Source organism: Ranitomeya imitator, chromosome 4 (assembly GCF_032444005.1).
Source record: "Ranitomeya imitator isolate aRanImi1 chromosome 4, aRanImi1.pri, whole genome shotgun sequence".
Taxonomy (NCBI): domain Eukaryota; kingdom Metazoa; phylum Chordata; class Amphibia; order Anura; family Dendrobatidae; genus Ranitomeya; species Ranitomeya imitator.
Window position 1 is genome coordinate 235,639,295 of NC_091285.1, and position 288,358 is coordinate 235,927,652.

The window sequence follows — 288,358 nt, forward strand, 5'->3', positions numbered from 1 at the left end:
GTCCTATAGATGAGTGGAGCTCCAACTACTGAGACTCCCATAGATATAAACATTGGGAGGCTTCTAAATGGCGCGACAGATGAAAATCACAATGGTAATGTGAAGAACACGTATGGGGTATTCTGGTCAGGAAACGTTATCACGTATCAGGGTGACTGATTAGTGGGGGTCCTGCTGCCGGGACTCCCAGCGATTGGCACAAGTGGTGGAGCATAACTGCTGCCCCCTTCATTGGGTCTACTGGAGACCAGCGCTAGCTGAGAACAGCGTTTATTTATCTGCATCATTTACACAATGAATGGAGCAACGGTCAAACTTGGTGCGATCTGCTGGAGCCTCAGTGGTCGGACCACCATCAATCTAGAAATTAGCACCCATCTTTTGGGTAGCCAACAGTGTCGTCTACCTGAACACACCTTTATGTGAGTTGTGAGGTTTTTCAGTGTCAGGCGGTCATGTGGCAGCATGTATGTGATTTGCATTCTTCGGCAACATTCCAACTAGAGGTGTCCGCCTCACTATGTGTTCTTGCATTGAGCAAAGCCGTGCACGTCTAGTTGGCATGTGACTAAATCACACACTTGAGGTCACAGCGCTGGCCAGAGCGCAATGTGAATTTTCACAAGTCTGTAGCCCCTTTAGGCTCTGTTCACACTACAGTTGCCTTCCATCATAAACTAAAATGGGGTCTGTCAGGTTCTATCGCTATTCGGTGGGCGTCTAGCGCTGCACGCTTCATTAATCGTGGTGGAGCTTAGTACCACACATACAATATGCGCAGATCATACACTCATCACCACCGTGACGATTAGTATACAAAGACTCCGGTGGATGATTGAGAGAGATAAATATATATAGTATGTAGCACTGTAGAGCCCTTCTTTATGAATCCGCTAGGAAGGAAGGAAGCCTAGGAGGCAGCCGCCATGTTTCCTGGCCACGACCACACTCACGGGAACTGAGGGAACGAGAGACGCTGACAGGGCTGTAGGAATGGCACACTGCGCCTGCGCGGCCAGCTTGTGTTTACGGAAGCGGCTGTTACGTGTCAGTGCGGGGAGCAAAGGATTCTGGGAGTCCGGCTGATGGCCGAGCCGAAGGGCTGACAGCTCCGTGCCCGGCCGGGGACATGTTCTAGGCGCCTGAACGGAAGGGTGGCTGCCTGCTCCGCTCCGGCGACTGCTCCTGGGGCCGCTTCTCCTCTGCTCGGCCAGGTCATAAGCTGGAAGCATGTCCTCCTCCACCAGCAGCCCCGAGGCCATCAAGAAGCTCCTGGAGAACATGCAGAGCGACCTGCGGGGTCTGTCCATGGAGTGCAAGAAGAAGTTCCCTCCTGTCAAAGAGGTAACAACTGATCAAACCGCCATCACCTCTGGTCAGAAGTTTCTGAGCATTCGGAATCTGTGGTGCCAGCGTGAAAGCCGCGTCCTGTAATGTGTGTGATGAGATCTGTGTGTGTGATGAGATCTGTGTGTGTGATGTGATCTGTGTGTGTGTGATGAGATCTGTGTGTGTGATGAGATCTGTGTGTGTGATGAGATCTGTGTGTGTGATGAGATCTGTGTGTGTGATGTGATCTGTGTGTGTGTGATGAGATCTGTGTGTGTGATGAGATCTGTGTGTGTGATGAGATCTGTGTGTGTGATGTGATCTGTGATGTGTGATGAGATCTGTGTGTGTGTGATGTGATCTGTGTGTGTGATGAGATCTGTGTGTGTGTGATGAGATCTGTGTGTGTGATGTGATCTGTGTGTGTGTGATGAGATCTGTGTGTGTGATGAGATCTGTGTGTGTGATGAGATCTGTGTGTGTGATGAGATCTGTGTGTGTGTGATGAGATCTGTGTGTGTGATGAGATCTGTGTGTGTGATGAGATCTGTGTGTGTGATGAGATCTGTGTGTGTGATGTGATCTGTGTGTGTGATGTGATCTGTGATGTGTGATGAGATCTGTGTGTGTGTGATGTGATCTGTGTGTGATGAGATCTGTGTGTGTGATGAGATCTGTGTGTGTGTGATGTGATCTGTGTGTGTGATGAGATCTGTGTGTGTGATGAGATCTGTGTGTGTGATGAGATCTGTGTGTGTGATGAGATCTGTGTGTGTGATGAGATCTGTGTGTGTGATGAGATCTGTGTGTGTGATGAGATCTGTGTGTGTGATGAGATCTGTGTGTGTGATGTGATCTGTGTGTGTGATGAGATCTGTGTGTGTGATCTGTGATGTGTGATGAGATCTGTGTGTGTGATCTGTGTGTGTGATGAGATCTGTGATGTGTGATGAGATCTGTGTGTGTGATGTGATCTGTGTGTGTGATGAGATCTGTGTGTGTGATGAGATCTGTGTGTGTGATGAGATCTGCGTGTGTGATGAGATCTGCGTGTGTGATGAGATCTGCGTGTGTGATGAGATATGTGATGTGATGTGTGATGAGATCTGTGTGTGTGATCTGTGATGTGTGATGAGATCTGTGTGTGTGATCTGTGATGTGTGATGAGATCTGTGATGTGTGATGAGATCTGTGATGTGTGATGAGATCTGTGTGTGTGTGATGTGATCTGTGTGTGATGTGATCTGTGTGTGATGTGATCTGTGTGTGTGATGAGATCTGTGTGTGTGATGTGATCTGTGTGTGTGATGTGATCTGTGTGTGTGATGAGATCTGTGTGTGATGAGATCTGTGTGTGATGTGATCTGTGTGTGTGATGTGATCTGTGTGTGTGATGAGATCTGTGTGTGATTAGATCTGTGTGTGTGATGTGATCTGTGTGTGTGATGTGATCTGTGTGTGTGATGTGATCTGTGTGTGTGATGAGATCTGTGTGTGTGATGTGATCTGTGTGTGTGATGTGATCTGTGTGTGTGATGTGATCTGTGTGTGTGATGTGATCTGTGTGTGTGATGTGATCTGTGTGTGTGATGTGATCTGTGTGTGTGATGTGATCTATGTATTCAGTGCGGTCCATGTGTATGATGTGATACAGTACATGTATGATGTGGTCTGTTTGTGTGATATGATTTACGTATATGATGCCGTGAGTATGTGTGATGTGATCTATGTATGTGATGCGGTCCATAGGTGCGATGTGATGTGGTATGTGTGTGAAGTCATCTACGTATATGATGCGGTCCGTATGCGTGATGGATCTACGTATATGATTTGGTCCGTATGCGTGATGTGATCTACGTATATGATGCGGTCCGTATGCGTGATGGATCTACGTATATGATTTGGTCCGTATGCGTGATGTGATCTACGTATATGATGCGGTCCGTATGCGTGATGTGATCTATGGATGTGATCTACGTATATATGATGCGGTCCGTATGCGTGATGGATCTACGTATATGATGCGGTCCGTATGCGTGATGTGATCTATGGATGTGATCTACGTATATGATGCGGTCCGTATGCGTGATGTGATCTATGGATGTGATCTATGTATACGATGCGGTCTGTATGCGTGATGTGATCTACGTATATGATGCGGTCCGTATGCGTGATGTGATCTATGGATGTGATCTACGTATATATGATGCGGTCCGTATGCGTGATGGATCTACGTATATGATGCGGTCCGTATGCGTGATGTGATCTATGGATGTGATCTACGTATATGATGCAGTCCGTATGCGTGATGTGATCTATGGATGTGATCTATGTATACGATGCGGTCTGTATGCGTGATGTGATCTACGTATATGATGCGGTCCGTATGCGTGATGTGATCTATGGATGTGATCTACGTATATATGATGCGGTCCGTATGCGTGATGGATCTACGTATATGATGCGGTCCGTATGCGTGATGTGATCTATGGATGTGATCTACGTATATATGATGCGGTCCGTATGCGTGATGGATCTACGTATATCATGCGGTCCGTATGCGTGATGTGATCTATGGATGTGATCTACGTATATGATGCGGTCCGTATGCGTGATGTGATCTATGGATGTGATCTACGTATATGATGCGGTCCGTATGCGTGATGTGATCTATGGATGTGATCTATATATACGATGCGGTCTGTATGCGTGATGTGATCTACGTATATGATGCGGTCCGTATGCGTGATGTGATCTATGGATGTGATCTACGTATATATGATGCTGTCCGTATGCGTGATGGATCTACGTATATGATGCGGTCCGTATGCGTGATGTGATCTATGGATGTGATCTACGTATATGATGCGGTCCGTATGCGTGATGTGATCTATGGATGTGATCTATGTATACGATGCGGTCTGTATGCGTGATGTGATCTACGTATATGATGCGGTCCGTATGCGTGATGTGATCTATGGATGTGATCTACATATATATATTGCGGTCCGTATGCGTGATGGATCTACGTATATGATGCGGTCCGTATGCGTGATGTGATCTATGGATGTGATCTACGTATATATGATGCGGTCCGTATGCGTGATGGATCTACGTATATGATGCGGTCCGTATGCGTGATGTGATCTATGGATGTGATCTACGTATATGATGCGGTCCGTATGCGTGATGTGATCTATGGATGTGATCTATGTATACGATGCGGTCTGTATGCGTGATGTGATCTACGTATATGATGTGGTCCGTATGCGTGATGTGATCTATGGATGTGATCTATGTATACGATGCGGTCTGTATGCGTGATGTGATCTACGTATATGATGCGGTCCGTATGCGTGATGTGATCTATGGATGTGATCTACATATATATATTGCGGTCCGTATGCGTGATGGATCTACGTATATGATTTGGTCCGTATGCGTGATGGATCTACGTATATGATGCGGTCCGTATGCGTGATGTGATCTATGGATGTGATCTACGTATATATGATGCGGTCCGTATGCGTGATGGATCTACGTATATGATGCGGTCCGTATGCGTGATGTGATCTATGGATGTGATCTACGTATATGATGCGGTCCGTATGCGTGATGTGATCTATGGATGTGATCTATGTATACGATGCGGTCTGTATGCGTGATGTGATCTACGTATATGATGCGGTCCGTATGCGTGATGTGATCTATGGATGTGATCTACGTATATATGATGCGGTCCGTGTGCGTGATGGATCTACGTATATGATGCGGTCCGTATGCGTGATGTGATCTATGGATGTGATCTACGTATATATGATGCGGTCCGTATGCGTGATGGATCTACGTATATGATGCGGTCCGTATGCGTGATGTGATCTATGGATGTGATCTACGTATATATGATGCGGTCTGTATGCGTGATGTGATCTACGTATATGATGCGGTCCGTATGCGTGATGTGATCTATGGATGTGATCTATGTATACGATGCGGTCTGTATGCGTGATGTGATCTACGTATATGATGCGGTCCGTATGCGTGATGTGATCTATGGATGTGATCTATGTATACGATGCGGTCCGTATGCGTGATGTGATCTATGTATACGATGCGGTCTGTATGCGTGATGTGATCTACGTATATGATGCGGTCCGTATGCGTGATGGATCTACGTATATGATTTGGTCCGTATGCGTGATGTGATCTACGTATATGATGCGGTCCGTATGCGTGATGTGATCTATGGATGTGATCTACGTATATATGATGCGGTCCGTATGCGTGATGGATCTACGTATATGATGCGGTCCGTATGCGTGATGTGATCTATGGATGTGATCTACGTATATGATGCGGTCCGTATGCGTGATGTGATCTATGTATATGATGCGGTCTGTATGCGTGATGTGATCTACGTATATGATGCGGTCCGTATGCCTGATGTGATCTATGGATGTGATCTACGTATATGATGCGGTCCGTATGTGTGATGTGATCTACGTACAGTATATGATGCGGTCCCTATGCGTGATGTGATCTATGGATGTGATCTATGTATATGATGCGGTCCGTTTGCGTGATGTGATCTACGTATATGATGCGGTCCGTATGCGTGATGTGATCTACGTATATGATGCGGTCCGTATGCGTGATGTGATCTATGGATGTGATCTATGTATATGATGCGGTCCGTATGCGTGATGTGATCTATGGATGTGATCTATGTATATGATGCGGTCCGTTTGCGTGATGTGATCTACGTATATGATGCGGTCCATATGCGTGATGTGATCTACGTATATGATGCGGTCCGTATGCGTGATGTGATCTACGTATATTATGCGGTCCGTATGTGTGATGTGATGAGGTTCATATGTGTGATGTGATCTATGTATATAAACTAAAAATTTGTGGGGGCACCACAGAAGACAATACACTGGGATCCTACCTTGACCTATGAAACACATGAGCAGTAGAAAACAAGACACAGAATAGGCCATACAAATGGGGATCACCAAAACGCAGAGATTTGACCAAAAAAACACAGCTTTATTACAATGTAACACAGGACACTAATATTTAAAACATTAAATACACAAAGCCCATAATAAGGCAAGCACCTGTGCTAGACTCATGGGGATGGTAATGAAATATTTTAGGCTTCTATGTGGACAGCATATTCGTGGTGTGCAAAAAATAGCAATATCCCATATACATATGAACCCTGCAAATGTGACAAGTACCGTACATGTAGATATAGGTGCTAGTAGAAAGAGCAGATGTACACTGAATATGTCCAACAAACTCTGTAGACAGATGACCTCGTAGCCTTTAGTACAGTAACCAGGTCGCTAACAACACAGTAGGGCAGTATAGATTTGGGACAACTGTATCGAGTTATAAGATGATGGTGCTAAGTTGCACAAAAGAAAAATAGTCTGTGCACCCAAATTTGTAAACCACATAATGTGCACAGAACGAGACATAAAGTTGTCCCCAACACCTAAATATGCAAATAGACAATAGAACAAGTCACAATATTAACACATGTCCATATCTTAGACCAGACCCTTGGGTGTATAGACTATTTTTCTTTCGTGCAACTTAGCACTATCATCTCATAACTCGATAGACACATACGGACCGCATCACATCACACATAGGAACCACATCACATCACACATGTGGTCCGTATGTGTGATGTGATCTACTTATGATGCGGTCAGTATATGTGATCTATGGATGTGATCTACGTATATGATGCGGTCCGTATGTGTGATGTGATCTATGGATGTGATCTACGTATATGATGCGGTCCGTATGCGTGATGTGATCTATGTATACGATGCGGTCTGTATGCGTGATGTGATCTACGTATATGATGCGGTCCGTATGCGTGATGTGATCTATGGATGTGATCTACGTATATATGATGCTGTCCGTATGCGTGATGGATCTACGTATATGATGCGGTCCGTATGTGTGATGTGATGCGGTCCGTATGTGCGATGTGATGCGGTCCGTATGTGCGATGTGATGCGGTCCGTATGTGCGATGTGATGCGGTCCGTATGTGCGATGTGATGCGGTCCGTATGTGCGATGTGATGCGGTCCGTATGTGCGATGTGATGCGGTCCGTATGTGCGATGTGATGCGGTCCGTATGTGTGATGTGATGCGGTCCGTATGTGTGATGTGATGCGGTCCGTATGTGTGATGTGATGCGGTCCGTATGTGTGATGTGATGCGGTCCGTATGTGTGATGTGATGCGGTCCGTATGTGGGATGTGATGCGGTCCGTATGTGTGATGTGATGCGGTCCGTATGTGTGATGTGATGCGGTCCGTATGTGCGATGTGATGCGGTCCGTATGTGCGATGTGATGCGGTCCGTATGTGCGATGTGATGCGGTCCGTATGTGCGATGTGATGCGGTCCGTATGTGCGATGTGATGCGGTCCGTATGTGCGATGTGATGCGGTCCGTATGTGCGATGTGATGCGGTCCGTATGTGCGATGTGATGCGGTCCGTATGTGCGATGTGATGCGGTCCGTATGTGCGATGTGATGCGGTCCGTATGTGCGATGTGATGCGGTCCGTATGTGTGATGTGATGCGGTCCGTATGTGTGATGTGATGCGGTCCGTATGTGTGATGTGATGCGGTCCGTATGTGTGATGTGATGCGGTCCGTATGTGTGATGTGATGCGGTCCGTATTAGTGATGTGATGCGGTCCGTATGTGTGATGTGATGCGGTCCGTATGTGCGATGTGATGGGGTCCGTATGTGCGATGTGACGCGGTCCGTATGTGTGATGTGATGCGGTCCGTATGTGTGATGTGATGTGGTCCCTGTGTGTGATGTGATCTGTATGTCCGTGCACTGTCTCCTATACAGAGTGCAGCTTTCGTTCTATTACTGAGCTGAAACCAAAAGGGTCCAGCCACATAACCAATGGTACTTCCTCATATATATATATATATATATATATATACCACAAGATGGCAGAAAATCCCTGTCATCTATAAAGAAGCCAACCATACATAAAGATAAAAGTAAAGGGATTTATTATTACAGAAAAAATACAAATAAATGAACACAACATTTAAAAAGAGCTACACGATATCTTCCTGGTCATACCCCATGGGAGAGCGGCGAGGAACACTAGCCAAGAATACACAAAACAAAATTACTATAATGAAAAGCTGCCTATATTGCGTCCATAAATGTAGGTGCACAAAGGCATCCTATTGCTGAAATATCACCATACACAGAGATAGCGGCAGTCCACTACACCCTTCCACCTGTATACATAAGTAAACCCGTTCCAAAGACTTATACTAATATATGGTACAGGATAGAAAGGGTCACAAATAGTTACCGATATAGGTTTCTGAACAGTGCGTCCTCCCACGTCGTAATCCCAGCGCCCCGACGCGCGTTTCGCCCTGGCTTCTTCCGGGGACACCCCCGGAAGAAGCCAGGGCGAAACGCGCGTCGGGGCGCTGGGATTGTGACGCGGGACGCCCCCGGAAGAAGCCAGGGCGAAACGCGCGTCGGGGCGCTGGGATTGTGACGTGGGAGGACGCACTGTTCAGAAACCTATATCGGTAACTATTTGTGACCCTTTCTATCCTGTACCATATATTAGTATAAGTCTTTGGAACGGGTTTACTTATGTATACAGGTGGAAGGGTGTAGTGGACTGCCGCTATCTCTGTGTATGGTGATATTTCAGCAATAGGATGCCTTTGTGCACCTACATTTATGGACGCAATATAGGCAGCTTTTCATTATAGTAATTTTGTTTTGGGTATTCTTGGCTAGTGTTCCTCGCCGCTCTCCCATGGGGTATGACCAGGAAGATATCGTGTAGCTCTTTTTAAATGTTGTGTTCATTTATTTGTATTTTTTCTGTAATAATAAATCCCTTTACTTTTATCTTTATGTACGGTTGGCTTCTTTATAGATGACAGGGATTTTCTGCCATCTTGTGGTATATATATTACTGAGCTGAGTAGAAGTGAATAATGCTCTAATCCTGGGACAAGCGGCCGGATCAGGTGCGGCCCCTATCCCAGCCAGGAGACCCCGGAGTGTCAGACACCTTACAGCACCACATACAGACAGATGCGCTGGTTTTGCTATGGAGGTTATAGCTATATCTATACCAGCAATTTTTTTTCCTCGACTTGGATCTCAACGGAAATCTGCTGTGAAAATCTGTAGCCTAATTTCCAATGAGTGTGACCGTACAATCCTTTTATTTTCCCTCTCTCCTCTCCGTGCAGTGCTGTGCTTCTGTTAGGACACCCGTCACTCTCCCAGACCTGGTGGCTTCTTCCAGCTGCATCTGTAGACATGGAGTTTTCCTTCATGGTCTCCATTCTCCTGACTAGTCTGTATGTCAGCAGTAATGGTGGCTTTTCTGTCAGTGTCCTTTTCTCCATTTCTTTGCATGTTGCTTTACTGCCCCTACCTCTTGCGTTTCAGCGAGGGCTCGAATTTCATGTTTGGATGCTTCTCCAGTTTCAGACATCAGCACAGGTTTTTTTTTTCTTTCTCTGCTACTTTCTTTATGAATCTGACCATGCCATGTGTCATCAAACACCATAATACAGCAGTGAATGGAGGCGCATTGTGGTGGAAGAACAGGGATTTCTGAAACTGCTATACCGTTCAGTTGATCACTGGCTATATCCTGGAAATTGACAGGCGTTATCATCCATTTCTATACCGCGTGTGTGCTGTACCATTATCTGATATATGGCACCTATATGTTGTGGGCACAGCTGCATCGCCTGGAATCAGAGATGTGGGCAGTAGTGAGCATCCATCTAAGAGGTTAGATAGTGGGGAATGCTGTTTCCTTATCATCTGAGGGGTTTCCTTGCCCTCTGGGTGTCTAATGAAAGCGCAGTCACTGTCCTGTGGATGAGGAGAGGCTGGAGGAGCGTTCGCCTCATAAATACACCGTAATCATAAACTGTGTCCGCTGTATTCTCTGATCTCTGCTACAAGCCAAATATATATAATAATCTTTTTGGTTAATGTTGGAGGGGTTGTCCCATCACAAGCCCAACATGTGAACAGTGTGCCCCTCGCTGCCCAGAATACCCCACTAAGATATCGCCTCAGTAGTGTTTGTCCCTGTTATTTTCCACTGTTCCATATTCTAGCACCAAGTGACTGGTAGTTATATGACACAAATTCTTGCCATCCTGCTACTGAGTCACCTTTGACTGCTCCCTACACTGATGTCAGTAACTAGGGGCTGACTACTAAGCTTCTATGGTGACTTCAATGTAAAAATGACAGTCCGTGGACCTGACTAGGGTAAAAAAATGAGGTATTTAGACATCTTGAGACCACTTTCACAATACAGTGTTATGGCCAGTGTTTGGCATTAGTATTTGTATGGAAAGTCTGCACATCTTCTGGTTTTGGCTTCCACATACTGATGCATCATGCTTGCCTTGAACCTCATACGTGATACATGTCGCCCGATCTACAGACAGCATGTATCAGGCATTGGCTGTATATTCTCAGCCACATATGCTAAAATGAGCTGGGGACCGAGCCACATGTGAGACTAGTTAGGCTGGCTTCTCACCGCCTGTTCCCATTGAGTGACAGGTCTGTCCGTACATGACCTGTTAATCCAGGGCAGCAGATGGGCAGAAGCTACCAGGGACCGGCTTGTCTGACTAGTCTCCCATACGCCTCGGTCTTCTCGGCAGCTTATTCTCTGAAACGCACGGCTGAGATCATGCAGTCATTGCATGATACGTGCAGCTGTGGATCAGCTATCACGATGCCTCATACTTCCTTCTGATGTTCGAGGTTCATCTGAGGGAAGTATATGGAAAGCCGCCTAATAGAAACCACTGATTGGCTGCAGTGATCACATGACATAAAAATGTCACAAGAGCCCAGGGAGACCTGGCACTGATATTATATCTGGACTGGCTGCAGTGAGCGGACCCTTGTTAGCACCAAGAGACCTAAAGAGAAGGTAGCCATTTACTCTTGGACACCACACTAGGTGCTGCTTCTACAAAATTGTATATTTCTATAAACATGATGCTGATGTAATCATAGGAAGAATAGCCTTTATTGGGTTTCTGCTCTGACTCTGGGTTGGTAGACAGCTCTGGATCAGATCAGGATTGGCTGTTATATCTCAGCTTTGTCATTAGAGGCCCCATTCACATTAGGTAGCTGTCGGCAACACCATCATTTATCCAGTATCTATCTCTTCCAACTTGTGAGACAGCCGCTGTCAGACTCCTTTGGCAACAGCCTATGTTTCCAACGAACGAAAGTATCTGTTTCTTCCCAGCAGGCCTTATTCTCTTCTCCTAGCATCATCTGTCGGGAGAAGAGACTGGTGGCCTGATACACATTAGATGGTCGGCCTATCCTGACAAAATTGGCTGGTGCCGCACACTTTTATTTAATCTGTATAGGGGGGGGAATTTATCAACAGACTGCGCCTTCTAAGATGACCTTTGCCATCCTTTACACTGCAGTCATCTGCTCATTGCATGAAGTGTTGGTGGCTAACATATTTGTGGCCACCACCGCTGGTAACTCTTTCCAGAGACTACATCACTTTCACACTTAATGGGATTCTGCTTACTCTGGGCAAGGTGGCTTAATTACTGTTATTATAGATTGAGGGGTTGTCTCATTATGTCAGCCTCTTTTTATATGTCTTCCTAGACCATATGGACAGCAATAAGCACGATTTTCCCCAGAAGCGTGACCTGAAGCTACTAGGCCCTATTGCAGAATATGTAACTGTACACCCAACCTTCCCTGTACTGTATGTGATACTGGTCCCAACCTTCCCTGTACTGTATGTGATACTGGTCCCAATCTTCCCTGTACTGTATGTGATACTGGTCCCAACCCTCCCTGTACTGTATGTGATACTGGTCCCAACCTTCCCTGTACTGTATGTGATACTGGTCCCAACCCTCCCTGTACTGTATGTGATACTGGTCCCAACCTTCCCTGAACTGTATGTGATACTGGTCCCAACCCTCCCTGTACTGTATGTGATACTGGTCCCAACCTTCCCTGAACTGTATGTGATACTGGTCCCAACCCTCCCTGTACTGTATGTGATACTGGTCCCAACCTTCCCTGTACTGTATGTGATACTGGACCCAACCCTCCCTGTACTGTATGTGATACTGGTCCCAACCTTCCCTGAACTGTATGTGATACTGGTCCCAACCCTCCCTGTACTGTATGTGATACTGGTCCCAACCTTCCCTGTACTGTATGTGATACTGGTCCCAACCCTCCCTGTACTGTATGTGATACTGGTCCCAACCTTCCCTGAACTGTATGTGATACTGGTCCCAACCCTCCCTGTACTGTATGTGATACTGGTCCCAACCTTCCCTGTACTGTATGTGATACTGGACCCAACCCTCCCTGTACTGTATGTGATACTGGTCCCAACCCTCCCTGTACTGTATGTGATACTGGTCCCAACCTTCCCTGTGCTGTATGTGATACTGGTCCCAACCTTCCCTGTACTGTATGTGATACTGGTCCCAACCTTCCCTGTACTGTATGTGATACTTTTATGCTTTTACTTAAACGCTTTTGTTAGGGGTTAAAAATGATTTTAGCTTACCTGCAAATTTAACTTTATTGTAGTCTGGGGCAATAAACCAGCTGAGAGGAGCGCAGAAAAAGATCGATAAAGAGTTCCAAACATTCCTGCCAGACCGTCATAGCCGGCTGACTAACGGCTATAAAAGAAAAAAAGAGACTAAAACACACGTTAGTCTCCCTCTCCAGGTCCACTGCTACGGCACTGCTTCTCTTCCCAGTGTCTGTTATTGTTGGCAGTGTCACGTCGCCAGCACTGCAGCTGGTAAAAGAGCTCAGCAGCTCAGCCTGTGTGGCCAGAACGCCCCGCTCAGTTTTGTGCTGAGCTCACTGATTGTCTGCCATGCTGTCAATGTGATGTCAGCGCTGCCGACAGTAACAGAGCAGTGGAGATTCAGCGCTGGACCCAGGGACATTTAAGGTACCTTCACACATAACGATATTGTTAACGATATCGTTGCTTTTTGTGATGTAGCAACGATATCGTTAATGAAATCGTTATGTGTGACAGCGACCAACGATCAGCCCCCTGCTGGGAGATCGTTGGTCGCTGAATAAAGGCCCCTTCACATTAAGCGACGCTGCAGCGATCCGGATCGTTGTCGGTATCGCTGCAGCGTCGCTTAATGTGAAGGGGCCTTTAGTTAAAGGGAACCTGTCACCCCCGTTTTTTGAGATTGAGCTATAAATACTGTTAAATAGGGCCTGCGCTGTGTGTTCCTATAGTGTATGTAGTGTACCCCGATTCCCCACCTATGCTGAGAAATAACTTACCAAAGTCGCCGTTTTCGCCTGTCAATCAGGCTGGTCAGGTCGGGAGGGCGTGGTGACATCGCTGGTTCTTCCTCAGCTGTACGTTGGTGGCGTAGTGGTGAATAAGCAGCGCGCGATCTGCGCTGTCATCCCTTTCGTCGGTGGGGGCGGCCATCTTCCTGGGGCCGCGCGTGCGCAGATGGAGTGCTCTGCTGCACGGGGCTTCAGGAAAATGGCCGCGGGATGCCGCGCGTGCGCATTAGAGATCGCGGCGGCCATTTTCCCAAAGCCGAGTTTGCATCTCGGCTTTGGGAAAATGGCCGCCGCGATCTCTAATGCGCACGCGCGGCATCCCGCGGCCATTTTCCTGAAGCCCCGTGCAGCAGAGCACTCGATCTGCGCACGCGCGGCCCCAGGAAGATGGCCGCCCCCACCGACGAAAGGGATGACAGCGCAGATCGCGCGCTGCTTATTCACCACTACGCCACCAACGTAAAGCTGAGGAAGAACCAGCGATGTCACCACGCCCTCCCGACCTGACCAGCCTGATTGACAGGCGAAAACGGCGACTTTGGTAAGTTATTTCTCAGCATAGGTGGGGAATCGGGGTACACTACATACACTATAGGAACACACAGCGCAGGCCCTATTTAACAGTATTTATAGCTCAATCTCAAAAAACGGGGTGACAGGTTCCCTTTAAGTATGTGTGTTTGGTGGGTAAAAAGGGAAGAAGAGTTGGGAGACTATAGAAGAAAAAATTATGCAAGGGGTTAATCCCTTTAAGTGAAAAATCAGTTGCCTTGAATGGTGGAAACCCATTTAATCCCTCCATCCCTCCAAAATGTCTCCACCTTCTCCATTCTGTGACTTTGTGGAAATGTGACTGCAGTCAGATGTCATCCGAGTGCAATCTGATGTTTTCAATGCACCCATAGACTTACCGGTAAGTGATTGGGTGAGTAACATCTGACTTTAAAGTGAAAAATCACACATCAGCACTGAATACTGTCGGTCCAAGTATTATCCAATAAAGAATCGTCGGTCACTCGTCGATGTGTCCACTGGTGTGAGCGAGCCCTGAAGGCTAGTAAAACTTGGATTTGGCTGTATGCTCAGGCACACCGGTTTGTTTTAACTGCTCCCTGTCACTAATATATCACTGGCGGCAGATGTGAGTGGTCAAAGCCACTGCCCGACTTCAACACTGTCACCTTGTGCTATGTGATGGAAGAACCTCTGGAACTTATGGTAACCAGGGTCTGAGGGGCTGAGACTTTATATCACCCCTATGAGCAGCGGTGGAACATTTGGGACACTCCGTGTGGGTACTTGTGGAGGCTGGTACAGGATTTCTGTGATTTTTGGCCTATTGCCTGTATGTTTGAATAGAGAACAAGCATCCCAGTTCTTCTGCTTGTAGAAGACCTGTCATTCCCGAGCATACAAGCCAGTCAGGGAAAGCTAGGAATGGGTCTTACTTGAAATGACTTCTTAATTAAGATCCTTGACAAGACAGTCCAAATTTCTTTTCGGCTTTAAGATTGTTAAATTTTAACATTTAATGGAAAATTTCTTGTTGTATTAAAGGGAATCTGTCAGCAGGATTTCTCCCTGAAAACTGGTCTTTATATTCACTTGTTGCTCGTCCACAGACAAGTCCAGCAATTCCTTTACATGGCCAGTCCGTTCCTCCATTACTGAGAAATCAGTATTTGAGTACGCAAATGAGGCTGTAGATCTGACGCCTCCGTCACTCCAGCTCTATTCTCAGCGCAGAGATGTCTCCTTCTGCTTGACTGACCGCCTCTATGCTGTGTTGTGTGACTTCGGTCAAATGACTGTGTACTTTGCCCTGTATCCTGCAGTAGTTCCAGATAAAGCTATTAACACTGCATAAATAATATCCCCCAGCACATATTCCTTTCTGTATACTATGGTAAGAAAAATGCATATAGTATTGGAATATCTGTGCTATAATACGACACCTTGCTATCTTATGCTCTTGTGAAAAAGGAGTAAAACCCAACTTAAAAGTAAGGCCAAGTCCTATAGCACTGATACGATTGTACTGTTACGATTTGCTATTGATACCTACCTAGTTAGGGCTTCTGTGAGTTAAGGACCTTTTATACGGGATGATGATTGAGCAGTGTATGCTGTGTGATCAGATCCTTTACATCAGAGCCCTGGTTTGTTGGCAGCACATTCTCCCCCAGTATATATACACAGATGCGCTGCCAATGATCCTGAAGCGGTAGGTGAAGGAATGCCCACTCTTGCTATGTTGTAAGCTGTTGACAGCTTGGCCCATAGACAAACTTTATCTTCATAAAGTCTGGTCGTCCACCTAACTAGAGCACTGTACAGGGAATGCATATCAGTGGCTCTTCTTATGTACATAAACTATGCCGCTCCAACAGACCAGCCGCCTAGGACTGGACTGTAGTACAGTGTATACGGCAGTGTGAGCAGTACATGTTTTCACAATTTTTACCAACAATAAACTTTCCTTATCAGGCATGCCTTGATGTTATTTGAGAGGATAATGATTAAATATAATTACCAACTAAGTTTTTTTTTTTAAAGTTTGCCCAGCATGGAGCAATATAGAGCTTTGTGTTTTATTAGGGATTTTTTTTCACTTCCGTAAAAAATAAAAATCTGCTTATCCCCCCCCCCCCCCCCATTTTATTTACCTGCCTCGTTAGAATGCACTCATTTGGAGTACAGATGGTGGCAATGAAAGGGTCAGGGCCGTACGTTTCTCACAAAGACCTCATTTGGACGTCCATTTTTCACATACATGTGCGATCTGTGTTATTCACGTATCGAACAAGAACCCATTACACTTTTTGGGGATGTTTACACGTCCTTCCATTTTTCGGAGCATGTGTCTGCACAGGACACAAGCGTGCTCGGATAACACCTTCACTCCTCACTATTGAATAAATGAGTGGATCGCTTCATGCACCCATGGTCCAGGTGAGTGCTCAGGAGCTGCGCCAGTTTCCCATATTTCCGAGTTACCCAGCGCAGCGTTTGATTCGCCAGCCTGGCTTGGCATCATCTGTGTGGTGAGTGGGTGATGTCTCGCCAGCCTGGCTAATCGTTAGCCGAATTTGAGATTTCAGAGGGTACAGAAATTCACACTGGGAAGCGATTGGTAAAAGAACTGGTGAAAACGAATGCGCAAGCACAGGTTTCTGAGTGCCGCCTTATCTGCCTTTCTGATACGATCCATTAGTTTCTCATTGTTTGTATACTAAAGTACAGCAAATATGTAAATAGCATTTATGGGAAAAACATGCCAACGCGGAATTCAGATGATATGGCTAAGAGTAATAAAACGCATTTTAATATGCACCTGAATCTTTAGCTATCTTTATACTCGGTTGTTTAGAAGCCCCAGACATTTGCATCATAGGGCACCGTTGTCAGGCATGATATTCTGTGTCTGTGGGGTTGTCAGGAAGATTGTGTAGTGGAAAGTCTGCCTCTGATTTTCTGACATTATCTACAGGAAAATCATGCAGATTCCAAAAACTGATCGACCAAAGAAAGCAATTTCCCAGGCAGCACAGCAACGCTCGCATGTCTAGACTAGAGTGGAGCAAATAAGTTCGGAATCGGTCGCCCAATCTGAATTTGCCATATTGGTACCCTATTTGTGCCGGATTTACGCTTGATGATCTGTTCCGAACATATTCGGTTAAATTTTACTCCCATTGACTCCAATGACGTTTGGCCGGGTTTGGCGAATATTGCAAAAACGATATTCACCGCCGATTGTAATCAGAACCGAATTTTGACAAATACATGTACAGTTACTGTAGGTCAAGAAATATTTGGTCAGTGGCACAAGGCTTGGCATTTTCTCTGTTAAACAAAACGCAGTCACATATGCAGTTATATTGATTACGGTATATAATTGATGTAAGCTCAAGGTGTAGAGATTCAGCTTAACAAAGTTTATTTTAAAGTTGATTTTAATCAGTAGATCTAGGAATAATAAGGCTATGTGCACACGTTCAGGATTTCTTGCAGAAATTTCCTGAGCAAAACAGGACATTTTCTGCAAGAAAGCCGCATGCGGTTTTCTCACGTTTTTACTGCATTTTTGGTGCTTTTTTGCGGATTTTTCTGGAGGTTCCCAATGCAACAATATAGTGGGAAATCCGCAAAAAATCAGCAAAATTAATGAACATGCTGTGTTTTTTTTACCGCGATGCGTTTTTTTTTACAGAAAAAAACGCATCATGTGCACAAAAATTGCGGAATGCATTCTAAATGATGGGATGAATAATGTATGCATTTTTTTCGCGTTTTTATAGCGAAAAGACGCGAAAAAAACGCGAAAAATCTGCAACGTGTGCACACAGCCTAAGAAGTTCCACAATTGGATGTGTTAAAGAAAAATGTTCCTGTGCTGAGATAATCTTATACATGTGCCCCTGCTGTGTACGGTGTAATGGCCGTGTCTGACCGCACAGGGACATGGTCTGATCACACCACAGCTCCTGGGGAGGGGGGGAAGGTAAAGAGAATACAGACAGGATAGTATGGGAGCACGACTAATTCTTTGTGAGATAAGCATTTTCCTGTCTGTTTTTAAAAAAAAAATGATTTACCTCAAAGAACTAATTATTTGTGATCACCTGTTCTGATAGGACGTCAAATAAACAGGTCATTCAGCAGGCACATACAGTTAGGGCCAGAAATATTTGGACAGTGACACAAGGTTTGTTATTTTAGCTGTTTACAAAAACATGTTCAGAAATACAATTATATATATATAATATGGGCTGAAAGTGCACACTCCCAGCTGCAATATGATAGTTTCCACATCCAAATTGGAGAAAGGGTTTAGGAATCATAGCTCTGTAATGCATAGCGTCCTCTTTTTCAAGGGACCAAAAGTAATTGGACAATGGACTCTAAGGGCTGCAATTAACTCTGAAGGCGTCTCCCTCGTTAACCTGTAATCAATGAAGTAGTTAAAAGGTCAGGGGTGGATTCCAGGTGTGTGGTTTTGCATTTGGAAGCTGTTGCTGTGAGCAGACAACATGCGGTCAAAGGAACTCTCAATTGAGGTGAAGCAGAACATCCTGAGGCTGAAAAAAAAGAAAAAAATCCATCAGAGAGATAGCAGACATGCTTGGAGTAGCAAAATCAACAGTTGGGTACATTCTTAGAAAAAAGGAATTGACTGGTGAGCTTGGGAACTCAAAAAGGCCTGGGCGTCCACGGATGACAACAGTGGTGGATGATCGCCGCATACTTAATTTGGTGAAGAAGAACCCGTTCACAACATCAACTGAAGTCCAGAACACTCTCAGTGAAGTAGGTGTATCTGTCTCTAAGTCAACAGTAAAGAGAAGACTCCATGACAGTAAATACAAAGGGTTCACATCTAGATGCAAACCATTCATCAATACCAAAAATAGACAGGCCAGAGTTAAATTTGCAGAAAAACACCTCAAGAAGCCAGCTCAGTTCTGGAAAAGTATTCTATGGACAGATGAGACAAAGATCAACCTGTACCAGAATGATGGGAAGAAAAAAGTTTGGAGAAGAAAGGGAACGGCACATGATCCAAGGCACACCACATCCTCTGTAAAACATGGTGGAGGCAACGTGATGGCATGGGCATGCATGGCTTTCAATGGCACTGGGTCACTTGTGTTTATTGATGACATAAGAGCAGACAAGAGTAGCCGGATGAATTCTGAAGTGTACCGGGATATACTTTCATCCCAGATTCAGCCAAATGCTGCAAAGTTGATTGGACGGCGCTTCATAGTACAGATGGACAATGACCCCAAGCATACATCCAAAGCTACCCAGGAGTTCATGAGTGCCAAAAAGTGGAACATTCTGCAATGGCCAAGTCAATCTCCAGATCTAAACCCAATTGAGCATGCATTTCACTTGCTCAAATCCAGACTTAAGACGGAAAGACCCACAAACAAGCAAGACCTGAAGGCTGCGGCTGTAAAGGCCTGGCAAAGCATTAAGAAGGAGGAAACCCAGCGTTTGGTGATGTCCATGGGTTCCAGACTTAAGGCAGTGATTGCCTCCAAAGGATTTGCAACAAAATATTGAAAATAAAAATATTTTGTTTGGGTTATGTTTATTTGTCCATTTACTTTTGACCTCCTAAAATGTGGAGTGTTTGTAAAGAAATGTGTACAATTCCTACATTTTCTATCAGATAGTTTTGTTCAACCCTTCAAATTAAACGTTACAATCGGCACTTGAATTCTGTTGTAGAGGTTTCATTTCAAATCCAATGTGGTGGCATGCAGAGCCCAACTCGCGAAAATTGTGTCACTGTCCAAATATTTCTGGCCCTAACTGTATGTCAGTGCGGGGTCACCAGAACAGATTAGGCTACGTTCACATTAGCGTCATGCGACGCTGCGTCGCCGACGCAACGCACGACGGATCGGAAACGCACGCAAAAACGCACCTTTTTTGACGCAAGCGTCGTAAAACGCAGCGTTTTTTGTGCGTTTTTGTTGCGTTTTTACAAAAAAACGCAGCGTTTTACGACGCATGCGTTGTCAAACAATGATTATATCTTTACACACAATTTAGTGTCTAGACACTAGATAACACCACCAATGAATAGAAGAGGGTGGGTCTAGTGTCTAGACAATAGATAATGCCACCAATGGGTAGATGAGGGTGGGTATTAATGTAATAGTGGTATATATACCCCGGCATAGATTATTTCCAACCATACAGCATCAAGATGGATCGTCCCATGGAGAGTATCTACCTCAATTTTGAGCTGGAATTAGCCCTTGCTATTGCTTATGCTATTGCCTGTCATGAACAGAGGAAAAGAGACAAACTACGGAGAAGGAGTCGTCGGCGTTTTTGGCTACACCCTATAGTGGAAGTCCGAGAGAGTCGTGGAGCCTACCATTGTCTGTTTGGCGAATTAAATGAGAACCAGGAGAAATACTTTGAATACACCAGGATGTCACAAAACAGCTTCCGATATCTGCTGCGTCTGGTGGAAGGAACCATTGCCAGGCAGGACACGCAGCTCCGTAAATCGATTTCCCCCGAGGAACGTCTGCTGGTGACTCTACGGTACGTAATGCAATGTGAAGGATTTATATGTTCTTGCCATTTTTTCAAGTAACTAACGTGTTTTGGTTTTGTGGGGTGGGGGATTGTAATTAAGAATGAAAAATTATTTCATAACAATTTAATTAATTTCATTTATTTATTTTTCTTCTTGTCAGTTTCCTTGCTACTGGAGAGACCTTGAGATCACTGCATTTCCAGTTTTGGATTGGAGTCTCAACACTGTCTGGTATTATTGCCGACACATGCCGCACATTGTGGGACAACCTCCGGGAGGAATTTTTACCTATCCCAACAACAGAATTATGGCAGGCCAATGCCCAAAAATTCGAACAAGTGTGTTCTTTCCCTAACTCTATTGGAGCCGTGGATGGGAAGCACATTAGGATTACCAAGCCTTCAAGAAGTGGATCTCTGTTTTTTAATTATAAAAAATACTTTTCCACCGTGCTGATGGCAATTGCAGGTGCGGACTGCAGGTTTCTCGCTGTGGACATTGGAGCGTTTGGCCGTGCAAATGATTCACGGACATTTAAGGAGTCTGATATGGGCCGAAGATTGTACGATAACAATTTTAATTTCCCCCATCCACGACCTCTTCCCAACACCGAAGGCCCGGCCCTGCCATTTGTTGTTGTTGGGGATGAGGCTTTTCAAATGAGTGGCAACCTACTTAAACCGTACTCCAGTCGGGGGTTGGACCGCACCAAAAGTATATTTAATTATAGACTGTCCAGGGCCAGAAGAACTGTGGAGTGCGCCTTTGGAATCCTTGTCTCCAAATGGCGTATCTTAGGATCCGCTATAAATTTGAAAATTGAGACAGTGGATGAGGTGGTGAAGGCGTGTGTGGTTCTCCACAATTTTATTATTGATAAAGAGAGAGTCAACGTGGAACTCGATGAACCCATACCAAATCCATTGCCTGATTATCAAGATCATCCTCTGCGGACAACTGTGGAGATTGCTCATATGAGGGACCAATTTGCTGCATACTTTGTTTCAGATGTTGGGTGTGTTTCATGGCAAGATCAAATGGTTTAATTCATCTTGTTATTATGATGTCATGTAAACACTGTGGAGTCCATGTCATTTTACCATCCTATGTAAGGTTATTGTTATAATGTCCCCTGATTTTCTAATGTGTTGTGTTTTGAAATAAAGTTCTTGTGCCTTTCCGTTTTCACAAAAAAAATCTCCCATATGTTTTTCCATAGTAATCAAATTGTAAAATCCAATGTTATGTAAAGTAATGTGTGTCCCACAAAATTTATGTGAGCACCAGTACACAAATGGACTGTGACAAAACCAAAAAATATTTCAGCCGTGTGTTCCATAGTTTTGACGTATAACATAATCGGCTCCCACCTTGTCAACCATTTTTAATCCTGCAGACTATTTGCATATGGAACCTGGCTTGACAAGGAGGGAGACGATCATGTTTGCAAAACTCTACAGAGTTAACACTATTGCACTCAGGATGCTGGAATACGTCCAGAGTCAAATAGTGGCGACACTGTAAACATTGCTACCACCTCACCAGACCAATAATCTTAAGGTACATTAATAAAACTATTATCCAACGATACCGACCAGTGATACGACCGTACCGTGACCGTTGTTTAGTCGTCGCGTGGTTGCTGGAGAGCTGTCACACAGACAGCTCTCCAGCGACCAAAAAAGAGCAAGTCCCCGTGTAATCTGGGTAATGTTATGAAGCGCATGGCCGCACTCACGATGTTTTCCCTGTTTACCATTGTAAATGTAATATAAAAAAATAAAAAAAACCTTTCATTCCGGTGTGTGACACGTCCATCGCCGTCAGCTTTCCGTACTGTGCCAGCCCTAAAGCAAAGCACAGCGTTTAAGTCAACGGTGTGCTCTGCTTTACGGGCGGGAAACAGTGTCAGTGACTGCGGAAAGATGACGGCGAGGGACGTGGTTGACACCTTTATTTTTTTTGGGGGGGTATTGTTCACTTATTTGAGTGTTTAACCCCTTACTGACATCGGACGGTATAGTACGTCCAATGTCAGCTCCCCTGCTTTGATGCAGGGCTCCACGGTGAGCCGGCATCAAAGCCGGGACAAGTCAGCTGTTTTGAACAGCTGACATGTGCCCGCAATAGCGGCGGGTGAAATTGCGATTCACCCGCCGCTATTAACTAGTTAAATGCCGCTGTCAAACGCAGACAGCGGCATTTAACTACCGCATCCGGCCGGGCGGCCGGAAATGACGTCATCGCCGACCCCCGTCACATGATCGGGGGTCGGCGATGCGTCAGGATGGTAACCATAGAGGTCCTAGAGACCTCTATGGTTACTGATCACCGGTGGCTGTGAGCACCACCCTGTGGTCGGCGCTCACAGCACACCTCCATTTCTGCTACATAGCAGCGATCAGCAGATCGCTGCTATGTAGCAGAGGCGATCGTGCTGTGCCTGCTTCTAGCCTCCCATGGAGGCTATTGAAGCATGGCAAAAGTAAAAAAAAAAAGTTAAAAACAATGTGAGAAAAATAAAAAAAATATAAAAGTTTAAATCACCCCCCTTTCGCCCCAATCAAAATAAATCAATAAAAAAAAAATCAAATCTACACATATTTGGTATCACCACGTTCAGAATCGCCCGATCTATCAATAAAAAAAAGCCTTAATCTGATCGCTAAACGGCGTAATGAGAAAAAAATCGAAACGCCAGAATTACGTTTTTTTGGTCGCCGCAACATTGCATTAAAATGCAATAACGGGCGAACAAAAGCACGTATCTACACCAAATTGGAATCATTAAAAACATCATCTCGGCACGCAAAAAATAAGCCATCAACCGACCCCAGATCATGAAAAATGGAGACGCTACGAGTATCGGAAAATGGCGCAATTTTTTTTAATTTTTTTTTTAGCAAAGTTTGGAATTTTTTTTCACCACTTAGGTAAAAAATAACCTAGTCATGTTAGGTGTCTATGAACTCGTAATGACCGGGAGACTCATAATGGCAGGTCAGTTTTAGCATTTAGTGAACCTAGCAAAAAAGCCAAGCAAAAAACAAGTGTGGGATTGCACTTTTTTTGCAATTTCACCGCACTTGGAACTTTTTTCCCGTTTTCTGGTACACGACATGGTAAAACCAATGATGTCGTTCAAAAGTACAACTCGTCCCGCAAAAAGTAAGCCCTCACATGGCCAAATTGATGGAAAAATAAAAAAGTTATGGCTCTGGGAAGGAGGGTAGTGAAAAACGAACACGGAAAAACGAAAAATCCCACGGTCATGAAGGGGTTAAAACACTGCGCTAGTAACCCAATATTCCCTTGTTTAAAACAAAGACATTGCTGGATCGGTGTCAAACACGCCGATCCAACAATGACAGCGTGTGATCAGTTACCCCAAGAAATTACTAATCATTCGCTGACACCAAAAATCTCACAGCAGGGGCCTAATCGTTGTACGATTTCAGAAAAGATAACGTTGGTTACACACAAAAACCAACTATATCGTTACTGAAATCGTTGTGTGATGGTACATTTTAAACTTGACATATTGAGCAATGCTGTTTGTGTTTGTAACATCTCATAGTACAATGAACGACAGCCCTATAAAAAATGAAAAAAAAAAAGTATAAAATATTGTCAGACATTGCACATCAGTTGTTACAAAGACAAGATTTGTGTATACGGCGCACGGTGTGATTTGGTGCAAACTTTATTTGAGACAATAAAAAATAATTTAAAAAAAAAACAACAATAATTTTATTAGGGACACAAAAAAAAAAGAAATGGGAAATGTTAGGGGGTATCGATAACAGCAAATAAGGGGGATTGATATCCCCCACTTTTGGGGGGTGTTGAGGAGACCGAGGAGGAGGACGAGGGGGAGGAAGAAGCAGCATAGTCTATGACACTAGACGGGATGCCGACATCAATCCAGCCAGTTGACGGTGGCGATCCTGCCAAAGCAGGAGGTAAGGGAGGAGGAGGGACGACCAGTGTCCTTGGCTGGCTACTCCGGCTTCGGGTAGACCCAGGCTGTGTACTCGGTGTACTCCTTGTAGACCCAGGCTGGGTACTGGGTGTACTCCGTGTAGACCCAGGCTGGGTACTTGGAGTGCTCCGGGTCGACCCAGGCTGTGTAGTGGTGGTTGTTTTGGGAGCAGCCATAGCCAAGGTTGTAGTGCTTGTCGTCGTCGTCGTCTTCTTTTTTTTTTCCTCCTCTCTCCCTCTGGGTGTGGGTCGGCTTCCCGTCTGTGTGCCCTTGAAGGCCTGGCATGATCATAACTTTGGGGCTCTGTTCTGCGGTGGCGGTGGCCCTCGGCACGCGGAGCTCTGTGGTGGTGCTCTGCAGCAGGAGTCGGAGTCATGGCAGCCAGCGATGGTACTGCGGGCACATTTGTCGCTGACTGCATGACCCGAGCCTGCTGCAGAGCAGTGACATATGCGTTGTTGCAGCCCTGCATGACCGAAATCTGGAGTTCCGGCGTAAGATGTTCAACCATGCCCTTGTGAATGGCACTAAAAAAATGTTTGGCCGGCCCCGAGAGCTCCGATTCGATGTTTTCAAGACGCCGGTCGATATTGGACATTTTATCGCACAGCGCCTTGAAACCATTCTGAAATACGGTGCTCAAATGTAAAAATTCGGGCATGACCGCCCTGTCCGAGGCCCGCTGACGCTGTCGGGAAGACCCGAAGGAAGGAGCGCCAGAGGCTTCGGCCAGGGGAACATCTGATGGACCGGCTGCCGGTTCGCCAGATTGTGGTGGTGCAGACCTGCTCTCGCTGTGGGATGGCTGCGACAGTTCAGATGGCGCTTCACAAAGGACCGCTCCAGAGAGTCGGACAGTCTCGCGGGTGCTGCTGTGTGTTCTGTGAAAACATAAGGAAACCATTAGTATACTAAATATAACATTTCACATGCGTCATTAATTAACTTTACCGCCGGTATCCATTGCCGCCGTTAATATTAACGTATTTTTAATATTGACACTGCATATGCACCATCAATATAAAAAAAAAATGCATTTATTTAATTCAAAATAGTCACCCATGGTTGCGGTTTGTAACGCCAGACAATTATGCTTACGTTGGAACTGCCATGACGTCACGGTCATGTGACCGAGACGTCATCACAGGTCCTGCGAGCTGAGCAACCATGGGAACATAACCTGCCTTGCAGTAGAAGGTATGCCGTGTCTATTATATTTAAATTTTTTGTGTATAAAAAAACTGGGATACACCTGGATGGGCACTATACTACTCCACTATGAAATATTGCCTGGGCATGGCCAATCTGCTATCTTTCTGTGTACTGTATACTTCTGATTTCAGGGAAATAACTAGTAAGTCAAGCTCACCATTGTAGTAATCCCAGAAGGGAGCCGCTGTGTCAAGTGTGAGAAGACCAGAAATGAATAAAAAATTCGAGGTCAACGAGGCGTGAAAAGTAAAAACTAAATACTTTTTTCACTTCAATCAGAAGCAGAGGATGAAACATCTGCACAATACAATAAAAACACTATCTACGCGTTTCAGGGCTGATGTTCCCTGTCACCTGAAACGCGTAGATAGTGTCTATTGTATTGTGCTGATGTTTCATCCTCTGCTTATGATTGAAGAGGATAAAAGTATGTATTTTTTACTTTTCACGCCTCGGTGACCTTGCCTTTTTTTCTTCATTTCTATACTTTGTACTTGCCAAAATAAATGGCTGGGCAATAAGCTACGTGGCTGGAATATAGTAGGTGAATATGCATGTTGTAAAAACTAGGTGTGTGCATAGGTACTATACTTACTCTCTGCTTTCAAGGACCGGTCGCAAGAACTGCAATATACGGTTGTATTTGTACACAGAGGTCCTTGAAGCTGCAGCACCACTACGGGTCTGTCCCTCCTTTTTCAGGCCCCTCCTGAAACGGTCCTTCATGGAGCGCCATCTGGTCTTCAATTGTTTAACTGTGTATAAATTAAAAAAATAAAAAAGGTTTTAGAGAATATATTGAAAACGATTACGCAACCGTGTGCAATCCCAATAGAAGACATCACAGACGGTTGTGTAATCCTGGCATGATGGGTCACAGCAGCATTTTAGAAATACTTACGAAAACTAGCTTTGCCCATGGGGGGAGCGCTGTCGAAGCCATCCCACAGCGATTGTGCCACCTCTATCCACAAACGGCGCAATATGCCTTGGTCCGCGTGCCGGGGGTCACGGCTGTCCCACAACGGGCCCCGTGCTTCTATGGATGCCACCATCATATCGATATCCAGTGGGTCATCCAGGGCCCGTTGTGAAACCTAGAATAAATGGAAAATATTAATGTTTGCAAGATAAAAAAATGTTGTCCCTACCTCCTCCACCGCCACCTACCACACACACCACCACCCCCTCCCACCACCCCCCATACCCGCAAAAACAAAAAAATTAACGAAAAAAAAGGAATAGGTTTGAAATAAAAACTTACTCTCCGTCCTGCAACCACAGCTTGGCCCCGTGGTCTCTGCTCCTGCTCCCTCTGTTCCTCCTGGTTCTCCTCCTCACTTGAAGAAGCCTGCAAAATAGTTTACCAAAAAGTGACCCATCTACAAATGACAGCGAATATAGTAAGCAATAGTAGATCATGTACTCACCGGACTCCTCAGCGGTGAGGTGTTGCTGGAATCGCTGGCCATAATGCAATTCTGATTCTGAAAAAAAGAACAAAATAACATTGATCCTATGCTCCTATGCACAATCCAGCAATATAAAAAAAAAAAAAACATTTTCATTTCAACCACAAAGAACATTGCACTCCAACTGAACTAAGGGTACCGTCACACTATACGATTTACCTACGATCACGACCAGCGATATGACCTGGCCGTGATCGTAGGTAAATCGTAGTGTGGGAGCTGTCACACAGACAGCTCTCCAGCGACCAACGATGCCGAGGTCCCTGGGTAACCAGGGTAAACATCGGGTAACTAAGCGCAGGGCCGCGCTTAGTAACCCGATGTTTACCCTGGTTACAAGCGTAAAACTAAAAAAAACAAACAGCACATACTTACATTCTGGTGTCCGTCAGGTCCCTTGCCGTCTGCTTCCCGCACTGTGACTGCCGGCCGTAAAGTGAAAGTGAAAGCACGTCACCGCTGTGCTCTGCTTTCACTTTACGGCCGGCAGGAGAGGAGAGGAAACCTTCATAGGAATATGACGAGAAGATAACCAAACCAGATCCCCAACACGAAGTCGGGGTCCCACACGGCGTCTGCGATTAGCGAAAAGCTGAGCCTTCTCCTGGGACAAGGTCAAATTGTCCACTACCTGAGTCCAGATCTGCTGCAACCTGTCCACCACAGAATCCACACCAGGACAGTCCGAAGACTCAACCTGTCCTGAAGAGAAACGAGGATGGAACCCAGAATTGCAGAAAAATGGAGAGACCAAGGTAGCCGAGCTGGCCCGATTATTAAGGGCGAACTCAGCCAACGGCAAAAATGACACCCAATCATCCTGGTCAGCGGAAACAAAACATCTCAGATATGTTTCCAAGGTCTGATTGGTTCGTTCGGTCTGGCCATTAGTCTGAGGATGGAAGGCCGAGGAGAAAGATAGGTCAATGCCCATCCTACCACAAAAGGCTCGCCAGAACCTCGAGACAAACTGGGAACCTCTGTCAGAAACAATATTCTCAGGAATGCCATGTAAACGAACCACATGCTGGAAGAACAAAGGCACCAAATCAGAGGAGGAAGGCAATTTAACCAAGGGCACCAGATGGACCATTTTAGAAAAGCGATCACAGACCACCCAAATGACCGACATTTTTTGAGAAACGGGAAGGTCAGAAATGAAATCCATCGAAATATGTGTCCAAGGCCTCTTCGGGACCGGCAAGGGCAAAAGCAACCCACTGGCACGTGAACAGCAGGGCTTAGCCCTAGCACAAATTCCACAGGACTGCACAAAAGCACGCACATCCCGTGACAGAGATGGCCACCAGAAGGATCTAGCAACCAACTCCCTGGTACCAAAGATTCCTGGATGACCGGCCAGCACCGAACAATGAAGTTCAGAGATAACTTTACTAGTCCACCTATCAGGGACGAACAGTTTCTCGGCCGGACAACGATCAGGTTTATTAGCCTGAAATGTCTGCAACACTCTCCGCAAATCAGGGGAGATGGCAGACACAATGACTCCTTCCTTGAGGATACTCGCCGGCTCAGATAACCCCGGAGAGTCGGGCACAAAACTCCTAGACAGAGCATCCGCCTTCACATTTTTAGAGCCCGGAAGGTATGAAATCACAAAAACAAAACGAGCAAAAAATAACGACCAACGGGCCTGTCTAGGATTCAAGCGCTTGGCAGACTCAAGATAAGTAAGGTTCTTATGATCAGTCAAAACCACCACGCGATGCTTAGCACCCTCAAGCCAATGACGCCACTCCTCGAATGCCCACTTCATGGCCAGCAACTCTCGGTTGCCCACATCATAATTACGCTCAGCAGCAGAAAATTTCCTGGAAAAGAAAGCACATGGTTTGAACACTGAGCAACCAGAACCTCTCTGTGACAAAACCGCCCCTGCACCAATCTCAGAAGCATCAACCTCGACCTGGAACGGAAGAGAAACATCAGGTTGACACAACACAGGGGCACAGCAAAAACGACGCTTCAACTCCTGAAAAGCTTCCACGGCAGCAGAAGACCAATTAACCAAATCAGCACCCTTCTTGGTCAAATCGGTCAATGGTCTGGCAATGCTAGAAAAATTACAGATGAAGCGACGATAAAAATTAGCAAAGCCCAGGAATTTCTGCAGACTTTTTAGAGATGTCGGCTGAGTCCAATCCTGGATGGCCTGAACCTTAACCGGATCCATCTCGATAGTAGAAGGGGAAAAGATGAACCCCAAAAATGAAACTTTCTGCACACCGAAGAGACACTTTGATCCCTTCACGAACAAGGAATTAGCACGCAGTACCTGGAAAACCATTCTGACTTGCTTCACATGAGACTCCCAATCATCTGAGAAGATCAAAATGTCATCCAAGTAAACAATCAAGAATTTATCCAGATACTCACGGAAAATGTCATGCATAAAAGACTGAAAAACAGATGGAGCATTGGCAAGTCCGAACGGCATCACCAGATACTCAAAATGACCCTCGGGCGTATTAAATGCCGTTTTCCATTCATCTCCCTGCCTGATTCTCACCAGATTATACGCACCACGAAGATCAATCTTAGTAAACCAACTAGCCCCCTTAATCCGAGCAAACAAGTCAGAAATCAATGGCAAGGGATACTGAAACTTAAGTGATCTTATTAAGAAGGCGGTAATCAATACACGGTCTTAGCGAACCATCCTTCTTGGCTACAAAAAAGAACCCTGCTCCCAATGGTGACGACGATGGGCGAATATGTCCCTTCTCCAGGGACTCCTTCACATAACTGCGCATAGCGGTGTGTTCAGGTACGGACAAATTAAATAAACGACCCTTAGGGAATTTACTACCAGGAATCAAATCGATAGCACAATCACAATTCCTATGCGGAGGTAGGGCATCAGACTTGGACTCTTCAAATACATCCTGAAAGTCCGACAAGAACTCTGGGATGTCAGAAGGAATGGATGACGAAATAGACAAAAATGGAACATCACCATGTACTCCCTGACAACCCCAGCTGGTTACCGACATAGAGTTCCAATCCAATACTGGATTATGGGTTTGTAGCCATGGCAACCCCAACACGACCACATCATGCAAATTATGCAGTACCAGAAAGCGAATAACTTCCTGATGTGCAGGAGCCATGCACATGGTCAGCTGGGCCCAGTACTGAGGCTTATTCTTGGCCAAAGGTGTAGCATCAATTCCTCTCAACGGAATAAGACACCGCAAAGGCTCCAAGAAAAATCCACAACGTTTAGCATAATCCAAATCCATCAGATTCAGGGCAGCGCCTGAATCCACAAACGCCATGACAGAATACGATGACAAAGAGCACATTAAGGTAATGGACAAAAGGAATTTGGACTGTACAGTACCAATAACGGCAGAGCTATCGAACCGCCTAGTGCGTTTAGGACAATTAGAAATAGCATGAGTAGAATCACCACAATAGAAACACAGTCTGTTCAGACGTCTGTGTTCTTGCCGTTCTACTTTAGTCATAGTCCTGTCGCACTGCATAGGCTCAGGTTTACTCTCAGACAATACCGCCAGATGGTGCACAGATTTACGCTCGCGCAAGCGACGACCGATCTGAATGGCCAAGGACATAGACTCATTCAAACCAGCAGGCATAGGAAATCCCACCATTACATCCTTAAGAGCTTCAGAGAGACCCTTTCTGAACAAAGCCGCTAGTGCAGATTCATTCCACAGAGTGAGTACTGACCACTTCCTAAATTTCTGACAATATACTTCTACATCATCCTGACCCTGGCATAAAGCCAGCAGATTTTTCTCAGCCTGATCCACTGAATTAGGCTCATCGTAAAGCAATCCCAGCGCCTGGAAAAATGCATCAACATTACTCAATGCAGAATCTCCTGGTGCAAGAGAAAACGCCCAGTCCTGTGGGTCGCCGCGCAAAAAAGAAATAATAATCAAAACCTGTTGAATAGGATTACCAGAAGAATGAGGTTTCAAGGCCAAAAATAGCTTACAATTATTTCTGAAGCTCAGGAACTTAGTTCTGTCACCAAAAAACAAATCAGGAATCGGAATTCTTGGTTCTAGCATCGATTTCTGATCAATAGTATCTTGAATCTTTTGTACATTTACAATGAGATTATCCATTGAGGAGCACAGAGCCTGAATATCCATGTCCACAGCTGTGTCCTGAAGCACTCTAATGTCTAGGGGAAAAAAAAGACTGAAGACAGAGCTAAGAAAAAAAAATGATGTCAGGATTTATTTTTTCCCTCTATTGGGAATCATTGGTAGGCTCCTTGTACTGTTATGGCTGGCAATCAGGCAACACAGCGTGCAGTAATCAGCGCACATACAGAGATCTGGCAATAACCAAAAACAATAGGACGAGCTCTGAGACGTGGAATCTCTGTAGACTGCAGTACCTGATCTATCCTCACACAACTATAAGCAGCAGTGGATTGCGCCTATCACTACCTATGCAACTCGGCACTGCCTGAGGAGCTGACTAGCCTGAAGATAGAAATACAAGCCTGACTTACCTCAGAGAAATACCCCAAAGGAATAGGCAGCCCCCCACATATAATGACTGTTAGCAAGATGAAAAGACAAACGTAGGAATGAAATAGATTCAGCAAAGTGAGGCCCGATATTCTAGACAGAGCGAGGATAGCAAAGAGAACTATGCAGTCTACAAAAAACCCTAAAACGAAAACCACGCAAAGGGGCAAAAAGACCCACCGTGCCGAACTAACAGCACGGCGGTGCACCCCTTTGCTTCTCAGAGCTTCCAGCAAAAGTTAATAGCAAGCTGGACAGAAAAAACAGAAAACAAACTAGAAGCACTTATCTAGCAGAGCAGCAGGCCCAAGGAAAGATGCAGTAGCTCAGATCCAACACTGGAACATTGACAAGGAGCAAGGAAGACAGACTCAGGTGGAGCTAAATAGCAAGGCAGCCAACGAGCTCACCAAAACACCTGAGGGAGGAAGCCCAGAGACTGCAATACCACTTGTGACCACAGAAGTGAACTCAGCCACAGAATTCACAACAATCGGTGTCACACACACCGATCTAGCGATGACAGCGGGAGATCCAGCGATGAAAGAAAGTTCCATACGATCTGCTACGACGTACGATTCTCAGCAGGATCCCTGATCGCTGCTGCGTGTCAGACACAGCGATATCGTAACGATATCGCTGGAACGTCACGAATCGTACCGTCGTAGCGATCGAAATGGTATAGTGTGACGGTACCCTAACGCTGAGCAAACAACACTGCCACATTGATTAAAAGAAACAATGGCAGAGACAACCCAATGCCAGAGTAAACAAAAGCCTAAAGATAAGAAAACTAATCTACAACAGAACCTATGTAGTAATCCCAAAAGAGAGTTGTTTTTTTTTTTAAAAAGTACAGTATGCATGGAGCAACCCAAAAAACACAATAGATTTTTGAAAGGAAAAAATTAACAACACCCAAAAATTAAGGGCAGAAACGGCAATAACACACCATACTTTACAATAAAACCGACAGGGACGGATACAATAAAAGGCCATACAACGCCATACATCGCAACCAGAAACATACAACAATGTCTTTACACAACCACAGTGCTGAACATAATACACAACTTGCAATATAAATTATTACATTTAATAAAAGGGCGCAGAATCATTCAATACTACCATACTTTACAATAAAACCGACAGGGACGGATACAATAAAAGGCCATACAACGCCATACATCGCAACCAGAAACATACAACAATGTCTTTACACAACCACAGTGCTGAACATAATACACAACTTGCAATATAAATTATTACATTTAATAAAAGGGCGCAGAATCATTCTATACTACCATACTTTACAATAAAACCGACAGGACCGGAGACTATTAAACGCCATCATATAACGCAAGAATAAAACATCACAACTGAATACAAAAAACACCACCAAACCAAAAAATGGAAAAGAAAAATCTATCCTGGAAAGAACAATAATCAAGGCCGCAGACAATGAAACGCCATACATCACAACCAGACTAAAAATACAAAAATATCTTTAAACAACCACAGTGCAGAATATAATACACAACTTGCAAAAACAATTTTAAAAAACATGTAGAAAATGCACCGAATCATTCTATACTTACATCTCTGAACAGCGGATGAATAAAAGTAGAAGTCGTCTGGTGTGATGTCTTGCCTCTAGATGCTGCAGCAGAAGTGACAAACAATCCAACATTTTCTTTATATATGGGGGATGTTTTTATCACTGTTTGCACTGTCTAGACACTTTTTTGTTTAATTTTATCTAACGACGCATGCATCGCACAACGCACGCACGACGCACACACGCGACGCAAGTGCGTTGTCAATAGGTTTCAATGGGAAATTGTAACGCAATGACGACGCACGAGCGACGCAAGTGCGACGCGTGCGTTTTTTTGACGCTACAAAAATGCAACATGTAGCGTCTCCGACGCCACCCAGGTGCGGTGAAACGACACATGCGTCGTGCGTTTTACCGAAAACGCACGACAACGCAACGCATGCGTCCCCAATGATAAAGATAGGGGCGCATGACGCATGCGTTGTCGTGCGTCGACGACGCAGCGTCGCATGACGCTAATGTGAACGTAGCCTTACAGTCCTTTCTCCTGCAGTAACCTTCATACACAGAAGAGGTACTGTCCTGCCAGTCTCAGTATCCCTTTTAACCTGATCTCCAGCAGCTTCCATTGCCAAAGAGAAGTATTGAACTCCAGGCACAGTTCACACTGAACAGGCGGCAGCTTGCACATGGTTCTCTGCAGCACCAACAAACATACTGCTCAGCTTTCCTAGCCGTCCGTGCAGTCTCCATTCTGAATGAGACCCTGGCATGTCTCTCTCCCAGCTATAGCTCACATTTTGTCTGGTCACTCACCAGTTTCAGCACACTCCACTCTGCTTCATCTAGCACATTGACACACACCTAGTGAAAACAGGCCAGGTCCTGCTTCTTGTAAGGCTACTTTCACACTTCCGTCGGTACGGGGCCGTCGCAAACCGTCGGCCCGACGTACTGACGGACATTGTGCAAATAGTGCACAACGTGGGCAGCGGATGCAGTTTCACAACGCATCCGCTGCCCATTGTGATGAGCGGGGAGGAGGGGGTGGAGTTCCGGTCGCGCATGCGCGGTCGAAAATGGCGGACACAACGCACAAAAAAAGTTATATTGAAAGTTTTTTTGTGACGGTACGCCAATTACCGACGCATCCAGTGCACGACGTATGGAACGTGTGTCTATGTGCAAAAAACGCATCCTGTGGGCAACTTTGCAGGATGCGTTTTTTACACAGAACGACGAATTGCGATGTCTTGTAAAAGATGAAAGTAGCCTAAAAAGCAAAGCACATGCATCTAATTGCGACCTGCAGTGCTAGGATTTTACCCAGTCCTACCTGGCTTTGCCAATAAATAAATAATATAAATATATATATGTCTATATACACAGTTGTGTGAAAAAGTGTTTGCCCCCTTCCTGATTTCCTATTCTTTTGCATGTTTGCCACACTTAAAGGGAACCTGTCAGCAGGATTGTGCACAGTAAACTACAGACAGTGTCAGGTCGGCGCTGTTAGACTGATTAAAATGATACCTGTGATGAAATCCATCTTAAGGGTATGTGCACACGCAGCGGATCCGCAGCGGTTTCCCGTGCGTTTACAGTATAATGTAAACCTATGGGAAACGAAATCCGCAGTGCACATGCTGCGGAAAAAAACGCGCGGAAACGCAGCGGTTTACATTCCGCAGCATGTCAATTCTTTGTGCGGATTCCACTGCGGGTTTACACCTGCTCCAATAGAAAACTGCAGGTGTAAAGCCGCAGCGGAATCCGCAATAGAAACCGCGATAAATCCGCAGGAAAAACCGCAGTGGTCTTGCACTGCGGATTTATCAAATCCACTGCGGAAAAATCCGCAGCCCTCACAGAAACGTGTGCACATACCCTAATGGTTATTCTTTAATCTTTATTTTCAGTTTTGTGTTAATGATATGCTCATATCCTAAGGCGGGGTTGGTGTATGTGGTGCTCTGATTATACAGTTAGGGCCAGAAATATTTGGACAGTGACACAAGTTTTGTTATTTTAGCTGTTTACAAAAACATGTTCAGAAATACAATTATATATATAATATGGGCTGAAAGTGCACACTCCCAGCTGCAATATGATAGTTTCCACATCCAAATCGGAGAAAGGGTTTAGGAATCATAGCTCTGTAATGCATAGCGTCCTCTTTTTCAAGGGACCAAAAGTAATTGGACAATGGACTCTAAGGGCTGCAATTAACTCTGAAGGCGTCTCCCTCGTTAACCTGTAATCAATGAAGTAGTTAAAAGGTCAGGGGTGGATTCCAGGTGTGTGGTTTTGCATTTGGAAGCTGTTGCTGTGAGCAGACAACATGCGGTCAAAGGAACTCTCAATTGAGGTGAAGCAGAACATCCTGAGGCTGAAAAAAAAGAAAAAAATCCATCAGAGAGATAGCAGACATGCTTGGAGTAGCAAAATCAACAGTTGGGTACATTCTGAGAAAAAAGGAATTGACTGGTGAGCTTGGGAACTCAAAAAGGCCTGGGCGTCCACGGATGACAACAGTGGTGGATGATCGCCGCATACTTAATTTGGTGAAGAAGGACCTGTTCACAACATCAACTGAAGTCCAGAACACTCTCAGTGAAGTAGGTGTATCTGTCTCTAAGTCAACAGTAAAGAGAAGACTCCATGACAGTAAATACAAAGGGTTCACATCTAGATGCAAACCATTCATCAATACCAAAAATAGACAGGCCAGAGTTAAATTTGCAGAAAAACACCTCAAGAAGCCAGCTCAGTTCTGGAAAAGTATTCTATGGACAGATGAGACAAAGATCAACCTGTACCAGAATGATGGGAAGAAAAAAGTTTGGAGAAGAAAGGGAACGGCACATGATCCAAGGCACACCACATTCTCTGTAAAACATGGTGGAGGCAACGTGATGGCATGGGCATGCATGGCTTTCAATGGCACTGGGTCACTTGTGTTTATTGATGACATAAGAGCAGACAAGAGTAGCCGGATGAATTCTGAAGTGTACCGGGATATACTTTCAGCCCAGATTCAGCCAAATGCTGCAAAGTTGATTGGACGGCGCTTCATAGTACAGATGGACAATGACCCCAAGCATACAGCCAAAGCTACCCAGGAGTTCATGAGTGCCAAAAAGTGGAAAATTCTGCAATGGCCAAGTCAATCTCCAGATCTAAACCCAATTGAGCATGCATTTAACTTGCTCAAATCCAGACTTAAGACGGAAAGACCCACAAACAAGCAAGACCTGAAGGCTGCGGCTGTAAAGGCCTGGCAAAGCATTAAGAAGGAGGAAACCCAGCGTTTGGTGATGTCCATGGGTTCCAGACTTAAGGCAGTGATTGCCTCCAAAGGATTTGCAACAAAATATTGAAAATAAAAATATTTTGTTTGGGTTATGTTTATTTGTCCATTTACTTTTGACCTCCTAAAATGTGGAGTGTTTGTAAAGAAATGTGTACAATTCCTACATTTTCTATCAGATATTTTTGTTCAACCCTTCAAATTAAACGTTACAATCTGCACTTGAATTCTGTTGTAGAGGTTTCATTTCAAATCCAATGTGGTGGCATGCAGAGCCCAACTCGCGAAAATTGTGTCACTGTCCAAATATTTCTGGCCCTAACTGTATATTCATAATGTAGCCTGCTGACACAGGTCACTGATCCCTCACTGCCCTGCCCCGTAGTTTACATAATGAATATCTGTATATACTTTTAAACAAAAAAAAACAAAAACAAACCTTTCTGCAGGCAGGTGTTGGCCGTGACACCTGCTCTGCCACAAAATCGCATGTTTTGTGTGCCAATAATACATTTTTTTCAGGTTATTGAGCTAGAGGGAAAAAAATCAATTTGCCCAGTAGCTGCTATCGGTGTATATAGGTGATCGGATAGATGCTACTGCGCATGCGGCGGCAGTTCTATCTTACTGGAGAAGAAGAAGAAAAAATCCTCCTCCAAGATGGCGCCGCCTGCGCAGTAGCGTCTTGGAGATAGCCAAAAGCGATTTGGCTGCAGAGCAGGTGCTCTTATTGTATTTACGGTAATTTAATTTTGAACCCCCCTGCAGTGTTACATAGTGCATCACTAATTCATCTCAAGTTCACAATGTGCCTGTGTAAGATGACAGCCAGTAATTGCGCTTATCTTGTGCTTTCTGTATTCCAGGCTGCAGAATCCGGGATAGTGAAGGTAAAAAACATCGCGGCCCGGAACAGTGACGTACTGCCAGGTAATTGGGGTGATGTTTGCCTCCGGTGAGAGGGACGCTCCACCTTTGACAAACAATCTCTGTATTGTGAGCAAATGTATAGGCTTGCAGTCCCTGTAATATATCTATATACCTTTTCATTGTTTTTCAATGATCTTTTATTTGGACAGGCAATGGAGATGCTGTTGATGGATCGTATGGTGATCCTAACAAATATGGCTTGTATATCTAGTTAGTACTTTGTGCAATGAACAATAGATGTGTGAGAATGAATGTTATCATTCACTGACAACAATAGCTCTTGGAAATTGATATGTTAGAACGTTGCATACATTGAATAATCTTTATTCACAAAAAAAAACTGAAAACCATCGTAACCCTCTCCTTCCCTGCATGTAAATGTATTTTTCGTCCTAGTCCTTAAAGGGAACCTGTCACCCCGAAAATCGCGGGTGAGGTAATCCCACCGGCATCAGGGGCTTATCTGCAGCATTCTGTAATGCTGTAGATAAGCCCCCGATGTTACCTGAAAAAGGAGAAAAAGACGTTAGATTATACTCATATATATTATACTTATATACTTAGATATATACGGTCCCGCTGCTGGTCAGGTCGGATGGGCGTCTCCGGTCCGCTCCGGCGCCTCCTATCTTCTTTCCATGACGTCCTCTTCTGATCTTCAGCCACGGCTCCGGCGCAGGCGTACTTTGCTCTGCCCTCTTGAGGGCAGACCAAAGTACTGCAGTGCGCAGGCGCCGGGTCTCTGACCTTTCCGGCGCCTGCGCACTGCAGTACTATCCTCTGCCCTCAAGAGGGCAGAGCAAAGTACGCCTGCGCCGGAGCCGTGGCTGAGGATCAGAAGAGGACGTCATGGAAAGAAGATAGGAGGCGCCGGAGCGGACCGGAGACGCCCATCCGACCTGACCAGCAGCGGGACCGCCCCTAGGTGAGTATAATCTAACGTCTTTTTCTCCTTTTTCAGGTAACATCGGGGGCTTATCTACAGCATTACAGAATGCTGCAGATAAGCCCCTGATGCCGGTGGGATTACCTCACCCACGATTTTCGGGGTGACAGGTTCCCTTTAAAGAAATTGACCATTACTTGTATAACTCCTTGTCATGCCCCACACTTGGTCCCAATAAAATAAACAAGCCTATGCTCACCTCCTGTGCCAGCGCAGTTCCCGTGGTGTCAGCACTTGCGGTTCCGGGGCTCTCGTTCGGTTGCATGACATGCGGTGCCCGGCGCCCAGTCACCGCTGGCGTCACTGTCTACGCCTTCGTACACTCTGAACATGAAGCTGCGGCCCTGACCTCATCTTCATGTTCTATTTGTCCTAAGTCAGGGACAATGATGCCATCGCTGATTGGGTGCCGGGCACCACATGTCATGCAACCGCACGAGAGCCCTGGGACCACAAGTGCTGACACCGCAGGAACAGTGCTGGCACGGGAGGTGAGTATAGGCTTTTTTTAGTTTATCGGGTTCAAGCGTGGGGTATGAGAAGGGGTTGTACTGGACAACCCCTTTAATGGCTAGATCTGTACATTTACAACAGTAAGACTGTGTCTGAGTATATGTGTGTGTGTCTGTGTGTGTGTGTGTGTGTGTGTGTGTGTGTGTGTGTATACTGTCTGTAATGTCTGTATATGCTATTAGAGCTTATAGTTATTCCAAGATCTATTAATTAATATGTGCTTTGTTAGTGGGAAAACTTCTTTAATACTTCCCACAAAAGCCTTTGTTGGCGATGATGCCTCCTGTATGGAGAAACTAGTCGCATGCATTGCTCAGGTGTGATTTTGGCCCATTCTTCCACACAAACACTCTTAAAATCCTGAAGGTTTCGTCATTCCTTCTATGAACTCTGAGCTTTAGTTCCTTCTCTAAATTTTCTAATGAATTCACGCCAAGTGATTGGCTGGGCCATTCTAACAGCTTTATTTTCTTTCTCTGAAACCAGTTGAGAGATTCCTTGGCTATGTGTTTGGGATCATTGTATTGCTGAAATGTCCACCTTTATTTCATCTTCATCATCCTAATACATGGCAGGGAGTTTTATCAAGAAAAATTTTATTGATTCATCCTTCCTTCAATCATGTACAGTTTGCCAGTGCCTTATGCTGAAAAACAGCCCCACACCATGATGTTCCCACCTCCAAACTTCACTGTTGGTATGGTGTTTCTGGGTGATACGCAGTGCATTTTGGCTTTCAAACATGATGTGCATTATGGCATCCACAAAGTTCAATTTTGGTGTCATCTGACCAGACTATATTCCGCTAGTGTTTTACAGGCTTGTCTAAATGTTTTTCAGCAAACCTGCCTGAACTTGCATTTGTTCAGCAATGGAGTCTTGCATGGTGAACGTGTGTACTGGCCATGGACGTTGAGTGCATTTCTTATAGTTCTCTCTGAAACAATTGTACCTGCATATTCCATGTCTTTCTCTAGCTCTCCACGGGTGGTCCATACCTCTTGAACAACTTTTCTGATAATTCTTTTCACTTCTTTGTCTGAATTCTTGCTGGGCGCACCTGGTCGTGGCCATTTTATGGTGAAATTATGTTTTTTCCAGTTTCCACCTTTGTATTATAGCCCCAGCAGTGCTCACTGGAACCTTCAGTAGTTTAGAAATTCTTCTGTAGCCAATGTTATCAGTATGTTTTGCAACAATAAAGGTACCTTCACACTAAACGATATCGCTAGCGATCTCTGACGTTGCAGCGTCCTGGCTAGCGATATCGTTCAGTTTGACACGCAGCAGTGATCAGAATCCTGCTGTGATGTCGTTGGTCGGGGCTAGAGGGCCAGCACTTTCTTTGGTCGCTGGCTCTCCCGCTGACATTGCTGAATCGGCGTGTGTGACACCGATTCAGCGATGTCTTCGCTGGTAACCAGGGTAATCATCGGGTTACTAAGCGCAGGGCCGTGCTTAGTAACCCGATGTTTACCCTGGATACCATCCTAAAAGTAAAAAAAAAACAAACGCTACATACTTGCCTACCGCTGTCTGTCCCCAGCGCTGTGCTTCTCTGTACTGGCTGTGAGCACAGCGGCCGGAAAGCAGAGCGGTGACGTCACCGCTCTGCTTTCCGGCCGCTGTGCTCACAGTGAGTGCAGAAAAGGAGAGCGCCGGGGACAGACAGCCGAAGGTAAGTATGTAGCGTTTGTTTTTTTTTTACTTTTAGGATGGTATCCAGGGTAAACATTGGGTTACTAAGCACGGCCCTGCGCTTAGTAACCCGATGTTTACCCTGGTTACCAGCGAAGACAAACGCTACATACTTACCTTCGGCTGTCTGTCCCCGGCGCTCTGCTTTCCTGCACTCACTGTGAGCACAGCGGCCGGAAAGCAGAGCGGTGACGTCACCGCTCTGCTTTCCGGCCGCTGTGCTCACAGCCAGTACAGAGAAGCACAGCGCCGGGGACAGACAGCGGTAGGTAAGTATGTAGTAGTTGTTTTTTTTTTACTTTTAGGATGGTATCCAGGGTGAACATCGGGTTACTAAGCGCGGCCCTGCGATTAGTAACCCGATGTTTACCCTGGTTACCGGCATCGTTGGTCGCTGGAGAGCTGTCTGTGTGACAGCTCTCCAGCGACCAAACAGCGACGCTGCAGCGATCCGGATCGTTGTCTGGATCGCTGCAGCGTCGTTTAGTGTGAAGGTACCTTAGGGTTGCTCAGGTCTTAATACAGCTCACTGGTTTTACTCATCATGAGATGTTTCTTGTGTTGCTCCTTGGTAATGAGACACCTTTTCATAGACTATCACTGGAACAAGCTGATATTATTTGTCACTAAGTGGCCGGATTGTTTTTTAATTACTGATAGATTTTAGCTGGTGTCATGACTTTCCGTTGCTTTTTCACCTCTTTCTTCACATGCTCAATATTTTTCCCTGAGTCATTTCTCATTATTACACATAACTTACCGTATATACTCGAGTATAAGCCGAGATTTTCAGCCCAAATTTTTGGGCTGAAAGTGCCCCTTTAGGCTTATACTCGATACTCGAGTCACGGTCGGCGGGTGAGGGGGAGAGGGCGCTGAGGCATACTCACCTAGTCCCGGCGGTCCTGACGCTCCCCCTGCCTGTCACACTGTCTTCGGGTGCCGCAGCTCTTCCCCTGTTCAGCGGTCACGTGGGACCGCTCATCAGAGAAATGAATATGGACTCCACTCCCATAGGGGTGGAGCCACATATTCATTCCTCTAATGAGCGGTAACGGTGACCGCTGATAGAGGAAGAGGCTGCCGCACCCGGAGACCAGCTGTCCGGGGGAAGGAGCCAGGGATGCCTGGAGCAGGTAAGTATGTCATATTCACCTGTCCACGTTCCACACGCCGGGCGCCGCTCTGTCTTCGCGTCCTCTTGCACTGACTGTGCAGGTCAGAGGGCGCGATGACGCATATAGTGTGTGCGCCGCCCTCTGCCTGAACAGTCAGTGCGGAGAGACGCCGAGACGGGACGCCGAGGAGCTGCAAGCAAGAGAGGTGAGTATGGCATTTTTTTTATTATTATTGCAGCAGCAGCAATGGCACAGCTTTCTATGGTACATCTATGGGGCAATAATGAACGGTGCAGAGCACTATATGGCACAGCTATGGGGCAATAATGAACGGTGCAGAGCACTATATGGCATAGCTATGGGGCCATAATGAACGGTGCAGAGCACTATATGGCACAGCTATGGGGCAATAACGAACAGTGCAGAGCACTATATGGCACAGCTATGGGGCAATAATGAACGGTGCAGAGCACTATATGGCACAGCTATAGGGCAATAATGAACAGTGCAGAGCACTATATGGCACATCTTTCTATGGTACAGCTATGGGGCAATAATGAACGGTGCAGAGCACTATATGGCACAGCTATGGGGCAATAATGAACGGTGCAGAGCGCTATATGGCACAGCTTTCTATGGTACAGCTATGGGGCAATAATGAACGGTGCAGAGCACTATATGGCACAGCTATGGGGCCATAATGAACGGTATGGAGCATCTATTTTTATTTTTGAAATTCACCGGTAGCTGCTGCATTTTCCACCCTAGGCTTATACTCGAGTCAATAAGTTTTCCCAGTTTTTTGTGGCAAAATTAGGGGGGTCGGCTTATACTCGGGTCGGCTTATACTCGAGTATATACGGGTATGTTATGGACACCTATGGTTTGATTTCTTTGCCTGTGAGGATTGCATGGGTTGTTACCGTTATCTGGTGAGAATTTAATGTCAATGGCACCTTTAGAAATGTATTTACCGTACTTAGAAAATTGACGACTTGTTTAACACTTATTTCACCTGCTGCATATATATTCCGTAACAATGGGGAAGATTTATTAGGCTAAATGGCTAGACTTCTGAGGAACTAAAGTGGCTCTGTCCTAGATTTCACATTACAAACTGAATACATTAGTATATGGATCTCTTAGACCTGAGGAGACTGGTATATTTGGTGTGAAAATCCATGTCCTAGTGGCTATATAATCATGATGCTCAAGGGTCACATTGCGTTAGTGCAACCCGTTTAGCGCTAGCGGGTTGCGCTAACGCAATGTTTTTAATGTGGCCGCGTCCCGGGGTCGCGGTAACGTCCCCGCTCTCGTAGATCCCCGATCTGCGAGAGCGGGGAACGGACCGGGGGCGCGCCTCGGACGCGAACATGGCACGCGCTAGTGCTGCGCGTTCACATTGCCGTGAATGGGCGCGCTAACGGACGCGTTGCACGGCGTTAATTTCGCCGTGCAACGCTGTCCGTTAGCGCGTTCCCATTAACGCAATGGGAACCATTTTTATGAGGTCAGCTGAAATGGTGAGAGCTCATTAGTCCTAGTGTATTCAGTCTCCTCGTACCCAGGCAGACAGCTGCAGCTTGTACTGAGCATTGTGAGACCTCAGCAGTAGGAGGGACTCTGAGGAGCTGTCATTCAGGCTAGGTGGGCAAAGAATTAGTAATGCTTTCAGACAGAATTATAAAAGCCATTCTGACATTGATTCTCAATGTGAATATATCATCCTTGTTATATCTAAGCGATATATGTAGTAATCTGTGCAGTTTGTATTGAGAAATCTGATGACCAATAAGCTGTAAATTTCACCAAAAACTGTCTTTCATGCCTTGGATAGTGTTTATTTGTCTTGGGCCATGGGGCAAAAAATCTTGATCTTATTTCTGCTGCTAGGGACTCATTGTGAACCAAGCCTAACTTAAAGGCGGTAAAAAAACAGAACATATTATAAATATTGAATGGGATGAGAAAAATCGTTTTGTTAGTACTATTATCACTTGTCCATTGGCTACAAAAATGTCAATATTATTTTTTTTTTCATTATTCCTGAAGCATTGAAAGAGAACAGTTCAGAAGTAGTCCAACCTTTCCTTATGGGCTGTGGAACAAAGGAACCGAAAATCACCCAGCTTTGTCTTGCTGCCATCCAGAGGCTCATGTCACATGAAGTGGTGTCAGAGGTATGGGGATTAGACTACCTGAGTCATTTCCTTCACCTTATGGCTATGTGCCCACGTTGCCGAATCTAAGCAGAATTTTCCTCATCAAACCCGGACTCCCTTGCTAGGAAATCCGCTCGTGTTTTTCACTTTTTTTTTCTTTCTTTTTTTTTATCACGTATTTGTCGCGTTTTTCATGCGTTATTTTTTCCATGCATCCCAATACAATTCTATAGCGGTGAAATTGCCACAATTCTGCAAAATTAATGAACATGCTGCGTTTTTTTTCCGCGATGCGTTTCCGCTGTGGAAAAAAACGCAGCATGGGCACAACAATTGGAGAATGCCATTAAATAATGGGATGCGTTTTGTAAGCGTTTTATTAAGCGTTTCCGCAGCGGAGAAACGCAGCACAAAGCTTAAAAAACGCAACGTGGGCACATAGCCTAAGTCTACGTCTTTCATACAGTATAGGAACTGGTCAGCATGTTGGTTTTTCTATTTATTGGTGTGTCTTATACTTTTCAGTTTTACTTTTTGTGAAAAGGCTGATATACAATACATTGGTGTTAACACTATATATGTAATGCCAATATCATCAGCATCATTAAAGTGCTCCAGGAAGCACTACACAGAGGCACTGAATAGGGAATTAATGGGTTAAAGGGAACCTGTCACCAGGTTTGACCGATATGAGATATGGCCACCACCTTCTAGGGCTGATATACAGCATTCTACAGAGTGGGCCATTTATATGGATACACCTAAATGAAATGGGAATGGTTGGTGACCCAGATTGGCTCACTGAATTTGCAGAATGGACAAAATAAAAATTGGAACTGGGCCCTCTGTTTACACAGAACATTATGTTCAGTGATAAGGCAAACTTTTTTGGGTGGGCCATTTATATGGATACACCTAAATAACATGGGAATAGTGACAGTTTTCTTGCGTAGGGTGTCTTGCATTGAAATCTGCTGCAATGACCCGGGTACTGCGTTCACCAGACATCAACAGAATTTCTATCTGCTCCTCATGTGATAACCTCTGCGACATGTCAAAGGCTGTAAACAAAGAGAAACTTGTAAATAACCCATGAAAGAATAAAGTTATGTTAAAACCAAGCTCACCATTGTTTTTCTTGTGAAATTCTCAATAAGTTTGAGGTGTCACCTGACCCTCTTCTCATTGGAAAAAATAAAGTTGGATCCAAAATGGCCAACTTCAAAATGGCCGCCATTGTCACCACCCATCTTGAAAAGTTTCCCCCTCCCATATACTAATGTACCACAAACAGGAAGTTGATATCACCAACCATTCCCATTTTATTTAGGTGTATCCATATAAATGGCCCACCCTGAATAATGCTGTATACAAAGCCCCCAACCTGTGGAGTGGTGCCGTCCCAGTGGTGTCAATGTTCTTGGTCCGGCGCCTCCCAACCTTTTTGCTGTCCTCTATTTTTATACTTTGTGGGGACGCGTCATCCGCACAAAGTAAGGAGAACTGCGATCATAAGAAGATGGGAGTTGCCAGACCAAGAACATCGACAGCCCTCAGACCAAACCACCCTGCAGGTGAGTATAATAAGTTCTTTTTCTTCTCTTACAGGTCGGGTTGGGGGCTTATATCCAGCATTATAGAATGCTGGATATCAGCCCTGAAAGATGATGCTGTATCTTATATCGGCCAAAACTGGTGACAGATCCGCTTTAGGTCAGCTCTTGTTAGTGTTACTATGCAGCATTCACATTGTACACTCAATGCTCCAGCGACAACTAACACTGCTGCATACACAGTATATACACACAACTCTACTGCACACAAACCGTATACTTACGGAAACGTGACTGTTCATTTGACTGTTCTGTCCCGCACGGTCCTTCAGCTCCTGTCTCAGTGGTGTCCTGCTTCCTCTCCTGCCCTGTCCTGATCACACCCCTTAATATTCCGGACAGCATTTTAATACATAGCTCTTTTAAAGTTATGTTCTTTTATCTTCAAAGGCTGCTGCTGGTAATATAATCAATATGCTATGGCAGCTGATGGAAAATGGACTGGAAGAATTAAAGCTTCTACAGACCGTTTTGGTGCTTTTAACAACTAACACGGTGGTTCACGATGACGCATTATCAAAGGTAACCATGCTGAGCAAATTGATTTATTCTATTATGTACATTTGTTTTATGTATTTTTTTTCAGTATTGTATTTATTAATAATAAATTCTATGAGAGAATAATGGATAATATACATAGCGATTATAACAATGCAATAAACAAAGACCTACCACAACCCCCTCTCACTATTTCGCTACCGCTTCATCAGGGATCATCTGTGGCTTATTCATTAATAAAGTGAGTATTCATTATATACAAATGATTGCGCGCCCTTCAGGCGCGTGCTGTCATTACGAACCATGCAATGGGGTGTAACCACGCAGCAGGCTGACCTCGCAGTTGGGTGTATCCACGCACCAGACTGGCGTATGTGCAGACTAATAGCAAACATAAATACCTGGTGTACCTCTCCTGCCACTCCTGCCTTGTGTATGAAAAAGCTCTGTAGGTAATACTGTTCGGGTAGAGCTATCCCATAGCCCTATTCCTAAAGGAAATGAATGGGTAGTGCTATCAAATAGCGCTATTCCTCAGTGTTCCTGAGCGTAAGCTATTTCACCTGGTTGAGCGCACTTGGGATCTGCCCCCAAGGCCCTACCCATGCCCAATGTTTGGTCCGTAGACTGCGGCTAGGTGTTAGTCCCGCTTTTGTGTACACCATTTTTTGGCTTTTACAATTGTTAACCCCTTCCCGACCTTTGACGCCACGTAGGCGTTATGAAAGTCGGTGCCAATCCGACCCATGACGCCTATGTGGCGTCATGGAAAGATCGCGTCCCTGCAGATCGGGTGAAAGGGTTAACTCCAATTTCACCCGATCTGCAGGGACAGGGGGAGTGGTACTTTAGCCCAGGGGGGGTGGCTTCACCCCCCCATGGCTACGATCGCTCTGATTGGCTGTTGAAAGTGAAACTGCCAATCAGAGCGATTTGTAATATTTCACCTAAAAAACTGGTGAAATATTACAATCCAGCCATGGCCGATGCTGCAATATCATCTGCCATGGCTGGAAACACTGGTGTACCACCGCCACCGATCGCCCCCCCAGCCCTCCGATCTATGTTCCGCTCCCCTCCGTCCTGTGCTCCGCTCCCCCCGTCCTCCTGACCGCTCCCCCCGTGCTCCGATGCCACCCCCCGTGCTCCGACGCCCCCCTGTGCCCTGATCTCCCCCCCCCCCCCCCCCCTTATACTTACCGGGCCTCCCGGTGTCCGTCCGTCTTCTCCCTGGGCGCCGCCATCTTCCAAAATGGCAGGCGCATGCGCAGTGCGCCAGCCGAATCTGCCGGCTGGCAGATTCGTTCCATGTACATTTTGATCACTGTGATAGGTTTTATCACAGTGATCAAAATAAAAAAAAAACTAAATGACCCCCCCCCCCCTTTATCACCCCCATAGGTAGGGACAATAATAAAATAAATATTTTTTTTCCACTACAGTTAGAACTAGGGTTAGGGTTAGGGATGTGCACACGTATTCTGGTCCTCTGCGGATTTTTCCGCAGCGGTTTTTATAAATCCGCAGTGCAAAACCGCTGCGGATTTATCGCGGATTTACCGCGGTTTTTCTGCGGATTCCACTGCGGTTTTCTATTGGAGCAGTTGTAAATCCACTGTGGAATCCGCAGAAAGAAGTGAAATGTGTGGAATGTAAACCGCTGTGTTTCCACACAGTTTTTTCCGCAGCATGTGCGCAGCGTTTTTTGTAAACTCATGGGAAACTGCTGCGGACCCGCAGCGGCGGAAACGCTGTGGATCCGCAGCGTTTTCCGCATCGTGTGCACATACCCTTAGAATTAGGCTTTGTGCACACGGTGCGGATTTGGCTGCGGATCCGCAGCGGATTGGCCGCTGCGGATTCGTAGCAGTTTTCCATCAGCTTTACAGTTCCATGTAAACCTATGGAAAACCAAATCCGCTGTGCCCATGGTGCGGAAAATATCGCGCGGGAACGCTGTGTTGTATTTTCCGCAGCATGTCAATTCTTTGTGCGGATTCCGCAGCGTTTTACACCTGTTCCTCAATAGGAATCCGCAGGTGAAAACTGCACAAAAAACACTGGAAATCCACGGTAAATCCGCAGGTAAAACGCAGTGCCTTTTACCCGCTGATTTTTCAAAAATGGTGCAGAAAAATCTCACACGAATCCGCAACGTGGGCACATAGCCTTAGGGTTAGGGTTGGAATGAGAGTTAGGGTTGGAATTAGGGCTAGGGTTGGAAATAGGGTTAAGATTAGGCTTGTGGTTAGGGTTATGGTTAGGGGTGTGTTGGGGTTAGGGTTTGGATTAGGGTTAGGATTATGGTTAGGGTTGGGATTAGGGTTAAGGGTGTGTTGGGGTTAGGGCTGTGGTTAGGGGTGTGTTGGGGTCAGGGTTGTGATTAGGGTTATGGCTACAGTTGAGATTAGGGTTAGGGGTGTGTTGGGGTTAGTGTTGGAGGTAGAATTGAGGGGTTTCCACTGTTTAGGCACATCAGGGGTCTCCAAACGCAACATGGCGCCACCATTGATTCCAGCCAATCTTGCGTTCAAAAAGTCAAATGGTGCTCCCTCCCTTCCGAGCCCCGACGTGCGCCAAAACAGTGGTTTACCCCCACATACGGGGTACCAGCATACTCGGGACAAACTGGGCAACAACTATTGGGGTCCGATTTCTCCTGCTACCCTTGTGAAAATAAAAAATTGCTTGCTAAAACATCATTTTTGAGGAAAGAAAAATTATTTTTTTATTTTCACGGCTCTGCGTTATAAACTTCTGTGAAGCACTTGGGGGTTCAAAGTGCTCACCACATATCTAGATAAGTTCCTTTGGGGGTCTAGTTTCCAAAATAGGGTTACTTGTGGGGGGGTTTACTGTTTAGGCACATCAGGGGCTCTGCAAATGCAACGTGATGCCCACAGACCATTCCATCAAAGTCTGCATTCCAAAATGTCACTACTTCCCTTCTGAGCCCCGACGTGTGCCCAAACAGTGGTTCCCCCCCACATATGGGGTATCCGCGTACTCAGGACAAACTGGACAGCAACTTTTGGGGTCCAATTTCTCCTGTTACTCTTGTGAAAATAAAAAATTGCGGGCTAAAAAATAATTTTTGAGGAAAGAAAAATGATTTTTTATTTTCACGGCTCTGCGTTACAAACTTCTGTGAAGCACTTGGGTGTTTAAAGTGGTCACCGCACATCTAGGTTAGTTCCATGGGAGGTCTAGTTTCCAAAATGGGGTCACATGTGGGGGAGCTCAAATGTTTAGGCACACATGGGCTCTCCAAACGCGACATGGTGTCCGCTAACGATTGGAGCTAATTTTTCATTCAAAAAGTCAAATGGCGCTCCTTCCCTTCCGAGCCCTGCCGTGTGCCCAAACAGTGGTTTACCCCCACATGTGAGGTATCAGTGTACTCAGGAGAAATTGTCCAATAAATTTTAGGATCCATCTTTTCTTGTTGCCCATGTGGAAATGAACAAATTGAGGCTAAAAGAAATTTTTTGTGAAAAAAAAGTACTTTCATTTTTACGGATCAATTTGTGAAGCACCTGGGCATTCAAAGTGCTCACTATGCATCTAGATAAGTTCCTTGGGGGGTCTAGTTTCCAAAATGGGGTCTCTTGTGGGGGAGCTCGGATGCGTCGTGCTTTTGCGGACCGTCGGGAGCAAAAAACGCTACATGTAACGTTTTTTGCTCCTGACGGACCGCTTTTTCCGACCGTGCATGCGTGGCCGGAACTCCGCCCCCACCTCCCCGCACCTTACAATGGGGCAGCGGATGCGCCGGAGAAATGCATCCGCTGCCTCCATTGTGCAATGCGTTAAACGCTAGCGTCAGAATCTCTCCCCGACGCATTGCGACGGGGAGATTCCGACGCTAGTGTGAAAGTAGCCTAACATGAAGCCCAATATGTCACGAAAAAACAATCTCAGAACCGCTAGGATTCGTTGAAGCGTTCCTGAGTTATTACCTCATAAAGGGACACTGGTCAGAATTGCAAAAAACGGCCAGATCATTAAGGTCAAAACAGGCTGGGTCATGAAGGGGTTAAAAAGCTTAATAAAAGACTTCCTTAAGGGTACCGTCACACAGTGCCATTTTGATCGCTACGACGGTACGATTCGTGACGTTCCAGCGATATCCATACGATATCGCTGTGTCTGACACGCAGCAGCGATCAGGGATCCTGCTGAGAATCGTACGTCGTAGCAGATCGTTTGGAACTTTCTTTCGTCGCTGGATCTCCCGCTGTCATCGCTAGATCGGTGTGTGTGACACCGATCTAGCGATGCGTTCGCTTGTAACCAGGGTAAACATCAGGTTACTAAGCGCAGGGCCGCGCTTAGTAACCCGATATTTACCCTGGTTACCAGTGTAAATGTAAAAAAAAAAAAAAAACAGTACATATTTACATTTCGGTGTCCGTCAGGTCCCTTGCCGTCTGCTTCCCGCACTCACTGACTGCCGGCCGTAAAGTGAAAGCAGAGCACAGCGGTGACGTGCTTTCACTTTACGGCCGTCAGTCAGTGAGTGCGGGAAGCAGACGGCAAGGGACAGACACCGGAATGTAAGTATGTGCTGTTTGTTTTTTTTTACGCTGGTAACCAGGGTAAACATCGGGTTACTAAGCGCGGTTCTGCGCTTAGTAACCCGATGTTTACCCTGGTTACCGGCATCGTTGGTCGCTGGAGAGCTGTCTCTGTGACAGCTCTCCAGCAACCACACTACGACTTACCAACGATCACGGCCAGGTCGTATCGCTGGTCGTGATCGTTGGTAAATCGTATAGTGTGACGGTACCCTAAGTACATACAATTGACAGTAAACCATTTGTCAACGTTAGGAATAAGTTTACCTTGCTTCTGTGTCTCAAATATTTTGACCCTTATTTGTTGGCTTTTCCTTCCCCTGAAGAAAACCACATATAACTGCTCATGTGAAAATACTGGGAGAGGCAAATAAATTCCTACAATATCCAAGGACTGTCCCTGAGATTTATTGATGGTCATTGCAAAAGCTAACATGAGAGGAAACTGACGCCGTGGTATCTGGACTGGCAAGTTTTTATCTTTGGAAATCAGGTCAATTCTTGGAATAAGAACTATCTGACCCTTTGCTTTTCCATTTAAAGCAACGGCATGAATAACATTTGCTTTTAAACTTTTCACATAAGGCCTTGTGCCATTACAAAGGCCACACTTTCTGTTAAGATTACGCAGGAGCATAATTACAGCTCCTGATTTCAGCGTTAGTTCATCAGGAGGCATCCCAGTGGGATTCAAAGAGTTAAGAAACTCTACAGGGTAATCTGTGAGAATCACACCCTCCTCTTTCAGCGATATGTTGAGTGTTCACCTTGAACTTGACAAAGAATTTTGTCGTTCAGGGCGTGAACTTCATCATTCGATGGCTTAAGAATTGCTTTATTGGCAATTGCTTCTACCGTTGCATCGGTAATCCAAATTGAGTCACCAAAAATAGCTGTAATTAAATCACCCTCTTCAATAAAAGAATTCGAGATTTCAATTGTGTCTTCTGGTACACCATATTCATTTGACAACTCTCCATTGCCAAGTTTCAGTAACCATCAGTTGTTCTCAACTTCATCCTGAACCGTTCTCACATTCTGTTGTCACTGGAACCGTGAAAACTGATTCCAGGATTTTGAGTATTTAATGGTGGACTGTACAATTTGGGCTCTTTTTCCACCTTCCACTATTGGTAGGATTTGAGGAAAAAGTCACCACCCTTTATGAAAACTTTTCCACCAAATTATCTTTTTTTTCCACATATGTCTTGGAACAAATTATCCACAGCGTTCATATTAAAACAGGGAGTCATTGTTATTGTGTCACAAATAACGACAGATGACTCCCTTAGCTCCCTTGCTTGAAGTGAGGTTGGCTTAATTTTTGACACTGTGGTGTCATTTGTTGTAATTCCAAGGCCAAACTTGGAATGGTAGGTGCTACCGTATTGTAGTAATGTAGCCGCCAATCCAGAGGAGGCTACTGAGCAAATAGACTTCTTTTCTGCTTGTAGTGTCTTGTGCAAGCAGTTGGTACAAAAATGTCTTCCCGCTGCCTCCTGGGCCGTCCAGAAAAAACAGTGCGAGCTAGTGTCGTCTGGCTGTGATGCAGCATTGACTGCATGTATAATTGCATCGAAAGCTGATTTCTGAGCGTCATTAACCCCTTTACCCCCAAGGGTGGTTTGCACGTCAATGACCAGGCCAATTTTTACAATTCTGACCACTGTCCCTTTATGAGGTTATAACTCCGAAACGCTTCAACGGATCCTGGTGATTCTGACATTGTTTTCTCGTGACATATTGTACTTCATGATAGTGGTAAAATTTCTTTGATAGTACCTGCGTTTATTTGTGAAAAAAACGGAAATTTGGCGAAAATTTTGAAAATTTCGCAATTTTCAAACTTTGAATTTTTATGCAATTAAATCACAGAGATATGTCACACAAAATACTTAATAAGTAACATTTCCCACATGTCTCCTTTACATCAGCATAATTTTGGAACCAATTTTTTTTTTTGTTAGGGAGTTATAAGGGTTAAATGTTGACCAACAATTTCTCATTTTTACAACACCATTTTTTTTTAGGGACCACGTCTCATTTGAAGTCATTTTGAGGGGTCTATATGATAAAAAATGCCCAAGTGTGACACCATTCTAAAAACTGCACCCCTCAAGGTGCTCAAAACCACATTCAAGAAGTTTATTAACCCTTCAGGTGTTTAATAGGAATTTTTGGAATGTTTAAATAAAAATGAACATTTAACTTTTTTACACAAAAAATTTACTTCAGCTCCAATTTGTTTTATTTTACCAAGGGTAACAGGAGAAAATGGACCCCAAAAGTTGTTGTCCAATTTGTCCTGAGTACGCTGATACCCCATATGTGAGGGTAAACCCCTGTTTGGGCACACGGGAGAGCTCGGAAGGGAAGGAGCACTGTTTTACTTTTTCAACGCAGAATTGGCTGGAATTGAGATCGGACGTCATGTCGTGTTTGGAGAGCCCCTGATGTGCCGAAACAGTGGAAACCCCCCAATTATAACTGAAACCCTAATCCAAACGCACCCCTAACCCTAATCCCAACAGTAACCCTAACCACACCTCTAACCCTGACACACCCCTAACCCTAATCCCAACCGTAAATGTAATCTAAACCCTAACCCTAACTTTAGCCCCAACCCTAACTGTAGCCCCAACCCTAACTGTAGCCCTAACCCTAATCCTAACCCTAGCCCTAATCCTAGCCCTAATCCTAGCCCTAACCCTAGCCCTAACCCTAGCCCTAACCCTAACCCTAGCCCTAGCCCTAACCCTAGCCCTAACCCTAGCCCTAATGGGAAAATGGAAATAAATACATTTTTTTTTATTTTTCCTTAACTAAGGGGGTGATGAAGGGGGGTTTGATTTACTTTTATAGCGAGTTTTTTAGCGGATTTTTATGATTGGCAGCCGTCACACACTGAAAGACGCTTTTTATTGCAAAAAATATTTTTTGCAATACCACATTTTGAGAGCTATAATTTTTCCATATTTTGGTCCACAGAGTCATGTGAGGTCTTGTTTTTTGCGGGACGAGTTGACGTTTTTACTGAAAACATTTTCGGGCACGTGACATTTTTTGATCGCTTTTTATTCCGATTTTTGTGAGGAAGAATGACCAAAAACCAGCTATTCGTGAATTTCTATTGGGGGAGGCGTTTATACCGTTCCGCGTTTGGTAAAATTGATAAATCAGTTTTATTCTTCGGGTCAGTACGATTACAGCGATACCTCATTTATATCATTTTTTTATGGTTTGGTGCTTTTATACGATAAAAACTATTTTACAGAAAAAATAATTATTTTTGCATCGCTTTATTCTCAGGACTATAACTTTTTTATTTTTTTGCTGATGATGCTGTATGGCGGCTCGTTTTTTGCGGGACAATATGACGCTTTCAGCGGTACCATGGTTATTTATATCTGTCCTTTTGATCGCGTGTTATTCCACTTTTTGTTCGGCGGTATGATAATAAAGCGTTGTTTTTTGCCTCGTTTTTTTTTTTTTTTTCTTACGGTGTTTACTGAAGGGGTTAACTAGTGGGACAGTTTTATAGGTCGGGTCGTTACGGACGCGGCGATACTAAATATGTGTACTTTTATTGGGTTTTTTTTTTATTTAGATGAAGAAATGTATTTATGGGAATAATATTTTTTTTTTTTCTTCATTATTTTGGAATATTTTTTTTATTTTTTTTTACACATTTGGAAATTTTTTTTTTTACTTTTTTACTTTGTCCCAGGGGGAGACATCACAGATCAGTGATCTGACAGTTTGCACAGCACTCTGTCAGATCACTGATCTGACATGCAGCGCTGCAGCCTTCACAGTGCCTGCTCTGAGCAGGCTCTGTGAAGCCACCTCCCTCCCTGCAGGACCCGGATCCGCGGCCATCTTGGATCCGGGGCTGGAGGAAGCAGGGAGGGAGGTGAGACCCTCGCAGCAACGCGATCACATCGCGTTGCTCCGGGGGTCTCGGGGAAGCCCGCAGGGAGCCCCCTCCCTGCGCGATGCTTCCCTGCACCGCCGGCACATCGCGATCATGTTTGATCGCGGTGTGCCAGGGGTTAATGTGCCGGGGGCGGTCCGTGACCGCTCCTGGCACATAGTGCCGGATGTCAGCTGCGATAAGCAGCTGACACCCGGCCGCGATCGGCCGCGCTCCCCCCGTGAGCGCGGCCGATCGGCTATGACGTACTATCCCGTCCAGGGTCAGATAAGCCCAGGGCACCTCGACGGGATAGTACGTCTAAGGTCACAGAGGGGTTAAGCATAGCTTTCAATTGCTCAGCCTCCTGCTTTATTACAGCATAATTCAGTTGGTCCAGTATTTCATCTGGAACATTTACTGGAGATGGCAATCCGTAGTCAGCACAGGACTTTATATTGCTTAAGAGCACTTCATTAATAATCTTTAATTTTTTTTATTATCTTTTATTTTTATATAGCGCTACCATATTCCGCAGCGCTTTACAGTTTGCACACATTATCATCACTGTCCCCGCTGGGGCTCACAATCTAAATTCCCTATCAGTATGTCTTTGGAATGTGAGAGGAAACCGGAGTACCCGGAGGAAACCCACGCAAACACGGAGAGAACATACAAACTCTTTGCAGATGTTGTCCTTGCTGAGGTTAGAACCCCCAGGACTCCAGCGCTGCAAGGTTGCAGTGCTAGCCACTGTGCCACCGTGCTGCCCCATTAATATCACAAAGAGCCAGTTGCTCAACAATTTCTGGAGTATACCGCCTGGTGTAATCCTCCATAAATTCGGTTTTATATTTTAGCCATAATGCCAATGGTTTAGCTGGTTCCCCATATACACAATAGCAAATAATTCACGAAGTTGGTAGGGCATTTGGAAAGCGATTGCATCCGTTATACCGTCTTCCCATTGGGAATCGTCTTCCAAAAGATGAAGATCAATGCACACATTTTTATATGTATCATGTATGACTCCATTGACAGTCCTTAAGTCCGCATAAGACTTTGCTCCTCTTATGTGAAGTAAAAGGAGTCTTAGGTAATACAGCTCACCATCTGTTAAAGAGACTGTATACATTCGGGCAATTGTTTTCCTAAATTGAGCCCGTCGTTTTTTTCCATCCTTCTGGTACAGCTTTTCTATCCCAGACATAGTGTTCAGGGATTTCACTGTACAAATACTGACAGGCGGAAGCTTCAACTCTGTTTAGCTCAAAATAAGCCTGCAGAGTAGAGGCTTTTGAGTCCGAAATAACCATATCCACATTATCATCTTCGAAAAACACTTGCTGCATGTTTTCAAGGTAACAGCAAGCCTTTTAATGGTATGTGAAGCATCATGCATTTTATTTTTTTCTGATTCTCCACATGCCCTCAGGGGCGCTTATATACCCAGAATCTAGGTACATGGCTGGTTCATTCCAGTTTAATGTATCAAACTCGATAATGGCACAGTCATGTCCTTTCTATACATATTTGAAAAGATATTTAACACTTTTTATTGAAGCACATAGCTCAACATTGATTGGCTTCCAACAAAAGTGGACGGTAAAATTACTGGTGTCCCAGCTTTTAGCCCTTGGTGTAACACGGCATTATGGATACGATCTACAACGCCGGCATAACTGTCGACGCGTAATGCCTTTTGATTTTGTTTTATATATTTAATCCTGTCGGATTCAATTTTGACGTAGCTGTCAACGATAAATTGTTGCGGCAACTTCCCAATATTTAAAAGGGATTGAACTTGTCACAATTGGCAAGCCTGTATGCATAGTACTGCAACAGGGTGATTTTTTTTTTCTTGTCGATATTGATCCACTGTTATGGTTGGTAGATGAATGTCACCAATTCCTTCATGTTACACACTTAGGGCAATTGGAGTTGTCAAATTTATTGTCCATCCACTGCCCCCATATGGGAATAGAGGTGGATATGTCATTGCATCACACTTTCTGTTCTGGTTTGAACAGTTTGGTTTTCACTTTTGAGGTGAACTCTGATGTCCCTATTAAATGGGGGTTCACCCATTGCATTTTGATAAATTATAGCTACTTCATTGCACCTTGGTGCATTGTAACGCCTCATTATAGTCATGTATAATTGGCATTGTTATTTCGAGTGGATCACGATTTTCTAATTCAGCAATCCTCTCTTTCTCTATTTCAAATTCCCTCATCATTGTGAAGGCTTTTGCGAGTGGGTTAATTGCTTTCATTTTCTCTCCAAGAGATGATAGCAGTCCTGGGAGGCACTTTTTATTTGCTTGACTTCTTGTACTTAATGCTTCTTCACTGTCCAAGATATAAATCTGGGCAAAATTGGGAGTACTACCCACAACGGGATTCTGTGGTAAATTTGTCTACAAATTCGAAAACAGTATGGACCATGCCGATGAGGTGGCGTTACTTGTGCTCCCATTGATGCCAAAGCAAACGAGCTATTGTATTGTCTTAACCCCTTAATGACCGCCGATACGTCTTTTAACTGACCTGAGATATAAGAGAATAGCATCCCCATACAGGTGACAATCCAGCAGTTGTCAGCTGTACACTATAGCTGACAACTTGCTTCATCAGCCATGAGCAGTGTTTGCACTGTCCACATCTGTTTAACCCCTTAGATGCTGTTGTCAATAGTGACTACTCCATATAAATGGTTAACAGAGTGTGGGGGCTTCCTCTTTATCCCAAATGGTGCCCTCAGGTCATGATTGTGTGGTCCTGATGTTTGCGATGGCAATTCATGACCAAATAGCGGCTTTAGAGTCTGGCGGCTATACGGTAGTAACCTGATCAGAAGTTAAAGACATTTAGGTGGTAAAAATACACTTTTTCATTTCTATCATGCCACTTTGCTTTAATTCCTGAAAATCACCTGAAGGGTTAACAAACGACCTGACAGCAGTTTTCAATATGTCAGGGGGTGCTGTTTTTTAAATGGTATAACTTTTGGGGGTTTCCCAATATATGGGACCCCTAAAGGCACTTCAAATATGGATAGGTCCCTAAAAAATAAAATTTTGTAAATTTCCTTGAAAAAAATGAAAAATTGCTGCTACATTTTTAAACCTCTTAAAATGCTAACAAAGTAAAAGAACATTTTGCAAATGGTGTTGATATAAAGCATACATAATGCAAATGTTATGTATTAGTGTTTTTCTGCAGTATGAATATCTGGATTAAAGGGATAATCATTCAAAGTTAGAAAATTGCTAATTTTTTAACAATTTTCACATATTTCTAATATTTTTTATAATTAAACACAAAATATATCGCCCTAAATTTACCATTATAATAAAGTATAATGTGTCACGAAAAAACAATGTCAAAATCACTGGGATATGTTGAAGCGTTCCAGAATTATTATCACATAAAGTGATACTGGTCAGATTTTAAAAATTTGGCTCCGTCACTAAGGGGTTAAATTAGCCATAGAGTTATTGGAGTGCTGATGCTATCCTTTCATCAACTTGACTGATTGATCATCCATACGAATGGGACGTAATTGGATGCGCCCTCTCTTGCAGCAGGAAGGGAATGTTTTGTCCTGCGCCATTTCGTCTCTGAAATTTTTAGATTGCCAGAACTGATATTGAAATGTCAGATCGCCAACATAGTGCTCTTCAATACGTGTCTCATCAATTTGATTGAGAAGTCCTCTGGCGGCAAATGTAACTTGCCGTCGTCGAGTGGCTCTTGCATTTTGGACATGTATTCTATCTTGTTCTTTTTTGTGAAATATGTGTATCACTTTGTGCATTGCATGTTGCTCATTGTTGTGCAGCATTAGATGCTCTAGTCTACGTGATTCAGTTACTTCATTCGTTTCTCTTGTTCTGGCCGCCCTCTGTCGGGCTGCATCAGCAGTTCATCGACAATTTCATTCGTCTTCTGTTTCATTAAGATGCAGGTTACGCATCCGTATGCGATTCACTTCTCTACATGCGGCAGCGCGCTCAATTTTATCCATCTTTGCAATGTTGCCTCACACTGTTGCCTCAGTGTTGCAAAAAGGCTTATGCCTTAACTCGCCACCAGAGAGAGCTCCTCTCCTTAGGTATCCATGGTTACGCCCAGGCAGTTAGCTGCTAGTGGTAGTAACTATGGATACCTAAGTTCCTGTTCAGCTGTGGATGACTCATTGCGCACAGACACACGGACACGTCCAAATTAGGTTTATTGATTTGTACACTTCTATGAATTTTTTGAGGTTTCTGTGTTTTTATTAATGCCAGTAAACTAGGGAAATTTAGTTGCAGAAGAGATTTAATATGAGCCCTGTTCACTTTTAGGAGTAGGAGAGATTCTGATAGTAAAGCGCGGCGCCAACATTACGTATGGTAAATCTGAAAGCAATGCGGCAGTGACCGGAATAGAAAAACTAAGTATTTTAGAAAGTAATTGATTTTTATATTTCTTTATCACTTCATTGGGGGATACAGGTAACCATGGGTGTATGCTGCTGTCCCTAGGAGCCTGACACTAGGCAAAAAAAATTGTAAAATAGCTCTTCTTCAGCCGTATACACCCACCGACTGGCACAAAGCACAGTAGGAGGCGGACCTGGGTTTGATCCCAGAACCGCATTTTCTTTTTCAAGTCACCTGTTGTGTTTTTATTAATCTTTTTCCCTTTGTTTTTCAGGTTATTATTCCTTAGGGTAACAGTGTGTATTTTCTCACCATGTTTTCCCTACCTGTGCGACTGAGAGAGCAGTGTGGTGTCACCCACATCACCCACTCTCGGACCCACAAGGCAGGACCTAATCCTGTCACCTTCACGGGTGCTTCAGGGTGATTCCCAGTGGCCGGTCCTAGCCTTTTTCCCACCCCACCCCTCTTCTCGGAGAGGGCTGGAAGGAAGATGGTGGTCACCAGGCATCCTCATCGGCGCAGAGTGATCGGGAGTCACCTTGCAGGTATGTTCCCCTTCCTACGTAGCTGCACGCGGAAGGTCTGGGAAGGATTACTGTTCCTCCATCTGCCACCGCACGGGACAGGGTGGCGTTAGTGTTTAGGGTGATCCCGCACAGCTGGTCTCAGTCTTTGTGGGCTACACCCCCTCCTTTTTTCTGGCCGCGCCTCTTCCCGGGTTCCTCTGGCCATTCACCACCGCGCTTTTAAATCGCGCACACTTTTGGCCCAATATGAGGTCTCGCCTCTTTCCTCCTCTGTTCTGCTCAGACCTGGCCACGCCCCCACATCGCAGCGCTCGTCTTCTCGGCGTACTTTTACTCCTATCACGGAGCTTCCTCTTCCTGGCTTCACACGCCCCCGACATATCAGTCAATTCCGAGGGGTACTTTCAGTTTTCACTGGCAGATCCGCCACGCCCTCTGCAGTACATCGTAACACAGCACAGCTAATGCTCAATCAGGGCTTGTATTTAAGTACCTGTCTGATACACTGCCATACCTTGCACTCTCTGCATCTGACCTGCAGACACCTGCACACAAGGGGACACAGCCATCCACACAGTCATCTGCTGGTCATCACTGACATCCGGAAGGCTCTGCCCTCTCTCTTTTCTGCTCTCCTATGTAGCTCTTTACAGCAGTAATACCAAGGCTCGACTTATGCCCAACTCTAGAGAGGCTTCTTTTCCTCTCTAAGCCTACTATTATTCATTACACCTGTGCACTCTGCAAAAGCAGAGGAGCCCCCTACCACCCTGGGATGGGAGCACACCCCTTCCTCTGGAGTGGGCTGTTGCTATGTCCCAATTGTTCTCTGACCTAACAAAGGTATTGCAGTCTCTGGTCCAGGTCCCAGAGCGACTACCACACTTGTCCACCGCCACCAGTGCTCCAAATGCCTCTCACGGTGGTCCGCACGCACCTGACCACGACCTTCAACGGGACAGATCGGGTACAAAGTCAAGGAATCGGGCTCTTTCCAGTTCCTCCTCCAGTTTCCCAGGCCTCTCAGCATCCTCAAGGATGCTTTTCTTATCCCATGCCCCCTCCTCGGAAGCAGCTTTTGGGTCGGATGTGGATTCTCAGTCAGAGTCTCAAAATTGCAGGATATGGTCAATAGTTTTATCTTAGCGATTAGTCAAACTCTTAATTTGAAGGAGGACGAGGTCTCTGCCCAGGATCACTCCTTTTCCTTCAAATGAGTGAAACGTCCTTCCCGGACCTTTTCCAATCACAGGGAATTTGAAGCAATCATGTCTAAACACTAGGAACACCCTGAAAAGCACTTCCCAGGAAGGAAGCAGCTAGACATTCTTTATCCCTTTAGCCCAGACCTTGTTAGTAGATAATTAAGTAAATAAGGCCGCACACTGCAGCGCTAAAACATGCAAACTTGAAAACACGAAATTTGAACTGCATTACTGCACTAGAAATATGAAAAATGAGAGCTTTTAGCGCATAAAAATGGCCAATTTACCTGGTAGCCCCTTTACGGCATCTCTCTTATACCAGGTCCTACGCTTGCCTTACCTCGCTGAGAATAAACGTCTCCATCTGAATGGGTACATGTGAAACCTCTTCTTAGACTAAAATTCTCTCTCTCTGTGGAGGGGTATTGGACCTGCTGTAATTAGATAGATTAGTAGATAGACAGAGTCCCCTAATGTTGTTCCTGACGGTTTCTCGTCTGTCCTCCAAGACAGTCTTGTCTCTGCCGGACGGAGCATCTCTTTAGGACTCTATGGATAGTCAGATTGAATCCTTGGCTTAGTCAGCTTTTGAAGTAGCCGGCTCCTCCCTCTGTCCCATTTTTGCCACACCTGGGTGGCAAAGTCCATGTCTGTCTGGGCAAGAATGCTTTGTCAGGGTATCCTAGCGGCAGCCTCTCCGGATGAGCTGGCCGACATGGCAGACCAGATTGCCCATACTGGCAAATATCTCCTGACAGTTTTCTTGGATGCGGCCAGTTGTCCCGCCCAGACTACCAGCAACATTGTTGCCATATGTCACATTCTCTGGTTGAAAGCCATGGAATGCAGATCCACAGTTTTAAAAGTCCCTCACTAACGTCTCCTTCCAGCTTGGGCCCAAACATTCTAGAGCAATGGATCAAATAATTTCAGATGCTACCGGTGGGAAGAACATTTCTTTTCCCCAGTCTAAACCTAAACATCCTTTCAATAGAAAAAGATTGCTCCAATTTCGTTCCTTTCAGCTCTTCTCCCCTTCAGATACTTCCTCTCAGCAGGACCACTCTTCCACCCAAAGGGATAGAAAGAAGCCATCCTTCAAACCAACTCCTCACTGGCGTCCAAAGGGTCGCTCCTCCAAACCCTTAGGGTCCGGTTCAAACAGGTTCTCTTTGGCGTGATCCCACCCGGGAATCTCACCAGGTGGGAGGCCGGCTTTTTCTCTTCCAGGATGCCTGGTTGTTGGTGGTCGATGATGCCTGGGTCAAAGAGATTGTGATTAGTGATGAGCGAATATACTCATTACTCAAGATTTCCCGAGCACGCTCGGGTGACCTCCGAGTATTTTTTTTTTTTTTTTTTTTTAATCAGATAAATTTTTATTAAGGAAAATCAATGATAACAAATGACATCAAGCTGTTATTCACAGATAATCATATATTTTATGAACATAACTCCCCCTTCCTTTTCCCTCCCTATCCCCCCCCCCCCTTCGAGACCCCTTTAATGCTTTCCCAAATTCCCATCCGATATTCCTTCCCCAATTCAAATACAATTGTATAGTATGATTATCATCTATAACATTATGCATCCTCCCCACAATTCTAATCCCATTCTATCCATGGCTGCCAAATCTTTTGAAATACATCTAGTTTATTTCTCTTAGTATAGATACTTTTTTCCAATAAAATTATATGGTCCGCCTGTGTAAGAAAGTCTCGTCTAGTCGGAGGCTCCTCCCTGATCCAGAACCGAGCTATCAATTTCCTTGCTATGAATAACAGTCTAGCAATCGCCAGTTTAACCATAGATACCACTGCTATTTATTCCACATAGCCTAATATACAGACCAAAGGGTCTCTGGGAATGACACACCTATATACCAATTCAATCCGATTCAATACAACTGTCCAGAAGGCAGACAATCTAGGGCAATGCCACAGCATGTGTAACATGTCTGCCTGTTCCTGCGAACAACGTGGACACTCGGAATGAGACCTCAAACCCATCTTGAACAGTCTATCGGGAGTTCTGTAAGCTCTATGAATCACATATAATTGAGACACCCTCCCAGGTTCGCTCATAGAGATCTTAGTCACATATTCTAAAATAGATTCCCATCTATCATCATTTATCTCTCCCAATTCAGCTTCCCATTTCACTCTACCTCCGAGTATTTTTTAGTGCTCGGAGATTGTTTTCCTCACCTCAGCTGAATGATTTACATCTCTTAGCCAGCTTGATTACATGTGGGGGTTGCCTAGCAACCAGGCAACCCCCACATGTACTTATGCTGGCTAACAGATGTAAATCATTCAGCTGCGGCGATGAAAACTAAATCTCCGAACACTAAAAAATACTCGGCGGACACCCGAGCGTGCTCGGGAAATCTCGATTAACGAGTATATTCACTCATCACTAATTGTGACTTCAGGCTACAAAATCGACTTTTATTCCCCCCCAGGAAGATGTTTCTTTCAGTCTCGTCCGCCGTTTCTTTCAGTCTCGTCCGCCAAGAATCCTGGCTCATGCTGGATGCTCTCCGCCTCCATTCTACGTGGGAAATCCTTCCTTCCTCTCCGATGGCAGGTCATCACTACCAACGCTAGTCTCCTCAGATGGGGAGCGGTTTTTCTTCATCACATAGCACAGGGTCACTGGAACTCCCAAGAAGCCGCTCTCCCATTCAGTCTACTTGAGATCAGGGCAATTTTCTTTGCCCTTCGCCGCTGGCAGACCCGCCTCGCAGGCTATCCGGTCAGCATCCAGTTGGACAATGCCACTGCCATGGCTTATATAAACCATCAGGGCGGGATACGCAGCAAACAGGTCATGGGAAAGGTAGCAAGGATTCTAATTTGGGCAGCGTGTCATATTCCTACCATATCAGCCGTGCATATACTGGGGATGGACAATTGGGCAGCCAATTTTCTGATTTGTCAGGGCCTCTCATCGGGCTAGTGGTCTCTCAACCCCTTCAAGCAGATATTCCAATCGTCGACCTCATCGTGTCTCGGATGAACCACAAGGTGCCTACGTTCGTAGCCAGGTCCCAAGATCCACTAGCCATCGGTTGCGATGCCCTAGTAATCCCGCGGTCCCAATTCCAGCTGCCTTATCTTTTTACGCCTCTCACCATTATTCCGATTGTCGTGAAATAGATAAAGGCAGAAGGGATTCCCGTAATCCTGGTAGGTCCAGACTAACCCAGAAGGACCTGGTACGCAGAGCTAGTGAACATGCTCATGGACGCCCCTTGGAGGCTTCCAGACCGTCCAGATCTTCTCTCACAAGGCCCCCTCTTCCTCAAGAGTTCACAGTCTTTGAGTAAAACGGCATGGCCGTTGAGGCCGCAGTCCTGAAGAAGGCCAGTTTTTCCCATCAGGTCATTCAGGACATGATTAGGGGGAGAAAACCAGCATCCTCACGTATCTATCACAGATACTGGAAGGCCTTCTTTCGGTTGAGTGAGAACAACAATTTGGTCCCTATGTCCTTTTCCTTTCCTTCTTTCCTGGGTTTTTTCCAAGCAGGTCTTGACTCTGGTCTATCACTCAGTACCCTTAAGGGTCAAGTTTCTGCACTGTCTATTCTTTTCCAACGAAATCTGGCTTCTCGTCCCCAGGTAAAGACTTTCCTTCAAAGAGTCACCCACCTGGCACCTCCTTATCGTCCTCCGATAGATCCATGGGATCTTAACCTTGTATTTGGCGTTCTCTAGCGCCCTCCTTTTGAAACCATTTAGGATGTTACATTTTCTCTCCTGTCATGGAAGTTTGCCTTTTTAGTTGCCATTACGTCCATCAGGAGAGTCTCTGAGTTAGCGGCATTATCCTGCCGTTCTCCATTCCTAATTCTACATCAGGTCAAGGTGGTTCTCAGACCCGTTCCTTCCTTCTTGCCTAAGGTGGTCTCTTCATTTCATATTAATGAGGAAATTGTCTTTCCTTCTCTCTGTCCCTCTCCGGTCCATTCCCTGGAGAAGTCTGTCCACAAGCTGGATCTGGTTGAGCTATCTGAGTCTACCTTTCAAGGACTGCTTCCTTTAGTCACTATGATGCTCTGTTCTTGATTTCTGAAGGTCGTCGTTGGAGGCATATCGCATTCAGGGCATACAGCCTCCTCCAGGGGTAAAGGCTCACTCCACCTGGGCGGTGGGGGCTTCCTGTGCAGTTCGTCACCCAGGCCTCTTCTTTACAGATTTGTAAGGCTTTGCGAGGTTTTACAGGGTTTAACCCCTTTCTGACATTAGACGTACTGTCCCGTCGAGGTGGGGTGGGCTCCTATGACCACCGACGGGATAGTACGTCATATGCGATCGGCAGCGCTCACGGGGGGAGCGCCGCCGATCGCGGCCGGGTGTCAGCTGCCTATCACAGCTGACATCCGGCACTATGTGCCAGGAGCGGTCACGGACCGCCCCCGGCACATTAACCCCTGGCACACTGCGATCAAAGATGATCGCGATGTGCCGGCGGTATAGGGAAGCTTCCCGCAGGGAGGGGGCTCCCTGCGGGCTTCCCTGAGCCCCCCGCAGCAACGCGATGTGATCGCGTTGCTGCAAGGGTCTTACCTCCCTCCCTGCTTGCTCCAGGCCCGGATCCAAGATGGCCACGGATCTGGGTCCTGCAGGGAGGGAGGTGGCTTCACAGAGCCTGCTCAGAGCAGGCACTGTGAAGCCTGCAGTGCTGCATGTCAGATCGGTGATCTGACAGAGTGCTGTGCACACTGTCAGATCACCAATCTGTGATGTCCCCACCTGGGACAAAATAAAAAAATTATAAAAAAAAATTCCAAATGTGTAAAAAAAAAAAAAAAAAAAAATATTCATAAATAATGAAAATATATATATATATATATATTATTCCCATAAATACATTTCTTCATCTAAATAATAAAAAAATAAATAAAAGTACACATATTTAGTATCGCCGCGTCCGTAACGATCCAACCTATAAAACTGGCCCACTAGTTAACCCCTTCAGTAAACACCGTAAGAAAAAAAAACGAGGCAAAAAAACAACGCTTTATTATCCTACTGGCGAACAAAAAGTGGAATAACACGCGATCAAAAAGACAGATAGAAATAACCATGGAACCGCTGAAAACGTCATCTTGTCCCGCAAAAAACGAGCTGCCATACAGCATCATCAGCAAAAAAATAAAAAAGTTATAGTCCTGAGAATAAAGCGATGCCAAAATAATTATTTTTTCTATAAAAGTTTTTATCGTATAAAAGCGCCAAAACATAAAAAAAGATATAAATGAGGTGTCGCTGTAATCGTACTGACCCGAAGAATAAAACTGCTTTATCAATTTTACCAAACGCGGAACGGTATAAACGCCTCCCCCAAAAGAAATTAATGAATAGCTGGTTTTTGGTCATTCTTCCTCACAAAAATCGGAATAAAAAGCGATCAAAAAATGTCACGTGCCCGAAAATGTTACCAATAAAAACGTCAACTCGTCCCGCAAAAAACAAGACCTCACATGACTCTGTGGACCAAAATATGGAAAAATTATAGCTCTCAAAATGTGGTAACGCAAAAAATATTTTTTGCAATAAAAAGCGTCTTTCAGTGTGTGACGGCTGCCAATCATAAAAATCCGCTAAAAAACTCGCTATAAAAGTAAATCAAACCCCCCTTCATCACCCCCTTAGTTAGGGAAATATTAAAAAAATGTATTTATTTCCATTTTCCCATTAGGGCTAGGGTTAGGGCTAGGGTTGGAGTTAGGGTTAGGGCTACAGTTAGGGTTCAGATTACATTTACATTTGGGAATAGGGTTGGGATTAGGGTTAGGGGTGTGTCAGGGTTAGAGGTGTGGTTAGGGTTACTGTTGGAATTAGGGTTAGGGGTGTGTTTGGATTAGGGTTTCAGTTATAATTGGGGGGTTTCCACTGTTTAGGCACATCAGGGCTCTCCAAACACGACATGGCGTCCGATCTCAATTCCAGTCAATTCTGCGTTGAAAAAGTAAAACCGTGCTCCTTCCCTTCCGAGCTCTCCCGTGTGCCCAAACAGGGGTTTACTCCAACATATGGGGTATCAGCGTACTCAGGACAAATAGGACAACAACTTTTGGGGTCCAATTTCTCCTGTTACCTTTGGGAAAATACAAAACTTGTGGCTAAAAAATCATTTTTGTGGGAAAAAAAAGATTTTTTTATTTTCACGGCTCTGCGTTATAAACTGTAGTGAAACACTTGGGGGTTCAAAGTTCTCACAACACATCTAGATGAGTTCCCTGGGGGGTCTAGTTTCCAATATGGGGTCACTTGTGGGGGGTTTCTACTGTTTAGGTACATTAGGGGCTCTGCAAACGCAATGTGACGCCTGCAGACTATTCCATCTAAGTCTGAATTCCAAATGGCACTCCTTCCCTTCCGAGCCCTCCCATGCGCCCAAACAGTGGTTCCCCCCCACATATGGGGTATCAGCGCACTCAGGACAAATTGGACAACAAATTTTGGGGTCCAATTTCTCCTGTTACCCTCGGGAAAATACAAAACTGGGGGCTAAAAAATAATTTTTGTGGGAAAAAATTTTTGTTTTATTTTTACGGCTCTGCATTATAAACTTCTGTGAAGCCCTTGGTGGGTCAAAGCGCTCACCACACATCTAGATAAGTTCCTTAGGGGGTCTACTTTCCAAAACGGTGTCACTTGTGGGGGGTTTCTACTGTTTAGGTACATTAGGGGCTCTGCAAACGCAATGTGACACCTGCAGACCATTCCATCTAAGTCTGCATTCCAAATGGCGCTCCTTCCCTTCTGAGCCCTCCCATGCGCCCAAACAGTGGTTCCCCCCACATATTGTGTATAATCGCACTCAGGACAAATTGGACAACAAATTTTGGGGTCCAATTTCTCCTGTTACCCTCGGGAAAATACAAAACTGGGGGCTAAAAAAATAATTTTTGTGGGAAAAAATTTTTGTTTTATTTTTACGGCTCTGCATTATAAACTTCTGTGAAGCCCTTGGTGGGTCAAAGCGCTCAAAACACATCTAGATAAGTTCCTTAGGGGGTCTACTTTCCAAAATGGTGTCACTTGTGGGGGGTTTCAATGTTTAGGCACATCAGTGGCTCTCTAAACGCAACATGGCGTCCCATCTCAATTCCTGTCAATTTTGCATTGAAAAGTCAAACGGCGCTCCTTCCCTTCCGAGCTCTCCCATGCGCCCAAACAGTGGTTTACCTCCACATATGGGGTATCAGCGTACTCAGGACAAATTGTACAACAACTTTTGGGGTCCAATTTCTTCTCTTACCCTTGGGAAAATAAAAAATTGGGGGCGAAAAGATAATTTTTGTGAAAAAATATGATTTTTTATTTTTACGGTTCTGCATTATAAACTTCTGTGAAGCACTTCGTGGGTCAAAGTGCTCACCACACCTCTAGATAAGTTCCTTAGGGGGTCTACTTTCCAAAATGGTGTCACTTGTAGGGGGTTTCAATGTTTAGGCACATCAGGGGCTCTCCAAACGCAACATGGTGTCCCATCTCGATTCCAGTCAATTTTGCATTGAAAAGTCAAACGGCGCTCCTTCGCTTCCGAGCTCTGTCATGCGCCCAAACAGTGGTTAACCCCCACATATGGGGTATCGGTGTACTCAGGACAAATTGTACAACAACTTTTGGGGTCCATTTTCTCCTGTTACCCTTGGTAAAACAAAACAAATTGGAGCTGAAATAAATTTTGTGTGAAAAAAAGTTAAATGCTAATTTTTATTTAAACATTCTAAAAATTCCTGTGAAGCACCAGAAGGGTTAATAAACTTTTTGAATATGGTTTTGAGCACCTTGAGGGGTGCAGTTTTTAGAATGGTGTCACACTTGGGTATTTTCTATCATATAGACCCCTCAAAATTACTTCAAATGAGATGTGGTCCCTAAAAAAAATGGTGTTGTAAAAATGAGAAATTGCTGGTCAACTTTTAACCCTTATAACTCCCTAACAAAAAAAAATTTTGGTTCCAAAATTGTGCTGATGTAAAGTAGACATGTGGGAAATGTTACTTATTAAGTATTTTGTGTGACATATCTCTGTGATTTAACCCCTTTCTGCCATTAGACGTACTATTGCGTCCATGTGGGGTGGGCTTTACTTCCCAAGGACGCAATAGTACGTCATATGCGATCGGCAGCGCTCACGGGGGGAGCGCCGCCGATCGCGGCCGGGTGTCAGCTGTTTATCGCAGCTGACATCCGGCACTATGTGCCAGGAGCGGTCACAGACCGCCCCCGGCACATTAACCCCCGGCACACCGCGATCAAAGATGATCGCGATGTGCCGGCGGTACAGAGAAGCACCGCGCAGGGAGGGGGCTCCCTGCGGGCTTCCCTGAGCCCCCCGCAGCAACGCGATGTGATCGCGTTGCTGCGAGGGTCTCACCTCCCTCCCTGCTCCCTCCAGCCCCGGATCCAAGATGGCCGCGGATCCGGGTCCTGCAGGGAGGGAGGTGGCTTCACAGAGCCTGCTCAGAGCAGGCACTGTGAAGGCTGCAGCGCTGCATGTCAGATCAGTGATCTGACAGAGTGCTGTGCAAACTGTCAGATCACTGATCTGTGATGTCCCCCCCCTGGGACAAAGTAAAAAAGTAAAAAAAAAAAATTTCAAATGTGTAAAAAAAATAAAAAAAAATATTCCAAAATAATGAAAAAAAAAAAAAAATATTATTCCCATAAATACATTTCTTTATCTAAATAAAAAAAAAAACAATAAAAGTACACATATTTAGTATCGCCGCGTCCGTAACGGCCCGACCTATAAAACTGGCCCACTAGTTAACCCCTTCAGTAAACACCGTAAGGAAAAAAAAAAAAAAAACGAGGCAAAAAACAACGCTTTATTATCATACCACCGAACAAAAAGTGGAATAACACGCGATCAAAAAGACAGATATAACTAACCATGGTACCGCTGAAAACGTCATCTTGTCCCGCAAAAAACGAGCCGCCATACAGCATCATCAGCAAAAAAATAAAAAAGTTATAGTCCTGAGAATAAAGTGATGCAAAAATAATTATTTTTTCTATAAAATAGTTTTTATCGTATAAAAGCGCCAAAACATAAAAAAATGATATAAATGAGGTATCGCTGTAATCGTACTGACCCGAAGAATAAAACTGCTTCATCAATTTTACCAAACGCGGAACGGTATAAACGCCTCCCCCAAAAGAAATTCATGAATAGCTGGTTTTTGGTCATTCTGCCTCACAAAAATCGGAATAAAAAGCGATCAAAAAATGTCACGTGCCCGAAAATGTTACCAATAAAAACATCAACTCGTCCCGCAAAAAACAAGACCTCACATGACTCTGTGGACCAAAATATAGAAAAATTATAGCTCTCAAAATGTGGTAACGCAAAAAATATTTTTTGCAATAAAAAGCGTCTTTCAGTGTGTGACGGCTGCCAATCATAAAAATCCGCTAAAAAACCCGCTATAAAAGTAAATCAAACCCCCCTTCATCACCCCCTTAGTTAGGGAAAAATTTAAAAAATGTATTTATTTCCATTTTCCCATTAGGGCTAGGGTTAGAGTTAGGGCTAGGGTTAGGGTTAGGGCTAGGGCTAGGGTTAGGGCTAGGGTTAGGGCTAGGGTTAGGTTTAGGGCTAGGGTTAGGGTTAGGGCTAGGGTTAGGGTTAGGGCTAGGGTTAGGGCTAGGGTTAGGGCTAGGGTTAGGGCTAGGGCTAGGGTTAGGGTTAGGGCTAGGGTTAGGATTAGGGTTAGGGCTAGGGCTACAGTTTGGGTTGGGGCTAAAGTTACAGTTAGGGTTTAGATTACATTTACGGTTGGGAATAGGGTTGGGATTAGGGTTAGGGGTGTGTCAGGGTTAGAGGTGTGGTTAGGGTTACTGTTGGGATTAGGGTTAGGGATGTGTTTGGATTAGGGTTTCAGTTATAATTGGGGGGTTTCCACTGTTTAGGCACATCAGGGGCTCTCCAAACGCGACATGGCGTCCGATCTCAATTCCAGCCAATTCTGCGTTGAAAAAGTAAAACAGTGCTTCTTCCCTTCCGAGCTCTCCCGTGTGCCCAAACAGGGGTTTACCCCAACATATGGGGTATCAGCGTACTCAGGACAAATAGGACAACAACTTTTGGGGTCCAATTTCTCCTGTTACCCTTGGGAAAATACAAAACTCGGGGCTAAAACATATTTTTTGTGGGAAAAAAAAAGATTTTTTATTTTCACGGCTCTGCGTTATAAACTGTAGTGAAACACTTGGGGGTTCAAAGTTCTCACAACACATCTAGATTAGTTCCCTGGGGGGTCTAGTTTCCAATATGGGGTCACTTGTGGGGGGTTTCTACTGTTTAGGTACATTAGGGGTTCTGCAAACGCAATGTGACGTCTGCAGACCATTCCATCTAAGTCTGCATTCCAAATGGCGCTCCTTCCCTTCCGAGCTCTGCCATGCGCTCAAACGGTGGTTTCCCCCAACATACGGGGTATCAGCGTACTCAGGACAAATTGGACAACAACTTTTGGGGTCGAATTTCTCCTCTTACCCTCGGGAAAATACAAAACTGGGGGCTAAAAAATAATTTTGGGGGGAAAGATTTTTTTTTTTAATTTTCACGGCTCTGCGTTACAAACTGTAGTGAAACACTTGGGGGTTCAAAGCTATCACAACACATCTAGATGAGTTCCTTAGGGGGTCTAGTTTCCAAAATGGTGTCACTTGTGGGAGGTTTCTACTGTTTAGGTACATTAGGGGCTCTGCAAATGCAATGTGACACCTGCAGACCATTCCATCTAAGTCCTCATTCCAAATGGAGCTCCTTCCCTTCCGAGCCCTCCCATGCGCCCAAACAGTGGTTCCCCCCCACATATGGGGTATCAGCGCACTCAGGACAAATTGGACAACAAATTGTGGGGTCGAATTTCTCCTGTTACCCTCGGGAAAATACAAAACTGGGGGCTAAAAAATAATTTTTGTGGGATAAAATTTTTGTTTTATTTTTACGGCTCTCCATTATAAACTTCTGTGAAGCCCTTGGTGGGTCAAAGCGCTCAGCACACATCTAGATAAGTTCCTAAGGGGGTCTACTTTCCAAAATGGTGTCACTTGTGGGGGGTTTCTACTGTTTAGGTACATTAGGGGCTCTGCAAACGCAATGTGACACCTGCAGACCATTCCATCTAAGTCTGCATTCAAATGGCACTCCTTCCCTTCTGAGCCCTCCCATGTGCCCAAACAGTGGTTCCCCCCACATATGGTGTATCATCGCACTCAGGACAAATTGGGCAACAAATTTTGGGGTCCAATTTCTCCTGTTACCCTCAGGAAAATACAAAACTGGGGGCTAAAAAAATAATTTTTGTGGGAAAAAAATTTTGTTTTATTTTTACGGCTCTGCATTATAAACTTCTGTGAAGCACTTGGTGGGTCAAAGTGCTCACCACACCTCTAGATAAGTTCCTTAGGGGGTCTACTTTCCAAAATGGTGTCATTTGTGGGGGGTTTCAATGTTTAGGCACATCAGTGGCTCTTCAAACGCAACATGGCGTCCCATCTCAATTCCTGTCAATTTTGCTTTGAAAAGTCAAACGGCACTCCTTCCCTTCCGAGCTCTCCCATCCGCCCAAACAGTGGTTTACCCCCACATATGGGCTATCAGCGTACTCAGGACAAATTGTACAACAACCTTTGGGGTTGAATTTCTTCTCTTACCCTTGGGAAAATAAAAAATTGGGGGCGAAAAGATAATTTTTGTGAAAAAATATGATTTTTTATTTTTACGGTTCTACATTATAAACTTCTGTGAAGCACTTGTTGGGTCAAAGTGCTCACCACACCTCTAGATAAGTTCCTTAGGGGGTCTACTTTCCAAAATGGTGTCACTTGTGGGGGGTTTCAATGTTTAGCCACATCAGGGGCTCTCCAAACGAAACATGGCGTCCCATCTCAATTCCAGTCAATTTTGCATTGAAAGTCAAATGGCACTCCTTCGCTTCCGAGCTCTGCCATGCGCCCAAACAGTGGTTTACCCCCACATGTGGGGTATTGGCATACTCAAGACAAATTGTACAACAATGTTTGGGGTCCATTTTCTCCTGTTACCCTTGGTAAAATAAAACAAATTGGAGCTGAATTAAATTTTTTGTGAAAAAAAGTTAAATGTTCATTTTTATTTAAACATTCAAAAAATTCCTGTGAAGCACCAGAAGGGTTAATAAACTTCTTGAATATGGTTTTGAGCACCTTGAGGGGTGTAGTTTTTAGAATGGTGTCACACTTGGGTATTTTCTATCATATAGACCCCTCAAAATGACTTCAAATGAGATGTGGTCCCTAAAATAAAATGGTGTTGTAGAAATGAGAAATTGCTGGTCAACTTTTAACCCTTATAACTCCCTAACAAAAAAAAATTTTGTTTCCAAAATTGTGCTGATGTAAAGTAGACATGTGTGAAATGTTATTTATTAAGTATTTTGTGTGACATATCTCTGTGATTTAATTGCATAAAAATTCAAAGTTGGAAAATTGCGAAATTTTCATAATTTTCGCCAAATTTCCGTTTTTTTCACAAATAAACGCAGGTACGATCAAATAATTTTTACCATTGTCATGAAGTACAATATGTCACGAGAAAACAATGTCAGAATCACCGGGATCCGTTGAAGCGTTCCAGAGTTATAACCTCATAAAGGGACAGTGGTCAGAATTGTAAAAATTGGCCCGGTCATTAACGTGCAAACCACCCTTGGGGGTAAAGGGGTTAATTGCATAAAAATTCAAATTTGGAAAATTGCGAAATTTTCATAATTTTCGCCAAATTTCTTTTTTTTTTTCACAAATAAACGCAGGTACTATCAAAGAATTTTTACCACTATCATGAAGTACAATATATCAGGAGAAAACAATGTCAGAATCACTGGAATCCGTTGAAGTGTTCCAGAGTTATAACCTCATAAAGGGACAGTGGTCAGAATTGTAAAAATTGGCCCGGTCATTAACGTGCAAACCACCCTTGGGGGTAAAGGGGTTAAACCCATTCCTTGTCTGATGCAGGCCTGGGAAGGAAGGTGCTGCAGGCGGCGGTTGCCCACCGCCCAATCTGACTCTGCTTTCTTTGCATTTTTTCTGTTTCCCAGCCTTGGGACTGCTTTGGGACGTCCCATGTTACCTGTGTCCCCAAATGAAGCGATAAAGAAAGAGGGATTTTTGGTACTCACCGTAAAATCTCTTTCTTGGAGCCTTCATTGCGGGGGGCACACAGCTCCCTCCCTAACTGTTTGTACCTCTTTGGACCTACGTGCCTTTGTTTGTTGGGTTGGTACATATGTTGAGTTTTGGTTGCTTTTCCTACTACATTAACACAAACTGATGTGCTTTGTGCCAGTCGGTGGGCGTATACTGCTGAGGAGAAGCTATTTTCCTTTTTTTTCTTTTTTCGCCTAATGTCGGCCTCCCAGCGACCGCAGTATACACCCATGGTTACCTGTGTCCCCCAACAAAGGCTCCAAGAAAGAGCTTTTACAGGGAGTACCAAAAATCCCTCTTTTGGGTACTTTCAATCATATTTTAAAATCTTATTTTACTGTCTAGTAGTTAAGGACCAGTCATTCCCCTTCTTTCTTGCAATTAATGTGATTTCTTCACTGCTATACTTTGCAGGCGATCGTTCTCTGCTTCAGACTGCACTTCACTAAAGACAACATAACGAATAACACGGCTGCAGCAACGGTGCGGCAGGTAGTCACCGTGGTGTTTGAGAGGATGGTAGCTGAAGATGAAAGGCACAAAGGTAAACTGGACTACACGTATTCATTGGGTACATGCTCCATGGCTTACTATGCTCTACATTGATAGTACATACAGATGTATTTTTCATTTTAGTGGTGACCTGATCTTTAGTTTTCAGTCAGTTTTTGGGTCCTGGTATCTCACAGAAGAGAATTTACTTTGTCAGCTCATTAATGCGGTATGTGAAGGGGGCTGGCTGACTGGCTCATTATACCAGCTAAGCCAACCCCATTGTCATTCACAGCTGCTGCATAGACAAAGAAAGGGCCTGGCTTGGCTATTAAATGAGCCAGGTAGCCATCCCCCTTCCCACGCAGCACTGATGATATGCTGACACACAAAACTTTCCTGTGTCCAGAACAAACCAAAAGTTTTGCTACTGGAACATCTTAGAGCTAATACTGTATGAGAAAGTTCCTTATATTAATGTTTAAAATGCATCTAAAGGTAAAGTTTTTGATTTGGACAAATGCTTTAATGATTCATAACCATATTGGCCAGTATTTTTTTTTTTGGTGGGGGCAGGATTGGTGCTTGCCCAAATGGATTTCTCTTCCTCCCTGTCTGGAAATTGTGGCACCTAAAGAGAATGTGTCACCAAGTTTTTGCCATCTGATCAAAATGTGGAGACAGAGACCTGAATTCCAGCGATGTGGCACTTACTGGGCTGCTTGCTGTAGTTTTTTTTTTTTTTTAAGTTCCTGTTTTCTTAGTTGGAGGATAAAGGACTAGTAAACCAGCTACCAGATAGTCCTACATATTCATGAGCTCTGAATAACCTTGACCTCTAGAACTGATTGGCAGTTTTCTGGCTATGAAAGCATACACAGTAACCTGTCAATTGGTGTGCGGGGTTATACAGCGCTTAGTATTCAGAGAGCTGGTAGCTCAGCAGCAGATTAATCAGTGATTTTATCAAACTGCAGCAAGCAGCCCAGTATGTGACACATCACTGGAATTAGGGTCTCTGTCCTTTCATCATGTTGCATAAACCTGGAGACAGAGTCTCTTTACCATACTGTACAGTCATGGCCAAAAGTTTTGAGAATGACACCAAAATTATATTTTCACATGATCTGCTGCCCTCTGGTTTTTATTAGTGTTTGTCTGATGTTTATGTCACATACAGAAATATAATTGCAATCATATTATGAGTACCAATAAGTTATATTGACAGTTAGAATGAGTTAACGCAGCAAGTCAATATTTGCAGTGTTGACCCTTCTTCTTCAAGACCTCTGCAATTCTCCCTGGCATGCTCTCAATCAACTTCTGGACCAAATCCTGACTGATAGTAGTCCATTCTTGCATAATCAATGCTTGCATTTTGCCAGAATTTGTTGGTTTTTGTTGGTCCACCCGTCTCTTGATGATTGACCACAAGTTCTCAATGGGATTAAGATCTGGGGAGTTTCCAGGCCATGGACCCAAAATCTCTATGTTTTGTTCCATGAGCCATTTAGTTATCACCTTTGCTTTATGGCAAGGTGCTCCATCATGCTGGAAAAGGCATTGTTGGGCGCCAAACTGCTCTTGGACGGTTGGGAGAAGTTGCTCTTGGAGGACATTCTGGTACCATTCTTTATTCATGGCTGTGTGTTTTGGCAAGACTGTGAGTGAGCCGATTCCCTTGGCTGAGAAGCAACCCCACACATGAATGGTTTCAGGATGCTTTACAGTTGGCATGAGACAAGACTGGTGGTATCGCTCACTTCTTCTTCTCCGAATAAGCTGTTTTCCAGATGTCCCAAACAATCGAAAAGGGGATTCATCAGAGAAAATGACTTTGCCCCAGTCCTCAGCAGTCCACTCCCTGTAGCTTTTGCAGAATATCAGTCGGTCCCTTATGTTTTTTCTGGAGAGAGGTGGCTTCTTTGCTTCCCTCCTTGAAACCAGGCCTTGCTCAAAGAGTCTCCGCCTCACAGTGCGTGCAGAAGCACTCACACCAGCCTGCTGCCATTCCTGAGCAAGCTCAGCACTGCTGGTAGTCCGATCCCGCAGCTGAAAGAGTTTTAACCCCTTCCCGACCCATGACGCCACGTAGGCGTCATGAAAGTCGGTGCCAATCCGACCCATGACGCCTATGTGGCGTCATGGAAAGATCGCGTCCCTGCAGGCCGGGTGAAAGGGTTAACTCCCATTTCACCCGATCTGCAGGGACAGGGGGAGTGGTAGTTTAGCCCAGGGGGGGTGGCTTCACCCCCTCGTGGCTACGATCGCTCTGATTGGCTGTTGAAAGTGAAACTGCCAATCAGAGCGATTTGTAATATTTCACCCATTATAACGGGTGAAATATTACAGTCCAGCCATGGCCGATGCTGCAATATCATCGGCCATGGCTGGAAATACTAGTGTGCCCCCACCCCACCCCACCGATCGCCCCCCAGCCCCCCGATCTGGCCGGTACACTGCTCCGGCTCCCCTCCGTCCAGTGCTCCGCTCCCCCCCGTGCTCTTGTCTGCTCCCCCCGTGCTCCAATCACCCCCCCGTGCTCCAATCACCCCCCCTGCACTCCGATCCAACCCCCCCGTGCTCCGTTCCACCCCCCCGTGCTCCGTTCCAGCCCCCCCGTGCTCCGTTCCAGCCCCCCCGTGCTCCGTTCCACACCTGCCGCGCTCCGATTCCCCGCCCCCGTGCTCCGATCCCCCCCCCCGTGGTCCCCCCCACCCCATCATACTTACCGATCCTGCCGGGGTCCCGTCCGTCTTCTCCTGGGCGCCGCCATCTTCCAAAATGGCGGGCGCATGCGCAGTGCGCCCGCCGAATCTGCCGGCCGGCAGATTCGTTCCAAAGTGCATTTTGATCACTGAGATAGATTATATCTCAGTGATCAAAATAAAAAAAATAATAAATGACCCCCCCCCCCCCTTTGTCACCCCCATAGGTAGGGACAATAAAAAAATAAAGAAATTTTTTTTTTTCCACTAATGTTAGGGGTAGGGGTAGGGTTAGGGGTAGGGGTAGGGTTAGGGTTAGGGCTAGGGCTAGGGTTAGGGTTTCGGTATGTGCACACGTATTCTGGTCCTCTGCGTATTTTTCCGCTGCGGATTTGATAAATCCGCAGTGCTAAACCGCTGCGGATTTATGGCGGATTTACCGCGTTTTTTCTGCACATTTCACTGCGGTTTTACAATTGCGATTTTCTATTGGAGCAGTTGTAAAACCGCTGCGGAATCCGCACAAAGAAGTGACATGCTGCGGAATGTAAACCGCTGCGTTTCCGTGCAGTTTTTCCGCAGCATGTGTGCAGCGATTTTTGTTTCCCGTAGGTTTACATTGAACTGTAAGCTCATGGGAAACTGCTGCTTTTCCGCAGCATGTGCACATACCTTTAGAATTAGGCCATGTGCACACGGTGCGGATTTGGCTGCGGATCCGCAGCGGATTGGCCGCTGCGGATTCGCAGCAGTGTTCCATCAGGTGTACAGTACCATGTAAACATATGAAAAACCAAATCCGCTGTGCCCATGGTGCGGAAAATACCGCGCGGAAACGCTGCGTTGTATTTTCCGCAGCATGTCAATTCTTTGTGCGGATTCCGCAGCGTTTTACACCTGTTCCTCAATAGGAATCCGCAGGTGAAATCCGCACAAAAAACACTGGAAATCCGCGGAAAATCCGCAGGTAAAACGCAGTGCCTTTTACCCGCGGATTTTTCAAAAATGGTGCGGAAATATCTCACACGAATCCGCAACGTGGGCACATAGCCTTAGGGTTAGGGTTGGAATTAGGGTTGTGGTTAGGGTTGTGATTAGGGTTATGGCTACAGTTGGGATTAGGGTTAGGGGTGTGGGGGGGTTAGTGTTGGAGGTAGAATTGAGGGGTTACCACTGTTTAGGCACATCAGGGGTCTCCAAACGCAACATGGCGTTAAACTAGAAGAAGAGGGGACGGGAAGAAAAACATTAGACTTGAACAAAGAAGATCCAGGAAAACATACTCAGAAGGGAGGTAAGAACATTTCTAAAACAATCCACAGCGAGGAGATTGGAACAAAACAAAATCCTCTAAACTGTATGCTTGCAAACGCCAGAAGCCTGACAAACAAGATGGAAGAACTAGAAGCAGAAATATCTACAGGTAACTTTGACATAGTGGGAATAACCGAGACATGGTTAGATGAAAGCTATGACTGGGCAGTTAACTTACAGGGTTACAGTCTGTTTAGAAAGGATCGTAAAAATCGGAGAGGAGGAGGGGTTTGTCTCTATGTAAAGTCTTGTCTAAAGTCCACTTTAAGGGAGGATATTAGCGAAGGAAATGAGGATGTCGAGTCCATATGGGTCGAAATTCATGGAGGGAAAAATGGTAACAAAATTCTCATTGGGGTCTGTTACAAACCCCCAAATATAACAGAAACCATGGAAAGTCTACTTCTAAAGCAGATAGATGAAGCTGCAACCCATAATGAGGTCCTGGTTATGGGGGACTTTAACTACCCGGATATTAACTGGGAAACAGAAACCTGTGAAACCCATAAAGGCAACAGGTTTCTGCTAATAACCAAGAAAAATTATCTTTCACAATTGGTGCAGAATCCAACCAGAGGAGCAGCACTTTTAGACCTAATACTATCTAATAGACCTGACAGAATAACAAATCTGCAGGTGGTCGGGCATCTAGGAAATAGCGACCACAATATTGTACAGTTTCACCTGTCTTTCACTAGGGGGACTTGTCAGGGAGTCACAAAAACACTGAACTTTAGGAAGGCAAAGTTTGACCAGCTTAGAGATGCCCTTAATCTGGTAGACTGGGACAATATCCTCAGAACTAATAATACAGATAATAAATGGGAAATGTTTAAGAACATCCTAAATAGGCAGTGTAAGCGGTTTATACCTTGTGGGAATAAAAGGACTAGAAATAGGAAAAACCCAATGTGGCTAAACAAAGAAGTAAGACAGGCAATTAACAGTAAAAAGAAAGCATTTGCACTACTAAAGCAGGATGGCACCATTGAAGCTCTAAAAAACTATAGGGAGAAAAATACTTTATCTAAAAAACTAATTAAAGCTGCCAAAAAGGAAACAGAGAAGCACATTGCTAAGGAGAGTAAAACTAATCCCAAACTGTTCTTCAACTATATCAATAGTAAAAGAATAAAAACTGAAAATGTAGGCCCCTTAAAAAATAGTGAGGAAAGAATGGTTGTAGATGACGAGGAAAAAGCTAACATATTAAACACCTTCTTCTCCACGGTATTCACGGTGGAAAATGAAATGCTAGGTGAAATCCCAAGAAACAATGAAAACCCTATATTAAGGGTCACCAATCTAACCCAAGAAGAGGTGCGAAACCGGCTAAATAAGATTAAAATAGATAAATCTCCGGGTCCCGATGGCATACACCCACGAGTACTAAGAGAACTAAGTAATGTAATAGATAAACCATTATTTCTTATTTTTAGGGACTCTATAGCGACAGGGTCTGTTCCGCAGGATTGGCGCATAGCAAATGTGGTGCCAATATTCAAAAAGGGCTCTAAAAGTGAACCTGGAAATTATAGGCCAGTAAGTCTAACCTCTATTGTTGGTAAAATATTTGAAGGGTTTCTGAGGGATGTTATTCTGGATTATCTCAATGAGAATAACTGTTTAACTCCATATCAGCATGGGTTTATGAGAAATCGCTCCTGTGAAACCAATCTAATCAGTTTTTATGAAGAGGTAAGCTATAGGCTGGACCACGGTGAGTCATTGGACGTGGTATATCTCGATTTTTCCAAAGCGTTTGATACCGTGCCGCACAAGAGGTTGGTACACAAAATGAGAATGCTTGGTCTGGGGGAAATTGTGTGTAAATGGGTTAGTAACTGGCTTAGTGATAGAAAGCAGAGGGTGGTTATAAATGGTATAGTCTCTAACTGGGTCGCTGTGACCAGTGGGGTACCGCAGGGGTCAGTATTGGGACCTGTTCTCTTCAACATATTCATTAATGATCTGGTAGAAGGTTTACACAGTAAAATATCGATATTTGCAGATGATACAAAACTATGTAAAGCAGTTAATACAAGAGAAGATAGTATTCTGCTACAGATGGATCTGGATAAGTTGGAAACTTGGGCTGAAAGGTGGCAGATGAGGTTTAACAATGATAAATGTAAGGTTATACACATGGGAAGAAGGAATCAATGTCACCATTACACACTGAATGGGAAACCACTGGGTAAATCTGACAGGGAGAAGGACTTGGGGATCCTAGTTAATGATAAACTTACCTGGAGCAGCCAGTGCCAGGCAGCAGCTGCCAAGGCAAACAGGATCATGGGGTGCATTAAAAGAGGTCTGGATACACATGATGAGAGCATTATACTGCCTCTGTACAAATCCCTAGTTAGACCGCACATGGAGTACTGTGTCCAGTTTTGGGCACCGGTGCTCAGGAAGGATATAATGGAACTAGAGAGAGTACAAAGGAGGGCAACAAAATTAATAAAGGGGATGGGAGAACTACAATACCCAGATAGATTAGCGAAATTAGGATTATTTAGTCTAGAAAAAAGACGACTGAGGGGCGATCTAATAACCATGTATAAGTATATAAGGGGACAATACAAATATCTCGCTGAGGATCTGTTTATACCAAGGAAGGTGACGGGCACAAGGGGGCATTCTTTGCGTCTGGAGGAGAGAAGGTTTTTCCACCAACATAGAAGAGGATTCTTTACTGTTAGGGCAGTGAGAATCTGGAATTGCTTGCCTGAGGAGGTGGTGATGGCGAACTCAGTCGAGGGGTTCAAGAGAGGCCTGGATGCCTTCCTGGAGCAGAACAATATTGTATCATACAATTAGGTTATGTAGAAGGACGTAGATCTGGGGATTTATTATGATGGAATATAGGCTGAACTGGATGGACAAATGTCTTTTTTCGGCCTTACTAACTATGTTACTATGTTACTATGGTGCCACCATTGATTCCAGCCAATCTCGTATTCAAAAAGTCAAATGGTGCTCCCTCACTTCCGAGCCCTGACGTGTGCCCAAACAGTGGTTTACCCCCACATATGGGGTACCAGCATACTCAGGATAAACTGCGCAACAATTACTGGGGTCCAATTTCTCCTGTTACCCTTGTGAATCTAAAAAAATGCTTGCTAAAACAAAATTTTTGAGGAAAGAAAAATGATTTTTTATTTTCACGGCTCTGCGTTGTAAACGTCTGTGAAGCACTTGGGGGTTCAAAGTGCTCACCACATATCTAGATAAGTTCCTTGGGGGGTCTAGTTTCTAAAATGGGGTCACTTGTGGGGGGTTTCTACTGTTTAGGCACATCAGGGGCTCTGCAAACGCAACGTGACGCCCGCAGAGCATTCCATCAAAGTCTGCATTTCAAAACGTCACTACTTCAATTCCGAGCCCCGGCATGTGCCCAAACAGTAGTTTACCCCCACATATGGGGTATCACCGTACTCAGGAGAAACTGGACAACAAATATTGGGGTCAAATTTCTCCTGTTACCCTTGGGAAAATTAAAAAATTCTGGGCTAAATAATTATTTTTGAGGAAAGAAAACGTATTTATTATTTTCACGGCTCTGCATTATAAACTTCTATGAAGCACTTGGGGGTTCAAAGTGCTCACCACACATCTAGATAAGTTCCTTTCGGGGTCTAGTTTCCAAAATGGGGTCACTTGTGGGGGGTTTCTACTGTTAAGCCACATCAGGGGCTCTGCAAACGCAACGTGACGCCCACAGAGCATTCCATCAAAGTCTGCATTTCAAAACGTCACTACTTCACTTCCGAGCCCCGGCATGTGCCCAAACACTGATTTACCCCCACATATGGGGTATCAGCGTACTCAGGAGAAACTGGACAACAACTTTTGGGGTCAAATTTCTCCTGTTACCCTTGGGAAAATAAAAAGTTGCAGGCTAAAAGATCATTTTTGAGAAAATAATTTTTTATTTTTATTTTCATGGCTCTGCGTTATAAACTTCTGTGAATCACCTGGGGGTTTAAAGTGCTCAATATGCATTTAGATAAGTTCCTTGGGGGGTCTAGTTTCCAAAATGGGGTCACTTGTGGGGGAGCTCCAATGTTTAGGCACACAGGGGCTCTCCAAACGCGACATGGTGTCCGCTAACAATTGGAGCTAATTTTCCATTCAAAAAGTCAAATGGCGCGCCTTCCCTTCCGAGCCCTGCCGAGTGCACAAACAGTGGTTTACCCCCACATATGAGGTATCGGCGTACTCGGGAGAAATTGCCCAACAAATTTTATGATCCATTTTATCCTACTGTTCTATCTAGACAGAACAGAAGCATCTCTACTGGTCACAGAAGGTGCAAAAAGTGTCAGAGAACCTCCAAAAGCAGATGAGTGGAAGCATGTGACCAAAAGAAGCAAGAAGACCATGGAGAAATCACCAATCACACAACTGAAGAACCGATATCAAATCTTTGTAGAGGATGAAGATGGCACACCTAAGAATGAAGCAATACCAGCAAGCAAAAAAGAAAAGGGCACACAGCAACAAGTGACAGCAAAAAGTACAGCCAAGAAGCAACGAAGAGTGGTGGTGGTGGGAGACTCACTACTGAGAGGCACCGAAGCAGCCATCTGCAGACCGGACATAACTGCAAGAGAAGTATGCTGCCTTCCAGGTGCGATGATCAAGGATGTGACCGATAGGATACCAAAGCTCTTCAGCTCCAAGGACGTCCACCCATTTCTTCTGATACATGTTGGCACCAATGACACGGCAAGGAAGGACCTACCGACAATCTGCAAGGACTTTGAAGAGTTGGGGAAGAAAGTAAAGGAACTGGATGCACAGGTAGTTTTTTCTTCTATCCTTCCAGTAGACGGGCATGGCACCAGGAGATGGAACAGGATCCTTGATGCAAACAACTGGCTAAGACGATGGTGCAGACAACAAGGATTTGGATTCCTGGACCACGGTGTGAATTACTGGTATGATGGACTCCTCGCCAGAGACGGACTACACCTCAACAAACCTGGGAAACACACATTCGCCAGAAGACTCGCTACACTCATCAGGAGGGCGTTAAACTAGAAGAAGAGGGGACGGGAAGAAAAACATTAGACTCGAACAAAGACGACCCAGGAAAACATACTCAGAAGGGAGGTAAGAACATTTCTAAAACAATCCACAGTGAGGAGATTGGAACAAAACAAAATCCTCTAAACTGCATGCTCGCAAACGCCAGAAGCCTGACAAACAAGATGGAAGAACTAGAAGCAGAAATATCTACAGGTAACTTTGACATAGTGGGAATAACCGAGACATGGTTAGATGAAAGCTATGACTGGGCAGTTAACTTACAGGGTTACAGTCTGTTTAGAAAGGATCGTAAAAATCGGAGAGGAGGAGGGGTTTGTCTCTATGTAAAGTCTTGTCTAAAGTCCACTTTAAGGGAGGATATTAGCGAAGGGAATGAGGATGTCGAGTCCATATGGGCTGAAATTCATGGAGGGAAAAATGGTAACAAAATTCTCATTGGGGTCTGTTACAAACCCCCAAATATAACAGAAAGCATGGAAAGTCTACTTCTAAAGCAGATAGATGAAGCTGCAACCCATAATGAGGTCCTGGTTATGGGGGACTTTAACTACCCGGATATTAACTGGGAAACAGAAACCTGTGAAACCCATAAAGGCAACAGGTTTCTGCTAATAACCAAGAAAAATTATCTTTCACAATTGGTGCAGAATCCAACCAGAGGAGCAGCACTTTTAGACCTAATACTATCTAATAGACCTGACAGAATAACAAATCTGCAGGTGGTTGGGCATTTAGGAAATAGCGACCACAATATTGTGCAGTTTCACCTGTCTTTCACTAGGGGGACTTGTCAGGGAGTCACAAAAACATTGAACTTTAGGAAGGCAAAGTTTGACCAGCTTAGAGATGCCCTTAATCTGGTAGACTGGGACAATATCCTCAGAAATGAGAATACAGATAATAAATGGGAAATGTTTAAGAACATCCTAAATAGGCAGTGTAAGCGGTTTATACCTTGTGGGAATAAAAGGACTAGAAATAGGAAAAACCCAATGTGGCTAAACAAAGAAGTAAGACAGGCAATTAACAGTAAAAAGAAAGCATTTGCACTACTAAAGCAGGATGGCACCATTGAAGCTCTAAAAAACTATAGGGAGAAAAATACTTTATCTAAAAAACTAATTAAAGCTGCCAAAAAGGAAACAGAGAAGCACATTGCTAAGGAGAGTAAAACTAATCCCAAACTGTTCTTCAACTATATCAATAGTAAAAGAATAAAAACTGAAAATGTAGGCCCCTTAAAAAATAGTGAGGAAAGAATGGTTGTAGATGACGAGGAAAAAGCTAACATATTAAACACCTTCTTCTCCACGGTATTCACGGTGGAAAATGAAATGCTAGGTGAAATCCCAAGAAACAATGAAAACCCTATATTAAGGGTCACCAATCTAACCCAAGAAGAGGTGCGAAACCGGCTAAATAAGATTAAAATAGATAAATCTCCGGGTCCGGATGGCATACACCCACGAGTACTAAGAGAACTAAGTAATGTAATAGATAAACCATTATTTCTTATTTTTAGTGACTCTATAGCGACAGGGTCTGTTCCGCAGGACTGGCACATAGCAAATGTGGTGCCAATATTCAAAAAGGGCTCTAAAAGTGAACCTGGAAATTATAGGCCAGTAAGTCTAACCTCTATTGTTGGTAAAATATTTGAAGGGTTTCTGAGGGATGTTATTCTGGATTATCTCAATGAGAATAACTGTTTAACTCCATATCCGCATGGGTTTATGAGAAATCGCTCCTGTCAAACCAATCTAATCAGTTTTTATGAAGAGGTAAGCTATAGACTGGACCACGGTGAGTCATTGGACGTGGTATATCTCGATTTTTCCAAAGCGTTTGATACCGTGCCGCACAAGAGGTTGGTACACAAAATGAGAATGCTTGGTCTGGGGGAAAATGTGTGTAAATGGGTTAGTAACTGGCTTAGTGATAGAAAGCAGAGGGTGGTTATAAATGGTATAGTCTCTAACTGGGTCGCTGTGACCAGTGGGGTACCGCAGGGGTCAGTATTGGGACCTGTTCTCTTCAACATATTCATTAATGATCTGGTAGAAGATTTACACAGTAAAATATCGATATTTGCAGATGATACAAAACTATGTAAAGCAGTTAATACAAGAGAAGATAGTATTCTGCTACAGATGGATCTGGATAAGTTGGAAACTTGGGCTGAAAGGTGGCAGATGAGGTTTAACAATGATAAATGTAAGGTTATACACATGGGAAGAGGGAATCAATATCACCATTACACACTGAACGGGAAACCACTGGGTAAATCTGACAGGGAGAAGGACTTGGGGATCCTAGTTAATGATAAACTTACCTGGAGCAGCCAGTGCCAGGCAGCAGCTGCCAAGGCAAACAGGATCATGGGGTGCATTAAAAGAGGTCTGGATACACATGATGAGAGCATTATACTGCCTCTGTACAAATCCCTAGTTAGACCGCACATGGAGTACTGTGTCCAGTTTTGGGCACCGGTGCTCAGGAAGGATATAATGGAACTAGAGAGAGTACAAAGGAGGGCAACAAAATTAATAAAGGGGATGGGAGAACTACAATACCCAGATAGATTAGCGAAATTAGGATTATTTAGTCTAGAAAAAAGACGACTGAGGGGCGATCTAATAACCATGTATAAGTATATAAGGGGACAATACAAATATCTCGCTGAGGATCTGTTTATACCAAGGAAGGTGACGGGCACAAGGGGGCATTCTTTGCGTCTGGAGGAGAGAAGGTTTTTCCACCAACATAGAAGAGGATTCTTTACTGTTAGGGCAGTGAGAATCTGGAATTGCTTGCCTGAGGAGGTGGTGATGGCGAACTCAGTCGAGGGGTTCAAGAGAGGCCTGGATGTCTTCCTGGAGCAGAACAATATTGTATCATACAATTATTAGGTTCTGTAGAAGGACGTAGATCTGGGTATTTATTATGATGGAATATAGGCTGAACTGGATGGACAAATGTCTTTTTTCGGCCTTACTAACTATGTTACTATGTTACTATGTTACTGCCCATGTGAAAATGAAAAAATTGAGGCGAAAATAATTTTTTTGTGAAAAAAAAGTACTTTTTCATTTTTACAGATCAATTTGTGAAGCACCTGAGGGTTTAAAGTGCTCACTAGGCATCTAAATAAGTTCCTTGGGGGGTCTAGTTTCCAAAATGGGGTCACTTGTGGGGGAGCGCCAATGTTTAGGCACACAGGAGCTATCCAAACGCGACATGGTGTCCGCTAACGATGGAAATAATTTTTCATTCAAAAAGTCAAATGGCGCTCCTTCCCTTCCGAGCCTTACCATGTGCCCAAACAGTGGTTTACCCCCACATGTGAGGTATTGGTGTACTCAGGAGAAATTGCCCAACACATTTTAGGATCCATTTTATCCTGTTGCCCATGTGAAAATGAAAAAATTGAGGCTAAAAGAATTTTTTTGTGAAAAAAAAGTACTTTTTCATTTTTACGGATCAATTTGTGAAGCACCTGGGGGTTCAAAGTGCTCACTATGCATCTAGATAAGTTCCTTGGGGCGTCTTGTTTCCAAAATGGGGTCACTTGTGGGGGAGCTCCAATTTTTAGGCACACGGGGGCTCTCCAAACGTGACATGGTGTCCGCTAAAGAGTGGAGCCAATTTTTGATTCAAAAAGTCAAATGGCGCTCCTTCCATTCCAAGCCCTGCCGTGTGCCCAAACAGTGGTTTACCCCCACATATGAGGTATCAGCGTACTCAGGACAAATTGGACAACAACTTTCGTGGTTCAGTTTCTCCTTTTACCATTGGGAAAATAAAAAAATTGTTGCTAAAAGATAATTTTTGTGACTAAAAAGTTAAATGTTCATTTTTTCCTTCCATGTTGCTTCTGCTGCTGTGAAGCACCTGAAGGGTTAATAAACTTCTTGAATGTGGTTTTGAGTACCTTGAGGGGTGCAGTTTTTAGAATGGTGTCACTTTTGGGTATTTTCAGCCATATAGACCCCTCAAACTGACTTCAAATGTGAGGTGGTCCCTAAAAAAAATGGTTTTGTAAATTTCGTTGTAAAAATGACAAATCGCTTGTCAAATTTTAACCCTTATAACTTCCTAAAAAAAAAAAATTTTGTTTCCAAAATTGTGCTGATGTAAAGTAAACATGTGGGAAATGTTATTTATTAACTATTTTGTGTCACATATCTCTCTGGTTTAACAGAATAAAAATTCAAAATGTGAAAATTGCGAAATTTTCAAAATTTTTGCCAAATTTCCGTTTTTATCACAAATAAACGCAGAATTTATTGACCTAAATTTACCACTAACATGAAGCCCAATATGTCACGAAAAAACAATCTCAGAACCGCTAGGATCCGTTGAAGAGTTATTACCTCATAAAGGGACACTGGTCAGAATTGCAAAAAATGGCAAGGTCTTTAAGGTCAAAATAGGCTGGGTCATGAAGGGGTTAAGATACGGTCCTGGCGCTTGCTGGTCTTTCTTGGGCGCCCTGGAGCCTTTTTGACAACAATGGAAGCTCTCTCCTTGGAAGTTCTTGATGATGCGATAGATTGTTGACTGAGGTGCAATCTTTGTAGCTGCGATACTCTTCCCTGTTAGGCCATTTTTGTGCAGTGCAATGATGGCTGCACGTGTTTCTTTAGAGATAACCATGGTTAACTGAAGAGAAACAATGATACCAAGCACCAGCCTCCTTTTAAAGTGTCCAGTGATGTCATTCTAAAGGTACTGTCACACTAGACGATATCGCTAGCGATCCGTGACGTTGCAGCGTCCTCGCTAGCGATATCGTCCAGTGTGACAGGCAGCAGCGATCAGGCCCCTGCTGGGAGATCGCTGGTCGGGGAAGAAAGTCCAGAACTTTATTTCGTCGCTGGACTCCCCGTAGACATCGCTGGATCGGTGTGTGTGACACCGATTCAGCGATGTCTTCGCTGGTAACCAGGGTAAACATCGGGTAACTAAGCGCAGGGCCGCGCTTAGTAACCCGATGTTTACCCTGGTTACCATCCTAAAAGTAAAAAAACAAACACTACATACTTACCTACAGCCGTCTGTCCTCCAGCGCTGTGCTCTGCACTCCTCCTGCTCTGGCTGTGAGCGTCGATCAGCCGGAATGCAGAGCGGTGACGTCACCGCTCTGCTTTCTGGCTGCCCGTCGCTCACAGCCAGACCAGAGAAGCAGAGCGCCGAGGACAGACGGCTGTAGGTAAGTATGTAGCGTTTGTTTTTTTACTTTTTAGGATGGTAACCAGGGTAAACATCGGGTTACTAAGCGCGGCCCTGCGCTTAGTTACCCGATGTTTACCCTGGTTACCTGGGACCTCGGGATCGTTGGTCGCTGGAGAGCTGTCTGTGTGACAGCTCTCCAGCGACCAAACAGCGACGCTGCAGCGATCCGGATCGTTGTCGGTATCGCTGCAGCGTCGCTATGTGTGACGGTACCTTTACTTTATCATGACTGATTGATCGCCAGCCCTGTCCTCATCAACACCCACACCTGTGTTAATGGATCAATCACTAAAACGATGTTAGCTGCTCCTCTTAAGGCAGGACTGCAATGATGTTGAAATGTGTTTTGGGGGTTAAAGTTCATTTTCTGGGCAAATATTGACTTTGTAAGTACAGTAGTTGCTGTTAAGCTGATCACTCTGACATTCAGGAGTATATGCAAATTGCCATTAGAAAAAATGAAGCAGTAGACTTTGGAAAAATTAATATTTGTCTCATTCTCAAAATTTTTGTCCATGACTGTAGTCAAATTGTAAATCAGTGCAATGAAAGTTTTCTCAAAGGGATTATACCTCAAGTACATGTCACATTTCTTTGCTAGATCGTACACAACAATTTTTTTGCTTAGAATTATTTTTTAAAGAGCCCATCTTTAGATATTAATGTTACATATTTGTTATGGCACTTTTGGATCTCTTTTGATGCCCTGTCAGAACATCTACCTAATGTATCCAGTATTCATCAACACATTTTGCCACTCGATCAGTCCCTTTTGGATTGGATCGTCTTGTACACAGAAAGCATGTTAATTTTTGCTATAGGCCAGCCTTTTTTGACTTTCAGGATTGCTACTTCCAATAGGTGGCGCTAGAGTTCAAGTCCTCAACTTCTCTGAAGAGGCTATTTGCTTGGCAGTTTTTAGACCCGGGCTATTTTTTATTAATATATATATATATATATATATATATATATATATATATATATATATATATATATATATATATATATATATATATATTCTGATTGCAAAGTCGGCATGTTTTGTCTGATTAATCAGAGGTCCCCTTCAATATTTAGAAACCTAATGAAAATCAAATTGTAGGAAGGAGAAGTGAAAAGCCCTTGCTGTGTACGTGAGTCAATACATGAATGCTTCCCCACTGAGGGGCAAGCCAAGGTTAGTTATCTAGTAATTAATCTACAAATATATGGCAGTTTCTTTGAGGGTTGTAAGGCTGTTCATTCTTATGTGCCATGTGATGTATTAGTTGGTTTGCTGTAATACTATCCAGATGCTACTTTGCCTATTAATATTTTTTTAAATATGGGGTCATTCCAGGAGAACACCAATGCTTAATAGATATCTTGGAACATTAAAATCTATCATTATGATATGCAGATGTTGTGGAGCCGCCCGTGCCTGTCACAGGAAACAGTAATCGGAGGTCTGTCAGCACCTTGAAGCCATGTGCTAAAGATGCCTATATGCTCTTTCAGGTAATGCTTCTAGACATGTAAATGTAAGGCGAGGGGGTGATGAGGGTGTGATGAGGGTGTGATGAGGGTGTGATGTGGGGGTGATGAGGGGGTGATGAGGGTGTGATGAGGGTGTGATGAGGGTGTGATGTGGGGGTGATGAGGGTGTGATGAGGGTGTGATGAGGGTGTGATGAGGGTGTGATGAGGGTGTGATGTGGGGGTGATGAGGGGATGATGAGGGGGTGATGAGGGGGTGATGAGGGTGTGATGAGGGTGTGATGAGGGTGTGATGTGGGGGTGATGAGGGTGTGATGAGGGTGTGATGAGGGTGTGATGTGGGGGTGATGAGAGTGCAATCAGGGGGTGATTAGGGGGTGAGGAGAGTGTAATCAGGGGGTGATGAGGGTGTGATCAGGGTCTAATGTAGTCATCTAGTCATGTAGATGTAAGGCTATGGTGTGATGAGGAGGTGATCATGGAGTGATGAGGGGGTGATGAGTGTAATCGGGGGTGAGGAGAGTAATCGGGGTGATGAGGGGGTGATCAGGGTCTCATGTAGTCATCTAGTCATGTAGATGTAAGGCTATGGTGTGATGAGGGGGTGATCATGGTGTGATGAGGGGGTGATGAGTGTAATCGGGGGGTGAGGAGAGTGTAATCGGGGTGATGAGGGGGTGATCAGGGTCTCATGTAGTCATCTAGTCATGTAGATGTAAGGCTATGGTGTGATGAGGGGGTGATCATGGTGTGATGAGGGGGTGATGAGTGTAATCGGGGGGTGAGGAGAGTGTAATCGGGGTGATGAGGGTGTGATCAGGGTCTAATGTAGTCATCTAGTCATGTAGATGTAAGGCTATGGTGTGATGAGGAGGTGATCATGGTGTGATGAGGGGGTGATGAGTGTAATCGGGGGGTGAGGAGAGTGTAATCGGGGTCATGAGGGGGTGATCAGGGTCTCATGTAGTCATCTAGTCATGTAGATGTAAGGCTATGGTGTGATGAGGGGGCGATCATGGTGTGATGAGGGGGTGATGAGTGTAATCGGGGGGTGAGGAGAGTGTAATCGGGGTGATGAGGGTGTGATCAGGGTCTAATGTAGTCATCTAGTCATGTAGATGTAAGGCTATGGTGTGATGAGGAGGTGATCATGGAGTGATGAGGGGGTGATGAGTGTAATCGGGGGTGAGGAGAGTAATCGGGGTGATGAGGGGGTGATCAGGGTCTCATGTAGTCATCTAGTCATGTAGATGTAAGGCTATGGTGTGATGAGGGGGTGATCATGGTGTGATGAGGGGGTGATGAGTGTAATCGGGGGGTGAGGAGAGTGTAATCGGGGTGATGAGGGGGTGATCAGGGTCTCATGTAGTCATCTAGTCATGTAGATGTAAGGCTATGGTGTGATGAGGGGGTGATCATGGTGTGATGAGGGGGTGATGAGTGTAATCGGGGGGTGAGGAGAGTGTAATCGGGGTGATGAGGGGGTGATCAGGGTCTCATGTAGTCATCTAGTCATGTAGATGTAAGGCTATGGTGTGATGAGGGGGTGATCAGGGTCTCATGTAGTCATCTAGTCATGTAGATGTAAGGCTATGGTGTGATGAGGGGGTGATCAGGGTCTCATGTAGTCATCTAGTCATGTAGATGTAAGGCTATGGTGTGATGAGGGGGTGATCAGGGTCTCATGTAGTCATCTAGTCATGTAAATATAAGTTATGTTGTGATGAGGGCCTCCCAGATGAGGAGAAGATGGAATACTAATTTCTCCATTCTATCAGTCTGTGAAAATTGGTGTCATCCAAGTGCAGTCTGGTGTTTTCTACACACTCATTGACTTGCATGGCTGAGTGCGATCCAAATATTGAATAAAACTCCGCATACTGTGATTTTTGTCCCTTGGTCCAGCTCTATCCGAGGAAAAAATCGGACATGTGCACAGTCCCTTAGACTAACACTGGTCCGAGTGCGGTCCAATATTTTGACCGATCATACGGTCGTCTCTACGAGCCCTAAAGATGATGGATGCAGCTTTCAATGGTGTTTACTAGGGTTGTGCATTATTATTACTTAATAATCTGATGAATGCCTTCCCCCGACTTCCTTAGGACTTGTGTCAGCTGGTTAATGCCGATGCTCCCTATTGGCTGGTAGGAATGACAGAAATGACAAGGACGTTTGGCTTGGAACTTCTGGAATCGGTCCTTAATGACTTTCCACAAGTTTTCTTGCAGGTAATTACAGCTATGGCTTCATGTCTGGAGCTGAGAGGTAGGTGATAAGTTTCTAGAGAAAAGTCTCATATCATGTTTGCTTTAGTTAATTCCACTTCTTTTTTATTTTACAGCATCAAGAATTTAGTTTCCTATTGAAAGAGCGTGTGTGTCCTCTTGTGATCAAGCTGTTTTCGCCAAATATTAAATTCCGCCAAGGCTCCAGTAGTAACTCCTCTCCTGCTCCTGTGGAGAAACCCTATTTTCCCATATGTATGAGACTTCTCCGAGTTGTATCTGTACTTATTAAGCAATTTTATGGCCTTTTGGTAAGACAATACATTTATTTCACATTTTCTGGGGGGTTTAGTGCATGTCTTAGAATTAGTTTTTCTTCTTGAAAGGATATATCACTTTTTCAATATATAAGTTGCAGCATAGAGGAAGAATTTTCTGGTAGATTAAGAAATAGTGAGCCAGTATAGTCTGTGCCATTGTGAGGAGTGCTAAGCTCCTTATCAATATCAATCCTATAACGAATCTTGTCACATGGCTTAGGATAAAAGCCAAACCAGAATCTCAATTTGCAGACACAGTGCTTTGGGGTGTTGCCCCTCATCAGTGCAGAGTATGAGATCTGATTTGGCTAGGGTGGGAGGCTTAAGACTGGGATCTAAGGGGTAAGGTTTCTCCTTATGGAAAGTGATGTGCCAGCCCTGGCTTATACAACTCTGGGAAAGTAAATATGCAAATGACCTCTTCAGAGAGGAAGAGGACTTGAACTCTAGTGCCACCTATTGGAAGTAAACTTGCATTAAACGTTACAGATAGTTGTATACTAATGACAGCTGTGAAAACTGACAGTATGCACACAAATCGCATAAACATCTATGACAACAGTTATTCTATCATTGTAGGACTATCTGTCACCAGATTTTGCTATTCAATTTGGCAGCAGCATAATGTAGAGACAGAGACCCTGATTCCAGTTGTCATTTAAGTGGCCTTTACACTAAAGGATAATCGTGATCGAGCATTGTAAAACAAATTGTTCTTTCACGATTATCTTGCCGTGTAAACAGGCTGACCATAACCCGATGAGCGATCGACACAGTTGTTGAATGGATGTAATGATCTTTTACACGGCATAAACGATCATTGTTCTTGGCGGTGCATTGTCCTGCATAAACAGGACTCACACAGCCGAGGACTATGGTAGCCTATATGAACGGCGCCATCTACAATAGATCGCTCAGGGTGCATCGTTTACTGTGGTCTGCCTCTGTAATCAGGCATACAAATGACCTCCGATCAGTAGTTTACGGATTTATGGTCATATTGTGTAAATGGACCCTTACTGGGCTGCTGATATAGCATTGATTGTATCACTAGAGGACTAGTAAATCTCCTGTCATGTAGTCCTCTATAATCATGAGCTCTGTATAACCCCGCCCCATCAATGATTGGCAGCTTCCTGCCTATGCACAGTGTAAACAGAATGTTGTCAATCAGTGGTGTATGTGGTTTATACAGAGCTCAGCGTTCAGAGAATTGAAAGATCTACAGCAGATAAATCAGGGATTTAAAGAAAAATATAAGATGAAGCCCAGTAAGTGACACATCACTGGAATCAGGGTCTCTGCCCTGTGCGTTGTGCTCTCAATGAGGTAGCAAAAACTTGCTGCCAGATTCCCCTTTAAGCAGATTTGATGTGACTGTGACCTTCTTTGTGAGGAGTTCTGTTGTCATCATACATTTAGGGACCCCTCTATCTGCACTGTGCTATTTGCGTTAACGCTTTCATGACCTGTTCATCCAATGTGAAGTCTCTTTATTCCACGTATGTGAACTGACACAATCCATGCTTCATGTGAGTTGAGGGCACTGCAGTGTCCAGAAAGCAGTGAATAAGCCCAGTTTCTTTTGTAGGTGACTGAGTGTGAGATCTTTCTATCACTATTAGTGAAATTTCTGGATGCCGATAAGCCTCAGTGGCTCCGAGCTGTGGCTGTGGAGTCTATACACAGGCTGTGCGTTCAGCCCCAGCTGCTCAGGTACTTTGGGTTGCACTTCTTAGGTTTCGCTTTAATAAACAGTTCATATAAAGCTTTTACTATAGTTTCTCTATCGCTTCATTGGGGGATGCAGGACACCATGGGGATATGCTGCTCCACTAGGAGGCTGACACTAGGCAGATCAGGTTTTGCTCAGTGTCCGTAGGAGGCAGACACCGGTTTGCTCCCAGACCTGATGTTACCTTAGGGCCTTGTTGTGTGTTATAGCTCACACTAGAGACTGAGAAAGCAATGTGGTCTGATCCACATTGTACCCTCTCGTGTCTACACAGCAGGACCCTAACCCTCTAACACATCAAGAGTGTCTGGTGTGGCCAGGAGGTTAGGTGGGGGGGTGGCCAGGCGGTTAGGAGGCGGGGTGGCCAGGCGGTTAGGTGGCGGGGTGGCCAGGCGGTTAGGAGGCGGGGTGGCCAGGCGGTTAGGTGGCGGGGTGGCCAGGCGGTTAGGTGGCGGGGTGGCCAGGCGATTAGGAGGTGGGGTGGCCAGGCGGTTAGGAGGCGGGGTGGCCAGGGGGTTAGGAGGTGGGGTGGCCAGGAGGTTAGGTGGCGGGGTGGCCAGGCGGTTAGGAGGCGGGGTGGCCAGGCGGTTAGGTGGCGGGGTGGCCAGGCGGTTAGGAGGCGGGGTGGCCAGGCGGTTAGGTGGCGGGGTGGCCAGGCGGTTAGGTGGCGGGGTGGCCAGGCGATTAGGAGGTGGGGTGGCCAGGCGGTTAGGAGGCGGGGTGGCCAGGGGGTTAGGAGGTGGGGTGGCCAGGCGATTAGGAGGCGGGGTGGCCAGGCGGTTAGGAGGCGGGGTGGCCAGGCGGTTAGGAGGCGGGGTGGCCAGGCGGTTAGGTGGCAGGGTGGCCAGGCGGCTGGTTCTTGCCACCTATCTTCGGCCCTCTCATCCTTCATAGTGAAACGGTGTCTGCAGGGAAGACTGACCTGATTTCAGCGACTCTCCTACCTGGGGCTCCTGATGACCGTCTTCCAGTCTGCAAAAGATGAGTTTTTCACCTCTATTTTTTTCTTCCGTTTCCTTTTATGGTTTTATCTCCCTTCCTTGGGACTGTTTTGGGACATTGTATGGTTTCTCCAATGAAGTGATAGAGAAAAGCAGATTTTGGATAATCCCTGTACAATCTTTCTCTGAGCCAAGGTTTTAGGCCAGGGTTGTGTTTTTTCTCGGTTCCATCTCCGACTGCTTTCTCACTAACTGATCAGCTAGGATCCAGTCGGTGGGTGTACCCCGCCGAGGAGGAGCTAAACGTTTCCTGCCTAGTGTCAGCCTCCTAGCGGCAGAAGTATAACTCCATGGTTACCTGTGTCCCCAATGAAGGCTCCGAGAGAGATTTTATGGTGATTACCCAAAATCTCCTTTTTTTATTATTGGAAACGGAGGTCATGGCTCTTACATATGTCTAGATTTCTTATTCGATGAATGATGAGCATCTCCATGATTGCTATTTATTTCTGTGTGGGCTTTTAGCTGATTATTACAGCATTATCGTTCCATATGTGTTTTTTCCTTTTTAACTAACCGTAACTTGTTTAACTACTCAGGTCTTTCTGCCAGTCCTATGACATGAAACAACACTCCACAAAAGTTTTCCGAGACATTGTCAATGCGTTGGGATCCTTTATTCAGTCCCTGTTCCTTATACCGAGTACTGGAAATGCCTCCACAGCACCCATCCCCATTGGTAATTTCTTTTCCTCTCGCTTTCTCTGTCTATCAGTCTCACCTTCTCTTTCACTCTGTCACTCTTGGTATTTGTCACCTCCGCTTTGCATTTTGACATTCTGGATACAGTCCCCATTGGGGCTCACAATCTATATTCCCTATCAGTATGTCTTTGGAATGTGGGAGGAAACCCACGGAAACATGGGAAGAACCTACAAACTCCTCGTAGATGTTGTCCTTGGTGGGATCTGAACCCAGGACCCCAGTGCTCCAAGGCTGCAGTGCTAACCACTGAGCCACCATTCTGCCCATATCAAACTTTGATGACTGTTCTTGGGGTGCGTGAAAGCTTTTGCTTTATTTACAGCTGGCTCGAGCTCCAGTGCCCCTGCCGTAAACCCAGCTACCCCAGGGATGGCCGCAGCAGCTGGTAATACAACTGTTCTCCCTGCTTTTGAATATCGAGGCACTTGGATTCCAATCTTAACCATCTCTGTTCAAGGCAGCGCTAAAGCAACCTAGTAAGTACACAAGAAATTCATTGTTATTGAATAGGTTGTCCAAGAGTAAAATCATTTTTTTTTAAGGCATTGATTGATTAAAAATAATAAACTGATGCAAACTCACCTCCCAGCACCTCTGTGAATCCAGCGTATGCCACTTCCAAGGTGTTCAATGTGCGAGAGCGAGGTCACATGTCTGCATTAGTGATGAGCGAATATACTCGTTACTCGAGATTTCCCCAGCATGCTCGGGGGTCCTCTGAGTATTTTTTAGTGTTCAGAGATTTAGTTTTCATCCCGGCAGCTGGATGATTTACAGCTATTAGCCAGCATAAGTACATGTGGGGGTTCCCTAGCAACCAGGCAACCCCCACATGTACTTATGCTGGCTAACAGATGGAAATCATTCAGCTGAGGTGAGGAAAACTAAAACTCCGAGCACTAAAAAATACTCAGAGGACCCCCGAGCATGCTGGGGAAATCTCAAGTAACAAGTATATTCGCTCATCACTAGTCTGCATTTATGTGATTTTCATGCTTTTGGTTATGTGAGCACCTACTAGCACGAGTAATAAAATGGAATCATGATGGTGTGCGCATCGCACTCTGTCACTATTCGGCAGTCATATAGATTTCTTTTCAGTTCAAATTATCCCGTTAAGTCATCTATTACTTGCTGTTGAGAAACCTATCGTTTTTATGCCTCTTAAAGAAGCACTGTCATCAAATTTTTTATCCACTTAATATATTGTAGTCATCATATTTTATAGCTTTGTCTACTTACAATTGTTTATTTTTCCTTTCTATCCAGATAATACTTATCGTTTCCATTAGATCTATGACATCACTTGATTAATAACTGACTAGCTGAATCCTTTTAGGCTCTATGTAGAAACAGGAAGTCAGTTTTCCCTGCATGACTCATGAGTCTCTGCAAATTGCCCTGGCAGGAGGAGAAGGGAGCAGTTGGGTCAGGAGGTGAAGGGGGGATGATAAATCCAGGGAATAGAAACTTCCTGTTACTACATAGAGCAGAGAAAAGAGAAGAATTAACTGGGTAGAAAGGCAAAATGAGCAATTGTAAGAATCGGATTTTTAGGATTATAAGATGCAGCGGACCATAAAATGCAACTAGGTTTTAGAGGAAGAAAATAGGAAAAAAAATATTTAATAGCATGTCCACTGACACGGTGATGGTGGAAATCTGCTGCTGAAGGGTAACAGATTGTGCGACACTGTTGTATGGGGACAGCAATGTCGCACAACCTGACTCTGCAGCTGTTGCCAAACTACAGCTCCTATCATCCCTACCTGGCCATGCATGATGGGAGTTGTAGTTTTGCAACAGCTGCAGAGTCCCATTGCAGTGGAATTTGCCTACGTTACAGAGAACCTGTCATCACGGTTTAATCTATTAAAGTAAAGATATGGCCATACTGGCCCTGATATACTGATTTAATGCATGCCTGTAGTGAAACAATCCGTAGCCTGGTTCTTGTTTCATTCACTTTAGAAGTTTTGGTGAAATAGCCTCTTCGTTTGTTGGGGCGGAACTGTGGACAGGGTCTTTGGCTCTGCCGTGGGCAGCGCTAGCTCACATCCATGTCCGGCAGTCTCTAGCAACATGGTGCGGGGTGCTGCGCATGCTCAGATTAGGATGAGCCAAGATTTATATCTGCGCATACACTGCCATCAGCGTTATTTTGATGGAGACCCCTGGAGGAGGAGCTGTGCTTCTTCCTCCTGTGACTCCACTGCCACCGCAGGGGTAAAAGAGTGTCCGAAACCACGATTCACAGAGCCATATAATATGATGAGTGCAATATATCAAGAGGATAAAAACTTTGATGGGAGCTGAGATTCCCCATAATGATTCCAATAATCGCACGTCATTCATTTACGGAGACTGAGGGTTTCAAGTAAGCGAAATAATAATCTCAGCAGTGACTTTCTATCCCCATACAGAAACGTGAGACTTTTTGTGTTTTTGTAGTGGTGACTGGAGAGGAGCATTGTATATTACCATGTGCAGCGCTTGTTCTTCTGCTCATACTCTTGCTTTTCTAGAACCATTCTCTTAGTCACTTGAGTTGCATTACTCCCTTTCTGTTGCAGTCTTGAAATGCTGGACAAAGTGGAACCTCCGACTATCCCAGAGGGCTATGCCATGTCTGTGGCATTTCACTGCCTGCTAGATCTGGTGCGAGGCATCACTACCATGATTGAAGGGGAGATTGGTCAGGCTGAAACCGACTCCCAGATATCTGCAGAAGAACCTCCATCACCCACCATTGAGCAGAAAGATGGCAGCGCTGCGTCTGATCCACCTGAGGAAGAACCAGGTTTTACTCATTTTCATATTGATAAAAATGTCACTTTGTGTAGAAGACTCGTAAACCATGCTTTATGGTTGGTTGGTTGGTTTTCAAATGTTTGCGTCTTCTGCAATAAACTTGGCTACATGTTTGATTCCTCCATATACTAAGGTGCTGGTCCTATAAAAGTGAATGGGCCAACATTATTCAGAATAAACTTTTCTTTAAAGGGGTTGTCCGGTCCAGATCAATAAGTCTGCAGTCACTCTATGTGACTGCAGACTAGTGAATCCCCTAAGCGCACGCCCTTTGGGGATTTGCCGGTTTCTGACCTGCGATCCATGGGTATGTCTGAGTTATACATACTCTCCGCCAGTGGGCAAAGCCCTGCTTCCATACACTTGTATGGAGCTAGGCCACACCCTCTAGTTGACCCCGCCCACTGGACTACATCACTAGACCGGGTGCAGCCTCCCTCAATACAAGTGTATGGAGCAAGGCCACGCCCACTAGCCGGGCTTTAGCCGGGAGTATGTATAATGCATACAGACCCTCCGGTCCTGAGTCCTCGCAGCACATAGCGTGGGCACTGAGGGCATTTGGAAGTCTGCAGTCACACTGAGTGACTGCTTACTTATCGATTTTGACCGGACAACCCCTTTAATAATCTTTCTTCTTTTAAAGTTGGTAGGACGGTTTGGGAGGAGATGATCAATGCCTGTTGGTGTGGACTGCTCGCCGCCCTCTCCTTGCTTTTGGATGCGAGGTAAGAAGAAAAGCTGTCTGTGCTTGTTGTCACACTGCTGAATGGTTCTGACATGACATTTCAGATGTTTTCAGTCCATTGGTTTTCACTTGATTTCTTGTGCATCTTTTATGTGTTTTGCATTTTTCTGTATGATCTGTGTTGGAATCTAAATTAGCACACCTTACTGCCATGTAATGTACAGTGCTACTTGGTTTGATGGCGCTATATAGATACTAATCACTGTAGTGGCAGATAACTGTAATAATAATAATTATATATATATATTGATATCAATAAAATAGGAGATGGGGTAGGGAAGGATTCAGTAGTATTGAATTGCTAAACCAGCTTGAGGAAACCATACAATGGGAAGTAAAGGGGAAGGAAACCAGTATTGTTCATAATCCTTATAATGCGGTCAGTAAACATAGTTGTTCTTTGAAGAGAATTGAAACATTTTACAAACAGCTGCAGATTAAGGAGAGACATTTTAGTACATGTTCCAGTATTCTCATCTCTTAAGATAAGTTGCAAAGTAATTGTTGGCATTTGCTTGGGCTTTTTCATAGGAATTGTGGAGTGACATTTTATCCACAGTTTCTTGGCTCAACTGTTCCTATAACACTATGTAACACAATTTTTGTTCCTGGCTCCCAAGTGTAATATTTCAACTGCTTAGTTTAAAGACTATGGAAAAGCGACGACATTCAGCACATACTTTGATTTTTTGACCACCGGCCGGAAAAGTGTCATATTTATTGTGACATTAAAAAAGAAATTATTATATTTTCGTTCATGCGGTGTGATAAGAAACAACACTTGCATGGTAAATAGACAAAGACAGTCAAAAGTCACTCAAAAAGGTTCAGAAATGAGTCGTTTTTCTAGATTTGCGAGTTAATGTAGTCCCCCATCATGTTTTTGTTATACTGTCCTTGGTAATGACGTTCAAAGTCCATTATACCTTGATGAAAGCACTCGCCTTGCTCCTCTGCGTAAGCTTCTATGTACTCCTTGAACTTGTCAAGATGAGCGTCAATGATATGGACTTTAAAAGACATTCTTTATCCAATTATGGCATAAATCTTTATGAGAGTCTGAACCACCTGCACATAGTTTTCAGCCTTGTGATTACCCAGGAAGCCATGAACCAGTGCAACGAAACAGTTCCAAGCCGCTTTCTCCGTCCTGCTCTGCAGCTTGGCGAACTCGTCACATTCTATGATCTTCTTGATCTGCAGTCCGAGGAAGATACCAGCCTTGTCCTTTGCCTTGGACAGCTTTGGAAAGAGATCTTGGAGGTACTTGAAAGCTGCCGACTCCTTGTCAAGAGCCGTGACAATTGCTTGATGAGGCCTAACTTGATGTGCAGTGGTGGCATCAGCACCTTCATAGGTTCTATCAGCGGCTCCCACTTGACGTTGCTCTTCCCCACAGAGATCTCGGTCCGCTGTGGCCAGTCCTTTCTGTGATAGTGCGCCTTAGTGTCACGCCTGTCCCAGAGGCAAAGGAAGCAAGGATATTTTGTGAAACCACCTTGAAGGCCTCGCACATCATACAACATACTTTCACGGAACGCTTTCTCGCTCTTGTCTTTATAAATTGTCCACACACATAGCAAAATGCATCTGCTGGGCTCTTAATGCCATCTAAAACAATAGCTCGTTAACTATGAAACATTATTCTCTTACTCAGCATACATAAATCGTAATGTTGGTTCGAGACTCCTGTGCTTTTATACTTGTATGACTACTATTGAACAGTCCAAGAACATTCTAGAAAGTTCTAAGGATGTGTTTCCACAGTCAGTAAACACTGCGGGTTTGACGCTGCGTACATCCACGGCGTCAAACCCGCAGCGTCCAGATGTTACAGCATAGTGGAGGGGATTTCATGAAATCCCATCTCCGCTATGCGTTCAGAGACGCAGGCAGCAGACCTGCATATACGGACATGCGGCACGTCTTTATAGACTGCAGCATGTCTATTTACAATGCGGAGATGCTCCGTCCTCACAGCGTAAATTTCCCATTGACTATCATTAGATGCAGTAAAATCGCATCTAATGGTTAGTCACATGTGTAATAACTGCGAAAACGCAGCTTACTGCGCATGTCTACTAAGTTAAATAAGGTCGTACCTTGTCACACCGCCGGAAGTCCGCGTCTACTGCAGTTCTCGCAATAACTTAGCTTACCGTGAGAACTGCCATGCACGTGACCAGGGGTTATCTCTGGTCACCCTAGGCTGGTTCTCACGGTCTGCTGACCGCGAGAGCTAGAGTGTAGGTGATCACCGGGGAGTTACCGTATTTTCCAGACTATAATAGGGAAAAAATATTTGAAGCAAAAAAGGTGGTAAAACTTAAAATACTATTATATGTGTTGTTATTATATATAATAGTATGTTATTATGTTAGAAGCTACGGGACCAGTGTGGTGTCTGTAAAGTACTGTATGAAGACGCTGGAGGGTGAGTATAAGAATGGGGGCACAGGGCTTATATTTAAAGCACCACTCCAGCACTGAAAAATAACACTGGAGTGCTGCTTTAAGAACCCATGGGAGAACTTTAACTCCCAGCATGTCTTGCAGATCCTATGGCATGCTGGGAGTTATAGTTCGCCACAGGAGTGGCAGAGTGCTTTATTGTGTGTTGTAGTGACTAACCTTTTAATTGTGGCAGCCAGCCACACTGTGGTGAGGTAAAATGCTGGAGCATCCCATCCCATCACACCACAGAGCGCTCCCTCTTGTTGCCTCTCCACAGCACAGGAGTAAGCTTGCAGATTGTAGTGTGGTGTCTGCAGGACATGTGATGACATCAGAAGAGGGAGGGCTCTGTGCTGCCATGTGATGCTCCAGCCCGCCCTCTTCATGACATCACACAGGTCCTTGTGCTGGAGCACTCAGCATCCATCCAGCACAGCCCTGGCAGGCAGGTATGCAGCGATCTTGTGTCCCCTCTGGCCCCTGCTGCCTCCTCCACCAGACACACAGATCTCCCCAGCTGCTGCAGGAATCCAGTGCTGGGGAAACCATGTGTGTCTCTGTGAAGGAGTATTCATTTGCTGCTCCTGACTCACAGCTCAGCTGACAGGTGGGTGGGGAAAGCAGCTAATGAATATTCACTGCACTTTAATGATCGGGACCATGTGGTTTCCCCAGCTGATTCCTAAGGGCAGGGATATTTTTCTGCTTCCTGCCTCCCAGTGCAATCCCACTTGCTGCTGCCCCCTCCCCACATTACATCCCTACCATAAGAAGCACCCACACTTTCCTCCCAAATTTAGAGGAAAAAAAGTGCATCTTATGGTCAGAAAAATACGGTATCTCCGGTGGTCAGCTACAAGCTGTGCTATGTTTGGTTGTCAGTCATCCAGATGTAGCAGAGCTGGACTCGTCCTGGGACACTCGTTATTAAGGACTACATTGGAACAGGGAGTATTTGTGTTTGTTTATTATTTCTCTTTATTTTCAGGAAATCGATAGCGTTGCATGGATTACTAGTATAATAAAATGGGAAAAATGTGTAGTGTTTAATTTCATTAAAATACTTTATTCCGCATGTGTGTGTGTTTATTTAACCCTTTACAAACTAGAGGATTAGTAATGGATAGGTATCTTATTGACACCTCTCCATTACTAAGCTGGCTTAATGTCACCTTAACCCCTTATTACCCCATATGCCACCACTATAGGGCAGTAGGAAGAGAGGCTAAGCGCTGGAACTGGAGCATCTTAGAAATGCACCATTTCTGGGGCGGCTGCAGGCTGGTGTTTGTAGCCGGGGGGCAGCCAATATCCTTGGCCCCTTCCTAGGCTATGAATATCAGCCCGCAGCTGTCTGCATAGCCTTTTCTGGCTATTAATTATAGGGGGACCCTACGTCACTTTTTTTTTTTTGGGGGGGGGGGGGGGGGTCACCCTATTTTAATAGCCAGTAAAGGCTAATTATACACCTGCGGGCTGAGATTCATAGCCTAGGAAGATCCATGGGTATTACCCGCTTCCCAGGCTATAAACATTGGCCCTCAGTCGCTGGCTTTCCCTGTCTGGTGCACGGGAGCCCACGCCATTTTTAAAAAAAAAATTAAACAGTTATTGCATTTAAGGCCGGGATCACACTTGCAAGAAACTCGCACAAGTCTTGCACCTCAGAACCCGGCACTGCCACCGGCACTCGGACAGGAGCGTTCAGCTGCATAGAAATACATGCAGCCGCACACTCCGGTCCTGAGTGCCGGCGGCAGTTTCAGGTATTGAGTTGCGAGAGACTCCCTCTAGTTTCTCTGAGGCCTGTCCCACACGTCCAGATAATTCCGGTACCGGAAAAATCGGTACCGGAATTATCCGTGTCCGTGTGCTCACGTGGCACATCAGTGTGGCACACGTAGAGCAGCCGTGTGCCGACTGGGTACCACACGCACCGTGCAGGAGACAGCGCTAGAGTTAAGCGCTGTCCCCTGCTTTGGGTGCTGAATCCAGAATTCATTCCTTCTTCCCAGCAGCGTTCGCTGGAGCGAAGGGGGAGATTACCCGGGAACTTTATTTTAACAACAAAAATTTTTTTAAAAAAATGATTTTTCATTCCTTCTCTCCAGCGAACGCTGCTGGAGAGAAGAAATGAATAGGGCTTCAGCACCACAAGCTGGGGGGACAGCGCTTACAGTAGCGCTGTCTCCTGCACGGCACACGGACTGCACACTGACAGCATCCGTGTGCGGTACGTGTTTTACACGGACCCATTGACTTTAATGGGTCCATGTGATCCGTGCGTTCCTACAAACACTGACATGTCTCCGTGTTTTCCAAACGGACACACGGTCCGTGAAAACACGCTGACATGTGCAGAGACACATTGATTTTAATGTGTCTACGTGAGTCAGTGTCTCCGGTATGTGAGGAAACTGTCACCTCACGTACCGGAGCCACTGACGTGTGAAACCGGCCTCATGTGTGATCCCGGCCTATCTCTTTATGTACCATTTTATTATTTTTTATTAGAAGACTACTCCGTATTGAATACGAATTGAGAATTTTTCCGAAAACAGACAAATTTCAAAATTTCATTGTCCTGATCACAAAAGCAAAGTTTTTGTGGAACAACTACTATGTTCTATTTGTTTTAGGCATAACGGGTTAGGAAAACACACTTTGTACCCAGGAAAAAAAAAATTGTTTGTTACATAGTGTAACGTGTCTGGGCCACTGATCCTCAGTGGTGTCTGAAAGGGAACCTGTTGAGGGGTCCCTGTTCTTGAACTCCTCTTCAGAGAGGAATATATAAGGTGGCTATGTCAGCTGCATATGCTTCCTATGGAAGCTCCGTAACAGCCCACTGGAAGACTACAGCTGACTCGTGGTTATAAGTCCACTGTTTTCATGATCGTACCCCACTCCACAGTAACTGATGGACGGCATGCATTACACGGCAGCCTGTCAATCACCATCCTGAAGAGTGGTGGGAGGCGGTGCGCCTGATGGCTAACTGGTTAAGTGTATTGTTTTGGTCACTGCGATCACAGACCTATAGGTGTCATATCGGGTACCATAATTACTGTAGCTGTCCAATCTGGTCTAAAGGGTTAGCCAAGGTGAGAGAGGCAGGTGATGTCTCATCGTACATATTGCCAAATACTATTGACCTCCAATAATTATGTACTACTAATTCCTTGTCATAAGTACTGTATATTCCAAACTAGATGGAGTAAATAACCACTGAAGTTCACGTAAAAATACTTAGTGTTATTACAAATGCTTATTAAAAACATAATAGCACAATCATATATAGTCTCAAATTAATTCCATAACTTGCACCTGCAAAAGCACTTTTCCACCTTAACCCTATGTAGGCTTCTGAATAGTGTCACTGAATAAATAAATCAAGACATATAATTAATGTACTTTCACATATAGCAACTCTATCCACCTTTACTGTCTTAAAGGGGATTTCCCACAATAACCTACATTTTAATCAATTCATCTTGGAATGATATTAATTTCCACAATTGGATGTGTTCTTCCCAGAGCCATAATTTTTTTATTTTTCCATCCATGTGGCCATGTGAGGGCTTGTTATTTTGCGGGACGAGTTGTACTTTTGAACAACTCCATTAGTTTTACAATATCGTGAACTCGAAAACGGGAAAAATTTTCCAAGTGTGGTGAAATTGCAAAAAAAGTGTAATTCCATAACTGTTTTTTTTTTTTTTTTTTTTTTTTACTATGTTCACCAAATGCTAAAACTGACCTGCCATTATGATTCTCCAGGTCATTACGAGTTCATAGACACCAAACATGTCTAGGGTCTTTTTTTTATCTAAAGTGGTGAAAAAAAATCCAAAGTTTGTTAAAAAGAAAAAAAAATGTGTCATTTTCCGATACTCGTAACGTGTCCATTGTTCAGGATCTGGGGCTGGGTGAGGGCTTATTTTTTGCATGCAGAACTGACGTTTTTAATGATACCATTTGGTGCAGATACGATCTTTTGATCGCCCGTTATTGCATTTTAATGCAATGTTGCAGCGACCAAAAAAAGCATAATTCTGGGGTTGTGACTTTTTTTGCTACACTGTTTACCGATCGGATTAATTCTTTTTATAGCTTGATAGATCAGGCAATTCTGAACTTGGTGATACCAAATATGCGCATGTTTGATTTTTTTTATTGTTTCATTTTGAATGGGGAGAAATGGGGGTCATTAGAAGTTTTATTTTCTTTATCGCCTCTCATTGGGGGACAAAGGAACCATGGGGTGTATGCTGCTGCCACTAGGAGGCTGACACCATGCAAATAAAAAAGTTTGCTCCTCCTCTGCAGTGTACACCCCACCGACTGGCATTATACTCTTCAGTTTAGCTTAGTGTCAGTAGGAGGTGGACACGGGTCTTTCATTAGACCCTTATCTACCTCAATGTGCGTCGTTTTTTCTTTCAGGTTTCCGGAGGGATACAGGGTGAACAGTCACACCTGTAATCCCAAAATACGGACTATGAGTACGGCGTGTACTGCCACCCCGTATCCTCATAGATCCTTCTCCAGGACCAAGAGCCTTAGCACACAAGCATGCTTAGAAGTCCGGTCCTGGCTCCGTCACCCACCCACTCGCCCACCAGAGCCTGTCGGTTGCGGAGATGAGGACGTCCATCAGCTCCCCGGACGTCTCATCCCCTTTAAGGTTAGTACCGGCGTGGGATGTTTGAGGTAAGTATATCCCATACCATCCCAGATATTTCAGGGGGTCTTACTAGGGGCTCCCATATACCTGGTCGTCGCTTGCACGGATCCTGCAGCACGACCCGGGTTTACCTTCGGCCACAGACCTTCAGGTTCTGCTATCCACGGCGCACTGCTCTGCGCCGCGGTTTTTCATGGGGCACACAGGCGCGGCAGGCTGGTGCACCGCTTCTTCCTGCGGCTCACTGCTCTGGCGCCTCAGGGGGTTTTCACTGCGGCACTCTTAAAGCGGCACTGTCTGGTAGGCTGCTGCGCCGCCTGTATCTTTTGCGGCGCACCTTTCCGGCGCCGCGGCCTCTCCTCGGCCGCCGACTCCTAATTTAGGCCCCGGATTCGGTCGGGGCCTACTTCCGGCCCTAGCCTGGTAGGCTGCTGCGCCGCCTGTATCTCTTGCGGCGCACTATTCCGGTACACCTTTCCGGCGCCGCGGCCTCCCCTCGGCCGCCGGCTCCTAATTTAGGCCCCGGCTTCGGTCGGGGGCCTACTTACGGTTTGCGCGATCCCCCACTTCCGGCTTCTGCGGGCGGGCTTTTTTTCCCGCCCGGCCTTCTGTGCCCTGCCCACCGGCGCCTCAGTGTCTGGCTCCGCCCCCTTCTTCCAGGGACACTCTTCTGGTGTGCGCACCGCTTTGCAGCTGCAGCAGCACCAGCTCTCGCAGCGCGCCCGCACCTTCGCATCTTCTGTGGGCACAGCACGACCTGCGCAGAATACTGCTCCTCAGGGCACTCCATCTACAAGTGGGACATCTTCCAGGACCGGGTCCATGAGCAGCTGCACTGCAGACTGACACCCCCCTCTGCCCCACTGTCCCCTAACCCTCTGGCATTTTCTTCAGGGACCTCTCAATATGTCTACCTCTAAAGGGGGCCGCTCTCGTCCCCCTACTTCTTCTTCTTCTGCCTTAGTCAAGTACTTTGCATGTTCGTCCTGTAACAGCAAACTTCCCTCAGGTCAGTCCTCTCCGCTGTGTCAGTCCTGCAGCAACCCGATTATTCCCACCGCCCAGGATCCCCCGGCTGCTCCGCCCGAGAGTGATACCCCCATCCCAGGCTGGGCCTCCTCTCTTTCACAATCGGTGGCCGATTTAACACGGGTGTCTCAAACCGTGGTGTCCGCGCTGGATCGGTTACCCCTGCAGACACCTGCAGTGGCCAGCGGGTCGCAGGAACCGCCGCCCGAGCCCTCCTTGATAAGCCACAAAAGGTTCAGACAAGAACGTCGGTCTGAGTCCTCTTCACGCTCCATCTCGCCACACGGCCCTCCCCTGCGGTCCCGATTCTCCTCCCCTGAGTCAGGCGAGGCATTATCTGATGCGCCCTCGGAGGATATTTTGGAGCTGGATCCTAACCAAATCGCCACCATGAGGGAGACGGTCCAGAATCTCATTGGGGCAATAAACCAAACCTGTGGCATCAAGGATCCCTCTACGGAACCTGCAGATCAGGCGGTTTCGTTTAGACGGGCCAAACCACCTTCTAAATTTTTCGCTCCTCATCCTGAATTCGAGGAAATCTTGTCCAGAGAGAGAGAGAATCCGACCAGACGTTTTCAGAGGGGAAAACGCCTGGGGGTGTTATATCCTTTTTCTCCAGAGCTTACCGCCAATTGGACGGTCTCTCCCTCGGTGGATCCCCCTTTTTCCAGGCTGTCCACCAACACGGTGCTTCCACTGTCCGGCGGAGCATCTTTGAAGGATTCTAACGATAGAGTTATAGAATCCTTCGCAAAATCGGCTTTTGAAGCGGCTTCAGCGGCTCTATGTCCAGCCTTTGCTTCCACTTGGGCCTCAAAATCCATCTCAAAATGGGCCAAGGATCTACGGCGAGGTATTCTGGACGGGGCGCCTCCCGCGCAATTAGCGGAACTTGCCAACCAGATTTCCCACGCTGGCGATTACTTGGTCTCCACCTCCCTGGATGTCGCTTCTTGTGCGGCTCAGGCTTCCAGCAATGCCGTTGCCATCCGCCGGACCGTCTGGCTCAAGGCCTGGCAGGCGGACTTGTCTTCCAAAAAGTCCCTCACTAGTCTGCCCTTCCAGGGCTCTCGTCTTTTTGGTTCCCAGCTGGACCAAATCATTAAGGACGCCACCGGGGGTACAAGTTCTCTTCTCCCCCAGGCTAAGCCTCGTCGCCCTCCTCCTAGACGGCAGTTTCGCTCTTTTCGGCCTTTTCGTCGCTTCGCTGCGTCAAACTCCTTTTCCCAGCAGCAACAGAGGCCACAGGCACGTCAAGAGAAGAAGGCGGTGTCCTTTAGGCCCACTCCGTCCTGGCGTCCTCGCTACTCCCAGGGTAGATCCTCCAGGCCCAGGACTGGAAGATCCACCTCCGCATGACTCTCGGCAGGACTCCAGCCCAACTCCCAGATTGGGCGGCCGTCTTCTCCTTTTCAGGGACGTCTGGATTTCCGCAGTAGAGGACGCTTGGGTCAGGGAAGTTGTATCCTCGGGATACAAGATAGAGTTCGCTTCCCGACCCCGGGATCGTTTCTTCCAATCCCGTCCTCCAAGAGATCCCGCTCTAGTTCCGGGCTTCTTCGCAGCCATCGCTTCTCTGCTCAAATCCGGGGTAATCGTTCCCGTCCCAGAAAAGGAACGGTTCACGGGTTTCTACTCGAACCTTTTTGTGGTACCCAAAAAAGACGGCAAGGTTCGACCCATTCTGGACCTCAAATTGCTGAACAGGAGAGTTCGCCTGAGATACCTCAGGATGGAATCCCTTCGTTCAGTAATTGCTTCCATGGAGGCTCAGGAATTTCTATGCTCAATAGATATCCAGGACGCCTACCTCCATGTCCCGATATTTCCCGGACATCACCGTTTCCTGTGCTTTGCAGTGCAACGAGATCATTTTCAGTTCGTCGCCCTGCCGTTCGGTCTCGCAACCGCACCAAGGGTGTTCACGAAGATCATGGCAGCGCTGATGGCCATCTTGAGAGTCAGAGGCTTGGTCCTATTTCCATACCTCGACGACATCCTCATCAAGGCTCCGTCCTTTGCTCAGGCTCACGAAAGCCTGTCCATTGTTCTCGACACCTTAGCCCGTTTCGGGTGGCTGGTCAACCGGAAGAAGTCCTGCCTTATTCCTTCTCAGCGCATCATCCTTCTGGGCATGCTTTTCGACACTCGTCAGACCAGAGTCCTCCTTCCCAAAGACAAGAGATCCACTCTTTGTCGGGACATACGCTTGCTCCAGGGTCCTCGGCCTCCCTCCCTCCCTCCGTTCGGCCATGAAGGTTCTGGGGAGGATGGTAGCTACATTGGAAGCGATTCCCTTCGCCCAATTTCATTCGCGACCCCTTCAGCAAGCCATTCTGTCTCAGTGGGACAGGTCTGTCTTCTCCCTGGATCGGCCGATCAGACTCTCTTCTCGGGTCAAGCGGTCCCTCAACTGGTGGCTGACGTCACCTCTCATCTCCCAGGGCAGGTCCTTCCTTCCAGTTCACTGGCAGGTGGTGACAATGGATGCCAGCCTTATCGGCTGGGGTGCGGTTTTTCGCCACCTGACGGTTCAGGGCCGTTGGTCGTCGCAGGAGGCATCTCTGCCAATCAATGTCCTCGAAATTCGGGCCATCTTTCTGTCCCTCCGCCACTGGGAAAGGATCCTCAGGGGCCTGCCAGTCCGGATCCAGACGGACAACGCCACGGCTGTGGCATATGTCAACCATCAGGGGGGGACCCGGAGCTCCTTGGCCCTTGCCGAGGTATCCAAGATCCTCCTTTGGGCAGAGGCAACGGTTCCGGTGATATCCGCGGTGCATATCCCCGGCGTGGACAACTGGGCCGCCGACTTCCTCAGCCGCGAGGGCCTCGCGGCAGGGGAATGGTCCTTGCATCCGGAGGTCTTCCATCAGATTTGTCTTCGATGGGGGACTCCGGACATGGATCTCACGGCGTCTCGAATCAACAGGAAGGTTCCGCAGTTCGTCTCCAGGTCCCGCGATCCTCTCGCAGTGGGCGTCGATGCTCTGGCCATTCTTTGGTCACAGTTCGAGCTGCCCTACCTGTTCCCACCCCTTCCATTACTTCCCGAACTGTTGAAGAAGATCAAAGCGGAAGGATTGCCGGTCATCCTGATCACCCCGGATTGGCCCAGGAGAGCTTGGTTCGCGGAGCTCGTCAACCTTCTCGCGGACGCTCCCTGGCGCCTTCCAGACAGGCCCGATCTGCTGTCCCAGGGTCTGATCTGCCACCCGAATTCTCGGTCGCTCAGTTTAACGGCGTGCCTGTTGAGACCGCGGTTCTAAGAGCGTCCGGCCTTTCGGACCGGGTGATTCACACCATGATTCAGGCTCGGAAGCCTTCGTCTTCCAGGATCTACTACCGTACCTGGAAGGCTTACTTCCGTTGGTGCGAATCCAACCGCGTTCCGCCTGTGGTTTTTTCCCTGCCTTATCTTTTGGCCTTCCTTCAGGCAGGACTGGATTCGGGCCTGGCTCTTAGCTCCCTAAAGGGCCAGGTTTCTGCGCTTGCCATCCTCTTTCAGAAGAACTTGGCCTCTCGGCCACAGGTTAAGACCTTCTTTCAAGGAGTAGCCCACGCTGTCCCGCCGTACAGGGCCCCTGTGGACGCATGGGACTTAAACCTGGTACTGGACGTTCTGAGGGTTTCCCCCTTTGAACCTCTTAGGGAGGTTCCTCTATCAGTTTTATCTTGGAAGGTGACCTTTCTTGTGGCCATCACGTCTATTCGCCGCGTTTCCGAGTTGGTGGCCCTGTCTTGCCGTCCTCCGTTCTTGGTCATTCACCATGACAAGGTGGTCTTCCGGCCTCCACCTTCTTTTCTTCCTAAGGTGGTTTCCACCTTCCACCTCAACGAGGACATCGTTCTACCTTCCTTTTGTCCAGCTCCGACTCATCCTTTGGAGCGATCGTTGAACAAGCTGGACCTCGTCAGGGCAGTGAGGATCTATCTGGACAGAACGTCCACTTTCCGGAAAACTGATTCTTTTTTCGTCATTCCTGATGGCACGCGCAGAGGCCAACCGGCTTCTAAAGCGACTATTGCTCGCTGGATCAGAATGGCAATTTTGGAGGCTTACCGGGTCAAGAACAGAGTGCCCCCTCCTGGGATTAAGGCTCACTCTACCCGGGCAGTCGGCGCCTCCTGGGCGGTGCACCACAGGGCTTCCGCCCTACAGCTTTGCAAAGCGGCAACTTGGTCTTCCATCCACACGTTCGCCAAATTTTACAAGGTCCATACCTACGCTTCGGCGGACGCCGGCCTAGGCAGAAGGATCCTGCAGGCGGCAGTGGTGAGTCCTCTGACCTGATGGAAGTCTGTTTTTCCCGCCCTAGGGACTGCTTTGGGACGTCCCATGGTTCCTGTGTCCCCCAATGAGAGGCGATAAAGAAAACAGGATTTTTGGTTGCTTACCGTAAAATCTGTTTCTTGAAGCCTCTATTGGGGGACACAGCTCCCTCCCAATGTTTCTGTTATCTGTTCTATGACTGTTCTCACGTTTACAGTTCTCAAGTTTGTGGTTATGGTTTTTCAACCTTGTTCTTTTCTCCTACTGCTTTCTCACTAACTGAAGAGTATAATACCAGTCGGTGGGATGTACACTGCAGAGGAGGAGCTAACTTTTTTATTTGCATAGTGTCAGCCTCCTAGTGGCAGCAGCATACACCCCATGGTTCCTGTGTCCCCCAATGGAGGCTTCAAGAAACAGATTTTACGGTAGGCAACCAAAAATCCTGTTTTTTTTAATTTTCTTTAAATATTTTTATAAACTTTTTTTTTTTCTCTTTTTTTTTTATTTTTTGCATGTTTCAATAGTTTCCATAGGAGAATAGAAGCTGTCATAACCCAATTGGCTCTGCTACATACAGGCGATGATCAGATTGGCCTGTATGTAGCAGAAATTCTCGCTAGCTAGCATAGCAATCTGGCAGTGACAATCATAGAGGTCTGCTGGAGACCTCTGGTTGTCATGCCGACCCGTCGCTGACCCACGTCAGCAGTCCGCATTATGAATATCTAATCAGAGCATCACATGAAGACCCTGCCACCAGACCCACCCCAGAGCACGAGCTTATCATTAACTGCAAACTGAAAATAAAGATTAAACAACAACCACAAGACGGATTTCATCACCAGGTATTATTTTATTCAGTATAATGGCGCCAACCTGGCGCTGTCTGTAGGTTACTGTGCACAATCCTGCTGACAGGCTCCCTTTAAATGCTTTCATCATCCAGTTTTCTTACCCCAAGAGCTTGGGCAGACGACCATATTATCGTTCCAAGTGTGATTCGACTAAACACCAGCTCACACCTGGACTAATGTTAGCCTATGGGTCCGTGCACATGTCCGATGTTTTTTTTTCTTTTTTGTACAAGGAAAAAAAATCTCTGCATGCCTGAATTTGCTCAAATATTCAGATCACACTCAGCAGTCTAAGTCAGTGAGTTCATGGGAAACATCGGACTGCACTTGGATGACATCTGAGTGCATTCTGATTTCCGCTGCCTAACAGAATGGAGGCCATCTTCTCTTCATCTCAGAGAATCGGAGCACACTATGATTACATTCTGATCATAATTGGGTCATATGAGACAATCATCTACAGCTGTCTGCACCTGCTATAAGTAACAATGTGCAAGTATTGCGCTGTCATGCTCAGTTTTAAAACCCTTTCAAACTGCGTGTAGAAGAGTTTGTTACTGTTCTAGGTTTAAAAGCTGGTAATGCAGTGTCATTTGTTGTTGTCATTTTACTTCCAGCACTGATGAAACGGCAACAGAAAATATCTTGAAAGCTGAAATGACTATGGCAGCTCTGTGTGGCAGACTGGGGCTTGTCACTCCAAGAGACGCCTTCATTACTGCCATTTGTAAAGGCTCCTTACCGCCACACTATGCCCTCACTGTGCTGAACAGTTCCTCTGTGGCTCTGAGCACCAAAAGTAAGCACTGTTACCTATGGCCGGGGGAAGACCCCCAGTCTGCCTGGCTTCCAGTATTAATATATTATCTCTCTCCAGCTTATTCAATCCAGGGGCAAAATGTGCAGATGATCAGCCCGTCAAGTGACTCTCACCAGCAAGTAGTGGCGGTTGGACAGCCTCTTGCTCTGCAGCCACAAGGAACAGTAATGGTACTGTAAATTAATCAATTTTTGTTTGAATTGTGATTTATTTTGATAAAATATTTGATTTTAGGTTCACACTCATGTCAGCGCCTACATTAGGGGCCTGCGCTGCATGTTCGGCCTGTCTTACAGAAAAAAAAAGTGCAACATGGTGTGCCATTTTTTTCCCCTGGAAAACGACAGCCACCTGAACAGAACTTAGCAATAGTTAACCCCTTTACCCCCAAGGGTGGTTTGCACGTTAATGACCGGGCCAATTTTTACAATTCTGACCACTGTCCCTTTATGAGGTTATAACTCTGGAACGCTTCAACGGATCCCAGTGAATCTGACATTGTTTTCTCGTGACATATTGTACTTCATGACAATGGTAAAAATTCTTTGATAGTACCTGCGTTTATTTGTGAAAAAAACGGAAATTTGGTGAAAATTATGAAAATTTCGCAATTTTCCAACTTTGAATTTTTATGCAATTAAATCACAGAGATATGTCACACAAAATACTTAATAAGTAACATTTCGCACATGTCTACTTTACATCAGCACAATTTTGGAACCAAAATTTTTTTTTGTTAGGGAGTTATAAGGGTGAAAAGTTGACCAGCAATTTCTCATTTCTCAACACCATTTTATTTTAGGGACCACATCTCATTTGAAGTCATTTTGAGGGGTCTATATGATAGAAAATACCCAAGTGTGACACCATTCTAAAAACTACACCCCTCAAGGTGCTCAAAACCACATCCAAGAAGTTTATTAACCTTTCTGGTGCTTCACAGGAATTTTTTCAATGTTTAGATAAAAATGAACATTTAACTTTTTTTCACAAAAAATTTAATTCCGCTCCAATTTGTTTTATTTTACCAAGGGTAACAGGAGAAAATGGACCCCAAACATTGTTGTACAATTTGTCCTGAGTACGCCAATACCCCACATGTGGGGGTAAACCACTGTTTGGGCGCATGGCACAGCTCGGAAGCGAAGGAGCGCCATTTGACTTTTCAATGCAAAATTGACTGGAATTGAGATGGGACGCCATGTGTCGTTTGGAGAGCCCCTGATGTGCCTAAACATTGAAACCCCCACAAGTGACACCATTTTGGAAAGTAGACCCCCTAAGGAACTTATCTAGAGGTGTGGTGAGCTCTTTGACCCACCAAGTGCTTCACAGAAGTTTATAATGTAGAACCGTAAAAATAAAAAATCATATTTTTTCACAAAAATTATCTTTTCGCCCCCAATTTTTTTTTTCCAAAGGTAAGAGAAGAAATTGGACCCCAAAAGTTGTTGTACAATTTGTCCTGAGTACGCTGATACCCCATATGTGGGGGTAAACCACTGTTTGGGCGGATGGGAGAGCTCGGAAAGGAAGGAGCGCCGTTTGACTTTTCAATGCAAAATTGACAGGAATTGAGATGAGACGCCATGTTCCGTTTGCAGAGCCCCTAATGTACCTAAATAGTAGAAACCCCTCACAAGTGACACCATTTTGGAAAGTAGACCCCCTAAGGAACTTATCTAGATGTGTGGTGAGCGCTTTGACCCACCAAGGGCTTCACAGAAGTTTATAATGGAGAGCTGTAAAAATAAAACAAAGATTTTTTCCCACAAAAATTATTTTTTAGCCCCCAGTTTTGTATTTTCCCGAGGGTAACAGGAGAAATTGGACCCCAAAATTTGTTGTCCATTTTGTCCTGAGTGCGCTGATACCCCATATGTGGGGGGAAACCACTGTTTGGGCGCATGGGAGGGCTCGGAAGGGAAGGAGTGCCATTTGAATGCAGACTTAGATGGAATGGTCTGCAGGTGTCACATTGCGTTTGCAGAGACCCTAATGTACCTAAACAGTAGAAACCCCCCACAAGTGACACCATTTTGGAAAGTAGACCCCCTAAGGAACTTATCTAGATGTGTGGTGAGCGCTTTGACCCACCAAGGGCTTCACAGAAGTTTATAATGGAGAGCCGTAAAAATAAAACAAAAATTTTTTCCCACAAAAATTATTTTTTAGCCCCCAGTTTTGTATTTTCCCGAGGGTAACAGGAGAAATTGGACCCCAAAATTTGTTGTCTAATTTGTCCTGAGTGCGCTGATACCCCATATGTGGGGGGGGGGAACCACTGTTTGGGCGCATGGGAGGGCTCGGAAGGGAAGGAGCTCCATTTGGAATGCAGACTTAGATGGAATGGTCTGAAGGTGTCACATTGCATTTGCAGAGCCCCTAATGTACCTAAACAGTAGAAACCCCCCACAAGTGACCCCATATTGGAAACTAGACCCCCCAGGGAACTTATCTAGATGTGTTGTGAGAACTTTGAACCCCCAAGTGTTTCACTACAGTTTATAATGCAGAGCCGTAGAAATAAAAAATCTTTTTTTTTCCCACAAAAATTATTTTTTAGCCCCCAGTTTTGTATTTTCCCAAGGGTAACAGGAGAAATTGGACCCCAACAGTTGTTGTCCTATTTGTCCTGAGTACGCTGATACCCCATATGTTGGGGTAAACCCCTGTTTGGGCACACGGGCGAGCTCGGAAGGGAAGAAGCACTGTTTTACTTTTTCAACGCAGAATTGGCTGGAATTGAGATCGGACGCCATGTCGCTTTTGAAGAGCCCCTGATGTGCCTAAACAGTGGAAACCCCCCAATTATAACTGAAACCCTAATCCAAACACTCCTCTAACCCTAATTCCAACGGTAACCCTAACCACACCCCTAACCCTGACACACCCCTAATCCCAACCCTATTCCCAACTGTAAATGTAATCTAAACCCTAACTGTAACTTTAGCCCCAACCCTAGCCCTAACCCTAGCCCTAACCCTAGCCCTAGCCCTAATGGGAAAATGGAAATAAATACATTTTTTTAATTTTTCCCTAACTAAGGGGGTGATGAAGGGGGGTTTGATTTACTTTTATAGTGGATTTTTTAGCGGATTTTTATGATTGGCAGCCGTCACACACTGAAAGATGCTTTTTATTGCAAAAAATATTTTTTGCGTTACCACATTTTGAGAGCTATAATTTTTCCATATTTTGGTCCACAGAGTCATCTGAGGTCTTGTTTTTTGCGGGACAAGTTGACGTTTTTATTGGTAACATTTTCGGGCACGTGACATTTTTTGATCGCTTTTTATTCCGATTTTTGTGAGGCAGAATGACCAAAAACCAGTTATTCATGAATTTCTTTTGGGGGAGGCGTTTATACCGTTCCGCGTTTGGTAAAATTGATAAAGCAGTTTTATTCTTCGGGTCAGTACGATTACAGCGACACCTCATTTATGTCATTTTTTTTATGTTTTGGCGCTTTTATACGATAAAAACTTTTATAGAAAAAATAATTATTTTGGCATCGCTTTATTCTCAGGACTATAACTTTTTTATTTTTTTGCTGATGATGCTGTATGGCGGCTCGTTTTTTGCGGGACAAGATGACGCTTTCAGCGGTACCATGGTTATTTATATCTGTCCTTTTGATCGCGTGTTATTCCACTTTTTGTTCGGCGGTATGATAATAAAGCGTCGTTTTTTGCCTCGTTTTTTTTTTTTTTCTTACGGTGTTTACTGAAGGGGTTAACTAGTGGGCCAGTTTTATAGGTCGGGCCGTTACGGACGCGGCGATACTAAATATATGTACTTTTATTGTTTTTTTTATTTATTTAGATAAAGAAATGTATTTATGGGAATAATATTTTTTTTTTTTTTCATTTTTTAGGAATATATATATATATTTTTTTTTTTACACATTTGGAAAAAATTTTTTTAACTTTTTTCTTTGTCCCAGGGGGGGACATCACAGATCGGTGATCTGACAGTTTGCACAGCACTCTGTCAGATCACCGATCTGACTTGCAGCACTGCAGGCTTCACAGTGCCTGCTCTGAGCAGGCTCTGTGAAGCCACCTCCCTCCCTGCAGGACCCGGATCCGCGGCCATCTTGGATCCGGGCCTGGAGCAAGCAGGGAGGGAGGTAAGACCCTCGCAGCAACGCGATCACATCGCGTTGCTGCGGGGGGCTCAGGGAAGCCCGCAGGGAGCCCCCTCCCTGCGCGATGCTTCCCTGCACCGCCGGCACATCGCGATCATCTTTGATTGTGGTGTGCCAGGGGTTAATGTGCCGGGGGCGGTCCGTGACCGCTCCTGGCACATAGTGCCGGATGTCAGCTGCGATAGGCAGCTGACACCCGGCCGCGCTCCCCCCGTATGCGCCGCCGATCGCGCTGGACGTACTATCCCGTCCGTGGTCATGGGGGCCCACCCCACCTCGACGGGATAGTACGTCCGATGTCAGAAAGGGGTTAAAGGGACATTGTCACCTGAATTTGGAGGGAACAATCTTCAGCCATGGAGGCGGGGTTTTGGGGTTTTTGATTCACCCTTTCCTTACCCGCTGGCTGTATGCTGGCTGCAATATTGGATTGAAGTTCATTCTCTGTCCTCCGTAGTACATGCCTGCACAAGGCAATCTTGCCTTACTCAGGCGTGTACTATGGAGGACAGAGAATGAACTTCAATCCAATATTGCAGCCATCATGCAGCCAGCGGGTAAGGAAAGGGTGAATCAAACACCCAAAAACCCCGCCTCCATGGCTGAAGATTGTTCCCTCCAAATTCAGGTGACAGTGTCCCTTTAATGGGGTCAATCAGCGCTGTTTTTGTTCGTCATAAGATAGAGCAGCAGTAGGCAATTTTCCAGAGGGGCCACATGAGAGACCGTGACTGTTGTTGAGGGCCGAACCAATAGGCTGAAATTAATTCTGATCAATATTAATATTAACTTATTGATAAATATTAAGTGATGCAATTACTATAATTTTAAGCAGAACAAGTATGCTGTATTCCCCTATATACCGTATGAGCTCGCACACCGCCCCTATATACTGTGTGAGACCACACACAGCCCCTATATACAGCGTGACCACCACAATGCCTCCTATATAGAGTATTGAACCCCCATATAGCCTCCTACATGCAGTATTGAGCCCAAAAAGGGCCTTCTACATATAGTATTGAGCCCCCACATGGCCTCCTATTTATAGTTTGAACCCCCACATAGCCTTCTGTATGCAGCGTGAGCCCCACATATCCTTCGCTATGCATCATGAGCCCCACATAGCCTCCTGTATGCAGCGTGAGCCCCACATATCCTTCTCTATGCATCATGAGCCCCACATAGCCTCCTGTATGCAGCATGAGCCCCCCGTATCCTTCTCTATGCATCATGAGCCCCACATAGCCTCCTGTATGCAGCATGAGCCCCACGTATCCTTCTCTATGCATCATGAGCCCCACATAGCCTCCTGTATGCAGCGTGAGCCCCACATATCCTTCTCTATGTATCATGAGCCCCACTTAGCCTCCTGTATGCAGCGTGAGCCCCACATACCCTCCTGTATGCAGCATGAGCCCCACGTATCCTCTATGCATCATGAGCCCCACATAGCCTCCTGTATGCATCATGAGCCCCACATATCCTTCTCTATGCATCATGAGCCCCACATAGCCTCCTGTATGCAGCGTGAGTCCCACATATCCTTCTCTATGCATCATGAGCCCCACTTAGCCTCCTGTATGCAGCGTGAGCCCTACATATCCTTCGCTATGCATCATGAGCCCCACATAGCCTCCTGTATGCAGCATGAGCCCCACATATCCTCCTGTATGCAGCATGAGCCCCACATATCCTCCTGTATGCAGCATGAGCCCCACGTATCCTTCTCTATGCATCATGAGCCCCACATAGCCTCCTGTATGCATCATGAGCCCCACATAGCCTCCTGTATGCAGCGTGAGCCCCACATAGCCTCCTGTATGCAGCGTGAGCCCCACATATCCTCCTGTATGCAGCATGAGCCCCACATAGCCTCCTGTATGCAGCGTGAGCCCCACATACCCTCCTGTATGCAGCATGAGCCCCACGTATCCTTCTCTATGCATCATGAGCCCCACATAGCCTCCTGTATGCAGCGTGAGCCCCACATAGCCTCCTGTATGCAGCGTGAGCCCCACATAGCCTCCTGTATGCAGCGTGAGCCCCACATATCCTCCTGTATGCAGCATGAGCCCAACGTATCCTCTATGCATCAAGAGCCCCACATAGCCTCCTGTATGCATCATGAGCCCCACATAGCCTCCTGTATGCAGCATGAGCCCCACATAGCCTCCTGTATGCAGCGTGAGCCCCACATAGCCTCCTGTATGCAGCGTGAGCCCCACGTATCCTTCTCTATGCATCATGAGCCCCACATATCCTCCTGTATGCAGCATGAGCCCCACATAGCCTCCTGTATGCAGCATGAGCCCCACGTATCCTTCTCTATGCATCATGAGCCCCACATATCCTCCTGTATGCAGCATGAGCCCCACATAGCCTCCTGTATGCAGCATGAGCCCCACGTATCCTTCTCTATGCATCATGAGCCCCACATAGCCTCCTGTATGCAGCGTGAGCCCCACATATCCTCCTGTATGCAGCATGAGCCCCACATAGCCTCCTGTATGCAGCGTGAGCCCCACATACCCTCCTGTATGCAGCATGAGCCCCACGTATCCTTCTCTATGCATCATGAGCCCCACATAGCCTCCTGTATGCAGCGTGAGCCCCACATAGCCTCCTGTATGCAGCGTGAGCCCCACATAGCCTCCTGTATGCAGCGTGAGCCCCACATATCCTCCTGTATGCAGCATGAGCCCAACGTATCCTCTATGCATCAAGAGCCCCACATAGCCTCCTGTATGCATCATGAGCCCCACATAGCCTCCTGTATGCAGCGTGAGCCCCACATATCCTCCTGTATGCAGCATGAGCCCCACATAGCCTCCTGTATGCAGCGTGAGCCCCACGTATCCTTCTCTATGCATCATGAGCCCCACATATCCTCCTGTATGCAGCATGAGCCCCACATAGCCTCCTGTATGCAGCATGAGCCCCACGTATCCTTCTCTATGCATCATGAGGCCCACATATCCTCCTGTATGCAGCATGAGCCCCACATAGCCTCCTGTATGCAGCATGAGCCCCACGTATCCTTCTCTATGCATCATGAGCCCCACATAGCCTCCTGTATGCAGCGTGAGCCCCACATATCCTTCTCTATGCATCATGAGCCCCACATAGCCTCCTGTATGCAGCGTGAGCCCCACATATCCTTCTCTATGCATCATGAGCCCCACATAGCCTCCTGTATGCAGCGTGAGCCCCACATATCCTTCTCTATGCATCATGAGCCCCACATAGCCTCCTGTATGCAGCGTGAGCCCCACATATCCTTCTCTATGCATCATGAGCCCCACATAGCCTCCTGTATGCAGCGTGAGCCCCACATATCCTAATCTATGCATCATGAGCCCCACATAGCCTCCTGTATGCAGCGTGAGACCCAACATAGCCTCCATATATGCACTATGAGCTCCCACATCACCTACATATATAGTGTGAGCCCCCACATAGCCTCCATATATACAGTGTGAGCCCCCTATGTGGATACAAATATCCTATACACATGGAAAAAAACAACAACACATACTTGTCTCGCTTCCGTTCCCCCGGCGCTCTGATCCTGACTCCTGATAGCAGCACGATTAAATGACGTCATTGCTGTCTCACCCTGATTGGTGGCAGATGGAGCAGGAGGCCCTGTCCTCCTCCAGTGTATTCACCGTTGTCTTCATCCTCAGGATGCAGATAAGTGGTTACAGCGAGGGGCGATGGATGGCATGGTGCTGCCCGTGTTCTATTGTTTTAGCCCACGGGCCGGACTGGAACAGCCAGAGGGCCGGAAGTAGCCCACAAGCCATAGTTTGCCCAGGTCTGGGATAGAGCCATTTTTTGCGGGAACCTAAAAACATAGCCTAGCCTCATGTACTCATTTTTCTTTTTCTCCCAGCTTACTGCTAAGAATATACAGTGTATGCGGACCCTTCTTAATTTGGCACACTGTCATGGTGGGTATTTGGGGACTTCTTGGCAGCTTGTCCTTGCAACTCTTCAGGTACGTAGTACTGTATAAACAGTAAGAGCTATCCATCCATTTTGTTAATTGACAAACAATATACAAGTACTATTTGGGTTGTCTTATTCTTAAAGATAAGTGCATACACTTCTTTACATTACAGTAATTAAGCCTTCTGTAAGTGCACACGTTTTTTGGATATCACTATGAAATGAATCATTTTAAGCATCAACAATTTTTATTATAGTGCATATTAATCTCCCATAGGAAAGGGGTGTAATAATGGTAATTTCATCTGCCTTCCTGTACCGTTATCTAAGTAATTTAGATACCTCCAGCCTGCGAGAAAGAATTGTGCTTTATAGAAGGGCTGGGGGTCTCTTTAGTGGTGAATGCTTATGCCCTGATTATCAGGACTGGATTTGATGAGGGTCCTGATGGAGTCCGACACTCCGGATTCTAGCATCCTCTAGTGGAGTAAGGACTGGAGTGAGATCTCTGGTGTAGGAGGCGCCACAGCTCAGCGTGAAGTAGAGGAGTCCGTCCCTGTCCTGCCCCAGCTCCCACTGGCATGAAAATGCCAAAAGTCGCTCAACCCTGAGGTGCTCCAAGCTTTTGTAATTTATGCCAGAATTCTGGCAAAATTGCTTTGATGAATTTTGGGGCCTTGATCAGTATCTAGGCACATGATCTATCCTTTTGACTATTTTATAGTAATGTCTATCTTGCTAGCATGATTCTAGTTGGTTCTCTAATTGCATATTACTTTGCAGTGTGTTCCTGTGTGTATTAACCGAAATCTCTTTTCTTAGCACTTGGTGTGGATCCTTGGCTTAAAGCCCAGCAGTGGGGGTGCACTGAAGCCTGGGCGAGCTGTTGAGGGCCCCAGCACTGTGAGCATAACCTATATAGAACTCCTGCCTACATACAGTATACTTGCTGGCATAGCTGTATAATCTGCATTCTGTTCTTTTAGGTTTTGACCACCGCAGTCATGACGGACTTGCCTGTTATCTCCACAATACTTTCACGACTGTTTGAAAGCTCGCAGTAAGAGAATTTAATTATTAACAAATCAAGATCTGATGGTTAATCCTTTAGCTGCCAGGAGTTTAGGGACACTTTTCCTTTTGACACTGTAAAGGAAAAAAATAAGTATAAAATAGTCCTTTTCTACCCCAAAAGACCCCCATCATGTTGTGGAACTTTCACCTAGCCCTTTACACCAATGGGGTCCTTTATAGAAGATCGTATCAATGTATGATGTAAAAAATATTCCACGTTTGTGGCTAAAACGCTTCAGCTGGAAAACATCTCCTAAAATACCTGTTTAAGGTGTGTGGAGTTCAGACTTGCCAATTATGAGTCTAAATGCATGTATCGTCACTCAAGCCTTCCCTTCCTGCTATGTCCTGCTGATCATTGAGGGTCCGGGTCTGGAGAATCTGTTGAACCTTGAGCTCCTGTATAGGCGCTTGCATAGGGTGGCGTTTGGGCTCAGTAGAAGGTCTGCTATCCTGTACCACCCCATGTACATCTCCATAGATTTACAAGTGGGCCATACACTGCTCTCGCGGGACCTCAGCGTTTCCGCCTGCTCACCTGTACGCTGCAGAGCATTTTTATTTTCACAAATCGTGGAGGTCTCCGGACCCATGAAACCCACCAATTGTTAAGACATATAGAGAACCGGATTGTAAAAAATAAAAATAAAACGTTAAGTCCAATTTAGTTGAATTGCCTGTTTTAATGGAAGCCATTATATAGTCTGCTTCCATCTCTTGCTTAAAGGGACACTGTCACCTGAATTTGGAGGGAACAATCTTCAGCCATAGAGGCGGGGTTTTCGGGTGTTTGATCCAACCTTTCCTTACCTGCTGGTTGCAATATTGGATTGAAGTTCATTCTCTGTCCTCCATAGTACATGCCTGCACAAGGCAATCTTGCCTTGCGCAGGCGTGTACTATGGAGGACAGAGAATGAACTTCAATCCAATATTGCAGCCATCATGCAGCCAGCAGGTAAGGAAAGGGTGGATCAAACACCCGAAAACTCCGCCTCTATTGCTGAAGATTGTTCCCTCCAAATTCAGGTGACAGTGTCCCTTTAAATTGTCATAGATAATGCGGTAAGGTCATTGTTAGGTGGTCCGGACATTTCCGCATTGTAGCACCATGGAACGTACAGCACTTGGATTGGGTGTAATTATTTCATAAGCTTGCACATGATTAGTGCCTTTCTGGTCCATCTATGCCTATATTTCCGAGTACTTTCTGCACAATGAGTGTGGTTTTACCATTATGACATAGTTCTGCAGTAGACTGTAACATGGCCTGTAAAGCAAGAGTCTATGTCAAGGAAATATGGGGAAACCGTCTGAGACTTTATTATTGTTCCAGGTACCTGGATGATGTGTCTTTGCACCATCTCATAAATGCCCTGTGCTCATTATCGCTGGAGGCTATGGACATGGCATATGGGAATAGCAAGGTAAGACAGCGTGGCTGTATAGAGAAGTGGTGCAGATATTTACTGACTAGGCTGAGAGTCCTAGCTCTTATGGTGCAGGTAATGGAGGGGAACATGGACGGTCCTTATTAGAGTAGATGTGTGGTGGATGATATACAGGACAGCTGATGGGGAGATCTAGTGTAGCAGAAGATACCCATAGGGTCTCAGCCAGTACAATTAAATAACTACATTGCCTCCTATCCTAACTACTGCTCAAATCTGGAGAAAGGACAGCTGCACAAAATGTGTGCTACACAGCAATTTTCTAACTTGGAAATGGCAGATTCCAGTTTTGTAGCCTTTTTCACCCCTTTGTCTAAAGGTCCATTTACATTGCACGATTATCACGAACAAGCGTTCTTAGGAATACTCGTTTCATGATACTTACGCTGTCTAAACAGCACATTCGGCAGGTAAAATTACCTTTTATGCAGCTCAAAAATTCTCCTTCTCGGCAGCGCATTGTTTTGTGTGAGCAGGACCTGTGCTTCTGGGAATAGTGGCTGTATAAGTGCTCGGAATGATCTAGAATCTGTCAGTGAGCATCTGAAGCAGGGCTGAGCTGTGCATGTAGGCTATTAAGTGTCAAGCATCACGCTGTATAAATGGAATCTGTCAGCAGCTTTTTGCTATATAATCTGAAGACAGCAGGAGATAGCGGCTGAAACACAAAATTCATGGATGTGTCATTTGTCACAGTGCTGCTGTTTACTAACTGTGAAGGATTTATCACTGAGGGATTAACACTAGTGATGAGCGAGTATACTTGTTGCTTGAGTTTTCCCTAGCACGCTCGGGTGGTCTCCGAGTATTTTTTAGTGATCGGAGATTTAAGGTACCGTCACACTAAGCGACGCTGCAGCGATACCGACAACGATCCGGATCGCTGCAGCGTCGCTGTTTGGTCGCTGGAGAGCTGTCACACAGACAGCTCTCCAGCGACCAACTATGCCGGTAACCAGGGTAAACATTGGGTTACTAAGCGCAGGGCCGCACTTAGTAACCCGATGTTTACCCTGGTTACCAGCGTAAAAGTAAAAAAAAAAAAACCACTACATACTTACCTTCCGCTGTCTGTCCCTCGGCGCTCTGCTTCTCTGCCCTGTGTAAGCACAGCGGCCGGAAAGCGCAGCGGTGACGTCACCGCTCTGCTTTCCGGCCACTGTGCTTAAACAGGGCAGAGAAGCAGAGCGCCGAGGGACAGACAGCAGAAGGTAAGTATGTAGTGTTTTTTTTTTTTTTTTTTTCACTTTTACGCTGGTAACCAGGGTAAACATCGGGTTACTAAGCGCGGCCCTGCGCTTAGTAACCCAATGTTTACCCTGGTTACCAGCGAAGACATCGCTGAATCGGCGTCACACACGCTGATTCAGCGATGTCAGCAGGAAGTCCAGCGACGAAATAAAGTGCTGGACTTTCTGCAGCGACCAACAACATCACAGCAGGATCCTGATCGCTGCTGTGTGTCAAACTGAACGATATCGCTAGCCAGGACTCTGCAACGTCACGGATCGCTAGCGATATTGTTCAGTGTGACGGTACCTTTAGTTTTCGTCTCCGCAGCTGCATGATTTACGTCAGCTGGACAGCCTGAATACATGTGGGAATTCCCTAACAAACAGGCAATCCTCACATGTACTCAGCCTGGCTAGCAGCAGTAAATCATGCAGCAGCGACGATGAAAACTAAATCTCCGATCACTAACAAATACTCGGAGACCACCCGAGCGTGCGCTGGAATGCCCGAGCTACGAATGTACTCGCTCATCACTAATTAACATGGCTGGTCTAGTCTGACTCCACCACCTATTGTGAAAAGCACCTCACCTCCCTGTGTATGGACTTTGTACATGGAGAGCCTGCTGTGGGCGGGACTAGCTTTCTCAGCTCTGCTTCAGTCTAAATCTAAAACTCTGATTGTGTCAGAACAGCTGCACCTAATAATCTAAGTGATACATCATTGAATTCAGCTTCTTTTTACCTACCGTATATACTCGTGTATAAGCAGAGTTTTTCAGCACATTTCTGCTTTTCTGCTGACAATGCCCCCTCGGCTTATACACGAGGTCTTTGTCCCAGAAAGACGGAGGGAGAGCAGCGGATCACAGAGGCAGGAACCTGCGGCTGTAACTGTGCACACTGTGCTGGCAGTGAATATTCATTGCTCTTATAGCGTGCACAGTTACAGCCGCAGCTTACTTATCTTCTCTCTGTGCCCTCGCTGCATCTCCTTCCGGTGTCAGTCTTCTGGCTAAGCGATCACGTGTCCCCCGCTCATAAAGGTAATGAATATTCACCCTTCTCCACTCCCATAGGCGTGGAGTGAATATTCATTACTTTAATGAGCAAAGACACGTGATCGCTTGGCCAGAAGAGCTGCTGGCGCCGGAACGAGATGCAGAGAGGGCGTGCATGGAAGGTAAGTAGGATGTGTTTTTTTTGTTTGTTTGTTTTTTAATGGGAATCGTGCATACAAGGATAGGGGATAAGGAGCCATGCATACCAGGATAGGGATGAGGGTACAATGCATACCAGGATAGGGATGAGGGTACAATGCATACCAGCATAGGGATGAGGGTACAATGCATACCAGCATAGGGATGAGGGTACAATGCATACCAGGATAGGGATGAGGGTACAATGCATACCAGGATAGGGATGAGGGTACAATGCATACCAGGATAGGGATGAGGGTACAATGCATACCAGGATAGGGATGAGGGTGCAATGCATACCAGGATAGGGATGAGGGTACAATGCATACCAGACTTATACTCGAGTCAATAAGTTTTCCCAGTTTTGTAGGCAAAATTATGTGCTTCGGCTTATACTTGGGTCGACTTGTACTCGAGTATATGTGGTACATTACACTGCTCTCAGATGAGGTAGCAAAAACCTGCTGACAGATTCCCTTTAAATGCAGCTTAAAGTAGTTGTCTGTGACTCTAGCATTGATGGTCTAAACCAGTGTTTCCCAAACTCCAGTGCTCATGGACCCCACGGGTCATGTTTTCAGGATTTCCTTAGTATTGCGCAGGTAGTGGAAGTATCATCAAGGCATCAGGAATTGTCTCACCTGTGTAACACTATGGAAATCCTAAAAACATGACCCGTGAGGACTGGAGTTTGGGAAACACTGGTCTAAACAATACAAAGGAACAGCATCCAGTCCAGGTGATGAAAAGGAAAAAAGCCTTTATTCCGCCATAATACCATAAATCATGGCAGAATAAAGGCTTTTTTTTCTTTTTCATCACCTGGACTGGATGCTGTTCCTTTCTATTGTTTGTATCACTTGATGTCCGATTGGGTCATTGGACTTTGAACGTGCAAACTGGGACTGACATGCTGTCGGCTGATTTTTCTTTGCTTGGACTCTAAAGTTGATGGTCTGTCCTTAGGATTGGTCATTTGTGATGAGCAAACATGCTCGTGTACTAACCAAATGTCTTCAGTGTGCTCCAAAAATCAGTCCCTTCACCTCTCGCGCTGTTTGACAGCCACAACACATGCGGGGATTTCCTGTTTCTTAGTCCCTTTCACACATCAGTTTTTTGCCGTCGGTCACAATCAGTTGGCTCAACGGATTCATCGCAGATTGTGAAAAACTGATGCGACTGATTTGTTTTTTTGACGCATCCCACTAGGGGGTCTGGCTAATTGGATCCAAAATAAATCTGAGCATGCTCAGTTGAAAAAAACAGAATCCGTCGCCAGATTCCGTCATTTGACGGGTCCGGCGCCCATAGACTTCCATTCGAGCAAATGATGAACGGTGACGGATCCATCGCTGTTGGATTTTCCAGCGTACACAAAAAACGTTACATTGTCCGTTGTCTCCGTCAGCCGTACAAACTATTTTCGATGGATCTGGCGAACGACTGATGAAATGTGAGGCAATCCGTCGCTAATACAAGTCTATGAGGAAAAAAACAGATTCGGAGGCGTCAGTCGCCAGATTCATTTTTTATCAAAATTCGATGGATTGCGACTGATAGCAAAAAAACTGATGTGTGAGAGGGGCCTTAGACCATCCCTGTGACATGCCGGCACAGGGACTCAAAACATATTTTTCGAGCACGCCGAAGACACTCGGTTAGCCCACGAGCATGCTCGGATAACTACTTATCCAAGCACATTCGCTCATCACTATTGGTCATCAATATCTGATCGGTGGGGGTGCAACACACAGCACCCATGGGGATAAGCTGCATCTAGGTACTGCACAGCCGCCACCTACTGATTCACGTAGGAGGCTGATAATCAGTACCCAGCTGCTCCCACTATGCAGCTGATGGAGCGGAGCTGCGAAGATGTAAAACTGAGCAGTTCCAGCTGGCATTCACAATTGCTGATCGGTGGGGCTGTGGGTGGTGTTCCCTCACCGATGAGACATTAATAACATACTAAGGCCGCGTTCACACGGTCAGTTTTTTACCTCAGTATTTGTAAGTTAAAACCAGGAGTGGGTGATAAATCCAGAAGTGGTGACGTGTTTCCATAAAGCCACGTTCAGTAGTTGGTGAGTTTTTTACCTCAGAATTTGTAAACCAAAACCAGGAGTGGGTGATACATACAGAAGTGGTGCATATGTTTCTGTTATACTTTCCCTCTGATTGTTTTGGCTTACAAACACTGATGTAAAATACTGACCAAATACTGAACGTGGCCTATGGATAGGCCATCAGTGTTAACGTCCTTGACAACCACTTTTTTTCTTCTCTTTTCTGTTAAGGGCTTTCTCTATTGGGTGGAATAGTTTTATAATCCAGCTAAGGATTTAGGTTACGTTCCCATGATGAGCTTTAGGTGAGTTTTTGACACTGCAGAATTTCAGTACCTATTATGTAAATTAGGCCACTTGCGGTTTTTCATTGCCCCTGTTGTGTGCATTTTATTAACATGCACTTTTATCGCATTTTTGACACTGCTTTTTTTGTCTCTTGTTGGTGTGTCATTCTTTGTTTTTGATACTTCCTGGTATTTCTTTGACAAAACTTTATTGCTATTCTTACGTGCGGATTACATACATTTCTGATACATTTCCACTGCAAAATCGCAATAAAAATGCATGTGCGTTTTTTTTAACTTAGGTTTTTCCGCAAATGCAAGTCTATGGGGAAATTCTGCACAGAAAACTCAGTGTACCCGCAAGATAAAGTGATTCTCTGAGGATTTAAAACTAAAGGGCAAGTTTACGCCGAGTAAAAAAAAAAAAAGCACAGTGGGCATGAGATTTTTATAATTCCCATCTACTTTGCTGGATCTGTAAGGCTGCTTTCACACATCAGGTTTTTTCTTTCAGGCACAATCCGGCAGTTTCAGGCACAATCCGGATCCGTTTTTATCTTACGCCGGATCCGTTTTTTACCCATACAGTTGTATTAGCGCCGGATTGTGCCTGAAGGACATGCGTTTCATCCGTTTTGTGTCAGATCCGTCCCTTCAGGCTTTTTTGCCGGACACAAAAAACGTCTCCTGCAACGTTTTTTGTGTCCGGCAAAAAAGCCTGAATGGACGGATCCGGCAATAAACGCATGGAACGGATGTGTGACTGAACGTATCCGGCGACTGAATCCGTTTTTTATACATTGAGCATGCCCAGAAGCTTTGTTTTTGTTTCTGGCATGGAATCTCTCTCTCTCACCCATGCGCAGTACAGAGAGCCGGATCCAGCTAAAAAACGGATCCAGTGCATCAGTTTTTCACAATTTACACCGGATCCATTTTTTTGCAAATTTGCCGGATTTAGCCTGAAACCAAAAACCGGATGTGTGAAAGCAGCCTAAGACGCTGCGTTTTTGGTGCAGCAAAAATGCACAATGTCAAAAACATACCAAAAGCTCATCGTGGGAACATAGTCTTATGATCCTGTAACATTTCCATCCTGTTTCCTTGTGTTTAATGGGTGGTCTCATTAAGATGATCACTTTCTTAATTGAAGTCAGCCTGGCAATCAGCTGAGCTCTGAGGGCCGGCTTCAGTGCTGGCAATAACCAAGCATTTGCCTTGCGGCGGCCGCAGTAAGCTGAAGCGTATAGTGAGGCTTAGAATCCTCAGACCTACAATTGCCGGGATATTGGTCCTGTATAGAGATTGGGCGTATTTGCCTTCGGAACAAGGATCTGCTGAGTGCTCAGATGGCCTCCTGAGAACCCCTGAGGAAGCCCAGAGAGATACGCAGTGCTCCCTGCTCCAGAGTCCAGGTTTTCATGTCATAGTCTGTTACTTCAGGATTGATATTAAAGAAGTTCAGTTTCTTTGTGATCCAAACTGATGTGTTGTCTTTGCTGCTGACAAATCCTGACACTTTCTTCAGGTTTGGCTGTCAGATTCTAAAACTGATCACCTTGAGGCTTAAGAGGATCTGCAGGGTAAAAATGAAATGGTAGCTTAGTATGGTCATGATTTCTGAGACTATAAAGGGAATATTCATCTTGCTAGTGCCAATTCTTTCTCTTTTCTGAATGGTATTTCATAGGACCGGGGTCAGTGGGGTATGTGGCTGTATCGCTCTGAAATCCTCCGTTTTTTCTGGTTGTGATTGGTGCTGGCCTGTGAATAAATAACTGCCATTTTCTTTAGATTCCAGCGTGGAATGTAAACGCCATTGTGAGGGTGGTTGCCGTTATATGTAACGAGTAATTGCCAGTGCTCCCATTTATTTCATCTATTCTAATGCCTTTCTCTCTAATAGGAGCCCTCGCTCTTTGCTGTTGCCAAGTTACTGGAAACTGGATTAGTGAATATGCACAGAATTGAGATCTTGTGGAGGCCATTGACAGGACATTTAATAGAGGTAAATTCTGGCCTAGAGCTTTAAACCGATTTCTCACGCCATTGTTTTTAAAGGCGATGTGTTTTTGTTAAATTACATGTTTAAATTAATTTTAGATTTTTAATTAACGTTTCGTAACTTTTTTTGTTTATTATGATGTTTTAATTAGTTAAAAAATCTAGATGACTCGCTCCCTTTAAATATTTGGAAAGCAATTGTCCGTCACATCCCTAGGATGACTACCCTAAGGCGTCACTCGCATGAAGTAGCTACTGTTCTCTGCTGCTGATCTGCATGGACTCTGTCCTGACATATGGTGCCGCCATGTAGTGTTACATTATGCCGTTGGTGTGACCGTTTGCCACACATGGTAGATCATCTGTCCGAAGCTGGAGAGATGCAGATGTACAGTGTAAGCTCATAGCGGTTCACTCATGTGTGAGATCTATATTTCTGGAGTTTATTCTTTAGTTTGCACAGCTAAGTATTGCCATTGTGCGGTAGTTTTCTCAACAATAGGTCGGAGCTGAGAGCAGCAGCACCGCTCACTCTTTAAACTCCACCTGTTTTATTTGAGTATGGGGCGGTGATTTCAGACTTTCGGGTTGCTAGAAGTGTGCACTGTATTCATGTTGTATCTGTCTTTTTCCTTTGCTTGCTCTTGTCCTGCTCAGAAGGTACGTTTGCTCTGCATGCATCTTATATGCACAATCTGCTACGTTACTGTATGTTACTGTGCTCCACTGTCTCCGGCAGTCCAATAGACCATGAATGGCAGAAGCTAAGCATGCTCACCTCCACTCCTTTCAGGTGGGCAGATGCAGAGCCCTATTTGCAGGTTCTAGAGCCACATTCTTGGATTGCTGTAGGTGGTTGAAATGATCCCTATTGCATAAATAATTTACTAAATTGGGAATAACCCTTTAAAGGGAATCCGACAACAGGTTTTTCTATGTAATCTGACAGCAGCATGAAGTAGGGACAGAGACCCTGATTCCAGCTATGTATCACTTAGTTTACTGGGTGCTACACCTATGATCAAGTCTGTTTTCTCTGCTGCAGACAGAACTTGAAAACCCACCCTTTCAGGAAACCTTACAGCCAGCCATGACCCCACCTCAGCGCTACCAAAGCTGCCACATCCCCCTAACCTACTGTTTGCTTTCCCATTTTCCTGTTGAATATAAGAATATAAGCCCTGGGGCGTGGCCTGAGAGTCCATGTGAGCGGACGTGCGGCTGTGAGCTCCCGCCGCTGTATATTGTAAAATCCTGCAGAGCCGCTGCTGTTTGGTCCCTGCGGGGGCTTACTGGCTGCGGGGAGACTTGGAGAGGCCGGCGGTGCTGTTCGGTAGCGCTGGAACCGACGAACATGACCAGGAGACGGCAGAAGGACGCGGGAGCCGGGGATGCAGGCGCAATCCAAGATGGCGCCGACTTGAGGGAAAAGGCAGACAAGGAGAACGCCGCATGCAGAAAGCGCATGGAGGTAGCAGCAAAGCTCCAGCAGTTTGCGAGAGCGGAGGCCGCAGAGGAGGGAGCCGGAGCTGATACCGAAGAGGAGGAGGAGGAGGAGAGCCCAGCAGGAGAACATGAGGTACAACAGGGGAGAAAGGAGAGTAAAATGGCGGTGGCAGAAGGGGGACCCGAGGAAATGGCGCCAGAAGCTGAGCCTACCCTAAGAGACGTTTTTGCGCTAGTCTCTTCATGTAAACAATCTCTGACCATACAGATACAGGAGGTTAAGGGGGACACAGCCCAGATAAACGCAGCCATGCAGAAGATTGACAAACGTGTGGGGGAGGTAGAGGAGAGAGTGAGCACTGCAGAAGACCATATAGTGCAGCTGCAAAAAGCAGAGAAAAAGTTCACTCAAGCAATAGCTGAATTGGCTGCGAAAAATGAGGACCTTGAGAACAGGTCCAGAAGAAATAATATTCGCATAGTGGGCATCCCTGAAAAAGCTGAAGGGAGGAATCCAACGGAATATATTGAAAAATGGCTGTTAGAGACATTTGGAGATATGGCGCTAACAAAAGTGTTCGCGGTAGAAAGAGCGCATAGGGTCCCGCCGAAACCACCTGTCCCTGGAGCGAATCCCCGTACCATGCTCGCCAAAATTCTAAACTATAGAGACAGAGACATTATCCTGAGGAAGGCCAGAGACATGACGGATCTGACAGTTGAAGGTCAAAAGATTGCTATATACCCAGACTATTCTACTCTGGTGCAGAAACAACGGATGATGTTCACGGGTATCAAGAGACGGCTGAGGGAATTGGGTGTGCAGTATTCCATGATGTTCCCAGCAAGACTGAGGGTGGTGGCGTTTGATAAAATTCATTTTTTCCAGAAGCCGGAGGACGCTACCCAGTGGATCGATATTAATGCTAAAAAGCTTAAAGGAAAAGGAGACTGAAACTGTGGGAAGAGTCTGAAGTTGTTTACTTATCTGTCAGTTGGAAAAGAGTCATGTGATTGACAAGCCAAGGGGTTTGGGGGGGGAAGAAGGGAAAGGGATGGTGTAATGGCTGCTGGGAAAGGGGGAGGAAGGGTTTGCGACATATTTTAAGTTTATGCAGACTTCTTGTGTGTGCAAATAATTCTAAGTTAAAATGTTTTGAGAACGTTATTTTTCAAAATGTCTGAAATCCTGTTATGTACAGTGGTGGGAGGAGGGTTGGGAAGGTAATGCCAAACGGAGTGTTCGCTATGGGCGATGATGCCCCACTCTTGGAAAGAGGTGGAATGGTTAGATGTGAGGGGGGAAGGGTGGGAGGGGGAGTTGGGAGGGGGGGGGGGGGGTAGTTAGACAGCCTGAGCTCAAAATTGACGATACTTATAGTGAAGATGAGCCAAGTGATGGGGACCCGTTTTAAGATTTTGTGCTGGAATGTGAGAGGCCTAGGGGAGAAATCTAGACGTGCTGCGTGTTTGCAATATGCAAGAGACCAAAGGGCCTCAATGATATGCTTGCTGGAGACGCATTTGGTAAGGGAAAAAGTGGATGTTTTGAATAGACGATGGATCCAGAGGGGATATCATTCTACCTTCTCCACGTATGCAAGAGGAGTCTCAATCTTGGTTCCAGCGGGAGTTCAGTATGAGGAGGTGAAGGTATATGTGGACGTGGAGGGACAGTATGTACTATTACGGTGTATACTGTATGGAGTGATGCTGTGTGTTGCCGCGATGTATATTCCGCCTCCCTACTCTAGCAGGAAGATTAGAGAAGTAATGGAGCGAGTGGAAAAATGGGGACCGACACCGTTAATAATTATCGGAGATCTAAATAACATCTGTGATGAATATTGGGATAAAAATAAAAATACTCAGAATAGGTCGGAGGGACACATAACAACATTTGGCACCTATATACAGGAGATAGGTTTGATTGATCTTTGGAGGGTTAGACATGTTGGGGAGAGAGGGTACTCATGTTATTCACCGGCGCATGCCACGCTCTCTAGGATTGATATGGCTCTGGGTAACAGGATTTTGGACACATTGGTTGGGGAGGTGAGATATCTGCCAAGGGCCTTGTCGGACCATAGTCCAATTGAAGTAGAGGTTAGATTGGAGGGGGCTCGCTCGCTAAGTGGGAGAGAATGGAAGATTCATCCTAATTGGTTACAGAGTATTGAGTTGGAAAGTATAGGACGGGAGGTGGCGGAATTCTTTCTCTTAAATGATGGAAGCGCCGACGCTCTTACAATTTGGGATGCAATGAAGGCGTACCTGAGGGGACTACTGTTTAGGGACATTAGTAGGTGTAAGCGGAGGACGAGAGAGGTAGAAAAAGCGGCAGTTGAGGAGTTGAAGGAAGCAGAGGATGGGATGGCCACACTGGGAACCCCTGAGGCAGAGAGAAGAATGAAAAACGCACAAAATCATTTGGAAAAAATTCTGCTAGGCAAAGCTGAGAGGAAACGAGATTTCCAAAGGGTATTGTTCTATCAGGAGGGAGAAACAGTGGGACATATGCTGTCGGTAGTGGCTGCTGCTCAGAGAGGTTCTTCATATATACACTCTTTGGATTCTGCTAGTGGAGGTAAAATAACGGAAACACCTGAAATTTTGAGAGCCTTTGCGGACTTCTATGCAGATTTGTATTCCTCTCGGGTTGGTGAATCGGTCGAGGATGCACTGACTTTCTCGGAAGGTCTGGATTTGCCGAGACTGAGTGAGGCAGATAGGGAGAGCCTTGAGGCCCCTATCACTGAGGAGGAATTGAGTCGGGCATTGATGTCTATGGCCAATGGGAAGGCGCCTGGGGTCGATGGGTTACCCGCTGAGATCTATAAAGGGTTGGCAGAAGTGTTGATTCCTAGATTAAAAATGGTATTGGAGGAAGCTAGGTCTTGTGGGCGCTTGCCAGCCTCTATGAGAGAGGCCATAATAGTGGTCATTCCAAAGGAGGATAAGGACTTGGGGAAACCGGAGTCGTACCGCCCAATTTCTTTACTAACAATTGATGTCAAGCTTCTGGCCAAGGTGTTGGCTCTCCGCCTCTCTAGTGTTATTGCGAGTCTGGTGCATTCGGACCAATCTGGCTTTATGCCGGATAGATCAACGGCGATCAATTTGCGGAGGTTATATGTAAATTTGCAGGTAGAGTCTGATAACTGTGGTCGAAGAGTGATTGTATCGCTAGATGCACACAAGGCGTTTGACAGCGTCGAATGGGGGTACCTCTGGCAGGTGCTGGAATGTATGGGGTTTGGCCCGCAGTTTGTGGCCTGGATACAGCTGTTGTACTCATTACCATCCGCCAGAATTAGAGTAAATGGGGAGCTATCTCGTCCTATAGGGCTGGCTAGGGGTACTAGGCAGGGATGCCCGCTTTCACCCCTCCTGTTCGCGTTGGCTGTAGAACCTCTTGCTGCTAAGATTCGGCAGTCGGATGGGGTCCCTGGGTTTAGGTATGGCAAAGTAGAGGAAAAAATAGCGTTATATGCGGATGATGTTTTGCTGTTCCTGGAGGATCCAGACAATTCACTAAGAGGGGCCGTTGAAATTGTTGAGAGATTTGGTACTGTGTCGGGACTAACAATTAATTGGGATAAGACGGTTCTTTTTAGAGTGGATGACGTAGGAGAGAATGTGAGTGAGGATGTTGGGGATGAGAGGCTGAAGGTGGTTTCCCAATTTAAATATCTTGGAATATGGATTTCGGTGCCGGTGGCGGAGTTTCTGCAAAGAAATTTGACTCCTGTTATGGGGGTACTCAAGGCAAAGGTAGACGCCTGGAATAAGCTACATCTATCGGTCGTCGGTAGGGTAAACCTTATTAAAATGGTCCTTATGCCCAAAATTCTTTATGTTCTGCATAACGCACCAATTTGGATCCCTCGGGGGAAGTTCAGGCAGATTAATGCCCTCTTTAGAAGTTTGATATGGGGTAGACAATATCCACGTATTAGCTTGGAGACGCTTCAACGACCCAAGGAAGATGGTGGTTTGGCTTTGCCCAACCCGGAAATATACTTCCTTGCGGCCCAGAGCCAGCATTTGAAGGGCTGGGCGCGAGGGGCGTCATCCAGTGCAGTACAACAGCTATTGGAAGAGGTGACGGACCGACGACCGATGGCCAGGTGTTTGGAGGATGGCTCATTGGGCGCGCTGGGGAAAATATACCCAACCCTGTTCCTGATTCGTAAATTATGGAATAGATTAAGGCAGATTCGTGGGGTTACAGGGTTGACTAAATTCACACCGATATGGTCTAACCACAACTTAAAGGATTTTGAGGCCCTGGGAGGATTGATGGAATGGCAGAATAAGGGAATTTGCTTTGTTCACCAGATAATCCAGCAGCAGGAGCTGAAGTCCTTTTCCCAATTGCAGGAAGAATTTGGTTTGCGATCCACAGGGGAATATCAGTATGCGCAGATGAGACATGCCTTTAGAGCTCAGAATAAGAAGGCTGATATCAGGGTTCAAGATGATATAGTGTTGGAGTATGTGTGTGGTGAGGGTACTACAAGGGGAGTTATTTCCACTCTGTATAAGGACCTTATGCACACATTTCTGCTAGATTTCCCTATAAAGGCGAGAGCTAAGTGGGAGAGAGAAGTGGGGCCGATGGAAAATGAAACCTGGGAATCGGTGATGGTTTGGGTTCCGCGACTATCCTTGAGTGAACCATATAGGCTCTCGCAGCTATACATTTTGCATAGGGTATATAAATCTCCGGAAGTGTTATACAAAGCGGGATTGCGTGCAAATTCTGGGTGTCCGAGGTGTGCGAGTGAGAAGGCAGGAATATATCACATGATGTGGACGTGTCCGAGACTGGCTGCCTTTTGGGTGGTGGTTTTGAGCCGAGTTGAAGCAGCGTATAAGTGCAGAGTTGTTAGAGACCCGATAGTATGTGTGCTGGGATATGTGGAAGAAATTGGAGTTGACAATACTTGGAAGATTGCAATTGCTAGGCTACTCTACATGGCCAGGAAAGTAATAGCACGAAACTGGATAAACGCGGAACCACCTGTGAGAAGGGAATTTCTCCAATATGTTCAACATGGTCTAAAATTGGAAAAGGGGGTGTACAGTAAAAGGGGGAAAATAGAACTCTTTAATAAAATATGGTCTCCTTGGCTTGATTTGGATTGAGGAGTATAGGCGTCGTGTTTCCTAAGACCTGGAAGAGGATAAATTACAAGAGGCAGATAATGCCTCGGTGGGGTGGAGATTGAGACTGAGCTGTCTTATGGGGGAGGGGGGTAGTTGGGGTAATGTTGGGGTTTATTAAAGTAAGAAAATGTGTATCTGATATAATGCAATGTAAATGGCATTCTGTTGTTCTCCTTTTTTTATATTGTTAATAAAAATCTATTTAAATTAAAAAAAAAAAAGAATATAAGCCCTCTCCTTTCGGTACCAGTATGTTAGTTTGTTCACCATATTTTATATTTGTGTTTTGTATGTAACCTATTCTCCCATGGAGTCCATGGTGCACTCAAAATGAATAATAATACTGTAATACTGCTGCAGATGTAGCAGAGCTCAGTTATTAAGCTGTGTATAACTCTGCCCATACCACATCTTTGTGTGCATTGTATAGTGTGAGAGAGTTGGTAATCAGTGGTTGGACTGTACTGCTATTCTCCTGCTGATAAAACACTGATTGTTTTGAAGCAGCAAAATACAGCCCAGTAAGTGACACATCGCTCTAATCACAGTCTCTGTTCCTAAAATACACTGCTCTCGGATTACATGGCAAAAACCTGCTGACAGATTCACTTTAATGATATTAACAACCATAGACATTTATGTAAGAAACTTTGACAGAACGCAACATTGCATTTTAGGCTTTTTGTAATACACTTTGGAGTATTTTCTATTTTCTGGATAATCTTACTATATGTGATTCACAGACTGAAGGATGCTTAGAAGTTTCTAAATTTTGTGTATCAATTAACCCCTTCCTGAAATTGCCTTTTTTGTCTTTTTTTCTCTTCTTCCAAGACCCATTCTTTTTTGTATCCACATAGATGTACGGGGGCTTCTTTTTTGTGGGACGAGTTATACATTTGAATGACACCATTCATATTACCACATAGTATACTGAAAAAAAAAATCCAAGTGTAGTGGAAAAAAAACATAATTTTTACTTTTTTTTTGGGGGGGGGGGGGGGTGGATTGTTTTTACCTTGCACACAAAATAATTTTACCATAATTTCTTCTCATCGGTATGATTATGGTGATACCAAACTTAATCAGGTTTTTTTTTTTTTTTTTTTTTTTTTTTTTTAATTGTGAAAAAAAAATAAAATGTAACAAACTTTTTTTTTTTTTGTTTGTGTCACCATTTTCCAAGACTCGTTCAATAGAGCTGTGTGAGGGCTTATTTATTGCGAGGCAAGACAATGGTTTTTATTGATATCATTTTGGGATAAATATTACTTTCTCAGTCGCCCATGACAGCACTACCAGAGAGAGGGGATCCGCCCTTCAGGGACAGGAAACCTACAGGATAAAAGGGCGGTACCTCTCCCCTGCATCAGTTTGGTTTCCTGTCCCTGACGGGGAACCTTCTCGGACGGTACCTGTCATGACCGACTGGAGCGTAAGGACTAACCTGGCGAAGATCCGGAGCCGGCCAGTCCGGGTTCTGGCAGCGGGGAGGCCCCTGCCACGGCTGGTCCGGTATCCGAAGCTGCCACGGCTTTGACCGAGGGGTCTGGAAGCGTGAGCGGGGGGAAGCGCCACCGCCACTCTGGATAGGAGTTGGAGCGCTCCAGCACACTGCCGCAGGACGCCAGGATTCCAAGATGGCGCCGCACCGGAAGTAGTGGAGGAACTTCCGGTTCGGGGGCAGTGAGGTGAATGACTGCACCAAGATGGCGCTGCCCCGGAACCGGAATCCTTCATTTCCGGGTCACTGGCTGCGTGCGCATGCGCAGTGGCTGGGGAAGGAGAAAGGAAAAAAAAAAAAAGCGCTTCCTCTAAACAACGCAGCCACGGGGGGAGGGGGATAAGCGCCATCCTTTAAAAGAAGGTGCGCTTAGGAATACCCTTGCTGTATGCTGTTCCAAGGAGCCATGGAGGACAGCGATCAGCAGCTCCAGCCGCCGCCGCAGCAGCAGCAGCGCCATCGTCAGCGGCAGAAGCCAGATGCCCAGGGGAAGAGAACTTCTGCAGGCAACCGGAGTTCTCGATCCAGTAGCCACTCCACACAACGTAGTTCCAGTGTGGTAAACCTGCGGCCGGCTACGGATCATACTCTTCAGGATCCTACCCCTCCTCCAGAACCGGTACCTGTGGCTGCGTCAGATTGGTGAGTGATCTTCGTGAAAGCTCATTTTTTGTAATTGGGGTTCCCCTTCTCCCTTATCTTAGGCAAGGAAGAGAACGGGGAAGATGAAAAATAGAACCTGCCCCTTATGCGAGAAAGCTGTTATCCAAGAAGTCCCCCCTCTGGAGAGAGGGAAGGGTTTCTACTCTCCATTGTTCCTGGTTCCCAAACTGGACGGAACCTTCCGGACTATAATAAACTTACGGAAGTTGAATACTTATGTAAAAAACTACAGATTCAAAATGGAGTCAATAAAGTCAACGATAAAAAATTTGTTTCCCAACTGTTTTATGATAGTTCTAGATCTCAGCGATGCGTATTAGCACGTCCCCATCCACAAGACCTCTCAGAAATTCCTCAGACTGGCAGTAGTCATAAAAGGACAGACCAGGGAATACCAATACAGGGCTCTTCCCTTTGGCATATCAATTGCTCCCCACATCTTCACGAAGTTGATAGCGGAGATGATGGCACATCTGAGAGAGGAAGATGTCTTGATTATTCCATATCTAGACGACTTTCTGATTGTGAGCAACTCGGCCGAACTCTGCCGTCAACAATGCGACAGAGTGATAGACACTTTAAGGAAATTGGGCTGGCTGGTGAACCTCCAAAAATCAAGACTGGAACCAACCAGGGTTCAAGAATTCTTGGGTCTCACCCTGGACTCAAGTTCTCAGGTGTGTCACCTACCAGACAAGAAAAAACAAAACATAATCCACCTAGTGTCAGAAGCGCGTGCAAACCCTACCATGACTCTAAGGAAGGCAATGTCATTACTGGGGTCCCTCTCTGCCTGTCTCCCAGCGGTTCAGTGGGCACAGCTCCACACAAGGACACTCCAGTGGGATATTTTAAGGAACCAAAAAATACTAGGAGGGCGGTTAGAAAGTCGAATGACTCTAAGTTTACCCACTATTCATTCCCTAGTCTGGTGGTTAAATCCCAGCAACTTATCAAAAGGGATTCCCTGGGTGATAGAGGTGTCTCAGATATTCACCACAGACGCAAGTCCCACAGGGTGGGGGGCTCACCTGGACGACAAAGTCGCTCAAGGGATATGGACAAGTCAGGAGCTCAGATCTTCCTCAAATCAAAAAGAGCTGAGGGCCGTAAATCATGCACTACTGTATTTCCTAGACCAACTACAAGGCCATTATGTCCGAGTATTCTCGGACAACAAAGTAGTAGTAGCTTACTTAAACCACCAGGGGGGAACCAGGTCTCAATCATTAATGGATACCACCTCCGAAATTTTTAGCCTGGTACAATAAACTTCCTGTCCATATCAGCCCTACATATAAAGGGGGTAGAAAACCAGAAAGCGTACTTCCTGAGTTGTACCCAACTAAAGCAGGGGGAGTGGTCTCTAAATCAGGGCATATTCAAACAAAATTACAGATCTATGGGGAATCCCTGTAATAGACCTCTTTGCCAATATGCACAACAAGAAAGTGGAAACTTTCTGTTCCCTAGATCCCAGGGGGAACCCTCAGGCTGTGGATGCATTCACAATTCCCTGGACACAGACCCTGGCGTATGCATTTCCCCCTACTATTCTCATCCCAGCAGTTCTGAGGAAGATCAGGCAGGACAAATCCAAACTCATCTTAATAGCCCCCTTCTGGCCCAAGAGAGCCTGGTTCTCATGGCTGAGGATGCTATCGATCACCGATCCCTGGGTTCTTCCGGACCTCCTGTCTCAGGGACCGGTGTTCCACCCTCAGTCAGAGAATCTCCATCTGACAGCGTGTCATTTGAGAGGTCACTATTGAGGGAAAGAGGGTTTTCTGACAAACTAGTATCCACACTAATGAAAAGTAGAAAACCTGTGACCACAAAAATATACGGCAAAACCTGGAAAAAATTTTTGTCCTCCTCCGGGGTAAGGTTACAAGATGGTGTTCCAGTGTCTGAAATACTAGAATTTCTACAAAAGGGCTTAGACTTAGGCCTTTCAGTAAGTACCTTAACCCCTTCATGACCCAGCCTATTTTGACCTTAAAGACCTTGCCGTTTTTTGCAATTCTGACCAGTGTCCCTTTATGAGGTAATAACTCAGGAACGCTTCAACGGATCCTAGCGGTTCTGAGATTGTTTTTTCGTGACATATTGGGCTTCATGTTAGTGGTAAATTTAGGTCAATAAATTCTGCGTTTATTTGTGATAAAAACGGAAATTTGGCGAAAATTTTGAAAATTTCGCAATTTTCACATTTTGAATTTTTATTCTGTTAAACCAGAGAGATATGTGACACAAAATAGTTAATAAAAAACATTACCCACATGTTTACTTTACATCAGCACAATTTTGGAAACAAATTTTTTTTTTGTTAGGAAGTTATAAGGGTTAAAATTTGACCAGCGATTTGTCATTTTTACAACGAAATTTACAAAACCATTTTTTTTAGGGACCACCTCACATTTGAAGTCAGTTTGAGGGGTCTATATGGCTGAAAATACCCAAAAGTGACACCATTCTAAAAACTGCACCCCTCAAGGTACTCAAAACCACAGTCAAGAAGTTTATTAACCCTTCAGGTGCTTCACAGCAGCAGAAGCAACATGGAAGGAAAAAATGAACATTTAACTTTTTAGTCACAAAAATTATCTTTTAGCAACAATTTTTTTATATTCCCAATGGTAAAAGGAGAAAATGAACCACGTAAGTTGTTGTCCAATTTGTCCTGAGTACGCTGATACCTCATATGTGGGGGTAAACCACTGTTTGGGCGCACGGCAGGGCTTGGAAGGGAAGGAGCGCCATTTGACTTTTTGAATCAAAAATTGGCTCCACTCTTTAGCGGACACCATGTCACGTTTGGAGAGCCCCCGTGTGCCTAAAAAATTGGAGCTCCCCCACAAGTGACCCCATTTTGGAAACTAGACGCCCCAAGGAACTTATCTAGATGCATAGTGAGCACTTTGAACCCCCAGGTGCTTCACAAATTGATCCGTAAAAATGAAAAAGTACTTTTTTTTCCACACAAAAATTCTTTTAGCCTCAATTTTTTCATTTTCACATGGGCAACAGGATTAAATGGATCCTAAAATGTGTTGGGCAATTTCTCCTGAGTACACCAATACCTCACATGTGGGGGTAAACCACTGTTTGGGCACATGGTAAGGCTCGGAAGGGAAGGAGCGCCATTTGACTTTTTGAATGAAAAATTATTTCCATAGTTAGCGGACACCATGTCGCGTTTGGATAGCTCCTGTGTGCCTAAACATTGGCGCTCCCCCACAAGTGACCCCATTTTGGAAACTAGACCCCCCAAGGAACTTATCTAGATGCGTAGTGAGCACTTTAAACCCTCAGGTGCTTCACAAATTGATCTGTAAAAATGAAAAAGTACTTTTTTTTTCACAAAAAAATTCTTTTCGCCTCAATTTTTTCATTTTCACATGGGCAGTAGGATAAAATGGATCATAAAATTTGTTGGGCAATTTCTCCCGAGTACGTCGATACCTCATATGTGGGGGTAAACCACTGTTTGGGCACTCGGCAGGGCTCGGAAGGGAAGGCGCGCCATTTGACTTTTTGAATGGAAAATTAGCTCCAATTGTTAGCGGACACCATGTCGCGTTTGGAGAGCCCCTGTGTGCCTAAACATTGGAGCTCCCCCACAAGTGACCCCATTTTGGAAACTAGACCCCCCAAGGAACTTATCTAGATGCATATTGAGCACTTTAAACCCCCAGGTGCTTCACAGAAGTTTATAACGCAGAGCCATGAAAATAAAAAATAATTTTTCTTTCCTCAAAAATTATTTTTTAGCCTGGAATTTCCTATTTTGCCAAGGATAATAGGAGAAATTGGACCCCAAATATTGTTGTCCAGTTTGTCCTGAGTACGCTGATACCCCATATGTGGGGGTAAACCACTGTTTGGGCGCACGGCAGGGCTCGGAAGGGATGGCACGCCATTTGGCTTTTTAAATGGAAAATTAGCTCCAATCATTAGCGGACACCATGTCACGTTTGGAGAGCCCCTATGTGCCTAAACATTGGAGATCCCCCAGAAATGACACCATTTTGGAAACTAGACCCCCAAAGGAACTAATCTAGATGTGGGGTGAGGACTTTGAACCCCCAAGTGCTTCACAGAAGTTTATAACGCAGAGCCATGAAAATAAAAAAAAAAAAATTATTTTCTCAAAAATGATCTTTTAGCCTGCAATTTTTTATTTTCCCAAGGGTAACAGGAGAAATTTGACCCCAATATTTGTTGTCCAGTTTCTCCTGAGTACGGTGATACCCCATATGTGGGGGTAAACTACTGTTTGGGCACATGCCGGGGCTCAGAAGGGAAGTAGTGACTTTTGAAATGCAGACTTTGATGGAATGGTCTGCGGGTGTCACGTTGCGTTTGCAGAGCTCCTGGTGTGCCTAAACAGTAGAAACCCCCACAAGTGACCCCATTTTAGAAACTAGGCCCCCCAAGGAACTTATCTAGATATGTGGTGAGCACTTTGAACCCCCAAGTGCTTCACAGACGTTTACAACGCAGAGCCGTGAAAATAAAAAATCATTTTTCTTTCCTCAAAAATTATGTTTTAGCAAGCATTTTTTTAGATTCACAAGGGTAACAGGAGAAATTGGACCCCAATAATTGTTGCGCAGTTTGTCCTGAGTATGCTGGTACCCCATATGTGGGGGTAAACCACTGTTTCGGCACACGTCAGGGCTCGGAAGTGAGGGAGCACCATTTGACTTTTTGAATACGAGATTGGCTGGAATCAATGGTGGCGCCATGTTGCGTTTGGAGACCCCTGATGTGCCTAAACAGTGGTAACCCCTCAATTCTAACTTCAACACTAACCCCCCCACACCCCTAACCCTAATCCCAACTGTAGCCATAACCCTAATCACAACCCTAACCACAACCCTAATTCCAACCCTAACCCTAAGGCTATGTGCCCACGTTGCGGATTCGTGCGAGATATTTCCGCACCATTTTTGAAAAATCCACGGGTAAAAGGCACTGCGTTTTACCTGCGGATTTTCCGCGGATTTCCAGTGTTTTTTGTGCGGATTTCACCTGCGGATTCCTATTGAGGAACAGGTGTAAAACGCTGCGGAATCCGCACAAAGAATTGACATGCTGCGGAAAATACAACGCAGCGTTTCCGCGCGGTATTTTCCGCACCATGGGCACAGCGGATTTGGTTTTTCATATGTTTACATGGTACTGTAAACCTGATGGAACACTGCTGCGAATCCGCAGCGGCCAATCCGCTGCGGATCCGCAGCCAAATCCGCACCGTGTGCACATGGCCTAATTCTAAAGGTATGTGCACACGCTGCGGATCCGCAGCAGTTTCCCATGAGTTTACAGTTCAATGTAAACCTACGGGAAACAAACATCGCTGTACACATGCTGCGGAAAAACTGCACGGAAACGCAGCGGTTTACATTCCGTAGCATGTCACTTCTTTGTGCGGATTCCGCAGCGGTTTTACAACTGCTCCAATAGAAAATCGCAGTTGTAAAACCGCAGTGAAATGCGCAGAAAAAAACGCGGTAAATCCGCCATAAATCCGCAGCGGTTTAGCACTGCGGATTTATCAAATCCGCAGCGGAAAAATCCGCAGAGAACCAGAATACGTGTGCACTTACCGAAGCCCTAACCCTAGCCCTAACCCTAGCCCTAACCCTAGCCCTAACCCTACCCCTAACCCTAACCCTACCCTTAACCCTAACCCTATTATAACATTAGTGGAAAAAAAAAAATTTCTTTATTTTTTTTATTGTCCCTACCTATGGGGGTGACAAAGGGAGGGGGGTCATTTATTATTTTTTTTATTTTGATCACTGAGATATAATCTATCTCAGTGATCAAAATGAACTTTGGAACGAATCTGCCGGCCGGCAGATTCGGCGGGCGCACTGCGCCATTTTGGAAGATGGCGGCGCCCAGGGAGAAGACGGACGGGACCCCGGCTGGATCGGTAAGTATGATGGGGTGGGGGGCGACCACGGGGGGGGGGGGGTGGAACGGAGCACGGGGGGCGTGGAACGGAGCACGGGGCGCGTGGAACGGAGCACGGGGGGCTGGAACGGAGCACGGGGGGGTGGATCGGAGTGCAGGGGGGGTGATTGGAGCACGGGGGGGTGATTGGAGCACGGGGGGAGCGGACAAGAGCACGGGGGGGGGGGAGCGGAGCACTGGACGGAGGGGAGCCGGAGCAGTGTACCGGCCAGATCGGGGGGCTGGGGGGGCGATCGGTGGGGTGGGGTGGGGACACATTAGTATTTCCAGCCATGGCCGATGATATTTCAGCATCGGCCATGGCTGGATTGTAATATTTCACCAGTTATAATAGGTGAAATATTACAAATCGCTCTGATTGGCAGTTTCACTTTCAACAGCCAATCAGAGCGATCGTAGCCACGAGGGGGTGAAGCCACCCCCCCTGGGCTAAACTACCACTCCCCCTGTCCCTGCAGATCAAGTGAAATGGGAGTTAACCCTTTCACCCGATCTGCAGGGACGCGATCTTTCCATGACGCCACATAGGCGTCATGGGTCGGATTGGCACCGACTTTCATGACGCCTACGTGGCGTCATGGGTCGGGAAGGGGTTAAAGGTACAGATAGCAGCTCTAGGAGCGTTATACTGTGAAAACATAGCGGCCAATCCTTGGGTTATGCGGTTTATCAGAGCAGCCGCAAGGTCTAAACCTGTAACTATAAGTAGATTACCAACCTGGGATCTGAACTTAGTCCTGTCAGCCCTAACAGAATCCCCGTTTGAGCCTTTAGAATCGGTACCCCTTAGGATTCTTTCTCTTAAAACGGCCCTCCTAATAGCCGTGACCTCCATGCCGTGTCTGCAAACCCTCCATTTACACAAATTCTGGATGATAAGGTTATACTAAAAACAGACCCTGCCTATCTACCAAAAGTTGCGTCAATATTCCATAGATCTCAGGAAATAATCCTTCCTTCCTTCCTTCTGTCAAAACCCTAAAAATAAGAAGGAAGAGAAATTCCATACACTAGACGTTAAAAGGTGCCTGGTCCAATACATTAAAATCACCTAGCAGTATAGGAAGGAAGGGTCTCTTTTTAGCTGCTTCCAGGGGCCTAGGAAAGGACTCAAAGCTTCTAAGGGCACTATAGCTCGATGGGTCACAGACGCAATAGCCTTGGCGTACTCATCCTCCGGGAACGCCGTTCCGCAAGGACTGAAGGCACACTCTACAAGGGCTATGGCGACCTCCTGGGCCGAAAGGTCAGAGGTACCATTAGATCAAATTTGTAAGGCGGCCACCTGGTCATCACCTTCAACCTTCTTTAGACACTACCGCTTAGACCTAGCCTCTTCGTCTGACCTAACCTTCGGGAGAAGGGTTCTGCAGGCTGTGGTCCCTCCCTAAGCAATGATCTCTGTAATTCTCTCTGGTAATGCTGTCATGGGCGACTGAGAAAAGTGTAGTTACTCACCGATAACGGTGTTTCTCAGAGCCCATGACAGCACCTGTTTAATCCCCCCCTCATCACGTGTGCGGTGAGCACATTATTTGTGTGAAATGGTTTTCCATATAGACACGGTGTTCACTTGTTAAGCATTATGATTAAATTGCATATTTTTTATGTTGTTGTGGCTAACCTGGAGGACCTCCGATGTTCTGTAAACAAAACTGATGCAGGGGAAAGGTACCGGCCTTTTATCCTGTAGGTTTCCTGTCCCTGAAGGGCGGACCCCCTCTCTCTGGTAGTGCTGTCATGGGCTCTGAGAAACACCGTTATCGGGGAGTAACTACACTTTTTTGATTGCTTCTTTTTTTGTGGTATTGTGGTGACCCCCAAAAATATTACTATATATCAGCAGGCAACTTTACCCCCCCTCTCCGCTATTTCCCCACAACTTCTGAATATTCCTACAATGATATCCTATGTATTGATACTACCATACCGCTGAGGTTGGCACCCTAAAAGATAAACGAGAAATGGCGCCCCCGCTCAACAATGGCTGTCTCTAAATCGCCCCAAAAATCCCCTGCGTTACAAATAACCCTGGTATGGATCCAGTCATGAAAGTCCAACAATTGGAAACATATAGGTGAATAGTGGATACATCAAGGCTCAAAATACAATGTAAATACTCCTCAGTCAAAAAGAACTAGATAAATCATGGTTACTCAATGTTTACTGTCATGCCTCGACGTGTTTCCCCATGAAGCTTCATCAGGAGGCTGAATTCTTAATAGAGGAACAGATGAGATGTCCGACATAGTGTGTCCCAGATGTCGTATGTCCTACATCATCTGGTCCCCGTTGCTGCCATAAGAGTGAGATCGCTGGCTGCGTCTCATGTTGGAGCGCAGATCACAAGTGCGCGTGTCCGAGCTCAGATACATGTACCGTAATTGTGCCCCATCTCTTATAGATTCTCCTGTCTAGACAATACTAGAATAAGGAAAAATAATCTGTATACAGAAAATAAAGGGATAAAAATTCACAAATTAGTGGGGGGAGGACAGAATTACTGGTCCCATACAAAACCAGGGAACCAACGTGGCAAGCATGGAGTCTAAACTAATTTGCTCCAGTCATAAATGGCTGAAATGGAGGAAAACTATCAAAATCCCTACAGACAACAGGCTTAGGATAGTAACTCATTAAATCCTTCCGGAACCACTTAATTCATCCTAAAAATCCACTCATCAGCTCTCTGTAAGGCTATGTGCACACGTTCAGGATTTCTCGCAGAAAATTCCTGAAAATTCCGGACATTTTCTGCAAGAAAACCGCATGCGTTTTTGCAGTGGTTTTGACGCGTTTTTGCCGCGGTTTTGACGCGTTTTTTCCGCGTTTTTTTCCGGACACTTCCCAATGCATTTTGGAGTGGGAAATCCGCAAAAAAAAAACGGAAAATTACTGAACATGCTGCGGTTTTTACCGCAATGCGGTTTTTTTCGCGGAAAAAAACGCATCATGTGCACAAAACATGCAGAATTCATTCTAAATGATGGGATGCTTATTGTATGCGTTTTTTTTGCTGTTTTATAGCGTTTTTATCGGGAAAACCCGCGAAAAAACCGCAACGTGTGCACACAGCCTAAAACTTGTCTATCAAAATGATCCCTTCTAGGTTTTGCTTTTACCACTTTGATAGTACAGAAAAAAAAATCCATATTCTTTCTATGTGGACAGAGTTAATATGACGTGCAATATCCATATCCTGACCGTGGTGCATGTCGCCCAAATGCTACCCCACCCGCCTTCTAGGCTCTCTAGTGGTTTTTCCAATGTAAGCCATGGGGCAGGTACAGGTAGCCTCATATATTACCCCAGATGTCTTACAATTGGAAAATGTTTTACCAGAAGAGGAGCTGCGGAACGTCTTGCAAGGGTTTGCTCACTCACAAATGCAGCAGTCCACGCTTCTCAAGAAATTGCATTCCCTTCTCTCTAAGCACTTACCCGAATTGACTGTTTTTTGGTAATGGCTGTGTCCTTGATAGATCGCTCCCTCCTATAAGTGACAGCAGAAGTAGGTGAACCTTGTAGGTCAGCGTTCGTCAATAAAATCCCCTAGTGTGTTTTTTTATTTTTTATATATATAAAGGGTGCGGAAGATATGGTCTGCCTAATTGGCATATGTTCCAATTAATCTTGAGATGCTGCTCTCCCTATTCCTATCACAGATGTCTGGTGAAGCTTTTTGCCTCCTGGTACAATACTTTCAAGCACAGAGTACAGAGATTTCCTCTCTGTGCTTTGAACAGATCATGTAGCCTGCTGCTAAGCACCACTCACATCTGTGTGTACTGAATGATGTCATCTGGGGCATGGCCTGTGATCCTCAGCAAGCTGTTAGTGACTGGGGATGTGCACAGGCAGTGCAGAAGCCATAGAGGTAGTGTAGGCTTCACACACAAGAATGGTAATATCAGCTAGTGGCAAAAGCTGCATGCATGTTTTTTTATATGGGTTGCTTAAATGTCCTAGTGTTTACTTCTGTAAAAATTAAGACCAAATTGGTGCACAGACCCTTGGCCATGTCCTCTACCACAGGGGTCAGGGTCAAGACCCTCCATTTTATGGCATGCTGAAGAAATGTACAATTCAATGATGCATGCTTGTGTACGCACCATTTTAGTTGATGATTGCAACAATTTGACAAGATGAACATTACCTGTTGCCGTCCAGAAGCTTCAGAACAGAACATGGTAATGTGTAATATTCTGCAGGACCAGGGGCTGACTTTTAGGGGTATTCGAGTGAATGCATTTTTTTTTTCTCCAGTTGATAAAACATTTTTTAATTTTATGTCTTTCACAGGTTTGCCAGCATCCAAACTCGCGAATGAGAGAATGGGGAGCCGAAGCATTAACCTCTCTAATAAAATCAGGGCTGGCTTTTAAGCATGAGCCTGAACTCTTCCAAAACCAGGTATGTATCTGCTGTCTGATCTGTTTTTTTTTGTATAGTAAGTAATATATATTTAAACCTTATTTTACAATATAAACAGCATACATTATAAAAGAGATTTCTCAGGCCTGATGAGGCTACTTTACTTATTGTGAAAATCTACATAAGAATATCAGTATAGCCTTGACACCAAAAAGGGAACTTAATGAGTTCAGATAGATCTGGATTCAAAATGCTAATTTTATTATCGGGAATGAAAACTTAAAAAAATGATTGGACAGCCACTCTGACATAAATTTTCAAAGTAAGTATGCCAGCCTCATCTAGTTTAAAACATATTTAATAGTCGGTACGGTGAAAACTGGTGACAGGTCCACTCTGTGTTATTGAAGCCTTGTTTTCTCCCTTAGAGGCTCCAGTTGCTTCTCTTGAACCCCTTGAAGGAGCTGTCTTCTATAAATCACCATGATATTCGCCACAAGCAGTTAGAATGTGTATTACAGATTTTGCAGAACCAAGGAGACAGTCTCGGACCTGGATGGCCGCTGGTTTTAGGAGTCATTGGAGCAATAAGAAATGATCAGGGGTGAGCATACAGAGGACTATCCTGCATTTTCCATATCCCACCACCTTTTTCTTATACAACCCTTTTCCTTTTAGGGAGTCTTTAATCCGGACTGCTTTCCAGTGCCTTCAGTTGGTTGTGACGGACTTCCTTCCCACAATGCCTTGCACGTGCCTGCAAATAGTTGTAGAGGTGGCTGGAAGCTTCGGACTTCAGAATCAAGAGTTGAATATTAGTTTAACATCTATTGGCTTGCTGGTAAGTTTGCCCGGATGATTGTTGTTGGTGGCCTCCAAACATTTACTTAGTTTGGGGGGTTTATTAACACTGGTGTGATTCTCCATGGTATGCCTTGTACGATTATGCGTGCACCCATAACGCCTAGCATGGCTTTTCGATGCTTACGGCACATAGTACTGAACACTACTAGGTTACACCTCACTTTTATACACAAGGGGTGAAACTTTTAAGTAAAGCATTCGTACTGTGGAACTTGTGAGTCACACTTCTTTTTCCAGGGATATGAAGGAGTGCAAAGGATTACTGGGATTGTCCAGTTGAAACAGATAATCATCTATTCACGGGATAGGTGATAACTAGCCAATCGGTGGGTGCCCCACCACTGGGGCCTGTGGCATTTGGCAGGCCGTGGAGTTTGTAGCTCCATTACAAGAAGGCACAGCAGGTCGGATGCCTTACCTCTACATTCTCCAGTGGGAATGAATGGATCGGCGGTTGCGCATGTGCATTATTGCTCCAATCTTCATGGATAAAAGTTCCACGTTCTGATGATCAGTGCGGGTCTTCGTGGTTGGACCCCACCAATCAACAAGTTATCACTTATCCTTGCATAGGTAATGTCTAGATGTTTTGTCCCAATAATCCCTTGAAGACTTCACGTGCCGTCGCGTACCTGCCAATTGCTGCAGGTAAGCTTTCCAATACCGCCGTCAATCACTGACCGCGGCATTTAAGCACCATGGTCTGGCCCAGACATTATTTCACCCCAACACCCCTCCCATTGATGCTGTAAAGTCGAAAAACTCAAAACCTCACAATGGATGGTTTTCAATTGCCACAAAAACGCCAAAAATGGCAATGAAAGTTGATTAAAACACAGTATGTACTAAGGGAACATTTCACCACACTTGGAGTATTTTTCTTGCTTTCCAGTACATTATATGGTAAAATGAATGGGGTCATTCAAAACTAAAACTCATCCTACAAAAAAAAAAACAACAAATAACCAAAGCCCTCATACTGCTGTATAGATGGAGAAATAGATAAGTTATTGCTTGTGGAGGAAGAGAAAAAAACAGAAGCTCAAAAACTGAAAAATTGCCTGTTAACAAGGGGTTCATGGAGGGGTTAAAGAACTTTTGACATTGAGCTATTACTCCCGTAATAGGATAAAGGGGCTGTTTATGTCTTCTCTTATCAACTTACCTTCGGAGACGGGATGACGTAGCAGTATTACACCTTATGGCCAATCTGCATCCACCCATTCTCTACAGCAATGGACACAACTCGTGAACACCCACTGATGTGAACTTTTTACACGGGGCTCGAGATTGTAAAAAATATATGTATATTTGTCTGTGAAAAACATGTGCCCTCTTAGTGTACAGTGTTAACTTCATGCTATGATTCTGGTTTTCAGTGGAATATCTCTGATTACTTCTTTCAACGAGGAGAAACTATAGAAAAGGAACTAAACCGAGAGGAAGAATTGCTTCAGATGCAAGCAAAAGAGAAAGGAGTAGCTTTAAATCGTCCCTTCCACCCTGCTCCCCCATTCGATTGCCTATGGCTGTGTCTTTATGCCAAATTGGGAGAACTTTGTGTTGACACGCGCCCTGCTGTCCGAAAGAGTGCTGGCCAGACGTTATTCTCTACAGTCGGTGCTCATGGAACTCTACTGCAGCATCAAACATGGCACACTGTCATTTGGAAGGTACGTAAAATATCCGAATAAAACTAGGAGAGATCAGCGCAAAATAGGGTCTTATCCGAGCAATATAGTGAGCTTTACGCTCAGATTAAACTCGCCTGTTTAATCCGAAACAACAGTATATAGTGCAAAATCGGCTGCAGCAGATCCACGGGTCAACCAGTGACCATCAGACATCAATAGGTTAGAAGGGGTTTGTGGATAGTCTCCGCGTTGCCGAAAGAATTTAAAACCGATATCCTAGTGTAGTAAAAGGATTGGTTTATTTCAACGTGTTTCAAAGTACAAGTCTACTTCTTCAGGAAAACCATGTAGGTTTCCCGAAGAAGTAGACTTGTGCTTTGAAACGCGTCGAAGTAAACCAATCCTTTTACTACACTAGGATATAGGTTTTAAATCCTGTCGGCAGCACGGAGACTATCCACAAACCCCTTCTAACTTATTGATTTGGAAGTGCTTCGCCAAGGTTTTTTTTTTGGTCCTGTCCGTATGTGTGTTGGCAGTTTTTCTGCTGATAGTTTGATTCTTAGTGCCATAGGTGCTCGTTGCTAATGCACACCTTGAGCAGTGGCAGGGGTTTCCCATCAGCCTCCAACTCCGTAAAATTATAGAGATTGCTAGCCGAAAATGGCGAATATTTAGAGAATGTATTACATTGCATACGTTATTTTATTTCTTGTAGTGTGGATTATACCATTGTGCCTTCATAACGAGTTAAAAACACTCTTTTCTCTGCTGTAGGTTCTGTTCCACCTTTTAGATCAAGTTCGTGAGTCTTCTACCACTGCTGATAAAGAGAAGATTGAATCAGGAGGTGGGAACATCCTCATACACCACTCCAGGGACACAGCAGAGAAACAATGGGCTGAAACCTGGGTATTAACCCTAGCGGGTGTAGCCCGAATATTCAACACAAGACGATACCTCTTACAGCCATTAGGTGAGATCACACTGGCCATTTTGAGTTAATAGAGGGGGAAATCTCTTGTTAGGTGTCGTCACCAATTAGCTAATACTGAGTCAGGTTACAAAGAATGCCTGCCTTTGGAGAATCTGGCATGATTTAAATGAGGATTTTAAAATTTAATTTTCTTTGTTTTGTCATTGTGTAGGAATTAAATATTGGTTGGGAGCAAGCTGGCAGGGACTAGCACCACTGCCAGGGCTTTACTAACAGGAAGTGGTGGGCGGGAGGCATTGTCAGTGTCGTGACACGAGGGCCTCCTCTCCCACCGCTTTACTAACAGGAAGGGCTGGGTGGGAGGCAGGCATTGTCAGTGTGGTGATGCAAGAGCCTCCTCTCCCAGTGCTTTACTAACAGGAAGTGCTGGGCAGTAGGCATTCTCAGTGTGGTGACATGAGAGCCTCCTCTCCCAGGGCTTTACTAACAGGAAGTTGTGGGTGGGAGGCATTGTCAGTGTGGTGATGCAAGAGCCTCCTCTCCCAGTGCTTTACTAACAGGAAGTGCTGGGCAGTAGGCATTCTCAGTGTGGTGACATGAGAGCCTCCTCTCCCAGCCCTTTACTAACAGGAAGTGGTGGGCATGAGGCATTGTCAGTGTGGTGGTGTGAGGGCCTCCTCTCCCAGGGCTTTACTAACAGGAAGTGGTGGGTGGGAGGCATTCTCAGTGTGGTGACACGAAAGCCTCCTCACCCAGAGCTTTACTAACAGGAAGTGCTGGGCAGGAGGCATTGTCATTGTGGTGACACGAGGGCCTCCTCTCCCAGCGCTTTACTAACAGGAAGTGGTGGGTGGGAGGCATTCTCAGTGTGGTGACACGAAAGCCTCCTCACCCAGAGCTTTACTAACAGGAAGTGCTGGGCAGGAGGCATTGTCAGTGTGGTGACACGAGAGCCTCCTCTCCCAGTGCTTTACTAACAGGAAGTGGTGGGCGGGAGGCATTGTCAGTGTGGTGACACTAGAGCCTCCTCTCCCAGCGCTTTACTAACAGGAAGTGGTGGGCGGGAGTCATTGTCAGTGTGGTGACACGAGAGCCTCCTCTCCCAGAGCTTTACTAACAAGAAGTACTGGGCAGGTGGCATTGTCAGTGTGGTGACACTAGTGCCTCCTCTCCCCGCGCTTTACTAACAGGAAATACTGGGCAGGAAGCATTGTCAGTGTGGTGACACTAGTGCCTCCTCTCCCAGCACTTTACTAACAGGAAGTGCTGGGCAGGAGGCATTCTCAGTGTGGTGACACTAGTGCCTCCTCTCCCAGCGCTTTACTAACAGGAAGTGCTGGGCAGTAGACATTCTCAGTGTGGTGACACTAGTACCTCCTCTCCCAGCGCTTTACTAACAGGAAGTGGTGGGTGGGAGGCATTCTCAGTGTGGTGACACTAGTGCCTCCTCTCCCAGCGCTTTACTTACAGGAAGTGGTGGGCGGGAGGCATTGTCAGTGTGGTGACACTAGAGCCTCCTCTCCCAGCACTTTACTAACAGGAAGTACTGGGCAGGAAGCATTGTCAGTGTGGTGACACTAGTGCCTCCTCTCCCAGCACTTTACTAACAGGAAGTGCTGGGCAGGAGGCATTCTCAGTGTGGTGACACTAGTGCCTCCTCTCCCAGCGCTTTACTAACAGGAAGAGCTGGGCAGTAGGCATTCTCAATGTGGTGACACTAGTACCTCCTCTCCCAGCGCTTTACTAACAGGAAGTACGGGGCAGTAGGCATTCTCAGTGTGGTGACACTAGAGCCTCCTCTCCCAGCACTTTACTAACAGGAAGTACTGGGCGGGAGGCATTGTCAGTGTGGTGACACTAGTGCCTCCTCTCCCAGCGCTTTACTAACAGGAAGTGGTGGGCGGGAGGCATTCTCAGTGTGGTGACACTAGAGCCTCCTCTCCCAGCACTTTACTAACAGGAAGTACTGGGCAGTAGGCATTCTCAGTGTGGTGACACTAGTGCCTCCTCTCCCAGCGCTTTACTAACAGGAAGTGGTGGGCGGGAGGCATTCTCAGTGTGGTGACACTAGAGCCTCCTCTCCCAGCGCTTTACTAACAGGAAGTGGTGGGCAGTAGGCATTCTCAGTGTGGTGACACTAGTGCCTCCTCTCCCAGCGCTTTACTAACAGGAAGTGGTGGGTGGGAGGCATTCTCAGTGTGGTGACACTAGTGCCTCCTCTCCCAGCGCTTTACTAACAGGAAGTACTGGGCAGGAGGCATTGTCAGTGTGGTGTCAGATTTGTGCTTGAGAAAGGGAGGTTTCCGAGTTGCGGATGGCATGTCCTTAACTTGGCAGAAATTGATTGATTTCACTTTGGTGAGACTGGTAATTTGTTCATGTTGTATTTTTTAAAAATTCTCTTTTATAAAGAATTGAAGTAAAATGCTTTGTATCTGTGTTTATGGAATTTACATTTTGGTTACATTAATCTCCATTGTTTTTAATGTAGGTGACTTTTCGAAGGCCTGGGATGTTCTCCTGGATCACATTCAGTCTGCAGCTCTTAGCAAGAACAATGAAGTTTCTTTAGCCGCACTCAAAAGTTTACAGGAAATTTTGCAGATTGTTAGCCCAACCAGAGAAATTGATAGGCCAGAGGCCCTGCCTGGTATTTCAGTTACTGTACCTGCTCTCATTGGACCGGTCTCGGCTGCTGGTCCAGGTAGACCACTTATAAGAGCGGACTCTGCTGGAGAGAGACTTATCAGATACAATAGCACCGAGCAGCCCATCGCCATGGATGAGATCGAAGACTCAGCTCTGTGGTGGGCCGCCTGGAACACCTGGTATAGGATTGGTTCAGAAAGTACAAAGCCTCCAACTACATGCGACAAGCTGACTTTTATCCCAAGTCAGCCGTTCCTCACAGCTTTAATTCAGATTTTCCCAGCTCTTTATCAGCACATCAAAACTGCTTTTAACATGGATGACCTCCAAAAGCTTGGGCTTATATTACATGGGGCTGTGTCAGTGCCTATAAGCTCGGATGCCTCTCCTTTCATCCTCCCCTCTTATACTGAAGCAGTGTTGACAAGCCTGCAGGAATCTGTGCTTACAGCGTTAGATGTCCTACAAAAGGTGACTGTCCGTCTCATTTTCACTTTCACATTTTTTGGCTTTTTCTTTCTTACATGGCATCCAATGCTGAAAGCAAACATTAAAACAAGTATAAAATCAAATCTTAAATAAACTAAACACCTAATTAGAAACATTACATGCTCTATATAATATATTATGTTCTTATTTTACCCCTTATCAACTTATTACGTACAGTTGCATCATATACCGGCTCCTTGACTTTGATGCGGGTCTTTCCTATCAAATGATGGCTGTGATATTCAGCATCGGGTGACGCGGAACTACACCCGTTGCTGTTTGCTGTTAACCTGTTAAATGCCTCTGACTGTGGCATTTACTGCTCGGGGCATATTATGTGCAAATTGCCCATTCCCCCAATGATGGGATCACGAGTTGCTAGTCTGTTGCTATGACTGGGGGGACTGCTTTAGACTCCCTTGCCTGTCATGACTGTACTTTTGTGAATGCCAATTTGTGATCATAGGACAAAATGAATGGTGTCATTCAAAAGCACAATTCCTTCCATGAAAAAACATGTCCTCACATACACTTACCGTATTTCCTATTTTCGCAGTCAGACTTTTCCTCTCACAGAATGTTGTTCTTTTTCTTAATCACATTGTTTACCTAATACATAGTAGAATATAATGGTTAACTGTAATTAGTTACATATATATATATATATATATATATATATTTATATTTATTAAAGAGCATGTAGTAACCTGGTGACAAAATGTCCTAATAAAAATAAAAAAGTTCACCCATGTATCCATAATATTCCCATGACAAGATCCAGTTAGTAGCCCGGCAGACATGAAAGACAATCGATCTCCATAATCCGAATACACCCACATGTATAAGAGCCTGTGTTATGTGATCAGAGAGATTGTCCCTAATTTGTGTCTTTCCTTCCTTTTAGGCCATCTGTGTAGGTCCGGAAAATATGCAGATAATGTATCCAGCAATTTTTGACCAGCTGTCTGCATTTGTACAGTTTTCTTGTAAACCTCCTCAGTATGGCAAACTAGAAACAAAGCACATTGCTAATGCCAAATACAATCAGGTGTGTATTATTGCGCCACTCTTGTGTGGATTTCAGTCTGATACTAATGACATTGTTACCTGCTTGTGCAGTAGTGAGTATTTTCCATTACACCGCCCTCTTAACCATTAGTGTCGCCATCACATATTACAACATTTACTGCTTTTCCTGTTTTGTACAACCCATCGTCTACTGCCGCAGTTTATATAGAAAACAAATAAACTTGCTTTATTCACCCTGGCCAGGCCCATCGCTAAGGCTACTTTCACACTAGCGTCGGATTCGGCCTGTCGCATTGCGTCGGGCCGAGATTCCGACGATAGCGTTTGTTGTGCCACACAACGGGTGCAGCGGATGCATTTCTCCGGCGCATCCGCTGCCCCATTGTGAGGTGCTGGGAGGTGGGGGCGGAGTTCCGGCCGCACATGCGCGGTCGGAAAAAGCGGTCCGTCGGCTGCAATAAACGTTACATTTAACGTTTTTTGCTCCCGGCGGTCCGCCACAACACGGCGCAACCGTCGCAAGACTGTTGCGACGTGTGTCAATACGTCGCAGTGCGTCGGTAATGTAACTCTATGGGGCAAAAACGCATCCTGCAAACAACTTTGCAGGATGCGTTTTTTCCCCTAAACGACGCATTGCGACGTATTAAAAAAAACGCCAGTGTGAAAGTAGCCTAAGTCTCCGCCATTGCACCTTGTGTCTGTTATTGTCTGTGGCCAATCATTGTGTTCAGTGGCTCATGCCTTCAACGTGGGCAAAGCCAGTGATCTCAGTTATTGGCTGCAATGCTGTCTACAGGTGCCTTACATTTATTTTTCACTGTAGAGAGCCAATTGAATTGGAGAGTTGCTCCCGAGACATCCAGTATCCGTGATGTCTGGTGTCATTGAAGCAAGATGGAGCATTCTGCTTCTTTCCTTTGTAAAAATTTTAATATGCAGAACAGAGGGAAAGTTGCTGCTTGTTTGCGGCTTTCCTATCTTATTCCACAAAGGGTTCCCCCCCCCACATGTATGAAACATAACGGGGTATTTGGACTGAGTTTTATCCTACTGGTAAAATGGCTATGTTAGAGGGACTCTGTCAGCACAGAATGACTGATCCAATCAAGTACAGGCGTTCGGTGCACCCTTGGTGTGGCCAAACATTTATATACACCTTCCCAACTAGTTGTTTCCCTTCTATCTCTGCCCTTCTCTGGCTCTGTACACCAGAGCTGTCAATCAAGAAGAGGGGGAAGGGATGATAAAGGAATGACAAGTAGGTGGAAAAGTGCACTTAAATGTTTGGCCACACCAAGGGTGCACCAAGCTCCTGCACTTGGTTTGAATAGTCGTTTGCGGCTGACAGACGTATTCCTAGATACATCACCCAATACATCTTACTTTCAGCTATACGAGTCCATGTGTTTTACGGATCCAGATTTGTTGGTATAGCAAACCTCATGTGAAAGCCATATACGTGATTTTAGTCCATAGCCGCCTGCATTTTCCCAGCGGCAGATGTTGGCATCATAGCGGCTGTATTGGACTAGTTGCACATTGCAAACAATCCAGTGTACCATTGTTTGACTTGTCAGAGGGTGCAGTTGGTTTGTGAATTCTGATGAGACCTCTTGACTTGTATGGTCGGCTCTAAAAGTCAAACATCGAAGTTGAAAGGGATTTTATTGGACAAAGCTCATTGAAGGGAATACATGAAGCTTTAGGGCCAGCAGACCTATTACATTGGTGAGTAGGATGGTGAAGAACAATTTCAAACTTATCTGTGTCTGCAAATCGTTATTCCTTTACTGAGAAAGTCAACTTTGATTCTTCTGGTCATTGAGGCAGGAACTGCATTTAGGATGGTCTGATTCCCGGCTAGTGCTGGCGTCTTTCCATATGGGTGACTGATGTCTCCTCTCTGTCCTCTGTTGCCCAAAACAGAGAAGGGCGTGGGGGTTGTACTAGGCCAGGAATCCTCCAGAAGATCCCTGCACTAGCTGGGAATTGTTTCATACTCACGTACTTAATTAACCTTTTCAGGGATGTAAAACCCCTTAGTGTCCCGAAAGGTTTCAACTTCTCTTTTCCTGCCATAGCCAGCAATGTAATTAGTTTGGTGACCCAGGATCCCCTGACAAAGTCCTTTTAGTATTTGTGGCTAGGTAAAATGGACAATTCTGCTTCTTCACTTGGTTAATTCAAGTCGCTGCAGTTAATTCCATAGATAATAAAAAATTATTGAATTAATTGACACTATGTTAATGAAGCACCATCAATAAGTTTGCATCGTTCTCTCATCTAAAATTAACATGTATGTGTCTAAATCTATCTGAATTAACTTCTCTCGTTCTGTTTATTCTGCAACAAAATGGAATCACAATAGATCCAACTTTTTGCACCGGTGAGTGACATTTCCTTAAAAATTGCCCTGTCCTGACAAAACCCCAAAAAATGAATAAGACTTGTAACAATCATAAATTCCTCCTACTGTATACGGAATCCTTGTATGAAGATTTCTTACTTTCTTTGCGCATGCAAAGTGCTTCTTTCTGCTTTCTTTTTAATGTTTCGGATCATCAGATCAGCACGCATGCAGAAAATAACCAGTTCCGATCTCTGCAAATAGTTTTCCTGTCTGCAGTCTTGAAATCTCATGTATGATGCTTTTATTCCAGGCAGAGTGGGTCGCCTTAAATTATGTACCATTTGCTGAAAAATCCTTGGAAGTCATGGTTGACCTGTACCAGAAAACAGCATGTCATAAAGCTGTAGTGAATGAAAAGGTTCTCCAAAATATTATTCGGGTACGTACGATTGTGCTTTGGGGCCAGGGGGAAATGACCCTTTAATGTGGCTGCCAGGCATAAGTAATTGACCTACGAACATGATAGTTTCTCAGTAGCAGATGGGTGGTAGACACCGGACTCCCACCGATCAGCTCCATTCGGGGGCTGGATGTAGACATGTGACCAGAGCTGCTGAGTGTAGCTCCATTCAGAGTGTAGCAGCCGCTGCTGGGTACTGCAGTACTTTATCACCTGAAAAGGACAGCTGTGTGGCAGCGGCTGCTACTCTCCAAATGGACCTGCTCTTAGCAGCTCTGATCAAGTGTTTACGCTCATCTGCATCGCAGCAAGAAACAGGTGATCGGTGGGGGAGCCGGGTGTTGGACCCCCACAGATCTGTGATTAGGTCATCATATTTCTATGCATGAATAGCACCTTTATTTTCGCAATAGATTGGAATCCCAGTGGTCGGATACCCACTAGCCAGCAAGTACATGTGATATGCTCTTGATATTACAGGAATGAGAATATAGCCTATATCCACCTACCTCATGAGTACACGGTTTGTATGACAAGCCAGTAGCGTGACATCAGTGAATAGGGGGCCCTACTGGAGCCCACCATTAGGGCTCCGACTATAGTGTATTTTACCAATCAGTATGTCTGCCTCCTGACACATGCTGGGTGCATATAACAAAGCGCAGACCGTGATCGTTTGCTATGTGGTCTAGTATCCCTGGGGCAGAATGAAGAGTAGCATCACAGGGCAGCGCCATTTTGTGGGTGACTGCCCTGTGACCTGCTATCACCAGCAGTTACTGTCTCGCTCTCTCCCATCAGTCTCTCTCACCCAGATTACATGATTCTCTCACCCCCCCTCCACCATGTCTGCAGCTCCTTATCTTATCTTAGGAAGAGATGAATCACAACTCCTGCCTCCTATAATGCTAATGGTACACTGTTTCTCCTTGATGTCTCTGCTATTCTACCATGCTTTTCTCCTGCATTTTACTCCCATCAGCCTTCAGTCTAGGATCTGTTGTGCTAGAAGCAGTACTGGTTATGTTATCAGATCTGAGGGCTCCATGAATATGGCAGCAGAACACTCCCACTACTATGAATTGTGCAGCCCACAGAGGCATGCCCAGTTCACAGCAGTGACAGTTCTATTACAATAGCTATGGTCTGCTTCTGTCTGTTATCTCCTATGACCATGGTGCGGTATTATGACACTGATAGTGTCATGTTGCTGTGAAAACAAGATGTCACACGAAATATGTTTCAAATGCAATCAAAACTTGGTTATAACAGCATGTTATGCTACATTACATTGATTTATTAATGATCTACAAACGCGGTACCTTCCCTTTAAGGGTATCAGGTGTGCAGGCAGGATGTTATAGAGCAGGGGCTGATCAGATCGATATTAGTGATGAGCGAATATACTCATTACTTGAGATTTCTCGAGCATGCTCAGGGGTCTTCCGAGTATTTTTTAGTGCTCGGAGATTTAGTTTTTCTTGCCGCAGCTGAATGATTTACATCTGTTAGCCAGCATAAGAACATGTGGGGGTTGCCTGGTTGCTAGGGGATCCCCACATGTACTTATGCTGGCTAACAGATGTAAATCATTCAGCTGCGGCAATAAAAACTAAATCTCCGAGCACTAAAAAACACTTGAAGGACCCCCGAGCATGCTCGAGAAATCTCGAGTAATGAGTATATTCGCTCATCACTTATCGATATACATTTTTGTAGGAAAAGTTTCTGTAAAACTTGTATATTCTTCATTGAAATCCCTTTGTTTATATGGATATGAAGGGGGCGGTCCTAATCAGTGATTGACAGCTATATCTGCAAGCAGTCATACAGGGAAGACTGTCAATCACTGTTAAGACCACCCACTGGACTCATATGCATACAACTACCAGAGATTTAAAAAAAAAAAAAAAAAGTAAATAATATACAGGTATATGACTGGTTCCCTTTAAGGCTACTTTCAAACATCAGGTTTTTTGTTTCAGGCTAAGATAAACGGCAATTCAGTAGATGTGAGGACTCTTTTAACCACTAGGTGTCAGTAAACACAGCTGCCATATCTCTGTGCTGGAGCAGCAGACAAACCCCACCCGAGCACAGGCTGTGTAATATTAGGAGAAGTGGAAAAGGAATGCTGTTGGTTACATTGCTCCGTATTCTACCTATGAAATAAATTCATTACTTTCTCCTTTTTTCCCAGACTCTAAGGGTTCCACTGAGCCTAAAATACGCGTGCCCATCAGAAAGCACCTGGAAGCTGGCCGTGTCCTCCCTATTGAAGGTTCTGTCTGTTGGGTTACCGGTTGCACGACAACATGCGTCTTCTGGAAAGTTTGAGAGCATGTGGCCAGAACTGGCCAATACTTTTGAAGACTTTTTATTTACAAAAAGGTAAAGTCGAAAGGTGTTTGTCCTGCGAGTGCCACCATCTGATTGTAGGACACGGTCACGCCATACCCAGACTGACCACTGCTTTCCCGAACCGAGTGTGACCTAGAAATATGACACTCAGATCGGGAGACCCGCAGCCAGGTCGGGAGACCCGCGGCCAGTCCGTGCATTGCCATCCTAGACCGGCCGCCATCCACGGACAACTACATGAGCCCCAAGGGTTTTATCAGCACATTTAGGTTTGGTAAATGCCTCTGATCTGGTTTTTCATAATCGCATCACATTTTCTTTACTATAAGAATGATTTTTGTGTGTGATTATTATTGGGAAAATTATTTTTTTGCAAGCAGATCTATATGTTGCTTTTTTTTTGTTGTTTTTTTTTTTACACCCTTGACCTGAATGAAGTTGTCTTGCCATCTGTCAGTCATATTTGTGCTGGTCCCAAAGGTCGTCATGGCAAATCTTTGCAATATTTGTCACCCTTACAAGTGATAAAACCCCTTTAACAGTTAATGGTAGTCAATCGCTTTTGTTATTTCGGAGTTGTCGGCATTTTGTGTACAGCTCGTGAAGAATAACAGACGATGCATAGTAGTCAGCATAGTCCATATACTACATCTGTGCTATTCTTCAGTGTTTTGTGCTTGCAGATGTTTTTATCACCCTACATTTTGCATTTTCCCTAACTATTACAACTTTTCTATACTACTTAATCCTGTCTAGAAAAGAATAAAAAAAGTGTACCTGGTAAATGTACGTTACAGTGGGTACGGAAAGTATTCAGACCCCTTTAAATTTTTCACTCTTTGTTTCATTGCAGCCATTTGGTAAATTAATAAAAGTTCATTTTTTTTCTTATCAACGTACGCTCTGCACCCCATCTTGAATGGAAAATAAACATGAATGTTGACATTTTTGCAAATTTATTAAAAAGAAAAACTGAGCTATCACATAGTCATAAGTTTTCAGACCCTTTGCTCAGTATTGAGTGGAAGCACCCTTTTGAGCTAGTACAGCCATGATTCGTCTTGGGAATGATGTAACATGTTTTTCACAGCTGGATTTGGAGATCCTCTGCCATTCCTCCTTGCAGATCCTCTCCAGTTCCGTCAGGATGGATGGTGAACGTTGGAGGACAGCCATTTTCAGGTCAGGGCTCTGGCTGGGCCAGTCAAGAATGGTCACAGAGTTGTTCTGAAGCCACTGTTTTGTTAGCTGTGTGCTTATGGTCATTGTCTTGTTGGAAGGTGACCCTTTGGCCATGTATGAGGTGCTGCAGAGCACTCTGGAAGAGGTTTTCATCCAGGATATCTCTGTACTTGGCCGCTTTCGTGTTTCCTTCAATAGCAAGCAGTCATCCTGTCCCTGCAGCTGAAAGACACCCCTCATAGCATGATGCTGCCACCACCATGGGATTGTATTGGGCAGGTGATGAGCAGTGCCTGGTATTCTCCACACATACAGCTTGGAATTATCACCAAAAAGGTCTATCATCTTCTCATCAGACCAGAGAATCTTATTTCTCATAGTTTAGGAGTCCTTCATGGTGTTCTTTAGCAAACTCTATGCGGGCTTTCATATGTCTTGCACTGAGTAGAGGCTCCCGTCGGGCCACTCTACCATATAGGCCCGACTGGTGGAGGGCTGCAGTGATAGTTGACTTTGTGGAACTTTCTCCAATCTCCCTACTGCATCTCTGGAGCTCAGCCACAGTGATCTTGGGGTTCGTCTTTACTTCTCTCACCGAGGCTCTTCTCCCACGATTGCTCAGTTTGGCTGGACGGACAGGTCTAGTAAGACTTCCGTTGGTTCCAAACCTCTTCGATTTAAGGATTATGGAGGCCACTGTACTCTTAGGAACCTTGAGTACTGCAAAAATTCTGTTGTAACCTTGGCCAGATCTGTGCCTTGCCACAATTCTGTCTCTGAGCTCCTTGGCCAGTTCCTTTGACCTCATGATTCTTATTTGGTCTGACATGCAGTGTGAGCTGTGAGGTCTTAGGCTAGGTTCACACTGCGTTGTGTGAACCCGTTTAACGGACTACGTTACACCGCGGCATAACGAGGTGTAATGTAGTCCGTTAACGTCGCCATTGCTTGCAATGGCGAACGCATCGCTAGCGCACGCCCACAATGGGCGTGCGCTAGTGATGTGCCGTCATTTGAGTGACGGACCTCGAACGCTGCTTGCAGAGTTCGAGGTCCGTTCCTCGCTAGCGCAGATCACAGCTGGACTCCAATGAAGGTGTAGAACCATCTCAAGGAGGATCACAAGGAAATTGACAGCATGTGACTTAAATATGAGTGTCTGAGGGAAGGGTCTGAATACTTATGGCCATGTGATGTTTCAGTTTTTAGTTTAATAAATATGCAAAAATGTCTACATTTCTTTTTTTTCAGTCAAGATGGGGTGCAGAGTGTATATTAATGATAAAAAAATGAACTTTTTTTGAATTTAAAAGGGTCTGAATACTTTCCGTACCCACTGTATGAAACCGGCAACCTACAAGCACGGTGGGCTGTGTTATTTTAGAACATTTTTTTGAGGGGGCTAAGAAGTATCTTAATATGGTTTCTGGTATGAGCTGTAAAGCAGGGCATGTGAAGTGATGTCCACACAAAGGGTTAGATTGGAATCTCCTATGTATGCATTACTTTGAAATGTTATTCCTCACAAAGCATCACTTTCCTTCCTGGAACTGCCGCTGGAGTAATACTGTTTTCCCCCGTTTTCTTTTTCTAGCTCACCTCCAGATAATCTTTCAATTGAAGAGTTTCAAAGAAACGAGAGTATTGATGTAGAGGTGAGTGGGGCAAGAAGAGAGAGCTCTCTTTGTAATCCCATCTCTGTGAGGAGGGGAAAGAAAAATGCCAATATTCTCTACCGGGAACTCCAGCAAACTCATCCAGCCTGTCGTAGACAAATAAGTGAAGCTGCTGCCTGCAGTAACCATATTCATACTGGATTATGATTTGCATTACATAACTCAGTAGCCGATTCTTATTCACCTGATCATTGAGTATGTGAAAAGCAGGCCATGTTCTGCCAGTGGTTGCCTGAAGACATTGCAAGGTACACTGGACATTTTCTATTTCAGTCGTGCTTGGTGACAATTTTTTTAAAGAAATGGAATACTTTTCTCTATTTGGTTAAGAAATTGAGCATGAAAAGTATTTTTTCTTTAAGAAAATTGTCACCTAGCACGATTGAAATAGAAAATGTAACAGCCGGCTCCTGCTTGTGGATGACAAGGGCACATTTTGCTTACCAGGGTTCTGTTCAATTTCTTTGCTCAGTCTTTTCAGTCTGATGGATGGCAGGGGCACATTTTGCTTATCAGTGGTCTGTTGAATTCCTTTGCTCAGTTTTTCCAGTCTGATGGATGGCAGGGGCACTCCTGTGCCCTTGTCATTCACAAGCAGGAACCGGCTGTCACACGCAGCCCGGCTCCTGCTGAAAGTACCAAGACCAGTTATAGTGCCGATCTGCACTTCAACCCCTTACATGCCGCTGTCAGTAGTGACAGGGAGGTCGCTCCCTCTGCAGGCCCATCGGCACCCTTTGCAGTTCACTCACTGGATGTCAATGATTGCCATGGCATCAGATGCTTGCCAGTGGCCTCCTTGTCATCCCTCAACCAATCCAATGCTGCCAGAGCAGGGACTAATCAGCTAACTGACAGCCAAAGACTGACAATGAAGGTAATGCACTGTACTACACAGGTACTGCAGTGCATCACTGCAATAAAAGGACTTGGACCTTTGATCCTCTTGCGGGATTAGAAACAACTGCGAAAAAACAAAAAGAATGGTGCTACGGGTTCTGAAAAAAAAGGTAAAATCGCAGTTTTAACAATAAAAAATAGTTCTGTTAAAGAAAAAAACAAACAAAACTTAAGTTCCTGTGCAAAAGTAGCAAATCAAATAATAAAAAAAAAAGTAAACCTTTGGTATTAGGGTAATCATGTCAACCCACAGAATAAAGATAACATAACCATTATAAAGGTAAACAGTTCGTGATCAAAGTCACTTGTAGCACAAAATTGCACCAATGAAATCTACAGCTTGTCCTGCAAAAATAAGTAACAAGTTATGGCTTCTAGAACCCAGCATTAGAAAAATTAAGAAAAAAGCTTAGCATAATGGCCAAAACTGTCTGTGACACCTAGAGTTTAAAGGGAACCATGAAAACAAAGTCCAATCTGCAGGCACCATTATAGAGCAGGGTAAGCCGAGTAGATTGATATTTAGTTTTGTGGGTAAAGATTCAGTATAAGGCCGGAGTCAGACACAACGTATAAAAAATAGGTCCGATTTTGTCTGCCGAGAATGGCACAAGTGTTCTCCGTATGGTGATCCGTATGTAATCAGTTTTTAATGCGAGGATGCGATTTTCTTGCATCTAAGGATCCGTGTGACATCCGTATGGCATGTGTAAGGATTTACATTTCTCAATGCTTTTCCTCATTGAATTTAATGGCTCAATGGGCTGAAGTGAGGAAAATGTGTGCGTATTTCTTGCAAGTCACAATGATGGTCCGTGTGTTGTGCGAGTTTTTCTCCCACCCATAGACTTGCATTGGCGAGACTCAGCCGATATACACATACAATCGCAGGATGCTGCATATACCCGAGTGCATAGCACTCGTCCGTATTCTACGATAGTGTGACTACGGCCTAACTTGTTTTCATCATTTAACCCTCAGCTCTTTCTGGGATTTTGGGTCCAGTGGGCGGTGTAATCAGTGACTGACAGCTGCCTCTGAATGCAAATAAAGCTGTTAGTCACTAATGGGACCCAATATCCCAGAAAGAGCAGAGATTTAGATGATTAAAATACAGGTTCTACTGAATCTTTTCATGAGACCTATATATCAATCTGCTCAGCTCCTCCTTCTATATATATACCATGCCATGACTTTTCTCTTGGTTTTGGCGGGGATAGTGATGCCAGATCTGACTGGGCACATGGCTCACATGTCATACCCGCCCGTGAGCGCCGACACCACAGGAACAGCGCCGGCATGGAAGATGAGTATAAGTGTTTTTATTTTCACAAGGGGCAAACATCCAGATGGGGAAGGGGGTTGTCGTAGTAATGGACAGCTCGTCCTCCTTAAGTTTTTAAGAGCTGAAAACCTACGTGACCTCTTGCTCCTGGAGAAGTCCTTTTAAAGACATGAAGGGCATGTTTTTGTAGAACTGCTTTTTATTATTTATTTATTAGTGTTATTAACACTGGTACATTTACATTTTGGGATTATCTTTATGGGGTCTGTGCTGCGCAGAAATGTTTAAATTCATCCTTTTACATTAAAATTGCTGCGGGCATCTTTTTATAGAGAAGGACGAACTGAGCAGATTAATATATAGGTTTCTGGCAAAGATTTAGTAGGATTTGTATTTAATTCATTGAAATATCTACTCCTTGGCCGACCAGCAGTCCAGTGGGCGTCCTAATCAGTGACTGACGGCTATTTCTGTATGCGCGCTTGTGCAAATAAAACTCCCTCACTAAGCCTAAAATAAGCAGAACCTTAAATGAGTAAAATGCAAGCCATGTTGAATCATTTATCACAAAACTATGTATTAATCTGTTTCATAACCTGCTGCTTGCAGATTGAAGTGCCTTTACAATGTGCCAGATTCCCTTTAAGCATCTAACATTGGATCCGATTAATTAAAACCATTGATTTTGCCTCCATTTTGGCAGAGCTTGGAGAAACTGAACTAAGAATCCTAAAAGATGCAACATTTTTGCACAAATCCAAATTGTACAAACATGTTGCGACTTTTCGAAGTAATGTTTGATACAATTCGGGCAAAATTGCTGTGATGATTCGGGGCCATTGAGTTTTCTTGACATACACTTTAATCTTCAGCTTTTTTCTCTTTGTTTTAGGTTGTCCAGTTGATCAGTTCTGAGATCTTGCCATATGCCAACTTCATTCCTAAGGACTTTGTTGGTAAAATCATGACCATGCTTAATAAAGGCTCTATACACTCTCAGTCGTCTTCATTTACTGGTAAGTTTACTAAAAATATACAGCTTTCATGTCTGTGGCAATCCTGCTAACCTGATCTTTATGATATTTCTAAAACCTGAGGGGGAAAAAAGCTGCCATCACACAGACAACATTTCTTGCCTATTCACTTGATATGTGATGAATGTATATGATCAGAGCAGAGACCAACCCCTGAGACCCCTATTGATCTTGAGAAGGGGGGTTTCTTGACTTCTGTGTGAATGGAATTGTGATGCACATGTGGAACTACCGCTGTGTTCACCTACTCAACTACTGCAGTGTTTTCCAGCAGTGCCAACTGAACGGACCTATTTTGTTTGTTGAAATGACACTTATAGGGGTTTCCGAGACTATTTTTTTTTTACTATGGTTCTAAGAATAAGAACTTCTACCCGGTGCCAGCTCAGAGTGGTCACCAACCATTTCTGCCGGCGATTCTGCTGCTTCACATCTACAGAGCAGCCTTTTCTCCTCTGGGCTACTCTGTTGACTGGGTATGACTGCTGATGTCATGCTGATAGTTAGGCAGTGGAGATCCTGCTGTCAATCAGCATGAGATCAGCAGTCACACCCCGTCAACAGAGCAAAGCAGAAAAGAAGCTGCTGCTGTCAACGTGACATAGATGAAAGCCGCAGAATCCCCAGCTGGAGCAGTTTCGGACCGCTTTGAACCTGTAAAGATCAGAGCTGGACACAACACGTAGGCAGTTAGCAACTACCTGCATGTTAGTTCTTAGACCCATAGTAAAAAAATAAAATGGTCTTGGATAACCTCTTTAGTACACCAGCTCCTTTACACAGTGTTGTAGTTGTTTTTTGTCCAAAATCCTGTTTTGCGTATTCTCTTTGCAGGGTATGTGGCCCGTGTACATAAGACTGGTTTCACATTTGCGGGTTTTTTTTTGCGGTAAAAAACGCAAAAAAAAGCATGCGTTCCCCCCCCATATTTAACATTAAAAACGCATGCGTTTTTTTGCATGAGTTTTGACGCGTTTTTGCAACGCATGCGTTTTTTCTCTGCATGCGTTGTGTTGCAGAAATGCAACATGTTGTAATTTTTGCGGCGTTTTTTTGCCGAAAAAAAACGCATGCGTTTTTTCGCGGCATAAAAACCTATTGAGGTCTATGTAAACGCATGTGTTTTTAAGCACATGCGTTTGCGTTTATTAAAAAAAAAAACACACACTGATATGCCACCCCCCACCATAAAGGTGATAAAGGGACCCTAACCCTAAAGGGATCCTAACCCTAAAGGGATCCTAACCCTAACGGGATCCTAACCCTACCCCTAACCCTAAAGGGATCCTAACTCTACCCCTAACCCGGTTAGGGTTAGGATCCCTTTAGGGGTAGGGTTAGGGTTAGGATCCCTTTAGGGTTAGGGTTATGATCCCTACCCCTAACCCTAACTATTTCTGTTTATAGTGGGTTTTTTACTTTATTTTGATGATTGGCAGCTGTCACACATTTCTCAGCATGCGTTTAAAAAAAGCAAACGCATGAAAAAACGCATGTAAACGCATCAAAACGCCGCGTTTTTTTCACCACATGTAAAAACTCATGCGTCAAAAAAACCACAGCATTTGCACGCGTTTACATGCGTTTTTTCACCACGCGTTTTTTTTTTTTTAAAACACAAACGCAAGTGTGAAACCAGCCTAACTGGGCTGAGTTTTAGGAAATGTTAGGTCCTAGTTCTGGGTACCTCCCATGAGTTTGGAGCTAACATGTAAGTCCTATAAACCTCTAGAAAAGCCCTCTGGCCCCTGATTCATTATTGCTGTTTTTCCGTTAATATTGTCTATACGTTTTACGTCAATAAGACAAATGTTAAACCTTTTTAAAGGATTTTCAACTTTTATTGCTGAAAAGCCTTAAAAAAGGCTAAATAAGAAAAAGCGCATTTTCACCTTTTCACCAAATTCATGAACCGCGTTCACCATTCTGAAGATTACCAAAACACAAAAAAGTAGTGTCTTCAGCAAATCGTCAAGGATGAATCGGGACGGGAGTGTATATAGCAGTCACACCGGTGGTTGTGGCTCATTAACCACCTTCAACTACACGGTCACTAGATTAAAAAATGATCACTTTTTGTAATATTTTTTCATTAACGCTTTGAGTTTTTTCCTTTTTCTACATCACAACCCAATGTAGACAAAAATCTGTAGGTTGTGTATATAAGGGAGAGATGGAGGACATTTAGACGGGCTTGCTGATGTGGTTGGAACGTCCCGTATTGATAGTTCTATATATATATATATATATATATATATATATATATATATATATATATATATATATATATATATATATATACATATATATATACATATATATATATATATATATATATATATATATATATATATACATATATATATATACCGTATATATTTGTTTTTAATTTACTCTGTGCTCACCAGGGTTGATACTGGCATTCTTACCTTGAACTTCCAAGTAAGGAGGCTTGCCAACATGCTAATAAAGTAATAGAGTAAAACATTGAATATTGCTTTAGACTTTATGGCAGGTCCTGTTTAAATAAAGTGAGCTTGATGTGGTTCCCTCAATGAAAAAAAAATAACAAGCTGCTAAGGGAATTGGACAAGCAGATTTCACAAGAGAGGCTTTCCAGGCAAAGGTGTGACTTTATACGAGTCACTATGAGATTTCTGATATTACCGCCTATGTGTAAGGTTGTTAGAATTCCCTCTATTATAAATAAACTGCAGTATGAAGCAGAAAGGAAATGAGCGATCCTTCGTTTTTTCTCTGAAATAAATAGTCCAGTCATGTGTATTTGAAAGTTTGGCCATGATTTTTTTTTCATTCTGGGGATCAGGAGGACCCCTGTCCCCCTAAGCATGCCACTGGCCCTTTTCTGTATATATTATCGGTTCAGGCTCAAGGGATTTTGGACCTTAAAGACTGAATACGGTTATCTGTGTTTAGTATGCCTTCAATTAAAAACAATCTCTCAGCAGTTTTTGCTATGTAATGTTAGGACAGCTGGAAGTAGGTGTTAAAACACGGAATTTAATTGGGCGTCATGTGTCAGTCTGGTGCTGTTGTTTACTTATACTGAAGACATTATCACCAGGTGATTATCATTTCTGAGCTACAGCAGTGCGTGCATGTAAGTCCGACAACTCCACCTCCTGTCTATAGGCAGTGAGCTGCTTATCGCAATGTACATGCAGAGCCTGGTGTGGGTGGGGTTAGCTATCCATTACTAATCCTAAAGTTATATGGTAAATAAAGACACAGCCAGAGTAAAACACAGTTTTACTTTTTTATTTAAAAATAACAAACACGGTTATACTCTCTTAACGCCTAATTCCACTGAATCCCTCGTTTCGGTAAGAAAATAAAAAAACAATATCTCTCACCTACCTGTCATCCTGTCCCATGCCGTAATCCATGTCTGGGGGATAAAAATGTTTCAACCTGGACTGTGCCAAGATGCGAGAGAACTGGCTATGTCTTTATTTACCACATCACTGTAGGATTAATAATGGAGAGTTGTCTTGTAGATGCCTCTCCATTACTAAGCCGTGGGCTTGATGTCACCTGATAATGCAAAGGTGACATCAACCCCACAAATATGAACCCCATTTGCCACTGATACAGGGCAAATGGAAAGAGCTGAGCAAAGGGCCAGAATTGGCGCATCTAATCGATGTGCCTTTTCTGGGCAGCTGTGGGCTGCTATTTGTAGGCTGAGGGGGTGGCAATATCCATGGCCCCTTACCAGTCTGAGAATACCAACGACCCCCCCGCCCCCCCAGCTGTCTGCTTTAGCAAGGCTGGCTGTGAAAAAATGTAGGGGAGGAGGCATGCCATTTTTTAAATTATGTATTTAAATAATTAAAAATACTGCGTGGGGACCCCTTTATTCTTGATAACCAGCTTTGTTGAAGCTGATAGCTAAGGGTTGCAGCCCTCAGCTGTGAGTTTTGCCTGGCTGGTTATCAAAAATACAGGGGAGCCCACAACGTTTTTTTTTAATTATTTATAGCACAGGAGCTGGCTAATGAATACTTCCATAAGCCGCTCCTGCTCTCGCTGTTATTAGTGGTAGCAGGCGTCGGATGATGGGAGCTGTAGCCCCATCAGCTGACACTAGTGACTGGAGGTAAACTTTATACCTCCGATCTCAGCTGAGCTTGGGCACCGCAGCTCTCTGACCGGTAGGGATTTCATCGCCGGTCAGAAGCGGAGTTTTCTGCATAGTCATGCACATGACCGCGTGGCAACCACCAGGTGTTCGGGCAGCCGAACCCGAACAATAATACAGACTTCCTGGTGAAGTTCGTGTTCGGTGTCTGTTCACGGACAGTAGGTGTTCAGTACATACGCCAAACTTTACTGTTCGGGTTCACCCATCTCTATTCTCTTTGCTTACATCAGGCTGCTCTTAGATGAGGTAGCAAAAACCTGCTGACAGAATTCATTGAACAGTTATACCTTTATTATCAGTGAGATATTTATAACATTATTTCATGACCAATTCAGGTTGCTTTTTTGCATGCTTTTAGCAACATTGCTTATTACCCCCCCCCCCCCCCCCCCCAAAAAAAAAAAAAAAGCATCTTCATGGGCTTGAAAATAATTATATAGGTTTTGGAGTATGTTGATATAAGGAATTGCTCAGTCCTAAGGTCAGAAGCATTTTTGGCTTTGGATGAAATAAGTCCTGCATACAATTGTAACAACTCACTTAAAATGGTGCACAACAAACCATTGCTAAAATTGACACAAGATTTGCAAAGTGGCTGATGCTTTTCTTTGGTTGGGCTTTCTGCTGCGTTCGTGCAACCCCAGTTACCCAGCCAAGAATGCACAGAGGATGTTTGTGTTATGTGCTTATTGTGAGTTATGTATTGTGTGTGCAGTGGTATAAACTGTCTGAATTGTGAGAATTCACATATGTCTCCGGAGAAACCTTCCATTCCTGCATTCCATTCAATGAGATAAAATTGTCTCCCAGCATTGAATTTTTATACCTCCTGATGCATGTGCAACATGGTCTTAATTAAGGGCTAATTAAACAAAATGTACGTCTGTTTTTCCATTGGTGGTTCTGTGACAAATAATGTACTGTGATGGTGAGAGTTGCAGAAGTTGTCTTTATATGGTGTAGTATCAGTTTTTTATGGGGACATTTTATGTAAATTTGTATATTGATTTTACATCTTTCTTTCTGAAACAATTGGATTGTATATGCTTTTCTTGTTCAGATGTAAAAAGAAATCTGCCCCTTCCAAAGATTCATCTTTATTGCTTATTTATCATATCGAATAGCTTCACATGTTCTAAAAATGCTAGGAAGAAGAAAATTAGAGTAAACTTCTAACACCGGAAAAAAGCGCATCTCTAAGATGCCCCAATTCTGGCACTTGGCCTCTCTTCCCACTTGCCCTGTATTGGTGGCAAGTGGCTGATAGTTGGGGGGGTTGATGTCACCTTTGTATTGTCAGGTGATATCAAGCCCCGGGGATATTAATGGAGAGGTGTCAATAAGATGCCCCCATTACTAACCTCAGTCACATTGTAAGAAAACAGACACCCAGAAAACCATACTTCCTCGCCTAATTCCAATGAAGCCCTCATTCTCCTGTAATAAACCAAAAATAATAAAACAACAATATACCATACCTGTCATTCTGTCCCAGCTGTCAGGTTTAGCAAGGCTGGTTGCCAAAAATGAGGGGGGACAACATACCGATTTTTTTTTTTTATTATTATTTATTTAAATAGTTTAAAAAAAAAGTGTGGGAACCCCTCTATTCTTGATAATCAACCTTGCTAACGTGGACAGTTGAGGGTTGCAGCTTCCAGCTGTGAGTTTTGCCTGGCTGGTTATCAAAAATTGGGGTGAGCCCACACAGGTTTTTTTAAATTATTCGTTTACAGCGCAAGAAGGGCTGATCAGTATTCCCATCATCCGCTCCTGCGCTCACTGTTATTAGCAGGAGCAGGTGTTGAATGATGGGAGTGGTTGTCCCATCAGCTGACACCAGTGACCGGAGGTAAACTTTACACCTCCGACCACAGCAGCGGGCTAACACTGTCTTCTGACAGCGTGGGAATCATGGCTCTGACCGGTGGGGATCATTTCACCGCCGGTCAGAAGCGCTACACCGGTGTTTCCCACCCTGTCACACAGCTTGGGACACACTGGCTTTTGTGCTGTGTATGTTCGGCTATGTTCGGCGATTTAATCGACGATTAAATTAGTGAATATTTCAAATTCGGCGATCGTGAGCCAAACCGAATTTTGAAATATTCGCTCATATCTAATACCAAATTCTAATGAAATGTATGTAAATGTATGTAAACGTTTGACTTTGCAGTAAGTAATAAAAATGTCTTAAAACATTCTCTCTCATTATTCTGGCATTAGGCAAATTATTAATAATTATGATAACCCTAATTGACCTAAAACTGGAAAGGTTTATCCAAACATGTTCGCTCATCACTAGTCGTCATTTTGAATTTGTCGTTGTTTCATCAATCTTTTTTTTTTTTTTTTTTTTTTACTTTTGAAAAACCCTAAGCCTAACCCAAACAGGAAAGAATGAAAGAAAAATTATAAAATAAAAAATGTTTAATCTGACTAGGGGGACGACATGGAGGATGATCAAAGAGATTCACAGCCCAAGTGCTACCATATTTACTAATAGGCTGTTGATCACTCTGATGGAGTCTATGACAGAGATCAAAAATCAGAAACCAATAGAAAAAATTCCTACAGTTCCCAGGTGGCCGGCTGGCAGATCTCCGCAAGGCCGGTGGAGGAGGTCTCCGGTACTAAGAAACCGTTGGGGACCCCATTTCTCTCTCCTCTGACATATTAGATCATATCTGAGAGAGAAATGATTTTTATACCTGATCTCACTTTTTTTTTTATTTACGTGATCGCCGTTATTCGTTGAATAATGGTAATCCCTTGATCGGGGACCGAACCCCCGAGATTTTCATACTCTGGGGAGGCGCTAGTACCTAATTCCTGATCGCCGTTTTGAGGGAATAAGGCCCCTTAGTGGCCATCGTTTTTATCTGTATTGGCTGTTGTTAAGGGGCTAAAAGGAAGCCAGCATTAGAAAATGAATAATTGTTTAAATCAAGTTTTTGTGTTATGTTTTTTCTAAATATGTAAAGCTTTATTTCAAAATTCACACATCTGCTTTCACACATCAGGTTTTTGGTTTCAGGCACAATCCGGCAAATTTGCTAAAAAACGGATCCGGTGTAAATAATGCAAAAACGGATGCAAACTGATGCACCGGATCCGTTTTTAGCTGGATCCGGCTCTATGTACTGCGCATGTTTTTTGAGTTCCTGGGCATGGTTTTTGGAGAGAGAGAGAGGGAAAGGGAGGGGGAGGGGGAGAAATGATATACATGTGTGTGGACAGACTCGAGAGCTCTGCTCTCTTTCCATTATGTAGAGGCCTACTATTATACACTAGATGGTGGCCCGATTCTAAGGGTACCGTCACACAGTGGCATTTTGATCGCTACGACGGCACGATTCGTGACGTTCGAGCGATCTAGTTACGATCTCGCAGTGTCTGACACGCTCCTGCGATCAGGGACCCCGCTGAGAATCGAACGTCGTAGCAGATCGTTTGAAACTTTCTTTCGTCGTCTAGTGTCGTCTAGTGTCCCGCTGTGGTGGCATGATCGCATGGTGTAACAAAGGTGTGCACGATATTGTATACATCGTCATGAAATTATCGCTCCAGCGTCGTACATTGCAAAGTGTGACAGCAGTCTACGACGCTGGAGCGATATTGTTACGATGCTGGAGCGTCACGGATTGTGCCGTCGTAGCGATCAAAATGCCACTGTGTGACAGTACCCTAACGTATCGGGTATTCTAGAATATGTAGGTAGTATATCGCACAGGCTACGTACTATATTGCACAGTGACATAGTATGTAACACAACCGACATAGTATATAACAGAGCTACGTAGTATGTAACACAGTGTACGTAGTATATAACAGAGCTACGTAGTATATAACACAGCCACGTAGTATATAACATAGCCACGTAGTGTATTACACAGGTACGAAGTGTATTGCACAGGTATGTAGTATATTGGTCAGCCACGTAGTATATAGCAGAGCCACGTAGTATATTGTAGAGCCACGTAGTATATCGCACAGGCACGTAGTATATTGCACAAGCCCACGTAGTATATAACAGTCACGTAGTGTATTGCACAGCTACATAGTGTATAACAGAGCCCACGCAGTATGTAACACAGCCCACGTAATAAGCCCACTGTAATAAGGCAGCCGCCTTAGTCAGACCCTGTAATAAGGCAGCACCCCCATAGTCAGACCCTGTTATAAGGCAGCCCCCTTAGTCAGACTCTGTAATAAGGCAGCCCTCATAGTCAGACCCTGTAATAAGGCAGCACCCCCATAGTCAGACCCTGTAATAAGCCAGCCCCCCATAGTCAGACCCTGTAATAAGTAAGCCCCCTTAGGCCTCTTTCACATTTCTGTCGGTGCGGGTCCGTCGCTATGCGTCAGGCCGACATACCGACGGACGTCGTGAAATTTGTGGACGACGTGGGCAGCGGATGCAGATTATCAACGCATCCGCTTCCATTCTGCAGTCCGGGGAGGAGGGGGCGGAGTTTCGGCCGCGACGCACAAAAAAGTTACATTAAACTTTTTTTTGTGAAGACAGTCCGCCAAAACACGACGGATCCGTCGCACGACGGACGTGTCGTGTGGCCATCTGTCGCGATCCGTCGCTAATACAACTTTATGGGCAAAAAACGCATCCTGCAAGCACATTTGCAGGATCCATTTTTTGCCCAAAACGACGGATTGCGACGGATGGCAAACGACGGAAGTGTGAAAGGGGCCTTAGTCAGACCCTGTAATAAGGCAGCCCCAATTAAAAAATAAATACCTATTTTTCTGACCATAAGATGCACTTTTTTTCCTCCAAATTTGAGAGGAAAGTGTGGGTGCGTCTTATGGTAGGGATGTAATGTGGGGAAGGGGAAGCAGCGAGAGGGATTGCACTGGGAGGCAGGAGGCAGAAAAATGTCCCTGCTGGCTTCAGGAATCAGTGCTGAGAAAACCACATGATCCCGATCATTAAAGTGCAGTGAATATTCATTAGCTGCTTCCCCGCCCACCTGTCAGCTGAGCAGTGAGTCAGGAGCAGCAAATGAATAGTCCTTCACTGGGACACACATGGTTTCCCCAGCGCTGGATTCCTGCAGCAGCTTGGGAGATCTGTGTGTCTGGTGGAGGAGGGGGCAGCAGCAGGGGACAAGATCGCTGCATACCTGCCTGCCATGGCTGTGCTGGATGCTGAGTGCTCCAGCACAAGGACCTGTGTGATGTCATGAAGAGGGCGGGCTGGAGCATCACATGGCAGCACAGAGCCCTCCCTCTTCTGATGTCATCACAGGTCCTGCAGACACCACACTACAATCTGCAAGCTTACTCCTGTGCTGTGGAGAGGCAACAAGAGGGAGCGCTCTGTGGTGTCATGGGAGGCTCCAGCATTTTACCTCATTACAGTGTGGCTGGCTGCCACAATTAAAAGATTAGTCACTACAACACTCAATAAAGCACTCTGCCACTTCTGTGGTGAACTATAACTCCCAGCATGCCATATGTTCTGCAGGACATGCTGGGAGTTATAGTTCTCCCAATGGGATCTCAAAGCAGCACTCCAGTGTTATTTTTCAGTGCTGGAGTGGTGCTTTAAATATAAGCCCTGTGCCCCCATTCTTATACTCACCCTCCAGCATCTTCATACAGTACTTTACGGACACCACACTGGTCCCGCAGCTCCATCTTCTACTCGCAGCTTCCAACATAATAACATACTATTATATATAATAACAACACATATAATAGTATGTTTATGTTATTAAATATTTTACCACCTTTTTTGCTTCAAAATTTTTTTAACCTATTTTCCACCTCTAAAACCTGGGTGCGTCTTATAGTCCGAAAAATATGGTAAATACTCACCTGTCTTCTTCCTGGTTCCTGCGCTGTTCCCGCTGATCTCCTGACAGCGGGCACCGGCCAGTGACATCATCGCGCCCGCTGTCAGTGTCGGCGACATCAGACGCCGACACTGACAGGGGGATGATGGGAGAAGAAGTGTAGCGCTCCTTCTCCCATCAATGTGATCAGCTGTATATGCTAAATGCTGGTACAGCTGATCTTCCGATGATGGTGGGGGTACCACTGCTGGCACCGGGCCCCTCCGGCTGCTCAGGGGCCCCATAGTGGCTGGGTGGCAGAGCAGGGAGATTGATTCTCCCTGCTCTGCTGCAGAAATTAACTATCGCAGCGCGCCGATACAGTTACAGTAGCGTAGCTCTGCGTGGGCCCCCTCTGAGCACCTGGCCCGGGGCGCCCGCACCCTCTGCAACCCCCCCGGTAGCTACGCTACTGTCATATATGGTAAATGCCAAAAAAGTGAGGAAAAATTCCCAAACTGGTATCAATAAAACCTATAGCTTGTCATGAAAAAAATAAGCCCTTCCATAGCGCTATCTACAGGTTAAAAAATAAAAAAAAAACTTTATAGGTCTCAAAAAAATGGTGACACAAGCCAAAATGTTATTTTTACAAGAGAACAAAAAACAAGAAATTTGTGCAAATTTGATATCTCTTTTTTAAGATGGGTCGACTTCACTCTGCGGAATGTCTGCACTGTCACTTGCCAGATGCAGACTTTATTCACATGATGTGGAGCTGTCCTATCATTCTTCAATATTGGAAAGAGGTGACCTCATTACTTTCCTCCATAGTATTGGCTCCGGTTCCTCTTGAGCCATTAATTTGTTTATTTGGGGTATGGGATGAGGAGACTTGGGGTCATCACGTTGCGATTTTCTTACGGTAGTCACTTTTTATGGCAAGGAAGGTGGTGGCAATGCGGTGGATGGGGGGTTCGTGTCCCTCCCTCAGAGCCTGGATTGAGTTAGTAAATTCGATTATCCCGTACGAACGTACACTATATCAAAATAGAGGATGCCCAGGTAAATTTGAGAAGATTTGGAGCGGCTGGAACTCCTCTCACCTCACTTTATAAACTTGCAGTTGTTTACGCTAGTGCAAAGTGTCAAATCTCTCTAGATATTATACAGAGGAAGATGTAGGTTTATTGTTAGGCGGCAGAAAGGTAGTTAGTAGGATACAGTTGTAGTTATGATTTAATAACTGTTAATTTTCATGACTCCAGGTTAGATTTGTACGGTTCGAATGGAGTAAAGGATATGTTAAACACACATTGTGATATTCAGTTATGTATACAATGTACATATTCCATATTGAATGTAATACTAAGGAGCATAAATATGTATATTGTGTTGTTTTTTTTTCAACTTTATGGTTAATAAACAAATTAAAAAAAAAAAATTTGATATCTCTGTAAACATACTGACCTGGTGAATAATGCTCCTGAGTCGTTTTTATCATATAATGATACAACAATGTAAAAAAAAATGGTGTAGTCGCATTAGTCACTGAGGCTTCTTTCACATTTCCGTCGGTACTCGGCCGTCGCCAAGCATCGGCGCGACGTACCGACGGAAGTTTGTGAATTTGTGAGTGATGTGAGCAGCGGAGGCAGTGTTTCAACGCGTCCGCTGCCCATTGTAAAGTCCCGGGGAAGAGGGGGTGGAGTTCCGGCCGGGCAGGCACAGTAAAAAAATGCAGGACACAGCGTACAAAAAAATATGCCCTTGAACGTTTTTTCGATACGACGGCCCGCCAAATACCGATGCATCCAGTGCACGACATATGGAACGTGTCCATATGTCGCTATGCGTCGGTAATACAAGTCTATGTGAAAAAAACACATCCTTCGGGCAACTTTGCAGGATGCGTTTTTTCCACAGAACTACGCATTGTGACAGTCTGCAAAAGACGGAAGTGTGAAAGTTGCCTTAAGGTACCTTCACACATAACGCTATCGTTAACGATATCGTTGCTTTTTGTGACGTAGCAACGATATCGTTAAGGAAATTGTTCTGTGTGACAGCGACCAACGATCAGGCCCCTGCTGGGAGATCGTTGGTCGCTGAGGAAAGTCCAGAACTTTATTTCGTCGCTGGACTCCCTGCAGACATCGCTGGATCGGCGTGTGTGACACCGATCCAGCGATGTCTTCACTGGTAACCAGGGTAAACATTGGGTTACTAAGCGCAGGGCCGAGCTTAGTAACCCGATGTTTACCCTGGTTACCAGCGTAAAAGTAAAAAAACAAACACTTCATACTTAACCTACCGCTGTCTGTCCCCGGCGCTCAGCTTCTCTGCACTCCTCCTGCTCTGGCTGTGAGCGTCGGTCAGCCGGAAAGCAGAGCGGTGACGTCACCGCTCTGCTTTCCGGCCGCTGTGCTCACAGCCAGTGCAGGAGGAGTGCAGAGAAGCAGAGCGCCGGAGACAGACAGCGGTAGGTAAGTATGTAGTGTTTGTTTTTTTACTTTTACGCTGGTAACCAGGGTAAACATCGGGTTACTAAGCGCGGCCCTGCGCTTAGTAACCCGATGTTTACCCTGGTTACCCGGGGACCTCGGGATCGTTGGTCGCTGGAGAGCTGTCTGTGTGACAGCTCTCCAGCGACCAAACAGCGACGCTGCAGCGATCTACATCGTTGTCGGTATCGCTGCAGCGTCGCGGAGTGTGAAGGTACCTTTACAGCATTTAAATGAAATAATCCTACAGGCAAGATTGTGGGGAAACAGAGTTACCATAGTAGCTGGGGGTCTGCTGAACGTCCCTATGGCTGCCATATTGGTACTCCTGTGAAGCCCAGCCATAGGCTTTGCTTTATAGGAGATAGTCATTTACACTATATACTACAATACAAATATAGTGCAGTATATACAACAAGCAATCAAAGGATTGCAGGTTCAAGTTTCTTAAGGAGAATAAAAGAAAAGTTTTTTAAACATCATTCTTCCTTTTCCCAATAACATAATTCAATCAATTCTATAAATGTTTTTTTATCAGCATTTCATCCCACTTGGAAATTGTTGTTGTTTTTTCTTGTTTTTATGTATAAATAGTATAGTGAATTATCATTCCAAACTACAACTTGTCCAGCAAAAAAAGTCTTCATATGGCTATCAAAATTGTAAGTGCAAGGATGGAAAATCGCCTGGAGGGAAGATTAAGTAAAATTATTCCAGTGAAGGGAGGCAGGACAAGAGTTAACGGTTCTATGCCACATAAATGATAGTTTAACCCCTTAACGACCGCCGATACGCCTTTTAACGGCGGCAGATAAGGGTACTTAAACCACAGCGCCGATAATTAAAGGCGCTGTGGAAAAAGTGAATAGCGCTCCCCAGAGTCGGATTTTCTCTGGGGTCTCGGTTGCCGGTAATTAACAGTTTACCGGCCATCGCCAACCCCCCCGATTTCACATTTAATTTCTCTGTCCTCCGATGTGCTCCACGTGGCTCCCGATGTGCGCCGCCATCTTGTTCCGGCCAAAAATGGCAGGTGCATGCGCAGTGCGCCCACTGGCCGGCACCCGGAAGATCTTTGGGGTCTCTGCTGCCAGGGGTAGCCGATTCCCCAAAGAACATGATCGGGGTCAGTTTTTACCGACCCCTGTTTTGTGATCGCTGGTAATTAACTGTTTACCGGCGGCCGCAAAAAAAAAGCGACGTGTCATTCTCTGTCCTCTGATGTGATCACACGTCAGAGGACAGAGAAATAGGGGGATTTGGGGACCCTGTTATACTTACCGGTGTCCCTGGGTCCTCCTGCGTCCCCTCCTGACCGCCAGCTTCTTCATCCAGTAAGAAAATGGCGGGCACATGCGCAGTGCGCCCGCCATGATCTGCCGGCCGGCAGCTAGAGGAGTTGGGCTAAAGCTAGGGTTAAGGTTGGGGCTAAAGTTAGGGTTAGGGTTGGGGCTAAAGTTAGGGTTAGGGTTGGGGTTAGGGCTAGGGTTGGGGCTAAAGTTAGGGCTAGGGTTGCGGCTAAAGTTAGGGTTAGAGTTGGGATTAGGGTTTGGATTAGGGTTGGCATTAGGGTTACGTTTGGAATTAGGGTTGGGATTAGGGTTAGGGGTGTATCGGGATTAGGGTTAGGTTTGAGGTTAGGGTTGAGATTAGGATTAGGGGTGTGTTGGATTTAGGGTTTTGATTAGGGTTATGGTTAGGGTTGGGATTAGGGTTGTTTTGGGGTAAGTGTTGTGATTATCGTTGGGGTTAGTGATTAGGATTATGGATCAGGTTGGGATTAGGGTTAGGGGTGTGTTGGGGTTAGGGTTGGAGCTAGAATTGGGGGGTTTCCACTGTTTAGGTACATCAGGGGCTCTCCAAACGCCACAGCCAATTTTGCGCTCAAAAAGTCAAATGGTGCTTCCTTCCTTCTGAGCTCTGCAATGCTCCCAAACAGTGGTTTACCCCCACAAATGGGGCATCAGCGTACTCGGGATAAATTGGACAACAACTTTTGAGGTCCAATGTCTCCTGTTACCCTTATGAAAATAAAAACTTGGGGGCTAAAAAAATCTTTTTTGTGGAAAAAAAAATATATTTTTTATTTTCACGACTCTGCATTATAAACTTCTGTGATGCACTTGAGTATTCAAAGTTCTCACCACACATCTAGATAAGTTCCTTGGGGGGGTCTAGTTTCTAAAATGGGGTCTCTTGTGGGGGGGTTTCTACTGTTAAGGTACATGAGGGGCTCTGCAAATGCAACATAACGCCCGCAGACCATTCTATTAAAGTCTGCATTCCAAAATGGCGCTCCTTCCCTTCCGAGCTCTGCCGTGCACCCAAACAGTGGTCCCCCCACACATGGGGTATCCGTGTACTCAGGACAAATTGGACAACAACTTTTGGGGTCCAATTTCTCCTGTTACCCTTGTGAAAGTAAAAATTTGGGGGTGAGAAGATCATTTTTTGTGTAAAAAAAAATCATATTTTTTATTTTCATGGCTCTACATTATAAACTTCTGTGAAGCAGTTGGGGGTTCATAGTGCTCACCACACATCGAGATAAGCTCTTTGGGGGGTCTAGTTTCCAAAATGGGGTCACTTGTGGGGGGTTTCTATTGTTTAGGTACATCAGGAGCTCTGCAAATGCAACATGACGCCCGCAGACCATCCCATCAAAGTCTGCATTCCAAGCGGCGCTTTTTCCCTTCCGAGCCCCGATGTGTGCCCAAACCGTGCGTCCCCCCCCCCCCCCTACATATGGGGTATCAGGATACTCAGGACAAACTGGTCAACAAATTTTGGGGTCCAATGTCTCCTGTTACCCTTGAGAAAATAAAAAATTGCAGGCTAAAAAATCATTTTTGAGGGAAAAAAAAGGATTTTTTATTTTCACGGCTCTACTTTATAAATTTCTGTGAAGCACTTGGGGGTTCAAAGTGCTCACCACACATCTAGATAAGTTCCTTAATGGGTCTAGTTTCCAAAATGGTGTCACTTGTGGGGGGTTTCCACTGTTTAGGCACATCAGGGACTCTCCAAACGCGACATGGCGTCCGATCTCAATTCCAGCCAATTCTGCGTTGAAAAAGTCAAACGGCGCTCCTTCTCTTCCAAGCTCTGCGGTGCGCCCAAACAGTGGTTTACCCCCACATATGTGGTATTGGCGTATTCAGGAGAAATTGCACAACAAAATCTATGGTTAAATTTCTGTTTTTACACTTGTGAAAATAAAAACAAAAAAGGTTCTGAAGTAAAATGTTTGCAAAAAAAAGTTAAATGTTCATTTTTTCCTTCCACATTGTTTCAGTTCCTGTGAAGCATGTAAAGGGTTAATAAACATCTTGAATGTGGTTTTGAGCACCTTGAGGGGTGCAGTTTTTAGAATGGTGTCACACTTCAAATGTGATGTGGTCCCTAAAAAAAAATGGTGTTGAAAAAATGAGAAATTACTGGTCAACTTTTAACCCTTATAACTCCCTAACAAAAAAAAAATTGTTTCCAAAATTGTGCTGATGTAAAGTAGACATGTGGGAAATTATATTTATTAACTATTTTTTGTGACATATCTCTCTAATTGAAGGGCATAAATATACAAAGTTTGAAAATTGCAAAATTTAAAAAATTGTCGCCATATTTCCGTTTTTTTCCCATAAGTAATCGCAAGTAATATCGAAGAAATGTTACCACTAACATGAAGTACAATATGTCACGAAAAGTGTTCCAGAGTTATAACCTCATAAAGTGACAGTGGTCAGAATTGTAAAAATTGGCCCGGTCTTTAAGTACCAAATTTGCTCTGTCACTAAGGGGTCAAAAGGACTCTTGTCAGCTCAAATTGGCGGGATATTAAAATGAGTTTTTACCGGTCAGATGGGCAGAGTATCCTCTTTATTTCTTCACCCCGTCTGTCCCTGTTTTCCGCATTATTTTCGGGAATAAGAGTATGCGTGCGCCATAGTTGGCGCGCGCGCCATGCAGTCTTCAGTGGCACATGTGCAGTATGCTTTGCCCTACTGCAGGCAAAGCCGAAAAGCATTACTGCGCATGCAGTAACAGTAACAGGGACGGACGGGGTGGAGAAATAAAGAGGATATGCCGTCCATCAGATCGGTAAGAAATCATTTTAATATCCCGCCAATTTGAGCTGACAGAGTCCCTTTAATTCTGAGGGTATTTTGTTTAGTATGTTCCGCATTATGGAAACTGTGCTGACACATGGCATATTTCAGTATATTTAAGAGGAGCAAATTATTAAAGATGGAAAATGTCAAAATCTAGATTTAATAAGGATGACCTATTCCATGTAAAGATTCTGCTTCTAGTTTGTTTTTTCTCTTTTCTTGTAGTTTTCATTTTTTAGGTTCTTTACATAAAATATAAGGAAATGATGGAGACAGGAATTTCCCTTCTATTAATCTACTATATAAAGCTGAATGTGTGTGTATGTATGTATGTATGTATGTCCGGGATTGGCATCTGCACCGTCGCAGCTACAGCCACAAAATTTTGCACAGTCACACGTCTGGACCCCGAGAGCATCATAGGCTATGTTGTGAGGCGAAATTTTAACCCCGCGCGTTCCAATTCACCAAACAATTTTGCCCCTATCTACATAATGGGGAAAAAAGTGAAAGGAAAAGTGTTGGAGGCGTCGTAGCCACAGCCACAAAATTTTGCACAGTCACACGTCTGGTCCCTGAGAGCATCATAGGCTATGTTGTGAGGCGAAATTTTAACCCCGCGCTTTCCAATTCACCAAACAATTTTGCCCCTATCTACATAATGGGGAAAAAGTGAAAGGAAAAGTGTTGGAGGCAAATTGACAGCTGCCAGATGTTAACAAGGGAGTGAGTGAGAGCGATGGCGCCAAAGAGTATATACCGTACAGTTGCTAAGGTGGGGCCCCGACATGGGATACTCACCACACACGGGGATATGGACACACACAAAATGCGCCACACACTACCACGTGCTTGAAAACATATACCACCCTCAGCACACATTTCACCACACATACACCAACCTCGCCACATAAAAGTCGAAACACAAAAGTCGCCGCTCAAAACTCGCCACGCGCAAAACTCGCCACATGCAAAAACTAGGCTCACGCAAAACTCGCCACAAGTGCAAAACTCACCTCATGGAAAACTCACCACACACAAAACTTGCACACGCGGAAAAATTGCCACATGTACAAAAGTTGCAGCACATGCACAAGTTGCCTCACACACAACTTGCACATACTCAAAAGGCACCACACATAAAACTCGCCACGCGCAAAACTCGCCATGCGCAAAACTTAAACTTGCTGCACACAACTTGCTACACTAACCTGTCACATGCAACTCGACACACAAAAAGTTGCTACATGCATGTTGCCACACAAAACTCATCTCACAAAAGTCGCTACATGCATGTCGCCACACGCAACTCAACACACACAACTTGACAAACGAAACTCGCCCTAAAACACACACAAGTCTGGTATTATCCTTCAAAAATAAAAATTAGATTAATAAGCAGACAAACTACAAGAGCAACAAATGTACCATATAGGAAATACGGCAGCTGTCAGTCACATGACCTGTCTATTATGTGTGTTATGGCTGGCAATCAGGCAACACAGCGTGCAGTAATCAGCGCACATACAGAGATCTGGCAATAACCAAAAACAATAGAACGAGCTCTGAGACGTGGAATCTCTGTAGACTGCAGTACCTGATCTATCCTCACACAACTATAAGCAGCAGTGGATTGCGCCTATCAACTACCTATGCAACTCGGCACTGCCTGAGGAGCTGACTAGCCTGAAGATAGAAATACAAGCCTGACTTACCTCAGAGAAATACCCCAAAGGAATAGGCAGCCCCCCACATATAATGACTGTTAGCAAGATGAAAAGACAAACGTAAGAATGAAATAGATTCAGCAAAGTGAGGCCCGATATTCTAGACAGAGCGAGGATAGCAAAGAGAACTATGCAGTCTACAAAAAACCCTAAAACGAAAACCACGCAAAGGGGCAAAAAAGACCCACCGTGCCGAACTAACAGCACGGCGGTGCACCCCTTTGCTTCTCAGAGCTTCCAGCAAAAGTTAATAGCAAGCTGGACAGAAAAAACAGAAAACAAACTAGAAGCACTTATCTAGCAGAGCAGCAGGCCCAAGGAAAGATGCAGTAGCTCAGATCCAACACTGGAACATTGACAAGGAGCAAGGAAGACAGACTCAGGTGGAGCTAAATAGCAAGGCAGCCAACGAGCTCACCAAAACACCTGAGGGAGGAAGCCCAGAGACTGCAATACCACTTGTGACCACAGAAGTGAACTCAGCCACAGAATTCACAACAGTACCCCCCCCTTGAGGAGGGGTCACCGAACCCTCACCAGAACCCCCAGGCCGACCAGGATGAGCCACATGAAAGGCACGAACAAGATCTGGGGCATGGACATCAGAGGCAAAAACCCAGGAATTATCTTCCTGAGCATAACCCTTCCATTTGACCAGATACTGGAGTTTCCGTCTAGAGACACGAGAATCCAAAATCTTCTCCACAATATACTCCAATTCCCCCTCCACCAAAACAGGGGCAGGAGGCTCCACAGATGGAACCATAGGTGCCACGTATCTCCTCAACAACGACCTATGGAATACATTATGTATGGAAAAGGAGTCTGGGAGGGTCAGACGAAAAGACACCGGATTGAGAATCTCAGAAATCCTATACGGACCAATAAAACGAGGTTTAAATTTAGGAGAGGAAACCTTCATAGGAATATGACGAGAAGATAACCAAACCAGATCCCCAACACGAAGTCGGGGTCCCACACGGCGTCTGCGATTAGCGAAAAGCTGAGCCTTCTCCTGGGACAAGGTCAAATTGTCCACTACCTGAGTCCAGATCTGCTGCAACCTGTCCACCACATAATCCACACCAGGACAGTCCGAAGACTCAACCTGTCCTGAAGAGAAACGAGGATGGAACCCAGAATTGCAGAAAAATGGAGAGACCAAGGTAGCCGAGCTGGCCCGATTATTAAGGGCGAACTCAGCCAACGGCAAAAATGACACCCAATCATCCTGGTCAGCGGAAACAAAACATCTCAGATATGTTTCCAAGGTCTGATTGGTTCGTTCGGTCTGGCCATTAGTCTGAGGATGGAAGGCCGAGGAAAAAGATAGGTCAATGCCCATCCTACCACAAAAGGCTCGCCAGAACCTCGAGACAAACTGGGAACCTCTGTCAGAAACAATATTCTCAGGAATGCCATGTAAACGAACCACATGCTGGAAGAACAAAGGCACCAAATCAGAGGAGGAAGGCAATTTAACCAAGGGCACCAGATGGACCATTTTAGAAAAGCGATCACAGACCACCCAAATGACCGACATTTTTTGAGAAACGGGAAGGTCAGAAATGAAATCCATCGAAATATGTGTCCAAGGCCTCTTCGGGACCGGCAAGGGCAAAAGCAACCCACTGGCACGTGAACAGCAGGGCTTAGCCCTAGCACAAATTCCACAGGACTGCACAAAAGCACGCACATCCCGTGACAGAGATGGCCACCAGAAGGATCTAGCAACCAACTCCCTGGTACCAAAGATTCCTGGATGACCGGCCAGCACCGAACAATGAAGTTCAGAGATAACTTTACTAGTCCACCTATCAGGGACGAACAGTTTCTCGGCCGGACAACGATCAGGTTTATTAGCCTGAAATTTCTGCAACACTCTCCGCAAATCAGGGGAGATGGCAGACACAATGACTCCTTCCTTGAGGATACTCGCCGGCTCAGATAACCCCGGAGAGTCGGGCACAAAACTCCTAGACAGAGCATCCGCCTTCACATTTTTAGAGCCCGGAAGGTATGAAATCACAAAATCAAAACGAGCAAAAAATAACGACCAACGGGCCTGTCTAGGATTCAAGCGCTTGGCAGACTCAAGATAAGTAAGGTTCTTATGATCAGTCAAAACCACCACGCGATGCTTAGCACCCTCAAGCCAATTACGCCACTCCTCGAATGCCCACTTCATGGCCAGCAACTCTCGGTTGCCCACATCATAATTACGCTCAGCAGCAGAAAATTTCCTGGAAAAGAAAGCACATGGTTTGAACACTGAGCAACCAGAACCTCTCTGTGACAAAACCGCCCCTGCACCAATCTCAGAAGCATCAACCTCGACCTGGAACGGAAGAGAAACATCAGGTTGACACAACACAGGGGCACAGCAAAAACGACGCTTCAACTCCTGAAAAGCTTCCACGGCAGCAGAAGACCAATTAACCAAATCAGCACCCTTCTTGGTCAAATCGGTCAATGGTCTGGCAATGCTAGAAAAATTACAGATGAAGCGACGATAAAAATTAGCAAAGCCCAGGAATTTCTGCAGACTTTTTAGAGATGTCGGCTGAGTCCAATCCTGGATGGCCTGAACCTTAACCGGATCCATCTCGATAGTAGAAGGGGAAAAGATGAACCCCAAAAATGAAACTTTCTGCACACCGAAGAGACACTTTGATCCCTTCACGAACAAGGAATTAGCACGCAGTACCTGGAAAACCATTCTGACTTGCTTCACATGAGACTCCCAATCATCTGAGAAGATCAAAATGTCATCCAAGTAAACAATCAAGAATTTATCCAGATACTCACGGAAAATGTCATGCATAAAAGACTGAAAAACAGATGGAGCATTGGCAAGTCCGAACGGCATCACCAGATACTCAAAATGACCCTCGGGCGTATTAAATGCCGTTTTCCATTCATCTCCCTGCCTGATTCTCACCAGATTATAAGCAGCAGTGGATTGCGCCTATCAACTACCTATGCAACTCGGCACTGCCTGAGGAGCTGACTAGCCTGAAGATAGAAATACAAGCCTGACTTACCTCAGAGAAATACCCCAAAGGAATAGGCAGCCCCCCACATATAATGACTGTTAGCAAGATGAAAAGACAAACGTAAGAATGAAATAGATTCAGCAAAGTGAGGCCCGATATTCTAGACAGAGCGAGGATAGCAAAGAGAACTATGCAGTCTACAAAAAACCCTAAAACGAAAACCACGCAAAGGGGCAAAAAAGACCCACCGTGCCGAACTAACAGCACGGCGGTGCACCCCTTTGCTTCTCAGAGCTTCCAGCAAAAGTTAATAGCAAGCTGGACAGAAAAAACAGAAAACAAACTAGAAGCACTTATCTAGCAGAGCAGCAGGCCCAAGGAAAGATGCAGTAGCTCAGATCCAACACTGGAACATTGACAAGGAGCAAGGAAGACAGACTCAGGTGGAGCTAAATAGCAAGGCAGCCAACGAGCTCACCAAAACACCTGAGGGAGGAAGCCCAGAGACTGCAATACCACTTGTGACCACAGAAGTGAACTCAGCCACAGAATTCACAACATATGTGTATGTGTGAGCTAATATATACTGCCAGGGGGAGGGCTTCCTGTTGGCTGGGGATTTATCAGGCTGCCAATTTAGCTTACAAATACTGAGGTAAAAATACTGAGCAAATAATGTGTGAACGAGGTCTAATACAGGAGGAGATGACACACAGATATATACTATATACAGGGGAGATGACACACAGATATATACTATATACAGGAGAGATGACACACAGGTATATACTATATAGAGGAGATGACATACAGGTACATACTATATACAGGAGGAAATGACACACAGGTATATACTATATACAGTAGCAGATGACCTACAGGTATATACTATATACAGGAGGAGATGACATACAGGTATGTACTATATATAGAAGGAGATGACATACAGGTATATACTATATATAGGAGGAGATGACATACAGGTATATACTATATACAGGGGAGATGACATACAGGTATATACTATATATAGGAGGAGATGACATACAGGTATATACTATATACAGGAGGAAATGACATACAGGTATGTACTATATATAGAAGGAGATGACATACAGGTATATACTATATATAGGAGGAGATGACATACAGGTATATACTATATACAGGGGAGATGACACACAGCAGGTGTATATACAGGGGAGATGACATACAGGTATATACTATATACAGGAGATGACATACAGGTGTATACTATATATAAGGGAGATGACAAACCTGTATATACTGAGGTGAAAATGAAAAGGTGTGAGTGCAAAATGAGGAGTGAGGGAAAATAGTGGAGTGATCGGAAAATGACAGATGTGGGGTCGACAGAGGAGTGAGGGAAAATAGTGGAGTGATCGGAAAATGACAGATGTGAGGTCAAAATGACAAGTGTTAGGGGGGAATGAGAGGAGTGAGGGAGAAAATGAGAGGTGTAAGGGAGAAAATGAGAGATATGAGGGGGAAAATGAAAGATGTGATTGGGAAAATGAGAGGCGTGATGGGAAAATAAGAGAAGTAAGGTGCTATAACTAACCACAGATATTTACTATGCCCAGGCAACGCCGGGCTCTTCAGCTAGTCTAATATATAAAGCTGAATGTGTGTGTGTGTGTGTATGTATGTATGTATGTCCGGGATTGGCATCTGCACCGTCGCAGCTACAGCCACAACATTTTGCACAGTCACACGTCTGGACCCCGAGCGCGTCATAGGCTACGTTGTGAGGTGAAATTTTAACCCCGTGCTTTCCAATTCACCAAACAATTTTGCCCCTATCTACATAATGGGAAAAATGAAAGGAAAAGTGTAGGAGGCAAATTGACAGCTGCCAGATGTGAACAAGGGGGACTTAAAGAATGAGAGCGATGGCGCCAAAGATAATATACCGTACAGTTGCTAAGGTGGGGCCCCGACATGGGATACTCACCACACACGGGGATATGAACACACACAAAATGCGCCACACACTACCACGTGCTTGAACACATATTACCCTCAGCACACATTTCACCACAAATACACCAACCTCGCCACATAAAAGTCGAAACACAAAAGTCGCCACTCAAAACTCGCCACGCGCAGAACTCGCCACATGCAAAAACTAGGCTCTTGCAAAACTCGCCACAAGTGCAAAACTCACCTCATGGAAAACTCGCCACACGCAAAACTTGCACACGCGGAAAAATTGCCACATGCACAAAAGTTGCAACACATGCAAAAGTTGCCTCACACAAAACTTGCACATACTCAAAAGGCACCACACATAAAACTCGCCACGCGCAAAACTCGCCATGCGCAGAACTTGCTGCACACAACTTGCTACACTAACCTGTCACATGCAACTCGACACACAAAAAGTTGCTACACGCATGTTGCCACACAAAACTCATCTCACAAAAGTCGCTACATGCATGTCGCCACACGCAACTCAACACACACAACTTGACAAACGAAACTTGCCCTAAAACACACACAAGTCTGGTATTATCCTTCAAAAATAAAAATCTGATTAATAAGCAGACAAACTACAACAAATGTACCATATAGGAAATACGGCAGCGGTCAGTCACATGACCTGTCTATTATGTGTATGTGTGAGCTAATATATACTGCCAGGGGGAGGGCTTCCTGTTGGCTGGGGATTTATCAGGCTGCCAATTTAGCTTACAAATACTGAGGTAAAAATACTGAGCAAATAACGTGTGAACGTGGTCTAATACAGGAGGAGATGACACACAGGTATATACTATATACAGGGGAGATGACACACAGATATATACTATATACAGGAGAGATGACACACAGGTATATACTATATAGAGGAGGAGATGACATACAGGTACATGTATATACAGGAGGAGATGACATACAGGTATATACTATATACAGGAGCAGATGACCTACATGTATATACTATATACAGGAGGTGATGACATACAGGTATATGCTATATATAGAAGATGACATGCAGGTATATACTATATACAGGAGGAGATGACACACAGATATATACTATATACAGGGGAGATGACACACAGGTATATACTATATACAGGAGGAGATGACATACAGGTATATACTATATATAGAAGGAGATGACATTCAGGTATACACTATATATAGGGGAGATGACATACAGGTATATACTATATACAGGAGATGACATACAGATGTATACTATATATATGGGAGATGACAAACATGTATATACTGAGGTGGTGAGGTGAAAATGAAAAGGTGTGAGTGCAAAATTAGAGGAGTGAGGAAATGAAAAGGTGTGAGTGCAAAATGAGGAGTGATGAAAAATAGTGGAGTGATCAGAAAATGACAGATGTGAGGTTGAAATGACAAGTGTTAGGGGGGAATGAGAGCAGTGAGGGAGAAAATGAGAGCTATGAGGGGGAAAATGAAAGATGTGATTGGGAAAATGAGAGGCGTGATGGGAAAATAAGAGAAGTGAGGTGCTATAACTAACCACAGATATTTACTATGCCCAGGCAACGCCGGGCTCTTCAGCTAGTCTAATATATAAAGCTCAATGTGTGTGTGTGTGTGTATGTATGTATGTATGTATGTATGTGTGTATGTCCGGGATTGGCATCTGCACCGTCGTAGCTACAGCCACAAAATTTTGCACAGTCATACATCTGGACCCCGAGAGCGTCATAGGCTATGTTGTGAGGCGAAATTTTAACCCCACACATTCCAATTCACCAAACCATTTTGCCCCTATCTACATAATGGGGGAAAAAGTGAAAGGAAAAGTGTTGGAGGCAAATTGAAAGCTGCCAGATGTGAACAAGGGGGACTTAAAGAGTGAGAGCAATGGCGCCAAAGAGTATATACCGTACAGTTGCTAAGGTGGGGCCCCGACATGGATTACTCACCACACACTGGGATATGAACACACACACACACAAAAGGCGCCACAAACTACCACGTGCTTGAACACATATACCATCCTCAGCACATATTTCACCACACATACACCAACCTCGCCAAATAAAAGTCGAAACACAAAAGTCACCGCTCAAAACTCGCCATGTGCAAAACTCGCCACATGCAAAACTAGGCTCACGCAAAACTCGCCACACGTGCAAAACTCACCTCATGGAAAACTCGCCACACGCAAAGCTTGCACACGCGGAAAAATTGCCACATGCACAAAAGTTGCAACACATGCAAAAGTTGCCTCACACAAAACTTGCACATACTCAAAACGCACCACACATAAAACTCGCCACGCGCAAAACTCGCCATGCGCATAACTTGCTGCACACAACTTGCTACACTAACCTGTCATATGCAACTCGACACACAAAAAGTTGCTACACGCACGTCACCACACAAAACTCATCTCACAAAAGTCGCTACATGCATGTCGCCACATGCAACTCAACACACACAACTTGACACATGAAACTCGCCCTAAAACACACACAAGTCTGGTATTATCCTTCAAAAATAAAAGTCTGATTAATAAGCAGACAAACTACAAGAGCAACAAATGTACCATATAGGAAATACGGCAGCTGTCAATCACATGACCTGTCTATTATGTGTATGTGTGAGCTAATATATACTGCCAGGGGGGAGGGCTTCCTGTTGGCTGGGGATTTATCAGGCTGCCAATTTAGCTTAGAAATACTGAGGTAAAAATACTGACCAAATAACGTGTAAACGCTGTCTAATACAGGAGGAGATGACATACAGATATATACTATATACAGGGGAGATGACACACAGATATATACTATATACAGGAGAGATGACACACAGGTATATACTATATACAAGAGGAGATGACACACAGGTATATACTATATACAGGAGGAGATGACACACAGGTATATACTATATACAAGAGCAGATGACACACAGGTATATACTATATACAGGAGCAGATGACACACAGGTATATACTATATACAGGAGCAGATGACACACAGGTATATACTATATACAGGAGGAGATGACACACAGGTATATACTATATACAAGAGCAGATGACACACAGGTATATACTATATACAGGAGCAGATGACACACAGGTATATACTATATACAGGAGGAGATGACACACAGGTATATACTATATACAGGAGGAGATGACATACAGGTATATACTATATACAGGAGAACATGACACACAGGTATATACTATATACAGGAGGAGATGACATACAGGTATATACTATATACAGGAGGAGATGACTTACAGGTACATACTATATACAGGTATACAGGGGCGATGACACACAGGTATATACTATATACAGTGGAGATGACACACAGGTATATACTGGAGGAGATGACATACAGGTATATACTATATACTGGAGGAGATGAAACACAGGTATATACTATATACAGGAGCAGATGATAAACAGGTATATACTATATACAGGAGGAGATGACTTACAGGTACATACTATATACAGGAGGAGATGACACACGTATATACTATATACAGGAGGAGATGACATACAGGCAGGGCTGCCACTAGAAATTTCGGGGCCCCATACTGGCAAAATTTTCGGGGCCCCCTTGAAACTCCGCCCAGGCTCCACCCCAGCCCCGCCTCCAGGCTCCACCCCACGAACTGTCCACAGTCCCACCACTCTCTCTTGGAAAATCTCCACTTCTCACCTATCACACATTGACAGTTCCCATCACCAGATCACACATATAGCCGGCAGCTTTTGTTTTGGCCAAAAGATTTTTTAAGCCGCCACCACAACAAGGTAGACACTTTTGGCCGGGCCCTACTCTACTGTAACCTACTAAATATTTGTTAAAATATGCAATACAATTTAGGTATATTTTTATTTATTTTTCAATTTTTAAAATGACCTATAATACTACATACAAGGAACAAATACCACAGCACTATGACCAGATGACATATTACCACCACAGTGATCGAATAATATAAAATACAAGGAACAAATACCGCTACACCATGACCAGACCACATATTACCTCCACATCATGACCAGACCACATATTACCAACAATGACTGAATACTACAATACTGATCAGTAATACAAAAAAAAACCCACAATACTATCACCATCAGTGCCATTATGCACAGGAGATCTGTAATTAGTAAGCAGTGTCTGTGTACAGGTAATACAGTGATCACTGGTGACATTACACACAGGAGCTCTGTATATAATGTATAGATAATACAGTGATCACTGGTGACATTGTACACAGGACCTCTGTATATAGTATACAGTGTATAGTGTAAGTGTATAGGTAACACTGACTCACCAGTGACGTCTCTAGGTGAAGTCCTTCATCTTTCATCCAGCACAGACCGCCATCACTTTATCCAGCCAGGACTCGTCTCTGCAGGAAATAAAACAGTTATCTCGAGTTCCGCTTGTAGAACACATTACTTAATTTTCCCAACTTCTACATTACACCACATGAAGAAGGCAACATAGTATCACTCTACACAGTAACAGGACCGCCCCCCCATTTAAAACAGTATACTCAAAAAATAAAATAAATACATCACTGCAATAATAATATCCCTTAATTAGCCCCTATGGTAATATTCGCCATCCTGGCCACCGTGTGTCTCATTTCAGGCTCCAGCCATATGTTCTCTCATCCTGCCCTCATGAGTATCCATTCTACCCCATATGATCTCCCCATCCTGCCCCATCTGTCTCCATCGTATCCATCCTGCCCCATCTGTTTCCAATCCTGCACCATCTCTGTCCAGCACTCTGCCCCATCTCTGTCCAGCACTCTGCCCCATCTCTGTCCAGCACTCTGCCCCATCTCTGTCCAGCACTCTGCCCCATCTCTGTCCAGCACTCTGCCCCATCTCTGTCCAGCACTCTGCCCCATCTCTGTCCAGCACTCTGCCCCATCTCTGTCCAGCACTCTGCCCCATCTCTGTCCAGCACTCTGCCCCATCTCTGTCCAGCACTCTGCCCCATCTCTGTCCAGCACTCTGCCCAGCACTCTGCCCCATCTCTGTCCAGCACTCTGCCCCATCTCTGTCCAGCACTCTGCCCCATCTCTGTCCAGCACTCTGCCCAGCACTCTGCCCCATCTCTGTCCAGCACTCTGCCCCATCTCTGTCCAGCACTCTGCCCCATCTCTGTCCAGCACTCTGCCCCATCTCTGTCCAGCACTCTGCCCCATCTCTGTCCAGCACTCTGCCCCATCTCTGTCCAGCACTCTGCCCCGTGTCCAGCTTTCTGCCCCCCATGTGTCCAGCTTTCTGCCCCCCATGTGTCCAGCTTTCTGCCCCCCATGTGTCCAGCTTTCTGCCCCCCATGTGTCCAGCTTTCTGCCCCCCATGTGTCCAGCTTTCTGCCCCCCCCCCCGTGTCCAGCTTTCTGCCCCGCCCCCCCCCCCTGTCCAGCTTTCGGCCCCCCCCCCCGTGTCCAGCTTTCTGCCCCCCCCGTGTCCAGCTTTCTGCCCCCCCCCCCCCCCGTGTCCAGCTTTCTGCCCCCCCCCCCCCGTGTCCAGCTTTACTGCCCCCTCTGTGTCCAGCTTTACTGCCCCCTCTGTGTCCAGATTTACTGCCCCCTCTGTGTCCAGATTTACTGCCCCCTGTGTCCAGATTTACTGCCCCCTCTGTGTCCAGATTTACTGCCCCCTCTGTGTCCAGATTTACTGCCCCCTCTGTGTCCAGATTTACTGCCCCCTCTGTGTCCAGATTTACTGCCCCCTCTGTGTCCAGATTTACTGCCCCCTCTGTGTCCAGATTTACTGCCCCCTCTGTGTCCAGATTTACTGCCCCCTGTGTCCAGCTTTACTGCCCCCTCTGTGTCCAGCCTTCTGCCCCCCCTGTGTCCAGCTTTACTGCCCCCCTGTGTCCAGCTGCCTTCTGCCCCCTCTGTGTCCAGCTTTACTGCCCCCCTGTGTCCAGCTGCCTTCTGCCCCCTCTGTGTCCAGCTGCCTTCTGCCCCCCCTGTGTCCAGCTGCCTTCTGCCCCCTCTGTGTCCAGCTGCCTTCTGCCCCCCTGTGTCCAGCTGCCTTCTGCCCCCGTGTCCAGCTGCCTTCTGCCCCCTCTGTGTCCAGCTGCCTTCTGCCCCCTCTGTGTCCAGCTGCCTTCTGCCCCCTCTGTGTCCAGCTGCCTTCTGCCCCCTCTGTGTCCAGCTGCCTTCTGCCCCCTCTGTGTCCAGCTGCCTTCTGCCCCCTCTGTGTCCAGCTGCCTTCTGCCCCCCTGTCCAGCTGCCTTCTGCCCCCTCTGTGTCCAGCTTTACTGCCCCCCTGTGTCCAGCTGCCTTCTGCCCCCTCTGTGTCCAGCTGCCTTCTGCCCCCCTGTGTCCAGCTGCCTTCTGCCCCCTCTGTGTCCAGCTTTACTGCCCCCCTGTGTCCAGCTGCCTTCTGCCCCCTCTGTGTCCAGCTTTACTGCCCCCCTGTGTCCAGCTGCCTTCTGCCCCCTCTGTGTCCAGCTGCCTTCTGCCCCCCCTGTGTCCAGCTGCCTTCTGCCCCCTCTGTGTCCAGCTGCCTTCTGCCCCCCTGTGTCCAGCTGCCTTCTGCCCCCTCTGTGTCCAGCGGCCTTCTGCCCCCCTGTGTCCAGCTGCCTTCTGCCCCCCTGTGTCCAGCTGCCTTCTGCCCCCTCTGTGTCCAGCTGCCTTCTGCCCCCTCTGTGTCCAGCTGCCTTCTGCCCCCTCTGTGTCCAGCTGCCTTCTGCCCCCTCTGTGTCCAGCTGCCTTCTGCCCCCCTGTATCCAGCTGCCTTCTGCCCCCTCTGTGTCCAGCTGCCTTCTGCCCCCCTGTGTCCAGCTGCCTTCTGCCCCCTCTGTGTCCAGCTTTACTGCCCCCGTGTCCAGCTGCCTTCTGCCCCCTCTGTGTCCAGCTGCCTTCTGCCCCCCTGTGTCCAGCTGCCTTCTGCCCCCTCTGTGTCCAGCTTTACTGCCCCCCTGTGTCCAGCTGCCTTCTGCCCCCTCTGTGTCCAGCTTTACTGCCCCCCTGTGTCCAGCTGCCTTCTGCCCCCTCTGTGTCCAGCTGCCTTCTGCCCCCCTGTGTCCAGCTGCCTTCTGCCCCCTCTGTGTCCAGCTGCCTTCTGCCCCCCTGTGTCCAGCTGCCTTCTGCCCCCTCTGTGTCCAGCTGCTTTCTGCCCCCTCTGTGTCCAGCCTTCTGCCCAAACCTCCCCCCCCCCCCCCCCCCGATCGCCGCTCTTAATAGAAAAAAAAAAAGTTCTACTTACCTGCCGCGCTCCTGATCTCTCCACGCAGCTGCACTGTGCACTCGCCGGCGACTGACAATGACGTCAGACGCCGGCGACCTGCACGCTGCGGCTGGCGGCTGTTAACTATTGACGTGCGGGCGCGGGCCCGCATGTCAATAGCGTACAGCTGCAGCGCCGGCCGCCGCTAAGGGCCCGGTTCAGCCTGCGGCTGCCGGTAGGGGCCCGGTGAGCAGGTAAGAGGGGGCCCGATGCGGGCCCCCTCTGCTCACCGGGCCCCTTACGCCAGTCACGGCTGTAATGCCCTGATGGCGGCCCTGCATACAGGTATATAGTATATACAGACGAGATGACATACAGGTATATAATATATACAGGAGGAGATGACACATGGGTATATACAATATACAGGAGGAGATGACATACAGCAGGTATATACTATTTACAGGGGAGATGACATACAGGTATATACTATATACAAGATAAGAGATACAGGTGTATACTATATATAAGGGAGATGACAAACGTATATACTGAGGTGAAAATGAGGGGTGTGAGGTGAAAATGAAAAGGTGTAAGTGCAAAATGAGAGGAGTGAGGGAAAATAGTGGAGTGATCGGAAAATGACAGATGTGAGGTCAAAATGACAAGTGTTAGGGAGGAGTGAGGGGGAAAATAAGAGGAGTGAGAGGGGCGAGTGAGGGGGAAAATAAGAGGAGTGAGGTGCTATAACTAACCACAGATATTTACTATGCCCAGGCAACGCCGGGCTCTTCAGCTAGTATTAACTAAATCACAAACACATAATTTAAGAGGACCTGTCACCTGGTCAAAATTCAGCTTTTTTTTTATTTTTTTTTCCTTCTGCTTCCCTGAGTAATCCTGTTTTGTTTTTAAATCCACCATACGGTGTCAGATATATGGGTCTTTTTATTTTGTGATAATTTTTAAGGTCATTACAAGGGATTCTTGGCCATTATTACTCTGAGCAGCTTTAGTAAAGACCATAAAAAGTTGAACTAAACCAAAGGCCCAGATCTCTGGAATAGTATGACATAAAAGAAAAAACTAAATTGTCGGGAGTACAGCGAGAATATAATGGGTAGGGGGGAGAACTGGCCTCTTTTGACCTGATGACAAGTCCTCATTAAAGAGACTTTGTCAGCACAGAATGACTGTGCAAACTAAGTCCCATGGCTCGGTGCTTCATGGCGAGGCCAATCATTTATATACACCTTCCCACCTGCTTGTAGTCCATCTTTCTCCATCCCACCTGCTTTGATTGACAGCTCTGGATTCATAGAGTCACAGAAGGGCAGAGATAGATGGAAACCAAGCAGTTGTGAAGGTTTATATAACTGATTGGCCATGGCGTGAAGCACTGAGTGCCCGTACTTTGCTTGCACAGTCATTCTGTGCTTACAGTCCCTTTAAAGGAAAGCTGACAGCTGATAATTGCCACTGGCTGTAAGATTTCAGCCAAGTATGTTTCACTGCGGCGCGTCAGAGAAAAACGTACTTAAAAGACGCCGTGGACCAAGCCGTACTGGTGATTATTCAGGAGGGTGGTTTCCAGTAGCTTCTTCCCGCTTGCTGTCAATAACTGACCGATTTCTCTCTATGGGAAGAAGCCAACAGGGACCGGCCTTTCCGACTAGTTTCCCATGCCACTTGGTCCCTGGCGGCTTTTAAACTGGGTTTTTCTCTGGAATGCCATAGTGTATTAGAGTCACACACATATAACAGAAATCATACAGCCAGCGACTGATACATGCTGCTCGTAGTAAGGGTGATTTTATAAAAACTATAAGGAGTGATACATCGCTGGAATCATTCTCTGCCCTACATTATGCTGCTTTCACATGGGAGAGCAGAAACCTGGTGGTAGATTACAGTTACAATTCTCAGTACAAAGAATTAATGTATTTTCTTGATACTTCCCAGCAAACATTTTTATAAATGTTGATCAGGAATTGTTTGCCAAGGGCTGGCATGTCTGAAATCTTCTCACAGTATAACACTATTGCAATTCCTTTCTAGTACTCTCCTAGTGCAAAAGTAATTGATTTTTGGTTATAATTGTAGGTCGTAAGTTGGTTTTATTTTCTGATTGCCTCTAAATCCTTTGCGTCTGTTTTTCAGAAGCTGAAATAGACATTAGGATGCGAGAAGAGTTTTCAAAAGTGTGCTTTGAGACATTGCTTCAATTCTCATTTAGCAATAAAGTAACAACACCACAGGAAGGATATATTTCCAGAATGGCACTTTCTGTGCTATTGAAGAGATCCCAAGATGTCCTTCATCGCTACATAGATGATGAAAGGCTGAGCGGGAAATGTCCTCTGCCAAGGTATGTATGGGTTTTAATATGCATTCCTGCTATTGGTACTCAGGATGTATCCTGGAAATAAATTATGCAGCAGAAATTTTCATCTTGATGTATTCCCTTGTGCGAACATTGAACGGCAAAATCTTACATGTCCAAAAAAAAAAGCTTTCACGGCTTCAGACCAGTGAGCTAGTACAGTATGACTGAGAGATTTCTAAAGCAAGGATTTGCAATTGCTAATCCAGTGGTCCGAGAATCAATGAATACTTCTCGATTAACTGCCCATGTAAGCGTACCAGCGATAACCCTGCAAGGGTTGATTGGCTCAGTTGTGTTATGTTGTGTTAACTGTTATGGGCAACACAACACCCGTTCTTAACAGCCGATGAATAAAATTGTTCTGTTCGAAGCAGTTTTGTGTATACAGGCCACTAAATGTGCAACAGGCCGAAATCGCCCTTTCTACATAGACCTGTGGTCAATGACTTCCCAGAAACAAAAAAAATATTGGTTGGTTTCAGGTTTCAAGCAGAAGCCATTAGAAATAAATTATTTTGCAAACTTTTATTCAGATGTAACAGTGCCCCCCAGATAATCCATTCCCGACACATCCTTACTGCACCCCAATTCGCTCTACCCACTTGTTTTGTTCTGGGTTAAGATGTATCCTGTGGTCAAGAAGAAGGTGAGACCAACACAAACCATAGCACTGGATATGGCTGTAGAAGCTCCTCTACAATCGCCAGCGAGTCTGATTAATTGAAACATAAACTGGACTCGACTCTTTTCTAGCAAGACTAGGACCTTGAGTGGTTACCTAGCCTTGTCATCTACTGTTATCAAAAAACGTTTTCTAATTGGTGGAGGCTGATGGACCGTTCTGGTCTCCTGCTCATCTGTCAGCAGTTATTTTGTGGGGTTGAGATCTGTGTAGTCTTTGAGGAACGCAACACTAACTAGTACAGGAGAAGAAACTAATAGTAAATGTCCCAAAATCATATTCCCCAATTTGTCTAAAAATAAAGTGGTCATCCCATTTAATAATTTGTATTCCTTTAAACATCTCTATATGTCAAACTTGTATTTTACTGCATTGTTAACGTTGTTTATTTCAAGTAATGTAGGATTCTGCTTACATATTTCAGGCAGCGTGTAACGGAAATCATATTTGTGTTAAAAGCTGTAAGCACTCTCATAGATTCACTTAAGAAAACTCACCCTGAAAATGGTAAGTAAAGTAGATAAAAATGTTATTTTTTATGAATACAGTGGTAAATGCTCAATCATTTTTCCAAAACTACAACTATAGACTTTAGATTTACTACTGAGAATCATCACACAGTTTACTGCATGACCCAGATGTCCCATAAACGAGTTTTCAAGTTTGGCTGCAGAACTTCAAGCCGATATATCAAACTTCTAATACAAGTTGGCTATATACATGCAAAATAATTGCGATTGCATCAAGATATACTGTATGTTGAAAATACAACTCTTCTGGTGTCATAACTTTTCTACATAGCTGTACAGTGCTTAAACATTTAGGAAGACGCACATGGCGATTCCTTATCAGATTTGCCCTTTTTATTATTGATTTTCTCCTTCTTTGCTTTTTTTTTTACCTAATTAAAAACCTGTTTTGTGCCTTTATTAAGCACTTTGCCATTCCTCTTTTTTTGTTCATCAATGTGGGTTTAGTTAGCCAATTCAGATGTTTATCCCAAATTAATTATTCACTCCTTTTTAAAAGTGGCACAGTTTTTGCACAGATATACTCCACTACTTCCTTGGCATAGTTTTTTCTTGCAACATTTTAAAAGATTATGTGCGTTAACTAAAGGCACAATGGAGCAAAATATGGATTTTCATCAAGATGACACACTATCAGGGCAAACAAAGAAGACAAAAAAATGACTTGAAAAGCTTTCAAATAATGATTCTAGGTCTATATGTCTACTACCTAGGCAGCAGTAACGTTATCTACTCGAGACTGAGCATAGAATTCTAGATTTCTACACTGCTTAGTAGACCGCTATGTCATCTGAGGTCATTGCCGCAATGCATTAATGGGACCGGAGCATTGCGAGGTGCGGGAAGACTGTCGGGGACGCCGGAAGGTGAGAATATCATGATGTTTTATTTTTTTTAATTATTTTTAACATTAGATCTTTTTACTATTGATGCTGTATAGGCCGTACAGTATGTTTGACAAGTGTGACCAACCTGTCAATCAGTTTTTCAAGCGATGCTACAGATCGCTTGGAAAACGCTAGCATTCTGCAAGCTAAACACGCTTGCAAAACGCTAGTGTTTAGCGGGAATACGCATGCCAATTCTGCATGCGATTTACCTGCGGCAGGAGTTGCGGAATTGTCGCTGAAATTTCCGTGGCAGTTCTGCAACGTGTGCACTTAGCCTAAAAGGGTTTTCCCACGAAAGTTCATTTTAAAAATTGTCTGTCTGACCGTGTACGGAGCATACCACATCTCCTGGGCAGGGGAGGAAGCAAAAGACAATACTGACATTACAGCAGGGGATCACAGAGGATTCATTTTCTGAGGTAAAATATTTCACAGACCGTTTTTAATCAATATTTTACCTCACAAAATGTATCCTCTGCGATCTCCTGCTGTAATGTCAGTATTGTCTTTTGCTTCCTCCCCTGCCCAGGAGCTGTGGTATGTTCTGTACACGGTCAGATACAAACAATTTTTTAAATGAACTTTCTTTCGTGAGAAAACCCCTTTAAAGACCAAATATCAACTCCAACATGGCTCCTCCTAAAAAGTACGCCAATGAAAGGAAAGCAGCAAAGGCACAATGTCGAAGACAACAACGGGCAAATGAGGCTCTTAAGGAGCAACAGCATCGCTGGGACAAAAGCAATGCATATAAGATGACATGAGAAGAAAAGACAGCAGATGGGGGAGAGAGAAAACGCACAGGGGTGAGAGAGACAGCACAGGGGGAGACAGCTCAAATTGTACAGCACATGAGGGGAGAACACAGCACAGGAAGGAGAGAGACAGCAGACAAGGGGGAGAGCACTTGGGGTGGACAGGCCAAAGAAGAGAGCACAGACGGGATAAGTCAGCACATGGGAAAGGGAGAAGTGGATAGGTGGGTAAGCACGTGGGGGGGAGAGATTCTCAACGCTTCAAAGCCTGCCCCCATGATGACATTACCACCCTCCAGATGCGATACCATCGGGCCTCCAATAAGTATTTCTTTTGCTGACCATAGGGGATCTTCCTACTAAATTATTAGATAAAGCAGAACCTGACACCGATCCCTGCAGTTCTTAAACTTTTTGAGTGGATACCATTTAGCCTAAAGGTACCTTCACACATAACGATATTGTTAACGATATCGTTGCTATTTGTGACGTAGCAACGATATCGTTAATGAAATCGTTATGTGTGACAGCGACCAACGATCAGGCCCCTGCTGGGAGATCGTTGGTCGCTGAATAAAGTCCAGAACTTTATTTCGTCGCTGGACTCCCTGGAGACATCGCTGGATCGGCGTGTGTGACACCGATCCAGCGATGTCTTCACTGGTAACCAGGGTAAACATCGGGTAACTAAGCACAGGGCCGCGCTTAGTAACCCGATGTTTACCCTGGTTACCATGCTAAAAGTAAAAAAAAACAAACAGTACATACTTACCTACAGCTGTCTGTCCTCCAGCGCTGCGCTCTGCTCTCCTCCTGTACTGGCTGTGAGCCGGAAAGCAGAGCGGTGACGTCACCGCTCTGCTTTCCGGCTCACAGCCAGTACAGGAGGAGAGCAGAGAAGCAGAGCGCAGCGCTGGAGGACAGACAGCTGTAGGTAAGTATGTACTGTTTGTTTTTTTTTTTTACTTTTAGGATGGTAACCAGGGTAAACATCGGGTTACTAAGCGCGGCCCTGCGCTTAGTTACCCGATGTTTACCCTGGTTACCGGCATCGTTGGTCGCTGGAGAGCGGTCTGTGTGACAGCTCTCCAGCGACCAAACAGCGACGCTGCAGCAATTCGGATCGTTGTCGGTATCGCTGCAGCGTCGCTGAGTGTGAAGGGGCCTTAACTTAAACATCAAATTCTCATCCATCTTCTGCGACGAGTATTTGGTGTATTTCTTTATTGGATTAAGTGTCAGGTAGACCATATCTACAGCTGCAGACCTAGACATTGGAGGCCACAGAGTAGCTGTGTCAGGTTTCTCTTGGAATTTGGCAGCCATCCCAGTAAAATACTGTGTAAATAGTCTTCGTCTGGATGTTATGAGCTTGGGGGATTTGTTCACCGAAGCTGGAAAACTCTTTTAAACAACATATAGCTGTGGGATATGATGGTAATTCTTTGCATTCACTCCGCCAGACATCTGAATTAATATAAATGACCTATTTTCCCTGTTCTGAAAAATGTTTATCTCCTTCTGCATCTGCTTATTAAAGTAAAAACCATGAAAACTGAAATAAATGGGATTGCAATGGAGATGCTTGAATTAATTGGAAGAATTGGCCAAAGCTATCTTGAGGCTGTGTGACCTTCAGGGCTGGTGACTCACATATCCTCAGGCATCTTATTCATCAAGCCTCTTCTCCGGAGGTAGATGACAGGGTCACCAAAGTGCATGACTTACATTATGCTATTTTCTTACCCCCCTTCAAGTATTCAATGCCACACAAACTGTGGACTCTGAATGTTTATTTCATGGACGGAGGATTCATCACCATTTGCTTTTAATTTAAAACTTACCCAATAAGCATATAACTTCCTGAATTGTAAAAATGTGCTTTTCATAACATAATGATTAACATATTAATAATTTCCCAACTAGATCAATAGTTTTTATATTGATTTTTGTTAAATTATGTATTTGCCCCCCAGTCAGAGGCTTCTCACCTAGCCAAATCAGATCTCCTGCTTTGCACTGAGAAGGGGTAACACTTCAAAACACGTGTCTGCAAATAATGATTCTAGTTTGGCTTGTCATGTGGCAAAGCTCGTTAAAGGGTCGATATTGACTTTTAGAATGACTACATCTAATAGGTGGCGCCAGAGATAGTAGTCTTCCTTGCTAAAGAGGCTACTTGCATGTTTAAAGGGAATCTGTCATCCTATTTTAGGCTTATAAGCTAAAGGTACCTTCACACTGAGCAACTTTAGAACGATAACGATAGCGATCCGTGACGTTGCAGCGTCCTGGATAGCGATATCATTGTGTTTGACACGCAGCAGCGATCAGGATCCTGCTGTGACATCGCTGTTCGGAGCTAGAAGGCCAGAACTTTATTTCGTCGCTGGATCACCCGCTGACATCGCTGAATCGGCGTGTGTGACGCCGATCCAGCGATGTCTTCACTTGTAACCAGGGTAAACATCGGATCACTAAGCACAGGGCCGCGCTTAGTAACCCGATATTTACCCTGGTTACCATTGTAAATATAAAAAAAAAAAACACTACATACTTACATTCCGGTGTCTGTCGCTTCCCCCGGCGTCAGCTTCCCTGCACTGTGTCAGCGCCGGACGGCCGTAAAGCAGAGCACAGCGGTGACGTCACCGCTCTGCTTTACGGCCGGCGCTTACACAGTGCAGAGAAGCTGACGCCGGGGGACGCGACAGACACCGGAATGTAAGTATGTAGTGGGGTTTTTTTTACATTTACAATGGTAACCAGGGTGAACATTGGGTTACTAAGCGCGGCCCTGCGCTTAGTAACCCGATGTTTACCCTGGTTACCCGGGGACTTCAGCACTGTCTGTCTGTCTGTGTGACAGCTCTCCAGCAACCACACAACGACTAAACAGCGACGCTGCAGCGATCAGCATCGTTGTCTATATCGCTGCAGCGTCGCTTAATGTGACGGTATCTTAAGGCCACCGGCATCAGGGGCTTATCTATAGCATCCTATAATGCTGTAGATAAGCCCCCGATGTAACCTGAAAGATAAGAAAAACAAGTTAGATTATACTTACCCAGGGGTGGTCCTGGTGCGATCCGGTCCGATGGGCGTTGCGGTCCATGTCCGGCGCCTCCCATCTTCATATGATGACATCCTCCTCTTTGCTTCCTGTTGCGGCTCCGGCGTACTTTGTCTGCCCTGTTAAGGGCAGAGCAAAGTACTGCAGTGCGCAGGCGCCAGGAAAGGTCAGAGAGGCCCAGCGCCTGTGCACTGCAGTACTTTTCTCTACCCTCAACAGGGCAGACAAAGTACGCCGGAGCCGCAACAGGAAGCAAAGAGGAGGATGTCATCGTATGAAGATGGGAGGCGCCAGACCGTGAAGCCCATCGGAACGGACCGCATCGGGACCGCCCCTGGGTGAGTATAATCTAACTTGTTTTTCTTCTCTTTCAGGTTACATCGGGGGCTTATCTACAGCATTACGGAATGCTGTAGATAAACCCCTAATGGCGGAGGCCTTAGTTTATAGGCCTAAAAGGGGGTGACAGACTCCCTTTAATTTAAACAGTAAGGCCAGGATTTTATCTTCTTTGTAGTGTCTATACAGCAGACCATATGTAGGGGTGGAGTTCTCTCAGGAAAATGAGTAATAACTAGTGATGAGCGAGTGTACTCGTTGCTCGGGTTTTCCCGAGCACGCTCGGGTGACCTCTGAGTATTTGTTAGTGTTCAGAGATTTAGTTTTCATCACGGCAGCTGAATGATTTACAGCTATTAGCCAGGCTGAGTACATGTGGGGGTTGCCTAGTTGCTAGGGAATCCCCACATGTAATCAAGCTGGCTAATAGCTGTAAATCATGCTGCTGAGGCGATGAAAACTTATCTCTGAGCAGTCATAAATACCTGGAGACCACCCTAGTGTGCTCGGGAAAACCCGAGCAACATCGCTCATCACTAGTAATAACCACCTAAAAACCCACAGGTAACATGCACTGTTTTGGCCAGCAAATTATGTTTACTGTAGTGAATTTAAAGAAAGTTTGTCAACCGCAAAACTGAAAGTGAACTATTTATATGCTCATATAAGGGTCTTGGCCCCTATAAAAGTCATACATGTACTGTAGATTTTAGACACCGCATATTCTGTGGATATGATATACATTTCTAGGTGGGGTAACTCTTAACCCATTATCTACCATTGTCCTTTTTTTGGGTTGCCTAATCTTTAGCTTCTAGCAACTAAGATTTTATAATTTTTATAATTGGGTCCAATTTTTTGTGTTGTGTTTGTAAAATGAATGTTTTCAAAATAGGAAATCATGTCATTGTCATTTTTAATTGAATATTGGGACGCCCTTTTTTGAAAAATTTGAATTTGGCAAGTAATGGGTTAAAAACCTGTCGCTAGGTTAAAAGTGGGCAGTTTTTGCTCAAACTGTATTTCCACTGCCTGCCTAAGTATTCCAATTTTTGTTTGTCTGCCATACAGACCCAGAGGTATGAGCCTTTTTATTTAGTGCTACATTGTATGTTGTTTTCCAATCTTAGTGTGTTGTATATGTATCTGTGCATCTTCACTTTGGGTGCATGGGAATTTTCAGTTTACTGGCTGGTGAGGACAGGGAGTATTTCCTATATGAACACCCACCTTTTTAAAGTTCTGTCCCAGTACAGACTTCAACTAAGGTCTAAAAGGAGCCAGTGAGGGATCTCCAGAAAGACAGTAAGCAGGTCTTTTTGGGCATGTACATATTTTTTTCTGTAGTCCTCGCATCGTCAACTATCATCATGACTGATACTGAACATATGAAAATTCACTTTTGTCAACATTTTTAGTTTTCATAGGTCTGTAACGTTTGAGGTAATAGCCTTGATAAAGTAGATTTAACGTGGAAAGCTAATTCCATGGAGATTGCAGTAAAGGGAACCTGTTAGTTATCGGGCTTTATCTGCAGCCATAGTGGTAATCTGTGCTGGTGTCTCATTGTAAAGGTACCTTCACACTAAACGACGCTGCAGCGATCCAGACAACGATCCGGATCGCTGCAGCGTCGCTGTTTGGTCGCTGGAGAGCTGTCACACAGACAGCTCTCCAGCGACCAACGATCCCGAAGTCCCCGGGTAACCAGGGTAAACATCGGGTTACTAAGCGCAGGGCCGCGCTTAGTAACCCGATGTTTACCCTGGTTACCATCCTAAAAGTAAAAAAAAACAAACGCTTCATACTTACCTTCCGCTGTCTGTCCCCGGCGCTCTGCTTCTCTGTACTGGCTGTGACCACAACGGCCGGAAAGCAGAGCAGTGACGTCACCGCTCTGCTTTCCGGCCGCTGTGCTCACAGTGAGTGCAGGAAAGCACAGCGCCGGGGACAGACAGCGGAAGGTAAGTATGAAGCGTTTGTTTTTTTTACTTTTAGGATGGTATCCAGGGTAAACATCGGGTTAGTAAGCGCGGCCCTGCGCTTAGTAACCCGATGTTTACCCTGGTTACCAGCGAAGACATCGCTGAATCGGTGTCACACACGCCGATTCAGCGATGTCAGCGGGAGAGCCAGCGACCAAATAAAGTTCTGGCCTTCTAGCTCCGACCAACGACATCACAGCAGGATTCTGATCGCTGCTGCGTGTCAAACTGAACGATATCGCTAGCGAGGACGCTGCAACGTCACGGATCGCTAGCGATATCGTTTAGTGTGAAGGTACCTTTAGTGCAGTTGGAGGGAGAGAATGAAATGGTATTCTCCAGTTTGCAGTGCCGAGGGCTATACCAGTCACCAATCCGGTAAGCGCTGCAGTCATGCCCTGCTACTTGACTGACATTCAGGTCTGCACACACTGCTGTCTGTTTCAGTCCCTGCGCCACCCTGATGGCTGGAAGTGAGCAGCTGTAAGGAGAATATAATGACCTTTTCTCCCTGCAACTGCACTTCCAGTTCCACATAAGTACATGTATAAAATTGTATTTATTTGCAGATTACCACTATGGCTGCAGGTAAATATTTTTGTTTTTATTTTGCTAACAAGCCCCCTTTGATAGATCAAAGTTGAACAATAAATGGGTAACCATTAGTGATGAGCGAATATACTCGTTACTTGAGATTTCCCGAGCACGCTCGGGTGTCCTCCGAGTATTTTTTAGTGCTCGGAAATTTAGTTTTCATCGCCGCAGCTGAATGATTTACATCTGTTAGCCAGCTTGATTACATGTGGGGATTCCGTAGCAACCAGGCAACCCCGACATGTACTTATGCTGGCTAACAGATGGAAATCATTCAGCTTCGGCGATGAAAACTAAATTTCCGAGCACTAAAAAATACTCGGAGGACACCCGAGCGTGCTCGGGAAATCTTGAGTAACGAGTATATTCGCTCATCACCGGTAACCATCTCTATACCCACACAGTGCTGCACACCAAGGTGCCTTGCTAAAGGCCACTGGCTTAAGGGTGCTTTCACATTGTGTGCTATGTCCCCTTAGGGGCATACGTCCGAAATTTCCCGCAAAACTGGGTCTGGATGCATGTGACTACGAGGTCATAGACTAATGGTGACGGCACAGCAAACTTGCGCTCTGCCTTGCACTTTTTAGGGGAGTGTACACAGGAAGCAGACACTCAGACGTCGAAGACTGCAGGCGTACACTCCCTAAAAAAGTGCACGGCAGAGTCTCCAAAAACTCATTGTGAGAATTTAGCCTTATAAGCCTGTATAAACGGTTTAGGGGAAGTTCAGCAGATCGCAGAAAGGTGCCTAAATAACGTTTTGCAATTAAAGAATTTCAAATATGTCACCACCATGCCATTTATTGTTCCACTAAATCATCAAATCCTTTTGGTGTCAGATTTTTTTTTCTTTTAAATTTTCAATTTGTCCCTGCATCTTCCTTTAGTTTTCCTATGTGCATATATTATTGCCAGCTATTGATGTCACTTTCTGCCACCAAGGTTAAAAATCACTTTATTATCCATCTGTTGAATTTGATAGAAAGAACTTGTATTTGTTTGATTACTATTTTAATAAGAGATTTTTTTTTCCTTCATACTTCTCTTGTTTCTTTTTCTTTCCTAGTTCCCTTATATTTATAAACAAAAACTGATAGGATTCACTTTATACCCTAAGGTTGTGTGCACACGTTGCGGTTTTTTCGCGGTTTTTCCCGATAAAAACGCTGTAAAACTACAAAAAAACGCATACAATAAGCATCCCATCATTTAGAAGGAATTCCGCATGTTTTGTGCACATGATGCGGTAAAAACCGCAGCATGTTCATTAATTTAGCGGTTTTTTTTGCGGATTTCCCACTACAGAATGCATTGGGAAGTGTCCGGAAAAAAACGCGGCAAAAACGCATGCAGTTTTCTTGCGGATTTCTTGCAGAAAATGTCCGGTTTTTCTCAGGAATTTTCTGCGAGAAATCCTGAACGTGTGCACATAGCCTAAAGAGATTGAATCAGAGGTAACCCCTTTCTGACTGTGGCTGTATGGCTCACACGGTGCAGCAAAGGCAAACAGCTGACTTTGCCATTGCTGCAGCCATCCAAACATTTTTTTCCTGCAGTACTACTTAGCGGACAGTCAGATGATTGGCCATCCATGTAAAGTAAGGAATGTTTCTGTCCACTGGAACCAGATTTGTTTGGAAAGATTTGAGGTACCGTCACACTAAGCGACGCTGCAGCGATACCGACAACGATCCGGATCGCTGCAGCGTCGCTGTTTGGTCGCTGGAGAGCTGTCACACAGACAGCTCTCCAGCAACCAACGATGCCGGTAACCAGGGTAAACATCGGGTTACTAAGCGCAGGGCCGCGCTTAGTAACCCGATGTTTACCCTGGTTACCATCGTTAAAGTAAAGAAAACCACTACATACTTACCTACCGCTGTCTGTCCTCGGCGCTGTGCTTCTCTGTACTGGCTGTGAGCACAGCGGCCGGAAAGCAGAGCGGTTACGTCACCGCTCTGCTTTCCGGCTGCCCGGCGCTCACAGCCAGAGCAGAGAAGCAGAGCACCGGGGAAAGACAGCGGTAGGTAAGTATGTAGTGGTTGTTTTTTTTACTTTAACGATGGTAACCAGGGTAAACATCGGGTTACTAAGCGCGGCCCTGCGCTTAGTAACCCGATGTTTACCCTGGTTACCAGCGAAGACATCGCTGAATCGGCGTCACACACGCCGATTCAGCGATGTCAGCGGGAGAGCCAGCGACGAAATAAAGTCCTGGCCTTTCTGCCCCGACCAGCGATATCACAGCAGGGGCCTGATCGCTGCTGCGTGTCACACTGGACGATATCGCTAGCCAGGACGCTGCAACGTCACGGATCGCTAGCGACATCGTCCAGTGTGACGGTACCTTAACACTCTGCTGTGCTGCATAGAGGAAGGGGAATTCAATTAGCGGGACTGCTACATGTTATCTGTAGTGATGAGCAAACGTGCTCAGATAAGGTGTCATCCAAGCATGCTCAGCTGGTAGAGTGACTTCGGCGTGCTCAAAAATGAGTCCCCGTGGCTGCATGTCTTACAGCTGTTCGACAACCGCAACACTTGCAGGGACTGCGTGTTTGTTAGGGAATCCCTACATGTGTTACCGCTGGCAAACAGTCCCGAGACATGCAGCAGCTGGGACTGAAACACCGAAGTCACTCTGCTAGCACCCGAGCATGCTTGCATGACACCTTATCCAAGCACATTCGCTCATCACTAGTTGTCTGTAATGCTCTAATAAGATATTGTTTCTTGAAGGTAGTCTCATTAGACATCATTTTTTTTTCTTAAATATAAATAACAATTTATGCATCTGGATTGTTTTCATCACTATTTTGAGTATGTGACCTAATTAAAGTAAAAAAGTACTGTTAATTCATTCCTAAGGCATTTACATTGAAAGGTGTGATGCAACGTTTTACAATACCTCATACAAGTGCTTCTCACAAAATTAGAATATCATCAAAAAGTTCATTTCAGTTCTTCAATACAAAAAATGAAACTCTTATATTATATAGAGTCATTACAAACAGTGATCTATTTCAAGTGTTTATTTCTGTTAATGTTGATGATTATGGCTTACAGCCAACGAAAACCCAAAAGCCAGAATCTCAGTAAAGCCCCCGTCACACAAAGCGAGATCGCTGCTGAGTCACAAGTTTTGTGACGCAACAGCGACCTCAGTAGCGATCTCGCTATGTGTGACACGTAGCAGCGACCAGGCCCCTGCTGTGAGATCGCTGGTCGTGTCGGAATGGCCTGGACCTTTTTTTGGTCGTTGAGGTCCCGCTGGGTAGCACACATCGCTGTGTTTGACACCTTACCAACGACCTCATGACAGGACGTCCCTCATTGAGGTCTGTTAATCGTCATGAAATAGCTGCCATGTGACATCGTTGTACAGGTCGCTACAGGTCGCCGCATCGCTGCTGCGTCGTTGGGGAGATCTCACAGTTTGACATCTCACCAGCGACCACAAAGCGATGCAGCAACGATCCCTGACAGGTCGTATCGTTGTCGGGATCGCTGTAGCGTCGCTAAGTGTGACAGGGCCTTAAATTACAATAACTTTTAACACCAGCTTGAAAAACGATTTTAAAATCCGAAATGTTGGCCTACTGAAATGTATGTTCAGTAAGTGCACTCAATACTTGGTCGGGGCTCCTTTTGCATCTACTACTGCTTCAATGCGGTGTGACATGGAGGTGATCAGCCTGTGGCACTGCTGAGGTGTAATGGAAGCTCAGGTTGCTTTGATAGCAGCCTTCAGCTCGTCTGCATTGCTGGGTCTGGTGTCTCATCTTCCTCTTGACAATACCCCATGGGATTAAAGGTCAGGCAAGTTTTCTGGCCAATCAAGCACAGTGATACTGTTGTTTTTAAACCAGGTATTGGTACTTTTGGCAGTGTGGACAGGTGCCAAGTCCTGCTGGAAAATTACATTTCCATCTCCAAAAAGCTTGTCGGCAGAGTGACGCATGAAGTGCTCTAAAATTTCCTAATAGACGGCTGAGCTGACTTTGTCCTTGGTAAAACACAGTGGACCTACACCAGCAGATGACATGGCTCCCCAAACCATCACTGATTGTGGAAACTTCACACTAGACCTCAAGCAGCTTGGATTGTGGTTTCTCCACTCTTCCTCCAGACTCTGGGACCTTGATTTCCAAATGAAATGCAAAATTTACTTTCATCTGAAAACAAAAACATCACTTTGGACCACTTAGGCTAGGTTCACATTAGCGTTTCTGTGCGCAGCATATCATCTGCATGCATAAGCGCATGTTTACGCAGCGTTATTTTTCCGCATGAACTCACTCATGACGGCAAAAAAAAGCTGCGTTTGTATGCGTTCTTGCATGCATTTGCGTTGTTTATGCGCATAAGTACGGTATTTCCCAATGGGCATGGCTCATGGGATTTCTATATCTAGACACACTGCACAGATGAAATCTTCTTCTTTTGATGCTGTATCCTGCTGCAAGATGGAACTTAGCGTGGAGAGCTTCAATCTGAATCTAAATTTATCATTGAAATTGGCTTTTGCTGGCTGTGGCTTGTGAGGAAGAGAGACGGAGAAGACGACGTTGTCGCTATTGGCAACACCCAATTGTTGAAGTCTGAGAGAGCCGTGGAGCCTACCACTTGTTTTGTACACCGAGCTTTGTGAAAACCAGTAAAAGCTTTACGAGTACACAAGAATGTCTGAACAGAGCTTCCAAGAATTGCTGCTACGTGTCAGAGGATCCATCACTAGGCAGGACACACAGCTTTGTAGAGCAATTCCTGCTGAGGAACATCTGTTGGTGATCCTAAGGTATGTAATTTTGAAAAAAAAACACCTGTCATTAATATTATTATTCTAAAAAGCCACGTACTGATTTTTTTTCCCCATTTTCTATTCTACAGATTCCTGGCTACCGGAGAGACCTTAAGATCTATACATTTTCAACTTCGGATTGGTGTGTCCACCCTTTCTGGGATTATTGGAGACACCTGCCATGCATTGTGTGATGTTCTGTGTGCAGAATTCCTCCCCCAACCCACAACTGAACTCCGGCTGAAAAATGCAGAAAAATTCAATGAAATTTTTAATTTTCCAGACTGTGGGGGCTGTGGATGGCAAACACATTCGGATTCTGAAACCTGCTGGAAGTGGATCTGAGTACTTCATTTATAAAAAAAATACTTTTCCATTGTTCTCATGGCGATTGCGGATGCTGAGTGTCGATTTGTTGATGTTGGCTCATTTGGACGAGGAAATGACTCGCAGACTTTCAAAAACTGTTATGGGCCAACGTTTGTATGGTAATAATTTTAATTTTCCACCACCACAACTTCTTCCGAACACTGAAGGACTGCCAATGCTGTTTGTTGTTGGGGATGAGGCGTTTCAAATGTGTACCATCTTCATAAAACCATACTCGAGTCGGGACTTGATTCACACAAAAAGTATTTTCAACTACCTACTGACAAGGGCACAAAGAACTGTGGAGTGTGCCTTTGGTTTGCTGGCAGCAGAATGGCACATTTTGGGTACAGCTATCAATCTTAAAATTGAGACAATTAATGAGGTTGTGAAAGCGTGTGTTATTCTGCATAAATACATCCTGTCAAAAGAGCGACCCTACTTCGAACTTGAGGAACCTGTTGATACCACATTGCAGGATTACCATGCTCCCCCTCTGAGGACTACGTGGAAGTTGCCCAAATGAGGGATAAATTGGCTGCCAACTTTGTTTCTGATATTGGACGTGTGGCTTGGCAAGATGAAATGGTTTAAGCTGTAAGTCAAATGTACCTGTAATGTTATGTACCTGTACTGTTTTCTGACAGTAATACTAACACCTTGACTGTAACTTAAGGTGTTTATTATTAAACTAACACCCGTTAATACTTCACTCAACAATAGACACGTTTAAATAAAGAGATAAAGAAAACACAGGGAGACAGGTATTGTGAAACAAAAGGATTTTTACTAACAAAAATAAAAACAATTAGAAATTTAACAAATAAAAAAGTAAAATAATGTGATTTACTTTCAGAGTCTGCGAGAGGGAGTTACATGGTGGACCTGGGGGGTGTCGGGCTGTGATGGTAGGCTAGGAGTGGTTGGGGAAGTTGTTATAGGGGAAGTGGCAGTCAATTGGAGGATTGGGTCAGAAACATTGGCAAAGGACACATTAAGAGTGGAAAACAAGTTGGAAGGAATTGATACATTGGATGGGAAAGAACCAAGGGAAGGTGTGGATAGACTTGGGGGGGAAAAAAGACACATTTGGAGGTGAGGGTGGAGGGGGTGAGTAATGTCTTTCCTTTTCGCTTCCTGGCCTTTGTTTTGCTGCTTCCTCGGCCTTTTGGTTCCTGTTGCTGCATGGTGGGAGTGGAAGTCTGGGCTGCTGCACTCGGCTGCATGGTGGAAGTGTATGGCTGGGCTGCTGCACTCGGCTGCGTGGTGGAAGTGTAAGGCTGGGCTGCTGCACTCGGCTGCATGGTGTAGCTGGATACTGTTTGAACAGTCCTAATGTCCAGCAGTGGTTGTGGTGGATACGTCACTTGGTGAGCAGATTGGTATCCAAGGTCTTGTGATGTTGGGAATGGTGCTTGCGGATTCTGCCACTGATGCTGTGCTGGAGCTTGTTGCCCTGTATGGAATGAATTTTGTGCCTGCTGCGGATATTGGGACCACTGCATGGCCTCGGTGTTAGCAGCCTGACAGGCCTTCATCACATACAGCTGGAGATCAGGAGTAAGGTTTTCTGTCACGCCCTGTTTTATAGCGGAAAAATAATGTTGCGCCGGTTTATTAAGGTCAGCTTCCAGGCGGTCAAGGCATCAGTGGACTTCCTGGAAAAGTGTGTTCACCTGAGTGAACCCACTATCCAGTCTTTCTACAACCGCCTTCATCCCAGCCTGGAAGACTGAGCTTAAGTGAATAAACTTGGGGCGCTGGCAAGCAGACCCAAGTAAAGTAGTGGCAGAGGGCTGGGAGAGGGGAAAACCAGATGGATCGGCTTCCTGTTCCCCAGCCTATGAATCCTGCCTGATTGCTCCATCGCTGGTGGATGATTGGGATTGGGCCTGTTTATTGGCTGGTCGAGGAGCCGCTCCAACAGAGGACGATCCAGGTTGTGTGGTGCTGCACCAGGTTCTGTGTGAAAAATAAATGGAAAACATTAGTAAAAAAAATTTAAAAGTTTAAATAATAGTAAGACAACACAAAATATACGTTCGCTGAGCAAGCGCAGGCTTCAGAAAAGAAAGCTGATGATGGTATTTATATTTTCTGAGTTTTCGAGCAGCACCACTTTGAACTCTAATTTCCTCTCTCATGTCCTTATTGAAATGATCCTTCATCGAACACTACAAACTTTTATTCTCTTCACTGTGAAGCGGGAAAAAAAAGAAAAAATGAATTGTAAAACAATGCACCTACATTAACAAGATCACTGCTGCGTCAGACAACATTGCAATACTTGCGAAAATTCTTTCTGGCATGTGGCGTGGCACGGTCCCAATCAGCCAGCAGCGATGTCGCCACTTCTTCCCGAGTTGTCGGATCAAGGCTGAGTTGGAATGATTCCGATCACGGGGGTCCCACAACACTGCTCGCTCTTGCACAGCTTGAATAAGTAGGGCGTTATCTATGTCACGTTGTCCTTCCTCACGTTGTGGAACCTATAGATGAAATACAAAAAAAGAATTTGTACGTAAAACTGAAAACAAATTAAGTTACAACTAAGGCTACTTACACACCGTCTTTCCTCCTCGGCAACTTGACGCTGACGACCGTGGGAAGAATCTTTTCCACTAGACTGCTCCTGCTCCTCCGCACTGGAAGGTACCTGTAAAGAAAATACATGATTTACCACATGTATAGTATTGCCAGTCAATACATACCAATCAGTAAATCAAATGTGATTACATAATCAGTGTCACGTCCACTTTCGGAAGCGTCAGTGGAGGACATGTTGGATTAGCAGGCAGCAGTCAAGTGAAACACTAGAGAAAAGAACAGATAAGAAAAATGTAACTACATTTACATTTAAACACAATGTAGCCCCCCACCCCAAAAAAAGAACAATGGACACCAATACTTACATTAGATTAGAGGCAGTAGTCAAACAGCACAGCAGTCAGGCAGGACTAGAAAGGCAGCACCAGGACCGGAGCAGCAAACAGTCTACAAGGAACAGAAAAAAATTAGTACAGACTGCAAAGACAAGCAGACATTTTCAAAGCTTCTATACTTACATCCAAAGTCTTGTGCTTGCATCTAGAGTCTTGAGAGTAATGAAATTTGTGTCCTCACCCCCTCACCTGCTTCCTGCACTGACTGTGAGCGCCGGCTGGCCGTAAAGCAGAGCGGTGACGTCACCGCTGTGCTTTACGGCCGGCCGGCGCTGACTGCAGGGAAGCAGAGAGTCGGGGGACAGACACCGGAATGTAAGTATGTAGTGTTTGTTTGTTTTTTACATTTACACTGGTAACCAGGGTAAACATCGGGTTACTAAGCGCGGCCCTGGTTACCAGTGAAGACATCGCTGAATCGGCGTCACACACGCCGATTCAGCGATGTCTGCGGGAGATCCAGCGACAAAATAAAGTTCTGGCCTTTCTGCTCCGACCAACGATGTCACAGCAGGATCCAGATCGCTGCTGCGTGTCAAACACAACGATATCGCTATCCACAACGCAGCAACGTCACGGATCGCTAGCGATATCGTTGTTAAATTGTTCAGTGTAAAGGTACCTTTAGGGACCTTTTTAACTGCTTAGGAAGCCTTTGCAGGTGTTTTTAATTATTCTAATTTACTGAGATAACTGTTGGGTTTTCATTGGCTGTAAGCCATAATCATCAACATTAACGGAAATAAATACTTGACATAGATCTCTCTGTTTGTAATGGCTCTAAATAATGAGTTTCACTTTTTGCATTGTAGAACTGAAATAAATTAACTTTGATATTCTAATTTCGTGAGAAGCACCTGTATGTTACAAGATTACTCCCATCTTAATAAATGGCTAAGGTCATACAGTGCTTGTTACAACAATTTACTGCTTATTAAAATTGGCATCAGTCGCTCTTGAGATAACTGTTTGTTCTGTTTACAACTCGTTGCCTTGAAGACCGACCACCAATGCCATCCAGTTTGTAAGGCCTACGCTGAAGCCGCCACAGAATAGAAACCAATGGTACACTCCAGCAATCCTGGCGAGCTTAACCCCTTCATGACCTTGGGATTTTTCGTTTTTCCGTGTTCGTTTTTCACTCCCCTCCTTCCCAGAGCCATAACTTTTTTATTTTTCCGTCAATTTGGCCATGTGAGGGCTTATTTTTTGCGGGACGAGTTGTACTTTTGAACAACATCATTGGTTTTAGCATGTCGTGTACTAGAAAACGGGAAACAAATTCCAAGTGCCGTGAAATTGCAAAAAAAGTGCAATCCCACACTTGTTTTTTTGTTTGGCTTTTTTGCTAAATGCTAAAACTGACCTGCCATTATGATTCTCCAGGTCAGTACGAGTTCATAGACACCTAACATGACTAGGTTATTTTTTATCTAAGTGGTGAAAAAAAATTCCAAACTTTGCTAAAAAAAAAAAAAAAAAAAATTGCGCCATTTTCCGATACTCGTAGCGTCTCCATTTTTCGTGATCTGGGGTCGGTTGAGGACTTACTTTTTGCATGCCGAGCTGGCGTTTTTAAGGATAGCATTTTGGTGCAGATACGTTCTTTTGATCGCCCGTTATTGCATTTTAATGCAATGTCGCGGCAACCTAAAAAACGTAATTCTGGCGTTTCGAATTTTTTTCTCGCTTCGCCGTTTAGCGATCAGGTTAATGCTTTTTTTTAATTGATAGATGGGGCGAGTCTGAGCACGGCGATACCAAATATGTGTAGATTTGATTTTTTTTATTGATTTATTTTGATGGGGGTGATTTAAACTTTTATATTTTTTTATTTTTTTCACATTTTTTTTACTTTTTTTTTTACTTTTGCCATGCTTCAATAGCCTCCATGGGAGGCTAGAAGCAGGCACAACTCGATCGCTTCTGCTACATAGCAGCGATCTGCTGATCGCTGCTATGTAGCAGAAATGGAGGTGTGCTGTGAGCGCCGACCACAGGGTGGCGCTCACAGCCACCGGTGATCAGTAACCATAGAGGTCTCTAGGACCTCTATGGTTACCATCCAGACGCATCGCCGACCCGCGATCATGTGACGGGGGTCGGCGATGACGTCATTTCCGGCCGCCCGGCCGGAAGCGGTAGTTGCTGTCTGCGTTTTATTATTATTATTATTATTATACATTTTTATAGCGCCATTTATTCCATGGCGCTTTACATGTGAATACGGGGCAAATATAGACAAATACATTAAACATGAGCAGATAACAAGGCACACGAGTACATAAGGAGGGAGGACCCTGCCCGCGAGGGCTCACAGTCTGCAGGGGGTGGGTGAGGATACACTAGGAGAGGGAAGAGCTGGCTGTACGGCTGTTCAGTAGGTTGAGGATCACTGCAGGCTGTAGGCTTGTCGGAAGAGATGAGTCTTCAGGTTCTTTTTGAAGGTTTCTATGGTAGGCGCAAGTCTGATGTGTTGGGGTAGAGAGTTCCAGAGTATGGGGGAAGCACGGGAGAAGTCTTGGATGCGGTTATGGGAAGAAGAGATGAGAGGGGAGTAGAGAAGGAGGTCTTGGGAGGATCGGAGGTCGCGTGTAGGTAGGTACCGGGAGACCATGTCACAGATGTATGGAGGAGACAGGTTGTGGATGGCTTTGTATGTCAGTGTGAGGGTTTTGAACTGGAGTCTCTGGGCGATAGGAAGCCAGTGAAGGGCTTGACACAGGGGAGAGGCTGGGGAATAGCGGGGGGACAGGTGGATTAGTCGGGCAGCAGAGTGTAGGATGGATTGGAGTGGTGCCAGAGTGCTAGAGGGGAGTCCAGAGAGTAGGAGGTTGCAGTAGTCGAGGCGGGAGATGATAAGGGCATGCACTAGCGTTTTTGCAGTGTTGCCGTCAAGGAAAGCACGGATCCGGGAAATATTTTTGAGTTTGAGACGACAGGAGGAGGCAAGGGCTTGGATATGTGGCTTGAAAGAGAGGGCAGAGTCGAGGATCACCCCGAGGCACCGGGCGTGTGGGACTGGGGATAGTGAGCAGCCATTGACATTGATGGATAGGTCTGGTGGAGGGGTAGAGTGAGATGGGGGAAAGATGATGAATTCTGTTTTGTCCATGTTCAGTTGTAGAAAGCGAGCAGAAAAGAAGGCTGAAATGGCAGACAGACAGTGCGGGATTTTGGTAAGCAAGGAGGAGAGGTCAGGTCCGGAGAGGTAGATCTGCGTGTCGTCAGCGTAGAGATGGTACTGCATACCGTGGGATTCTATGAGCTGTCCCAGGCCGAAAGTGTAGATGGAGAAGAGTAGGGGTCCTAGAACAGAGCCTTGAGGAACACCGACTGACAAGGGGCGAAGTGAGGAGGTGGTGTGGGGGAGGGAGACACTGAATGTTCGGTCTGTCAGATATGACGAGATCCAGGAAAGGGCCAAGTCTGTGATGCCAAGGGATGAGAGGATTTGTAGCAAAAGGGAGTGATCTACAGTGTCAAAGGCAGAAGACAAGTCCAGGAGAAGGAGGACAGAGTAGTGTCGCTTGCTCCTGGCAGTTAGTAGGTCATTGGTGACTTTAGTTAGGGCAGTTTCAGCTGAGTGATGGGAACGGAAGCCTGATTGTAACCGATCAAAGAGGGAGCAGGAGGAGAAGTGGGAGGACAGTTCAAGATGGACGTGTTGCTCCAGCAATTTGGAGGCATAAGGGAGAAGAGATATTGGGCGATAGCTAGACACAGAGGATGGGTCGAGGGAGGGCTTTTTGAGGATGGGTGTGATCTTGGCATGCTTGAAGGATGAGGGAAAGACACCTGTTGTGAGTGAGAGGTTGAAGAGGTGCTTTAGGGTTGGGATGAAGACCGTGGAAAGGTTAGGGATGAGGTGGGATGGGAGCGGGTCAAGCGTGCAGGTGGTGAGGTGTGATCTTGACAGGAGGGTGGAGAGCTGATCTTCTGTCATGGTGGAGAAGCTGGTTTTGGAGGAGCAGGGTTGAGCAGCTAAGAGGGGCAGTGGGCGCTGTGGGCCAAAGCTTTCTCTGATCGTATCGATCTTCTGTTTAAAGAAAGAGGCAAAGTCATCAGCAGAAATGAGGGGGGAGGGAGGAGGTGCGGGGGGACGGAGTAGAGAATTGAAAGTGTTGAAAAGCTGTTTAGGGTTGTGAGACAGGGAGGATATGAGGGATGAGAAGTAAGTTTGTTTTGCGGCAGTGAGCGCAGACTTGAAGCTGGCGAGGGACTGCTTGTATGCAGTGAAGTGGTCGGCAGAGTGGGATCGCTTCCATCTCCGCTCAGCAATCCTGGAAGCCCGTCTCAATTCTTTGGTCAGGCTGGTCAGCCAGGGCTGCCTGTTAATTGTACGAGTTTTACTATGCATGAGTGGGGCGGCCGAATCGAGTGTTGTTGTTATTGTGGTGTTATAAAAAGTGGCAGCAGCATCTGTGTCATGAAGGGAAGCTATGTCTGTGAGAGGGAGAAGGGACTCAGAGAGTGATTGTAAGTTGAGATGTTTGAGATTTCTGCGAGGGTGAGTGAGTTTGTGGAGTGGGGGTTGCACACTAGGAGAGGAGAGGGACGAGAATGTCAGTAGGTTGTGGTCAGACAGGGGGAGGGGTGTGTTAGTGAGGTTAGTAAGGGAGCAGAGGCGGGTGAAGATGAGGTCCAGCGTGTGGCCATCTTTGTGAGTGGCCTCAGAGGACCATTGAGTGAGGCCAAAGGAGGCAGTCAGTGATAAAAGTTTAGAGGTAGCTGAGGTGAAAGTGTCAATGGGGACATTGAAATCACCCATGATGATAGTGGGGATGTCAACAGAGAGGAAATGAAGTAGCCAGGTGGTGAAGTGGTCGAGAAAGGTGGAGATGGCTAGTTCTGGGGGGCGGTAGATGACAGCCAGCTGGAGGTTGGAGGGGGAATAGATGCGGACAGAGTGCACCTCAAACGAGGGAAGAGTAGCGGAGGGTGGTAGCGGGATTGGAGTAAAGGAGCAGGTGTCGGACAGGAGCAAGCCAACTCCTCCACCGCGTTTGTTGCTGGGGCGAGGGGTGTGAGAGAGGTGGAATCCGCCATAGGAGAGCGCAGCTGGAGAGGCCGAGTCAGAGGGGGTGAGCCAGGTTTCAGTGAGGCCGAGGAAGGAGAGTTTGTTGGTGATGAAGAGGTCATGGATAAATGGCAGTTTGTTGCAGATGGAGCGTGCGTTCCATAGTGCTCCAAGTAGGGGGAGCTGGAGAGTGGGGGCTGGATGAATGGGTATGAGGTTGTCGTGGTTGGGAAAACGTGCGGAGGATCGTGGCAGGGGGTTAGAAACGAGTGTGGGGATGAATTGGGGAGGGCCGGGATTTGGGGATATGTCACCAGCAATGAGGAGTAACAGACAGATCATTAGAAGGTGGGAGCAGGATAGGATATGATGCGGCCGTGTGTGTCTGGAGAAAAAGGATTGTATGTGGAGGAACAGTTCTGAGGAGAAGGTGAGATGGCTGGGGAGTATGGAGGGAGAAATGACTACTTCCTTACTAGGAGGAGGGATTGCAGGAGATTGTAAGAAGGAAAGTAGTATGGGGGTGAAAGAGAAAAGAAACCGAAACATTGTAGTGGTCGGTGTTCTGTTACCTTCCAGTCAATTCCAGTCCAATTCAGTCTAATTCAGAATCATAATTAAAAAGATGTAATTTAAAAGATGGAAGTTAAAAGATGATTTTCAGCAGACTGAGTCTATAGCAGACTCCTGCATGTGAATATATCCCCAGTTAAGGGCAATCAGGTTTGACAGCGGCATTTAACTAGTTAATAGGTGCGGGCAGATCGCGATTCTGCCCGCGCCTATTACGGGCACATGTCAGCTGTTCAAAACAGCTGACATGTCCCGGCTTTGATGCGGGCTCACCGCGGAGCCCTGCATCAAAGCAGGGGATCTGACCTCGGACGTACTATCCCGTCCGAGGTCAGAAAGGGGTTAAAAACCGTGCTCAATAGAAAAGGGCGAACATGTGCAGTGCTTGCAAGCTGTCTAGCAACGGCGGTCAATATTCAAGACACTGAGTTGTCAACACAAGTGTTAATATCTCAAGAATGGCTGAAATTTAAATAAACAGTAAATGGCACAATTATTTGCATTTACAAGCACAATCTGACAATACCCACGTATAAAGATGGGAAAAACTCTCTAAATATGTTGACGTGGCTGTGCTTTCTAATGTGATATATATATTCTTTATTACAGTTGATGATAACACCTGGGCTCAGGTCATTTCTCTTTACCCCACATTAGTGGAATGCATCACATGTTCCTCCTCTGAAGTGTGTTCGGCTCTGAAAGAAGCTCTGGTTCCATTTAAGGACTTCATGCAACCACCAGCCACTAAAGTGCAGAATGGAGAGTCGTGACTGCTTGAAATGATTGTTCTTAAGGACATGACCCAGAGTGTACTGCAGATGAATGTTTTCTCCTAAGTGAAATTATTTTTTTTCTGAAGGATACATTTGATGAACTAAACTGGGCGGCCACCTTGCCTGTGGCTACCTTTTAACTACTATACTAATGAGCTCAACCATTCATGAAAAGAAACTTACACCTCAATAAATGTCCCTGTGTGAGTAGTTGTGGGCCTTCTGAATATTAAGTGCAGTAATGATCATTTTTTTCACAGGCTGAATGGGTGAGAATTGATCTGACTGTGTTAAATTCTAATTTAAAAAAAAAAAAAACATTCGATCCAACACATTAGACTGGTGAATGAAACCCTTGGGAAGTACAACATGTACTTAATTTTATGCAAACAATACTATAACATTCCATATTTTTTGTTAGCCTTTGTAAACCAAGAGAACTGTCATATTTGTGTGTAAAATAAATGGCACAGTTCTGTAATAAATTGGCACATTATTTAAAACCATATTGGTACTGGCAATACTCACTGCACAGTTAGTTGAGATGATGTACTGGTCTATTTCTAAAAATGAAGGGTTCTGCATTTAACTTGCATTATGGTATCTGATTGTTTCGGATTGTATCTGTGAATACAAAGTCACTTAAATCTATCTTGCTTGACTTTAATATACAGTGATTTGTAATATGGACATTAAAAACCTCGAGGATTGCATTACGTTCTGTATTTCATCTTCTTGGGTCACAGCCCAAACACCCAAGAATGCTACTGTTGAGGGCAGAGGAAAGTACTGCAGTGCGCAGGCGCTGGAAAGGTCAGAGAGGCTCGGCGCCTGCGCACTGTAGTACTTTGCTCTGCCCTCAACAGGGCAGACAAAGTACGCCTGCGCCGGAGCCGCGGCGTGAAGACCAGAAGGACATCATGGAATGAAGATGGGAGGCGCCGGAGCGGACCTGAGACACCCATTTGACCAGACCGCAGCGGGACCGCCCCTGGGTGAGTATAATCTAACCTCTTTTTCTCCTCTTTCAGGTTACATCGGGGGCTTATCTACAGCATTACAGAATGCTGATGACAGTGAGCTTACCTCACCACATCGATTTTGGGGGTGACAGGTTCCCTTTAATGATGATAGTAACCCTTTATTCTGCAAAATACACTATTTAGTAGTTACAAAAATAAAGAAAAAAAGGACATAAGATGTACAGTAGCAGAAGAAAAAAATAACAAAGTCCAATGCCAAGCGATCCGTTATGGTAAAGTTCTTTGTTTCCAGAAATATGTAAAAAAAAAAAAAAACTAAATATGCAAGCACGTTGGGGGATAGAGCATGGCACTCTGGCAAGAACGTGCTGGTGCTTGAATTGGTTCCCAATCTTTTAAGTACAATCAAAAGCCATAGGTACTATCTCTAGATTAATTTATTCTTATATATTCCAAGGATATAATGTAACATTTCAGTCATCTCACGCTACCTTTGTCAAGCATCATATTACAGATGGAGTAGTGGTATGTTCGAGTTGGTGCAAGTGTGTATGTGTGTATATACACTGTTCAAAAAAATAAAGGGAACACCAAAATCCCACATCCTAGATATCACTAAATGAAATATTCCAGTTGTAAATCTTTATTCATTACATAGTGGAATGTGTTGAGAACCATAAAACCTAAAAATTATCAACGTAAATCACAACTAATATCCTACGGAGGTCTGGAGTTGGAATGATGCTCAAAATCAAAGTGGAAAATGAAGTTACAGGCTGGCCCAACTTCAGTGGAAATGATGCTCAGTAGTGTGTGTGGCCTCCACGTGCCTGTATGACCTCCCTACAACACCTGAGCATGCTCCTGATGACGCAGCGGATGGTCTCCTGAGGGATCTCCCTGACCTGGACTAAAGCATCCACCAACTCCTGGACAGTCTGGTGCAACGTGACATTGGTGGATGGTGCGAGACATCATGTCCCAGATGTGTTCAATCGGATTCAGGTCTGGGGAATGGGCGGGCCAGTCCATAGCTTCAATGCCTTCATCTTTGTTGTGAATTCTGTTGTTGAGCTCCCTCCTGTGGTCGTGAATGGTACTTCGGCTGGTTCTGTCCATGGGCTTCCTCTGGTGCTTGTGAGTGGGGCTGCGGCTTCTGAGGTTCCTTCCACAGGTGACTAGGTTAATTCGTTACCTGGCTGCTCTATTTAACTCCACCTAGATCATTGCTCCATGCCACCTGTCAATGTTCCAGTATTGGTCTAGTTCGCTCCTGGATCGTTCTTGTGACCTGTCTTCCCAGCAGAAGCTAAGTTCCTGCTTGTTTTTCTCTGTTTGCTATTTTTTCTGTCCAGCTTGCTATTTTGATTTTTGTCTTGCTTGCTGGAAGCTCTGGGACGCAGAGGGAGCGCCTCCGCACCGTGAGTCGGTGCGGAGGGTCTTTTTGCGCCCTCTGCGTGGTCGTTTTGGAGTTTTTTGTGCTGACCGCAAAGTTACCTTTCCTATCCTCTGTCTGTTCAGTAAGTCGGGCCTCACTTTGCTAAATCTATTTCATCTCTGTGTTTGTAATTTTCATCTTAACTCACAGTCATTATATGTGGGGGGCTGCCTGTTCCTTTGGGGAATTTCTCTGAGGCAAGGTAGGCTTTATTTTTCTATCTTTAGGGCTAGCTAGTTCCTTAGGCTGTGTCGAGTTGCATAGGGAGCGTTAGGAGCAATCCACGGCTATTTCTAGTGTGTGTGATAGGATTAGGGATTGCGGTCAGCAGAGTTCCCACGTCTCAGAGCTTGTCCTGTATTATTAGTAACTATCAGGTCATTCCGTGTGCTCTTAACCACCAGGTCCATTATTGTCCTCACCACCAGGTCATAACAATCTTGCAGGAACTGCTGACACACTCTAGCCACATGAGTTCTGGCATTGTCCTGCATTAGGAGGAACCCAGGGCCAACCGCACCAGCATATGGTCTCACAAGGGGTCTGAGGAACTCATCTCGGTACCTAATTGCAGTCAGGCTACCTCTGGCGAGCACATGGAGGGCTGTGCGGTCCTCCAATGAAATGCCACCCCACACTATTACTGACCCACTGCCAAACTGGTCATGCTGAAGGATGTTGCAGGTAGCAGATCACTCTCCACGGTGTCTCCAGACTCTGTCACGTCTGTCAAATGTGCTAAGTGTGAACCTGCTTTCATCTGTGAAGAGCACAGGGCACCAGTGGTGAATTTGCCAATCCTGGTGTTCTGTGCCAAATGCCAAGCGTCCTGCACGGTGTTGGGTGGTGAGCACAACCCCCATCTGTGGACGTCAGGCACTCAGACTATCCTCATGGAGTCGGTTTCTAACCATTTGTGCAGACACATGCACATTTGTGGCCTGCTGGAGGTCATTTTGCAGGGCTCTGGCAGTGCTCCTCGTGTTCCTCATTGCACAAAGGCTGGTGTAGCGGTCCTGCTGCTGGGTTGTCTCCTGGTATAGCCTCCAGCCTCTGGACACTACGCTGACAGACACAGCAAACCTTGCCACAGCTCGCATTGATGTGCCATCCTGGATGAGCTGCACTACCTGAGCCACTTGTGTGGGTTGTAGAGTCCTTCTCATGCTACCACGAGTGTGAAATCACAACCAACATTCAAAAGTGACCAAAACATCAGCCAGAAAGCATTGGTACTGAGAATGTGGTCTGTGGTCCCCAGCTGCAGAACCACTCCTTTATTGAGTGTGTCTTGATAATTGCCAATAATTTCCATCTGTTGTCTATTCTATTTGCACAACAGCATGTGAAATTGTCAAACATTCTTGCTTCCGAAGTGGACTGTTTGATTTCACAGAAGTTTGATTTACTTAGTTATATTCTGGTGTTTGTGCTATTTTTTGAGCAGTGTATATGTATATATACAGTCATGGCTGAAAGTGTTGCACCCTTGAAATTGTTCAAGAAAATATATTTCTCACAGAAAATTATTGCAATTACACGTTTTGTTATACACATGTTTATTTCCTTCCTGTGTATTGGAACCACAACAAAAAAGCAAGTGAAAGTAGGACAAATTGGACATAATGTCATGCAAAACCCCCAAAATGGGTTGGAGAAAATTTGTGGCACTTTTCCAAAACTGTGGGTAAACAACTTTGTTTCAAGCATGTGATTATCCTCAAACTCAACTGTGGCAAGTAACAGGTGTGGACAATATGAAAATCACAAATTAAAACATGATAAGGAAGAGGAAATGTTGACACAATCTTCGCATTATGTGTGTGTGTGTGTGCCACACTAAGGGTATGTTTCCACGTGGCGTATTTGCTGCGAACTGGACGCTGCTTACAGCCAGCCGCAGCGTCCAATCTGCAGCATCCAGATGTTACACCATAGTGGATGGGATTTTATGAAATCCCATATTCACTTTGCATACAAAAACGCAGGTGGCAAACCTGCATTTACGCACATGCGGCACGTCTATTTATCTTGCAGAGACACACAGTCTCCGCAAGATAAATAGCACTGTTCTATGTATAGGCTGCGGTGATTACGCATGGTTCAATGAACACATGCGGAATCACCGCATGTGCAAAAGCCGGCAGCGCTTTGGACGGAGCGGGGATCCGCTGCGTTCAAAGCGTTGCCAGTACACCATGTGGAAACAGACTAAGCATTGAGAACAGAAAGAGGAGAGAACTGTCTGAGGACTTGAAAACCAAAATTGGTGAAAATTATTTAAAAAATCTCAAGGTCACAAGTCCATCCCCAGAGATCTTGATGTTCCTTTATCTAGGCCCTAGATGCTAGGGCATGCAACATAATCAAGAAATTTACAACCCATGGCACTGTAGCAAATCTCCCAAAATTCCAAGAATATCCAAGCTGTTCTGCAGACACAGGGTGCATCAGTGTCAGTGGAAACTATCTGTCAATATTTGAATGAAATGAAATTCTGGCAGGAGACCTCTGCTGACATAGAGACATCAAAAAGCTAGACTGCAGTTTGACAGAATATACATGAGTAAGCCAAAATCCTTCTGGGAAAGCGTCTTGTGGACAGATGAGACCAGGATAGAGCTTTATGGTAAAGAACATCATTCTACTGTTTACCGAAAACAGAATGAGGCCTACAAAGAAAAGAACACAGTACCTATAGTCAAATATGGCAGATGTTCAAAGATGTGTTGGGGTTGTTTTGCTGCCTCTTGCACTGGGTGCCTTGACTGTGGGCAAGGTATCATGAAATATGAAGATTACCAAAAGGATTGTGGTCGCAATGTAATGCCCAGTGTCAAAAAATTGTGCTTACGTCCTAGGCCATGGGTCTTACAGCAGGACAGTAATCCCAAACATACTTTAAGAAGCACCCAGAAAGGGATGGAAACAAATTGCTGGAGAGTTCTGAATTTGCGAACAATGAGTCCGTATCTAACTCCTATTGAACACCTATGGAAACATCTTAAAATTGCTGTTGCGAGAAGGCACCATTCAATTATGAGAGACCCGAAGCAGTTTGAAAAAGAAGAGTGGTCCAAAATTCCAGCTGAGAGGTGTAAGAAGAAGCTTGTTGACACTTATAAGAAGTGACTGCAGCTATTTATTCCAAAGGGTGTGCAGCCAAATATTAAGCTGAGGGTGCCAACAATTTTGTCCGGGTCATTTTTGAGGTTTGTGTGAAATGTCCAATTTGTGGTTTTTCTCTTTTTGTGTTGTTCTAATACACACAAGGGAAATAAACATGTGTATAACAAAACGTGGAATTGCAATAATTTTTGGGGACAAATACTTCATTTTCTGGAGCAACTTCAAAAGGTATATAATATATACCTATACGTATTTTTCTGACCATAAGACGCACTTTTTTCCTGCAAATTTGGGAGGAAAGTGTGGGTGTGTCTTATGGTCTGAATGTTGCATGTGGGGAGGGGGGGGCAGTGGCTAGTGGGATCGCACTGTGATCCCACTTGCAGGAGGCAGAAAAATGTCCCAGCTGCCCAGAATCCAGTACTGGGGAAACCACATGGTCCCCATGATTAAAGTGCAGTGAATATTCATTAGCCGAATCCCCGCCCACCTGTCAGCTGAGCAGTGAGTGGAGAGCAGCACATGAATAGTCCTTCACTGAAACACACATGGTTTCCCCAGCCCTGGATTCCTGCAGCAGCTGGGGAGATCTGTGTGTCTGGGGGATGAGGGGGCAGCAGCAGGGGGCCAGAGGGGACAAGATTGCTGCATACCTGCCTGGGCTGTGCTGGATGCTGAGGCATAAGGACCTGTGTGATGTCATGAAGTGGGCGGGCTGGAGCATCACATGGCAGCGCAGAGCACTCCCTCTTCTGATGTCATCACAGGTCCTTCAGACTCCCCACTAGAATCTGCTTCCTCTTATGACCTGTGGAGAGGCAGGGAGAGCTCTGTGTGTGCAGTCATGGGATGCTCCATGTGGCTGGCTGGCCCAATTAAAAGGTTAGTCTTTACAACACACAATAAAACACTCTGCCACTCCTGTGTTGAACTATAACTCCCAGCATGCCATAGGATCTGCAGAACATGCTGGGAGTTATAGTTCTCCCAATGGGATCTTAAAGCAGCACTCCAGTGTTATGTTTCAGTGCTGGAATGGTGCTTTAAATATAAGCCCTGTGCCCCATTCTTAGGCCGGCGTCACACTAGCGAGTTTTACGGACATATGAGCGCAGAAAATACGTCCAGAAAATACGCATTGCACACGGCCCAAGATTCTCTATGGGGCTGCTCCTATCTGCCGTATATTACGCATCCGTATTATACGGTGTTCTACGGGCGTAGAAAATCGCAGCATGCTGCATTTGTCAGCGTATTGCGCAAAAAAAAACGCCAATGCAAGTCTATGGGGGCGCGCAAAATACAGAATGCATACGGACCATGCGTGTGACTTGCGAGAAATACGCTAGACTCTGGCAGGTGCCAGGAAATGTCCCAAGGCCAGGAAGCTGAGACATGCTTATTAGCTGAAAAAGCCATACAGAGATCCCTTAAGTCTGCCGCACGCCTCCACGGAGTCTGAATCAGCATCGCTACCATCATAAATGTTGACATGCTCATCATTTTGGTCCAGGAAAGGCCCGAAATTTGGGACCAGAGAGATCCCAACTATGCCAACAGGGCCCAAAAAGAGGCAGCATGGAGGAGTATATGTGGGTCCCTATGCCCAAATTATGATCAGCGGCCATGTGAGGCACAGAGGCAAATAAGTAAGTACACGCATAAGAAAGTAAGTACACTCATCTTTATGTGAATCAGCAGTACCTAACTCCTTTTAAGTAATTTTAAAGTTGATTTTAAGTATTGCATATATTAACCCTTTCATGACCTTGGGATTTTTCGTTTTTCCGTGTTCGTTTTTCACTCCCCTCCTTCCCAGAGCCATAACTTTTTTATTTTTCCGTCAATTTGGCCATGTGCGGGCTTATTTTTTGCGGGACAAGTTGTACTTTTGAACGACATCATTGGTTTTAGCATGTCGTGTACTAGAAAACGGAAAAAAATTCCAAGTGCAGTGAAATTGCAAAAAAAGTGCAATCCCGCACTTGTTTTTTGTTTGGCTTTTTTTGCTAGGTTCACTAAATCCTAAAACTGACCTAACATTATGATTCTCCAGGTCAGTTCGAGTTCATAGACACCTAACATGACAAGGTTATTTTTTACCTAAGTGGTGAAAAAAATTCCAAACTTTGCTAAAAAAAAAAAAATTGCGCCATTTTCCGATACTCGTAGCGTCTCCATTTTTCGTGATCTGGGGTCAGTTGAGGGCTTATTTTTTGCGTGCCGAGATGACGTTTTTAATGATAGCATTTTGGTGCAGATACGTTCTTTTGATCGCCCGTTATTGCATTTTAACCCCTTTACCCCCAAGGGTGGTTTGCACGTTAATGACCGGGCCAATTTTTACAATTCTGACCACTGTCCTTTTGTGAGCTTATAACTCTGGAACGCTTCAACGGATCCCAGTGATTCTGACATTGTTTTCTCGTGACATATTGTACTTCATGGCAATAGTAAAAATTCTTTGATAGTACCTGCGTTTATTTGTGAAAAAAACGGAAATTTGTCGAAAATTATGAAAATTTCGCAATTTTCTAACTTTTAATTTTTATGCAATTAAATCACAGAGATATGTCACACAAAATACTTAATAAGTAACATTTCCCACATGTCTACTTTACATCAGCACAATTTTGGAACCAAAATTTTTTTTGTTAGGGAGTTATAAGGGTTAAAAGTTGACCAGCAATTTCTCATTTCTACAACACCATTTTTTTTTAGGGACCACATCTCATTTGAAGTCATTTTGAGGGGTCTATATGATAGAAAATACCCAAGTGTGACACCATTCTAAAAACTACACCCCTCAAGGTGCTCAAAACCATATTCAAGAAGTTTATTAACCCTTCTGGTGCTTCACAGGAATTTTTTGAATGTTTAAATAAAAATGAACATTTAACTTTTTTTCACAAAAAATTTAATTCAGCTCCAATTTGTTTTATTTTACCAAGGGTAACAGGAGAAAATGGACCCCAAACATTGTTGTACAGTTTGTCCTGAGTACGACAATACCCACATGTGGGGGTAAACCACTGTTTGGGCGCATGGCAGAGCTCGGAAGCGAAGGAGCGCCATTTGACTTTTCAATGCAAAATTGACTGGAATTGAGATGGGACGCCATGTTTCGTTTGGAGAGCCCCTGATGTGCCTAAACACTGAAACCCCCCACAAGTGACACCATTTTGGAAAGTAGACCCCCTAAGGAACTTATCTAGAGGTGTGGTGAGCACTTTGACCCACCAAATGCTTCACAGAAGTTTATAATGTAGAACCGTAAAAATAAAAAATCATATTTTTTCACAAAAATTATCTTTTCGCCCCCAATTTTTTATTTTCCTAAGGGTAAGAGAAGAAATTGGACCCCAAAAGTTGTTGTACAATTTGTCCTGAGTACGCTGATACCTCATATGTGCGGGTAAACCACTGTTTGGGCGGATGGGAGAGCTCGGAAGGGAAGGAGCGCCGTTTGACTTTTCAATGCAAAATTGACAGGAATTGAGATGGGACGCCATGTTGCGTTTGGAGAGCCACTGATGTGCCTAAACATTGAAACCCCCCACAAGTGACACCATTTTGGAAAGTAGAGCCCCTAAGGAACTTATCTAGAGGTGTGGTGAGCACTTTGACCCACCAAGTGCTTCACAGAAGTTTATAATGCAGAGCCGTAAAAATAAAACAAAAAATTTTTCCCACAAAAATTATTTTTTTTTGCCCCCAGTTTTGTATTTTCCCGAGGGTAACAGGAGAAAGTGGACCCTAAAATTTGTTGCCCAATTTGTCCTGAGTGCGATGATACACCATATGTGGGGGGAACCACTGTTTGGGCGCATGGGAGGGTTCGGAAGGGAAGGAGTGCCATTTGAATGCAGACTTAGATGGAATGGTCTGCAGGTGTCACATTGCGTTTGCAGAGCCCCTAATGTACCTAAACAGTAGAAACCCCCCACAAGTGACACCATTTTGGAAACTAGACCCCCTAAGGAACTCATCTAGATGTGTTGTGAGAGCTTTGAACCCCCAAGTGTTTCACTACAGTTTGTAACACAGAGCCGTGAAAATTAAAAAAAAAATCTTTCCCCCCAAAATTAATTTTTAGCCCCCAGTTTTGTATTTTCCCGAGGGTGAGGAGAAATTTGACCCCAAAAGTTGTTGTCCAATTTGTCCTGAGTACGCTGATACTCCATATGTTGGGGGGAACCACCGTTTGGGCGCATGGGAGGGCTCGGAAGGGAAGGAGTGTCATTTGGAATGCAGACTTAGATGCAATAGTCTGCAGGCGTCACATTGCGTTTGCAGAACCCCTAATGTACCTAAACAGTAGAAATCCCCCACAAGTGACCCCATATTGGAAACTAGACCCCCATGGAACTTATCTAGATGTGTTGTGAGAACTTCGAACCCCCAAGTGTTTCGCTACAGTTTATAACGCAGAGCCGTGAAAATAAAAAATCTTTTTTTTCCCACAAAAATTATTTTTAGCCCCCAGTTTTATATTTTCCCAAGGGTAACAGGAGAAATTGGACCCCAAAAGTTGTCCTATTTGTCCTGAGTACACTGATACCCCATATGTTGGGGTAAACCCCTGTTTGGGCACACGGGAGAGCTCGGAAGGGAAGAAGCACTGTTTTACTTTTTCAACGCAGAATTGGCTGGAATTGAGATCGGACGCCATGTCGCGTTTGGAGAGCCCCTGATGTGCCTAAACAGTGGAAACCCCCCAATTATAACTGAAACCCTAATCCAAACACACCCCTAACCCTAATCCCAACAGTAACCCTAACCACACCTCTAACCCTGACACACCCCTAACCCTAATCCCAACCCTATTCCCAACTGTAAATGTAATCTAAACCCTAACCGTAACTTTAGCCCCAACCCTAACTGTAGCCCTAACCCTAGCCCTAACCCTAGCCCTAATGGAAAAATGGAAATAAATACATTTTTTTAATTTTTCCCTAACTAAGGGGGTGATGAAGGGGGGTTTGATTTACTTTTATAGCGGGTTTTTTTAGCGGATTTTTATGATTGGCAGCCGTCACACACTGAAAGACGCTTTTTATTGCAAAAAATATTTTTTGCGTTACCATTTTGAGAGCTATAATTTTTCCATATTTTGGTCCACAGAGTCATGTGAGGTCTTGTTTTTTGCGGGACGAGTTGACGTTTTTATTGGTAACATTTTCGGGCACGTTACATTTTTTGATCGCTTTTTATTCCGATTTTTGTGAGGCAGAATGACCAAAAACCAGCTATTCATGAATTTCTTTTGGGGGAGGCGTTTATACCGTTCCGCGTTTGGTAAAATTGATAAAGCAGTTTTATTCTTCGGGTCAGTACGATTACAGCGACACCTCATTTATATCATTTTTTTATGTTTTGGCGCTTTTATACGATAAAAACTTTTATAGAAAAAATAATTATTTTTGCATCGCTTTATTCTCAGGACTATAACTTTTTTATTTTTTTGCTGATGATGCTGTATGGCGGCTCGTTTTTTGCGGGACAAGATGACGCTTTCAGCGGTATCATGGTTATTTATATCTGTCTTTTTGATCGCGTGTTATGCCACTTTTTGTTCGGCGGTATGATAATAAAGCGTTGTTTTTTGCCTCTTTTTTTTTTTTCTTACGGTGTTTACTGAAGGGGTTAACTGGTGGGCCAGTTTTATAGGTCGGGCCGTTACGGACGCGGCAATACTAAATATGTGCACTTTTATTGTTTTTTTTATTTATTTAGATAAAGAAATTTATTTAGGGGAATAGTATTTTTTTTTTTTTTTCATTATTTAGGAATATTTTTTTTTTTTTTTTTTTTTTTTTTACACCTTTTGAAAAAATTTTTTTTAACTTTTTTACATTGTCCCAGGGGCGGACATCACAGATCAGTGATCTAACAGTGTGCACAGCACACTGTCAGATCACCGATCTGAGAGCAGTGCAGGCTGCTTCACAGTGCCTGCTCTGAGCAGGCTCTGTGAAGCCACCTCCCTCCCTGCAGGACCCGGATCCGCGGCCATCTTGGATCCGGGCCTGGAACAAGCAGGGAGGGAGGTAAGACCCTCGCAGCAACGCGATCACATCGCGTTGCTGTGGGGGGCTCAGGGAAGCCCGCAGGGAGCCCCCTCCCTGCGCGATGCTTCCCTGCACCGCCGTCACATCGCGATCATCTTTGATCGCGGTGTGCCAGGGGTTAATGTGCCGGGAGCGGTCCATGACCGCTCCTGGCACATAGTGCCGGATGTCAGCTGCGATAGGCAGCTGACACCCGGCCGCGATCGGCCGCGCTCCCCCCGTGAGCGCCGCCGATCGCGCTGGACGTACTATCCCGTCCGTGGTCATGGGGGCCCACCCCACCTCGACGGGATAGTACGTCCCATGTCAGAAAGGGGTTAATGCAATGTCGCAGCGACCTAAAAAACGTAATTCTGGCGTTTCGAATTTTTTTCTCGCTACGCTGTTTAGCGATCAGGTTAATGCTTTTTTTTAATTGATAGATCGGGCGATTCTGAGCGCGGCGATACCAAATATGTGTAGATTTGATTTTTTTTAATTGATTTATTTTGATTGGGGCGAAAGGGGGGTGATTTAAACTTTTATATTTTTTTTATTTTTTTCACATTTTTTGTAACTTTATTTTTTTTTTACTTTTGCCATGCTTCAATAGCCTCCATGGGAGGCTAGAAGCAGGCACAACGTGATCGGCTCTGCTACATAGTGACGGGGGTTGGCGATGACGTCATTTCCGGCCGCCCGGCCGGAAGCGGTAGTTAAATGCCGCTGTCTGCGTTTAACAGCGGCATTTAACTAGTTAATAGGCGTGGGCAGATCGCGATTCTGCCCGTGCCTATTACGGGCACTTGTCAGCTGTTCAAAACAGCTGACATGTCCCGTCTTTGATGCGGGCTCACCGCGGAGCCCTGCATCAAAGCAGGGGATCTGACCTCGGACGTAATACATTATTTTACTCTCTTTTGTTGCAGTGGATGATGTAATGAAAAGATGGCAGAGCATCCGCGATCAGTACAGGAGGGAGAGGCAGCAGCGGGACAGGAGTGGGTCAGGCGCACCACCTAAAAAGAATAAGTACCGTATATACTCGAGTATAAGCCGAGATTTTCAGCCCAAATTTTTGGGCTGAAAGTGCCCCCCTCGGCTTATACTCGAGTCACGGTAGCGGTGGGGTCGGCGGGTGAGGGGGTGAGGGCGCTGAGGTATACTTACCTAGTCCCAGCGATCCTCGCGCTGTCCCTGCCGTCCCACGGGCTTCGGCGCTGCAGTTTCTTCCTCTCTTCAGCGGTCACGTGGGACCGCTCATTACAGAAATGAATAAGCGGCTCCACCTCCCATAGGGGCGGAGCCGCTTATTCATTTCTCTAATCAGCGGTGCCGGTGACCGCTGATAGAGAAAGAAGCTGCAGCGCCGAAGACAGGAGGGGACAGCGCGAGGATCGCCAGGACTAGGTAAGTATAGCATATTCACCTGTCCTCGTTCCAGCCGCCGGGCGCCGATCCATCTTCCCGGCCGGCGCCTCCATCTTCCCGGCGTCTCTGCTCTCTGACTGTTCAGGCAGAGGGCGCGATGACGCATACAGTGTGCGCGGCGCCCTCTGCCTGATCAGTCAGAGCAGAGACGCCGGGAAGATGGAGGCGCCGGAACGAGACGCCGGGAGCTGCAATCAAGGGAGGTGAGTATGTGTTTTTTTTTCTTTATTGCGGCAGCGGCGGCACAAATTTATGTGGAACATCTATGGGGCACAGTGAACGGTGCAGAGCACCGTATATGGCACAGCACAGCTATGGGGTACAGTGAACGGTGCAGAGCACCGTATATGGCACAGCACAGCTATGGGGCACAGTGAACGGTGCAGAGCACCGTATATGGCACAGCACAGCTATGGGGCACAGTGAACGGTGCAGAGCACCGTATATGGCACAGCACAGCTATGGGGCACAGTGAACGGTGCAGAGCACCGTATATGGCACAGCACAGCACAGCTATGGGGCACAGTGAACGGTGCAGAGCACCGTATATGGCACAGCACAGCTATGGGGCACAGTGAACGGTGCAGAGCACCGTATATGGCACAGCACAGCTATGGGGCACAGTGAACGGTGCAGAGCACCGTATATGGCACAGCACAGCTATGGGGCACAGTGAACGGTGCAGAGCACCGTATATGGCACAGCACAGCTATGGGGCACAGTGAACGGTGCAGAGCACCGTATATGGCACAGCACAGCTATGGGGCACAGTGAACGGTGCAGAGCACCGTATATGGCACAGCACAGCTATGGGGCACAGTGAACGGTGCAGAGCACCGTATATGGCACAGCTATGGGGCACAGTGAACGGTGCAGAGCACCGTATATGGCACAGCTATGGGGCACAGTGAACGGTGCAGAGCACCGTATATGGCACAGCTATGGGGCACAGTGAACGGTGCAGAGCACCGTATATGGCACAGCACAGCTATGGGGCACAGTGAACGGTGCAGAGCACCGTATATGGCACAGCTATGGGGCACAGTGAACGGTGCAGAGCACCGTATATGGCACAGCACAGCTATGGGGCACAGTGAACGGTGCAGAGCACCGTATATGGCACAGCACAGCTATGGGGCACAGTGAACGGTGCAGAGCACCGTATATGGCACAGCACAGCTATGGGGCACAGTGAACGGTGCAGAGCACCGTATGTGGCACAGCACAGCTATGGGGCACAGTGAACGGTGCAGAGCACCGTATATGGCACAGCTATGGGGCACAGTGAACGGTGCAGAGCACCGTATATGGCACAGCTATGGGGCACAGTGAACGGTGCAGAGCACCGTATATGGCACAGCTATGGGGCACAGTGAACGGTGCAGAGCACCGTATATGGCACAGCACAGCTATGGGGCACAGTGAACGGTGCAGAGCACCGTATATGGCACAGCTATGGGGCACAGTGAACGGTGCAGAGCACCGTATATGGCACATCTATGGGGCACAATGAACGGTGCAGAGCATTGTATATGGCACAGCTAGGGGGCACAATGAACGGTGCAGAGCACTATATGGTTCACACCTATGGGGAAATATGAACGGTGCAGAGCACTATATGGCACAGCTATGGGGAAATAATGATCTATTTTTATTTTTGAAATTCACCGGTAAATGCTGCATTTCCACCCTAGGCTTATACTCGAGTCAATAAGTTTTCCCAGTTTTTTGTGGCAAAATTAGGGGGGTCGGCTTATACTCGGGTCGGCTTATACTCGAGTATATACGGTATATCTATTTTGATAGATTGACCTTTTTGAATCCCAGTATGGATATGAGGCCGTAAGTACAAACATCACAACACATTATACACATATGTTTAGAATGGTCAGACATTTTTTCTTTTTTCAACATACTTTCATAATAGAACACAGTCCAACCTCACAGAGAGGGAGACAGGGTCGGATTCTGAGGTGGTCATAGACCCAGTTGGGGAAGGAGAAGAGGTGGCTGGCCCATCTTCTGATCTGTCATGCTCCATCCCTCCAGGATCCCCGTCATCTGGGCGATCTGGTGATCCAGCAGCACCTGGCCAAGATGAGGTCCCACCACCAACAGCAGCAGCAGCACAAGCAAGCCAGGATGATCCTGGCAACAGCAGCAGCCCAACTGTTCCCCTGGAGACCTCACCACAGGCTGCTGTGATGTCACGGCAAGCTCGCCGAAGGAGAGAGCTCCTCCAAAGTAGGAGGAATGTGGATGCTGGGGTCCTGAACTATCTGGCAAGGGTTACTGTGGATGAGGGGGAGGAGGCCTATACGAGGAGCCTGGCCTGGTACTTACGTCCCCTAGCCCGTGAGGTAAGGCTACGTGTGAGAGGGTGTTTTCAAATTCTTATTGATGCATGCACCCCCCCCCCCCCCCTCCCAATGACCCTTATGAGCTGATGGAGTTTATTGAGAGTTGGCAGCTGTCATCACGTAACGTCCTGCGGCTGCCAAGATCTCAACAGGTGCATGCTCAACAGGGAATTGAAGCACCTCCTCCACGTGAGCCTACACCTCAACCCCTACACACACAAAACCCACCATGGCAACCTCAGTACCATATGCCAGACTACCATCAAACCTTCCCAATATGGCCACTTTTCCAGACCCAGTGCTGGAGGCTGGTCCCAACCTGGGTTTGCACGACATGGCCATATTGGGGGTGGATATGAGTCAAGGCCATATTTTCAACAACATAAGGGCTACAGTCAGATTCGCTATGTCCAATACACAACTGGCCCACATCATCAAAGGCTGAATATTCCTCCAGCCCACACAGCATCCACACAGGGTGAAGGACAATTGGCCCAACAAAGGCCACCTGAGCAGGACCCTGAGCTTCCCCCATCACCTCCACCTACTTACCAAAACCTGTAATGTTTTGGGGTTTGTGGCACCTAAACATGTGTTCTCTATGTTTGTGCTGTCATAGCACTTTGTTATGCTGTTCATGTTGTTAAAAAATTATGCCAACTTGAATTGGCTGAAAAAAACATATGGAAAAAATATGAATTTGAGTTAAACAAAAAAGGCTTTTTCAGTAATTAAAAAATATCGTAAAGAGCCAAATTACGTTTGTGGGCCAATCATTCTTACATCACACACATATGCTCTGTTCATAACCATATGTGAATTAAGTAAATACAACACACAGAGTTCAGAATATAATTTTTTTTTTTGTAAACTTAGAATATAGTTAAAATGGAAAAAATCACAAATGAGAAACAGCATAATCTTGCCAGGGAGTCGCACCCTGAGGAGAAACAAAATAATTGGTGAAAACATCCCTAACATTTATGCCAGAAAGGGGACGGCGTGGAGGAGGGCCATGTGGTGTAGGCCTAATCACGTTGCTCAAAATGTGTTGAGCAATATCAGCTGAGGAGCAATCATGTATGCGGGTAAAATTGTGCAAAATAACACAGGCTTTTATGACTTCATTCACTATAGCCTCACTGAGCTGAATGGCAGACTGGAGGAGACGCCATTTGGCCGCCATAATACCAAAGGCGCACTCCACCAGTCTCCGCGCCCTGGAAAACTGCAAATTAAATACCCACCGCCGGTGGTCCAGGTTGCGCAGGGGATAAGGCCTCATGACGTGCCTCGTCAGTTGGAACGCCTCATCTCCAACAAGAACAAAAGGCACTGCTTCCGCGTTGGAGCCTGGGAGTTGTTGTGGTGGTGGGAGGTCCAACTGGTTGTCACATAGCCGCCGACCCAGAATGGACGAATTGAAGACCCTAGAGTCTCCAGTTCGGCCATAGGCCCCAATGTCTACAGTTATAAACCTGTAGTTACTGTCAACTACAGCTAACAGAACTACAGAGAAAAACTGCTTATAATTGTAGAATTGGGAGCCAGAGTTCGGCAGCTTACGCACCCTGATATGTTTCCATCCACGGCTCCAATGCAGTTTGGGAAGTCACAAGTGTTCTGGAAACCAAGGGCTATTTTGAGCCAATCAGCCTGTTTTGGCTCAGGCATCACAAGTTCCTGGAGTTTAGCCCATATTTGACTACAGGTTGACCGCACAATGCCCGAAATTGTCGACCGCCCAATCAGAAACTCCAGGTGTAGTCCCGCATACGACAAGCCAGTGGACAGGAAGCTGAAAGTGAAAAAAAAAAATTAGGTAAGAAACAAGAGGTCACACAAAACATGAAGTAGCACAAGTAGATTGTATATTTTAAAAAACATGATTAACGCTGTAAACTAAAAAATTTACCTAGGCTACTTAACTATAACATTAAACACACTTTTTTGGATCTGCTTGTGCCCTAATGTACACATATATTTGAAGAAACCTGCTAGAACACAACACATAAAAAAAGATCATTAACATACAGTGTGTGAGGATGTTGAATACATACCGTAAGGTAAGGAGAAGACGCTCCTCTGCGGATATGGCTTTGCGCATCCTTGTGTCCTGATAGGTGATACCTGTAATATCTCCAACAATATATCAAAGGTTCTGATGGTCATGCGACAGTACAGATAGAACTTGTCAGGATATGCCCTCAGAGCTGTATAGAGCCTCTCAAAATGTCCTTTAGTGAGGCGTTGGGTCAAAAGAGGATGCACCCACAATCTTCGTCTCCTCCTTCGCGGATCAACAATCACGGGATATGGCTGCCCAAATCGACGCGACAAGACCCAGTGAAACAACACCTGCTGAGTTGGGGTGAAAGACAGTAGGTCAGACATGGTTTTAAGGTAATACCAACACACCCAAGAGATGCACACCAACTAAATGGCCAGATAGGAGGGTCCCACCTGTTGTAGAGGGCTTAAATAGGGTTGGTGATGATAATTTAAATTAATTGCAGGCCAGAAAACCGTTAAATGACCATTTTGTGATGTTGCGTGTAAAATACACATTGCGGATTACTTACGGATCAAATATGCAAAATACGCGACCACACCTTGGCAACAGATTCCCTACGGAACACTATTTCTGGGACATTTCTGCGTATTACAGCCGTAAAAAAATGGACCGTATTTGCCTACGCTGAGTGTGACGCCGGCCTTATACTCACCCTCCAGCGTCTTCATATAGTACTTTACAAACACCACACTGGTCCCGCAGCACCATCTTCTTCCCGCAGCTTCCAACATAATAACATACTAGTATATATAATAACACCACATATAATAGTATGTTATTCAATTTTACCAAATTTGCTTCAAATATTTTTTTCCCTATTTTCCACCTCTAAAACCTGGGTGCGTCTTATAGTCCGAAAAATACAGTGGTAAGATCCAGCGCTAATTAAAAATTGCCTTAGACTGCTGCGAGGAGCGCTAAACTAATATGGAGGCAGTCACTAATACCCAAAAGTACATTGTTAAACTAAATTAAGTATCTCCTAGCAAAATTAAATAAATGTACAGGTCCAGGTTGCTTTTCCTGCATACTACTAGCATATAAACAAGAGCAGCCAAACACTTTGCGCAATAGGCACATGTGAACATTGAATATGTTAATTTTTCATTATTGCTATATAGACTGCAATTATAATATAAAACTAAGGTACTTCGTCCATTTTGATCAAACTGTGTTAGCCGACAACAAAGCCATTTGTCTAGGAACACGGGCAGAAATTGTACACAAATTAAGATGGCTTGGTTCCTAATTTGTGTCACCATAATGTGAAGGAGCCATGATCTGTTTTGTGTATACTCCTGCGTTGGGTTTAGTTTGAAGTATGATTTTCCTCTGAGTCAGCCCATAGTGGGCACCTCCTAGATAAACACTACCATATACCCTCTTTAAACAGCTGTTATGATACATTAGAAATCACAAAGCCAATTCCGAACCAAGAAATTTTTAATACGGCCTCATTAACAGGTTCGTTTTTTTTCCCTTCATACATGATCCAGTTTTGCTTCGTCTGTCAGCTTTTACAATTTGAATATCAAATATTTGTCTTGTTAAAAAAGTTTCAACTAATTATATTTTCTCACAATCATACACTTGAATGGGCAACTTTGTGTTGTGTATGGGCTCAGAATAGGACATGACAGTCTCTTTGCTGATCTATGGTGTTCCATAAAATAGACATTCAAACATACCATATGACAGGGGTCCCCAACCTGTAGCTCGGGAGCCACATGTGGCTCGCGGACCCAGGAATTGTGGCTCGCGACTGCCAGTTTGGTGCATTAGCTCCAGGTCTAGTAAACAGGTATGAAGAGTACATCTCAAAATGGTGAATTTTTGAGTAGCCCAGCACAGAAGATCAGATCTGGATGCACATTTACTGGTCTTAGGGGTTTAGAGATGTTTTAGATATGGTACTCTGGAAGATGATACTACCTATTAGAGGAGGTTCTTGAAGATGGATGCAACAGTGTGTTGGGAGAATACTGAATTGGGGCATTGTGGGAACCCCTGGATCTCAGTGTACTGCTTTGGAGTGATTTCTGTGGAAAAGCTTCGGTTATCATTATACCCGTAATGGGCGCTTTGGTTGACACGACTTTGAGGGGGACAGGAGCTGGATGTTGCTCGTGACCCCATCTCGGAGCTGAATGTGGCTCGCGACCCTCTCTCAGTGCTGAATGTGGCTCTCAAGGTCAAAAATGTTGGGGACCGCTGCCATATGACATATTTGTGTCTGTGTTCTCTCTGTTGAAAAGACCAACATGTGAATGTGCCCTAAGTCACATCACATTGAGCCAATCTGTTCTTGTGCCAGACATTATCTATACATTAATGACAGAGGCACCAATGCAAAAATGATTACTGGGGTGGCAACATATTTCGCACAAATCAATAATGGAAGCAAATTTAAGCAAGTTTTCAATAGATCTTACCCCATAGCTCACATACACACATGGTCGAAATTGTTGGTATCCCTCGTTTAATGACAGAAAAACCTACAATGGTCACAGAAATAACTTGAATCTGACAAAAGTAATAATAGATAAAAGATCAATGAAAATGAACTAATGAAAGTCAGACAATGCTTTTCAACCATGCTTCCACAGAATTAAAAAAAATAAAACTCATGAAATAGGTCTGGACAGAAATGATGGTACCCCTGATGTGACAAGAGACATGTTAAATCAAGGTGTGTCCACTAAATAGCATCACAGCGGTCTACAATCTTGGAATCAGTGAGTGGGCATGTATATAGGGCTACAGATACTCACTGTGCTGTTTGGTGACATGGTGTGTATCACACTCAACATGGACCAGAGGAAGCGAAGGAAAGAGTTGTCTCAGGAGATTAGAAAGAAAATTATAGACAAACACGTTAAAGGTAAAAGTTATAAGACTATCTCCAAGCAGCTTGATGGTCCTGTGACTACAGTTGCAGATATTCAGAAATTTAAGATCCATGGGACTGTAGCCAACCTCCCTGGACGTGGCCGCAGGAGTAAAATTGATGACAAGTCAAAGAGACAGATAACACGAATGGTAACAAAAGAGCCAGAAAAACTTCTGACCAGATTAAAGGTGAACTTCAAGCTCAAGGAACATCAGTGTCAGATCGCACCATCCGTTGTTGTATGAGCCAAAGTGGACTTCATGGGAGACAACCAAGGAGGACACCATTATTGAAAAAAAAAATCATTAAAAAAGCCAGAATGGAATTTGCCAAACTACATGATGACAAGCCACAAAGCTTCTGGGAGAATGTCCTATGGACAGATGAGACAAAAATTTAACTTTTTGGCATGGCACATCAGCTCTATGTTCACAGACGGAAAAATGAAGCATATCAAGAAAAGAACACTGTCCCTACTGTGAAACATGGAGGGAGGCTCTGTTATGTTCCAAGGCTGCTTTGCTGCATCAGGCACAGGGTGTCTACAATCTATGCAAGATACAATTAAATCTCAAGACTATCAAGGGATTCTATAAAGAAATGTGCTGCCCAGTGTCAGAAAGCTTGGTCTCAGTCGCTGGTCATGGGTCTTGCAGCAGGATAACGACCCAAAACACAGCTAAAAACACCCAAGAATGGCTAAGATGAAAACATTGGGTTATACTGAAGTGGCCTTTTATGAGCCCTGACCTAAATCCTATTGAGCATCTTTGGAAAGAGCTGAAACATGCCATCTGGAAAAGGCAAACTTCAAACACGAGACAACTGGAGCAGATTGCTCTTGAGCAGTAGGCCAAAATACATGTCGAGAGGTGCAGAAGTCTCATTGACAGTTACAGGAATCGTTTGATTGCAGTGATTACTTCAAAAGGTTGTGCAACAAAAGTTAAGGGTACCATCATTTCTGTCCAGGCCTATTTCATGAGTTTTATTTTTTTTTTATTCTGTGGAAACATGGTAGAAAAACAATGTCTGACTTTCATTTGTTCATTTTCATAGATCTTTTATATATTATTAGTTTTGTCAGATTCAAGTTATTTCTGTTACCATTGTGGGTTTTTCTGTCATTAAATGAGGGGTACCAACAATTTTTACCACGTCTGTACATACAAGAATTCACATACTTCTACATTCTTTACGTCTCAGTACTTCTATATAATGTCCTCCATATATACTGCTTAAAAAAATAAAGGGAACACTTAAACAACAGAATATAACTCCAAGTAAATCAAACTTCTGTGAAATCAAACTGTCCACTTAGGAAGCAACACTGTTTGACATTCAGTTTCACATGCTGTTGTGCAAATGGAATAGACAACAGATAGAAATTATTGGCAATTATCAAGACACACTCAATAAAGGAGTGGTTCTGCAGGTGGGGACCACAGACCACATCTCAGTACCAATGCTTTCTGGCTGATGTTTTGCTCACTTTTGAATGTTGGTTGTGATTTCACACTCGTGGTAGCATGGGATGGACTCTACAACCCACACAAGTGGCTCAGGTAGTGCAGCTCATGCAGGATGGCACGTCAATGCGAGCTGTGGCAAGAAGGTTTGCTGTGTCTGTCAGCGTAGTATCCAGAGGTTGGAGGCGCTACCAGGAGACAGGCCAGTACACCAGGAGATGTGGAGGAGGCCATAGGAGGGAAACAACCCAGCAGCAGGATTGCTACCTTAGCCTTTGTGCAAGGAGGAACAGAAGGAGCACTGCCAGAACCCTGCAAAATGACCTCCAGCAGGGCACAAATGTGCATGTGTCTGCACAAATGGTTAGAAACCGACTCCATGAGGATAGTCTGAGTGCCTGACGTCCACAGATGGGGGTTGTGCTCACCACCCAACACCGTGCAGGACACTTTGTATTTGCCACAACACCAGGATTGGCAAATTCACCACTGGTGCCCTGTGCTCTTCACAGATGAAAGCAGGTTCACACTGAGCACATGTGACAGACATGACAGAGTCTGAAAACGCTGTGGAGAGCGATCTGCTGCCTGCAACATCCTTCAGCATGACCAGTTTAGCAGTGGGTCAGTAATGGTGTGGGGTGTCATATCTTTTGAGGGCCGCACAGCCCTCCATGTGATCGCTAGAGGTAGCCTGACTGCCATTAGGTACCGAGATGAGATCCTCAGACCGCTTGTGAGACCATATGCTGGTGCGGTTTGCCCTGGGTTCCTCCTAATGCAGGACCATGCCAGACCACATGTGGTTGGAGTGTGCCAGCAGTTCCTGCAAGATGAGGGCATTGAAGCTATGGACTGCCTGCCCATTCCCCAGACCTGAATCCAATTGAACACATCTGGGACACCATGTCTCGCGCCATCCACCAAGGTCACGTTGCACCACAGACTGTCCAGGAGTTGGCGGATGCTTTAGTCCAGGTCTGGGAGGAGATCCCTCAGGAGAACATCCGCTGCCTCACCAGGAGCATGCCCAGGGAGATCATACAGGCACGTGGAGGCCACACACACTACTGAGCATCATTTCCTTGTCTTGAGGCATTTCCACTGAAGTTGTATCAGCCTGTAACTTCATTCTCCACTTTGATTTTGAGCATCATTCCAACTCCAGACCTCCGTGGGATATCAATTGTGATTTACGTTGATAATTTTTAGGTTTTATTGTTCTCAACACATTCCACTATGTAATGAATAAAGATTTACAACTGGAATATTTCATTCAGCGATATCTAGGATGTGGGCTTTTAGTGCTAACTTTATTTTTTGAGCAGTGTATAATGTACCTCCCAAAGTATATAACACAGCCTCCACCATAGAATATAATATACCCCCAATAGTATATAACACAGCCTCCCCCATAGAATATAATATACCCCTCATAGTATATAACACAGCCCGCATAGTATATAGCACAGCATGCATAGTATATAGCACAGCCCACATAGTATATAACACAGCCTCTTAGTAGATAGCACAGCCCACATAGTATATAGCATAGCTTGCATACTATATAGCACAGCATCAAAGTATTTAGCACAGCCCGCATAGTATATAGCATAGCTTGCATACTATATAGCACAGCCTCAAAGTATTTAGCACAGCCCGCATAGTGTATAGCACAGCCCACATAGTATATAACACAGCCCGCATAGTATATAACACAGCCCACATAGTATATAACACAGCCTCATAGTATATAGCACAGCCCGCATAGTATATAGCACAGCCCACATAGTATATAACAGGCTCTTAGTAGATAGCACAGCCCGCATAGTACCGAGGGGGGATGTGGAAACCACAAAAATATTACAAAAGAGCAAGAATTAAACTATAAAACAAGCAATCTTTATTAATTACAATTACATGATATTAAAAAATCAGACCATGACATGAAACACAGTGACGGAAACAATGTATCACACAGAAGGACTGTTGCTGTGCAAAACTATGACATGCAGAACATGAACTGGCTCCCAGTTATACCATAGTGGTGTAATCAAGAGGGGAAAATAGCAGACCAAAACGGCACATGCTAAACGTATACGGCTGGTATCCATGTGTGTCTCATAATTGGACCCTGAGGCCATGTGCACACGTTCAGGTTTTTTCGCGTTTTTTTCACGCTAAAAACGCTAGAAAAACTCAATAAAAATGCATACATTATGCATTCTATCATTTAGAATGCATTCTGCATGTTTTGTGCACATGGATGCGTTTTTTTCCACGAAAAAAACACATCGCGGTAAAAAAAATGAGCATGTTCATTATTTTTGCGGATTTTCTGCGGTTTTCCCGCAATTCTATGCATTTGGGAAAAAATGCACAAAAAACGCGTCAAAAACGCATGCGGATTTCTGGCAGAAATGTCCGGTTTTTGTCAGGAAAATTTCTGCAAGAAATCCTGACGTGTGCACATACCCTAAAGCACATGGTAAGATGTCTAGAAAAAGGCCAGACACTTATAATCAATATACAAGTGCATATAATGAGCACATAAATATAGCCAAATGCAAGGTAACCCAAATACCAGAGATCACACCGGCAAAACTACTAGTACGGATAAGCTTCTGCCCCATAGCCGCTACCACAAAAGTACAGCAACTCCCCATATAATAATTGAGCGCACTCGGCTGCTCCAAAGTATATTACCTGATGTGGGCGGCCCCCTTAAATCTGCCAGATCAATGTCCTGCACGTCAGCCCGACGCGCGTTTCAGAGATGGACTCCTTCGTCAGGGGGCATGTCAGATAGGTCTAAAGCAGGGGTTTATATGTCCCACCGCTGATTTCATCATCGGCGCGCACCGGAAGTGATGCAGGCGTCGCCGTGGCAACCTGTAGTCCGCAGCGGCGTCATGTGAGGGCGCCGCCAGAGTCATGGCAACCGCCCACACATCAAGACGCCGCAAGCCGTCCAGAGCAGCAGCGCCCAGCGTGCCTGCGTGCAGGTGACGCCGAGGAGGGGAGGCAGAACTGTGCCCAGATATGAAAACCACAATATTGTATATAGGCTCAGAATAAAAACAGCAGCCATGCCACACATTACAAGCTCTTACCCCTTGTAGTAGAACACCATGTGACTACCCAAGCATACAACCTGCAGCAGTGAACCCCACGTTAGACCAGTGTGACAAGATGATGGAAAGATACTGCAACTAAATCCCAGCACAAAACAAGGACTAACCTAAAACCGCCCTGTTGGACTTAGTATATAGGCAATATACAGTTAGGTCCATATATATTTGGACAGAGAAAACATTTTTCTAATTTTGGTTCTAGACATTACCACAATGAATTTTAAACAAAATAATTCAGATGCACTTGAAATTCAGACATTCAGATTTCATTTGAGGGTATCCACATTAAAATTGGATGAAGGGTTTAGGAGTTTCAGCTCCTTAACACGTGCCACCCTGTTTTTAAAGGGACCAAAAGTAATTGGACAATTGACTCCAAGGCTATTTCATGGACAGGTGTGGGCAACCTCTTCATTATATCATTCTCAATTAAGCAGCTAAAAGGCCTGGAGTTGATTTGAGGTGTGGTGCTTGTATTTGGAAGATTTTGCTGTGAAGTAAACATGCAGTCAGAGGAGCTCTCCATGCAGTTGAAACAAGCCATCCTTAAGCTGCGAAAACAGAAAAAACCCATCTGAGAAATTGCTACAATATTAGGAGTGGCAAAATCTACAGTTTGGTACATCCTGAGAAAGAAAGAAAGCACTGGTGAACTCATCAATGCAAAAAGACCTGGGCGCCCACGGAAGACAACAGTGGTGGATGATCGCAGAATAATCTCCATGGTGAAGAGAAACCCCTTCACAACAGCCAACCAAATGAACAACACTCTCCAGGAGGTAGACGTATCAATATCCACGTCTACCATAAAGAGAAGACTGCATGAAAATAAATACAGAGGGTTCACTGCACGGTGCAAGCCACTCATAAGCATCAAGAATAAAAAGGCTAAACTGGACTTTGCTAAAAAAAACTCTAAAAAAGCCAGCACAGTTCTGGAAGAACATTCTTTGGACAGATGAAACCAAGATCAACCTCTACCAGAATGATGGAAAGAGAAAAGTATGGCGAAGGTGTGGTACAGCTCATGATCCAAAGCATACCATATCATCTGTAAAACACGGCGGAGGCAGTGTGATGGCTTGGGCATGCATGGCTGCCAGTGGCACTGGGTCACTAGTGTTTATTGATGATGTGACACAGGACAGAAGCAGCTGACTGAATTCTGAGGTCTTCAGAGACATACTGTGTGCTCAGATCCAGCCAAATACAGCCAAACTGATTGTCCATTTGTAGTATGAAACGACGACCAATGACCCAAAACAGAAAGCCAAAGCAACCCAGGAGTTTATTAAAGCAAAGAAGTGGAATATTCTTGAATGGCCAAGTCAGTCACCTTATCTCAACCCAATTGAGCAGCATTTCACTTGTTAAAGACTAAACTTCAGACAGAAAGGGCCAATAAACAAACAGCAACTGAAAACCACCGCAGTGAAGGCCTGGCAGAGCATCAAAAAGGAGGAAACACAGCGTCTGGTGATGGCCATGAGTTCAAGACTTCAGGCAGTTATTGCCAACAAAGGGTTTTCAACCAAGTACTAAAAATGAACATTTTATTTAAAATTATTGAATCTGTCCAATTACTTTTGGCCCCTTTAAAAACAGGGTGGCACATGTTAAGGAGCTGAAACTTCTAAACCCTTCATCCAATTTTAATATGGATACCCTCAAATGAAAGCTGAAAGTCTGAACTTCAACTGCATCTGAATTGTTTTGCTTAAAATTTATTGTGGTAAGGACTATAACCAAAATTAGAAAAATGATGTCTCTGTCCAAATATTTATGGACCTAACTGTATATACAAACAAAACAGAGGAAAACAACACAGATACATAAATGTACATTAAAATAGTATGTCCGTTGATAGAATACGGACCAACATAGCCATATTTAGATGTATGTTCTTCCGATGGTGTCTTCCCACGATCTTCAAGAAGTAAATGCTGGTGACCATAGATCCAATCACACTACCATCTGACATCTCCAAGTGATACTCATAACTGGAAAAATATTTAAAAACAAAATTAAAATCACGCACAAGCTCAATCCACTGTGTATCCCACCATCTCCCGCGTATAGACCATGATCACAGGAACGACGCACAGCTAATGGTCTCATTAAGACCATATGGATGGACGCTGTTAAGTGTCCACATCCACCACGCTTCGAGTTGTGCCAACCTTTGTGAAATCCTCCCACCTCTTATATCTGCCTCTATCATATCGATACCCTTGACACGTAACAGGCTACTGTCACAATTGTGATATACCCTGAAGTGTCAGGGTATCGTTTTTAATGATTGTATATCTATTTCTTGTGCTGCTGACTCGATCCCCCGAACATGCTCCCTCACTCTCGTTTTAAGTTGTCGCGTGGTCAACCCTACATAAATCAGGGGACAGGGGCAAGAAGCATAGTATATTACGTTTGTGGATGTACATGTAATGGGCTTCATATAGCACAGCCCGCATAGTGTATAGCATAGCTTGCATAGTATATAGCACGGCCTTATAGTATATAGCACAGCCTGCATAGTATATAGCACAGCCCGTATAGTATATAGCACAGCCCGTATAGTATATAGCACAGCCCGCATAGTATATAGAACAGCCCGCATAGTATAGAGAACAGCCCGCATAGTATATAGCAAAGCTTCATATTATATAGCACTGCCCTCTTAGTATATAGCATAGCCCACATCCTCCCCTCCCCCCGAGAATGGCCCCACAGTCCAGTGCTCACTGTCATAGTTAAAAAAAAAAACCACTCCCCACGTCTCCTCGTTCCCGCGCTGCTCCCTGCTCCTGTCTCAGCGGCTGCACTGCCTGGAACACAGCGAGTGCGCAAACATCATCGCGCACTTGCAGTGTCAGAGGCAGAGCGGGCAGCTAACGCTCTCTCCTCCATCATTGCTTTGAACTGTACCGACAGACGCCAGTATAGCTCAATGCGGCGGGGGGGAGTCTGCTGGTGGCAGGCTGGGCCCCCTGCCTCACAGGGGCCCCATAGCGGCTGCATGATGTGCTGCTAGATGGGCCCCTGGGGGAGTGGAGGCCCTAGGCAGCTACCTGGTCTGCCTGCCCCTAACTCCGGCCCTCTCCCCTCTGTACCAGTCTGTCATTGTTAGTTTTGTTTACTGTAAGTGATATTTGTATTTTGATGTAACCCCATCTCATGTACGGCACCATGGAATTAATGGTACTATATAAATAAATAATAATACCAGCCCATAGGAGTAGCCAACCTCCACCTGTTGTGTGAGATGAAGTGGAGGTCTGTGCTCATTACTGATCCAGCCACAAGCCCATCCATCCGGTCCTTCAAGAGCAGGGCCGGCTCCAGGTGTTCGTGGGCTCCGGACGAAAGAGTCTCAATGGGCCCCTTTAACACATACCACAATTCATGATGCACAGATATGGTATAGAAATATAGGTATAGTACAATGCCAAAGATTTAACTTCTTACATTACAAGAGTGATATCAATTGTAAATTCTACAACAGGTCAGAAAAATATTTAGAATTGAGAGTCCTCAGTGGTTGATACCTTTTAATGGCTAACTGAAAAGATGGTAACAAATTGCATGCTTTCGAGACTACTCAGGTCTCTTCATCAGGCACAGACTAAAGCAAATTCTGAAGAATCACATATTTATACACAACACAGCACAGAACTGTCATTATGGGAGAGTGATACAGTTATATGAAAAAGTTTTGGCACCCCTATTAATCTTAAGCTTAATGTTTTATAAAAACATTTCATATATCTAATAACTGTTGGACACAGTAATGTTTCTGCCTTGAAATGAGGTTTATTGCACTAACAGAAAATGTGCAATCTGCATTCAAACAAAATTTGACAGGTGCATAAGTATGGGCACTCCACCAGAAAAGTGACATTAATATTTAGTAGATCCTCCTTTTGCAAAAATAACAGCCTCTAGTCGCTTCCTGTAGCTTTTAATGAGTTCCCGGATCCTGGATGAAGGTATTTTTGACCATTCCTTTTTACGAAACAATTCCAGTTCAGTTAAGTTTGATGGTCGCCGAGCATGGACAGCCCTCTTCAAATGATCCCACAGATGTTCAATGATATTCAGGTCTGGGGACTGGGATGGCCATTCCAGAACAGTGTAATAATTGTTCCTCTGCATGAATGCCTGAGTAGATTTGGAGCTGTGTTTTGGATCATTGTCTTGCTGAAAAATCCATCCCCTGCGTAACTTCAACTTTGTCACTGATTCATGAACATTATTGTCAAGAATCTGCTGATACTAAGAGGAATCCATGCGTCCCTCAACTTAGATTCCCGGTGCCGGCATTGGCCACACAGCCCCAAAGCATGATGGAACATCCACCGAATTTTACTGTGGGTAGCAAGTGTTTTTCTTGGAATGCTGTGTTTTTTGGCTGCCATATATAATGCCTTTTTGTATGACCAAACAACTCAATCTTGGTTTCATCAGTCCACAGGACCTTCTTCCAAAAAGAAATTGGCCTCTCCAAATGTGCTTTTGCATACCTCAGCCGACTCTGTTTGTGGCGTGCTTGCAGAAACGGCTTCTTTTGCATCACTCTCCCATACAGCTTCTCCTTGTGCAAAGTGCGTTGTATAGTTGACCGATGCTCAGTGACACCATCTTCAGCTAGTTGATGCTACAGCTCTCTGGAGGTGGTCTGAGGATTGCCCTTGACTGATCTCACCATTCTTCTCTGCCTTTCTGATGTTTCCATTTCCTTACTATGTTCCTCACAGTGGAAATTGACAGGTTAAATCTCTGAGACAGCTTTTTGTATCCTTCCCCTGAACAACTATGTTGAATAATCTTTGTTTTCAGATCATTAGACAGTTGTTTTGAGGAGCCCAGGATGCCACTCTTCAGAGGAGATTCAAACAGGAGAACAACTTGCAAGTGACCACTTTAAGTAGCTTTTCTCATGATTGCATACACCTGGCTATGAAGTTCAAAGCTCGATGAGGTTAGAAAACCAAAAAAGTGCTTTAGTAAGTCAGTAAAAAGTAGGTAGGAGTATTTAAAACAAGAAAATGATAAGGGTGCCCATACTTATGCACCTGTCAAATTTTGTTTGAATGCAGATTGCACATTTTCTGTTAGTACAATAAACCTAATTTCAAGGCAGAAACATTACTGTGTCCAACAGTTATTAGATATGTGAAACTGAAATAGCTGTTGCAAAAAAAACAATTTTTATAAAACATTAAGCTTAAGATTAATAGGGGTGGCCAAACTTTTTCATATAACTGTAAGTGATAAACAGTTGTGTCCATAAATATTGGAAAGTTCCTAGATTAGGAGTGAATGTTTTCTTGTCCTCTGATCGGGGTCTGGTTCTGTGTTATGATGACCCCACATGGTCTGAAGTGCAAATTTCTTAATTGATGTAAAAAGACATAAATCCATGCGACACATTCATTCCTGCACTAAGTGTGTCAAAGGTCGTCATAAGTTTATACTCCCAGATTCTCCTGTCTCTATGAGATTTGAAGCCATTTTTCAATACAAGTAATTTCAGGTCCATGGTGCTATGATCAGGCATACAAAAATGTTTGGCCACAGGTAGATCCATTCTTTTTTCTTTTCTTGTATGGCGGTGAGAATTTATCCTTGTTCTCAGTTTTTGCCCTGTCTCCCCAACATACAGACCCCCAGTTGGACATTTAGTACAAATAATAAGTACACCACATTAGATGTGATGCAGCTGAAAGTACCTAGTATCTTGTAGTCCTGATGTGAATTGGGGATCTTTATCTTGTCCATGGTCATTATAAATGGACAGGTTTTACATTTTTTCTGGTTGCAAGGAAAGGTTCCTGCAGCTATTGGCGAGGACAGGGAGCTTCTGATAATGATGCTTTTTAGATTTGGGGGCTGCCTAAAACACAGTAGTGGGGGAAAAATGGATTGTAAGCAGGCATATTTTTGCAGTAAAGGTTGTAATTTCCGTGCAGCTCCCCTTAGCACCTACAGATTTGGATAGTAGGTAACTACTAGAGGTACCCGGTTATTTTCTTCTTTAGCTTTGGGATGTAGCAGGTGATTCCTTGATATTCTGGTGGCTTTTTGATCTGGTTTTCAATTGTTCTTGGATGGTAGCCCTGAGGAGCTAGCGCTAAGGGGAGCTGCACGGAAATTACAAAACTGTTCTACAAACACCGTATGATATCCCGTATGAGTAAAATTCTCCACAGTACCCTCCACACACGAAGTATGATAACCCAACTGTACATCCCTGCCCAGCAAACTGTCCCCCAACACAGTATGATACCCCAACTGTGACCCCCAACACAACCCTCCACACACTATGACGTCCCCCACGCAACCCTCTCCAGAGTAAAATGACCCCAACACAACCTTCCACACACTATGATGTCCCACACGCAACCCTCTCCAGAGTAAAATGACCCCAACACAACCTTCCACACACTATGATGTCCCACACGCAACCCTCTCCAGAGTAAAATGACCCCAACACAACCCTCCACACACTATGATGTCCCACACGCAACTCTCTCCAGAGTAAAATGACCCCAACACAACCTTCCACACAGTGTGATGGCCCTACGCCACCATTCACACAGTGTAATGGCCCCAACATAACCCTGGACATCGTCTAATGGCCCCTACTAGCCCTTCAAACAGTATAATGGCACTAACAACCTTCCACATAGAATGATGGACTCAACCTAAACCTCGACTCTGTATAATTGCTCGCATACAGCATAATGGCCCCCCACATAACCCCCAAGTATAAAGTATATTAGCCTGCCACATTGTGCACGTGCCCGTCATAGCACCATTAATCTAATCCTTAATCATGCAAATCACAACAGATAAATTATAGCTTCTATTACAATACATTAATTGATATCACATAATGCGGCTATTATCTTGTATAAACTGATAGACACATCTGTTTCCCATAAAATGTAATATTGACAATTTCAGCTGATTGTAGATTCATAAAAAACATGTCGGTGGTGTTTACATTTCAGAGTTATACTAAAGACTAATGTGAATATATTATTTATATTTATTGTATTTACCAGTACCGACAATATTGTTTCTCGGATGTAATCATTTATTCAATGTGTTGCTGCAACACCAAGGTTATTCTTCTCTGTTTGCAACCAGAGTTTTATATTTTTCAGACCAACCGTCCGGTAAATATACAATAATAAAAACTGAATGTCAGGGTATCTTGGCCCATGAGGACTATTGACATTTTGGTCGTATTTAGCGCATCTTAGTTTAGATGTAATTTCTTTCAGTTTTGGACAACTGACGTGATTTTTGCAGTGTTTTTTCTTTCTGTGACCAATGCAGCTTTCTTTATTTAAAAAAAGTTTTTTTTACATACATAAACAATACCATTGAACAATGCAATTATTATTTTTTTAATTTATACTGTGTCTACCTGAGCACTAATAGTTCCTAGTTTAAAAAGGCAATGCCAATTTAAAGCAGCATATTTATTAATGCATTTTTTAATCCTCAAAATGCTAGAATAATGCACTTAAAGGGAACTTGTCACCAGAAATAATGAAGGTTAACAGTGTTATGATGCTGTCCGGTGCCTGCACGCAGCCAAATGCAGCGGGGAGAAAATTATCTTTATTCTCCAAGGCAGCATTCGGTATTCAGTCATAAGGGCAGCACCGATTCAGTCACCTCTCTGAGAATACAGAGTGGCCGCTGTAATCGTGCCTCCGGTCCTGACTGACACTCACTCTACACTGCAGGCGGCTTTCAGTCAGGGCTGGGGTCGTAGTTACAGTGGCCGCTCTTTATACTCAGAGCTGGCGTCACCCCCCATGACTGAATATCGAATGCTGGTGGGGAGAATAAAGATAATTTTCTCCCGGCTAGCATTCGGCTGTGTGCAGGCATCGGTCAGCATCATAGAGCTGTTAACCTGCAGATTAATCCCATATCTACAGGTTAACAGCTTTCCTGGTAACAGGATCCCTTTAAATATTAACCTGGCACCATCAAAATGCTAAATACGGTACCTTTAGATATAGTGGTAAATTGTAGGTAAATAGCATTTAAACAGTGCCTGGCAGGCTCACTAGAGCAGTGAGTAGAGGGAGACAGTGAATATGGCCCCTGCAGCTGATTGTTTCCAGTCATGGAGGCAGTGTAAGGGGCTGTGAAGGTCACCACTCACTACATAGTTAGCGCACTCCTGCACATTGATTCACAGCCTGATCTGCATGCACACATACAGTGGGTACGGAAAGTATTCAGACCCCTTTAAATGTTTCACTCTTTGTTTCATTGCAGCCATTTGGTAAACTCAAAAAAGTTCATTTTCTTTCTCGTTAATGTGCACTCTGCATCCCATCTTGACTGAAAAAAAACAGAAATGTATTAATTTTTGCAAATTTAATAAAAAAAAGAAAAACTTAAATATCACATGGTCATTAGTATTCAGACCCTTTGCTCAGACACTCATATTTAAGTCATATTCTGTCCATTTCCTTGTGATCCTCCTTGAGATGGTTCTACTCCTTCATTGGAGCCCAGCTGTGTTTAATTAAACTGATAGGACTTGATTTGGAAAGACACACACCTGTCTATATAAGACCTCAAAGCTCACAGTGCATGTCAGACAAAATGAGAATCGTGAGGTCAAAGGAACTGGTCAAGGAGCTCAGAGGCTGAATTGTGGCAAGGCACAGATCTGGCCAACGTTACAAAAGAATTTCTGCAGTACTCAAGGTTCCTAAGAGCACAGTGGCCTCCATAATCCTTAAATGGAAGAAGTTTGGGACTACCGGAAGTCTTACTAGACCTGGCCGTCCAGCCAAACTGAGCAATTGTGGGAGAAGAGTCTTGGTGAGAGAGGTAAAGAAGAATCCCAAGATCACTGTGGCTGAACTCCAGAGACGCAGTAGGAAGATGGGAGAAAGTTCCACAAAGTCAACTATCACTGCAGCCCTCCACCAGTCGGGCCTTTATGGTAGAGTGGCCCGACGGAAGCCTCTCCTCAGTGCAAGACACATGAAAGCCCGCATAGAGTTTGCTAAAAAAAACATATGAAGGACTCCCAGACTATGAGAAATAAGATTCTCTGGTCTGATGAGACGAATATAGACCTTTATGGTAACAATTCGACGCAGTATGTGTGGAAAAAACAGGCACTGCTCATCACCTGCCCAATACAATCCCAACAGTGAAACATGGTGGTGGCAGCATCATGCTATGGGGTGTTTTTCAGCTGCAGAGACAGGACGACTGGTTGTCATTGAAGGAAACATGAATGCGGCCAAGTACAGAAATATCCTGGATGAAAACCTCTTCCAAAGTGCTCTGGACCTCAGACTTGGCCGAAGGTTCACATTCCAACAAGACAATGACCCTAAGCACACAGCTACAATAACAAAGGAGTGGCTTCAGAACAACTCTGTGACCATTCGTGACTGGCCCAGCCAGTCCCCTGACCTAAACCCAATTAAGCATCTCTGAAGAGACCTGAAAATGGCTGTCCACCAACGTTCACCATCCAGCCTGACGGAACTGGAGAGGATCTGCAGGGAAGAATGGCAGAGGATCCCCAAATCCAGATGTGAAAAAATTGTTGCATCATTCCCAAGAAGACCCATGGCTGTACTAGCTCAAAAGAGGGCTTCTACTCAATACTGAGCAAAGGGTCTGAATACTTATGACCATGTGATATTTCAGTTTTTCTTTTTTAATAAATTTGCAAACGTTACTACTTTTCTGTTTTTTTCAGTCAAGATGGGGTGCAGAGTGTACATTAATGAGAAAATAATGAACTTTTTTGAATTTACCAAATGGATGCAATGAAACAAAGAATGAAAAATGTAAAGGAGTATGAGAACTTTCCACTGTACACTGCAGAGCACCCTGTCAATGTGCAAGGAATTGACAACAGTGTAAGGCTAGGTTCACATCGTGTTAGGGCATTCCGTTTAACGGATCTGTTAAACGGATGGGCTAACGATGTGACCCAAATTATCTTATTTTTTGCAATCACGCTAACGCATGCGTTAACGCATGGTTGCATTGCATCGGCATACGTTAGCAATAGAGTTCAATGCACAGTGAATGCTTCCGTTCGCTGTGCGTTCGCCGTAACGTACCCAAAAATGCGGTAGTTGCTAATGCATGCCGATTTTGACCTTCGATAGTGTCGCATAGAAATGGATCCGTTAAACGGAATGCACTAATGCGATGTGAACCTAGCCTAAAGGAGTAAAAGAGGTCACGGCTCTCTTGTATTGATTTAATGCTTTGACCTGTCTTAAGGTACCGTCACACTAAGCAACGCTGCAGCGATACCGACAACGATGTCGATCGCTGCAGCGTCGCTGTTTGGTCGCTGGAGAGCTGTCACACAGACAGCTCTCCAGCGGCCAACGATCCCGAGGTCCCCGGTAACCAGGGTAAACATCGGGTTACTAAGCGCAGGGCCGCGCTTAGTAACCCGATGTTTACCCTGGTTACCAGCGTAAACGTTAATAAAAACAAACACTACATACTTACCTTCAGCTGTCTGTCCTCCGGCGCTCTGCTTTCCTCTGCACTGTCAGCGCCAGTCAGCCGGAAAGCAGAGCGGTGACGTCACCGCTGTGTTTTCCGGCTGGCTGGCGCTGACACAGGATGCAGGAGGAGTGCAGAGAAGCAGAGCGCCGGTGACAGACAGCTGAAGGTAAGTATGTAGTGTTTGTTTTTTTAACGTTTACGCTGGTAACCAGGGTAAACATCGGGTTACTAAGCGCGGCCCTGCGCTTAGTAACCCGATGTTTACCCTGGTTACCAGTGAAGACATCGCTGGATCGGTGTCACACACGCCGATCCAGCGATGTCAGCGGGAAGTCCAGCGATGAAATAAAGTTCTGGACTTTCCTCAGCGACCAACGATCTCCCAGCAGGGGCCTGATCGTTGGTCGCTGTCACACATAACGATTTCCTTAACGATATTGTTGCTACGTCACAAAAAGCAACGATATCTTTAACGATATCGTTATGTGTGACGGTACCTTTAAATGTATGTTTTGTTGACCTTGGGGCATGAGGTGACTGTAATATGCAAGGGAGTGATAACAGCATACTCCCTTGAGGGAGTGATGACTTTTTCAGCCCCCTGCATCGCCACAATGACAGGAAGTCAGGGGCTGTAGGTAGAATATAATGCCTTGCCTCCTTGTAGTGCTGTTCCAGTGAGCCCTCCAGTCATGATTTAAATGCTATTTACCTGCACATTATCAATATTTCTGTTGGTAAAGTGTTTTTGGAGATGAGAGGTTCCTTTTAACCTATTTACCCCTTGTCAATTTTCCTTTGTTCTCTTTCAGCTTTTCCTCCCCTTCTTCCAAAGCCATATTTTGTTTTATTTTTCCTTCAATATAGCCATATGAGGGCTAATTGTTTGAGCAACAAGTTCTACTTTTGAATGATATCATTCATTTTATCATATGATGCACAGGAAAGCAGGAAAAAAATTTGAAGTGTGTTGAATTAAAAAAAAAAAAAAAGTACAATCTCACATTTGCTTTTGTTTTTATTTATGATGTTTACTACACGATAATAATATTACCTGTTAGTATGATTCTTCAGGTCAGTACGATTAGGCTACTTTCACACTAGCGTCGGAATCTCCCCGTCGCAATGCGTCGTGCCGAGATTCCGACGCTAGCGTTTGATGCGCCGCACAACGGGTGCAGCGGATGCATTTCTCCGGCGCATCCGCTGCCCCATTGTGAGGTGCGGGGAGGTGGGGGCGGAGTTTGGAAAAAGCGGTCCGTCGGCAGCAAAAAACGTTTTTTGCTCCCGGCGGTCCGCCATAACATGCGCTACCGTCGCACGACGGTTGCGACGTGTGGCAATGCGTCGCTAATGTTAATCTATGGGGCAAAAATGCATCCTGCAAACAACTTTGCAGGATGCGTTTTTTGCCATAAACGACGCATTGCAACGTATTGCAAAAAACGCTAGTGTGAAAGTAGCCTTATGCAGATATTTTTTAAGTGGTACTAAAAAATTTGTTAAAACAACCTTTTGCTTGTGTCACTATTTATCAAAACCCATAATGCTTTCAAGCTTCGGGACATTGGGCTGGGTGTGGGCTTATTTTTTGCACCCTAAGCTGATGTTTTAACTCAGGGGTGGGGAATCTTTTTTCTGCCAAGGGCCATTTGGATATTTATTCCATCCTTCGGGGGCCGTACAAACTCCACCCACAAAGTACATCCTGACTCTGGCGCTGGTTTCAGGATGTAATCTTTCATTGCATGCCCTTCAGTGTTCAGTAGTGTACGCTGAGTGTGTGTGCTAACAGAGCAAGAAGAAATTAATGAGCTGATTGTAATCAAAATACACCTCCCTGCCAAGAATAAATAACACAAACTAACTGGTGCAAAAAGACCAAAAATCAGAGTTTAATCCAATTAATAAATATTTTTATTGTAAATTACAAAATCACTAAAAAATCTAGACATGACTCGACACCAAGTCAAGAGGACCAGGCTCACACATACACAATATTAGCCATAAATGAATGTGGTATAAACTCCCCTAGTAATCTGCCACAAAAGGTATTAGGTATACGTCCTCATAGTAAACAGGGCAGATGGATATAAGAATCCATAGATAGAATATACTACTAAATTACCATAACAAAATACAAGTGCATAAGTTGGTTTAAATATGAAAGAGTAAAACAGTATGGCAATTAGTTATAAGAAGGGATAAAATAAATCTTACCAATAAAACAGGCTGATGTGCAGGTGAAGCCCGGTCCCCGCCGCCCCAACGCACGTTTCGTTTTGACTTCCTCAGGAGGCGTGCGTTAGGGAGGGGGTCCTTGCTATTTAAATGCGGCCAGGCCAATCAAAACACGTTATGCAGTCACCGGACCGTGCCAGACACAGAAGGCCGGCACCTACGTTAATGAGAGCAGATGTACGTCCCATAAAAGCGGCGCATGCGCCATCACGATGGCGTCCTAGGGGATCGTCACCAGGGCGGCAGGAAGACGTGAACACAAGCCGCCGTCATGGAGACGGCGCGTGTGCGACACGTCACTGTTGCCGCCCATATGACGATCCGGAGCCAGGGAGACGACGCATGCGCACTGGGATATTCAGAGCCGCACAGAAGGGCCGGACATTAACATGGAAGGAAACCTAATGGAACTCCAGAATGACAAGCAATAAGTGGTACAAAACAAGAAATAACGAGCATAACATAAGTGGAAATACTATAATGCAACCTATGTGGAAATAAATATAAACTTATGAATAAAAGATATAAGAATATGACTACTCCGAAAGATAAGTGACATCATGGCACCAACCTATAACCATATACAGCATATATTACAGTGACAATGCTGCTAAAATGCATGAAATGGAAACTTTATGACCAGAACATACATATGTGCATAAAGAGCAATATTACAGTATATAAAGTGCTAATATTTATCAAGAGTAAATTTATAACATCAGACAAATATAAATATAATTATATCATACAACTTTGCGTAAAGTATTACATACAAAATTACATACACGTGACTAATAACAATATTATTTAATATGTGAAATAAAAATCCACCACAGGGGAGTATATGCTTGTCCGTGAGTTAAAAAAAATTATCCTCCAAGCAATGCACGATGGTCGACCACATGATTGAAGCTCAGATCCATAAATATGGGGATGAAGAGAAACTGAAAATTACATAAAACATTAATTAAAACTAATTAAAAAAGGAAACAGAAACCCACCCCCTAAAAAACGTGTTCATATCAGGATACCTATAAGAATGAACCAAACCCAAAGTTCTCATTTAATCCGGCCGGGGTGACCGTGTTAAGATGGTAAATCCATCGACTCTCTACCCTGGCTAAAGCTTTGAATAAATCACCGCCCCGTGGACCCCGTATGGAAGTGTATAAGCTTTCTATATCGGCCGTAACCAGAATCATATCATCCTGAATGTGAAGACCATCAAAACTGCGTAAAGCAGCAGTGGTGTCCCTGATGTATGAGGGTAATGTACTCACAATAGGTTTCAAGTAGAAGTCAATTATCTGGCAGGCCAATTCACAAATACCCTCATTCCCCGAGACAATTGGTCTCCCTGGGGGGTTAAGGGGGTCCTTATGGACTTTGGGGATAAGATAAAATAGTCATAGACAAATTCGATATGGCTATAAAAGAGCGTGTCAAAAATCCCGTAATGAACTTTTATATCAAACGACACCTAAGAAAGAAGATACACAGGTGAGATTGATTACTCCTTTTAATTGCCAGTGGAAGGCTTTCACCGACATTATTTCTAAGCATTGGGCTATTTTAAGATCTGATGTGATTTTGAAAAATATATTGCCAGAAAAACCGTTGATCACAGCCAAGAGATCGGACAATTTGCGGGATCTCTTGGTAAGAAGTCATTACTCCCTGACTGATAGGGACAATAGCGGTGTGAGGAAACTTACTGTTGGATTTTTTCCCTGTACTTTCTGTAAGGGATGCCAAAATCATGTCAAATGCAAGAAATTTGTTAATTCCCAAGGCAACAGAAAATTTGAGATTCGACATCATCTCACTTGTGCTTCTAAAGGGGTGGTGTATTATGCCCAATGTCCGTGTAATAAAATCTACATTGGGATGACCACCCGCGAATTAAAAATAAGAACTAGGGAACACGTTCGAGATATCGAGAAGGCAAAGACCACAAAAGATGTGGATTCATTAAAAACGCTACCCCGTCATTTTCTTCAATAACATCAATGTAATGCCCGAAAACTGATTATTAAGGCCATTGACCAAGTATCGCTGGGTCCACGGGGCGGTGATTTATTCAAAGCTTTAGCCAGGGTAGAGAGTCGATGGATTTACCGTCTTAACACGGTCACTCCGGCCAGATTAAATGAGAACTTTGGGTTTGGTTCATTCTTATAGGTATCGTGATATGAACACGTTTTTTAGGGGGTGGGTTTCTGTTTCCTTTTTTAATTGGTTTTAATTTATGTTTTATGTAATTTTCAGTTTCTCTTCATCCCCATATTTATGGATCTGAGCTTCAATCATGTGGTCGACCATCGTGCATTGCTTGGAGGATAATTTTTTTTAACTCACGGACAAGCATATACTCCCCTGTGGTGGATTTTTATTTCACATATTAAATAATATTGTTATTAGTCACGTGTATGTAATTTTGTATGTAATACTTTATGCAAAGTTGTATGATATAATTATATTTATATTTGTCTGATGTTATAAATTTACTCTTGATAAATATTAGCACTTTATATACTGTAATATTGCTCTTTATGCACACATATGTATGTTCTGGTCATAAAGTTTCCATTTCATGCATTTTAGCAGCATTGTCACTGTAATATATGCTGTATATGGTTATAGGTTGGTGCCATGATGTCACTTATCTTTCGGAGTAGTCGTATTCTTATGTCTTTTATTCATAAGTTTATATTTATTTCCACATAGGTTGCATTATAGTATTTCCACTTATGTTATGCTCGTTATTTCTTGTTTTGTACCACTTATTGCTTGTCATTCTGGAGTTCCATTAGGTTTCCTTCCATGTTAATGTCCGGCCCTTCTGTGCGGCTCTGAATATCCCAGTGCGCATGCGTCGTCTCCCTGGCTCCGGATCGTCATATGGGCGGCAACAGTGACGTGTCGCGCGTGCCGTCTCCATGACGGCGGCTTGTGTTCACGTCTTCCTGCCGCCCTGGTGACGATCCCCTAGGACGCCATCGCGATGGCGCAAGCACCGCTTTTATGGGACGTACATCCGCTCTCATTAACGTAGGTGCCGGCCTTCTGTGTCTGGCACGGTCCGGTGACTACATAAGTGTTTTAATAGGTCTGGCCGCATTTAAATAGCAGGGACCCCCTCCCTAACGCACGTCTCCTGAGGAAGTCAAAACGAAACGTGCGATGGGGCAGCAGGGACTGGGCTTCACCTGCACATCAGCCTGTTTTATTGGTAAGATTTATCTTATCCCTTCTTATAACTAATTGCCATACTGTTTTACTCTTTCATATTTAAACCAACTTATGCACTTGCATTTTGTTATGGTAATTTAGTAGTATATTCTATCTATGGATTCTTACATCCATCTGCCCTGTTTACTATGAGGACGTATACCTAATACCTTTTGTGGCAGATTACTAGGGGAGTTTATACCACTTTCATTTATGGCTAATATTGTGTATGTGTGAGCCTGGTCCTCTTGACTTGGTGTCCAGTCATGTCTAGATTATTTAGTGATTTTGTAATTTACAATAAAGATATTTATTAATTGGATTAAACTCTGATTTTTGGTCTTTTTGCACCAGTTAGTTTGTGTTATTTAGCTTGCTTTGAGTTATAAGTCCTATATGCCATTTTGGGAGGTTTCTGAGTGTTAATATCCCTGCCAAGAATGTGGTCCCTGAGAATCTACTCAGGGGCCTGAAAAAAGGTCATCGAGGGCCGTAAATGGCCCTGGGGCCTGAGGTTCCCCACCCCTTTTTAACTGATACCATTTTGTGGTAGATATAACTTTTTTTTCACTTCTAGTTGCATTTTATTGCAATTTTGCAGAGGCAACATAAATTTAGTTTTGGATTGCAGTGCAATTCTTGCTGATGCCGGCAGCGGATTCAATCCGCTGTGCTGCAATCCTCTCATGCGAGTAGATCGGAGCATAGAGCACTGACACTTGGCTCTCACTTGCAGCAGAGCTGTAGCCGAGTGTCATTAGCATATCACATCCGATGCTCTTGCATCGGATATGATATGCAAATGTAACTCCGGCATTACAGATAGTATCGCAATGTGTCCGCTAAACCACTTTAGGACTAAGCATTCCTTTTCTACAAAGGAATAATTTTTCTTACATGCTTACAGTTTCCTACTCCGGGAGAGAACAGGGTGCTCCACTCTGTACCTCCTGAGAAAGAACCGCTCCTAGTCCGACTTCTGAGGCATCTGTAAAGAACCGCTCCTAGTCCGACTTCTGAGGCATCTGTACGGAGTACAATATCCTTTTTAATGTCGGGACATACAGAGAGCTACTTTCAGGTCTTGAAAGGCTGTCTCCGCCTTTGAAGTTCATTTGGCCATAATTGATTTTGTACCCTTACGGAGGTTGGTCAGGGGTACAGCCATAATGGCAAAGTTTAGAAGGAGCCTCCTGTAGTACACTACGATTCTCAGAAAGGCCCTAACTTGCTTCTTTGAGAGTGATTATGGTCAGTTCTGGATTGCATCCACTTTACTGATCTTGGGTTTATGATTCGCCCCTGCGACTAGGGGTTACTTGGTACCGGGTCCTGCTGTTTCACAGGGGGATGTCATGGTGGCTGTGACCCGGTCCGTGGTCCTGGGCGCCCATGTAAAAGGGAAAGGTCTTTAAAGGGATAGAGTTTATGTTCGTGACGCCACCTGTGGTGTTTGGTCAGGGTGACCGACGCTGCTTTAAGGGGTCTGCTGGGGTGATGTTATGGCAGCTAGATGGTATACCTTTCCACAGGTGAAGTATGTCCCCAGGGCTTCCCAGTATGTAGATGGTGGTATGGTGAGAGGTGCAGGGAAGAACGAGGACACAGGATTGCAGTCTCTTTACCTTGTTTACTGTTGGTTTCAGCAGCGACAGTCCAGGGCACTGGATCACAGGGCAAGTAGAGTCCGGCCGGTTCGGAGGCAAGTCCAGAGTCCCCTTGTCCAGGTGGAAATCAATAGCCTTCCCTTGCGCTGTAGAGGTGTAGTCCCTTACTGCTAAGCCTCTCGTAAGGTCTTCACAGATGTTATCTCTCTCTCTCTGTGTCCCCCGTCTAGGGTAGGACAAAACCTGTATGACTGGTGACTTGAGCCTGTTTATAGTATCTCTAAAGGTACCGTCACACTAAGCGACGCTGCAGCATCGCTGTTTGGTCGCTGGAGAGCTGTCACACAGACAGCTCTCCAGCGACCAACGATGCCGAAGTCCCCGGGTAAACAGGGTAAACATCGGGCTACTAAGTGCAGGGCCGCGCTTAGTAACCCGATGTTTACCCTGGTTACCAGTGAAGACATCGCTGGATCGGCGTCACACACGCCGATTCAGCGATGTCTGCGGGAGGTCCAGCGACAAAATAAAGTTCTGGACTTTCTCCAGCGACCAACGATCTCCCAGCAGGGGCCTGATCGTTGGTCGCTGTCACACATAATGATTTCCTTAACGATATCGTTGCTACGTCACAAAAAGCAACGATATCGTTAACGATATCGTTAACGATATCGTTAACGATATCGTTATGTGTGACGGTACCTTTAGATGCTCCGGCTCTGTGGGGTGTCACTGTGCCTCCTGGATGTGGTTGCGGACAGGTAACGTGAAATTAGCTGTCCTGACGGTTTCTGATGTAAGACGTGGAGGTCCTTACAACTTTGGTATTTCAGCTATCGGTGTTCTGCGCCTCAGAACTAGGCAGCCTACTCGGGGCTGGTCCCCTTCTGGTATCCTCTCCTGTGCTTTGCTTTCCTGCACGCTCACTGCAATCTATTCGGCCTTCTATGTGTCTCTTTCTGGGAGCTGCAGCTCTTAGGGCATGCACAGCTCCGTTAACCCTCTATCCTCCTCATACGGCTGTCTGGAACTTTCTCACTGTCCCTACAGACTACCAGTTACATATATATGGGGAGTCAGCTAGTAAATAGGATCAAAAGCTCCCCCTGTTGACCTGGAGTGTGAATATGTTGCATGCTTGTGGTACCTGGCGACAGTTATCCTTTCTTGCCTCCGAACGTAGCATCACTCTCCCTGGGAGGAAAACAATGCCACTGTGATGACCAGGACCCTTGGGCGCCACATTTACCTACCACATATACTAGGTATTTGACCTCTTCTTTCCTCACTCACATTTTTGGGGATTTATAAAAAAAACTGCCTTCCTGAGAGTATCAAACACTGCCTGGATCTTTTCCAGGTTACTTTCCCAATCTGGGCTGAAGATTACAATATTGTCCAGGTATGCTGCAGCGTAGTTTTTATGGGGTGCGAGGATCCGGTCCATGGCACTCTGGAAGGTGACCGGAGCTCCCTGCAGTCCACACGGCATCCGGACGTACTGTAAGCATCCATCAGGTGTAGAGAAAGCTGTCTTCTCTTTGGCTTCTTGTGACATGGGATTTTCCAATATCCCTTTGTTAGATCCAAGGTGGTTATGTACCTTGCCGGCCCAAGTTTCTCGATCAGCTCATCAACATGCGGCAATGGATATGAGTTGAACTTGGAGACTTCATTAAGCTTTCAATAATCATTACAGAATCTCCATTTGCCATTGTTTTTTGGAACAAGGACAATAGGACTAAACCACCCGCTCTTAGATTCCTCAATGACTCCGAGATTCAGCATATGCTTCACTTCCTCGAAAGTCAGTTCTCAGCGGACCTCAGGAATTTTGTTGGTCTTCAAGTTCACTCGCACATGGGGTTCCGTCAGAACCTCATGTTCTATGACATTTGTACACAACGGCAATTCTGAGAACAGGACCCGGTTCTACTGCAACAATTCCAGACCCTGCTGTTTTTGGACCTTCGACAGCATCTCTGCTACCATGACACCTTCAATGTACCCTTCTGGCTTGTGCAGCAGTTTCAGCGGGGTCCCTGTATTGACATGCCTCATTAAAGGGAACCTGTCAGCAGGAATGTGCAGAGTAACCTACACACAGTGTCAGGTCGTCACCGTTATACTGAATAAAATGATACCTTGGTTGATGAAATCTGTCTTGTGGTAATTTCTTAATCTTTATTTTCAGTTTTGTGTTAACCGGCGCCGGTCACGCTACACACTGGCAGCAGGGCGCGGGAGCGCCGCTCATTAGCTTGACTTTTAAGACCCCACAACAGGGCAGTCTTTGCGATCTCACACGCACAGCAACTTGGCACCTAAGTGTATGCCTTTATTTCCAAGGATATTTATCCTCTCCTCTGTGCACAGCAAAGCGATTGTATGATTAAGGCTCTGGTAGGGCTGAAACGTCATAATTACCTCTGGTCGCTTTCATGTCACATAGTTATTTTATTAATAAATTCTTCACCAATCGCAAAATACATACAGAGTGTGCGGTGTACTATATTCTCTATGTACATGGGGCTTACACAGCCCACTACATCTGCACCTTGCTCCCTTATTATCCTGAGGGCGCGCCAATTTTCTTTAGCTGTCTTACATAGTCACCTTTATAAAAGACTCCTGTCTACAGACTCAATTAATCAGTCACACTCTAACCTCTACAACATGGGCAAGACCAAAGAGCTTTATAAGGATGTCAGGGACAAGATCATAGACATGCACAAAGCTGGAATGGGCTACAAAACCATAAGTAAGATGCTGGGTGAGATGGAGACAACTGTTGGTGCAATAGTAAGAAAGTGGAAGAAATACAAAATGACTATCGATCGACATCGATCTAGGGCACCATGCAAAATTTCACCTTGTGGGGTATCCTTGATCATGATCTAAACTCAGCTGCTCGACTAATCCACCTGTCCCCCCGCTATTCCCTGGCCCCTCCCCTCTGTCAATCCCTTCACTGGCTCCCCATTACCCAGAGACTCCAGTACAAAAGCCTAACCATGACATACAAAGCCATCCACAACCTGTATCCCCCATACATCTGTGAACTACAACCTGCAGTAACCACCGATCCACCAAAATCCAAATCAATTTATATAATTTATACAATGTGATTTTCTGGTTTTTATTTTTGATATTCTATCACTCAGTGTTAAAATTAACCTACCCTTAAAATTATAAACTGTACATGTCTTTGTCAGTGGGCAAACTTACAAAATCAGCAAGGGATCAAATAATTATTTCCTCCACTGTACAACAGGCACTTTATTTACTTTTACTGTTCAATGGTGGTGTTCTTGCCTATGTGATTCCTCTGTACAATACTATATACTATCATCAGTTTCACATGTTGTTGGGAGCTTTGCCTCCCCCCATCCATTTGTGTCACCCATATCCTTGGCATCTTTCCGCATGCGTACTTGCATCTGTACCCATTGCCCTTAGGATGACTGGGATACTTAATTATACATTTTTAATGTATATTTGCCTCTCTTCAAGGGGTCTTGACTACATTAACCTCCTGAAGGCTGTCTCTGCACTGAGGGCAAAGACTCTCTGGCATCAATTGTACCCCAGCGCATGCGCCACCTGACGTGGCACACTTATGAGACCAAAGCTGGTCTCAATGCTGAGGGCAGGGACCTGTTGCCACTACTTGCACCTCCAGTCACTGCGCATGCACCATCTGACATGGTGCGCCCACGTAACTTTGACAGGTGATATCCATCACATGGCCGACTCTGTACCATCCCTGTACTGCCAGACTGACGCGACTTGCCCTGACAAAGCTGCATAGCCTGTACATCCTCACTTTCCCTCCATCTTTTGTCTCACAATCAGGCTTACCCTAGCCTGGTGTTAGCTCCTACTGTGCCTTGCTATTTAATCTGTTATCATGGGTATGTTACCATATTAGACTTGCGTTTTATGCATAGTTCTTATTATTTTTTGGCCTTACTGGTTGCAGTTGTAATGGTGTGTTCAGTCCTCTCCATTCAGTATACCACCTGCTTCTCTCTGGTAAAAATAATAATAGTAATAGTTTTATTTCTATAGCACCAACATATTCCGCAGCACTTTACATTTAAATCTAACAGACAATTCTCTACACTACTCCTTCGTGACCTTTCCTCTGCCTTCGACACAGTTGACCACTTCCTCCTACTACAGATCCTCTCTTCCTTTGGTGTCTAAGATCTTGTCCTATCCTGGATCTCCTCATACCTTACCAACCGCACATTTAGCGTTTCCTACTCCCACACTACTTCCTCATCTCAACCTCTCTCTGTTGGTGTCCCTCAAGGCTCTGTCCTAGGACCCCTTCTCTTCTCAATCTATACCCTTGGCCTGGGACAACTCATAAATTCCTATGGCTTCTAGTACCATTTATATGCTGATGACACTCAGATCTACCTCTCTGGCCCAGATGTCACCTCTCTGCTCTCCAGAATCCCAGAGTGTCTATCAACCATATTCTCCTTCTCCTCTCGCTTCCTCAAGCTCAATGTGGACAAATCTGAACTAATTATCTTTCCACCATCTCGCATATCTTCCCTACCGGAACTATCACAATAAATGAAATCACACTTTCCCCGTCCCAGGAATCCGCTGCCTCGGAGTAAATCTTGACTCGGCCCTGTCCTTCAAACCACACATCCAAGCTCTCGCCACCTCCTGTCGCCTCCAGCTCAAAAATATTTCCAGGATCTGTCCTTTCCTCAACCCTCACTCTACTAAAATGCTTGTGCATGCCCTAATCGCCTTAATCATCTTCCGCCTCAACTACTGCAACATCCTCCTCCTCTGTGGCCTACCTTCTAACATTCTCCCAACCCTGCAGTCCGTCCTTAACTCTGCTGCATGACTAATTACCGTCTTTTTCAGACTATAAGACGCATCGGACCATAAGACGCACCCACAATGTTGAGGTGCAAAATAGCAGAATAACAATTTTTATAAGATGGGAATCCGTCTTATTGTCCGAATTTAAGGTATCTTACCTGAAGATCGGTGGTGGTACAGCGGGGTCACAGAAGTCATGGTCCCTTCCTCAGGATCCGACGGCGGCAGAAGTGGGGAAATGCTGCAGTCCCGGGGTACGATGCTGTGGGTCCGGTGTCAGCGGTGAGGCAGAGCATGGATCAGGGTCCCTTCCTCAGGATGCCGGCGGCAGAAATGTGGCAATGCCGCGGCCCGGGTCCAGGGCGAGCAGAGCCGAGTGCATCACTGGTTTCCCTGCGGCCATCTTTCCTGAACCTGAACCTTCCTTAATCTGCGCATGCGCGGCCTCCGGCGGCCATTTTCCTGAAGCCTCCAGCAGCCCACGGCTTAAGGAAGATGGCCACAGGGAAACTGGTGATGCGCTCGGCTCTGTTCGCCGTGGACACCGGGCCACGGCGTCACCACATTTCTGTATCCTGAGGAAGGGACCCTGCTCAAGTGCATTCTGCACCGCCACATCGCCACGCCTGTGCCGCAGCATCGCCGGTTCCGCTGCTACACCACTGCAGCAACCCCTGGTAAGCCTGCGTTCGCAATATAAGACATCCCCCCCCCCAAATTTTCTTCACAAATTTTTTAGGGAAAAGTGTGTCTTATAGTCCGAAAAATACGGTAATTATCTCCTCGTAAACACTCCTGCTTCTCTTTGCAAATGCCTTCACTGGCTCTCAATTTCCCAGCGTATCCAGTTTAAACTACTAACACTGACTTATATCCACCAATAATTATTGCCCACAATGCTGGTTTAAGTACTATAAACTTTATTATTATCAAATATACAACAATAAAACAACAAAAATAAAAACAAGGATCAAGTACAGGAACAAGACCGGTGGGTATGGCTACAAAAAATGGCTTAATTCATGACGGGACTATACATCTAATCACACAAATATATATAACTTATATCAATTTGAACTGCGGGCAGCGGCCATCAAGCAAACAATAAATATAAAGTGCATTTATAATAGTCCAGGGGACGAAGCATTCCATAGCGAAACGCGCGTCGGGTGTGGTGGGTCCCTGGCTCTTGGCTCTTATATATAGCACATGCTATATTTTTCATATATGGGCTTTACTGGTGATATATGTCAAGCACGGCGGGCAGTTGCGCTCTGGCATATTTTATTTATGCTCTTACACTATTGATTGTAGTTTTACTACATTTACTATTATAAATGCACTTTATATTTATTGTTTGCTTGATGACCACTGCCCGCAGTTCAAATTGATATAAGATATATATATATATATTTGTAATTAGATGTATAGTCCCGTCATAAATTAAGCCATTTTTTGTAGCCATACCCACCGGTCTTGTTCCTGTACTTGATCCTTGTTTTTATTTTTGTGGTTTTATTGTTGTATATTTGATAATAATAAAGTTTAAAGTATTTAAACCAGCATTGTGGGCAATAATTATTGGTGGATATTTGTAGGTTTTGCCTTACATTGATATATATCATTAGGCTCACTTATTGGTGTTGATACTAACACTGACTTGCAAAGCCATCCATAACCTTTCTCCCCAGTATATTTCTGAACTAATCTCCCACTATCTTCCCTCACATAATCTCCGGTCCTCCCAAGACGTCCTTCTCTCCTCCACACTTATACTCTCCTCACCCAATCGCCTCCAAGATTTCTCCCGAATATCCCCCATCCTCTGAAATTCTGTGCCCCAACGCTTCCAGTTATCCACCACATTTGGATCCTTCAGACGGAACCTGAAAACCCATCTCTTTAAAAAGGCTTACAACCTGCAATGACCGCGCGGCCAACTCAATACCATCAGAGCTACTGCAACTCCGACCTACTGTCTCCTTCCCCATAATCCTGTAGAATGTAAGCCGGCAAGGGCAGGGCCCTCTTCCCTCTGTACCAGTCTGTCATTGTTAGTTTGTTTACTGTAAGTGATATTTGTATTTTGATGTAACCCCTTCTAATATACAGAACCATGTAATTAAAGGGCCACTGTCACCCCCCTGCAGCCGTTATAAACTAAAAGAGCCACCTTGTGCAGCAGTAATGCTGCATTCTAACAAGGTGGCTCTTTTAGTTTTGTGTTCAGGTATTATGAAAATAAAGCGTTTTGAAACTCTGCAGAAATACCTGTCTTTGTCCACGGAGGCGGGTCTGAAGCCTCCTCTGTGAAGTGCCCAACAGCCGTCACTCACATCTTCTGGGGCGATGGTTGCCGCCCCCTGCGCGCTGTTTTCTTTTCAAATCCAACTCTCACCCACGTCCCCCGCCCCCCGCCTTCCAGCCAGCTAGCAGGCAAGTTTCGTAGGTTGTTTCTTTCCCGGCGATTGCTATGAGCAGAAGGAGGAGGCGGCAGGATGAGCTCAGCTGAATAGCCAGAGGCTGGAAGGCGGGGGACGTGGGTGAGAGTCTGAGACACGCAGTGCACATGCCCAGGAATCCTAGCCCCGCACTGTGCATAATGCATAACACATTGCGGGGCAGGGATTCCTGAGGTGGGTGGCCGCACTGCCAGCACAGGCCCCACAAATATTTACACAGCGCCGGAGTTGGATTTGAAAAGAAAACAGCGCGCAGGGGGCGGCGACCATCGCCCCAGAAGATGTGAGTGATGGCTGTTGGGCACTTCACAGAGGAGGCTTCAGACCCGCCTCCGTGGACAAAGACAGGTATTTCTGCAGAGTTTCAAAACGCTTTATTTTAATAATACCTGAACACAAAACTAAAAGAGCCACCTTGTTGGAATGCAGCATTACTGCTGCACAAGTGGCTCTTTAAGTTTATAACGGCTGCAGGGGGTGACAGTGGCCCTTTAATGGTGCTGTATAAATAAATAATAATTTTAGAGGGACTTCTACAGACAATATAAGACATTACAGAATATCAATAATCGCATAAACAACAGATACCAAGAGGAATGAGGGCCCTGCTCGCAAGCTTACACTCAATGGGGAAATAGGGGAGACACGAAAGGTGGATGGTCACAATGGCTTTCATTGTTCTGACCAGCTATAATGTAATAAATCGGGTGTTCATATAATGCTGCATGAACCGGTTATCAGTCAGAATATGTAAAAGTACAGACACAGAGGGCTATTAAATGCATAAAGGGTGTGAGAACATGATGCAAGAGTCCTAGTTATGATGAAAATTTGGAATGAGCAACACAGGGATGGTTAAATAAATGTGTTGAGGCGGTAGGCCAGTCTGAAGAAAAAAGTTTTTAGGGCACGCTTAAAACTGTGGGTATTGGGGATTAAACGAATTATCTTGGGTAGTGCATTCCAAAGAATTGGAACACATGAGAAGTCTTGGAGACGGGAGTGGGAGGTTCTCGTTATTGAGGATGTTAACCTCAGGTCATTAGCTAAATGGAGGGCACGGGTAGGGTGGTAGACTGAGACCAGGAAGGAGATGTAGGGTGGTGCTGATCCGTGGAGTGATTTGTGGGTGAGAGTGATAAGTTTATCGGACTGAGGTGCCAAGGGCCCACCAGTAACAATGACTTTGGGGGGGCCCACTTTTCACCTGCATACAAATATTACACTACTCTCATCACAAATTTACTTCTCTCTATTTAATAATAAACTGGGTAGTTGGGTTAATGAATGATGATGCTGCTTTTTTCTGTACAGAGTGAATCAAGTGAATTATGCCAAACACTGCCCACATAGTGAGGTTGAGGGCCGTAGTCCGCACAGGGGCCCACCGGGGGATTCCCCTGTTACCCTTTGGGCCAGTCCGAGCCTGAGTTTATATTGAATTCTGGAATGAATCCACTAATACCCAATGAATTGTAGTGCAGGATATATATTGAAGAATTGATAATAGAAAAAGCCGGTATACCAGAGAAGCATGCATCAGGTATGTCATAGTCTAGACAATCGCTGTCTCCATAACTTAATAGATCGCCGTTACAGTGATAGCCTAGCACAATCACAGAGCCACATGACACACTTATCACCACCAACACATGGGATCGGAGTGGGAGACCGTGCGTGTACAAGCTGTGATAACATGTGTCCACCTGCGGGGGCTGCATATATCTACAGTCATGGTCAAAATTTTTGAGAATGACACCAAAATTATATTTTCACATGATCTGCTGCCCTCTGGTTTTTATTAGTGTTCGTCTGATGTTTATATCACATACAGAAATATAATTGCAATCATATTATGAGTACCAATAGGTTATATTGGCAGTTAGAATGAGTTAATGCAGCAAGTCAATATTTGCAGTGTTGACCCTTCTTCTTCAAAACCTCTGCAATTCTCCCTGGCATGCTCTCAATCAACTTCTGGACCAAATCCTGACTGATAGCAGTCCATTCTTGCATAATCAATGCTTGCATTTTGCCAGAATTTGTTGGTTTTTGTTTGTCCACCCGTCTCTTGATGATTGACCACAAGTTCTCAATGGGATTAAGATCTGGGGAGTTTCCAGGCCATGGACCCAAAATCTCTATGTTTTGTTCCATGAGCCATTTAGTTATCACCTTTGCTTTATGGCAAGGTGCTCCATCATGCTGGAAAAAGCATTGTTGGGCGCCAAACTGCTCTTAGACGGTTGGGAGAAGTTGCTCTTGGAGGACATTGTGGTACCATTCTTTATTCATGGCTATGTTTTTAGGCAAGACTGTGAGTGAGCCGATTCCCTTGGCTGAGAAGCAACCCCACACATGAATGGTTTCAGGATGCTTTACAGTTGGCATGAGACAAGACTGGTGGTATCGCTCACCTCTTCTTCTCCGAATAAGCTGTTTTCCAGATGTCCCAAACAATCGAAAAGGGGATTCATCAGAGAAAATGACTTTGCCCCAGTCCTCAGCAGTCCACTCCCTGTACCTTTTGCAGAATATCAGTCTGTCCCTGATGTTTTTTCTGGAGAGAAGAGGCTTCTTTGCTGCCCTCCTTGAAACCAGGCCTTGCTCAAAGAGTCTCCGCCTCACAGTGTGTGCAGAAGCACTCACACCGGCCTGCTGCCATTCCTGAGCAAGCTCGGCACTGCTGGTAGTCCGATCCCGCAGCTGAAAGTTTTAAGATATGGTCCTGGCGCTTGCTGGTCTTTCTTGGGCGCCCTGGAGCCTTTTTGACAACAATGGAAGCTCTCTCCTTGAAGTTCTTGATGATGCGATAGATTGTTGACGGAGGTGCAATCTTTGTAGCTGCGATACTCTTCCCTGTTAGGCCATTTTTGTGCAGTGAAATGATGGCTGCACGTGTTTCTTTAGAGATAACCATGGTTAACTGAAGAGAAACAATGATACCAAGCACCAGCCTCCTTTTAAAGTGTCCATTCATGTCATTCTTACTTAATCATGACTGATTGATTGCCAGCCCTGTCCTCATCAACACCCACACCTGTGTTAATGGATCAATCACTAAAACGATGTTAGCTGCTCCTTTTAAGGCAGGACTGCAATGATGTTGAAATGTGTTTTGGGGGCTAAAGTTCATTTTCTGGGCAAATATTGACTTTGCAAGTACAGTAATTGCTGTTAAGCTGATCACTCTGACATTCAGGAGTATATGCAAATTGCCATTAGAAAAAATGAAGCAGTAGACTTTGGAAAAATTAATATTTGTCTCATTCTCAAAATTTTTGTCCATGACTGTAGACGCAGCCCCCGTGGCACAAACAGTGGGGGTGCTATGACTGACAGCTAGTGTCAAGGTACCTTCACATTAAGCGACGCTGCAGCGATCCAGACAATGATCCCGATCGCTGCAGCGTCGCTGTGTGGTCGCTGGAGAGCTGTCACACTCTGCTCTGCTTCTCTGCACTGAGCGCCGGCCGGAAAGCAGAGCACAGCGGTGATGTCACCACTGTGCTTTCCGGCCGCTGCGCTTACACATTGCAGAGAAGCAGAGCGCCGGAGAGGACAGACGCCGGAATGTAAGTATGTAGAGTTTTTTTTTTTACATTTACGCTGGTAACCAGGGTAAACATCGGGTTACTAAGCGCGGCCCTGCGCTTAGTAACCCGATGTTTACCCTGGTTACCAGTGAAGACATCGCTGAATCGGCGTCACACACGCCGATTCAGCGATGTCTGCGGGGAGTCCAGCGACGAAACAAAGTTCTGGCCTTCTAGCTCCGACCAATGATGGCACAGCAGGATCCTGATCACTGCTGCCTGTCAAACTGAACGATATCGCTATCCAGGATGCTGCAACGTCACGGATCGCTAGCGATATCGTTCAGTGTGAAGGTACCTTCAGTGTGTTGCATTATCAGTCAGCACGACCTGACTTTATACAAGCACACTGATTAATTCTATACTAGCATGACTGCCCTGTTTAGAGCACTCTTGTGCCCACTCAATATTTGCGCTATCCACACTGGCTGAGCATCGGCTGATATGGGAATAGTAATCACCCTGTCTACAGTCAGGATAATACGTCTGTTTTACCTTATTTGCAGCAAGTGCAACAGCATAAGCTTAGATTAAATCATCACTAGCGATCTACCTATAACAATAAAAATATTACACATACAGGACCTCAATATCTAGAGGAATATAGAGTAATTAGTAGAATTTATTATCTCTAGGCTCTCTGATTATAATTATTTCTAACCTGACTTACAATTCAATAAGGGACATTAGTCAAGGAATATTATCAATCCATAAATATTAATCCTGCACTATAATTCATCGGGTATTAGTGGATTACAATATTACAACATAAGAATTGTGATCCAATATTCATTCTATATGGATGTATGCTAATTTCTCTTAAAAAAAAACAATTTTATTTAATATTAAAATAAAGGTTACGTTTTATTACACGTCCTTTTCCCATCTTTTCACCCCCTTTCCCATACTCGGTGGACCTGTTGTGCCCTGACACCCCCAAGTGTGTCAAAATTTCTGTTTTTAATTTTGCATATTCTCTAGTGTCCTGTAAGGGAAGATCATTGTAGGCCTTTTGCGAGTTCCTCTTTATTGGCGACCCTTGAAAAAAAATGGTTAAAAAGGAATCTATTTCGTCATTTTCTGCAAGGCTCTCCTCGCTGCCTTTTGGACAGAGAAATTGAGTCGCTCGCCTGGGTAGTGGGATACTCGGTACTGGGTCCGGTACTTACAGGGGATGTCACGGTGGCTGCGACCCGGTCCGTGGCCCTGGGCGCCCAATTAAAGGATAAGTCTTTTAGGGGTTTTATGAATAAAGTTTGTGTTTGTGACGCCACCTGTGGTATTCTGTCAGTAGGGACCGACGCTGCTTAAAGGGGTCCTCTGGGGTAGTGTTATGGCACCCACAGGTGAAGTAGGTCCCCAGGGCTCCCGATGTATAGGTGAAGATGGTGAATGGTGCGGTAACAAACGGAGGACACAGGTTTGCAGTCTCTTTACCTGGTTTGCTTTAGGCTTCAGGCGACCGCATTCCAGGGCAACAGACAACAGGTACAGGCAGGGTCAGGCCGGCTTGGAAGCAGATCCAGGGTCCCCTTACCAGGTGGAGATCAAAGCCTTCCTCCAGGTGCACTGGTGTTGTAGTCCCTTACTACCTAAGGCTTCCAATAAGGTTCTCACAGTTCCTCTCTGTCCCCCATAAGGGTTAGGACACAACCCGTATGACAGGTGAACTGGACCTTTTTTACAGGGTCTCTATCATGACCCAGGCCCTATAGATATCACTGTGTCTCCTGGGTATCAATGCGGACAGGTGATGTACAATCCAGCTGTCCTGCCAATTCAGCTATGCAACTATAGAGTTCAGCACGGCCACGGTCTTCCGGCTACCGGAAGCTGCACTAGCCAAGGAGGTAGCCACTTCTCAGCTCTGCTCCACTGGTGTTGTTCTCCTGCGCTTTCTACCTCCTGGACTCTTTCTACAAGCTGTTCTTTCTTTCTGTTTCCTTCTTCCTGCAGGAGCTGTAGTACCTTGGACTACACGGCCCTGTCAGACTTTCTGGCACTCACTGCTCGTCTGCTCTCTTTAGGTCCCGACAGTCTGTACTGTCTGCTGTCTGGGACAAACTGCTTCTCTGTCCTATGACAGAATGCTCCCTCACTTCCCCTCCAGCCAGAATATAAGGGCAGCTCCCCTTAATCCGGGTTCAGAGCTCCCCCTCTGGCCTGGAGTGTGAACGTGTTGTATGTAGTGATTACCTGGTGAAAGATATCCTTCATCGCTTCCAAGAGTGACATCACTCTCCCCAAGGGGAAAGCAATGCCACTGTGACGGCCAGGACCCTGGGGCGTCACAAAATCATCAGCTGATCTTGGAGTCAGAGCTGTGGCCGTGTCATGAGCCGCTGCGGAGGGTAATTAAATCTGCTACTTCTGTTATTGGTGCTGCTGGAACTGTTGCATAAGCAGCTTATTTGTCTATTGTGCCTGCTGATGCTGCTGCTGCACTTGCATCAAGTGTTTAATCAGGTCCTCCATCTACCCAGTTCATTGTTATATAAATTTGTGAATGAGGATAAAGTCACATTTACATTTAGCTGAAAAATGTTGGTTACTGGTTGACCCTTGGCACCCAAGTCCGACACTGCCCACAAGTAACCTAGTTAACATAATAGGTGCAGAAAATTAGCATCATCATGAAATACTATTTGTAGGAAAATAGATAAACAAGTCATCATTTGTATTTATCACCCTCTCCTAGTTTTGACTTACAAACACTGGGATAAAATACTGACCAAATGCTTAATGTGTGAACGTGGCGCTACAGGAACACGTCACTACTTCTGCCTTTCTCACCCACTCCTGGTTCTGGTTTACACATACTGAGGTAATACACTGACCAAATACTGAATGTGTGAATGTGGCGCTACAGGAACACGTCACCACTTCTGCCTTTCTCACCCACTCCTGGTTCTGGTTTACACATACTGAGGTAATATACTGACCAAATACTGAATGTGTGAATGTGGCGCTACAGGAACACGTCACTACTTCTGCCTTTCTCACCCACTCCTGGTTCTGGTTTACACATACTGAGGTAATACACTGACCAAATACTGAATGTGTGAATGTGGCGCTACAGGAACACGTCACTACTTCTGCCTTTATCACCCACTCCTGGCTTACACATACTGAGGTAATATACTGACCAAATACTTAATGTGTGAACGTGGTGCTACAGGAGCACGTCACTACTTCTGCCTTTATCACCCACTCCTGGCTTACACATACTGAGGTAATATACTGACCAAATACTGAATGTGTGAACGTGGCGCTACAGGAACACGTCACCACTTCAGCCTTTTGTAATGACCAGAGGTCCGAATAAGATCCAGTGAGTCACAAACCGAGACCAAGGCAGAAATCTCCAACGGTATTTACTCAAAAGCAAAATAATAAAGGTAATATGGAGAATATTAAGGCAGATGCACCCCAAAGATACACTAGCTCAGCAGCAGCTGAAATCACTGTGCCACTCCAAGGTCTCCTGAGAACTGTATACTACAACAGACTAGTAAGAAATTTACCTAACAGGGCAACTAAAAACAGGAAACAAGTGTAAATTGAATGTAGTGTTATCAAGGGAGCCCCTGGAACGGCACACTGAGTATAACTTACACAACTCTAATATAAGATAGACCTCTAAAGTAACAATTAAACACTCAGAGCACAGATACCCGGGTATCTATAACTATGGTACCGTATCCTGAGATGGATTTCCTCTCAGGCAGGAATCCGCACAGGCTGCAGCCAGTCCATATCTTCAGCGCCAATAAGTTACAGCAAGCTCCTCTTGTCTTGTCGCCCGATGCCGAGCCCAAACGCCGGGGACTTAGTTAGTGGTCTCACGATGTTGTCTCTGCTTCTGTAGCTCCTAGGAATGCTTCCACGATAACCCGTCCGTCTCTGTATCAGCAGTCTGCCCAGACTTGTTTCTCCACTCAATGCACAGGGAATCCACAGACTTCCAAATACGTACTGGGTTTTTAGTAAAGTCTCAGTCTTTTCTTAGATAAAGGGTTAGCTCTTCTCCAGGAAACGTTAGCAACAAAAGTCTCTCAAAAGCTTCTTTTCCTCCAAACACACTCGCAGTAAATCCACACACAGTCTCTTTTTAAGATATCACAGCAGCTTCTGCCTTTTCTTCCCGCCTTTTTCTCTCAGCTCTCACTTCCTTGTTTCACTTTACACACAATACACCAGACCCCACCCCCCAGCACACATTGTCTCCGGGAGTTTTGCAGGGTCTGTCCTCTGCTGCAGCAGGCAAAAACCACAGGGTCCTAGTGCCCTCTCAGTGGGACTACAGTTCACTCTCTTACACTTTCTCACCCACTCCTGGTTCTGGTTTACACATACTGAGGTAATACACTGACCAAATACTGAATGTGTGAATGTGGCGCTATTGGAACACGTCACTACTTCTGCCTTTCTCACCCACTCCTGGTTTACACATACTGAGGTAATACACTGACCAAATACTGAATGTGTGAACGTGGCGCTACAGGAACACGTCACCACTTCTGCCTTTATCACCCACTCCTTACACATACTGAGGTAAGACACTGACCAAATACTGAATGTGTGAACGTGGCGCTACAGGAACACGTCACCACTTCTGCCTTTATCACCCACTCCTTACACATACTGAGGTAATACACTGACCAAATATTGAATGTGTGAACGTGGCGCTACAGGAACACGTCACCACTTCTGCCTTTATCACCCACTTCTGGCTTACACATACTGAGGTAATACACTGACCAAATACTGAATGTGTGAACGTGGCGCTACAGGAACATGTCACCACTTCTGCCTTTCTCACCCACGCCTGGTTCTGGTTTACACATACTGAGGTAATACACTGACCAAATACTGAATGTGTGAACGTGGCGCTACAGGAACACGTCACTACTTCTGCCTTTCTCACCCACTCCTGGTTCTGGCTTACACATACTGAGGTAATACACTGACCAAATACTGAATGTGTGAACGTGGCGCTACAGGAACACGTCACTACTTCTGCCTTTCTCACCCACTCCTGGTTCTGGTTTACACATACTGAGGTAATACACTGACCAATACTGAATGTGTGAACGTGGCGCTACAGGAACACGTCACCACTTCTGCCTTTATCACCCACTCCTGGCTTACACATACTGAGGTAATACACTGACCAAATACTGAATGTGTGAAGGTGGCGCTACAGGAACACGTCACCACTTCTGCCTTTATCACCCACTCCTGGCTTACACATACTGAGGTAATACACTGACCAAATACTGAATGTGTGAACGTGGCGCTACAGGAACACGTCACCACTTCTGCCTTTATCACCCACTCCTTACACATACTGAGGTAAGACACTGACCAAATACTGAATGTGTGAACGTGGCGCTACAGGAACACGTCACCACTTCTGCCTTTATCACCCACTCCTTACACATACTGAGGTAATACACTGACCAAATATTGAATGTGTGAACGTGGCGCTACAGGAACACGTCACCACTTCTGCCTTTATCACCCACTTCTGGTTTACACATACTGAGGTAATACACTGACCAAATACTGAATGTGTGAACGTGGCGCTACAGAAACACGTCACTACTTCTGCCTTTCTCACCCACTCCTGGTTCTGGCTTACACATACTGAGGTAATACACTGACCAAATACTGAATGTGTGAACGTGGCGCTACAGGAACACGTCACTACTTCTGCCTTTCTCACCCACTCCTGGTTCTGGTTTACACATACTGAGGTAATACACTGACCAATACTGAATGTGTGAACGTGGCGCTACAGGAACACGTCACCACTTCTGCCTTTATCACCCACTCCTGGCTTACACATACTGAGGTAATACACTGACCAAATACTGAATGTGTGAAGGTGGCGCTACAGGAACACGTCACCACTTCTGCCTTTATCACCCACTCCTGGCTTACACATACTGAGGTAATACACTGACCAAATACTGAATGTGTGAACGTGGCGCTACAGGAACACGTCACTTCTGCCTTTATCACCCACTCCTGGCTTACACATACTGAGGTAATACACTGACCAAATACTGAATGTGTGAATGTGGCGCTACAGGAACACGTCACTACTTCTGCCTTTATCACCCACTCCTGGTTCTGGCTTACACATACTGAGGTAATACACTGACCAAATACTGAATGTGTGAACGTGGCGCTACAGGAACATGTCACTACTTCTGCCTTTCTCACCCACTCCTGGTTCTGGCTTCCACATACTGAGGTAATACACTGACCAATACTGAATGTGTGAACGTGGCGCTACAGGAACACGTCACCACTTCTGCCTTTATCACCCACTCCTGGCTTACACATACTGAGGTAATACACTGACCAAATACTGAATGTGTGAAGGTGGCGCTACAGGAACACGTCACCACTTCTGCCTTTATCACCCACTTCTGGCTTACACATACTGAGGTAATACACTGACCAATACTGAATGTGTGAACGTGGCGCTACAGGAACACGTCACCACTTCTGCCTTTATCACCCACTCCTGGCTTACACATACTGAGGTAATACACTGACCAAATACTGAATGTGTGAGCGTGGCACTACAGGAACACATCACCACTTCTGCCTTTATCACCCACTCCTGGCTTACACATACTGAGGTAATACACTGACCAAATACTGAATGTGTGAACGTGGCGCTACAGGAACACGTCACTACTTCTGCCTTTATCACCCACTCCTGGCTTACACATACTGAGGTAATACACTGACCAAATATTGAATGTGTGAACGTGGCGCTACAGGAACACGTCACCACTTCTGCCTTTATCACCCACTTCTGGTTTACACATACTGAGGTAATACACTGACCAAATACTGAATGTGTGAACGTGGCGCTACAGAAACACGTCACTACTTCTGCCTTTCTCACCCACTCCTGGTTCTGGCTTACACATACTGAGGTAATACACTGACCAAATACTGAATGTGTGAACGTGGCGCTACAGGAACACGTCACTACTTCTGCCTTTCTCACCCACTCCTGGTTCTGGTTTACACATACTGAGGTAATACACTGACCAATACTGAATGTGTGAACGTGGCGCTACAGGAACACGTCACCACTTCTGCCTTTATCACCCACTCCTGGCTTACACATACTGAGGTAATACACTGACCAAATACTGAATGTGTGAAGGTGGCGCTACAGGAACACGTCACCACTTCTGCCTTTATCACCCACTCCTGGCTTACACATACTGAGGTAATACACTGACCAAATACTGAATGTGTGAACGTGGCGCTACAGGAACACGTCACTTCTGCCTTTATCACCCACTCCTGGCTTACACATACTGAGGTAATACACTGACCAAATACTGAATGTGTGAATGTGGCGCTACAGGAACACGTCACTACTTCTGCCTTTATCACCCACTCCTGGTTCTGGCTTACACATACTGAGGTAATACACTGACCAAATACTGAATGTGTGAACGTGGCGCTACAGGAACATGTCACTACTTCTGCCTTTCTCACCCACTCCTGGTTCTGGCTTCCACATACTGAGGTAATACACTGACCAATACTGAATGTGTGAACGTGGCGCTACAGGAACACGTCACCACTTCTGCCTTTATCACCCACTCCTGGCTTACACATACTGAGGTAATACACTGACCAAATACTGAATGTGTGAAGGTGGCGCTACAGGAACACGTCACCACTTCTGCCTTTATCACCCACTTCTGGCTTACACATACTGAGGTAATACACTGACCAATACTGAATGTGTGAACGTGGCGCTACAGGAACACGTCACCACTTCTGCCTTTATCACCCACTCCTGGCTTACACATACTGAGGTAATACACTGACCAAATACTGAATGTGTGAGCGTGGCACTACAGGAACACATCACCACTTCTGCCTTTATCACCCACTCCTGGCTTACACATACTGAGGTAATACACTGACCAAATACTGAATGTGTGAACGTGGCGCTACAGGAACACGTCACTACTTCTGCCTTTATCACCCACTCCTGGCTTACACATACTGAGGTAATACACTGACCAAATACTGAATGTGTGAACGTGGCCTAAACAGTAGTAGGGCAGTGTTATATCAGAGTAAAATACATGGAGCTTTTGGCTTTGCTGAAGCTTCATAATAATAATAATCTTTATTTTTATATAGCGCTAACATATTCCGCAGCGCTTTACATTTTTTCACACATTATCATCACTGTCCCCGATGGGGCTCACAATCTAAATTCCCTATCAGTATGTCTTTGGAATGTGGGAGGAAACCGGAGTGCCCGGAGGAAACCCACGCAAACACGGAGAGAACATACAAACTCTTTGCAGATGTTGTCCTTGGTGGGGTTCGAACCCAGGACTCCAGCGCTGCAAGGCTGCAGTGCTAACCACTAAGCCACCGTGCTGCCCGATAAAGTGAACGTGTCCTTTACACAAGATCCCAGAATGCTGCCAGGTGTCCAGCTAAGGCTTTCACACTAGCGTCGTACGACGCACGTCGCAATGCGTCGTTTTGCAGAAAAAACGCATCCTGCAAAGTTGTTTGCAGGATGCGTTTTTTCTCCGTAGGCTTGTATTAGTGACGCATTGCCACACGTCACAACCGTCGTGCGACGGTTGCGTCGTGTTGTGGCGGACCGTCAGCATCAAAAAACGTTGCATGTACCGTTTTTTGGTGCGTTGTGTCCGCCATTTCCGACTGCGCATGTGCGGCCGGAACTCCGCCCCTTCCTCCCCGCAACTCACAATGGGGCAGTGGATGTGTTGTAAAACTGCATCCGCTGCCCCCGTTGTGCTGCGCTTTCACAGCATGCGTCGGTACGTCGCCACGACGCATTGTGTCGTACGACGCTAGTGTGAAAGTAGCCTTAACGAGAATACAGCAGCTCCTGGTGCGAGTGATGACAGTCTGTCACCACATAATACAGGAGCTGCCCCTACTGGGTCACGATATAGAAAAATCAGCCGCACTCTTATGGTATATATTTGCAAAAATGTGATGTATTTATTCACGTGTTGA

At 45.1% G+C, this 288,358-nt stretch overlaps 1 protein-coding gene across 3 annotated transcripts; it reads left to right on the forward strand.

Annotated features, from left to right (window-relative positions):
• The first annotated feature begins 1,050 nt into the window (after positions 1-1,050).
• MON2 (MON2 homolog, regulator of endosome-to-Golgi trafficking) lies at positions 1,051-226,532 on the forward strand. Of its 3 annotated transcripts, XM_069764435.1 has the most exons (35): positions 1,066-1,344; positions 37,750-37,813; positions 44,144-44,271; positions 46,257-46,388; positions 74,655-74,784; positions 90,447-90,544; positions 92,628-92,753; positions 92,867-93,061; positions 94,662-94,786; positions 96,346-96,485; positions 96,834-96,987; positions 99,085-99,311; positions 99,969-100,050; positions 113,991-114,172; positions 114,251-114,363; positions 122,242-122,346; positions 123,120-123,200; positions 123,284-123,357; positions 124,707-124,797; positions 131,515-131,616; positions 150,688-150,798; positions 151,188-151,363; positions 151,438-151,600; positions 153,003-153,296; positions 154,035-154,233; positions 156,686-157,314; positions 158,237-158,380; positions 160,733-160,750; positions 161,025-161,153; positions 163,375-163,565; positions 166,312-166,372; positions 169,471-169,594; positions 202,262-202,469; positions 203,594-203,676; positions 225,653-226,325. In XM_069764435.1, exons 1-35 carry the CDS (start codon positions 1,231-1,233, stop codon positions 225,814-225,816), a joined length of 5,157 nt encoding a protein of 1,718 aa, XP_069620536.1. In that variant the 5' UTR covers positions 1,066-1,230; the 3' UTR covers positions 225,817-226,325. The 3 variants fall into 3 exon arrangements, with proteins under 3 accessions (XP_069620537.1, XP_069620536.1, XP_069620538.1); XM_069764436.1 differs by lacking the exon at positions 160,733-160,750 and having other exon boundaries at positions 1,051-1,344; positions 225,653-226,532; XM_069764437.1 differs by lacking the exon at positions 37,750-37,813 and having other exon boundaries at positions 1,215-1,344.
• The last annotated feature ends 61,826 nt before the right edge of the window (positions 226,533-288,358 follow it).

Excerpts from the sequence above, each read along its gene's own strand:
- MON2 (XM_069764435.1), top strand. The coding sequence starts at position 1,231 with ATGTCCTCCTCCACCAGCAGCCCCGAGGCCATCAAGAAGCTCCTGGAG. Across the intron at positions 131,617-150,687 it reads TGACAGGACATTTAATAGAG|GTTTGCCAGCATCCAAACTC; the intron begins GTAAATTCTGGC and ends TGTCTTTCACAG. Across the intron at positions 202,470-203,593 it reads GGGAAATGTCCTCTGCCAAG|GCAGCGTGTAACGGAAATCA; the intron begins GTATGTATGGGT and ends TACATATTTCAG.